A 288,358-nucleotide genomic window follows, 5' to 3' on the forward strand; every position below is an offset into this window, starting at 1 on the left:
CCTTGCATAATTAAGCTCCCCTTGGAACTTCTGTGCTTGGGTACAGATGTGACTGTCATCCCTTGTACCCCAGGAAGATGAGCTTTCATGTCCTAGAGCCTACTAAGCTCAGGAGTAACTCATGCTGTGGTTTGAATGTGTCACTCTGAGTTCCTGTGTTGGAAACAAAATCCCCAGTGCAACAGTGTTGAGAAGCAGGATGTTTAGAAGTGCACTGGCCCTGCAGACTCTGCTCTGTGCACTTACTGACATAGTTTTGATTTTAGGTGTGTGTTGTGTGCTGGCTTATTCCCAGAATTAGCCTTGAAGTAATGATGGAAACTTTAGGAAGTGGGTTCTAGCAGGGATCCTGGATCACTGAGCAAATGAGTGGGGGGTAAATGGGACCCCCAACTGCTTCTGGCTGCCATGAGATGAACACTCTGCTCTGGCATGTGCCCCCTGACAAATTGCCATACCTGCTTGCTGTAGGTCCAGAAGCATAGGGGCCCACTTATGGACTGAAACTTCCCAAACTGAGAAACACAGCTTTCTCTTGTTACAGTGATGGACAAATAGCACACTCTATCTCTGAGGACCCCGACCTGAGTCTTCTCCCCAGTGTGGCTGATCTCTTCACTCTTCCAAAGTTTTCTTTCTTCATCTAAGATGGCTGTTTTACTCCCTGACCTAAAATGTCAGATTGGTATTTATTTTCTAATTCATCACCTTCTTGCCTCAGTTTATTTTGAGTGCTGAGTCAGACACTATTTTAGTAACTTTTCTATTGTTGCGATAAAGCACCATAAGCAGGGTAACTTGTAGAAGGAAGGGTTTATTTGGGCTTACCGTTCCAGAGGGGCAGAAGTCCATCACCACCACGGCAGGGAGTATGGCAGAGGGCAGGGAGGAATGGTATTGGAACATCAGCTGAAAGCTGATCCCCAAGCAGGAGGCAGAGAAACACACTAGGAATGGCATGAGTCTTCTGAAGCCTCAAGCCCACCCTTCATGACACGCCTTTTGCAACAAAGGCCACACCTCCTAATCCTTCCTAAACAGTTCCATCAACTGGGGACCAAGTATTCACACATGTTAGTCTATGGTGCTATTCATTTAAACCACCACAGATACCTAATGACAAGGGCTTGCCCCTACCCCATTCATATGCTGAAGCTGTATCTCCTCTCTATGGGTTTGTGCTTGGAGGTAGGACCCTTGGGGAAGTCATTAAGTTGGGGTAAGTCAGAAGAGTAGCACCTAGTGCCACCTAGAGATGGTTCAGTGGTTAAGATCACTTGCTGCTCTTGCTGAGGATCTGGGTTTGGCTCCCCAAATCCATGTCAGATGGCTCACAAATGCCTGTGATTCCAGTTTCAAGGGCACTGATGGCCGCTTCAGGCACACACACACACACACACACACACACACACACACACGGTACACATACAGACAGACAAGCAGGCAAACACACACACACACACACACACACACACACACACACACACACACACATAAACAAAAACAAAACAAGCAAACAAAAAATAACAAGGGTGAAGCCCAGAAGGCCAGGGTACCACAGAACACATTCTCTTTAATCTTAAAGAGATTCTCCTTAATCAGGCACCCAGGTGGATGTCTTCCAGACAGGTAAAGCCCTTAGCAAAAACTGGGTACTTACAAACCTTCATCTTGGACATAAAGCCTCTAGAATTATAAGAAAAGTATGTTTTGTTAGTTTCTCATCTGTAGGGTAAGATCCTACAGGTAAGGTGCAGCTGCCAAGATCCTCAGTAGATGTCTGAAAATGCAGATAATACACACATACACACACACACACACACACACACACACACATACACACACGTATATATATATGCATCATTTTCCTATACATATCTGCGGTAAAATTTAACTCCTAATGTAGGCACAGTGATTTATTAAAAACAACAATAATAGAGTAAAACAATTATATCAACATACTGTAATAGGTGGTTTAAAACTGGTGAAATTTATTTCCAGAGTGTTCCATTTAACGTCTTCAGACTGAAGTTGTCTTCAGGTAAAGGGTCCCTCAGATAGGAAAAGCATGAGTAATGGAGAGCTCCCACACGAAAGCTACCTAGTTGAGCTATTTTGCTATGATCACCTGCACCACTACACGGCTGTGCATGTTCAGCAAGGCCCCCTACCCACAGAGCTAGAGTTTCAAGTGGGGCCGATGTAAAAACTGCTCCGTTTACTTTGGCTTTGGGTGCAAAAGCAAACATTTGGTCATGGTCATCCAGTGAACCCCATCTTCCTCTGCTCCTGGCAATACACTAGTGACTGTCAGCTCGGTTCTGAGCCGCAAGGAAAGCGTTTTACCTTTCACCTCCATGCTGCTTTCTGGAATCCCTTCAGGGGTCAAGTCTTTGGAGAATCTACCATCCCGTGACCTCTTTGATCTAGTCACCCATCCTCACTACTCCGGCCTGAGCTCCTTCTCGCCTGTCTTTCTTATCTTTTGCCTTTATCTAGATTCCTGAAGAGGAAATCGTCTGGGAGGTTAAGCAACAGGAGCAAGGTTACACAATTGATAAATAATAGAGCTAGGGTTCAAATCCAGTTCAGCTTTGCCCTAAATCTAGCAGACTTCAGAGGACGGCTGCTTAGTGCTCTGTTTGGCTGGGATTACGATATGCTGTGTTATGGGCGTTTATGAAACTGTCCTATGACGATCCCTCAGCTGTAAATACTCCGAGGATACACCGTGACTCTCTTTCTGACACCCAGGGCACGGGTTAGCCCTTTCAATAATAGATACCGCCTTGAAAGTGGACCACAACGGCCTTGGTGGTAATACTGGCCATTGCATCTTAGGATGGCCGTGGGGGGATTCAGAGAGAGCCTATAGTAGGATGTGGTGGTTCTGAAGTGATGGGAGGAATTCATATAGATAAGTAGGAAGTGGTATGAGGTAGGCCTCAATGTCATGGGTCTGATGCTAACCCGTGGAAAGAGACGGGAGGAAGTTGCTATATCTGCACAGTGATCAGCAGTGCACATTGGGCAAGGTACTTCTTCAGATTTCATTTTCCATGTGTGAAGTAGGGCAATTACGAGCGCCAGATTATTACCAGTAATAATATGATCTGAAAGTTCAGGGACGTGCACCAAGCTAGTTCTCTGAGTAAGTTAACCTTCTTGGGTAAATAACTTAAAATGTCATTGCTGTTGATCAAAACAAAACCATTTAAAAGCACTAATAGGCACTTGAGAGGAAGTTCAGAAGAATTCTTGCCCAGCATTTGAAAAGCCCTGAACTATATATCCCTAATGCAGTGTAAACTGTGCACAGGTTTAGTCCTACCACTCTGGGAGAATCATGAGTTTAAGGCCATAAGTAGCTAACCTAGTGAGTTTAATGCCAGCCTGGTGTAGGTGACACCTTGTCTTAAAAACCAAAACAAAGCCAAATTGAAAAATAAAAGCACTGCTGGGCAGTGGTGGCACATGCCTTTAATCCTAGCACTTGGGAGGCAGAGGTAGGCCGATCTCTGTAAGTTCGAAGCCAGCCTGGTCTACAAATGGAGTTCCAAGACAGCCAGGGCTGTTAGTTAAATAGAGAAACCCTGTCTCAAGAAACAAACAAACACCCCCCCCCCCCCAAAAAAAAAACCAAACCACTAACACATTCTCAAACACTTGATACTATGAATTTCCTAATAAATGGTTATTAGGAGTTTCGAATATAATTTAACTTTACAATGGAGTCTCATGTCAAAAATCTTAGAATGTAAACTATCAGGAAGCAGGGGAGTGCTAGACATTCTCTGGGCACAGCTGACTTGAACTTTGGGTATAGGCCGGCCTGGAGAGCATCTCCTTTCCACATCCACTCTTCATGGGCGTGTGTAAAAAAACGCCCATTAAGAGTATTTTGGTTTTTCTACTCCGAGGCTACAGCTTTAAACTTAGAACAGTTCATGAGTATGTGGGAAGGGGTGTAGGTGCAGAATGTTAGTGACAATAGATGCCCATGTCCGTGATGCCTAGCTATGAAACACCTTGGATTGTGATCTTGGAACACCAAGCTTAGCTTCTTCTGCTAACTTGTCAGGCCCATTCCAGGCCTCTTCCATGTGAGCGTCAAGCCCCCAATCAGCGATTTTTACAATACTACCTGGTCCTTCTGGGGTACACTCGAGAACACCCGCTGTAAGGTAACACCAAACATGTTCTTGGCTGGTCTGGAAATGTGATAAAGATGGACTTGATGAAACAGTATTTCAAGCCGGCTAGCTGACTCGCTTTCCATTGTGCTGGAAGGAGCCTGTTTGGTGACCCGTGGTGATCTCCAGGTACTAAAGCCCTGTCCCGGCTTTCGATCCCAAACAGAGGTCTCACCCACCACACAATGTCCGGAACACAGCAACAAGCAATTACAGGGACTGTTTTGGATTCGGCCGGGCGGTCCAGTGATGCTCAGCGAATCCTCTAACTGCAACCATGCCACAAATTGAGCCTGGAAAAAGAGAAAGGAAAGGAAAACCCTGTGGGGAAAGGGGGAAAAGAGGGGCACCGGGACCGATCGGCGGCAGGCGGCGGAGGGGAAAACGGGGAGAGGTGGGTGGGGACCGAGGTAGACCCCCCCCATCCCTTCGGGCACACCCTTTCCCCGGGCGCGGCGGGGGTCCCTCGGTCTTCTCCATTCATCGTTAGCGGAGGCAGGGGCGTTCCCTCGAGCCCCCGCACCTCCTCGGGGAAGGCCCCGAGGGCTCCCAGCCCCACCCTGGGCCCGGCCGCCAGCCCGCGGAGGGCTCGCCGCCCCGCCATTGTTCGAGCCCCACCCCTGCTGAATATTCACGCGGCGCGGGCGCGGGCGCGGGCGAGGGAGGCGGGTTCCGCCCGCTTTCCCGGCGGCGGCGGCGGCAGCGGCGGCGGCGGCGGCGGCGGTGGAGGAGGAGGAGGAGGAGGAGGCGGAGGGAGCCGCTCGCTCCTCCTCAGTAGCGCCGCTCGGTGCCCCGCGTCCCCGCCCCCGCCCCCGCCTCCCGCGGCATCTTTGTCTCGCGGCCTCGCGCTCGCTCGCCGCACTCTCCGCCGGCGCCGCGGCCCCAGCTCCCCGGGCGGGCCCGCTCCTCCAGGCGCGCGCGCCGGCGAGCAAAGCGGGCGGGCAAAGCGGGCGGGCGCCGGGGGCCTGAGGCGGCGGGCGACGCCCGCGGGGTGGGGTGGGGTGGGGGGCTGACGGCCCCGCCGCGCCATGGTGTGAGCCCCGCGGGCCCGCGCTCGTCGCGCTCCGAGGAGACGCCGCGCCGCCGCCGCCGCCGCCGCCGCCGCCGGCCTTGCCCCGTACCGCCCCGGTGCCCCGGCGCCGCGCGGAGCTCCTGACCGCGGCGGCTGTCGCTCCCGGGACGGCGACCGGGGAAGATGGCGAACGATTCGCCCGCGAAGAGTCTGGTGGACATCGACCTCTCGTCCCTGCGGGTGAGTGCGGCCGCGCCCTGGGCGCCGCGGTGGACACGGCCGCGGACACCCGCGGGCGCGGCGGCCCCTTTGTCTGCCGGGCGGGCGGGCGGGCGGGCGGGCGGGCGTGGGACTCGGGCGCGACTGGTCGCGGCGCTCCTGGCCGGCGGGGACCCGGCGGGGCCACCCAGCCTTTGTCACCGCCCTGCATCCCTCGGCCCCGCTCGGTCTCTTCCTTTTGGGGGGGCCCCCTTTGAAAATCATCCTCATCTCCCCTTCCTCTCTCTCTCCAGGACCCTGCTGGGATTTTTGAGCTGGTGGAAGTGGTTGGAAATGGCACCTATGGACAAGTCTATAAGGTCGGTGTGGGGCGCCTTTGTTCCCCGTGGCGTGGAGAAACTTCTTAGGGGACGAGGGGAAGGGGTGACGAGACGCTGCTGACTGGAGGCCATGCCCGCCTTGGCCAAAAGTTGGGAAAGGGGTTTCGCCTAGCTGTTTCTTTTTTTTTTTTTTTGCCCCCCTCCTGTGTTCAGACTGGCCTTAAAAGACCTCATTTCCTGGCTTTGAGATAAAGGAAATAAGCTACGCTGTTAGGCATGCACTTTGCTTCAGCAAAATAAGAAAAGGAATTTTGAGTTCAAAGATGACCAGAGGGTCTCTTCCACCCCCCCCCCCCACCCACCTCACCCCACCTTCCTTTTCTCCAAATCTGGCCTCCATGCGTTTGTATTTGTATGCGAATTAAAATTCAGTGTAGACAGGCCTGCCTATGATTACCCTCAGCCACTGGCTTGGTCTTCTTGAAAATTGTCATCCTGCTTCTTCCTTAAGAGTGCTTGCCAGGGGACTGAGCCATGGGGACTTTGGTGTCACCTGGAACTGCTTTGAAAGGCCTGGTGGACAGTATTTTGGGGAAGCCCGGGAGGAGTGTGTGTTTGGGTCACGGGAGCAGGAAGACAGTGTAGGGATTAGAAAATCTGAATTCCAGGAATAACCTGTGTAACAGCTGTGTGATTGAGATAGCAAGGGAGGGGGAGGAGGAGAGAGGGTGCCCGGTTTCACACCCACCACCCCAGGTCTCTCTCTCTCTCTCTCTCTCTACATCTGCCCTCCTCTCTCCCAGCTCCAAAAGAAACGAAGGAATCTGGAGACTGTTAGTCTGTGCTGAGGAGCTGGCACCTAATGTGACTAACTGTGTTGTTCATTCTGTTGGGTGTACATTCTAGAAGGCGGCCCAGGCTTCGAATGCAAAAGGAAAGAAGGAAAAAGAACGTTAAATTCTCTTTCTTGATGTCTTTCTTGTCACTAAATGTTTTCTGGAGACTGTCTTCGCTGGGGGAGTTTTCTAGTTGTTAGGATTGGGTCAAAGTTGAGCTCCCAAAAATTAACTTATGAAGGAGGGCTTTGTGGCTCACCATGAAGAATTGTGATTGTTTCACTAAAAATGGGGGTGGTGGTGGAAGCTGACTGTAGACATTTTCTGAGGCCAAATTAAGTGTGGATTCTATTGTCCCTTTTCTGTTTTATGAATAGGGTTTATGTGTTCCTGATTGCTTCTCCCAGCTACAGCTTCCCCCTCCCCCCACCCCGGGCCCTGGATGGTGGTATTGACAGGCTTGTGGTCTGAACCAGGCTCAGTATTCTTAGGTGATCTCAAGTGAATTAGCGTGTTTTGTGGGTTAACTGTTGGGGCCCTGGGCCAGATTTTTGAATTTGAAAGGCAGCCCTGTTAACAGCCTGCTGGGCTCGACTGAATTTGGAAGGCTTTGGAAAATTTTGGAAAAGATTGTGTTGCAACTTACTGAGTGGCTGGTAACTGGCTTCAAGACATTCTTCCCAGCTCCAGTGTTTGTGTAAGCACTGGTCGGCTTTTTTCTAACCCAGTTTCTCCAGCCAAATCTAAGTGGTGAGTAGACTCTTCCAAGTGAGTTAGCCAGAGCTTGTTTTTGACCTGGTTACACAGTAGTTGGATTGTTTGTGTCTCCCTGGGTCAGCGTGGAAACTGTGGGTAGTGAAGGAAGCTGGAAGGCACTGGCGAATTTTAAAAGGCCAGCGTAGATCTCCTCGGTTTTAGGAGATGGGCACTTGGGGTGTGTGTGTGTGTGTGTGTTTGGGCAGGTTCTTTGTTGTTTCTCCTCTGTTCTTCCACCCCACCCCCGAAGCATTGCTTTGGGGGGAGTATTAGGGATACACTCTGCCATTCTCAGACTGCACCCTGTGCAGTTGAAATATCCTCTGTGCATGTCTAAGGCATTAAGACATGGCTGTAAAAGTTGTGTGTGCTCCATAACAAAGCAGTGCTGACGGTTTCACCAGCAGGCAGTCACAATCCTCCCCCACCCCATTCTTTAGGGCAGTTTTCAAGCACGTCAGTTTAGTAGCCCACCGTTGATTTTTGTTTCATCTTGAACTTCAGATAACATTTCATTGATCTGTACTTGCGTATTTCCTCCTCCTTTTTAAATATTACCCCAGATCTTCTTTTCTTAGTGTGCCGCGCCTGCCCCAGTTCTTGCTACTGATTCTTGCAGGTTGGTGAACAGGTACAAGGAACTTGAATCTCCTAGAAATGACATCAGTTTCCTTTTAAATGTTTAATTTCTAGATCCAGTACTGTTGTGCAGAATGGTTTAGTTACTATTTATTTATTTTTGGTTGCTTGGCATGGGGGTGGTTTGGGGATTAGGTTATTAATAGTAGAATTTATTCCAGTTTATAAAGGAAAATTTTAGGAAAAGCATTTTTAGGTAAAAACATTAGCTGAACAACCTAGAGTCCTAATTTATTTCTGTGTTGCATTTTCTATTCGTATATGTATAATACACACATACACACACACACACACACACACACATGCATATATATATGCATGTGTGTGTGTGTGTACCACATGTACGTATGTGGGTGGCATGTGGAGGCCTGAGGTTAAGGTCAGGTGTCTTCCTTGATTGTTTCCTACCATATACATTGTGGTGGGATCCCCACTGAAACCCAGAGTTTGCCAGTTCAGCTAGTCTAGTTAGTTAGCTTGTTCTAGGCCCCTGTTTCTCCCTCCCCGTGCTGGGGTTACTGTGGGTCGCTGTGCCCACCTGGGTGCTGGGGATCTGGATTCCTGTCCTCATCCTTGCTCTGCAGGCGCTTTAGTTCCTGAGCCACCCTGCCTGCCCCTCTACTTTGTAGGCCCAGAGGGAGCTAGGTTGCTTGTCTTGAGGGGGCTGTGTTAATGAGCAGAAGTGAAAGAGAGTTCTTTGAAGGTGACTCTCTGAGGATAGTTTGTGGTTTGAAAAATATCTCTAGCAGGAGTAGGCTGGTGTGGTTGAACCACCTCTCTAGTCCTTTCTTTCAGAGAGGAGTCACGGTGCTAGAGACAGAGCCCAGCAGGCAAGAATGCTTGTGTGCCAGCCCCAGGACGAGTTCAGACCCCCGCGCCTATGTGAAAAGCTGGCTTACCTGTTTCTGTGGGGTTGGAGGCAGGAGGACCACCGGGATTTGCCCTTCAGGCCAGCTGCAGACTCTGTCTCCAGGGAATGAGGCAGGGTGTGACAGGAAGATCTCCTCTGTCTTCTGGGTGGTGAACACAGGCACCCAGACACACATGCAAACCCTTACACTTGCACATCACATACCTACCACAAAGGTGAAATATGTTTAGAAAAATGAATTGAAATACGATATATTTTCTTCAGAGAAATTTATTTCTAGCCTTAGGTATCTGAAGGATTGTGTGGAAAGATACTCATAAATTAGAGCTTAGAAAAATAATTTTTGGGGTGCTTCCTATGTTCAGTGAGCAAGTGCTTGCCTGTGATGAAGTGGGCCCACAGTTCTATCCCTAGAAGCATACTGTGTGTATAGTTCTGTTTATAAGGTTCTCTTCAGAATACCATGTAAGAGAAATGTCTGTAGTAGTGGTCTATTTATCTGCTTGCTAGTTACCCACATTGACTAAATGGTGAATTTCAGTTATTTCCATCAGTGAGGACAATAATAGTGTGGAAGATTAAGACTAGCAAAAGGCTTATTTCCATGTTACTTTGGGTTTTATTTTTCTTCTGAGTATTTGAGGATTTTTGTTTTTCTTGGATAACTACTATTATTTTGTATTTTATGAGCATACTGCCATCCTGAGAAAGCCACTTGTGTTGGAGAAGAATTCAGTAATAGGCATTGCTGTGTGTGTGAGTGTGTGTGTGTAAGAGAGACAGACACACTGACTGACTCGTCAGGTTGAATGGCTGAAATCTGGGTGGATTTAGGGAGGTACTGTAGTTATGGAGGATAGAGCAGATCTGCCCCTCTTTTGCTGACCTTGGAGGAGAGGTGTCAGGTCAACCTAGGTGGCTAAGCAAGAGGCCACTATAGGCCCAAGACCTTGATGTCAGTAAGGGTGGCTAACACTGAGAGCTTGTTTTTGCTAATTCTGCCCCTTTGGTTATTTAAGAAAGGCAGAGAGTGGTGAGGGCCTGTGGAGGAGGAAGGACCAGGAGTGACCACTGGGGATGGCAAGACTAGGGGAATATGGCAATATCAGGAAGGCATTTTTGGGGGGGCTGCAGTTGAGGAGCAACCTCATTCCTTAAGCACCGAGAAGCTATTAAAAGGTTTTATTTGGCTCAGGGGATTCTTAGGAGTGGGGACCGACATCAGATGATATTCTTGGAAGAACAGATAAGATGGTTGGCCTAGGACATGAGTCCAGAGAGGGCCGGTGAAGGTCTGAAACAAGGTAGTGATGGAGGTGGTAGAGAGGAAGCCAGGTTGAGGTGAATACTTGGGCATTTCTTTCTCTGTATATTTAACTTGAGGCATGCATGTACTCTTGTAGGCTTTGGGTCTTCTCCCTTTTAACTGAGAGTTCTTTCCAGTAGATTAGGTGGAGCTTTGATGGACAGGGTAGGAGTGCTCCAGTTGATTCTGATCACTGCCCAGGGGTTTAGTACCCCAAGAATTGTCTGGCAAGCAGAGCACCTCTTATTCCTGGTCGGAGGTGAAGCCATGCAGTGGGCAATGAGAATTCTGAGTGCAGTGCCCCATCGGGAGAGTGTTGTGCCAGCTGATCTAGAGCTGAGTGGCATGTTCAGACTTGTTCTGAGACTTGGGTTCCCTTCATGCTGGAAGGATCTGGATGTGGGTAAGGTGGGAGGAAGCCAGCCTGTTGAACAAGTATTGCTGTGCAGCTCTTCAGACTGTTAACCCCTAACTTCTATACGCTGTTTCCCAAAAGCAGGAACATCAAAGCTTGACAGAAATTCAGGGGTCCCTGCTGTGGTGGGGTTTTATTTAAACTTTCTGAAATACTGTAATAAATGTGTACTCTTGAATAGCAGGAAACTTGTATTTTGCCTTTTTTTCTTAGCTAGAATTGGAGATGGGTATATTTCATATATTAATACAATCTGAAAATACTATCTATGCCTTTTTTTAAATAATAAACAGTGTATGTACTCACGGTTGAGCCTGAAAGAACAAAGAAACATTAATTTTTTTTTCTTTCTCCTTTTGGAGTGATATGTCACAGGGAAGTTGTGCTGAGCTGAAGAATAGTTACCTAAGGAGCTTCCTTCTTAGGGAGTGTCTTAAAGGTAGATGCTTTCACATACGAGTTTCTTCGTGGTGTTTTGTTTGTTTGTGTCTTTATTAGTAAGTCCCTGCCCTCTGGTGTGAGTAGCTGTGTGAACCGTGCACACTCTGATCGTCAGAAAGGTCTTGCTCTCTCTGTCGTCTTAAGATCACAATGCCCATATTTTATCAGAGCTTCCACGTTCCCAGTCATTTATTCCCGTCATTGAAAACAATAGCAGGTAGCAAGAGGCTGTGTGATTGTAGAAACTCACACTCATACAGAAAGGCAAGATGCCGAGATGAGCCATGGCTATGGTGAGAGGTGAGCATTACCATGTGGCCACCTCTCCGGTTTTCTTCTCCGGCATGGTAAAGTGAAGTGTTCAAAAGCATATTAGATGGCTTCTCGGTGTCCCACGTTTAGAGTACGTGATGGTTGTCAGGGTTTGAATTAGTGTTTACAGTGTTTCTCTCACAGGGTAGACTGATACCTAGCAAATTGTGATAGGCAGGGTATTTGCAGGTAGTTGCTTTGAGAATTTAAGTCGATTTTACACTAAGTTTGGTTTCTCATCCGAATGATCAGTGTTAGAATACTAGGGCTGCTTCTGATCAGGGTAAGGATCCCTAGGTACTGACTTCACTGGAGAAGACTGGGTTGACAGTAGTTTGCTCTGCTAGCAGATAGCCCAAGGGTTGAGTCAGGGTAAACTCTTTGGGTGTGTGGAAAGATGGCTAGGGAGAGACTGGAGAAGGGCAAGAAAATGTTACATTTATTACCAGCCACCAAAACCAGGTTTCTGGGTTTTAGAATTTTACACCACTGTTTGCCAAATAGAATATGATCTTCTGTTACAGTACTGCTTCATTACCACAGATGTCTGGCATTGTTTGGGTTAAGTAATTAGCGAAGTAATGATTTAGGATGCATGTTTTCCTGGACAGGTTTTAAAGAACAGTGTTTTAGGACTTTGTGTTGTGAAGACAGAAATGTTTTATGTATGGGGGCCATTACGAGGAGTTTAGAACTAAATTGGGGAGTCAAAGGAGAAGTGTACAGCAGTATTTTTTTTTTTTTTTTCAGGTACTTACTGTACTTTTTCCTACATGGGACTTCTTGTGTGTGTTAGTCCATTGTGGGGAAGGATACTTCAGTGAAAGCAGGAAAGACAGGAGTGGACACAAAGTGACAGCTATACGGTGTATGTGTGACAGGCTTCTCTACATCATTCTTTGGTCCTCAGCCCACACAGCTGCTTTCAGACACATGGAACCAGCGCAGCTCACTGCTTGTTGTTATGAGACAGGTTCTCACTATGTAGCCCTTGGTTAGTTTGGACCGTACTGTGTAGACCAGGCTGGCCTTGAACTTGCCTGCCTCTGCTTTCCGTGTTGGGATTAAAGGTGTGTGCCACTGTACTGGTCAGGTGCTGCTTTTAAACGAGGCAGGGTCTCCTTAGTTTATTTCTGTAGCTCAGCCTGGCCTTGAACTCAAGGTTCTCTTGCCTTAGTTTCCAGAATAGCTGGGACTATAGGAATGTCTTACACCTGGCTGAAATGTTCTTTTTTTCAAATTTAGGTGGCTTAGTAACTGTTCAGTAAAACACTGTAAGAGCAGGTGACTGGAAAATTGAAACAGAAGGTAGACATCTAGAGCTAGTGTGTAGTTTGCTATAGCAGTTTGCTGTACGTGTGCAGTTTTGGAGCTGATCTTATTTTGCACCCTGGTTAGTGAACTGTGCTTTGAGAAGCATGGACCTGACAAGTAAAACTGATAGGGAATAGATCTCTCAGCTCACCTTGCTGGGCACATTAGCAGGCTGTTGTCAGTGTCTAACAGTTAGTTGACTTGCCACCATTGAGAAGCTAAGTCAAGGAACCTGTGCTTCCGGCCTTGTGCTGACTGCCAAATATCTCTGATCTCTGGCATAGTGTCTCAAATATGGCTACACATGGACAAGTTATCCTATTACATTTACATAATTAAAAGAAAGGACCCCACCTTTCAGTTATAACTTAAAAATAACCCCTCTGTTATTTTTGATAAGAGCCTTAAATGTATTACAGTTACAAGTAGAGTAGTGATCCAAAGTCCTAGGATGCTTGTTTCAATATATGGAGTTACTCTGCCCCTTAGAGGCGTCAGTTTCCAGCGCTGTCTGCTGCTGTGTTTGATATTTACTGCCGTATCTGCCTGTTGTACGGGATGCCCATTTTTCTCAGCCTACTAGTCTTTTTTATGCCTTGGCATCCAGTGACAGAAGTTGCTGCTGCTGCGCTTCTGTAGTTCAAGAGCAGCTGAATACTTGGCTCTTACACTTGCCCCTCCCATAAATGAGTATGTTGTCATTTGGGGCTAAAATGATAGTTTGTCATGACTGTGTAAATACTATGTATCTGTGAGCCATCTGACATACACCGTTCCCTTTTGAAACAGTACCCTTCCTTTTAACATTGCTTTTTATCGCTCAGTTTTCAGTGCCTCACCATTACTTTGCCATTCACTTACCCTGAAAGATAACCAGATGTCTAGCAAAGTTCAACCTCTCTTAGCCATTTTCCCCTCATGCTGAGGACATATAATTAATTGTTTTAGGTAACTTACTAATTTCAACTTTTCTACCCTAGAGCTACTTCAGAGCTGGGCAGGTAAGACTGCCCCTAGACCTGGTGTCCAGCGGTGTCATGGAATGTCCCTGTTTCTTCTTAATGGCCACCGTCTTTGGCTTACTGTTTCATTATGCTGAAATACATTGTCCAGTGGCTTTCAGGATAAGTATTCAGGATGTAAAGTTGTAAGTCATTCAGGCTCTAAGCTCATCTTCTCCACCTCTGCCTTCCACTTGGCCTCCACCCTTTTGGAGCATCCCTTCTGTCAGGGACTAACCCTATGACTTGCCATGGTATGGACTGATGAGGTAGTCATCCAGCTGTGTGACGCAAAGAAAGGGCTGCAAATTTAGAAAAATTCTCTTGAGTTTAGCCTTAGTTGGTATGAGTTGCTTTCAAGCAATGATGGTTTCTGGACTCCAGAGGGCAAACTGCCTGACTTGTTTTAGTGCCTGTCTATCCTGGCATTTGGGTAATAAGTTTTTTTTTCTTAAATGAATCAATAACTTCTCTGTTATCTTTCAGTTTTCAAAACTTGATAGAAGTGATCTGTGTCATAGTCTCTCTCGGTCTCTTTTCATTCTTTTGTTTACTTTATAATTTTTATGAGTGTTATATAGCTCATGGTGTATGTGATTACTCTACCATGGTTAACTAAGAATTATGTCTGTGTTTTAAACTTATGGATGGGCTCAGGTGTTTCTTTTCACTCAGAACAATAACAGAAACAGCATGAAAACAAAGGAAAATGGGTCAGCAGTGCCGTGTCCAGGATCCTGTGCTGACTTAAGATGTGCAGGCCCTGGAGGTGAAGGTGAGGAAGAGGGAGATGTAGGAGGCAGATGTAGAGCAGTGCTCTTGAGTGCCCTAATGCTGCTTGGAACAGCTTTTCAAGACAATGAGTTTGGAAATGATTTTTAAAGTGTTTGGTTTGTTTTTTTAAATTTACTGTGAAGCTCGACCTGTTGAAGCTTACATTTCAGTGGTTTTTGGTACATTTATAGAGCAGTGCAGCCTTTACTCACAGCAGTTTTCGGCACAGTGATGATCCAGGTAAGATACTCAGACTCTTTACAGTTACTCCCCATTCTAACTCAGCACCAGGCGAGTTCTGGTTGTGTAAATTTGCCTTTTCATTTTCTATTTAAATTAGCTCAGTGTGTAGCATGTGATTTCTTTCACTTCCTGTTTTTGAGGTTTATCTATATAGTGGCCTGGTGGTTTCTTTTTATTAGTTTATAGTATTCCAGTATATGGATGTGCCATACATCTGCCTAGCTGTTTGCCAGTTTATAGACACTGAAATTGTTTTTAGTGTTTGGCTCTTTTGAATGGTGCATTTGGAAGATATTTTTGCCTGGAATCTTGTTCTTGTTCAGAGGGCTGGCTGCCTGATGGGACTCTTTGTAGGAGAGAAGGAGAGAAAGGAGCAGGTATTTGTCTGCCACCCTTTCTGGCTATACTACCTGATCTCTGATTCTCATGACACGACTTTGGATGGGGGCGGGGGGTTGCTGACACGACTTTGGATGGGGGGTGGTGGGGTGGGGGAGCATTTGAAAGCTCTGTTTTCCGGAAGTCTTATCTTCCCTACTCTTGCTGTAAGGTTAAGTCATATTCTTGAGCTATGAGTAGTTCTTACTGCTGTGAAGACCGACTTTACTGTCACTGAATTCACTAGCATCAGAAACCACCTTTTTCCTTCTGTGTGTGTTTAGGTTTCATTTTATAAAGGTAGCCAGTGTTGGATGCTGAAGACTGGTGTCTTTCACCAGGATTAAAAAAACAAGGTTCAGAGGAAGGAAGAGCAGGCCCGAGAGGGCCTGAGTTCCACTGTGGGATCACACAAGGTGGCAGGAGAGAACTAACTCGTGTGGGTCACCTGTAGCATTTGTGCACATGCTTAAAAATCTGCATTTGAACAGAAAAATGTATCCCAAGTTGAAGAAATGATCTTTTCTGCCATGTGTGAAGGGATGAGGTTCCTCGCCTGAATTGCTCCAAAAGTTCCTTCACAATGTTTGATGGGAGTAGGGTGGTATTGAGACAGGATGTTGTTAAGTAACCCAGACTAGTTTTGAACTCATGATCCTTCTTCCTTAGCCTCCTGAGTGTCTGTCTGAGTGTTGAGATTATGGGCATGTGCCGACTTGTACAACTTCACATTTTTTTTTTAATGATTATCTTATTAGAGACTTGAGGCATTAGCTCAACTCTTCCTAAATGTTATAATTGTGCATATTTTGAAAACTCTTGACCTGGGAGCATTCTTACCTGTTTAGACCGTGAAAGAGTACTGCTGTCTCTCAGCCTTCTTTGCCCGCCTCAGTTTTTTTGATGTTCTTTGTGTAATTGCTGTGTAGCTTTTATTGTGTAACTTTGAGATCTTGGGCTACAGATTGTTATTTGAGTAAAGACTGCATCAAGACACAGTGTTGCTTAGGGATTCCCCGTGAGATGCTGAGTGTTGGGTATGGTTGAGGATGTGTCTTCCACTGCCACAGTTGTTGGCCATGTTCATTCACTTTTCCATGACTCAAGTCCCACGGCATGCCCATGTGAATTTGGGGTGTGTCGCACCTCAGCCCTCTGAGGCTGTGGGTGTACTTTCTTGTCATTCTTGCTTCTCTCTCCTTTCATTGTCAGGAAAAAAAAAATGTGGGTTCTTAGCTCTTACCAGTGATTGAAAGGCTTAATATTTATTTTTTGGTTCACTGTCTACAAGTATTTTGAGCCTAGTCAGCTAGGAGAGATCTCTTATTTATTACTGAAATGCTTAATGTGTGCCAGGCAGTATGTGAACAGTGAACAAGAAAGTCAGTCTGTGCCATTGTGTAGTTTATAAACCCAATATTAGGCAGAAAAATGAAAGGCTTAAGAGTGCAGGGGCTGTGAGAGAACATGAGACTGCAGCAGAATTGTATTTGTTACAATTAATAACAAATTAATTAAGTGGATACAGTGGTGTCCACAGTAGAGATTCTTTGCATGAGATATAGATTAGTGAGAAGAAGTAAGGAGTCCCTAGATTTCACAGAAGCCATTTAGCCTGTGACTTACTGTCCTGGTTAATACCACATTGGAGGCTTGAATAAAGAGAAAGCTAATGGGGAGGGTTCTGGGCTTATCATGGTGATTGACTCTCTCCCTCAGTTTGCTTTGAGCTAGCTGTCTGTGTCTTGGGAGCTGTTACCTCTAACAGCTGCTACTGTTGGGTGTGGATTGCTTGGAGTTGCCTGTATCAGTTATGGATGTCCAGCCATCCTGGACATCTCTTCAGAGGTAGGGCTTATTAGGCCTGGAAGGTCCTTTGAGTAGGATTTGGAATAATATTTGCAGAGTGGAGACCCAGAGCAGGCCACATGTGACCTGTACACAGAAAGGAGACTGCTTTCCCAGGTGCTGGCCCCCTGATCTTAGAGCTTGGAAAGGGGACTTCGGTAAGATGGTTACATTGTACAGGTTTAAACGTTTCTGTAGTTCCCATTATAGAAATAAATGATGGAAAGATGAACTTTTCATTTCTTTTTTAAGCTGCTGTTTACAGTTAGTTGTGGGTCATTTAATGCTGGGGGTAGGTATGAGAAATGTCGCCCTTGAGGCATTTTATTTTTCCAGTGTGTAACATCAGAGTGTGTATAAGTGAATACAACTATCTCTAGGCAGGACACCGTCATGTGTTTAGTCTGTTACTCAGCACATAATTGTTTGCTTTTTTTATGATATGGATAAATATTTTATTTTTCCTGAGCTTATTAAGTAAAATGGCTTTGTTGGATTTTGAAAAATAATACTAATTGAGTATTTATTTTAATTTTTTAAAATTACATTTATTTGTATATGGGCACATACACACATGTCTATGTAAACATGGGTGTGAGTAGGCCATAGTGTGATTGTGGAAGGCAGAGGACAGTTGGCTAGAGTAGGTTCTCTCCTACACTGGGCCCCAGAGATCAAACTCAGGTGGTCAGGCTTGGGCAAGTGCCCATACCTGCTGAACCGTCTTGTAGGCCCACAAAATGAATAGAATATTTCTAACCTTTTCCTGATCTTACTAGAAAAGAACTCTGTAGCTTTTAATGCTAGCTTTCAAAGTGTGAAATTTCTTTTGTTTTAATAGGGCTTTGTCAGCCATCAACCCCCAAGATTGAATTAGATAATTAATTTTTCACTAGATTTTTACTTCATTAGCTGAAAATATTTTCTGCTGCTTACTTATTGTTACATGAAAGAAGTGATTTCATGTTAAATTTTATGCGGAATTTCTTTGTTTCCCCCTGGCTCTGTGTGCATATAAGGACCTTGTATTTCCTTTTTGTCTTTGGGAATCTCTCATCCCACCCCCATAATTCATTTTTTTTCTTTGCAGGGTTACTAGCTATAATTTTGTTATTTTCTATGTTGTTTTAGAATTTGTAGTGGTGCATTACTTACTTACTTATTGAGATAGTTTCCCTTTGTAGACCAGGCTGGGCTCCAACTCAAAGAGATCACCCTGCTTCTGCCTTCCAAGTGCAGGGATTAAAGGTGTGGGCCATCATGCCTGACTTGTAGTGTAAACTTAGATAAGTTCAGATGTCGTACATTTCATGTGTAAGAGATCTCCCATTCCTGTCCACCTGGCCTGTATTTTTACCTTTTAGAAAGCAAAGGTAAAGGAGGAAGGGTTTCTCTCAGCTTGTAGTTTGATGGTGCATCCGTCGTGGTAGGAAGGCGTGGCAGCAGGAGAGTGGGAGCCTGGGCACATTACAGCTACAGTCAGAACTTGCCCTTTGCAAGCTGGCTTTCTCTTGTTTGAGTCTAGGATGCTTGTACATGGAATGGAGTAGCGGACCTTTCCATCTCTGTTAACCCGGTGTGGGCAGTCCCTCACAGGTATGACCAGAGGTCTGTCTCCCAGGTGATTCTAGGTCCTGTCAACCTGACAGTATTGACCCTCACATGGCTTTCTTGGTCAGCCCTCACTTGCTGTGAAGAGACACTATGACTGACCAAGGCAACTCTTACAAAGAAAGCATTTAATTGAGACCTGCTCACAGTTTCCAAGGTTTAGTCCATTGTCCTCATGGCAGGGAATATGGTGGCACGCGGGCAGACATGGTAGCTGAGAGTTCTATATGTGGATCCCCAGGCAGCGGGAAGAGAGAGTAGCTGAGAGTTCTACATCTGGATTTGCAGGCAGCAGGAAGAGAGAGACTGGGTTTGACCTGGGCTTTTGAAACCTCAAAGCCTACCCCCAGTGACATACTTCCTCTAGCAAGGCTACACCTCCTAATAAGACCACACCTTCTAATTCTTTTAGTAGTGCTACTCCCTGATGGTTGAGCGTTCAACTATATAAGACTGTGGGAGCTATTCTTACTCAACCACCAAATTCTACTCCCTGGTCCCCACAGGCTTGTAGCCATATCAGAATGCAAAAAATGCGTCCAGGCCAACTTCAAAAGTCCCCATTGTCTGCCATTCTCAACATCGCTTAAAAGTCCAAAGTTCAGAGTCTCTTCTGAGACACTTTGCAGTCTCTTAATTGTAGAAACAAAAATCAAAAAGCAGATCACATACTTCCAACATACAGTGGTACAGAGTATACATTGCCATTTCAGAAGGGAGGAAAGGGACTCGAGCAAAGCAAGACCTAAAACCAGCAGGGTAAACTCCAAACTCTGCATCTCCATGTCTGATGTCATAGCACTTTTCAGATCTCCAACTCCTTTCAGCTTGGTTGACTGCAACATGCTTATTTCTCTTGGGCTGGCCCCACACCTGGTTTGTAGCTCTTCTTGGCAGGTATCCCACAGCTCTGCAATCTCCAATACTTTGGGGTCTCTAATGAAATTAGGCTTCACCTTCACGGTTTCATGCAGTGGCCCCTGCGGGTCTCCATTTCAGGGACACCCCTGACCCATGCCTGGCCTCAGCAGCTTTCCTTAACTGAGGAGGGAGATTTCATAACCCCATTCTTGTATCCTTGACTCTAAAGCCAGAACCATGTGGCCCAAGCTGCCAAGTTCTGCTGCCTGCTGGGCTAGAACATGGCCCCCTTGTTCAATTACAGTTATACCAGCTACCTGTTGTTGATGGTTTCCTTCACTGTTTAAGCTTTTCTTTAATTCCTTCTTGCTAGTTGGAAGTTGAGCTGGGTGGGATCTTGCCCTGAAGTCACCATTCCCTTTAGTCCGTCTAGCACCAGGCTTGCTTTTTTTTTTTTTTTTTTTTTTTTTTTAGCTTTTTGTCTCTTTGAGCATAGGACTTAGCTCTATTATACTTCCTGATGCCCCCTTTTTCCTCCAACTGTGTGTTTTGTAATTTTTCTTACTCAACTTGCTCCTTTTCAGTATAGGTCTGCATAAGACTTGCCACTAATAACCATATGACAGAATCAATACTAGGTTGTCTTGAAATCTCCTCTGCTAACACTGTTAATTCAAAACTCTTCATTTTAGCCTCAGGCAGATTTTTTTGGACAAGGGCAAAAAGCAGCCACATTCTTTGCCAAAATATCACAAGAATGGTCTCTAGTCACTTACTAATATTCTTGCCCTCTGAAATTCCTTGAGCTGGCTCTCACAATGCATATCACCCTCAGGACCACTATCCTGCATGCGTTTCCTAGGATGGCTATCAAACCCCACTTAAAACATTCAACTGCTAATCCAGAGTCCACATTCTGCCAAATGGCATGGTCAGGCCTGTCACAGCAGTACCCAGCTTCTGTCTTGGTCAGTGTTTTGTTACTGTGAAGAGGCACTCTGACGCTGGGCCTGACTTGGGCTTTTGAAACCTCAAAGCCCACCCCCAGTGACATATTTCCCCTAACAAGACCACGCCTACCAACAAAGGCCACACCTCCTAATCCTCTGAGTAGTACCATTCCCTATGGCTAAGCATTCAGATATATGAGCCTATGGGGACGATTCTTGCTCACCTACTACACATGACCTTAGAGTATTGTGGCATACTAGCGGTTACACTGTCTGGTACTTGTCATTTTTTATTTAGACTTGTATTTCTTGGTATCATTTTTTTGTGTCTGAGGATTTTCCTTAATTTATTGTTGTTATTGTTACTGTTATTTTTATTACTATTTAGTACAAGTTGGTTGATAACAAATTCTTTTAGCTTACTCAGCACATCTGAAGGCATTCATTTTTCGTATCTGAAAGGTATTTTGTTGGGTATAGCTTCTAGGCTCATATACCTTCCTTTCAGTATGTTATAGTTACTCTGTCTTCATTTCCATTTTTGCCTCTATTTGAATCTGTTAATCCTTTGTTCCTTTGTTTATAAATGTCACTCTTTTCTGGCTGCCTTTACAATTTTATTTTTATTGTTTGTTTGAAGTGATTTGATTTTCCTGTGCTCGTGTGTGTGTGTGTGTGTGTGTGTATGTGTGTGTGTGTGTGTGTGTGTGTCTGTCTGTCTGTCTCTGTGTGTGTCTGTCCGTGTGTGAGTGTTTGCGTGTGTACATGTGAGCACATGCACATATGTGCACCCTATTGTTTTCGCAGACTCTTGCAGGGCTTCATTTGGCATGGTCACTATTGCTCAGGTTTCATGTTCACTTACTCTCTTAAAAAACAGACTTGTTTTAATTAAATTATGTGTATGTGTATATTTGTGGATATGTGTATGTGAGTTTGGTACAGAGGCCAGAGACATTGGCCCCCCTGGAGCTGGAGTTCCAGGGGCTCGTAAACTGTCTAATGTGAGTGTTGGGAACCAAACTTGTGCCTTCTCTAAGAGCAGTGTGAGCTTTGAACCACTGAACTGTCTCTCTAGCGCCTTACTTGTCTTTTATCTTTCCAGTGTCTGCTTTGCTAGTAGTCTCAGCCACTGTATATTTTTTTAATCTCAGACATTAACATCGTTTTTTATCTAAAGAATTTTGGATCTTTTTGGTATCTTTCTGGGCTTTATATTCTCTCTAATTTTTTGAGCATAAGAAATAGCTATACTGTTTTAATAATGTCACCTGATTCTAACCTTTCAATTTTTCAGTTTTCAGTTGACTTACTGTTCTCTTATGGGTTATGCTTCACAATATGTTAATCTTTCTCCATGAATTTTACTCGGTTGTAGTGCTGGATATTTATTTATTTTTTTATTCTTGTAAGTATTCTTGAGGTTTGTTCTGGGAGACAGTTCAGTTACGTAGGAGAAAGTAAGTTGATCTTCTGGGAACCCGTTTCTCTGATTTTTAAGTAGGAGGCAGCAGTGGTGAGTTTGGTCCTAGTTGTTGCTCTCTCCACAGGCAAGACATTTTGCAGTGCTAGTTTCCTGTGAGCTCTGCAGCCAACCATCTCCACGTGAATTGGCTCTGTTCCGTCAATTCTTTTCAGTGTATATTTTTTCTCCGCCATAGGTAGTTTCCTTATATGCATGTGTTGATTTGCACTTGGCTGAGCTCATCGGGCCCTTTTTAGAGCTTGGGGTTCTTCATGTCTGGGCAGCCCCTGCATTTCTGCCCCTGCATTCCCATTTTAACTCTAGCTTCTTAGTTACCCAGACTCTCAGCCCCTCCTTTGCTAAGGGAATAGGCTGGGTTTTGCTTCGGTTTCTTCTTGAGTCATGACCTGAAACGTTAGAGGGAGTAGGTAGTTTCAGCAGTTGGGGGTTCGTTCACTGCCTTTCATTGTTTGACAACCAGTTTCTCCGCCCCCCCCCATCTAAAAACAATTCAGTGTAGGTATGTATGATGTATATGCAGATGCATCTGTAAGGCAGTGGTTCCCAATCTGTGGGTCATGACCCCTTTGGGGTCACATATCAGATATTTTCATTCTGATTCATAACAACAAAATAATTTTATGGTTAGGGGTCACCACAGCACGGGGAACTTTATTAAAGGGTTACAGCATTAGGAAGGTTGGTGTAAGGAGACTATGGGTATAAGGAGAACAGAAGAAGATATCCAGTGTCTTCCTCTATCACTCTCTGCCTGTTCTTTTTTTTTTTCCCTCCCCTTCGAGACAGGCTTTCTCTGTGTAGTTTTGGTGCCTGTCCTGGATCTTGCTTTGTAGACCAGCCTGGCCTCGAACTCAAAAAGATCCACCTGGTTCTGCCTCCCGAGTGCTGGGATTAAAGGTGCCTGGCCTCTGCCTATTCTTTTGAGGCACAGTCTGCCTCTGAACTTGGGACTTGGGTTTTCTCAGCAAGGCTGGAAGCCATTAAGCCCCAGTGCTTAGGTGGGTGTTGGATGCCTGGCTTGTTACATGACTCTGTGATCTGTGTGACTGCCTGGCAAGTACTCTTAACTACTGAACCATTCTCCAGACCTCCTTTTTCTTTAAGTCAGATCTTGCTGTGTAATTAGCTGCCTTGAGATCCTACTTTCTCAGCCTCTTGAGTGTTGGAATGTGAGGTGTGTGTACTGCCATACCTGGCCTAACATCTAGGTTTCTTGTTTTTGAGTGTCTCACTGTTAAACCTTGGCTGGCCTGAAACTTGCCTTGTAGACAAGGTTGGCTACAAGCTAACAGAGCTCTGCCTGCCTCTGCTGGCATTAAAGTTGTGCACCAACATGCCTACCTCCTCTTTTTTGATGGTAGTATTGATGTGTGGAATAAATATCTTAGCTTTAGAAAGAGTTTTTTTTTTGTTGTTGTTTTTTGTTTTTTGTTTTTTGTTTTTTGTTTTTTGTTTTTTGTTTTTTGTTTTCTTTGAGACAGGGTTTCTCTGTGTAGTCCCTGGCTGTCCTGAAACTCGCTCTGTTGACTAGGCTGGTTTTAAACTCAGAAATCTGCCTGCTTTTGCCTCCTGAGGGCTAGGATTAAAGGTGAGAGCCAACACTGCTCATCTAGAAAGAAAGAAAGAACTTTTTTAAATAAAGTTTTTATTGTGATGTTATCCATTTGTTGCATTGCACACCCATTTATGACATGATCTCCATGGTGTTTAGTGTATTCAGAGATGCACAGGATAGTCCCAGGCTGATGATGTCCTTCCAATAGACCCGTGTTCTAGCCCTCCTGGCATCTGATTCCTTCTGTACCTCAGCCCTACCCTACCACCTTGTTTCTGCCTTTTATGGATGTAGGTACTGTTGACATTTCAGAGAAACGGGCCACACCATGCCTGTCTTCTTTCAGTGGGATGTTTTCAAGGTTCATACATGGCTCAGGTGTCAAGACTTTGCTTGCCATGTTTGTCTGATAGTATTCTATTGTGTGGTTATGCCACAGTGTACTGGTTCATCAGTTGATGGACATGTGGTGGTTTCCATTTTGAGCTACTAGGGGTAATGCTGCTGTGGGCATGTATGTACAGTTTCTGTTGGGACTGTGGGAGTCTGTGCTTAGTGTACTTTTGAGGAATTACAGTGTCTAGTTTCTGTGACACCCTTACCAGCACCAGCAGGATAGTAATATGTCTGTCTCTGTGTGTGTGTGTGTGTGTGTGTGTGTGTGTGTGTGTGTATTTTTGTTTTACACTCCTGCTAATGCTTGTAATATCTGTCATTTTCATTATGGTCTTCATAATGAGAATGGAGTATTAATTTCATTTGTGGTTTTGATTTGCATCTCTCTGATGACTAATGGTGTTGAACATGTTTTTACTTGCCTTTTGGCCTTTTGAATATTTTTATGGGTATGTTTTTCAAGTCTTTTAGCCGTTGTTTAAGTTGGGTGATGTGATTTCTGAATTTTCTGCCCAAGAGTTCGTTGTATGTCCAGGACTCCCAGGCATACAGTGTGCAGCATCTTTCAGAATTCTGTGATTGTATTTTTACTTTCTTAATGATACGTTTTTTTAAAGCACAGTCTTCATTTTGATGAAATCCATTTTGCCTCTTTTGCTTGTGCTGTTGGTGTCATATCTAAGAAACTTTTTCCTAATCCAAGGTTAAGAAGGGTCACTCCTGTGTTTTTTGCTTTGTTTTATTTAGCTCTTAGATTCATTTTTTAATTAATTGATATGTGTTTCAAGTTGGATGTGTATTCACCCATTTTCACATGGACATCTGATTGAGCACCATTTCTTGAAAAGACTTTTGTATTCCCCATTAAATTATTTTAATGCACTTGTTAAAAATCAGTTGATTTAGCTGGGCGGTGGTGGTGCATGCCTTCAATCCCAGCACTCGGGAGGCAGAGCCAGGTGGAGACCAGCTTGGTCTACAGAGCGAGATCCAGGACAGGCACCAAAACTACACAGAAACCCTGTCTCGAAAAAACAAACAAACAAACAAACAAACAATTTGGTTGATAGATTTAAATGTGAGAGTTGCTGGACTCTTTGACTTCGGTGATTGCTATGTCTATCTTACGCCAGTATCACATCTTGATTACTGTACCTTTGTATGTTTGAAATTAGGAAGTATGAGCCTCCTTCCAGAATAGTTCATATAAGAGTCTGTTGATTTTGCTAATATTTATTGACAGTGGGACCTTGACATATGACACATATTTTTAAGGAACATTGTTAGCAGTTGCTATGAATTTTTCCATTGCGTTATTTATTCCTTTCAAAATTAATATCTCACCATTTCTGCAGACTAACATGTATTTATACGTCCATATATTTTAGACCATCATTTTTTGTAAGGAGGCATCTAGAAACGTTGCCAAGTCTTGCTTGCTTGCCCTATACATACTTCAAAGAATAATTTGATTATTCCAGTGATTTCAGGATCTTAATGGTCTTACAAATTAGGGGCCATACAGTATAGAAAAAGATAAAAAATTTCAAGGAATGGGAACCAAGCCAATCTAGATGTAAAATATCTTCAAAAAATTATGCTGTAAAGCATTTCCAGAATATGTACAAATTCTATATGTAGACGACAACATACCTCCCAATATCACAAAAATCTAGTGTGATTTAGGGTAGATCAAAGACTGCCCATGCAGCACTAAGTAATAGTTTGCTTTGATTTCCCAGAGCCAATTAGTTCAAAATTTTTGTTAAATTCAAATCTTTATTTTGCTTTAAATATTTCCAGTAGTAGGAAGAATGTGTTTGCTCTTCCAGTGTTCTCCTGTGACAAATGGAAAAGTTCTTAGTCTCCCATCATCTGACCCTGCCAAAAATACCATACCAAGGGGCTTCCCCTTTCAGTTGTTGTCCTGAATAGCCTCATGAAAAGAGTTATGTTGTTGAATATTTTTGTCTTAATACTTCACTCATACAATACAAATAAACCTCAAACTGATCCAGAGCAGATCTAAAGAACAGTGGTGACAACCCCCCCCCCCCCTCACTGTGTAGTCCTGGGCTGTCCTGGAACTAACACACACACACACACACACACACACACACACACTCTCTCTCTCTCTCTCTCTCTCTCTCTCTCTCCTCTCCTCCTCTCTCTCTCTCTCTCTCTATATGTGTGTGTGTGTGTGTGTGTGTGTGTGTGTGTGTGACGTACACACACACACACACACACACACACACACATATCTCAGGCTTATTTTAAACTCACAGAGATGGAAAGTGAATGCCATCATGCGTGGCTCTTTTCATACTTTCAAAGCATGGTTTTCATTTAATTGTTTCAACTGCTGGTTTATAAATATTAGTAAAAGAGGAACTACCCAGAACACAGATTTCATCAAGCAACCTGTTGAGACTAAGTTGCAGAGAAGGAAGTTTTTGCTAAAATGCATTTCCTTTACTGTGAAGAAACCTTTGTTGAGAAATTAACTTCAGCTCTGAGAAAATGGTGGCATTTCTGTGCAGCCTATAAGGAACATAATAATCCTGACATTTCAGTTAGGGTATTTATAGAAAATATTTTCTCTCCACTACAGAAGTACAAGAAACTTATTTTACAGCTATCCTATGTGACTACCTACAAGACCTCTGTGGTGGTTTGAAAGACAATGACCCCCACAGGGAGTGGCACAGTTGGCAGGTGTGGCCTTGTTGGAGGAAGTATGTCACTGGGGGGGGGGGGTTGAAGTCTTCTATGTTCAAGATACCACCCAGTGTCTTAGTTTACTTCCTGTTGCTTGCAAGATGTAGAACTCTCAGCTCCTTTTCCAGTGCCATGTCTGCCTGCATGCCACCATGTCCAGCCATGATGAGAATGGACTAAACCTCTGAAACTGTAAACTATCCAATTAGATGGTTTCCTTTATAAGAGTTGTTGTGACTATGGAGTCTCTTCACAGCAACAGAAACCTTAACTAAGACCACCTTTATTTTCCATTTATCTAAAGCACCCTTCAGTGAAGGTCAACTCTGATGCTAACCAACCTAGTATGAAAAGTTAAAACTCCTTTCTACATAGTTTTACAGACCATTCTGATTTCCATGTAAGCTCACTTAGGATTAGGGGCAAACTGGCAGGACATTTTGTTTGATCTGTGATAAAAGAATGGATCTTCTAGAGACTAGACCTTTTCCTGAATATCAAACCCATCAGTCATGGGACTAAAACCTACGTCCTGCTAATTAAAATCAATTAAAAAATGTTTGTCCTCCAATTTCCATGAATTCCAGTTTATTTATTAATCCTCCCCAGCTCCTACCCCTTGAGATAGTGTCTTGTTATGTTGTCCTGGCCAGCCCTGGCTAGCCTTGAATTTTAGTAATCTCTCAAGTGCTGGGATTACAGGTCTGTGCATCATATTTAGACTAGTTCCTCAGTAATTTTCCTCGTTCAGAGAATGTGGTAACAGTGTGAGGTCTTGAGTAAATGGTTGTATTCTTTTGCTTGAGCCATCGCCTGGGAGGCTGGACAGCAGCACTGGTTTTCGGAGTTGTAGAGATTGGAGTCTGCGATTGTGGGGAGGACATTGCTGATGTCTCCTGAGGCCTTTCTCCTTGTCCTGTCGAGGCTCACTTTCTCTTGTGTCTCCCATGGCTTTTCCTCTACATGCCTCCCTGGTGTTTCTCTTCTTGGTCAAATGTCCTACTCTTAAATGTACATTGGTCAGATTGGACGAGGGTACTGATTTTGAACTCATTTACCATTATGTTCCAAGGTACTGTAGGTTAAGGCTTCCACGTAGGGATTTTGAGAGACCCAGTTTGGTTCATAAAACACACACACACACACACACACACACACACACACACACCCTTAAGACAAATTAACTGCTGTTGAGTACTAATGCTTTATTAACTGATCTATTTGTGGTTTTATTTCTTAAAATAACCAATAACTGGTCATTATAATCAGATATGTAGCACATGCACTTAGTACAGGAATTTCAGATGCTTATTCTAGATGATGCAGATAGAGAATTGGTAAGGGACAAAAGAGGTGCCATCCTTGTGGCAGACAGCAGAGGGTAAATGTGTCCGCCATTCCTGGGTGAAGAACCGCTCTCCAGACTTACTGGCCTAACCTCCCTGTCATTTTGTTTTCTCGTGGTTATGCTGGGCCCATGCTCCACATGGTAGCTCTAGTCTCTGCTCTAGCCCTTAAGGCAGCTGTTGTGTCATCTGATAGTTAACTGGAGAGTCTGTGCCCTAAGAGGGGTTGGCAAGCTTTTAAAACACCCTTATTCTTTTAAAAGTACTGTTAGAAAGACTGACCATGAGGAAGAGCTGGTGCAGAGGGATTGAGTGGCAGTATGGTGCTGACTTTAAAAATGTCTTCATTCTGGCAAAGGCTCTAGGCACCAGTAATTGTAGTGTTAGCAGATGAGAGGCGTTTCATCCAACTCTTCAGATAGGACAGTAGCAGTGACCAAATGGGTGGAGACTTTGCTTGGGTTTAGAGCCTCAGTTCATGCATGCAGTGCTAGACCTGCTTTTCTTAGCTCTACAGGAAATGAGAGTAGGACTCAGTAGAAGGAAGTCCTGTGTACCCAGCTTCCAGTGTGCAGGCTTCTCATTGGTGGTCTGGGGGATAATCAAGTTAGTTGTTCTTGCTCCCAGAAATGCTGATTTTGAAGAGGAGCTCAGGTACAGCTATAGTAGATTTCTGATTCAGTAGGTCTAGAGTGAGACCTGGGACTCTGCAGGTCTACTCTGCTCCTCTGTGACGTCATCGTGATTCCACACTTTGAATACTGAGGACACAGGAGACTGAAGTTAGCCCAAGAGTGTTGGAGGTTAGCTGTCGACATAGGAGCAGAAGTAGTTCAGTGTCAATTTGGATTGTTATTGTGCAGGTGAAGTGTTGTGTGTAGCCACACAAATAGATGATGTGAATAGATTGTAGCTTTTAGTGAGGATTCTAGTTTTGGGAGGAGCTCAGTGTCCTTAGTAGAGAACAGAATATTAGAGATTGCAGTGTCTGACCCTTGAGTTCACAGATGGAAGTGGGGGTTTTGTGGCTGCACAGGACCTGGGTTACAGAGATCTGTATTGGGAGCACAGATAGGTGAGACCACTTCCTTACCACCCCGAGGGGGGATTTGGTGGCATTGATAGCATTAGAAACTCATGATGGGCCTCATTCCATTTTGGTGTATAGTGCATTTCTAGAATAAACGTAAAAGTGTTGAGAGTGTGAGTGAATAAGAGGCCTGACTTCTGAGTGAGGTGGCCACAGAGTAGGCCCATGGCCAGAGTGGCCTATAAACCATGGCAGAGAGTTTCTAGTAAAAACAGCCGAGGCCATTGTGGTGTGGGAAAAATCTACAGCCCCATGCGACGGCAGGCTTTCAGACCACAGCTGTGCTGTGAGTCAGCGAGGCTGGGCAGGTGTAAACGTATACTGGTAACTCAGGGGAGCAGCTTATGCACGCCCTCCCCATCTTGATGCTCTGTTGCATCTAGAAAGCAGTCAGGAGAAGGTGTGGGGTACAGATGTCACAAAAGCAGCGGCTGGAAGGTGGAGTGAGCTTGAGGAGGGGAGGACAGGTGGGAACGAAGCGGGTTGGAAGTCAGTCCTGGCAGCGATTGGCATGTGCTTACGCGTGCCTCTTGTGGGCTGGTGGGTCAGAATGTGCTCTTCCGTTGAGGCTCTGGAACTACAGAATGGTAGTTCTGGACGGAACTTTGGGGGCCCGTATTCTCTCACTCTTGTCTAGCAATTCCCAAGACCCCGTGAGGTAGAGGGGCTTGGCCAAAGGTTAAGGACACTCCAGTGTAAATTTCCTCACTCCCTCCTCTCTCTCCAACTGAACTGTCTTGCCTTCCCACTGATAGTGTTATCGGAAATAAATTACTTTCCAGAGTTTCCAGACTAGTGCTTTGAAGTGAAGGAAAAAACTGCTGAGCTGAGTTGTAGACTGGCTAAAAATTCCTACAGTCACTTTAGTGATTTGTCGGGATTGTTTTCTGTTTTGTTCAATTCAGATTTGCTGTTGCTTTGGATAATACAGTTTTGACTACAAGTAATAGAAAACATAGTGGAATCCCAGCCAGTCACAAAAGTGGCTCTCCGTGACACGATGACTTATTATTTTAGGTGCAGATACTGTAATAAATGTTATTTTTATCAGTTTTATTTCTTAGGCTTTAATTTCTTTTATTTTTAAAGATATGTTTTATTTTATCTGTATGAGTGTGTTTGCATATATTTATGTGTACCATGTGTGTGGTGGTGTCCTTGGAGGCCAGAAAAAGGCCTTGGAGTCTCTCAACAGTGGTTGTGAGCCACCTGGGGGTGCTGGGAACAGAGCCCAGCTCCTCTGTGAGAACAGCCAAGTGCTCTTAGCCATTGAGCATCCTTCAGTGTGATCCTAAGCTATATTTCTGAAAATTTACACATGCATCTTAAAGAAGTCCTTTGAGTTGAGCACGTTAGACTAGGTTGTAATTCCAGCAATCTGGAATCTGGGACAGAAGGATGTGAGTTGCAGGCTGGTCTGGACCGGTGAGACTTTTGATGCCCCTTCCCAGGGAAGGAAATCTTTTGTTAATATTCCCTTGATAAGAGAATAATTACTAGGTCTGTTTACTGTAATTTGGGAAAGCAAGTTCAAGTGTTGATTGCTGAATTTGGGCAGAGGTTAGACAACTTTTGCAGTTTGTTGCATCAGGCAGGCCAGTCTTCAGAGAGTAAGTTTTAAGACTATTTCCTATGATTCATAGGAATGAAAACCAGATTTTGTATTTGGACCTTTCAAAGCACTGAGTCTGGCTGAATTGCATTTAGCTTTATTACAGCACTTTTCCTGGCATTAACTCAGACTCTACTTATCTACAAGTGTAGATTGAACATTTCAGTTTTACAAGTGTGACTTTGATAATTAATTTTCATTGTCAAGTTAGCAGACTCAGAGTTAAAACAGAATTAAGTTTGACTACTATTGGAAATCGTCAATATGACATGTCACTATACAGAGGTAATCCCTGGAAGCAGCTCAGTAAACAAAATCCACCTTCATATGCCTTTGGAAAGGAACATTTTCCTTTTGTTTCTAGGCCTGTGTAAGAAACCGCTTTCTAGGAGATCTCCCAGACTTGAGAAGGAGGGAGGATGTTAGAGGAGACTGTCAAGGCAGTGTCTGAGTAGTGTGATCAGCAAATGCACCACCTTAGCTCTTAACTCTAGCCTTTGGCCTCCTGTGCGAGAGGAAGTGTGATTAATATTGAATTAGAGACTTGTCATAAAGCTTCACTTTCCCCACCAGTATTTAGAACATAGTCCTCTCCCACCTCATTAAAAATAACCCCAGACCTAGCAACAAACCAGCCACTAATAGACCTGCTCTCCGTGAGTAACAACTGCTCAGGTTAGCTGTGTGTAGCCGCTGACTCCTGCCGTGCCTGGTGAGTGTATGTCTATATCCATGCTCTTTTGAGATTGGAGACTGCTTACTTGCTGTAAGGTTTATAGGGACAAAGTAGTCATAAGAAATTTTAAGGGAAAATATAAGACAGAATTGTCCATGTTGCTCAGAATCATCTTGGGGAGCTGTAGAGCTTCACCCCAAAGCAGAAAAGGCAGTTTTGTACAGTGGCACAGTGTTATCTGAGGTGTGGTTATAGCTAATTGAAAACTTTCCCCAGTACCTGAAAGCAGCAAGTCACAACTTTGCTTACACAGTGTAGTCACTAGGTAGATTAGAATAAAATTGATGCTTGTGCTGCAGACCCAGGAAAAAAAGACTTGATTATTCTTCAGTGCTCTTTGGGCATTGTGTTTTTAAAAGCACTTAGATTATCTTGTATTGCACCCATGCTTCTAAACAGCTGTGTTTTGGGAGCACCTGTCAGTAGCCAGTGTTGGTTTGGGACTTGAGCAGAGATGGAATTCCAAAAGGATGGGAATTCTTTTGTACTCTTCCCTTACACACACACACACACACACACACACACACACACACACACACACACACACGGAGGAGGAGGAGGAATAGAACCAAATTTGGAGCACAGTTAGGACTTTAGGAGATATTTAGAACAAGTGAACTTCGAAGGTTACAAGGGTGCAGTTGTTCTCCATAAATCAATGCCTTCATAAATCAATGCGTGAGTAGCCAGAGTTGGTGACATTAAATTAGTCCTCAAGCACTCTGATTTCCCAGTTTAGAATGCTGCCAGAGTTAGACTCATAGGCGCTAAAGGCAAAAAGTGTGTGGTGTTTGCTTGGGGCATGGGAGGCAAGGGGTTTATGCTATACAGACCTGTGTGCGGGTGGCCTTGGACAGTGTCTACTTGTAGCTTTTCTTTAGCTGTTCTGCTGAAGGAGGGGCGGCAGTGTTAGGAAAAGAGCAATAACAGACTTTCACAGATTGGTTTGTGATCCTAAAAAGACCCCTTTAGAGTCTAGACATGGCAGTGTTGACTCATCTTAATGGATGCATCGAATACAATGGGTGGCACTTGGCGAACATTTTATAAATGTGATGAAGTCTGGTAAGAATTCTTTATTGTGCTGGGAGGTGGTGGCTTATGCCTTTAGTCCCAGCACTTAGGAGGCAGAGGCAGGTGAATCTCTGTGAGTTTGAGGCCAGCCTGGTCTACAGAAGAGTTCCAGGACAGGCTCCAAAGCTACACAGAGAAACCTTGTCTCAAAAAACCAAAACCAAACAAACAAGCAAATAAATAAATAAATAAATGAAAAAAATTCTTTATCATCTTTCCTTTTGTTATAATTCTGCCATTGGTAGAAAAAAAGTTTCCCAAGTAAAGTGAGCTATTGTCCATTATGTGGTATCACATTGATGTGTCTGTAATAGGAAAGATTGAGGGTTTGAAAAATCTGTGCCAAGTCAAATCTTGAAAGTATAGAAAATGACCTGGTAAAAAATGTTATGCTGAAGTGCTCCCACTTTTTTCTAAATTATATAGCTAACAATTATGTGCTACACAATTCACTTTTGTATTAAAAAAATTTAGAAGAGAAGAACCTCACAAATAAGTCTGAGGCACATAGTTGTCTACATTGTGAGTTGTGCAGACTGCAATTTAATGTGAGGATCAGGTAGTTTCCTTAAAAGGTTGTCCTCAACCTCATATAGCAAGCCAGAGTTTTAATACACTTACTTTTATATTGCTCATCTCTGTATCTCCACTGACACAGCACTGTCATCCCTAGTTTTGAGACAATGCTTGGTTCCTTCCACTTACCCACCCAGGCTTACCTCGGAGACCTCACGATTCCAGATGCTCCTCTAACCCGGCCGTGTTTCCTGTGCTCCTGCCGTTTACAGCTTGTGAGCTGTATGCCATTCGTCTCTGCAGTAGCCTGCAGATTCTGATGTTACCTTGCAGGGAGAGGGGTGAGGTATCAGAAATTCTAGGCCTGTGCCCTGAATGTAGTGTCTAGGCCCAGCCTGGGAGAAGGGAAAGCTTCCGAGAAAATGGGCTTAGATTCTCACCGAAGAGAACATTAGAAACTCGAGTTGCAGATGACAGAGTTCAGCGCGTGGGGACTTGGAGGCTAGGAGTCAGGGAGCTTGGAAGAGTTAGTTAGCTGTTTGGGTTTGTTGTGGGTAGGGTGCCATTCAGAGATGGAGAAGACACCGTGACAGTCCTGCTGCCTACCCTCTCACTGGCAGCACTGCAGATCTCTGTGGTCAGTCACAGAGTCCTTCGTTTTCTCTTGGTAGCAGGTTTACCTTCATACACATGGGGTAGTACTGCATTTCAGTTGCTGTCAAAGTAGATTCCTGTCAATGATGGTATGTGGGGAAAGCGGCAAAGTGCTGATCTAGGGCAGAAGGCAGGGCAGAGAAGCTGGGGGGGGCACACTTGTAAGTGGTCTTCATCACAAACGTCTGGACTAGTCGTTAGCTTTTATTTTAGATTTATTTGATTTTATGTGTATGAGTGTTGTACCTAGTACCCACAAAGGTCACAAGAGGGTGTTGGATCCCCTGGAACTAGAGTTATAGGCTGTAAGCCAGCTACATGTGGGTTCTGGGAATTGAACCTGGTCCTCTGCAAGAAAAAATACCCTAACCATTGAGCCATCTCTCCAGTCCTTGGACTAGTCATTTTTGCCAAGGCTGTCTGTCCTCTCTGCTCTGTCAGAGTGGACCTTGTCAGGGCAAAGGTCTTTCTTTACTTCTTGAAAGGTCTTTCTGAATAGCCAAGTCAGCGTACTGTGTACATGCCACCTGTCTCTTTGGATGCTAGAGTTTCCTGTTGGCATTGCTGGGGGAAGTTTGGATTTTCACGCAAACACTTGTCAGAATGTTCCAGTTCTTCCTCATTTTGGGCAGGGTCAGAAGGCTGTGGCTAGAGGACTGTTAAGTCAGTGAATCCAGGCTTTCTTCTGAAGCATCAGGGCCTCCGGAGGGTTTGAGACAGGCGGGAGGGAAGACCGGCCCAGCATAGTGGGTAGGAGGCCATGGAACTGTGTGGCTGAAGGTGCTGCTTTGGCTGCTGCTGGGAACAGACCAGAAGAGAAGATGAACGTGGAGGTGTGTGGAAGAGTGAGTGCCAGAGCCAAGCGAAGCCCAGGGAGTGAGTGGCAAGGTGTAGCTTTCAGATCACACTGACTTTGCCACAGACATTTGAGCAGCTAAGACTGCTGGCAGGGGCTTGAGGACATGGGAATGATGCTTTTTCTTCAAGGCGACATCCACCTGCCTCCAGCTCTATTGATGGATGGTGTTTGCCTGTTAGCCATCTCGGAAGCCCACTTTTCATGGTGCTTTGCTAGAACATGTTGCCATGGAGTGTTCTGAAAGCCAGAATGGCAGACTTACTGTGGTCAGGATCCTTCCCTTTGTCTACGAAGCCCAAAGTGGTACTTTCATCCCGCCTGGCCTCTACCTTTGACTTTAAAGTTACAAATGTTCCCATGGGAACTTGACTATGTCACCTCTTCAGCTGTTTCCCAGTGCTGTGACATACTGCTAGACACATTCTGACTGGCCCTGGTGTGGTACAAACCCACCTAACATGCATCCTTCCTGGTTGACATCTCTCTAGCTTTCTGTCAGGCCCTGGTTCTTACCTCATGCACTTAAAACTTCTGCTGATCTCTGCCTGACTTCTTCTCTGGGCCCTGGTTTTAAATGTAGGTGTGTTGTCTATTGCCATAGCACTTGACATTTTCTGTAGTCTTTGATTAGCATTGGAGAGGGCTCACCACTACACCCTCTGGCTTATCACCTGGCTGAATTCAGCCTAGCCTGGTATAGTAATCCATTCTCTTGCCGATTCCTAACCGCCCTGAGAAGTTGTATTCGGTATGTCTTTTTTTGATCGTTTACTGAAGTAAGCCCTGTTCACCGGGCTCTGTAGTTAGTGCCTGTTCTAATTTTACAATGCTCTGCAGAGTTTATTGTCAGCGGTGCTCTTTAGGGATGCAGAATTAGTGCTCCTGACACAGTTTGTTTGTTTGTTTGTTTGTTTTGCACCCACTGGGTGCTACATCAAGGTTTGTTGAACCAAAGATTCCCCTTCAGAAAGGTACATACATTAAAGGTACATAAAATCAAAAGTCCTGGCAGTGAAAAGCTTCATCAGTTCTTTCTTCTTGCTCCCCGTTCCCCATTTCTTCCTTCCCCTCATTGGGCGGCTCATTTCCACTCTCGTAGTATGAGCTTGCTGTGTTATCATGAGCTGTCCACACACAGGAAAGGAGGGTTGTTGGGCAATTTGGAATTCTGGTTATGAAAGTTAGTCATTGTGACGAATCTGTGAAACACAGGTGATAAAGCTGCTAATAAACTTTAATCTGCGAGATTGCTTGTCACCGGAAGAGCTGCCGGCCTGATAGCTTTACGGCTGCAGTGTGTGCTGTTGTCTACTGCATAGCAGTAGATGGTGCCTTATTTGGGTAAGGGCCTGCTGTTTTCCTCCTGCCTTTTAGATTAGATTATACTGGTCACAGGGTTCCAGAGAACTAGCAGTGTACACCAGCACTACCAATGACTAGTGAGGTCTTAGCAAGGCGAGGTGTTTTTCTTTCTGTCCCCTCCGCCCTTTGCTATTACTAATTGTTGTCTCATTTGATGGATCACAGAGAGATTGGGAAATACTGAGTAGTTACATCTTGAGAGAGAGAGCGCTGGAGTAATCTGGTGGGACTGCCCAGTGTCTCATTAAACATGTTGATGAATGCACACAGGAGAGATCCTGTGCTTCCTTCCCTCCTTTGAATCACTCAAGACCAGGGTCCTGTGCTTGGAATAGGTGACTCAGATGAAAGGAAGTTTGGAAAGTCAAACTGCTGTCGTTTCCTGGCTACTTGTTGGCATTTGAGGCCCAAATTAATTAACGCCTTCCCCCCCTGCTTTTCTTCCCCTGATCTCGCATGTAAATTCTTGTCTTCTTTATTTCTCGCTGCACAGTCTTAGTTTTCCAGGAATGAGTGGAAATACAAAAGAGTGCTGTCATTAATACCTGTTGCTCCTGCTGTGTGGCAGGCTTTGACATACTGTTCTGAGGTACAGAGATGCTGCCTAATATGCCAGCATTATTCTGCGCTGCTCCTCCCATACCAGCACTGTGGCTGAGTTAGTGGAGTGTGGGCAACAGCCAAGAGTGTGTCTCTCCAAGGAGGACAGGAAACCCCTTTTCCTTCTGAAGTCTCTGAAGTACATTTCACTGGTCTAGTGGGATACTTGAGACTAAGGATCACATAAATGTAGAGCCCCTGACAGGAAACTCACTTGGACTTGAGTATAGCCTTAACCTGTGGGAGAAACGACCTTCATGTTTTTTACAAAGGACTGGTTCTAGTTCACACTACAAGAAACTGACTTTAAAAAGCAGATGTCTCTTTAGTTTCAGCAGTTAAGATTAGTTTGAACGGAACAAAATGATGGAAGATGACGTGCTTTGAGAATTGTGTAGAGTGAGAAAAAAATAAGATGTTCAACAGAAAGACTTCTGTTTGTTAAAGGCTGTTGGAAGCTGTCTTATATGCCCACCGTTTCCTGTGCTCTAGAGTTCTTGATTCAGACCCTGCTTCCGTGCACATTTCATAACTGCCCTTTATTGCCCCTTTGTGAGCTCGCGCTCTCTCTTTACATATAAGTTCCTGTCACCAAAGTGGTGATGACCTTGAGAAAGAGACTGAACCCAAGCAGAGGCCATTATTTATCAGTGTCACATGAGGACCAGTTAGAGTACCTTATGAAATGATGGTGAGGACTGAGTGCCCCTGAAGTGACCCACCTGTTGGAGTAGTGAGGGACATTGCCATTTCATTGCTCCTTGGCACTTCCAAAGGCCATGTGGTTGGTTCTGTTAAACCATGCTTCCTGTGAGCTAGAATCTGTAACTTAGGACAGTCCAAGGCCTTGTACACAGGTGGAGCTGCTGGTAGTTCATGGCTGAGCCTGTGATGATCCTTGCTGTGGATTCCTCAGAGTCCACAGACAACAGTGCCCTTGGTAAACACAGTTACCTTTGGTTAGGAAGCACACATCCCAAATGAAGATGGTAGTTTCCGAAGATGTAACTTTTGTTGTCTTCTGGTCATAGTGTGGATGACTCCAAAGGAAGATCGATTCTAAGGACGTGTCATATGTATGTATGTATGTCATATGACATGTTATATGTGATTATAAGGATGTATGTCATATGTAAAAGGAAGCATTCTTCTGGATGCAGGAACCCTGACCCTTTCCTGAGCTGTTACTTGATTCTAAACAATTACAAACCTACCTTTTGGCCATTCAGTATAATTCATGAAATAAATACAAGAGTATCTTGATCTCTTCTTTACATCACCTCCCAAATCCCTCTCTCTGAGGGGTCTTGCTGTATAGCCCAGGTTGCCCTGGAGCTTTGCTCTAGCCTCCTGAGGAATATCAAGACTGTGGACACTAGCTACTGTGCCAGCAGAACATTATTTTTGTAATAGTTTATATGCCATGTACTAGGTCGACTGGTTCATTCTTTCTCTTTGTTTGTTTGTTTCTTTGTTTTTTGTTTTGTTTTTTTTTTTTTTGTTTTTTCCGGTGTGTGTTTGTATCATTGCATAGGAGTGGAGATCAATGAACAACTTTTGGGAGTCCTTTTCTTCCACTGTGTGGGTGAGTTCCAAGGAACAAAACCAGGTAGTCAGGTGTGGCAGCAAGTGTCCTTACTCCTTGATCCAACTTTGCTGAACTGTCAGAATGGTTCTTAGTATTTTTAATGTAAGTTTCTTGCAGGTTTTCAACTATTTTCTTTCTTTTTTTTTGTTTTTTGTTTTTTGTTTTTTTTTGTTTTTTGAGACACGGTTTCCTTGTGTAGCTTTGTGCCTCTCCTGGAACTCACTTGGTAGCCAGGCTGGCCTCAAACTCACAGAGATCCGCCTCCCTCTGCCTCCCGAGTGCTGGGATTAAAGGTGTGTGCCACCACCGCCCGGCTTCAACTATTTTCTTAGTGGACATGGTGTGGTATAGAACAGGACTGATTTTATATATATATACAGTGGTTACATAGAATTTGTAGTGAAACCTTCAGCCACAGAACTTAATTCAGAACGTCTTCAGCTAGAGACAGTTACTTCTTTGTCCTCTCCACTTTAGTTGAGAAGTCAGATGTAGCTTTACTGGGAGAACCAGGCTCTGTGCCATCCCAGTGGGTCTTGCCTGTTGCTTTGTAAGATGCTCTCCCTTCCTGTGCTTGCTTGGGCATGGCCTCTTTCTTACGCCAAAAGGAGTAAGAATGAGGGCGGGGGATTGGAGCTTTGGGGTACACTGGCCACATTAGGGCAGGGTATTGGAGCTTTGGGGTACACTGGCCACATTAGGGCAGGGTATTGGAGCTTTGGGGGACACTGGATGCATTAGGGCAGGGTATTGGAGCTTTGGGGTACACTGGATGCATTAGGGCAGGGTATTGGAGCTTTGGGGTACACTGGCTGCATTAGGGCAGGGTATTGGAGCTTTGGGGTACACTGGCCGCATTAGGGCAGGGGATTAGAGCCTTGGGAGACACTGGCTGCATTAGGGCAGGGGATTGGAGCTTTGGGGTACACTGGCCACATTAGGGCAGGGGATTGGAGCTTTGGGGTACACTGGCCACATTAGGGCAGGGGATTGGAGCCTTGGGAGACACTGGCTGCATTAGGGCAGGGTATTGGAGCTTTGGGGTATACTGGCTGCATTAGGGCAGGGTATTGGAGCTTTGGGGTACACTGGATGCATTAGGGCAGGGGTATTGGAGCTTTGGGAGACACTGGCCACATTAGGGCAGGGGTATTGGAGCTTTGGGGTACACTGGATGCATTAGGGCAGGGGATTGGAGCTTTGGGGTACACTGGCCACAGTAGGCCCAGAATGAAGACAGTGAGTTCCTGGGCCTATAGAAAGCTCTGTCAAGGCGTCAGTGCAACATCTGCCGCTTGGGGCTTTAAAGTGATTTGTTGTCATCTTGATGTTTTCTCCCTCACTGTTGTCATTTCAAGGCCACATTGTATTCTGTCTAATTTGCTCTATAAATCTGGAATGAGGAATTTACTGTCCTCAATAGACTCACAGTCCGAAACTGTATATTGACCTTGAGGTCTACAGTTACTATTGGTTCGGGTATGCTGAGTGGACAGGGAGGGTGACATTCAAATGGAAAGTGCACATTTGAAGGTCAGCTTGAGTTTTCTCCGCACTCAGCATAAGCAGAGCCTTTTCCTTGTGTGTGCTGAAGAGAGCCTTATCTATAGAGTAAGGGAAGGAAACAGGTCTGCTCGGAAAACCTTGCTAGGTTTTATGAAGTGAACATTCGGTCCTCTCTCCTTTGCTGTAGCTAATCACAGCAGTGAAGATTACGTCAGCATTGGCGTTTCTCCATACCTTAGCCCTAAAAACACCCCTTTAGTTGTTGTTCCTGTTTCTGGGGTGATGAGGCGGAGCTTATAAGGGCTGTTATCTCACCCAAGGCAAGAGAGAGTTAAACTCTGCTACTTCAGGACTCTGGAAACTAATGATTCTAGACTTTGTAATAGATACTTTTCTCCCTTAAGGATGCCACAGATTCAGTGTTAATGATGGATTCCTGATTCATGCTAAATTAGATCAAGGGCATTTTATTCTGTCTCCTTCCCCTCTGTAGTTACTCAACTTTAATTTCTAATGTAAATTGGGATAGTATTCACCTTAACAAAAGTTTGATTTTTCTAAGTGTAAAAACCAAAATTGGAAACAAAATCATTGGCATATGTTTTGGGACATGCCGCACTGGGTTCATCTCCCTCTTTCGAGCATTAACGACCAGTCCTTGTGGTATTTATTTATCTGATTCTCAGCGCCCTTATTTGAAAACCAAACCAAACCAGCTGTCATAGTAACTGATGGGGTCGGTTGGGAGGCCGAGGCAGACTCGCACACCAGTGTCTCTGCAGACTGAATGCAGGGGCTGTCAGCAGCTGTGGTGCTAGACCCTGGAATAGCTAGCGAGGTTGTCTGCCTGTCCTGGAGAGCTTACAGCCAGCCATTCTGAGGCAGATTCACATGTCAACACATGAACAAATGTGTACTGATATTTTGTAGGAAAAGCACTCACTAGTGTAGGGGTATAGTGAACATCTACTATTTGAAGATTTCTTTACCAAAGGCATAGGTCAAAGAGCTGAGAGATCTGGTCCTGGGACCTCCCATGCTCCAGTGGGCTTAGCCATGTGTCCAGAAAGAACTGTAAAGTCCCCTTCAATGATAGGCCCTTGCGTTGGTTTCAGCCTTTCTCCAGAGAAAGTGCCTTCCAGCAGTGACTGGGAACCTCAACCTCTCTCTCTGGTCTTCTGGGATTTCTTTGGAGGCCTCCTAGGCATGTGCCAGCATGTTCTAATCTTGATTAGTTCAGGTTGAATGACAAGGTATTGTCCAAGGCAATAGGGCTCTGGACTGCAAGCCTTTTGGTAACCTTGGCTTGTGTCTGATGTCAGTGATCACTTTGGATTGGGTTGTTTTCCCTCAGTCTTTGAAATGAAATTCCTTCTTTTTTCCTTGGTGTCCTGTGCCACACTGCCCTCCCCCATCTCCTGCTTATGTCCCTGTCCCTTTGTCTTTTCATTTTATGTGGCTTACAGTGAAGAGTGTGTGCCAGAGAGTGAAGTGTCTCCACTCCAGTGCTAACTGGGCAGGAATTAAAGGAGTGAGAACTTACCACTTCTCTGGTTCTACCTGTGAGGGACAAAACTCTGACCCGGCAGGTGGAGCTGAGTGTACAAAGCTCTGACTCTCTACTTGATGGCTCATTCCTGCTTTACATGTGGCAAGCGGTCTTCCTCACACGGTGGGGGTGACAGGAAGAGAGTCCTGGGACTGGTCAGTGACCACCCTTGCAGCAGCAGCAGCTCACAGGAAGGAAGAGCACTGATTGGCCACTGGGGTCAAGTGTGTCTCCAGGCTCCAATTCTCAGCCACAGTAACCCACTTCCACAGATGTGTAGTGCTCCCCTCTGGCAGGGCCATAGTGAGCTCTTCATGGGGACTTGCATTTTGTTGGAAAGATGCTGCCACCCTTTATTTCTGCCCTACCTCAGGTGTGGTAACCATTTTTACCAAGGAGGAGGAAAGTACCACAACTCCTCACTGCCGTGCCAAGAACGAAGTTGATCAGGCTGATTGTTCTGACTACAGAGCTATCAGGGCAGTTTAACTTCGTGTGGTAAAACATAAGGATGCAGAGTCTTGGAGGCAGTGTTTGTAATCTCCACTGATCCTGAAACTGTGAGCAGCAGTGGCCGCCAGAGTTATGATAGGAACCTCGCGTGGTTCAGATTTTCCCAGAGTGCACATGAGACTGTGGGGAGGAGTGGGTAAGTGTGACTTTAATAATCAGTTTTCTTTAACTTTCTATAGCCACAGCTATTGCTTCATCATCTACAGTGTCAATATTAATCAGGCAGTTCCCTCTAGAAACATAAATCCACTGTATGCTGTGTGTTTAGAGTACACTTCCCACCTTCTAAAAGCTCAGCAGCCTCAGATAGGCAGAGCAGATTCAGGGATTTAACCTCTCTTCTCAGATTTTTGGCCAAAATTGAGGGTTGTGAGAATTTGATTTATAATTGAATGAAACTTTGTTCAGTTCTTTTTTCTCCTCAGTGAATTTAGATGATAGATTTACAGATTTGCTTTTTGGCTAGTATGGAACGATGTGCTGCTGTTTTTGTTTGGGAGGCCTGAGCTTGTCGGACTTCTTTGTGTGCGGTGGTGTGTGCAGGCTGGGTGGCACTGGGGAGGCCTTCGAGGACTTGACCGTGGCCTTACTGTGATAGAAAAGGCCTGCCTACTTCTTATCCCAGGGGAAGCACAAATTCTTCATAGAAACTTGGCATTTTTGGTCTGCAGTGTGATGTTGTGAAGCAGCAGGTTTTATTGAAAGGGCTGTCCGCACCTCCATAGTTAGCAAAACATTGTTTGCCCCCACCCTTTCTTTCTCCTAGACGTACTTTGAAGTTGGCATCCACAGAGGAGTTGACTCTGAGGATGTAGGAGGAATGAAGGTGTTAAACAAACCCAATGGGGTGGGTGGCTTTGGATTGTTTCTCTGCACTTGAGTTAGGTCAAGAGTGGTCCATATTTCTTTGGGTCTGAGGAATGTGATATGATGAACCTGGTCTCTCTAGAAGGGACTAGGCATTTCAGAGCTAGAATAATTACAGACTTCTTTAAAGGAACAGGTATTCCCAACTTCTAATTAGAAAAGTCTGTACTGCATATGACTGCAAATTAAAGCAGCACAGCTGGGAACGGAGTCGGATGGTACTGCCCAACAGCCTTGTTTATTTCTTCTGTTTCCAGGGGATTATTTTTCCTTCCTCAGCCTTATGTAGGGATTAGAGGAGCTGTCTGGCATACAAAGTTACCAAAAAACAACAAAAGCTCCCAAATGTTATCTCAGTACTAATTGTGTCTGTGTTGGGATAAGAAGTAGGCTTTGATTAACCTTTGCAGCCTTTAAAAATAATTGACTAGGCTTGGGTTAGACTGCTCTCATTGTGGCCATTTTTTAAAAATGATTCTTGTGAGAAATGCTTTGGAGATACTTAAGAAACTTGGAGCAGTTGATAATAACTTTGCCATTAGCCTCAGAGAAACAGAAGTACCTTAAATGTCTTTAGCATATTGATATGTTGTGCATAATTGTAGTTTATTTTCTGTCTGTTCAAAAGAACAACCACACCCCAAGGCTGTGGGTGTGAAACAATATCATAGTAATTTAGGAAGTATCCTAGAGAATTTCAGTGGGTTTTGCACATAATTCTATATGTGCAAAAAAGACTGCTTTTTGGCTTCTGACTAGTCTAAAGTTTAGTAAGTAAAGCCGTTGAGAGCAGTTAAATTCCCCCCAAAAGTAGCTAGGTATAGGAGTGTGCCTGTAGTGGACTCAGAAGGGACATGCTTCTGATAAACAAGCAAAACAACAAAAACCCAACTCCACTCTCCTGCTTGGAAATCACACAATTGTTTGCTGTTAGGTGATGAACTTACTGAGGCTTTCATTGGTCCATATAATTTCTGTTTATTCCTTTTGGTCCTGAGCTTGGGATAGCGTTTTAGAAATGAAGAATGAGGAAACATTCAGGCTTCGCAGGCTGATTTAACAGAGGCGGAGGCTGCTGGGCTGTAAGCCATCTGCCACTCTAGCTCTTCATTCCTCTTCTTCAAAAGTGTTTTTTTCAGTGTGTGTGTGTGTGTGTGTGTGTGTGTGTGTGTGTGTGTATTCATTGTGTATGATTGTGGAGGTGTATATGTGGCGTCCAGAAGTGGGCATCTGGTGGCTTCCACCTTATTTTTGAGTCACAGTTTTGTTTTTTAAAATTGAACTTGGAGCTGATGACATTAGCCTGGCTAGCCAGCAGTCCCTAGGGGACCCCTATCTCTGCCTCCCCAGTGCTGGGACTACATGTGTGCTGCCACACCAGGAATTTTATGTGAGTGCTGGGCATCTGAACTCAGTTTCTCCCACATTCATAAGCCATCTTCTGGACCTATCATTTCACTTTCCTTCATTTTGATATTTTAGCTGTCTCCAGGGCTGATGGCTTGGCTGTTAGCACTGATTAGAGCAGTAAGAAGTGAGGTAGTACCATGTCCTTGCAGGGTTTGAGTCCCCAAACCTTGCCTGGGGGCAATGAGGGGATGAAGAAATGGCAGACGTAGGGACACAGAAAAGCTAGGATCAGGTGGTCTGGGCTCTCTGGAGAAGCTCCAGCACTCTGGAGCCCAGTGTGTTTATCATATACATCTGAACAGGAAAGTGGGTTATTGCACACAGCTGGAAAAGGATAAACAAGGAAGCAGGTTTAGTTAATCTCTATAGGAACCGTCTCTGCTGGGGACTGGTTCAGGCTGCAAACATCTGGGGAAAAGCTATAGTAGACATTTTCTGTAAACATCTGGGGAAAAGCTATAGTGGACATTTTCTGTAAACATCTGGGGAAAAGCTATAGTGGACATTTTCTGTAAACATCTGGGGGAAAGCTATAGTGGACATTTTCTGTAAACATCTGGGGAAAGCTATAGTGGACATTTTCTGTAAACATCTGGGGAAAGCTATAGTGGACATTTTCTGTAAACATCTGGGGGAAAGCTATAGTGGACATTTTCTGTAAACATCTGGGGGAAAGCTATAGTGGACATTTTCTGTAAACATCTGGGGGAAAGCTATAGTGGACATTTTCTGTAAACATCTGGGGGAAAGCTATAGTGGACATTTTCTGTAAACATCTGGGGAAAAGCTATAGTGGACATGTTCTGTAAACATCTGGGGAAAAGCTATAGTGGACATGTTCTGTAAACATCTGGGGAAAAGCTATAGTGGACATGTTCTGTAAACATCTGGGGAAAAGCTATAGTGGACATGTTCTGTAAACATCTGGGGAAAAGCTATAGTGGACATGTTCTGTAAACATCTGGGGAAAAGCTATAGTGGACATGTTCTGTAAACATCTGGGAAAAGCTATAGTGGACATTTTCTGTAAACATCTGGGGGAAAGCTATAGTGGACATTTTCTGTAAACATCTGGGAAAAGCTATAGTGGACATTTTCTGTAAACATCTGGGGAAAGCTATAGTGGACATTTTCTGTAAACATCTGGGGGAAAGCTATAGTGGACATTTTCTGTAAACATCTGGGGAAAGCTATAGTGGACATTTTCTGCACACGCTGTCAGCATTTGCACTCAGACCCAAGAAGAGAAAGGCTTGGCCACCCCTCGAGCCTCACCTGAGAAAGGCTTGGCCACCCCTCTAGCCTCCCCTGAGAAAGGCTTGGCCAATTCCGTGGGGCTGAGACTTTGGTCCTTAACATAGCCAAGCTCATGTCAACACACATCCACTCAAGACTTCACTTGCTCCCTATAAGATACCCTTCTTACTCTGTTGGTGTTACGTCCCTTTCAGTTCCCTGACAGTGTCCTGGAAAGTATGACAGAGCTTTAATAATAGTGTTTGAGTTATGAATTAGCATTTCTGGGAAGATTTCTTGTATACTGTACATATGTGGATGCACACATTCTTATCAGCCGAAGAAACATGAAGTCAACTAAGAAATAGACTGAAGAAATGGGGAAATTGAGTGGGTTGTGTGAAGTAGATCACTGCCTTCCCCAGAATGCTGTTCTTCTTTCCTGGCACACCTGTGCATTGGAGAGGGAGGATCCGAAGAGTGATCCTTTCCTGTTTCCCAGCCACAGCAATAATAATTAGAGCAAACAGCAATGCCTTAGACTTCATCTGTGCATGAAGTGTCTCTGCTGAGAGTGGACTTCCTTTTTCCCCAGCAGGTGTTTATGGGGTCCCTACTGAGTGCTCCCCACATTGATTGCTCTTTTCATTTATAGGAAGAAGTGGTCTCTGCTCTCCCTTCTGGAGCAGACAGTATAGTGAGGTAAGCAGGTACAGAGCAGATCGTTCCACAGTAGGTGTTGAAGCAGATGGTAGTTTCATTTAGACACAGGACGGTTGGTAGGGACTTGACTGCTGTTCACAGCAACAGAATTTAGAGGCTTTACCTGTGTGTGTGCTATTGTGTTTGGGCGCTCTAGGTTTGCATACACCTCAAGTTTCTGGGTACCTGTGGAAGCTGGGAGAATTGAGAGTTGAGGTGGGCGACAGGGTATAGTTGACTGGTGAGAGAGGGTGAGGGAGAGTGCAGAGGACATCCATTTGTAACTGATTCAGAAAGTCTCTTTCCATGTCTTTCCACACACCAGAATCTTTGCACCCGGAATACCTTCAGTGGCCAAATTCAGCAGACATTGTGTATCACAGTCCGCATGTGTCATGTGTCCTTAAACACCCAAGTTGCTTTGTTTTCTGTTGTATTCTGTCTCAGTTTATAGACCAGAGGAGCCAGCATAGTGCTCATCAGCCAGGATGAGGTGGGGGCTGAGGTTCTTCTCCTTCCTTGGCAGTATTTTGTATTTTAACCGAGAGTCTCACCCTCATGGCACAGGTGACCTTGCTGCTGAGGGCTGTGAGCATTGCTGGACCTAGAGTGCTTTCCAGTGTTTGGGGTGCTTCGGTACAGCTCTTTGATTCTTGTTATGTTTTCCCTTGGAGCCCTCCCTTCTTTTCAGAGTTTTACAGTGGATTGACAGTAATTTATAGTGAAGTTGAAAGTTTGACATGCACAAGGAATAAAAGAAGTCAAAGTACTGGAAGCCTGGTCTGTGAGTCAGGGAGAATAGCATAGGATCACTCTGGGCCACGTGGGTTTGAGCTTCTCAGGCCGTGCCCTGGCTTGTCTCTTTCTGAGCAGTTCATTCAGTGATTCATGTGCCTATCTGAAATGGGGCAATTACATCATTGGTTCAATTTTGCATTGGTTCATTCTTGGCTGAGAAGAGGATGACACTCCCCTTATTAACCTGGATTTTCTCATGGTCACAGCCATATGACAAAAGTACCAGGGTAAAGAAGGAGGGAGAGAAACAGGATGATCTGGAAGGCTCGTGGAGGTAGGCCCTGTGCCAGCACTCTCATGGGCATATCTGTTTGAGATATCATATTCCCATTGAGCTAAAGAGAACATGGGAAGCTTAATAAAGTTGAGTTACCTGTCTGTGATTGTACGGCCTGAAAGGTGCTGGCTTGGAATTCAAGGTCTTTCCATTGAACAGTACTGAGAATTTTCAACTACATCCATGCTCCATATCATCATCATTGCTGGTCCCTGTCTGTGTCTGTCTATAAAACCATGGCCAACTGAAGTGCCCCTGTTCTGTTTTTCCTGGTGCCAGGTTCTGCCTATAGGGAGCATTGGCAGCCTTGTACTGATAGAGTCATGGCACCAAGGGTAGAACAAACCGTAGGACAATGCTGGTTCTGTCTGCACCATAAACGACTGGAAACAATGGCGTTTACTGTGTGTTCTGTGCAGGCTAGCAGTTAAGAGCATGCTTGTACTTACACCGTCTCAGTTCATTCTTCAGATTATTTTGCTGTCTGTTCCTCAGGTGAGGGAACTTAGGCTTCGAGTTGTTTATGCAGTTTGCCTGAGTTCTTACAGAGCTGGTCAGTGACAGAGTTGTGATTTGAGATCTCTGTTTGCAATGAAAGCTTCTGAATGTGCTTTGGTGTTTTTGTACACAAACATTTTCATTGTGCTGCTTAGAGGAGGTTGTGGAAATGCATTTCCTGGAGAACTTAGCAAAATAGGGCAGGGAGACACTTTTGTTGAGAAGCCGAAATATGAGAAATGAAGTAGTTGGTACAAAGGCCTCATCTAGCTCTGATCTGTGAGGCACAATTATAGTGATTTCAAAAAGTGTGTGAACCATTTTTAGCATTTTTCGTGAGTTTATTTCCAGCCATTTTGTCCACAAGTATTCACTCACCAGGTCTTATTTAACTTAGTAAGAGCATTTGCAAGCTTTGGTCTAACAGATAGTCCATTCCAAACAGTATTCACTGTAGAAATTGCCAGCACTTGAAGGTATTCTGCTGTTTGCTTTGGATTTAATCAGCTCTGTTTTTATAAAGTTCCCTTCACTCTTGTGGCCTAAAGAATGAACCATCTGCCTGATTCGTCCTCAGCAAGGCATCTTGTCTCCGACTGGAGTTTTCCCCTTATACTTTGAAGAGGCACTAATGCTTGGCTCTTACCATTGCTCATATGCAGGAGGGTGGTCCTAGCAAAAATGAAGCCAGGTTCTAGGGTGATTAGCTAGCCCAATATAGCATTTGGATTTTCTCTCTCTTAATTGAAAAAGACTCAGAGAATGACATTACTTTTTTTTTTTTTTCCATTGTTTGATATCTGTGTGCACAGTCTTTGTTTTCCTATTTTGTGAATGAGTTTTGTGCAGGGTATCAGTTAACAGTAAGTGCATTTTAATGTCTTCCTGTTACTGTTCAGATTCAGGAGCTGGTTGCTGGCCCATTTGTGAGAAATCACTTTCTAGTTCTGGGTTATTCTGCTGTTCTTCAGTGGGGGCTGGAATTGGTAGTTGGAGTTTGCTTTAAGCAGAGTGAATTAAAGCCCTAGAAAAATTTGGTACTAAAACAGCAAAGTGTTCAGCAGCTACCTCCGTGGTGGAAAGGGAGAGAGCCCTTTTTGCTTTATGTATTTTCAAGAGTGTTGCAAAGTCCAGAGGAAGGCCATACAACATAGTAACATTAACAAAGACTGGCCATTACATTGTGTGAGGTATCACAAGAGTGAGTAGCAGGGTTAGATGTGTTTTCATTTGTGCCTTGCTGTTGCGAAGAAATACAGATGAGTATTTACTGCTTAGAGTAAGTAATGTATTGAAGGTAGTTGGGGGTGTGGACAGCTTTTTTTTTTTTTTAAGTGAAAAATTTTATATTCTGGTCTAAAATTCTTAAAGGTTTTCTTGTAGGCTTTATAGTAAAGGCTATGAATTCATATGACCAGGACTAGGGAATGAGTAAGTACTTAAACCTAGCAAGGGAACACTGCCCTATCTTCTTGCTCCTGTTTTTCCCCCACCCTCTTTTTTGACTCCAAGAATCTACTGGATGAAAAGTCTGCACAAGCTAGTGCTGGGCCTAGGGCACTGGAGGAGGGCTGAAGGGTGTCATCGTGCCGACCAGATTCAAAGCTTCTGTCCCTAGTGCACTGTTCATCCTCCAATCTAGCTCAGTTTGGCCTCCTTCCGGGTTCAGTGTTCTTGTGGTTCGACAGGACAGAATATATAAGCAGGTATTTATGTTTCATTAAGAAGTGTGTATGTCAAGGATGACCCCAGCTAAGCGTCCTAGCAATAGTGGAGAGGGTGCCTTAACTGGCCATCTACTGTAATCAGATTGGTGACTACCCTAAGTGTCATCAGAGAGCATTCATTCAGTAACTGATGGAAGCAGGTGCAGAGATCCACAGCCAAGCACTGGGCTGAACTCCTGGAGTCCAGTTGAAGAGAGGGAGGAGGTTGTACTAGCAAGGTGTGTATGTCAAGGTCATGACAGGGGAACCCACAGAGACAGCTCACCTGAGCTTATGGGAGCTCACAGACTCTGGGCCATCAGCTAGGGAGTCTGCATGGGACTGACCTAGGCCCTCTGCATGTGTGTGACAGTTGTGTAGCTTGGTCTCTTTGTGGATCAGGACCTGTCCCTGGGACATGAACTGACTTTTGTGAACCCATTCCCAGTCCTGGGATGCCTTGCCCAGCCTTGATGCTGGGGGAGGAGCTTGGTCCTGCCTCAACTTGTTATGCCATGCTTTGTTGACTCCCATGGGAGGCCCTCTCCTTTGTGAATGAGTACAGAGGAGGAGTGGATGGGGGAGGGGGTAGAAAAGAGGGGGCAGAGGGAACTAGAAGAGAGGAGGGAGGGGAAGCTGTGGTTGCTATGTAAAATAAATGAAAAAAAATTAAAAAGTGTATATCTGTTATAAGAGTTGCTGGCCATACTTTTGTGCATGTAGGAAACTTTATCCTTAGCCAGATTTTTATTCTGTTAGATAAAAAGGGATAACAAGAGTCAGTTTTTATTTCTTTTCTTTATTAACTACCCTTTTGAAAGTTGTGTATTAGCAAAGCAGTCTTGGCTTGATTTTCGGTCAGTTTTTTTACATCCCTCACTTTTTCTTTAAAGCACTTTTAGATAAAGTTGTACTAATAAGCTCATAATAATTTATTTTTTGAGGAATGGGAATTATATGAAAGGACTTAAACTGAATCTTGTGTGTTAATAAGGGAGTAAACATTTGCTTTCTCATTAGTCTTTGGCTTTTTAATTGTTAGTTCACTGAAGATTTGATTGTGTCTGCCCTTGGTTTTCCAGTAGGAAAGAGGTATTAAAATCTAACTCACCTTTTTGGGGGCGAGTGAAAGTGTCTGCATTGTGAACGTTTTGGGTTTTTGAGTCGTAGGCACAGTTAGGGTTTCCCTTAGTTGACTGCAGAGAGGGGCAGGAAGTGAATCCGCAGAGCGTTACATTTCCTCTTCCTGCCTGCTGTGCTGTGAAGGAGCTGTCCCTCTCTGCCTTCCCAGGGTCAGGGCTCGTTCTTTGTGCAGGTGCGGAGCATTGGGCTCCGGGCTGCTGGTCCTGGCTATGTGCCCACCTTTCCAGGGCGCATGAAGTATAGCGACACCGTGAACGTTGCTGGTCTTGGAGAGGCCGTGCTTGGTCGTTTTGTCTTGTTTTGGTGAGTCAATCTCAGTATGTTAATGAGGGTAAAAGGAAGCTTCATGAAATGAACAGCTTTCCAGTAGAGAGGCGTGCTGCCTTTCTGCCTGTACATCATAAGCAGAGTAATGGCATGCCACCTCTGTGTCTGAATCATCTGTTTCAGGAGGTCGGGAAGACTCTGTGATCTTAGAAAAAAAATCATAGGCTCTAAGTGCTGCTTCTCAGACCCTCCTGCAGGATTTCAGTGTGGGCATAAATAAAACTTGTAACTGACGGGGAACCTGGGAGCTGCGGAGATATCATCCAGTCCAGCCTATTCTTGTTTGTAGCTGGGAAAACCAGTGACTATTCTGTAGTAATTGAAAAGGTACTCCCCCCCCCTCTTTTACTCTTGAGGGGGCCCACCACCCAGCTCCCAAATAAATCACACACAGAGGCTTATTCTTAATTATGAATGCCTGACCTTATCTTGGCTTATTTTCTAGCCAGCTTTACTTAACAAATTATCCCATCTACCTTTGCCGCTGGGCTTTCCCTCGTTCTCTTAATTCTGTAAATCTTACTCTTACTCCATAGCTTGCTGTGTAGCTGGGTGACTGGCCCCCGGAGTCCGCCTCTTCTCTGGCTCCTAGCGTCTTTCACTCCTCCACCTTCTTTCTTCTCCTTCCTCCCAGATTTCTCCTTCTATTTATGCTCTCTGCCTGCCAGCCCCACCTCTCCTTTCCCCTGCCTCGCTATTGGCCGTTCAGTTCTTTATTAGACCATCAGGTGTTTTAGACAGGCACAGTAACACGGCTTCACAGAGATAAACAAATGCAACATAAACAAAGGTAACACACCTTACAATAATATTTTACTACAGGTACATTGCTAGGGGCAGGATTGAACTTTAGTCTGTGTCCTGTGTGTTCCAGATCCTCTTTACCACAGCTCTACCAGATTACCAGGATGGCTTCTATTACTTAGAAGAGCAGCACTGTGTTAGTCAGTGTTATTGAAGCTGTGTAGTCATGGCACCATTGTTAGTGAATTTTGCATTTTATTTCATGGAGAACAGAGGTGCAGGACTTGCTTCCTTCCTAAGGTTTCACTCCACTGTTGAGTGACTTTGAGATAGAAGATAAGTGAGAGGAAAACCATAGGCCATACAGGACCTTCCACACTTAGTTAATGCAGTTAAGTGACATTAGAGACTCACTGCAGTGATTGTTTGGCAAGTGTTTTTGGAATAAGGACACATTAACCTTCCATTTTTAGGTCTCCCGTCTTGCCAACTCTAGAATACTTGTTACAAGTTCTGGAAATATTGTCTATAAACTATGTTTCTGTGTCTGCCCCTCACTGAAAGTATAAAACACCATCCTAGAAAATACTATAGTGAGTAAGCAAAATCTAGAGCGTGCTTCAGACTTTTTATTCAGTAAATCACATGTACAGTAGTAGTAACAGATCATTGAGTATTTTAATGGGAAAGTAAAACTTTCTAAAAAGGTTTGTCATTGTGGTGGTTTGAAATAAAACGACCCCAGAGATTCACAGGGAGTGGCATAATTGGGAGGTGTGGCCTTGTTGGAGTAGGTGTGGCCTTGTTGGAGGAATTGTGTCACTGGATGGGACAGGCTTTGAGGTTTCTGATGATCAACCTTGGCCCCGTGGTTCACTGCTCCTTCCTGCTGCTTGAGGATCCAGATGCAGAGCTCTCACCCCCTCTTCAGCATCTTTTCTGTTTGCATTCCACCATTGCCTCAGTTTAAGGTTTCAATTGTTGTGACAAAATACCATGACCAAAAAGTAAGTTGGGGAGGAAAGACTTTATTTGACTTACACATCCAGATTATAGTTCATCATCGGAGGAAGTCAGAACAGGAACTCCAACAGGGCTGGAACCTGGAGACAGGAGCTGATGCAGACAGTGGAAGGGGGCTGTTTACTGGCTTGCTTCCCTTGGCTTGCCCAGCCTGCTCTCTTATAGAACCCAGGACCTGCAGCCCAGGTTGGCACCACCACACCCACAGTGGGCTGTGCCCTCCCCTGTTGATCACTATTTGAGAAAATGCCTTACAGCTGGATCTCATGGAGGCTTTTCCTCAGCTGAGACTCTCCTCTCGAATGACTCTATCGTATGTCAAGTTGACACGTAAAACCAGCCAGTAGAGCCATGTTCCTGCCATGACGATAGTGGAGTACACCTCAGAATTATAAGCCAGCCGCTAATGAAATATTTTCCTTTATAAAAAGTTGCTGTGGTTCTAGTTCTCTTCACAGCAGTAGAACCCTAACTGAGGCAGTTCTGTGACAGGGTTCAGACATAGGACCCATTGTCCTTGAAGATGGTAAGTCAGAGATTTTTTGTGTTGTAGTTGTGGTGATAATGCAGTCTTACATCCTTTTTGGAAAAGGGATGGGTGGCATTGAGGGCCTAAAGGACATCACGTCACTTGAGTCTTGTAAGCAGGTAAAGCTTCCCCACTCTCAGGCTGCCTACCCGTTTTTGGCGTTCTTAGGTCCTAAGGATCCTGTAGCTCTGCTTTCTATGCTTTTCCTCCTAGGAAGAAGCAGCTGGTCTGAAGAAAGGGAGGAAAAGGCTTGAGAAATCCAGTCTGTGTCAGGAATAGAGGCACTAGAAATAACCACACACCTCATCAGCTTGTTCTCTCAAGTTCAACAGAAGTCAGTCTCTTCCGGGGACTCCCTGCTATAAAAAAGGGTTGCCATTTTATTCAGGCGTCCTACTTCAGTGTCAGTAGATTGAAAAGGCTCATTAAACTATATTAAACATCTTTCTGCGGAACAACATTTGCTGCCTTGGACACTTTTCTCCTAGAAAGAGCTCTTAGTTACTTCTTTGTTTGAAGACATCTTGCATAATACCACCTCTTTGGTATTTCCTTCAAGTTTGTGGGTTTCCTAAGAGGACAGAGAGGGAGGGAGAAGGAGAGGCCATGTAACTGAGTGTTCTCACTAACTCCATCCTCTTTCCTCCCCGCCCCGCCTCTGGATTGGCTGTTTTGTTTCCATGTTCTCAAACTACGTAGGACCTTGTTCTCAAACTATGTAGGACCTTGCTCTGATCCCCAGACAGAGTGAAACAACAACATATTAATTGGGTAAAATAACGCAGTCAAGTGATAGAGAGGTAGGGAAAGCATGCTTAGAAAAATACTCAAAGAACCAATTGGTTTTATCTTTAGAATTGCTAAGTCTTCTGGAAGCAAAATATTCAGGCAATAATAGACTTCTAAGCAGCCTTTGTGCTTTATAAGTACACTATAAACATTAAATATTCTACTGGGGTAGTATTGTTTTTCTTTGGTTTTGATAGTACTTCATTTTTAAGATTATGTTAATGAAGACTTTAGGATTTGTTTTTTTCTTTTATGGTTGTGTATACAGTGATAGCTTAGCTTTTTACAGTGACATGTGAGGCATTGATTGCTTAAGTAGTCATGTTTGTGTGTCTGGCATTATTGTAGGGCCACATCTGCTGTCTGCACTGAGCTCATGCAGCATGGGTCTGGATTTAGGGCAGCCAGATTCAGGGCAGTTATATCTACAAAAGCAGTGAGCTCTAGGGTGAGAGTCCACCTTGGTGAACTCCTGGACTGTGCCTCAACAGGTCTGTAGATCAGGCAACTGAGCCTCTTTTAGTCAGTTTCTTGGCTGAAAAAACAGAACCAGGAGCCCCTGCCAAGCAGAGTCGTTTCCTAGATTAAAAAGTATGTGATAGGAAGTGAACTTTTAACAAGACATGCTGTAAATGGTGATGCTCCTGGTGATGGCTTTAACATCAGGACTTGTGTGTTCTCCATTTGGAGGGCTTCATCTCAAGGGTCTAGAATATGTAATATGAAATGGGTCACGTGTTGATGTGCTGCTCAATCTACCCTGCCTTCAGCTTGGCAAGTTGTCCATGGCTGGCACAGGTAGCACATTTGGTGGTGGCCCCTCCCTTCCCCTTCTGGGCAGTGAGGATTTTCCCTTGCATGGACTTGAATGCTTAGGATTTAGAACACCAGAGGACTTTTCAAAGGAGGCGCTTCTGAATGGAATCTCTGTCTGGCCCAGGCCCTCGGTCCTCCCATTCAACTCTGAGTACAGAAGTACTTTTGATACCATCTGCTGAGTTGTCAGCTCTTGTAGAGGTGCCACAGCTGAAGTGGCACAGGGGAAGATTATTAAGGGCACAGCCATCTAAATGGGAGCCCTTTAACAAAGGTCTGGCAATAAACATAGTTTCCTCATTCGAAATTGCTGTGGAGAAACCCCCCAGCATGTGGTACACAAAGCTGTACTGTTGTCTCACTGGGGCTAGCAGAGGGCTGAGAGGTGCTCGGACTTAATACAAATTTCCTGCTCTTGGGCCCTAGTCCTTGGCCCTCCTTCTGGTGTAATTGGAAGGAGAGGAAAGGATTATGGGAAACAGTGGTTTCTTTTATGCTGGTTCCCAACAGTGTCTTTGGATGGATAGGGGCTGGGTATGTATGGTAATGAGTTTTAGTGTTTTATCACGTATGGAAATGTGACATGACTATTATTTGATAGGTAGCTGTTTGTGAGGAAGAGAGGCCTGACAGCATAGAGACAGAACATTCAAGTTGCATTCTTAGACAACTGCTTTGGATTGAGACTAGATACCTGGGAGCCTAAACCCACTTAACCTCAGCATACTGCTCCAGAGAAGAACCCAGAGAGGCTAGGAGAAGCATAACTTCTTTGTATGTACCCTTGCCAGCCACTTCAGCAAATGATGAGGTCCCCGTTCTCAGACTGCTGTAGTGAGTTCATGGTAGAGCCATTTTGAAAAGAGTGAAAGCCCAACCTATATGTTAGGCTATGTCTTTACAAATTACAACTAAGACTGGTGACTTTTTATACTGTGTATGAATTCTTGGCTTCTTTGTCCTTTATGTTGGACATTGTAGTTTTCCAGGGTTTTTAGTGGTGAAATTGGTGGAGCTTGTAAAATAAAATGTTCACCCAGTTAGTTTGTTCTAGATAGAGAAGAACCAGAGTTGTTTCCAGAATGTGCACAAGTAGTCTTGTGTTTTCCAAACAAAGGGATTGGGAGAAGTAAATTTTTCTAGAGTTTTAAAACTGATAACATTCAGAGACCGGATGGATTGGAAAATGCAAGATTTCTATAGGGAACAAAGACTAGGAATTACATAGGATTCTGGCGTGAATGCATCTGTGAAAGACTTGGAATCCACCTTAACCTAACAAGAACTCTCCTGCTACATTTACAGTATAATCTAACAAAAGAGCAACACCAGTGTGCCAGCCCAAGGCTGAGGATGGAAAGAAGTGAGGTTTCACAGAGCCAGCCTGCCAGTGCTGGGGTGCTGTTAACCCCAAATACTCTTCTTGTCTGAGCACACAGGAATAGATTCTGGCAGTTGTGTTACAGCTTTTGTTTGCCATGTGGAGCTGTTGTGACATAGCTTTATGTATGTCGGGAGTTCTGTGGGTTTGATGTGACTTAAAGAGCGTTTATTTCACACACTTAGAAATACTATTTGCTCACATAGGAGAACATTAACAAAAGCCATATATCTTGGCCTGCAGTTTAAGAAGGGCTATGGCCTCTGGTGGTAGGTGATGTATGCTGGCAGGGGAGGGAGCTGGCTGTTTATACTTAACTTTATTTATAGTTAGCAAGCAGAAAATAGAAAGAAGTGAGGCCTGGCCATAAAACCTCTAGTCCTGGCTCACCTTTAGTGACGTACTTCCTTCGGCAAGTCTCCGCCTCCAAAGGTTTTATTACCTTCCCGGATAATACCACCACCAGCTGAGGACCAAAGGTTCAAGCACACCTTATGGGTGTACGTGTGGGGAGGGGGTGATTTCACATCACAGTGATACAGAGTCAAAAGAATAAGGAAGAAAGACAGTTTCGAAACAAGCTAAAGTCTAGAGTGTGAGTGTAGGCTAATTAATGAGTAATACTGGAATCATTTTTCTCAGCTGTGATAATAGTATTGAAAACTGCTGTGTACTGCTCCTTTTGTTTTTTGGAAAGGGTTTTCTTGATGTCTCTTTTTGAAATATTCATTGTAGTAATCTGTCTTACTAGGAGAAATAGATCAATAATGTTACTGTTAGCAGGTGTGTAATCTAGATAGTCATTACATATAGGGCCATTACTTTCACTTTTAGGTGTTTTAACAATTTAAAATAGAAAAATGGTATTTTCACTTCTGAAACAGTTCCTTTACAGATTGTATTTAAAATGTAGGCTCATGAATTCCTTTAATGGAATTTGTCATATTGCTTTTTTTCACTTTTAATTTAAAAAAAAAAAAAGCCCAAACAAAACAAACAAACAAACAAACAAAACCAAAGACGCTTGTGGCAATAACAAGGCTTATTCTGTGGTCCAGGGCATGGGAAGTTCTTGCTGTTTCTGTCGGTCCTGGACCAGCCACATAGTCTACTTCTGGGTTACCACCTTCTGTGGATCCATGCTCGCTCTCATTTTGATTGTTTCTGGGCAAAATTTCTCCCTTGGTCAGTAAATTGAACTAAAGTGGCTGCCCAGGCTTCTGTGCTGCAAGAATCTTTGACAGAGAAAAGTAGATTTGACTGATTTTTACCTCCCCTTTCTGAGTGATGGGTGAAGCTGGACACGGGAGAGGGTGGTGGTCATGACTTAGAGGGAAGGATGGTACAGCTTTAGTGGTTGTCAGTCAGTCACACAGTCTGGCTTTGCTTTAAGATAAGCATGAACATAACTGTCTTAAAGTTGGATGTTAGAAAGGTTCAGGAGGCCTGGAGCAGGGCCCAGCTCTCAACCATTGAGACATGGCCTTGGTCTCTTCAGTGTATTCCCCATAGTGTAAATGTATACACAAGTGGAATTGATTAGGTAGTGTGGAAGGAAATAAACTGTAAGCTGCTTATTTGCAGCTATTTTCAGATTTAGAGCCTTCTCAGAATTGAGGGTTTTTCTCCCCCTTTCAGAGAGTTTCCTTTAAAAGTTTGAGCATTGGTTGTGTTTTCCTTATGTGTCCAGCGTTGGCATCTTTGTCCTCATTCCCTTTGTTTCCTGTGCTAGGAAGGAGTGTTTTAAACTCTGTTTGCCCAGGCTAGGCAGCTTCTTTCCGGTGGAGAGAGATGTTGACAGGAAAAAGGCTAACATGGGTGGGCGCATGGTCTGGTCTGCTGAGAAAATGCAGCAGAGGTTTATTGGAGACTCCCTTCTACACACTGAGTAGAAAGAGCTATAATTTAACCTGGTTTTTATTAGACATCACCACCCTCTCTCTTACACACACACACACACACACACACACACACACACACACACACTTGGTTTTTATTAGACATCACCACCCTCTCTCTCTTACACATGCACGCACGCACGCACGCACGCACGCACGCACGCACGCATGCATGCACGTTCAAGATTGGAGTGTTTCACCTCTTCTCTCAGTGTGGTTTCCCAGCTCCTAGTCTGCATTTCATCTCAGAAGGCGGACTGATGGTGAAGGCTTTTTCCTGAGTAGGACAGCTTGCTGTGGAGCCATTGGCTTTGGCTGTGCTGGATCTGTTATCTAAAATATAAAATAGCCTGACTGTTGAATTCTCAGGGTTTGGGAAGCACGGCCCTGGTGCTTTTTTGGTGTGGTCCAGTGTCTCATTTGGCAGTGCACCTGCCGCTGCTTTCTCCAGGCCGCCACGGCTTTGGGTGCAGAGAGTATTTTCTGCCTGCTGGCTCGGGGCAGCCTCCCCCACACAGAGGTGCTCCCTTCTGTCTCAGCCTTTAATTAGTAGGACATTTGCTTTAATTTTGCTGTGCCAGCCTGGCTGGCTGATAGCTGGGTAGTGAGCTGTAACACACTGCTGCTCCTACTCAGACCTGCTATTCCTTTTACTCCGGCTCTCCTGCAGGTCACACGGCCTTTTGAGCATGGTGCCTTAATAGAAATTGGAACAGTTGCTCACTATAGAGTTATTTCTGAACTGTTTTTGAAAAACTAATTGAAACACAGATTTTCTTAATTTTTTTTCATAATGGTTACTTGTTTGTGTACTTTTCCCTTGACATGTACCTTATTACTACAATTACTTAAGCTGTTTAACTACATTACTGTCTTAATCATGATTATAGCAATAGTTTAATATAATGATTCTTATATGTACACTCACACACTCCCATATATAAGAGAGGCTTGGCCTGGACTCAGGGTCCCTCTGTTTAGCACACTCTCCCAAGTGCACCCCCACACCGGGCTCATTTTGAAGTTTCACAGACTAAAAGCATTACTGTGTGAAATCGTGGCGCTGCAAACAGCGTGAGGAGCAACGGCTTCTCTTCCTCCGGCCTTGTTTCTTAAGAAGAGGCTGGGACTCAGTATTTCCCTTTGATCATCTCCATTACATTGAACCGAGAAGATTAATCAGGGGTTCCTGGGCCGAGTCTCTGGCAGTCAGGTACAGAAGCTAAAATGGTGATGAGAAGCAGTTATGCTGGGCAGACAACTGTGGCCAGGTGGTGAGAAATTGTGACCAGGACCCAGCTGAATGTAGACTGTACGCATAGTTCACAATGCTGTTTCCTCTATCTATTCCTCACATGATGAATTGAAGACTGCCGTTTGAGAGTGGGAGGGCTATAAGAGGAAGGCTCCAGTCCTCTGCACACTTGCTCTTCCTGTATTAGAGGCAGAAATCAGGAGTGAAGCAGATTATCGCAGATGTTCAGTTATCACTGCTGCTGGCGTTGAGGTGATCCGGGTGAGGTTAGTAAGGCTCTTCTCCCCCCACCCCCCAGCTTGGCTCTCTAAGGCCTTGCAGGGCTAGGGCTCTAGCAGACCCACCCCACTGTCTTTACCCTGAGATTTTTTCACTTGGCTTCACTTGACTCAGTGTGCATTGAAAGGACACTGACCAACTGGAATGGCCAGGCATGGCCTCTGGTGAGGAGGACCAGAGGCTCACAGACTTGTAATTGTCATCAGGTCCCTCAACAATCATTCAAAATCATTCCATATGTTTTTCTCACCAAAAGGGCAAATTGTCTCCCCAGACTTACAGTCATTTTAAACTTGGTTTGTGAACTTAGGGTGAAATTTAATGAATTTTGCAGAAATTCTTTTAGAGTATCAAATTAGAAACACACCTACCAATTAAATAGAGCAGAAGTATTAAAATAATTTGTTTTCACACAAACTTTGTTCTGTTTAGATTGAGGACAGTTATGACTTACTTTCCAAAAACCTGAATGAAATTATTTTCTGTTTTCATTCAAGGAGGGCAGAGTAAAGTAGCAGCAGACATTAGTGTCCATCTTTGCTTTGAGGTGTAGGTGTCCAGTGAGGGGAGGTGATGATGTGAACCTAGGCTGCTCCCCACTTTATGTGACTCTGAAGCTTTGTTTTTGCTAATGGATAAAGTTGATTTATTTGCATTGTGTTTCCAGAAAAGTGTAGTAGGAATTCATGTTGGTGCAGGGTAGTGTTCATGGATGTTGTATGGATACCCATTTCATGTGCTTCGTGCCGCATTACCAGACCCTCCCTGAACTTCATTGAAGAGTCTACTACTGGATGGAGTAGGAAGTCTGCCTGTCCTGCTTTTGATGTTTTCCCATCTGAGCATCCCAGAGCACCAGGAACTCTTTAATTTTGAAGCTCTTGAATGGCAATGTGGAAAGGATAGGAAAAGGGAAGGGGGCAGGGGAGGAGAGGGAAGGAAGACAATGCCAAGAAACAGCCTCTGAGCGGAAGTGTCTGTCTGTCTTGAGGGGCCCCTCACTGAGAAAACAGGAAAAGAGAACCAAGGGCTGAGGCACCCTGGCTTTTGAATTATTGCTGCTTCAGTTCAGTTACTTTAAAAAATTGTCAAGTAAAAGTAACTTTAGTTTTCTTTGTGTGTACAAGCCTGGAAAGAGTTTTTTACACATGTATGGACTGTTGAATCTATAGTTAGAACAGATCCATTATCCTAAAGCCTTCTATGTGTTCTTCCTTGGACCTCAGGGGTCATGTACAAACAGTCCCACAGGTCTTCTCCAGAGGCAGGCTCTGGGCCTATCCAGCTAGGTATCTGGTTTTTGTTTTCACTACATTTTTGTTGGTATATAAATTTAATGGTGAATAGGGTTTCCTGCCCCTCCCCCCATATATATATATATTTCTTATTTTTTTTAAGGGTTGAATTAAGGTTGTAGCCATCCATCTGTAGGTTTCATATTCCCCTGTCAATATAAATTCCTGAGATTTCCTGTGCATTGTTGTGCAGTGACTTTGCAGGGCTACAGTATACAGTGTATGAGGGCAAAGACATGGGCACCTGGCTTATGAGGAACAACAGGGGTGTCTGGACCTGGACAGGCGATGTCCTGTCCACTGCAGAGGCAAATGAGTTGATTCATGGCTGCCTGCTTTCCTTTTTTCTTCTCTTCCCTTCCCTCTCCTCCCTCCCTCTCATCCCTCCCTCCCTCCCTCCCTCCCTCCCTCCCTCCCTCCCTCCCTCCATATGATCGTGTTTTCTGTGAAGAAGTTGTATCTCAGTGAGCTTATCCCTGGATGGTCTGTTGAAGGAGTTATGCTTACATGGAATTGCCTGGAGCCTAGAAGGAAAGGTCATCTAAGGGCTTTGAAGGGTCCGGCTCCTGTGTGCAGGCCTGGACTAGCAGGGGGTAAGAGGTGAGAGTCCAGTAATTCATGATTTGCCATCTCTGTTTCTCCTTTCCTTCTTCTCCCAGTACCTTAGACCACAAAAGCACCAACTTCGAGCATGGTGAAAGGAGGGTGAGCACACCTACCTATAGTTTGCCTGCGTCTGACATATTTCAGTTTTGCTCTGGGTTCTGTTTGCACGGTAGATTTGTGTGCTCAAAACAGTAAAAGGCGGAAAGGATTCGGGGCTCTCAGAAGTCTCCTCTGGTGCCTGCTTCCTGTATTGTCTTCTTGTCAGTTCAGCACCTCTTGTTCCAGGAATCCAGGAGACAACCATACATCTTATTAGCTGTGGTATGATGTTCAGTTTACTGCCACGTGTGATAGTGTTTCGGGAATTTCACAATGTTTCTTACTGAGAATCTGGGTTTTGGTGTTACGTACTGTGTGCTGACACTACTGTCCATGGAGTAAGGCACAGTAGATCTAGATCAAGCATATTTGACTAAAACCAAACCAAACCCACATAGTAACAGCAACAGTCTCTTCCGAAGACTCAGCTGTGGTTCAAGACCTACCAGTGTCCTGGGCCTTGCAAGTATTTTTTAGGACTCTTGGTGATAAAGGCCGAGAGGATGCTGAGAGCTGCTCCTGGCCTAAGGGACCAGTCCCTAGGGGCAGTTGTCAGGTCAGTTTTAGATACTGATTCCTTGGGCCTAGCCTAAGACAGCAATTTTAACGCAGGCTTTAAAATGGTGAGCCTTTTGGAAGAAGAACACCAGCAGGAGAGGGAAAGCAAGGCTGGAGATGGTAATGGGGTATGCCCAAAGTTCATGATACCCTTGAACAAAAGGGTTACAAAACCCATTGCTTTGTTCTCTGAACACACTAGGAAAGTTTTAAAAATTATGTAATTCCCTGATTTTTTTGTAATGTTCAGCAAAATAGTAAAATACAAATATCACACCACTACTCACTCCCTACAACAGAAATGTGATGTCCAGCCTAGTCAATGAATTACCAGGGAGAAGACCCCACTATTAATGTTTAGAGAGTGGTTTCTGGTTTCAGGAACCTTCAGAAAGCACCTTATTATGGTGCCAGGGTAATGTGAAATGGGAGATGTGTAGCCATATCAAGCCAAAACAGAATCTTGTAATGTAGGTGCTAACAAACTTTTGCTACTGTTATTCAGCAATTGAATCTATGACCTCATACCTCACGGAATCACATATAAATAATAACATGTAGCAGTGTGCACCATCAATTTATTTATCAAATGGTCTTTTTCTCCTTTTCTTTTTTATTGACTGGCGTTCCTAGTTTGACTCCAAAAGCAGTGTACCTGTATCTAGGCCCATGAGCAGTGCTTTTTAGAGAAGCAACAGTTTGCAACGTTAATTGGAGGTTAGGTTAGTGGTGAGTAGAAATCCATGGGCAGGTCAGCAGCCCAGAATGGAACCAGCATCCTTTATCACATGCTCTTTTGTCTTTTGATAGTGTCTGAAGTGCTGATGCTTGTCCCTAAGCCAATGGGAAACGTTTACTCTAAGTGCTTTAGTGATGTTTGAACTTACATTTCAGTGTCACGATGATGTGGATATATTTTCACAGAATGAAGTATGTTAAAAGTCACAAGAGAGAAATGTATAGAAACTTCTTGGGTGAGGAGATAATACTACAATTCTGTTTGGTCTTTTATTCTGGACAAATGGTTACCATTATAATAAACAGGTTTTTATTAAAATTCGTAGGTGGATGGTAGTAGATGGTACCTGTGTGTGTGCTCATAGAGGCCAGAGGTCAATGTTAGGTACCTTCCTCAACTCATCTCTACCTTATTTATTTAGTTTCTACAACAAGGTCTCACTGAATCAGGAGCTCACTGATTGGCTAGACTGGCTGGGCAGTCAGCCCTTGGATCGTCTCATCTTTGCCCTCAGTACTAGCGTTCATTATAGGTGCATTCTGTCATGACCAGCTTTTTACATAGGTGCTGGGGATCAGAATGCATTACCCATTGTGCTATTTCGTATCTCCTGAACCCCTAGTATTTTTTTGAGACTCCCTATGTAGAAGTGGAACTCTACGGAACCAAGCCAGCCTCTACCTCATGAGTGCTGGAATTAAAGGCTTGCGCTCTCACACCTGGCCCTAGTGTTCATTCCTAATGCATCAGGACAGAATATGAATTTGAGGATTAGCATGAACAGATCGACTAATTACTTACTTGTGAATGTATATTTCTTATGCATAAGTTTGCATACAGTAAAGAGTAGAGAATTTTTCAAGTGAATGAAGGGAATGGTAATTGTATTGGTATGATACATGTGGTCATAGTCAGAAATTTCCATTGTCCTAAAACAAACCTCCTCACAAAACAATCCAAACACTCACTAATTTGATACTTACATGCTGAGGAATGACAGAAGAAAACATTAAAAGTCTCTTTTCTGTAATAGAACTGTAAGTTTCTGTAAAAGCAGTAAAAACACTGCAGTTCACCATAGGCAGTAAACAGTTTTGACTCTGAGCTGGGGTGTCTTAGGCGGTATTCCTTGGTGTTGGATGGCACAGAGTACTCATGCTGTGTGTGTCCAGAGCCCAGGCTGCAGGGAATCCGCACGATGCCAGAAATACCTGGAATCAAGTGTTTGAGTTTTTAATTAATTTTTCCCTTTGCTTGTTCAGAAATTTTTACTGTTGCCTAATTTTTTTTTATGGCCCCATATTTAATTTTGTTCCCTTTATGGGGTCTGAACCCATGGTTTAAGAAGCTATGTTTTGAGACAGTTTCTAAATGACAGAACAAGTATGTAGAGCCCAGATGACTAGGCCCTTTGTACTACTGGGTGTAATAATTCCCCGAAGCTATCTAATGGCAAGGACTGGATCGTACTTGGTGTTCATAATAATTTCTCTGAGCCTTTAGGAAAAGCACTTTTATATGGTACTCAGGAGTTCAAGGTTTGGAAAGTTTCTCTTCCAGATTGGTCCCTTAAAGAAAATGTGGTACATAATGCATTTGCTTTTTGTTTTTTTGCTAACTCTGCTGTGCAAGATGGTGACTCATTGATTGGGGAGGGGCGTGGCTTCAGATACTCTTACGGTCAGTTTGCCTAGTTATCTTTAGTGCTGTTGTAGATAAGCAGCTTTTACCCAAGGAAGGTATGATTTGATAGAGAGGTTTTTAAACTCTCGAGAGTGGTCGTCGTCGTCTTCTTCTTCTTCTTCTTCTTCTTCTTCTTCTTCTTCTTATTATTATTATTATTAAAACCCGTTCTAACTGATCTCATAGTACACATTCTAAAGTTTCCTCTGTCTGCCTGCTCACTCGAAGCACTGGTCCTGGGAGATGGAGAAGCAACAAGCAAGTGTTAGTTGTCAGGAGAAGTAGGAGCTACAGGATGAGATATGCAAAGGTGTGAGCTTGCCTGTCTTTAGCCACATACCAGAGGCCAGTGATGAGACCTGCACCATGGGCCAGGGGCTCCTTGGGGCCTTATTCCCACCGTCCTGTCCTGCAGGGAGCTGTTTAGAATATCTAGCTGTTTTCTCAAGTGCTCTCAACTCTTCCCTTAGGCTGGCGGTATGCTTCCTTAGATAGCTCACAATGCTGTCTGCCTGCCATGTACCCTCTTTCCGCTGTTACTTTATTTTATTTTGTAGACACTTCTTGTAAAGTCCACTCAAGTGGTTTTGGGGTTTACAGTGCAGAACCAGTTACCCTGGTCTCTCTGCTTGTGGGATGGATGGGTGGATGGAGTGATCATCAGATCGCCTTGTGCTGAACTCACCCTGTTTCGCACAGAGCTATGGGGTTCCTTCCATAGGTGCTTTAGAAAGCAAACTAGAGCAGGGAGGACCTTGGCATTTTCAAGCTGACCTCTTGGTGGTCTATGGGAGATGCTGCTGTGATGGATGTGTTGGTCCCAGACGAGGCACTGTGTTGGCGTGGCTCTTTGACATTCCTCCTCATATGAATTGCATCTAAGGGATAGGGGAATCTCAGTCTGGCCTTTGTGTGTGTGTGTGTGTGTGTGTGTGTGTGTGTGTGTGTGTGTAACTTCAAAAAATATTTTTTGAGATCATATTATAATTACAACACTTCTCCCTCCCCTTTCCCCCTCCAAACCCTCTTATATACCCTCCATTATCTTTTTCAAATTCATGGCTTCTTTTTCTCATTAGTACACACATATTCCACATCTGTCTAAAGTTTCCTTTGTTCTTTGCTAACTCTGTTGTGCAAGATGGTGACTCATTGATTGGGGAGGAATCAATATGTAAATATATATTCCTAAACATTACCTGTTCAGTCTGTGTAATCTTACTTGTATGTTTTCTGGGCTGACCATTTGGTACTGGGTAACCAGTTGGTGTGCTCTTCCCTGGGGAAGACTGTCCCTCCCACTCCCAGCATTCCTCAGAAGTGAGCCTCAAAAGTACACAAGAAGCCACTAGACACTGCTTTAGGAAGCCATGGATCTTGTCTTGGTCTCTTCAGTTCTCATGTTGGAGCTGGAGTAGAAGTCTACACATTATGTGGGAACAGGAACAATATTTTTGTCTGTTTTATTCTTGAGCATGACTTGTTTACTAGAAAAGCTTAACACTTCTCCCTTAGGCAATTTCTTTTAAAAGGTGTGTGTGTGTGTGTGTGTGTGTGCGCGCGCGCGTGCGCGCGCATGCGCGTGTGTTCACATGTGCACATGCCATCTATGTACAGGTACCTGCAGTAGTTAGAAGAGCATATTGGGCTAGGTGGTGGTGATGTACGCCTTTAATCCCAGCACTCAGGAGGCAGAGCCAGGCCGATCTCTGTGAGTTCAAGGCCAGCCTGGGCTACAAAGCAAGTTCCAGGAAAGGCGCAAAGCTACACAGAGAAACCCTGTCTCAATAAAACAAAACAAAACAACAACAACAAAAAGAGCATGTTGGATCCTCTGGGGCTGGAGCTACAGGTGGTTGTGAGCCTTCTGGTGTGGGTGCTTGAAACCAAACTTAGGTCCTGGAAGAGAAATATACACTCTTGACCACTGAGCCATCTCTTCAGACCCCTTCATAAACTTGATTTAAGAGAAAGTTATTTCTCTGTGTGTATGCTCACACTTGTGTGTGCATGCAGGTGCATTTGTCTGGAGGTCAGAGGATAACCTTGGGTGTTGGTCCTTACCTTTTACCTTGAGACCCAGGATCTCTTGTTGATTGCTGCTCCATGGATTGGGCTAGCTAATCCTGGACGTCCATGGCTTCTCCTTTCACTGCCCTCCTCTTGCCGTAGGAACACTAGGATTGCAGACAGGCTCCGTTCAGCATTGTTTGAGTGAGTGCTGTGCTTTTTAAAAGGTGTGCTTTTACGCACAGAGTCATCTGCCCAACACCCAGTGAACATCTTTAAATCCAAACTAACCGTTGCAAACCACCAATAAAACATCACTAAAATGTCTAGGAACCAAGGTTTCTGAAACAAAGCTTGTAGTTCAGTGGAAATGAGAAGCAGCCAGACCTGCTTCCCTTTTTACACCATGATGAAATCTTTTCCTAAGCTTTTGAGAGAGCTGCTGTCTTGGTTGGGTGTGCAGTGTATGGCACTGCCTGTTTGTCTGCAAAGAGTTTGCGTGGTTTTATGGCAGGGCTTGTCCTCCTAGGTGAATCATTGTGTTCTTCCTCTTACTTTTGGCCACCTGTACATCTGTTCTGATATAGAGAAGATTGTTTGCTGCTTCATTCTGAAGGAGCCCTTGTTCTACTCTTTGATTGATTGTCTTCAGGTTATTATTGCTCCCTAGAAACTACCCTTTTGCCCTTCCCAGCAAAGGAGAACAGTGGTTTCTCACTATCCTGTGTTTCCACTAGAGTACAAATAGTGTTTCTCTTCTAGGGCAAGTACAGTGTTACACACACACACACACACACACACACACACACACACCCCTTCTCCCTGAGCAGGTACCATGTTCTTAAGCAGTTTTGGATTAAGCTTGGTAGACTTACTTGAGAAAGCATTTTGATTTCCAATATTTATTGAAAGAAAATGGCTAATGAGATAACTGAATAAACAAAAGCCCATTATAAGTTTTGGAGACCCATGGGCTCTGAATTTGCCCTCATACACCTTTCTGTTCTCTATAGATGCTCTTTGTCATAGAGGCCCAAGCCAGGGATGGACAGTATATGGTTATTGTTGGTTATTGTGTTGCTATATTTGATTATAAATTAGTATCAATATTTGTAGAATAATATACTAGAAGTTTATGTTTAATTTGATTAGATAGGATGTATCTGTCTTAAAGTGCACATCTGGTAGGGGAAGTAGGTCTGGGTGTCAACTTGAGCTGGTCAATGTAATTGTCTCTAAAGTTTAGTTTCTCTGTTTTATAAAATGATGCTTGTGTTATGTTCTGTGAGGAATATGGGAGTTTGCACAGGAGACACCTGTTCACCAAGTGTCCCCAGAGTGGGGCTTTGCAAGTGTCTATGCTCTGCTCTTACAGGACTACAAGGCTGTATGGGCCACCAGATCATGTTTGCTGGAGCTGAGGTGACATGATCTGGCACTTGTCTGTGCTATTGAAGCTAGAAAACATTTACTTTTCCATTAAGCATCTGCTTACATAGTTCCATAAAGTAAACAAAACCTCCTGTAGTATTGCATCTGATTTTAGGCCGAAGGATGCTGCAACACAGAAGCTTTAAAGAAGGGCAAGCTTTTGACAGACACACCACGAGCAGGAACCATGCTAAGTTATAGTGCACCTCCTTCTCAAACGTGCACTAGCAGCAAGGATTTGTGAGGGATAGTTGAATTGAATGCAATGTTTTCTGATGGAGCTGGGCATTCTTAAGCCTGGAATTTGAGATGCTGAGGCAGGAGGATCAGGAATTTGAGGTTAGTGCTGGTCTCATGAGACCTTGTTTCAAAAAACCAAAACCCAACTAACCAAACAAATTTCTTGATGGAGACATTGGCGTAAGGTATGTTGGGACCATCCCTAAGAGTTAGAGTCCTAAGCTTTGTCTTTAACATCTTGGATACATTCATGTATCTGCCAAGTTCCTGTTTATGTGAAAGAGACCATGAGACTGTGCCTGTCAGTGGACACAGTGACTCATCAGATATTTTAAGGAGTTGTAAGTGGTCTAGGTGAAGATTCCACAACATGCATCTGTTAACTAGTATTTGATGCTAGAAGATTATCTAGGAAAACAGAACCATTGCCATTTCTCCCCTCATGGCATTTAAAAGCTTCCCTTAATGTTATTCCCTCTGACTTTTCTGGGGGACCAGGGACAACTTCATTAAAGGTGGAGACAGGCTGCAGCCGTGTCCTGAGTCTTAAAGCTGTACCATGTGATTTTTCTCGGAACATGTGTTAGGTATTGCATATTTGCAAGCGCAAGGTGGTGATTTTGACTCGGTCCGAAACACGAAGGAGAGTGGAGAGTTGAAAAGTAGGCTGTTTTCCTCGGCTTGGATCTCTGCCATGCCTAGTGTGGTTTTTTTCCCCCTCTTAAAAAAGAAACATTCATTTTCTTGGGGGTGGAGGGTGGGAAGCAAAAATGAATCAAAAGCTATGAGGTTTCTCTGTTGAGGAGTAATTCTGGTTACTGGGAGCCAGGCAGATGTCACTGATAGGGCATTGTTAGTTTACTCATTTGGAATAAGGAAGACGACACAGTTTAAGAGCAGTTTGATAGACTTGTGTTTTCTAGATCTAGAGTCCCTCCCCTACTCTATTTTATCTGAGCCAGTCCAACATAGCATACCTATCTTCTGGGGCAGGGCGTGGGGAGCGGGGAGCCCGAACAACTCGGTTTTCTCCCACCACCTCATTTCTAGCTGTGAGAAATTTGCTGTAGTGATTTGGAAATAGCCTTTCATCTACTGTAGAAAGGCTGAAAGACTAAAGGGCTGTGTAGGAGAAGATCATTGTATCCTTTACATGGCGATGTCAGAGGATAAGGTTACACTGTGTTTTAAATGTACTCTTCCTTCTTGGGTTCAAGAAAAGCAGTTTGACTCTGTGATTGTGCTGTCACAGTCATGGGAGAGTCTTGATGCTATTACTGATGGAGGGGACAGACTCATGGTCTGGGGTTATATTTGACCACTGCCCCAAGTGTCCCACCTTGTTTTTTGCATCTTGATTATTGTATTTCTCAATGCTATGAAGTATACCACTACTGTGCCTGTCCTTCATGGAGCCCAAGATATACTAGTCTAAAACTTGTCTTCACTACTGGTTGCTCAGCATACCAGTTGTTCCTTAATTACAGTGTTTTAGGTGTCAAATAGTAACATTTTCAGGGACTGCTCTGTCCTTGTGACTGGAGTTCCTGCACAAGTTCTGAGTAAGTGGAGAGTTGTCCTTGGGTTTGATGTTAGAAACTCCTTCTCTCTGTCATGAGGCCACAAGATAGACAGATTTGTGGAAAATGTGAGGATGTCATTTCTGCTTTGCATTGTTGCAGAAGGGTCATTTGTAAGAACTGAATCCTTAGCCAGCTCATGTTCAGGATAGCTAGGTGGTTCCTCGTCATTGCCTTGAGAAATGCTAGCAAAGCATTGCTGCAGAGAGCAGGCTGACAGCTAAACCCATCAGTGCGAGAGGAGAATTCGAGCAGACCTTTTGAAATACAGAGTGACATGAATGAGCTACATAGTTTTAGTTCCTAGATGAAAAATTATAGTTGTGACAAAGTTATTTTGCTTGTCCCTGAATCTTTTTGTATACTTCTTTACCCTGCATCATAGTCTCCATACTCTCTACAGTGACTTTTGGGGCTGTAGGAAGATTTTAAAGAGGAATGTTCATTGTAATTTGTGAAATCAGGTAGTTACTATTGGGATTCCACTAGGAAAATGTAATTACTCATTTATGGTATAAAATAAATATCTAGAGTTTTATTTATTATTGTTTTTGGCCATTGAAGGAATGGTTGGTAACCCCAATGTATAGACAAACACATTATGTAAATGGATTGGAGGGCTGGAGAGATGGCTTCCTGATTTTGTTTCCAGCACCCACATATTGGCTCAGAACCCACTGTAAACTTCAGTTCTAGGGGGATCTGTTGCCCTCTACTGGCCTTCATGGACTCCTGAATGCATGTAGTGTGCATAAACGTACACAGGCATACATATAGAAATGTAAATTTAACAAAATAGTATTTTAAGTACCTTGGAGACATTGATACATTAAACCTATGAGAAAAAGAATTGGTATTTTATCTAAATTCATTTGATATATTAGTAATAGGAAAAGCATGAGGAAGAGACGCTGTGTGAGAAACTTTAGCCATTCTGTTTGGATGGCTGTCCAGAATGTTGGTATTAATTAGTCTTTCTTTTCTGTTTCTTCAGGGTCGACATGTTAAAACAGGTCAGCTGGCGGCCATCAAGGTTATGGATGTCACCGAGGTAAGGTTGGAACACACATGTTTATGAAGAGATGGTGATTTTAAAATTAACTCCTGTCCTAGTACAAGAGCCTTTCCATGCTTGGAAATTGTGATCACTTGAGCACATGGTTCTCCTGTGGCATTTGATGCTCATGGTCCAGCGGCAGGCCAGTTGACATACTTGAGTTGTTGCAGATGGTCCCCAAGTAACTAAGTCAGTAGCAAGCATTTGCTTAATTTTTTTTTTTTTTTTTTTTTACAATCAGCCCATAACACCTGCCCTCCATCTGAGTGACATCATCCTTGGCCACAAAATGGACTGTAATTGGTAACATCTTCACTAATAGAAAAGATTGGAGGAGGGATCATGGAGGTCACATGAATAGAGATTGAAGGGAGAGCTTCCCTTAGGGTATTAGTCCACACTTGTTCCATTTCTTTTCTTTTTAATTTTTTTTTTTTTTAATCATGGGAGAAGAAAATATCCAGCCAAGTTCCCAGAGATTGGAAGAGAAACATCTGTTAGAACATTAGTAGATTGTTGGCAAAATTGAGTGGCAAAAGATAGTTCTTGAAATGGTTGATGAGGATTTACTGTGCAGCTTTACATGGAAAAAGAGAACTGAGCCAAACAAGGTGTGAGTTCACACATGTGCACATGCAGGGGTGTGCCTGTGTTGAGTGTATGTGCATCTGAAAGTGCTTACTTATTTAGTAAAATAGACACAGGTTATGAGGAACTACATCCACCTCATTTTAAGTTCTTTTAATCAGTTTTGTCTCCTGCATTCACTACCTTTTATTCCATGCTGATTCAGATTCAACACAGTCACAGTTTGCTAGAAGAAGACGATCTTAGGAGTTTGGGATGTCTTTACATCAAATCATGATTTCCCCCAGGTCTGAAGTCTATTGAGGATGGTCATGACAACACTGAGCAGTGTGCCATTAGTAATTTGGAGAGGTGTTCTCTGCTGCTCCAACAGTATGCACCTCTCCAGTGTGCACATTTGTGAGTTGGAATTAGAAAACATTGTAGATCACATGGCAGCTGTTGAATCTGACAGAAATATTTGAAGATGTGGCATTAGGTGACTGCCCTCTTCGTTGTCAAAGAGGATAACTAGAAACTTACTTGTTTGACGATTCAAAAGATTTGACACATTATGCTGTGGACAGTTCAGTTGTGTCCTGTAGGATCCTACTTTGGCATATAGCCCAGTGGAAAACTAGATGCTTTTCAGCTAAAATTTTTTGGTTTTGTGTTTGTTTTTCAAGACAGGGTTTCTCTGTGTGTCCCTGGGTGTCCTGAAACCCACTGTAGACCAGGCTGGCCTGAGCTCAGAGATCTGCCTCCCTCTGTGCCCCACACCCCCTTCCCGGCTCAGCTAACCATTTTGAAAGAGCAATGAAAGAGTGGCACATTCTGACTTACTGTAGTTTAAATAGAGCAGGTATTTATGAAGTGCTCTCGGAGACTGGGCCAGGCAGGGGCAGGCAGGGGCACCTTCTTGCTGGTCCCCATTCCTGCCCCTGTGTCTCCTGTTGCTATGTTGGGATATGGTGTCACTGGAGCACAGGGCTTTTGCATTTTATAAACCTACTTGTTGACTGGTTTATTGTTAGACTTTGGTCCAGGCATGGTTGTGCACCCTTTAGTCCCAACACTCAGGAAGCAGGCAGATCTTCATGAGTTCGAAACCAGCCTCTACATGGCAAGTTCCAGGACAGCAAGGGCCATATAAAGAGATTCTGTCTCAAGAAAAAAAAAATCGAAAAACCAAAAAAAAATTTTTAAAAAGTAAACCTTAAGCTTTGATACTTATGAATCCAGAATTTAGGTTCTCTCTGGATTTAGTGTCTTCAGCGTGTGCTGAGCTTCCTGAATAGCTGTTGTGGCCTCCTTTACACTTCAGATGGATTTCAAGTGAAGGACCTCCTTATCTAAGGCTGAGTCTGATAAATGTGCAATACATGGTCACCAGAGAGAGAAACTATAATATATAGGAGAATATAAGGAAAAGCTACATCCTTATACCTTTTTACAGTAGCCACTGTGTGCTTTGGTATATTTTGTAGCTGGAAGTTTTCCTGTGTTCTGCCTGGTCCCACAGCCGCTAGGACCCAAGTAAACACACAGAGGCTTACATCAATTATGGATTGCATGGCCATGGCCTATGGCTCGGATTTCTTGATAGCTAGCTCTTCTATCTTAAAGTCCATTTCTGTTAACCTGTATGTCACCACTTGTTCATGGCTTTACCTGCATGCCATTACATGCTACTTCCTGGACAGCGGAATGGTGTCTCCCCACTTAGCCTTTCTTCTTCCTGTCTCTCTTTTGGATTTCCCACTTTCCTCTAAGCTGCCTTGCCATAGGCCAAACGGCTTTATTTATCAACCAATGAGAGCAACACATAGTCACAACACACAGAAGACATCCCACAGCAATATTTCTTTTGCAATCATCTGAGAACATCTGAAGAACATGCACACTTATACATGTACTAGATGCTTTTGTATTATTATTATGGTTATTTTCTATGCTGGGGATTAGTGAGGACCTTGTGTATCCTTGCTAAATAAGTGGTGTATCACTGACCTACACACCAAGTGTACACTGAGTTGTATACAAAAGGTATTTTCTAGCCTTTTGACAAGGTTAGGGACAGATGCATAACACAAGTATTTTCAGGGCTCCTTTAAAATAATTAATGCAGAGCTCATGTATTCCAGTAGAGTGAAAACCAGATGGTGAGCCTTAAAAAGAACCAACCTTCAACCAACCATTGAGTATATTAGCTCCTCAGTAATATTCTTACATATTCTTTTCTTGTAATGACCTCTGCTGTAGCCTGTGGCTCAGAAAGGGTCTAGAGTAAGTGTTGATTATGGGTAGAGGACCATATTCAGCTGGCAGCATGGAAAACATGCCCTTATCTACCCCGAACATTAAGAGCTGGGTATTGCCTGTGAACTTGTAGGCCTTATCCTGGCTGGGACCTGGGTGGTACATGGGAGAGATTTTGCAGCAGACTTCACCTCCAGCAGGAGGGGTTATCAGAGAGCTTTCTCTTGGTGAAAACAAGGTTCTGTTTGGTTTCCATTCTGTTTCATCTCAGGGTCGAAAAGGTGCAAAAGCTAGTTCCTGGAGGAAAAAAAAAAATCAGACTCATGACTTGTTAGAAGAAATCAAGTGCTTGTTAGGAGGCTCAGAAGGGAAGAATAGTATGGGTGGGAAGACCAAGGCATGGATGGTTCTTGCCCCTCAGTTGACTATTGGCAGCCTGAATGAATGTGGTTCCAGCACCAGCTGCAGTGAGTGAGGAAATGTGGGCCTGCTTCACCCAATTGAGTTGGTTATATGAAGAACCTGGACATAACTAACCAGCAATTCATCTTCTGCTCGGTGGGGGTGGGGGTGCGGGGGGGGTCCTTTGACATGGGACTGTGTAGGGAACTAAGGAGTCGTCTGCAAGAGAGACATTTGTTTGTCAACATGTATATATCTCTTCGGATTTCTTTTAAACCTCAACAGAATTAAGAATTGAGTACAGAAGGATTCTTCTGAAGGAAATTTATATCTGGTTGGTTTCAGGGAGGGTCCAAAGATCACCTTTCAGATTTTTTAAACTACATAATACTAGCACAGTAGATTATTAATGTGCATGTGTCTTTGTTTTGTTTTACAGTAATTTTAGATTACTAAGGATTTGCAGGAAAATGTGTAGAGACAGCCCATGCACCTTTCACTCAGTGTTCTCCAGTCTTAAATAACATCTTGTAAAGCTATATGTGCCACAGCCTCACAACTGAAGTGTATACAGGAAGCAAGAAAGGCAGTTGTTTGTCTTTTTTTTTTTTTTTTTTCCCCCAGAGCTGAGGACCGAACCCAGGGCCTTGTGCTTGCTAGGCAAGCGCTCTACCACTGAGCTAAATCCCCAACCCCTACAGGCAGTTGTTTGTCTAAGGGAAAAATTCACTGGGACTCAGCTTTGAATCTACTGGGGTAGGCTAGACAGTTACACCACATCTGCTGCGTACCTTAGTACCAAGGCAGGCCATAGGAAATCAGCTAAACACGCACTCATCTAGGTGTTTGTAGTGTTTGTAGTGTTTGGAGGAATCCTTGTTATTTTCTCCAGGGCTTGTTTACCATTGAGCTATTATCCCCAGCTTTTGTAGTTTCAATTCTTGACAGTCTCATTTTAGTTTTTGTGCCTTAATATTAAACTTATATTTATTTGTATTTATATTATTTTATATATTACATTATTTGTGTAGATTTGACTTTTACCCATTTGCTTTCAGTTGATATTATATAAAGTTTTGTTAATTTAAAGGTGAATTAGCTAGATCAGTAGTTACTAACTTGGGATCCATAAATTGAGCAAAGTTGTCTTTAGCACCAACTTTAAGTATCATACTTGCAGAAAGAGGGGACAAAGTATCATTTAGTTAGATTTGACAGTTACCATTTTGTTTATGTGTTGTTTTTGAAAATAGTTATTAGAATCATAGCTATCTGTTAAAGTATTAATATGGTGCCTCTGTGTGTGTGTGTGTGTGTGTGTGAGAGAGAGAGAGAGAGAGACAGAGAGAGACAGAGAGAGACAGAGAGACAGAAAGAGACAGAAAGAGAGAAAGAGAGACAGAGAGAGACAGACACACAGACAGACTATTTTGAGATGGGAGTTTACAATATTGCCCGTGTTGGTCCCAAATTCTTGGGCTCCAGCAATCCTCCTGCCTCAGTATTCTGAATAGCTCATATTATAACAATACACCACTTCACCTGGTATATTGAGGTATTTTAAAGTGACCAAATTGGTAATGATTGCAATATTTTTTTTTTTGAAGGACTAGGCTTTTTTATTTTTTTGTGGGAAGAGAATGTGTTTCATGTTGTAGGCTAACTCATTTTAACTTGGGAATTGGCAAAAAATAAAGTTTCTTTCTGTTGTCACTGTCTTAGCTGTTGCTGTGATCGAATACCAGTTTAAGGAAGGAAATATGTATTTTGACTCATACTTCTTAATATAGTCCACCATGGCAGAGAAATCGGAACAGCTCCAAGTGGCTGGTCACACACACTGCCGTCAGGAATCAAGGAGGAGTACATTCTCGCACTCACTTTCTCCTCTGTGTAACTTGGGATCCCGTCCACTGTGGCCATCTCCACTTCATTAGCCTAATCAAGATAATCCCTGCAGGTTTGCCTTCCAGGATGCTTTAGTATTTAGGTTGACAGTTGAGATTAACTATCACCCCAGAGGAAAGACTGGGTATTGGACATTTTCTGTTTTTCCAGTTGAAAAATCTTTACTTTATGGATGAACAGTTGAAATGTAGAGAAATGGTTTTTCTTGCAAATCCCCGTGGCTATACCAGAATTGGGTTCCAATCTTGTTTTAAGTATTAAGATTCTCCCTCTGACGCTTTAAATAGTGTTTGCTTTTTGGTGGTTTATTAGCTAGTTTTCCTCATTGCTATGACAAAATAATTGACTATAAGCAATAAAAGAAGGAAAGTTATTCCAAGTTAGAGTGCAAGGGGATCGTGGCATGCATGGCTTGGGGGCAGGAGTAGGAGTCTTCAGGAAGGAGCGAATGAATAGAAAGTGAAGTTGGCTATATAAGCTCAATTCCACTCCCAGTGGCCCATCTCTGCTATCAAGGCTCTACTTCTTAAAGGTTCCCCAACCCTCCTAAACAGCACTACCAGGGTGATGGGGACCAGGATTTGCAACACATCAGTCTATGGTGGACTTTCACATTCAATCCACAATGTTCTATTCCTGTTCCTCATAGACTCATGGCTATGACATAATGCAAAATGCATCCATTCCAACTTCAGAGTCCTCAGTCTTAACACTGCCAACATTTCAAAAGTCCAAAGTGTTTTCTGAGATGATTGCTTAACTGTGAGCTCACACAGAATTAAAAAAAAAAATTATATCCTTCCAAATATAATGCCACAAAATAAATATTCCTTTTTCAAAAGGGAGGAATTGGGGCATATCAAGAAACTACCAGACCAAAGCAAGGCTGAAACCCAATAGGACAAAACCAAATCCTGCAGCTCCATGTCAGGCATCTGGGGCTGGAGAGGGAATCATCTCCAAAGGGCTTAGGTAGTCCATCTACCTTTGCTGCCTATAGCACACACAGCCACACTCTGCCTCCAGCTGGCTCCACTCTCTGCCTCCAGCTTTTTCAGTTGATGTCCCGTGGTTCCACTCCCTCCAACCCTGAGCTTTCATTGAAATTTTGGCTTCACTGTCACAGTTTCGTACAGTGGCTTCTCAGGGCCTCCTTGAAGTTCTTCCAACCCTGCCACGGATTGCTTGGCCTCAGTGATTCTACAAAACCATGGTGGAAAATTCCAGGGCCCCTCAGTCTTTTGTTTTTCATGCCTTCAAATGCAGTGAATGATGCTGCTGCCAAGTTCTGTTGCCAGCTTGGGTTCAGCCCTGGCTTCTTGGACAGCAGTTTGCAGTGGCCTTTGTATGTACTTTCTCTAGGCAGTTCATTTCCAGATCAGGGACCACCTTGAGCACTCTCAGTTTTGCAAACGGGTGTAGGTGGAGTTTTCCTGTGCTGGTGGCTGCTCCCAAATAACCACTCAGAAACTTAATATCAATTGTAAATGCTCAGTCGATAGCTCAGGCTTGTTATTAGCTAACACTTACATTTTAAATTAACTCATATTTCTTATTAACCTCTTCTGACTCCACCCTTCTTCACCCCAGCATCCTTAATTTTATTGTTGCCTGGCTACCGGCCAGTCAACTTTTTATTAAACCAATTCTGAGTATAATTTTTACAGTGTACCAAATGATTATTCCCCAGCAAACGAAGACTTTGATGGAGTCTTGCCCTTAAGATACCCTTCCTATTGTTCTAGTACAGAGCAGGAGACTGAGCAATCTTAGTTTCTTTTCAGGAAGAGCCTTGGCTGCAAAGTTAAAATTGTTCAGCTCTTTCTCTCAACAAACTGCCCATTGTTTGCATCCTGTCCATGTGGTGACACCCCCCACCTCAGTGAAAGTGGTAATAACCATGCTATAGCCCGAATGCTATCCTGCCTTGAAATCCTCTCTGCCAAACACTAGCCCATTACTTTTAAATTCAGCACTGGTTATAACATTATTAGCCTGCACAGTGAGCGTTTCACATTCTTCCTGGGAAACCCATTCCCAAAGCATATGGATTTGTCATACACTTTGTCATACGAAGTCAGATTTGCCACAGCAATGACTTGACTTCTCAGCACTGATTTTTCTGTTGGCTGCCTTGCATGTTGTGAAGGAAGGGGAAAGGTCTACTTCAGCTCATAATTGGAGTACATTTTATTAATGGTGAGGAAGGGCAGTGTCAGGAGTGGGAGGCTGGGCAGAGAGTGTTGCAGAATTTGAACAGGAAATGAAACTGGGTTAAACCTCAAGATTCACACCCTTTTATCTACTTTCTCCAGCAAGGATCTGCCTCATAAAGGTTCCATAATCTTCTGAAATTTCAGAAGTTCAAGCCAAGTTTTTAAACACATGAGCTTGTGAAACACATTTCACATTTGGACCACAACTTGTATACAATATTCATCTCTTTGGCCAAGAAAATTAATCTCATTTTCATGTTTTTTTACAATTGTAGATATTTTAATCAATTAGAAATGCTAACAATCACTAGATGCGGTGGCACAGGCCTTCAATCTTAGCACGGGTTAGGCAGAGGCAGGTGGATCTCTTGAGTTTGAGGCCAGCCTGGTCTACAGAGTGAGTTCTGGGGCAGCCAGGGCTACAAAGGGAAACTATCTCGAAAAAAATAAAAACAAAACAAAATAAAACACAAACACACACACACACACACACACACACACACACACACACACACACCAAAAAAACAAACAAACAAACAAACAAAAAACCAACCAACCAAACAAACAAAACCAGAAATGCTAAACAATCATAAACAGTAACATGATATGTTTTTTATACCTTCACACTTAGATTTCATGTCCCAAGAAAATAAATTATTAGACTGATCATGTCTGTAATCCCAGCACTTTGGAGGCAGGGGGATTGCCCCAAATAAAGTAAGCTGGGCTTTGTTTAGAAGACAAAGACTTCGTCACTGAACTAATTAAAAGTGCTTTAGCCTTTTACCTATAGACATAAATTTGAAGCACATAAGTGCCTTCCAAGTTGAATTTATAGTTGTGAGCCTCATAGAAGTTGGCCCCAATATTTTATAGCCCTGTCTTTGCTTTTTCCTGGAGACAGTCAGTCTTACATCATTTCTTAGAATATTGCTCAGGATTAAAGAAGATAAAGCTTCAGTTTGCTTGTACATAGGATGGAAAAATAATCCCCTCATTGTAGGTTTTTTTTTTTTTTTTTTTAAATCAGGGTTAAAGCGCCTAATTTAGTAGTTTTTACTTGATTCATTGTTCTCTTTAAATATATTAAAATACCATTTTAAAAGTCATTTTATCATTGAATGTTGTGTGTGAGTATTTTGCATGCACATATGTCTTCACCACATGCATGTGGTGCCAAGGAGGCCAGAAGAGGGCCCTGGATCCTTGGAACTGGAGTTACAGATGGTTGTGAACTGCTATGTGAGTGCTGGAAATTAAACCCAGGTCCTCTGAAAAAACAACTGGCACTCTTAACCACTGAACTGTCTCCCCAGCCCCTAAAACACCACTTTGCTGAAGATATTTTAAGGCCATCTGGTGTTCTTAATGCATATTTGGTTCTGTGATGAATTAGAATGGTTAATCATGCTGTAGAAACAATTATTCTTTATTTAAAAAACTTTCTGACAGGGTGTGCCTTGTAATTGTTAATGAACATTTCATGTTCAAGTTGGATGTCTACATATTTTATTTTAAGTTTATTTTATTTTTCTAAGTAAAATTAATAAATTCAATATATTTTGTACAACGAATTTTTTTTTTTTTTATATCTGTCTTCTGTCCTTCCATTGTTCTGTTCTCTCCCTACTATGTTATTGTAGAGTTTGAGGCTACAAAGCCAAATCGTTCTGGGCGTGGGGAGATGATCAGTGAGGTTTAGAGGAGTCTAGGCACAGACCTCTGGTGCCCTGGCCTAATGCAGGCATGTAGGACAGACACACTTCTTCCAAAGACACCTGGGCATTTTCATCCACCAGCAGAGCTTGCTGAACTCAGGCCCTGAGCTTTAGTTTGGGGCGGACAGTATAAGCAGCCCTGTTAGTCTGATCCTCCAGCAACAGTTTCACACAGTGCCCTTGGTCTTCCTTCTGAGCCACACTCCACGTCTCCTCCATGTCTTTCTGAAAGGCTGGGTAGCTTCTCTACTGACCCTGCGAGCTGGCAGCTTGCCTCCTCTCTCCGGGAGGTTGGGGAGGAATCAAGGTAGCAGTAGAGGGAGCTAGAGCCAAACAGAGTTCCAAGCCAGCCTGAGTTCTCACCCCATCCCACCTCACTGGTCATGTCCCCTGTTCCCGTCTCCAGCGCTCTCACGGAGCCTGCGGAGACAGATTGCTCCAAGTGTCGCTGTTGGTGCTGCGACATTTGTTCTGCCTCAGAGAGCAGCAGCGAGGGTAGTAGCGGTCAGAAGGATGCTGTACTTTCTGGGGGTGAGTCATTTTCCAGGAGACCACCTTAGTGACCATTTCTTTTGAGAATGAGTGAAGCTGTTGCTCCAGAAGAGGTGGATGTTGTCTTTGTAGCTGTTTGCCCTGACAGTGCCTGCTGAACTCCACTCTGCTGACGCTTCTGGACTCCCTTTACCCTAGGACTACAGGAGGTTGTGGTTTCCATCGGGGGTTTAGGAAGAGGAGAAACAGTGGGAGTGCACCAACAGATTTTAAAATACTTAATTTTTCATGAACTGCATTTTGGTCACAGTCTTTCCTCTCCCCAGCTCCTTCAAGATCTGTGTGGACACAGTGCCATGTCAGTCTTAATGTCATGTGCTCATCTAGAGGTAGAAACTGATTTTCCCTTCCGTTAGGCTGCTCCTCAGTTGCTTAGCTTCGGACTGCTTCCGGTATTTCTTCCTGCTGCCAGTCACTCCAGGGACTCCCACTCGGCCATTTGCTTACTTGTATGCTTGCATTTAATTTAAGAACTTTGTGCTCATTCCAGGAAGTGTTGGAAATAATTCAGGAGGTGAGTTCCTTAACTTGCCTCATCTCAAATATGTATTTCATATAACCTTTTTTTTTAAACCACCTCACAGTCTTGGAGTTTGTAAATAGTGTATATAGTCTTCTGTTCATGTATAGTTACTTCTGTCTGTGTACTTAGACGGGCTGCTTTAAGTTGTAAATTACAAAAGAACAGGCCAATTTTAAGTCATTTCATCCTGATATCTGAACTTCTTTTTTTTTTTTTATTTTTTAAATTTTTTTGGTTTTTCGAGATGGGGTTTCTCTGTGTAGCTTTGGAGCCTGTCCTGGACTTGCTCTGTAGATCAGGCTGGCCTCGAACTCGCAGAGATCCGCCTGCCTCTGCCTCCTGAGTGCTGGGATTACAGGCATGCGCCACCATGGCCTGGTGGTTTTTCCTTCTTACTTGTAGTTGTTTTGCAGTTGGCGTACAGGATCTCATCACCACTGTCTATACTGAAGATTTAATGAGCGCTTCCTTCACAGATACTCCCGAAAGGGCAAGATTGTCATCGCCTCCATTATTCTAACTTGTAGAGAAGGAAGCAGTATAGCCCATGACTGAACGTACCCATTTTTAAACTTGTTGATTCTGTCTTTATCTGGATGTGGAAGCTTGAGCCCAGTTGGTGCAGATTGAGCATTTCTTCGCATACCAGGTTTAGCACCTATCACTTAATTTGCAGGGAAGGAAGGTGGCCTGGCTGCCTGGCCTGCAACATGGTGTTTGCCACCAGTGGGTACAACTTGCTTGGCAGCATCAGTACTAAAATAACCTGGCTTAGAGTGTAATTTTCTCTTGCAGCTATATGAAAATTAATAGAATAATGCCAGGTATACTTAATTGGTATAGAAGGCACATGATTTAAAAACCCAAGAGGATTTTGATTTTTCCATGCAGCCCTGAGGATGTCAGTGAAGCGGGAGCGGTATTATCCTGTTGGTATGCACCTGATCAGGTAGCTGTTCTGTACCGTGCATGCATACCCTAGCTGTGCCAACTTCCTGTACTCTAAGCACACAACGCTTCAGTTAATACATTAGGGTAAATTTGGTTTGAATTAAATTTCTCGAAAATTACTGTGTCAGAGATGTGTTCTTACTAGCTCTTGTACATTTTTAAAAAGGATCTTTAGAAAATTTTCCCTCATTGGGTGGTGGTGGCACACATCTTTAATCCCAGCATTCAGGATACAGAGTCAGGCAGTTTGAGATCAGCCTGGTCTATAGAGTTAGTTCCAAGACAGAAACCTTGTCTCAAAAAACAAAAAAAAGAAAAATTTCCCTCAATTCAGCCATGGAGCTTTTCTTTATGCAGATAATTAATGTATTTTTACAATTACACAGTGCACATTTATGCCCATAGTTAATAGGTAACAGTTAAGCTCACTACTTCTTACATTGGATGAGGTGGGATGTCTTCTCTGTGCCTTGACAATTTTATGATAGCCAAAAAGCTCAAATACCATTGAAAAGAGCAAGGGCTGCAAGGATTTGTTTCTTATTATCTCAAGATCTTACAGTCTGTTTCTCCAAGTACTCAAGGATGGTAATCTTAAGTGAAGTCACTTTACTGATGGAGCTGTCTCCTCAGGCTCAGGTTGTGGGTTTTTTGTTTTTTGGTTTTTTTTTTGTTTTGTTTTGTTTTTTTGGTAAAGGTTAAAAGCCTCAGAGGAGTCAGCAGCTGCTGCTTTTCTGCATCCCGTGTCTAATTTTAGTCAGCAGAACTGCAAACAGAAGCCATAATTCTTTGGTGCCATATTTTAGCCCAAAGTGTAGTATTCCATAGAAAGATCAGCTGTTGAATGTGCACAGTGTGCAGCCTCCATTCCTTACTGGTTTGCTTTATCTTATTGATAGGTTAGTTAGTGTAGGCCTGAGCGTGAATCTAATTGTTCTGACCTGTAGGTGTGGGTGTGTGTGTCTGTCCGTCCATCCGTCCTGCATCATTCTTGATGCTGTGAGCCCTGTGGTGGATGACTTGATGCTGTGAGATTTGCTCACACGTGTCTTGGACTATCTTCTTCCCAGGCAGCTCGTGGCTCTTGCTGTCCCTGGGTTGCAGAATGAGGGTGTTGGTCCATCGTGGTTTGTTTCAGTAGTGTCCATCCCTGCCCTGTGCCCTTCTCTGTAGTTAGAGTTTTCCTGTCTGGCCCAGTCAGGACAAATCTCTCTTACCCGCCAGTCCCACAGTCGCTCAGACCCAACCAAGAAAGCACACAGAAACTTACATTGTTTACAAACTGTATGGCTGTGGCAGGCTTCTTGTTATCTACTTTTTCTATCTTAAATTAACCCATTTCTGTTATAGACATATTTTGCCACATGGCTCGTGGCTTACCAGTGTCTTTACATGTTGCTTCTCATGGCGGCGGCTGGCGGTGTCTCTCCCCAGCCTTCTACTTCCCAGAATTCTCTTCTCTCTTGTCCCACCTATACTTCCTGCCTGGCCACTGGCCAATCAGAACTTTATTTACACAGAGCGATATCCACAGCACTTCCCCTTTTCTTTTTTTTTTAAGGAAGGTTTTAACTTTTACATAGTACAATTACATATAACAAAACAATTATCAAGCAAGAATTACAGTTACAATATTAAAGAAGATATCCTATCTATCTTATATTTGTGAGTCTAAGGTTTTTATATCTAACTTATCTTTTATCATAACTGAGGAAATTATAACTATCTAGTCTTCAACCACATCAAAGACCTCAGAAGGATATAATATTACCTGAGAACCAGGAGAAGGATGTAAACATTTTTCAGGAGTCTTGCAGGGTAGACAGAGACAGCTGGCAGCCTGGACAGTCACCTAATGTTCCTTTGTAAAGTTGGGGCATCTGTCTTCAGCTCACAGGGCTAGAGTCTTTTGGTTATTTTTCTCAGTGTCCTGTAGAATGTCTGGCAGTTTCCTCTGTGAAGCAGGAACCTGAAGGACCATTTTTTCAAGCAAAGTTCAGTGGTCACCTTTCTATGGGTCCTGCATGTCCAGTTAATCAAGCAGTCCAGGCAAGAACAGTTTCTTGCCCAAATGGCTATTTTTGCCAAGGTGAAGATAAGATATGAAGTGTCTTCAATGCCCATCGTTGTCTCTGAAGTAAATCAGTGTTGCCAGGAGCAGACATGTCTCACTATCCAGAAAGTCTAAATTTTAAAAATATTTTAAATGCCATATTCTGAAGGTCTTTGAAGTATTTGAAGATTACCTATCTATCTGAAATATCTCTATGTATACCTAGAAGACTTAACTAACATGGCTATGAGTATGATTATCACAGCTGATTAATTATTAATCTATTTTTAATTATCCATTACAATTTTAAATGAGCTATACAAACACAATACCTTAAACACGAGTAGAAATATATACATAGTATAACAAAATTAACTTTAACTTTGTATCAATAGACTAAAATCTATACCAATGTAAAACATTTTAAACAAGTTGTTGCTCTTTAGAAATAAGTTCCTTCCCTAATCTACCCTTTCATCCTATTATGTCTATATCATATCCCCTTTTCTTCTTTAGAAAGAGATCGCATTTATAATCAACCTGCTTTAAAGAAAAATATTGGTTTTTCTCTGTCCCACACCAGAGGGCTCTTCTGATTTGGGACACAAGAATCTCTTAACCTTTTCTTTTAAAAATACGTCTGGGTTTAGAGAAGGAGTGAGCCAATTCCATCTCCAAAGCCAGCTTGATAATTTTGGGAATGTGGGCGTAGTTTCTCTTACTACTTCCTGCTGGAGGGGGGCGCTGTATCTTATGGGGACACAAAGAAAGTTTTAGGATTATGGAGTAGTCCATTAGGGTGAACCTCTGAGCCAGTTGCCTTGAAACCATTCTGGATGTCGGATCATCTGGGCCATTGTGTCATTGGAGACCTTTCAGGTGGTCTTGGCTGATCAAACCTGATGTATCTTAATCTGGAACAAACCCACAGCCTCTGGCTTTCTGTGGAAACAAAAGCAGAGACTCCTTTCCAAAGTAACATATCCTTATATCCAAATTTTGAAGTCAAGGTACCTTTAAAATTTACATACTTGTTTAACTCAACAGCTTTTACAATCAAATCTTTTTCTGTAGTTAAAAATCCCAAAGACAAGACAAACCAGATTCTCTGTGTAATATCCATCTTTGTAAGACTAAAATGCCACTGTGGCTGCTGGCTCCACCCACCTCAGCTTCCCAACATGGTGGTGGTACTGTTTACCGCCAGCTCTGGATCTGGAGCCATGTGTACCATCAACTATCAGAAGCAGTTCTATCAAAGCAGCGCATAGCCTAGAAATCTTTTTTTTTTTAACTAGCAAAGGCTAAATCCACCATGCAGCAGAGCAAAGTGCTGCTTGTAGACTCCTCATTTCCGCCACACTGCAGGTCAGACGCACATGCCAGGAACCCGCCACAGTAGCTCAAACCGGCAGGCTGCCGCTAACTTGAGGGAGACAACTAGGAAGCTGTTTTTAGCTCTGTTTTAGAATCTTTTTTTTTTTTCAGGTTTTAGGTGGAAATTCGTGCCAACACGTTGGACGCCATTTGTAGTTAGAGTTTTCCTGTCTGGCCCAGTCAGGACAAATCTCTCTTACCCGCCAGTCCCACAGTCGCTCAGACCCAACCAAGAAAGCACACAGAAACTTACATTGTTTACAAACTGTATGGCTGTGGCAGGCTTCTTGTTATCTACTTTTTCTATCTTAAATTAACCCATTTCTGTTATAGACATATTTTGCCACATGGCTCGTGGCTTACCAGTGTCTTTACATGTTGCTTCTCATGGCGGCGGCTGGCGGTGTCTCTCCCCAGCCTTCTACTTCCCAGAATTCTCTTCTCTCTTGTCCCACCTATACTTCCTGCCTGGCCACTGGCCAATCAGAACTTTATTTACACAGAGCGATATCCACAGCACTTCTCTTATTCCCGTTCAGTCTCTTCTGTGAACATGGAGATTGAAAACGCTGTGTCAGTGGGCAGGAGAATGCTCTTAAAAGGCTGACAAGGAAAGTGGCATGATCTGATCTTTCTTCTTATACTTATTGCTAGTTGGGGGAGGAAGAACTAGGCAGATTTCAGTGTGATAATATCCTTTCTTCGTATGAATTTAAGTTGGTAATGGTCTTTCAGAGTCTTCACTGGGGATATTCATTTGGGCATATAACTAATTGGCTTAAATTTTAGTCTCTATAAACCAGTATGTACTGTTGAGGAGGAAATGTCATTTGAAAGAGCCCTCCCAATCCATCCCTCTCCCTGTGTGTATATATGTATGTATGAATGATGGTGATGGACTTAATTTTCCTTTGATGCAGAAACCCAATTCTGCCATCCCACTACTTTGAATGTAGGCATGGGATTGTAGGGTGGTCCTCTTTCTGACAAGTGTGTGCTGTTTCTTGTCTCCTGTAAGAGTTCCAGTTTTAAAACAATTGCTCTGACTTGGCCAACCTCAGGAGACTCCAGACAAACTCTTACCATGTGTTTTGCTTCATGGTCATGCGGAGTGCCAAGAGAAGGTCTCTGGGGAGAGATGGCTGTGTTATTAGGGAGTGGCATCTTGTCCACTGGCAGATGGAGAGCAGCTGTAGTGTTCTGAGACTCTTCTCCTAGACCTCTCTTCCAGAGAGTTCCATGCCTCCTGTCTGTCTCCTTACTTGCACTGTCCCCAGAGCTCTAGAATAGAGGGAGAAAGGACTAAAGAACCTAACCTCAAGTGAGTGAGCTGCGGTTAGAGCCAACTGAAACACGCACGCAGTAGGCTGCCCTGAAGTTCTGAGCTATGGTTCATAGTCACTCACCTTTCTAGTCATCTAAACTGGAAGTCTGTTTTTCTTCTTTAAACTGTTGGTACACGGCAGTGCTGGGCTAGGTCATGAGATAGTTAAAGTAGCAGGTTCAAGATAACACTAACCTCTGTTTTCAAAACTTGAGAAGTTTTATTTTATCTGCCCATTTGAAGTGGGTCATGCTAATCCTGTTAAAAGTTCATTTTTCTGTCCAGCAAAGTCTCACATCTTAAACAGTTGTCTTATATATCTTTTAAAATCACATTAGAAAGAACAGCTATTCTCTGATAAGAGAGACACAGTGCTCAGTATCAACCAGGGTGTGTTCAGAACATACCCTAGGCTGCATTTAAGGGAGTGGTGGTGGAGAGTTCATGGTGGTGGTGCTCCCCATCCAACACTGATGAGCAGGACAAGCACCACCAGTGGCTGAATAGAATTAGTAGTCTCTCCTTACCAGTTGTTTTAGTATCTCTAGATTATAGTCATCTTTCCTGTTTTTCTAAGAAGGAACTCCTGCAGGTTTTTTGTGTCGTTGTATGAATAGAGGTAATAGCCTGTCTAGTTAGAACTCAGATTTGTTACTCATTGTTAGCAAGAGATTTAGCCTAACTGGCCGTTGGGAAGAAAGCAGGTTACACTGGCATTGGCTGATTTGGCCTGTGATGTTCTTACTCTGTCTTCTTGCTTCATCACAGCAGTAAGTTGGTGAGCTGTTTTAGATTTCCTGTCTGCCCACTGTTGCTAGCAGGAAGGCAATGCTGGGGATTTGTGTCTATGTTTACCAGGGCTTGCTTTTATGTTAAAGGCTGCTGTAGGAATACTTTATAAAGCCAAAGATAATTGTAGTTCATTTTCTTAAAACCACAGCACGTATTTGCTGTGTGCTAAACACTGTAAAGATATTTTCATGCTAACCTAGTTTATTATTTACCATTCTGGGTGGCCTCACTTGCTAGGAATGGATCTCTTATCTTGGATGTAAAGAAACTGAGCGTAAGGAATTGGCTCGTGTTATTTTTAAAGCAAAAAACATGATCATTATAATGGATAATATTTAACAAATCAGGTTTTGTAAAGGACAAGACCATGTATGTATATATTTATGCAAAGGTGTGCACATGTGTGTATATGTGATAAAGAAAAAGAGGGCATGATTTATGAAGGGAAGCAAAGTGGGGGGTGAGGTATGTGGTAGGGATCTTAGGTAGGAAAGAGAAGGAAGAAATGATGTAATTACATTTTAATTAAAAAATAAAATTTAATAAAAAATCTTTGATTGTTTACTAATACTTTTAAAGTTAGATTTAGGAAGTCATTATGTTGTTGCTTCCAGTATGAGCTATTTATAGTTTTCATGGTATCTATACTTTTGATTCAGTCTTGTCATGTTAGCAATTGATACTCAACAAAAATTATTCAGTCAGAAGTGCTGTGACTTGGCACATTAATTTTAAGGAGTGTGGTACAGTTTTTAAAAATCGTGATTAGTCCCTGGTGCTTCTGATCCCAGAAGTTAAGGCCAGCAAGATTGTGGGTTTCAGGGCAGCCTGTTCTGCATAGTGAGACTGTGGCCTGATAAACCCAAGTCCTGGTTCTGCTCTCTCAGTGCTAGGTAAGTGGAGATATGATATGTGGGGTTTCCTTTGTCATCTTCTGGAGGAAGTGAAACATGTAAATCAAGTTGTTTTGATGTAGTACACTGTATCAAACCGAGTGGATCTGAAGCTATTTCAGGAGCATGTTCCTAACAAGCATGATAGTCACAGCCAACAGGTGGTTGTTGCTTATCCCTTCTCCCATGTGGTTGTGTGCTCTAATTTCTTTACCTGGCAGTCTCTAGTTAGAGCCAGGCATCATGAATTTTACCTTCTTGGGTTCATGATATTTCATACTTTCGTATTCTTGACTTTGGGCGGGAGGTGTCCAGTTAATTACCATACATTGGGGCTTGGATCAGTATCTAGTTGAGGACTAATTCTACTCGCTGTTGAGACTCTGGCCTCCAAGTCCTGTGAGATGATGTTTTCCAGTTGGGTTTATAGCAGTGTGCCCTGTTCCTTTTCTGCAAGTGCTGATGGTTTCTGTTCACAGGTGCCTTTTACAGACCAGATTCTTCCTTTCACTCCAAGCGATTTCTTGATGGTAGTGCTCTACTACAAGCCCAGCAGGGCTCCCTGCCCCACGCCTCTCTTGCTGTGCAGTTTACTCTGCTCTGGACATCCACCTAGTCATGGGGTTGCTGCAGATTCTCCAGACTCCCTGCTCTATCCCCTGAGCTCGTAGGCTCCTCCTGCCCATTCGAGTCTCCTGTTCTTGGTTGGTCTAGACTGCCCGTCATTGCCTGCTATCTTAAACTCTTAAGGATTTGTCTCATTTTAGTTGTTTAAGTAGGAGGGCAAATCTTCTGGCCCCTGATACGTTACCTCCTCCAGGAGCAGAAGTCCCTTTATTCTTTCTAATTGAAGATACTTCTCAGAGCATAGCCTTTATCTGAGCATGCCAAATAAGCATGCAGGAGCTCCTGAGACCTGAGGTCACAGGCTGGCCAGTGGGAGACGTACACACAGGTGCTGCCCATCATTCCCTCACAGCTACTCTTTGCCAGTCCTCACTTGGATCTGTTTGTAGGGTTTAAGCAACACTATTCAGTGTACACAGTATTCTTTTCTTTCTTGTAGTATGTAGTATGGGAAACTTCATGGAATTGGCCACTGGCATAGACCAGTGTCTGGATGGCCTGAAGCTATAGCCCTGTAAGGAGCCTCTGGCAGTCAGAGAAGTGAAGACAGGAAGACGGCGAGCCTCGTCCTTGCTTCCTATTGGGAATGACTGACTTTTGGAAGCCGCTGGTCTTAGGTCACTGTCTGGATAGGTAGTCACAGCAGACAAGCAGGAACAAGCCTGAGGCCTTGGAGTGCCTCTGGCCTACTCCCGGCTAGGCTGTGTGGTTCTTCAGGTTTGCCAGTAACCTTACAACATTAGGGATGGGAGACAAACATGGAGGCAGACCATAAGAACTGACAGAAAGTTCTCACGGGGCTCATTCCTGTCCAATAAACAAACCTTTATTTGTTTGTTTGTTTGTTTTCAGAGTTAGTTAAATATTGCATGGCCATGTAGAAAATTAGAAGATTAAAGAAGAAACTAACCTAGAGATATAGTCTTTAGTGGAATCTTCTCCTCTTCTCCTTTTTTCTTCTGAGCACTTATTTAACCCTGTTTTAACAATCTAAACGTGCACATTTACACTGTGGACGGTCACATTTCATTGCCAAGGTCATAACTGCTTTGCTAGCTTTTGGGTGTTTTAGATTTTGGATTCTTTTTTTTTTCCTTATAATTTAAAAGTTTGGGCCTTTAAAATGTTGAAGTGTAATCACAATTCGGTTTTGGAAATAAATTTGGACTACTTGAGGTTTTGTTATTCAAAACACTTATACCTATGGTATTTTGCCTTATAGATTGGGACTGACCATGATATCTGTGTGTAGACATGAAACTTTGTTCAGTCCAGTAGTTCAGCAACCTAAGAAAATAGTGTGTGGACTTAATGAAAGTCATCATGTGCTGTGCCTTTTGGTGGGGCTTTGTCATGGAATTGCGTTGGGCTTCTGTGATTTCTTGGTCTCCTTCATGGAAAGGGTTCTGCTCGCTGTGTTCATCTTTTAGTTACGGTCTCAAGTCTGTTTCATTCTTCCATGGTGGAACTTGTTTGTTTTTAATCACATGCTGGACAACCAAGTGACTAATGAGGTCTGATCAAAATACTCAGCAAGGGACCAACTTGGGTAGAGAAAGATGAAGAAGACTCTGAGGGCTGTTCTGACTAGATGTGCCATTAGACAAAGAAGAGCTTTGGACAAGGTCATTATCAAAATAAATACACTGATTTTTCAGTTACATAAAAGGAGTGTGACTTTAATAAGAATACAGGATATGTTCAAGAGTTTTTCTTCTATATATTGAGCAGCCTTTTGTGCATATGTGATTTTTCACTTCGGTTATATTAATTTTTCGTGATGAGTTTTTACTGTAGTACTGAGTGATTTGATGAAGATGTTAATTTTGAAGACTGTCATTCTTGTGACCTGATCTAAAATGTATCCTCTTCTAGAATCTGTAAAATTGTCTTCATTTACATATTGTTGAATGGTGAATTTAAGATATGTAACTTTTTATCTTTGAATCAAATTAAACTTAATTGATTCTGTGCTATCTTACTTGGCATGTGTTGAGTAACACTCAGATCTCCCAGGACTCTGTGAGTTGAAATATCTTATTTTCTTTTAGTTTGCAGACATAAGAAGAGCTGAATAGCAGTTGACTGTAAACTGTCCTGAGAAGCAGGCAATTTCTTTCAGGAACACAATCAGTTGTACATCTCAGTGCAGAAATCCTCCAGAGAAACTGTGTGTCGCTTTATCAGCCCTTTTCTCCACCCTCACAAAGACCCTCGGTTGCCCTCTAAGTTTCTTTACAGTCAGTAAGTGTAAAGAAGCCAGGTGGAAAGATGGCAACCTCAGAGCATTGCTCAGCCCTCTTGCATCGCAGTTAGCGTCTCTGAGGGCTGCCTGTTTCTGATCAGACCCTCAGTCAGTGGAATGAGAGGGGACTTAGACAGTAAGGTTCAAAGCTACATTTGAAGGGAACACAATAGGGCTGGAGATGGTAGCTCAGTGGTAGAGCACTTAACTAGCATACTATGGCACTGCAAAACAAATTTCCTTCAGACCACCACCAAAGGGGACGTTAAAAGACAGAGTCAAACTAATAATATGCACCCCTGTGTGCTCAGATGGTGAAGTGGGCAGTGCTTTTCATTTGCCTCATGTACAGCCCATAGCTGCTTGTGCAAATTAATGCTGTGCAGATGTTGGCTCCTCCCAGCCCCCAATCCTCTCATAGCCAGGGAGCCAACTGAAAGCTCATCCACTGTCAGAACTCGGCTCCAGACAAAGATCTTTTCTATGAGAATTGCTCCTGTTGGTCAGAGGCCAAAATGCTAATTGGCATCAGCTGCATTAACTCACTAAGTGGGGGTCAGCAGCTGCCTCACCATTGGAGGAAACCAGAAAAGAGTCCTCTTCTCTTTTGCTCCAAGAAGCTCCCACCCCATTCTCCAGATCCTCCTATTTGTGATCATCTTGGCACCCCTAAAGTGGAATATGAAGGACACAGTAATTTGGACTCACAACTGGACCCATGGGATGATACATAAGCTTTCTCTGTATAGTTTTGTCAGTTTATCTATTGGTTTAAGTGTCATCCCCAAGTCTGTTTACTGCTTTATCCTTCAATACTTTGCTGGTGGTATGTGTGTGTGTCTATTAAATGTTGAAATGAGACTACCAATCTTATTCTTTTAGAAAACGTTTATTGTATATGGGTGTTTCTCCTGCATACATGTCTGTGGACCACATGCATACCTGGTCCCCATGGAGGCCAGAAGAGGGCATTGGATCTCCTGGCAATGGAGTTCTAGATGGTTGTGAGCCTCCATGTGGGTCCTGGGTGTAGAACTTGGGTCTTCTGGAAGAGCAGCCAGTGCTTTTAATTGCTGAGCAATCTCTCTAACTCCCAAACTTTCTTTGAACTAATGGTCAAAGGAAACTGGAACTCAAAACTTGGTTCATTATAGCTATAGTCTAAAGACAATGTAGACTATTGCATACTAAGTGTTAGTCTTAGTATTCTAGCTGTGATTGTCCCATTGGCAAATCTGTATTTCTGATGTTCTTTCCTCCAAGGCTAGGCCTTCATAAGTCAGAAAAGGACAATAAATGGTGCCGAATGTCTTTGTATTAGATGTGTAGTAGTCATCTATTTTAAAATCATAAAAACAGCAGAAGTAATGTTCAGAGTATCTATTACATTACATCAACCTAAAACAGTCCTTTGGAGAGGAGACCACAATTTCCTCTCGGTGGTCTTTGTAGTTGAGTTTCTATGGCTTGACTACTAGGGCATAAGACCCCTGGGGCGTATTCGGGCAAGTAAATGAGTGTGATCACTGTATCTCTAGATGATGTTTCAGTGCTATAGAAAGGCTACTGTGAAATTTGATTGCACTTAAGGTCTTGTATTTCATTGACTCTGAGTTGTAACCCAGTTTCTCTTTTTGAGATGAGTCCCATTAGATAGTCTGTAAACTTGCATAGTCTTCCTGCCTCAGCCTCCCAGATGCTGGGATTCCAGGCCTCCCCCTGCCCGGTTTTGGAGGTGTCACAGTGTGAATTTTGTCATGGTGCAGTATGGCTACAGAACACAATAATGTGTTTTTGTCTAGAGATGTTAGAATTAGGAGAAACAATGCCATGAAAATCTGCCAGTCATACTTATCAATATACATACTCAGCATTTTTAGATCAGTGGACAGCACTGAATTTAAGCTTTAACAACTTCAGAATATGCGTTTGTTTTTTAATCAGTGGGTTATGGAACTAAGTACCTTTGGAAGCTCTTGACTTCTTAACATGATGAACAGCTAGATCCTAGAATTGCTTTCTGTTACTCAAAGGAAAAAGTGCACTGCAGCTAGTCAGACTGTTTGCATTCTTAGTTACTCTTCAGGGAGCTGCTGATGGGAGACTCTTGGGTAACGTTTATTCTCAGCCAAGATAGAAAGTGAAGAAAGTGGGGAGTGGGGGACATATGGGTAACTGTGCCTCTAAACCAGGACAGCTCGTATAGCAGTGAGCTGAGGGTTGGCGATTGAACTATAAAACAAAGTTAATGGTTTAACTTTCCTGCCTTAAAAGTATTCTTTTTGTTTTGTACATGTATTCTCTGTAAAGACAAGATCTCACCGTGTATCCTTGGCCTGCAACTCTCTGTGTAGAAGAAGCTAGCTTCAAAGGGCTTGGATTTAAGGTGTACCCATCACACTTGGCTATGCAATTTTTTTTAATACTCCAAATTTCTATATGGCTATTGATTTTTTTAATTTAAATAAAAATAGATCAGATCTTTAGCTTCTCTTATGATTTCCTGGCTAGAGCTAATGTGAGGAACAGGATATTTGGCTCTTTGGAGCATGTGTTTAGCTGTGGCCCTTGTTCCAGGAGTGGCATTAGATGGCTTTGTAAGCAGGCCACTAATATTCCTTGCCAACAGACTTACTACCTTTTCATGCCTCATGTATATTATTCTGTACATAGGAGGTGCATGTACAGATAAAGAACATAATTAAAGCCTTTCTATGAATCAAGAATTCTTAGTTTTGTTAGAGACTTGTTTCTTTCTGCTTTTGTTAATTATTACTCCTTTTTGTTTTAATATAAAGTTCCTTTGAAGACAAAATTCAGATAGAAGCATTTTTTCCTATATCAGTCAGGTTAAGTGCTAGTTTTGTGTAGAATTAAGGTAGTTACTATAACCATAATTATTATCCCAGTTTCCATTGCTGCTTTGAACATGACCATGTTTGAATGCTTTGTTGAAATGATATGCATTTGGTATGATTTTCCTCTGCACAGGGGTCAGAGGAGAGTCATTATAGAGACTATATTTGACCACTCTGCTGCTTTGTTGACAGTCATCTCCTATGGAAGTTATAAGATCTCGATCTCTCTCTCTCTCTCTCTCTCTCTCTCTCTCTCTCTCTCTCTCACAAACACACACACACACACACACACACACACACACACACGCGCGCGCGATTTTCTAATTTTAATTCTAATTTTCCTTCATTTGGATGATGCTTAGAGAGTTTTCTTAACCTGCCCTCTTACAGGAGGTTTGTCAGTATGTGCAGCAGGTAACAGAATAAAATGGCCATGCTGATTGATGCACTTTCTTCCCCAAGTGTATGGGAGAGAGGTGGAGTCTGTGACTTCTCACCTTTTATCACTTACAGGACAGCTGATGTCTGTCTGTTTCCTTCTTCCTTCTCTTTCCATCTTCTCACAAGGACTCCCTTTTTCTCCTGCTACTCAGCTTACTAATATAGCAGCAGGCACAAGGAAGAGCTTAGTCTGAAACAATCTGTAGAGGTCAGCCCCAAGTGCAATCTAGTACACCACCCCTGGAAGTCATGTGTTGTTACCTGTCTAATACCTTGCAAACCTGTTCTTAAGTATATTCATAAATGTCTCCTAAGGAGGAAATAGCCTTTCCTAATGATGAATTGAAATAGTATCAGTCAAATCACCTTTTACATGAAGGTGAGGGGTTGGGGGATGGGGTGTTGGGGGGGCGTTTCACTTGAGCAAAGTGCCTCCCCAGAACTAGAGTAACTAGCCTAAGGTCACAGGTAGTAGAGGATCAGGCTGGAACTCTGCCCTGGTCCATCCTGCTGTTTGTCACACTTGTCATCTGTCTCTCATTTCTCTTGTGGTCAATTCAGAAGGGTGAGCTGAGAATGGAGGGAACTTACTTTATGCTTCTCCTGTCACTGTCTGTTTGCTTGTGTGGGAGGAAAGCAAGTCATTCAGAAGCCACATGTTTTGTTTCTTTTTTCGTAAGGATGAAGAGGAAGAAATCAAACTGGAGATAAATATGCTGAAGAAATATTCTCATCATAGGAATATTGCAACATACTATGGTGCTTTCATTAAAAAGAGCCCTCCAGGACATGATGACCAACTCTGGGTAGGTAGATGCTTGCGAGCCTTTGGTGTGTTTTGTCTGTGGTTATTGTAATAAGGGAATTAAGACTTCACAGGGACCATGGGGAAAGAAAACAAAACCAGAGGGGCTTGTTATCCTTAGGCTTCCCTGTCCCATATCTGTACTATGGCAAGGAGGTCGGGAATGGAGGCCATTTACAGGAAGCTGTTTCATAGAAAGCTCAAGAAAGTGTGATGTTGTCAGCCATTCATTAGTAACATCAATGATAGTAGTTTATTATAAACAGGAAATTCCAGTGCATTCAACCTTCAAAAAGTTAGATTCACACGATGACTGACAGACTCATCTGTGTGAGCTGCATGAGTTTAAACTGAAGGTGGTGAATTTATAAGGCAAGAAGATAGCTGATAGCTTTTTCTAATGATTTTTAAAAGGCTAATGTAGAAAACAGTAGCAGCCTGGTACCGACATGAGAGAGGTAAAAGGAAGAGTCGGGTAGAATTGAGGACCAGGAAGCAAATCTGCACGGTCATAGCTTCTGATGTGTGACAGAGGTGTCAGAAGCGTACAGTGGAGAGCAGCTTCGAAAGCAGATGGCTCTGGGGAACGTCAGTCAGAAGAGTGGAGCTGGATTACCAGCTCTCAGGATGTACAGAAATAATGTAAGATCTGAACTGTGAAACTGTTAGAGGACAACATAGGGAACACTGATCTAGGCACAGGCAAGGACTTTCTGCAAAGAACCCAGTAGTTTGGGAAATAATACCAACAATTGACAAAGGAAGTTTTACAAGCGTAGTTGATACTGTGTTTAGCTATTATAGATAATGCATTTTCAAAACTATGTAATTGCTTAAAAGTACCATTTCCCTTTTGATTTAAACTCAGTTAATAGGAAATATTGTGAAATAATTTCAAGATCATAGTTTATGAAAAACAGCACATCCCAAGGAAGAACTTCTGGAATACTGATTTCTGGTAGTTTGGTAGTGATGACCAGCAAAATGCTCTTTGAGAGGGAGGGAGGGGAGAAACACATTAAAGTTGCCACCCAGATATGTGCACGCTCAGTCTCCTGGACTGTGTGAATATACTCCTGTGAAGCAGCCTGTTCTTACTTGGATGCATCCACCGTGGTCTTGAGGGAAGTAGGTGACAGGGCTGTGTGTTCTGACTTGGATGCGTACTCAGTCTGAGGTGTGACTGTTTTGATTTGTCTTGTCTGCCCTGTAGCTTGTTATGGAGTTTTGTGGAGCTGGGTCCATCACAGACCTTGTGAAGAACACCAAAGGGAACACACTCAAAGAAGACTGGATTGCTTACATCTCCAGAGAAATCCTCAGGGTAAGGAACGTAGAGCTAAGTGTTGAATTCTGACCTTATGCTTCCATCTTCAGGTGAATCCTGGGTGTATGCCACATAGAGAAGTAATTACCCATTTAGATAGCCAAGGATTCTCTGTACCTCCTTAGTAGTTTATTCTACATCATGGTTTGAAACTTTCCACCCTGAAAAGGGTGAATTTTTTGTTTAAAACAACAACAATAACAACAACAACAACAAGAATGTAGCGCTTCCTACCTGAGAGCTTGGCTTGTGTGGTTGGAAAACACTTGAAACAAATTGCTGTGTACAGAATATACAGATTCTCCCTTGTTGTTACTACATAAATAATGCAGTATAATAGCTATACCATCCTAATATTATGAACATGACCTAAAGAAGAGAATATGTGTAACTTACATGCAAACACTGCACCTTTATAATAGGAGGGACTTGAGCATGCTCGTGTGTGTGTGTGTGTGTGTGTGTGTGTGTGTGTGTATGTATGTGTGTGTGTGTATACACACATTTAATTTGGTGTTTTTTGAGACAGGGTTTCTCTATGTAACCCTGGCTATCCTGGTACTTGCTATGTAGACCATACTGGCCTCAAACCTGGAGATCCACCTGCCTCTGTCTCCTAAGTGCTAGGATTAAAGGTGTGCACCATCACTGCCTGACTGCATGCTCATGTTTTACATGGATGAGGTTATGGTACTCTGGAAGCAGTCTCCAGATATACACAAGGGTAACTGTATTTCCCTGAGTTTGTCTTTGTTGTTATTATGAGGGTACCTAGTAGCCCCTTCCCTTTGCCATTTAAAGGAGATGGAGGTGAAGAAGATGAGAAATGAGCCTGAACTGTTGTGCTGTAGGCAGCATGGGGAGAGGCTACAGATCAATACTAACAGTACTAGTGCTAGTTTCCAAAATCTTCAGTGAACTTTGGCATTAGCTATTAGAATCTCTTGGAATATTTATGAAGTAGAGTCCTAATGCTTAATGTTATTTACAGCCAATTGCAAAGGTGGCTAATGAGCTCAGAGCAAGTTTCTGAATTGCTGTTTTTCACCACTAAATGATTTCTTCTGGTGGTAAAGCCATTCTAACAACACACAGGGTTTTCAGGGCTTCAGATTTGAAAGCTGCATGTGAGTTGCTAAAGGATATCTTTCATTCCACTACCACAGTTTTCTTTTCCTTCATCCCTAAATTGAATTCTTAAATTAATTGGCTACATTATTTATCCTCCATATTTAAAAATAAAGACTCTGAGCCTACATTGAAATTTTACTTCTTATTTCCCTACTAAAGTTTGGTAACAAGTTAGTCATTTTTTTATTGTAGCTAAATTTACTTTTTATATTTAAGATTCATGGAAGACTGCAAGTTTAAAAACTGCCAACTAGAATTTCTAGAAAAATGTTTTAATTTCTCTTTGCTCATATGTTTTATGGAGCCTTCAAAAATTTTTTCTTCACAAACCAGTGTGAGGTAGGGAGTCTGATGGTAGCAGGGCCATACTTTTATAGTTATTCAGACTTGTTCTGAATAATTAAGATATCAGGTGTGTGTGTGTGTGTGTGTGTGTGTGTGTGTGTGTGTGTGTGTGTGTTTGGTTTTTTTTTTCCCTTTTTGGTTTTTTTGGTTTTTCGAGACAGGGTGTCTCTGTGTAGTTTTGGTGCCTGTCCTGAATCTTGCTCTGTAGACCAGGCTGGCCTAAAAGATGCTTACCTTTTATGGATATTGCAGAAAGTTGAACCAACAGGGGAAAAGCTGCTGCTGCTGTACAGGCTCAGTGGTGATTGGCAGGGTACAGCAGCAAAGGCTGGATCATAGAGCTGCTTAGGTATAGATTTGAGGAGCTTGATGGATACTATTCTGTTCAGAAATAGACACACCTTTTTTGTGTGTCTTGTTGTACCTTTAGACTTGTGGGATCTTGCCTTGACTTCCTGTGTGCTGGCTGTAGTTTCAGGTGTAGAGCACATGCCTGGCAGATAGGAGATTCTCAAGTAGAGAAATCTGTGTTTTTAGCATAATGTTATAGACATAAGAGGCATCTCAGATGTCAAAGATGATTTACCTGTTTTTATATACCTGGGGGAAACAGTTGACCTGTCAAGTATAATGTGTTTGTTTTAGCATTTGTCACCCTTGACCTCAGGAGCACTGAAGGGAAGACCAAGTTGCTCTTATCACTAGTCAGTGTGGTAGTAAATGTCATCCTTTTGAAATGCTGCTGATTGTTTCCTGCTCAGTGAGGATTTTTAATAAGAACCTTCTCCACTCAGGAGCCATCTACAATAACAATTTTTGTTTTGAACAATTTTTGTTCAAAACAAAGAAATGCTGGCTTCTCTAGCCAGGAAGAGAAAAGTAAATAAGTTGTGGTAGCAGTGCATTGATGCCTTCACACCACACACAGTTGGATGCAGCGGTGTCTCCTGCCGCCTCTGGAGAGATGATGTTGGGCTCCGTCTAGATACAAGGACATCAAAGGGTGCTCTTTGTCAGGAGTGTTTGTTTTCCTAGGGAAGAAAGATACTTTATTTCTGCACGAGGCTCTTCTGGTGGCAGAATTATTGTACATGTGGATAGAAGTGGGGTATATCAACACGTAACACTTCTGTGTGGTGGGAAGACAGGCATTTTAGAAACTAGATTTTAAGCCCTTCTCTAATTCTTTGCTGTTCCCCTGGGATGGGTCTAGCTCAAATAAGTTCACAAGGTTACCCGCTGAGAGATAGACATTTGCCGTGGGAAAGGAGCTATCCTGTACACAAATAGCACAAATTATAGCAGAGAAACTGTAGCTGGCAATCCAACACTTGTGTCATAGGCACAGCTAGAAAGTGGTTATGATCATCTCAGAGGGAAACCCAGCCCACTGCTTTCTGTGTGTGTGGCAAGGCTGACAGTGCCTCCCTGGGAATGTGCCAAGGGTAAATTTCATGTTCTAAATGTGGATTACAAAACCTTGGCCCACGTGTACACCTTACTCTAAAGGGTGTTCCTGGCTGTCTACTCACAGGGACAGAGAACTGAAACTCAGCTCTGCTTTCCTTTTCAGGGACTGGCACATCTTCATATTCACCACGTTATTCACCGAGATATCAAGGGACAGAATGTGCTGCTGACGGAGAATGCAGAGGTGAAACTTGGTACGTGGCTGCTGTGTGTGAGGTTCTATGCACCCACCTGGTACAGGCAGCAACATGCCGTGCCCCATTAACACTTTGTAAAAGTTCATTCTGTTAATATTTGTGCCTCCCCTCAACCACCACCACCTAGAACTGTCTCTTTGCTTAGTCAGGCATCAGCCTTCCCATCCGTGCTCTGTAGTTCACTCTGTCTGGATAGAGCAGCCAAATGGAGTTCTTCTATTTCTTCTTTTGATTAACTTTGTGGGGTGGAGGGGGACTGATGAGGCCTATCTTGGTTAGGGTTTCTATTGCCGTGAAAAGACATCATGGCAACTCTTAGAAAAGAAAAACATTTAATGGGGGCTAGCTTACAGTTCAGACATTTCGTCATGATGGGGAGCATGGTGGCATGTAGGCAGACATGATGCTGGAGAGATAGCTGAGATTATATTTGGATCCACAGGTGGCATGAAGAGACAGTGCCACTAAGTTCTGAAACCACAAAGCCCGCCCCCAGTGGCACACTTCCTCCAGCAAGGCCATACCTGCTCCTACAAGGCCACACCTCCTAATTGTGCCATTCCAATGGGCCTGTGGGGGCCATCTTCTTCAAACCACCACAAGGCCCAAACCCAGGAACTTAAGACTGAGGCACACTTTCAGCCCTGCACTGACATTAAAAGTCAGACTTTTTTACCTTCTTGTTTAAACACCACCCTTAGTGGTACCTGGCATAGTGTATTCCTAGTACTTGGGAGGCCGAAGCAGGAAGGTTGTGAGTTTGAAGCCAGCCTAGGGTTTGAAGTCAGAAAGAAGGAGGGAAGAAGGGAGAGAGGAGGGGGCAGAGAGAGACAAAGACAGAGAGACACACACACAGAGAAACAGACACCCTAATGATCGCCTGTTTTGCCTCATAAAAAATCACACTTCTTGCTCTGGCTTATTAAAAACGTGGGTCTGGCCCCTGCTTCTTTCCTGCCCCGTCCTCTGACCCTCTTTACTTTTTCTTCCCTGCGGTCCATATTATAACGTGGAAGCAATTTTATGAAGTTTTCCTAGTAATAGAACAAAGGAATCATAAATAAATAGAGTCATCAAAGTAAATCAAGATGCTTTGAGATGCATTGGTGGAAGTGCTGATCACTCAGTCACAGCCGTGGCTCTGTCTGCCCGTACTTCTTAGACCTTGCCCCAGGACCTCTGCATCTACCGTTCTCCATTGGCAATGCTTGTCCTCATTTTCAGAGTTACCATGTTTTCCTGTTTTCAGGGGCTTTCTCTGGCTCTCTCATCTACCTTGGACTCCTGCCCCCCTTTTATAGTACAGTTGATAATTGATAATTCTATTGAGATTGTATGGCATTTCTCAAAAAAAAGAAAACATTCTCCTTTACTAGAATATTCTGGAGTCCAGCAGCCAGGATTGTTTGAATCCATGGGGTCTTTTCATCTAGGACCCGGTGTGTTGTCTTCAGTGTTGTAGGTACTTGACAGACGTTTTCGTGGGCACTGTTTCCTAGAGGTGGCTTCTAAATGATTACAGTGCTCCCTGTCTCCCCTAGCGACACCTGAACCTGTTCTCTAATTTTACTCTGTTAGGACAGAATCAGCATTAACTTTTTTCCTACTAAAGGATCACATTATTTTCCTTTGTACATTCAACAATCTGTTCTCCCTTTTTCCCAAAAGTCTGAGCCGTAGGAGTTGCTTTTTAAAGTTCAGATCACTGCTCTCTTCCTCAGTGCCTGTGCTAACTGGTTCTCTGGATGCTCTGACAGGTGGAAAGTCCCCTTGGGGCTAGGCTGGAACACTTGCACCGTCCTTGGTAGTGTGTGTCCATGCACTGACCTCCTGATCCCGAGACTGATGTCCTCAGTAGTTACCCAGTTGTTGGTTGCTTTTGCTAGCCAAGGTCCTAGGAAGCTTAATTATTAGTCTTTTTGTCCTGATTCTGTTGTCTGTGTGTTGAGGAATAGTCAACAGGTAAGCCTACTGTTTCTTGAACTTGTTCTGTACAGAGAAGTGAAATGTGTGACCCCTGCCAGGTGTCTAGCATCTTGTAGATCCATTTGTGTGAGCTGCTCCTGTTCTTTGCCCTCCTGCTGGGCTCATGCAGTGCGTGGGCTGTGATGATGGGGCAAATACTGATGGGCAAACATCTAGCATGTGGGCTTTCTGCCAGCCCTGCCTCCGGTCCATCAGCTTTCTTCTAGACCACCATCATTAAATTCCTGGGAAGTAGAAGTTACTCTGAAAAGTCAACTGAAATCTCGGCTGTTTTGGGGAATGTTTAGTGTGGGTTTATTTCTTTTGGTGTGTGTGTGTGTGTGTGTGTGTGTGTGTGTGTGTGTGTGTGTGTACGTACGTAGTACGTATGTACACACATGATGTGTATTTGTGGGTGCAAGTGCCACAACATGTGTGGAGGTCAGAGAATAACTGGAGTCTGTTCTTCGCATCCACCTTTACATAGGACCAGGAATGGACCTCAGGTCCCTGAGTTTGTACATTGAGTTCCTTCAAGCTCCCTTATCTGCTTAGCCATCTTACTGGCCCCTTGTGTATTCCTGACCCCCTTTGTTTGGTTCCGCACGGTGTGTTAGTGTGGGGTCTGTATGCAGAATCAGCTCTGGGAGAGGGGAGAGCAAGAGTCTGTCAAGGCATTCTTACAGACAGCTCTCACTAACCTGGAGCCTTTCTCCGTTCTTTCCAAGAAGACCACAGTGCCTTGCAGAACTAATGTAGGGCGTGTCTTAGGCCTGTTCTCCTAAACTTGGGGCTTTCTTTAATTTGCACTTGCTTTTGACACACACATTTTTTTAAAGTGCAGACACCGTTTTTGTGCCTATAATAGGCCCTCTGCTGGTCCCTTGCTCTGAGAGAGGGGTACTGCTTTCCAGTGCTGCCTGCCTCAAGAATTCTGCAGTTGACAAAGCAGTGTTGGTTGTTTACTGTGACACCTTACAGTGTGTTTCTTCCTTGGTAATTGTGCTCCACTTTCCCTTGCTTTTGGTTCCTCAGTTGATTTTGGTGTGAGTGCTCAGCTGGACAGGACGGTTGGACGGAGAAATACATTCATAGGCACACCCTACTGGATGGCTCCTGAGGTCATTGCCTGTGATGAGAACCCGGACGCCACTTATGACTACAGAGTAAGAGGCACCTGCTCTTCCCGGGCATCCGTGGGTCCTTAGCGTTGCAGAGAACTGGAGGCTTGAGAAATGCGCGGACTGTTGAATGCAGGTTTCCCGGGCAGTCCTGTGCTAAGATGCCGGTTTGTTGCTGTTGGTCTATTGCTTCATTTGTGATCTCACTGAGAACACATTGCTTATAGACGGCCAGTCACATGCCCTCCTCCTTAGCTTGAAGGGTACATTAGAATCAGATATGGTTTCTTTTTAATATACTGTCAAAATTTGTAATAGTGCCCCCTGAAATTTTATAGTATTCTGTGTAACAAGTTCTATAACTTCTCTTAGTTATACAAATAAATTGAAGTGATTTAGGGTGACCTCTAGGGACTTGAAGCCATAGTGCACTTTTTAAATCCAGGCATAAAACCCATATCTAATCTGATTCAGGCTGACTTTGTTACTGTTTGATTTGTCAGCAAAACCAAACGTGCTTTAGTGGTTGTACCTGTTAATGATGTTCAAATTGAGCTCATATTTCAGCTGTTCCCCAGGTATCTCAGTATTTGTTGCAAAATACCCAATTAATGAGGAGTAATTTAAACCATTGCTGCAGAGGAATTTCCTTTTAATTTGAAGTATTTAAAAATACATTGCAGACTTTATGATTTTCTACTGTTGATATATACCTAAAATTTGAAAACTTTCCAACATTGTCAGAATAACATCATGCTGAAATAAATGACAGTTGTCCCTGGGGCTGGAGAGGTACTGTTTGCTTGTTCACCTGCAGGATGCTTTTATTTCGTTTGTGTGACTTGTCCAGAAATGTAAACAGGCATCTAGAACATTCTCTTTTGTTTCTGCAGAGCGACCTGTGGTCTTGTGGCATCACAGCCATCGAGATGGCGGAAGGCGCCCCCCGTGAGTAGCTTCCTTCCTTTTGAGCTCCTTTCTTCGGTGTGACTTACTACCTGTGAGAACCCGAGGGCCACTGGGGGCGGAGCCATGCCTGGTGGAGCGAGTGGATGAAGGCCCCACCAGCAAGAGTGGCTTTAGATGGACGGGGAGTTCTTGGTAGCCAGGACTCCTTTCAGGGCCCTCAGGCTCTGTAGCCTGTTCATATGCAGGATCAGAAATTAATAAGAGCTCATTTTTTCTTCATTGCATTTAAAAAATACTGTTTGAAACATAAAATTTTGTTCTTATGTTGGCTTTACAAACTGAGATATTATCTTTTATTTATGGAATTTTTTGTGAAGATTTGAGTTCACTTTTCCTTGGGTTAAATCAGTAAGTTGATCAATCATAAAGTTGGTATTTGATTAAGGTTGTAATAGAAATGTAGAGAAAATAAGGAAGGAGAACATCTGCAGCATTTTCTCCTGGTCCGCTTATACACAAAGACTGTATAGTGCCTCAGACATAGTTGTTGAGTAAATATTTGTTGAATGAATGAAAACATATTGACAGTTAAAATCAGTCACAACGAACGCAGAAGCCGCAGCCCTTGTGTCTTCTATGCTGTTGAGACGGGGGACCTATTGCTGACCTCTGTCTCAGTCTCCTTTCATAATGGGACGCTGGAGTCCGCTAGTCTAGTCCCCATTCCCAGCTGCCTTCTAAGTTCTCCTGAAAACAGGCCTCACCTATTGTGACATCCTAGTGTGCCGTCTGCTGAGCTCACCTCTCGTGGAGTTAGGTAAATACAGACAGTAACTACAAAAATAGCGGCACCGTTTACACTCATCTATCTTTACTCTTCCTACTGACACTAGCAGAGTAACACAGTATTTCATGGAGGTTCTGAAGGCGCTTACTGTGTTTAGGCATTGTACCGTTTGAAATACTAACTGAAAACCTTCACAAGCCATTCTAATCCTTAGACCAACCTTAGGAAAACAGCCATTTTCTTTATAATCTGTAAGTAGTTTCTTCTTTTAAATTTTAATTAATACTTATCTTTGATTTATGAAAACGTTCCAGTGTCTTTTTGAAGCTGTGAATTGTTGGTTTTCTCCTTATATTTGGCTGTTTTGAAATGCTAAGTTCAAGGTATGGCCTAGGATTCATAGTAGACATCTCGTCTACTTGACATTCAGACAGTTGTTGGACAGAAACAGTATTTGGATAGCGGGTTTCAGATTATTTGTGAATGAATCCTGGAAGTCAAGAGTGAGTAAATAAATAAGTGCCTTACTGATACAGCCGTCTCCTTTCCCCAGCTCTCTGTGACATGCACCCAATGAGAGCACTGTTTCTCATCCCCAGAAACCCTCCTCCCAGGCTGAAGTCAAAAAAATGGTAAGCTGTGTGTGGATTTCCCTCCATCATTCCTTCCCTAACCCCCACCCCCACCCCCCACCCCCATAGTTTTCCTTTGTTCTGGAATAAAATTCTGGCCATTCTAATTTCAGTGACAAAAGCCAGTGCCCTCAACAATTTAAAGTGCATCTATTTCTTTGTGGTGGTGTGCTTGATACATTGTTTAGATTACACACTAATGACAGGTGACATTTGAAAGCCCCATAATGTAGAGAAAAGATTATATTTTAATGTTTAGACATCTTTTGAGTGTAACATGTTGTAGAACATTTTCCTACTAAAATGGCAAAGATGTGTTGAAAGTCCTCTGGTAGTAGATTTTCTATTGATGAAAGGTGTCTGGGGCCATGGTGCATGTTTGCAGCCCCATGACTTAAAGACTTCAACAGGAGGACCATTTGAAGCATCTAGATAAAAGAACAGCACCCCCATCTAAAGGGGGGCAGTGACTGTGATGATGGTTGATAAAATGGCAGGTAGGCACACCCCTCTTAGTCCCAGAAGGGCTTGTTAAGAGAACGTCCTTCGCCCCTGGGCAGCCAGCTTTTCTTCTTGCTGCTCGTCTGCGTTGGTTGTTCAGAATGCTGACATTCATGGACAGTGTTTGCAGTACAGCTTATGAGGACGTGCTTTGGTTGGTTGTAAATCTTTAAGGGAGGGGCAGTGTCTTTGGGGGGAGGAGGGCTGAGAGTTTTGCCTAGTCCCTCCTGAATGCTGTCTGGTAGTTCCTGTCCCACTCCAGCACCCGTGCTTTCTAGCCCTGCCCGTCTCTGTGCCCTTCCTGCTCTCTCGGCTTGCTGAGTCCTGCCTCATTGTTGTGGTTTTCATTGTCCTCTTTTTTTTTTTTCTTTTTGGTTTTTTCGAGACAGGGTTTCCCTGTGTAGCTTTGTGCCTTTCCTAGAACTCACTTGCTAGTTCAGGCTGGCCTCGAACTCACAGAGATCTGCCTGCCTCTGCCTCCTGAGTGCTGGGATTAAAGGCGTGCGCCACCACCGCCTGGCCATTGTCCTCTTTTTTATGTCTTACTAATTTCCCAATTAATTCATGTCACCCCCTCTTAGATTTTGTTGCTCTTTCTGAAACCCGCCCAGGGTCTCACTGTGGGTCCTTTCATTTGGATCTGGTCTTTCAGTTTCTACTGGCTGCTGCGTTTTTGGTTGCCTATCTTCTGAGCCATGCAGACTTCCTTTCCCTCAGCTCTAGGCACACCCATGCTCCCATCTGTCTCCTCCTCCCCTCTCTTGGTTTACTCTCCTGCTGCTCAGCACATTTCACATTTCCTTTCTCACCTTTCTTTTACTTGCAAGATACTTTCCCATTCTTTACACACTCTTTAACTGTAATTCTAAGTAAAAGAATTGCCTAATTCCATTAGACCAGTGTTTAGAGAGATTTGAAGGACCACACAGTTGCAAAAATTTTTGGCCAGGATTAGTTCCTTGTATTAATAAGTGAGAGGTGATGATTGTGGGCATCATTGATAGCCAGTTCCAAGGACACCAAATGTGTAGTGGATGCTTCCCAGAATCAAGCTAAGGGGCTGGAGGAACTAGTTAGTTTGTGCTGAACCAACTGGTCTTTGTTTTCTTTGTCTCATGAGATTTGATTAATGAGAGTCTGTTCTGGGAGGATTACAATTCAGTATTCTGAATGAAGAATACCCCACACTGTCTCCATTATTTGTAGATTTTGGTTACCATTTGCATGTACAATATGCTAACAGAGACAGATGGTGAGTGATACCTCCTTGGGTCCTCCAACTACATTAGGTAAAATGCTACACTGATTGATTTGTACCACAATTCTTATTTTATCCAAGTATTTGCAAGTGTAGCCAGCTTCTTCCTTTGGGATTTCTGTCTTCCTTCCCAGATGTAAATTTGTTACTTTTTCTGGAAAAACAGCTATCAGAAAATGTCACCTGCCAGGAGAACTCAGTCATGGATTTTAACGAATATACCATGTATGGTTGGTTCCTAAGTGTTGCCTGGTGGACATGGTGCACGAGAGTGTTTTCATTTAGGAATTCAGGGTCAGAATTTAGAATCAGCACTGGTTCCTTAGTTCATGAAAGGTCTTAGCGGGTCCAGGTTTACTAGTCTGTGTTAGGATGTTGTGCTGTACGGATTACATAGATTGTTGTGTCTCTCTTTAACCACAGACCTTTCTGTGAGGTGACCCTGAGCTATTTCCATTCTCTCCCACTGTTTGTAATAGCCCCAGAAAGGGACTCGTTAGTCGCTGTTTCTTTTGCCCTTTGTTCATGTTCCTGTACCCTAAATGCTGTCTTCTTGTTCCCACTTGGGTTTGTTTGATTTTCCTCTCTGAGTTTGATATATACCTGCTGTTGTGTGTACTAACTCTTCTCTCCTCTGTTTCACAGATGTGTTCTTACTGAGTCTAACATAGATAGATGCGCATACAAATATTTGTTGAATTAAAAAATAGTTTGAAAATATAAGCTGTAGAAGGGATACTTCGTAGAAGTAATATAATTAGAACTGAACTAAATTTAAAGATGAATAGCTCATTCATTCAACAAAAATTTATTCAAATACCCTTTGTTGAACATGACTGACAAGTTGAAAAGTAAAGAACTCATCTCAGTCTGTACCAAAGAAATAAAGCTACAGTGTACAGACTGTGAGTTGCAGCTATCTCCAGAAGAACTGTTCTTAACTTAGGGTGGGATGCTGCCAGGAAAGGCTTACTAAGAGACCGTCACAGAACTGAGGATCAAAAGATAACCCAGCAGAATGACTTAACTTGGGCCAATGAGGTTGCTCAGTGAGTAAAGGAAGTTGTCTTCTTGTAAGTCTGGGAATTTGAGTTTGATCTCCAGATCTGTGTAAAGGTAGAAGGAAAGAGGTGAACCCATGGAGTTGTTCCCAACACACACACACACACACACACTCTGTCTCATACATTTTTTTAAAAAGACTTGGTATGTATACAGTGTTCTGTCTGCATGTATGCCTGCAGGCCAGAAGAGGGCACCAGATCTCATTATAGATGGTTGTGAGGCACCATGTGGTTGCTGGGAATTGAACTCAGGACCGCTATAAGAGCAGCCAGTGCTCTTAACCTCTGAGTCATCTCTAGCCTCCATCCATACACATAACCTTTTTAAATGTTCCAACCAAAGGTGTATGAGTCTTCATGCACTGTGCCGGGAATGGGAAAAGGGCAGAGCTCTGCAAGTGGCTGCTGGCACAGATGTTGGGTGACAGGCGTTATTGTGCCCCCCCCCCAAAGTAAAAACCTGCTGTTTCTGCCTTTGTACATCAAGCACTGGGACCTGATGAGTCAAACCAGTGAAAGACTGGATGCCGGGTCAGTAGGTCCAGGATGCCCACGTTTGCCCACTGATGCAGGACGTCTGCTCATCTGTGTCTGTTCTTGTTTTCTGGATACCAGACAACTGTCCCCCATCTGTGCTCCTGCTTGTGCTGTCCTTCCAGTCCCGTCGTCCGTGTGTCTGTGTCCCCCATCCCCCCACCCCCACCCCCACTTAGTGGAGCCCTTCCTCTGTTCCCTTGCCTCTTCCACCCCCATGATGTGGTAGATACTGAGTAACATTAGCCTTAAACTCCTTTCCTTTCCCTTCTTTTACAGCAGTTTCTGGTATATTGTGAGCGGAAAGCCACGTTAGTGCTCCTGCCCCCGTCCCCCCCCCTCCCCCGGTCCTGAGCGCCTGTGTGTTCTCCCAGCATGGCTGTGTGTTGGCAGAATCGTCTCCAGGCTGTGACTAGTGTTTGGGAGCCTTACTTTTGCGGTAGAAGTTTGATGATGTGTTTCACTTCCTCTTCCAGGTCAAAGAAATTTTTCAGCTTTATAGAAGGCTGCCTGGTGAAGAATTACATGCAGCGTCCCTCTACAGAGCAGCTTTTGAAACACCCTTTCATAAGGGATCAGCCTAATGAAAGGCAGGTTCGAATCCAGCTGAAGGATCATATAGACCGGACCAGAAAGAAGAGAGGGGAGAAAGGTATTAAGGCTCCTTTTATTTGCACCTTTTTCCTAACACAACACTGAATACATTTTCAAAGATTTTAGACTAGTGTTAAAGGTTTCTCCCTGACATTTTTAAATACAGGGTTTGTTGTTATTGATCCTCCACTACCTTCCCTGCCATCCCTCTTTCCCTCTCCTCTGCCTTCCCATCCTCGCATCCTCTCTTCCACTTTGCTGCCGCATGTCCTTTCCCTTCCTGTGAAAGACCACGGCTAGTGAATGCTGCTCAGCAGCTGCCCTCCCCCCTACGTCATGTCCCCACACATTGACACACACATGTGAACACTGTAAGAGAGAGCCTCAGAACATGCGCGGCAGGTTCTCGTGCCACCCCGTGCTCTGTCACTGCAGTTAGACGTTGTGACATCCCCAGCTGTACTCTTTCTCTTAGAGTTGATTTGGCTCAGAGTCTTCTGTCCATATGAACTTCTGGATTATTTTTTTAAGCACGGAAAAGTTTTCCTGTGGAGTGCTGTCTTCAAGTGACTTAAAGTTTTCATGGTAAAGGCCTTCTACTTCCTTGGCTAGGGCTATTCCTTTATACTTTTTATTTCCTCTTAGCAAGTTTGCTGTTGGTGTATCTAGGGAAGCTACTGGGTTTGTATGTTCAATTTTGTATCCTGAAAGTTGATGAAAGGTGATTATCAGATCTGAGAGTTTCAAAGTAGGGGCCATAGGGTCTTAAGTGTAGAGTTATAGTGCCTGAGGTTAGCAAAACCTTGATGTCTTTCTTATTTTTATTCCTTATGTCTTACTGCTTTTGTTGGGTGGGACTTGAAGTACCATATTAGTGTCTAATTATACATTTTAGAGGATATGTTCATTGTCCTCCATCTTGTACCTCTAGACATGTCGTCTATATGTTTGTCATATATAGTCTTTACTATTTTGAGGTGTCTTATGCTCTATGTTCCTAACTTCTTCAGGGCCCTGTCTATCTGTCTGTCTGTCTATGGGAGGCTTCACAATTGCTCAAGCTACATATTTATTCTATCTTAGCCTCCTATGTGCTGGAATTACGGATATGAGCCATAATGCCAGGCTCTTCAGGACTTGTCTCATGAAGACACATTTAACTTTGTCCAATGTCTTCTCTGCATTTGAGCTTGTCCTGAAGTTTATTTGTATCATGTATTATATTTGTTGATTTGCACAGCTCTGTATCCCTGAGGTGAAACCACTTTGGTTTTAGTATATAGTCTTAATATATTCTTGAATACAATTGACAAGTATTTTGTTGAGAATTTTTCACCAGTGTTCATTAGAGAAGTTGGATTTTAATGTTCTTTTCTTATTATATCTTTATTCAGTTTTGCTTGTGGTCATATTGGCTTCATAGAATGGGTTTGATAGAGTCTTCCCTTCCTTTTGATGGAATGGGGAGAGTATTGGTGTTAGATCCTTCTTAAATGTTTGGCAACAACCTGCCATGCCATCCTGGACTTGTCTTTATGAGCTTTTTAGTCACTGCTCAAGTCCTGCACTTGTTAAGGACCTATCTGCATGCTTACATCTTACAGATCGAACTGTGCTAGATTGTAGGCATTAGCAATTGATTATTTCTTCTATATCTTCCTGCCCTTTAGAATGTAAGTTTTCAGAGAATTCTCTAATGATCTTTTGGATTTCTTTGAAATCTGTGGTAACAATTTGCTTTTTACCTTTAGTGTTAAATTGGGATTTCTCTCTGTTTTTGTTAGTTTAAGTAGGACTATGTCAATCTTGTTAATCTTTTCACAGAACTACATCTTTTGATTGATTTTGTGTATTGTTCTTTCCATGTCTATTTCATTACTTTCTGTTCTCATCTTAATTTCTTGTGATGTGCTGGACTTTGTTTTAGCTTCTCATTTTTCTACAGCTTTATTTGAGATCTCTGAATTTTTAATGTGGTCACTTAAGTAATAAACTTCTCTCTTAGGACTCCCTGGGTACACCAAGGGTCAGTACACTGCTATCTTTTTCATTTGCTTCCTTCAGAAGTGTGTTGTTTGGGATCCAGAGTTTCTTTGGCTGTTGATTTCTCTTTGTATTCCACTGTGGTCTGGTACGATAAAAGGAATTCTTTTTCTGTCTTCTTACTTCTATCTGTCTGTGTGTTGAAGCTCGTTTTGTGGCTTATAATGTAATCAATTTTAGATAAGGTTTTCTGTGTGAAGATGGAATAATTTATAGATATTAAGTCCAGTTGATTTTTGGTGTAGTTTAGTTCTAAAGTATCTGTGCTGATATTTCGTTTGGAAGAACTGTCTAAATATGACAGTTGAGTATTGACATCTCCCACTGCTCTTTTGTCAGGATGTATGTGACCGTTCACGTCTTCTATTAGTTTTAGAAAATTGGTGGCCACAGTATTTGATGAATGAATCATTACAGTTGTTATATGATCTTGATGAACTGTTTCCTTTGTAGCTTGTGGTGCTTCTCCTTCTGACTTTGGCTTGAACGCTGCTGTATCAGATACAGCAGCTGCTCTGCCTGCTTATGCACCGATTTTCTTTGCTTGGTCAGGTGATTCTAGCTCCGGTCAATGTGTGGACGTCTTCACTAGCTAGGTGTGTTTCTTGGAGACAGCAAACAGCAACCTTGAGCTTTAAGTCAGTCAGTTTCCATCTTTGTATTTGTGCTTACCGTTGTTATTGAGAGTATTGCTAATCCCTATGATTTTCTTAGTGGATATTCTGGTTGGTTGGATTATTAGTTTTTCTTGGCTCCTCCCTCTTAGGATTAGGGGTTTCCTGGTTTGCTCTGTTGCACATGACTGATTTTTTTCCTGGGCTCCTGGCTCTGGCTTCTTTTTTATCTCCTTTCATGAAATGTATTCTTTCTAGTATTCTTGTGCATGAAGCCTTTTTCTCTTTTCCTTTAAGAATGTTCTGCCATGCTGAAAGGCATTCAGTTACCATGAATTGCTTTAATTTGTGTTTGTCTTGAAATATTTTCCCCCTCCATCAATTATTAAAGATAACATTAGTCTTAGTCGTCAGTTAATTCTTTTCAAGGTGTGAGATATGTTGGTCCATGCTTGCTTGGCTTTTCGGGTTGTGGATGAAGGATCTGATGCTATTCTGAGATTTCTGCCTTTGTTTGTAGGTTGGCTTTTTCTCTTACAGCTTTTGGTATTGCTTCTTTGCTTTGTATATTTGAAACCTTGACTCTGATATGAAGAGTGGTCTTCTCTGGCCATGTCTATTTGGGATTCTAAATTCCCTTGTCTGTAGATGTCCATTTGTTTTTCTATGTTTGAGATATTTTCTGCTATAATTTTTTGATTAAGTTACTTGTGATTTTTAATTTTATCTCAGCTCTTTCTAAAACCCCATGGTTGAGGCCACACCCTCAAAGAAAAATGTCAACAGCAGCTATGCACTACCTGTAGCTCCTCAGGAAGGGGCAGAGCCTGGAAAGCCCCTCCCCCACCTGTGCCAGAATTTTGGCTGGAATGATCTTGTGCATGTCTTGTACAGTTAGCCACAGCTGCAGTGAGCTCATGACTGCAACAGCCCTGTCATGTCCAGAAGACAGCATTTCACAGTGCCCTTCCCCTTCCTCAGGCTCTTGCTTTCTTTCTGCTCCCCTTCAGTCATGTTTCCTGGGAATGTTTAATTCTGTTGCTGCTGTCAAGTGCATACCTAATGTTTCTTTTTATTTCCATTTGGCAAAGCTTTCTCTCTTGCCACTTCAGTGAAAGCTCAAATGGGAAAGTAATTAAATTTTGTTGTGATTTTGGTTGCCTTGGTTAAATTCAGCAGTTAAATTTTTATTTATGTCTATCTACTTATCTACCATCTATCTGTCTGTCTGCCTATCTATCTCATCAATTTATATTTAATTTGTTACAATAGGTTTCTTTGTGAATATGTTTCTTGTGAAACTCTCATAGAAAATCCCACCTATGAGAATTTATCAGTGCTGAAAGACCAGCACTTCTGTAGGGGATGTGGCCGACTCGGGATTTACTGTCATTGATAAGGGAAGTCAGCATCTCTTCTCCTGTGCAAGTCCTTCTCCAGAATGCCGTTTTCACAAAGAGCACCTTGTTTCAGTCATTATGCCTCTGGGAATGTTTGCCTGTCTATGCAGGTGCCTGTTAGGATTGGTCAACTCTCCTGTTTTTCTTGTCCTCGCCTTTTAGATGAAACCGAGTATGAGTACAGTGGGAGCGAGGAGGAAGAGGAGGAAGTGCCTGAACAGGAAGGAGAGCCAAGGTAATGGTGCCACCATTGCTGCCTTAGAGAGCAAGCTCCACTGATGCCGGCATTCCGCAAGGCTCTTGGGTCGTAACAGATAGTATTGTTTGCACTCAGTCTTCCATTCTCGCCTTATGACAGATTTCTGTGAGCAGCTCCCCACTCCAAACTGTTACCCAGTTTTTGTTTTGTTTCTAAGCCAGTTTTGTGTCTGGGGCAGAGGAAATGCTGCCGCTGACATTTAGTGCTCCAGGAGGCACAGTGGTACAAGTCTCTGCCAGCCAGCACAGTCAGGCCTGCACACAAAGAAGCATCCTGCTCAAAGGCCGGCTGTTGAAACTGCCATAGGACTTGGGTTGAAGCCGCTTTCCCAAAGCTTCATTTTCCTGCCTACTGCAAATGTGATTACCAGCATTCGGCTTTCTCTTTAGGGAGTGTTCTATGTTTTGGTTTATCTCTGGCTTTCCAAAGTGTAGTGAAGTCCAGCAGAAGGCTGAGAGAGTGAAGAATTTACTTTCTTCTATTTTCACTTTAGTAATGGGTTTGACAATCATTCCGGCTGGCCTTACCCATGGTTGAGTACAGACCAGAACAAAGCTAGAAGAATGATGTGTTGAGACCCATGGAAGCCATGTGCTAGGAATAAGAGTTTGAAGAGGGACATAGGTTTTACTAAAGAAATCCTACAACAACTTAAGTAGATGATCTGAGTCCATTTCAAACTAAAATTTTCAGGGAAATTAGAACTGGTTCCATGAGTACTGTAATTGCTTTTAGAAAATAGAATGGCACATATAGGATACACAGTGGCATCTGTAGTAAAGGAATTAAAGGAGGGCTGTTTTCTTGCTCTTCTGTGTGATGTGGGATTGGAGAAAGCAGAACTAGATAAGTTTCTTACGTCAAGTGCCCCTGCTTGGGGCCTGCTGCTGTCCCCGATCGTACAAAAACAGTGGCAGGGAATACAGGTCAGGCTTGATGCTGGCCAGGTGAGGATGAAGGAATGCTGAGCACCAATGTTTCTTTGTAATGATGGAAAATGAGAGGCCCGAGAGAGCACTGAAGTGAAAGAAGGTGAGGTCAGCCTTCCATTGTGTTGTTCACCTGAGAGTCCCGCACAGAAATGCCTTCCAAGCATCTAGGACTGAATTTTCAGATATACTACATGACAAAGCACGATGTGAGCCTCCTGAGCTGTAGGCATAGCTGTCCTTGGTGGACACGGTGATTGGACTCCTGGGCTAAGTTCTCAGTGAGAGAACCAGGTGTAGAAGAGGAATAGGATGCTGTTCCGTGTGCTCCCTCAGAGGCCAAGGTGATGGTGAAGCCCTGATAGTCCTCTCCTTCACCTTGCAGTTCCATCGTCAACGTGCCTGGAGAGTCGACTCTGCGACGGGATTTCCTGAGACTGCAGCAGGAGAACAAGGAACGGTCTGAGGCTCTGCGCAGGCAGCAGCTTCTGCAGGAGCAGCAGCTCCGGGAGCAGGAGGAGTATAAGAGACAGCTGCTGGCGGAGAGGCAGAAACGGATTGAACAGCAGAAAGAACAGAGGAGGCGGCTGGAAGAGGTAGAGGAGACCCGCGCTGGTCTGTTCCGTAGCCATATTCACATGCAGCTAGCTTGTTGAGGTAGTATGGAAGTAGATAATAGGTAGCGATTCAAAGAACTGAAGGAAAGCTTGTGCTTTGGACTGGCAGGTTCCACATTCTTTGAGGCCTTAGAAGTGTGTCATGCCGAGGACCTGCCTAGCCCTTGAGTTTATGTGTACTGTGAGGTGCAGAACTCCATCCTCCTGAAGATGGCGCTAGACCAGCTGTCTGTACTGTTCCCATTGGGCTTAACTGGACTTGCTCAGACTCGACCTCGGTGCTTTGCTATTCTCTCTATTTTTCTGACACTTCAGACTTTTTCATAAGAAAAACATTCTTTTCCAATTGCCTTAACTTTGGGGTAGATTTAAGAGTAAAAACGTCAGGCCAGGGAGTTGGTTCCATGGATTTAGGTGCTTGCCACCCAGCCTGACAGCTGGAGTTTGATCCCCAGGTCCTAGGTAGTGTAGAGAGAGAATGAACTCCAGCAAGTTGTCTTCTGACCTCCACATGTGTGCTGTGACACATGCATGCGTACACTCCCCACATACACATACATAAGAAATGGTTTTTTAAAAAGAAGTAAATTCCAAAAACAGAATCCTTTAGAAAATTAATTTTGTTCTATGGCAGACTAGTACATTTTGCATCAATGTGGGGCGTTTACCCACCAACCCCAGAGCTCCCCAGAGTTTTCTTGAGTGTGAGCAGCAGGAAATATTAGATAGAAGGATTTAGATTATAGAGATAAACAGATAGAAAATACAGGATAGCTTCAAGAGGGCCTGGAACCTTTTCCAACGGGCCCTGACTGTCTCTGCCCTAGGGTATTTATAGAGACGCCAAGGGGTGGAGCAAAAGACCTCCCCCAAGCACAGCCAAGTGCAGAGCATCTCAGACACCTGCACTCAGGCCCGTGGTCCAATCATCCTCTCTGTGGACCTGCTGGGTAAAGCCATGAGGAACCTGAAAACGGGCTCCCACACATCATGTTCATGTAAGACATTAATATTCTCAGCATTGATAATGTAATTACTTATAGGTTGTTTTTATTTTTAATTAGTAGAAATATAGTTTTCTTGCAGTTCACTTGAAAATCAAGAATGTTTTGATTTTCTTTTCTTGACTACCTTTTACTTAATATGCCACAGCCCCTAATTTCTCACTCATCATTTCTGTTTCCATTTGATTTGAACATCTTTTTTTCCACCTTTATTATTTTTTTCTAGTAGAAGAATCATTAAAACTAAAGCCCTGTAATGACATTTCTAGTGGGATTTAGTTTAAATACCTAAACATGCTGTTGCCTAGGTCATGTAGCGGTGTATGTTGGCATGGTGGCTTTGATTATCCTGCGGATTTGTTCACTGCTTGGAAACCAGTGTGTGCCTCACTAAGGGAGATAGGTAAATACTCAGCTAGAACTCTTATGGTGAAAGTCATTAAGTGTTTGTATGACTTTTAAAAACTTACTTGCAAATTTCTTCAAAATATTTAAGACTTTTTTCGCTGTTTTGTGAACAGACCGGAAAACTGGAATGAGTTTGGAGGCTTACTGGAGGTGCTGGGATGAAAGGCTCTGAGCATGTTTAGTACTGTGTTCCTGGACATTCTCCACTGCCCAGGCAGGTGGTAATGCCTTATGGGGCTATACCTTCTGTGACGAGCTAGATCATCTAGAGTTGGTGTGTAACACGGGTGGTGACAGTGACTTTCAGGTACAGTAGAGAGACTGGCATCCGGCCTCCCTGTGAGGGAGCAGTGAGGATCACACACTGATTCAGGTATAGTGAGACTGGCATCCGGCCTCCCTGTGAGGTGGGCAGTGAGGAGCACATGCTGATTCAGGTATAGTGAGACTGGCATCCGGCCTCCCTGTGAGGTGGGCAGTGAGGATCACACACTGATTCAGGTATAGTGAGACTGGCACTCAGCCTCTCTGTGAGGTGGGCAGTGAGGATCACACACTGATTCAGGTATAATAGTGAGACTGGCATCCAGCCTCTCTGTGAGGTGGGCAGTGAGGAGCACATGCTGATTCAGGTATAATAGTGAGACTGGCATCCAGCCTCTCTGTGAGGTGGGCAGTGAGGATCACACACTGATTCAGGTATAGTGAGACTGGCATCCAGCCTCTCTGTGAGGTGGGCAGTGAGGAGCACATGCTGATTCAGGTATAATAGTGAGACTGGCATCCAGCCTCTCTGTGAGGTGGGCAGTGAGGAGCACACACTGAGGAGAGCTACAGTTCATCAGGAAGGATTGAAGTTTTCAGGTTATTTTGTTTCAGTCAGTAGATGGCTGGTAGTTAGAGATGTCTGCTTTACATGTTTTCATTAGTCTGTTAGTTCATATCTAGTGTAAAGTCACACTCAGGGTCCCCTGATACCAATTTTCTTAAACATAGAGGAGGCTGAAGAGATGCCCAGTGATCAAGAGCACACTTGTTGCTCTTATAGAGAGGATCCCAGATCTGGTTCTCAGCACCCACATGTGGCTTACAACCGTTTGTAACTCCATGGGCTCCAAGCACCACGTGTGTTACACATACATACATGTGGGAGCCCACAAAAGCTTCCTAGTGAGATGTGAGCTTGCTTTACACAGCAGGGCTGCATTAGGGGATGGCTGGACCATGTGCGTGATCACCAGGTGTCTGGGATGGTCTGCACTTGGCTGTGCTGGGGGAGGTCTTTTGCTCCACCCCTTGGCATTCCTTTAAAAAAACCCTTTAGTGGAGACAGAAGGGGCTGGTGGGTTTTGACCCAGGCCCTCCCGAGCTATCCTGTTTCTGTCTCTCCTATATTTCTATCTACATATTCCTCATTTCTCCCTGCTCAAGAGTACCCTGGGGGAAAAAGAGGGAGCTGGTCTCCTTCACATACATGCAGGCTAAACACTCATTTGCTAAAAGTAAAATAAACTTTTAAAAAATAGAGGAAAGGTGATGTTAGGGAAATTGGAAGGGTGAGAACGAGGGGATGGGGTTGATTAAAATGTATTATTTGCATGTATGAAATTCTCAAACAGTAAAGAACGGACCTTACAAATAGAACTAGGCACTGGAATGGCAGGTGTTCTCACAAACAGAAGCCACAGTTGGATTTTGGGAGGTGTAGCTTCTTTTCCTTAGCCGGCAGCAGTTCTAAGCATTGTGTGCACCCTGGGTTCCAGAACGGCAATTTGGGAATCTTTGAGGCTGAGGGTAGCTGAAGTTTTTCTGTGTCCACCCTGTTCCTGCAGCCGCTCAGACCCAAGTAAAAACAGAGGTTTATATTACTTATAAACTGTACGGCCATGGCAGGCTTCTTGCTATCTAGTTCTTATATCTTAAATTAACCCATTTCTATTAATCTATAAGTTGCCATGTGGCTTGTGGCTTACTGGTACTTTTACATCTTGCTTCCTCTGTGTCTGGCTGGCAACTCCTGCCCCAGCCTTCCTGTTCCCAGAATTCTCTTCTCTGCTTGTCCTGCCTATACTTCCTGCCTGGCTACTGGCCAATCAGCATTTTATTTATTAACCAATCAGAGCAACACATTCACAGCATACAGAGCGATATCCACAGCAGCTGAGTGATTTGTAGCCCTTTCAATAAAAGGCTATGTCAGACATTTTCTTTGGAAATAAAAATTCCTGTTATGAACAATGTAAGTGAAGATACTCAGCCTCATTCATAAGATGAGTGAGTGTTGGGCCAGTGAGATGGCTAAGTGGATAAAGGTGCTTGCTTCTCGTCTGATGGCCTGAGGTTCAACCCCTGGGACCCACATGACAGAAGGAGAAAACGCTTCCAAGTTGTCCTCTGACCTCCGTATGTGCAGTGTGGGAGCATGCTGCTCACATGTGCATACTAAATAAACATAATTAAAAAAAAAAACTAAAAAAGCCTAAATGGTTATCTTTCAGTAGACCAGCAAAAGATGCTTAAAAATGAGGAGTGAGGGGAAAACATGGTACAAAAGTCCCCTATTTTGTCACCTGCCATAAAACTAGCCTGCAGCTAGGTGTGTCCCCTTTCTTCCTAACAGGTTCTTTATGTTTCAGAAGTACTTATGTGCCGCTCCCCTAGCCAGCTAGATACCAGCTGCTCTGTCTCCTGTTTGCTGGGGTGTTATGTATGGTCATGCAGATGCAGCACTTGCCTCAGAGGGGAAGACACAGTTGATTCTGGAGTCAGATATGAGTGATCATGGCTAGGAACAGTCCATGTTACCCTAATCCAAAGTGGTAACAGCTGTCTGAAGTCGTTGTGGTTGAACAAAGACAAGCAAGTCAGGACGCTTCTGTCGGGAAGTCTTCCTTGCTTTGCTAAGGAGAGCCTGTTAGACACCCCAAGTGCTGCTCTCTGATGATCTCCTAAACTTTGTTGGTGGAACCAAGGAGTGTTAATACATTCCAGAAGGATTTACCTAGACATCGTGGATATTAGGTCAGACACAGGTGAGGCAAAAGACAGGCAAGAAATTCCAGCTTTCCTAGTCAGGTAGTTCTGGTCTGTTGGCAGCCTTGAGAGTCTTCCACACAGGTGCATGTTCCTGCGTCTTCAGTTCCCTAGATGGCTTGGAATCAGTTTTCTAGTTTTACCGAGATTGAATTTTTTGCTTTCTGCTTTTCTTGTTGCTTTCTTGTAGTCCCAGGAAGCACGGGAGAGCGTGCTGACTTCGCACAGGCCAGTCTTCTCACTAAAGCTCTTGGCTCCTTTCTCTGCGCTCGATCCTCTTCCTGTCCTACACTGCAGTAGGGTACCCACTCTTCCTCTCACGTTCTTTCTGTGCCTGTTTAAAGAACTGATTTCTCCTCCATGCTCTTCTTTAGCGTTTAGTCGTGCAATCTCAGCTGCGGCTTTGTTACTGGGGACTGCCTTCCTCAGCCAGGGTGGGCATGGAGTGTGTGCCCAGTAGAGTTCTTCCTCTGCCCAGGACACAAGGATTATTCCAGTTTGGAGGGCCAAAGAAGTGAGTAAATTAAAAGACAAAGGGAAGTGAGAGAAAAGACAATTTCTTTGTGGAGTGGGGTTAGCATTAGGAAAGATAGTTTCTCAGTAAGAGTTAATAAGCCGTCATGTGTCTGTTGTGTTTTTTGGCTCTGAGATCATAGAAGGGAAAATTTGAACTCCTTTGCCTCAGAAGTTTTTCAGAGGCTTTCCACACATTTCAAAGGAGTAAGAACCATTTCCTCACTTGCCCTCCCATACAAAAGGCCATTGTTTAGCAAATCATTAGCGTCTGACGTCAGGCGTCCACACTAGCTGCCTTTTTCCCAGCTCCAGCTGTCCTGATCTGCAGCATTCCCAGAGAAGTCAGCCAGTGCGCCCGAAGCTGAGGCCTGCTTCTGTCCAGCCAGCGGTGGCTCAGTTGTTTCCCAGACAGTGCCTGTCTTGTTTCTAAGAACCTCTTGTAAGTCCTTGAGTGTTCTTCTTTTGACATGTATTTCTAGTGCTTTTATTTTTAGTTAAATTTGGTAAATTCAGCAAACGTTGATATCTTAAGATGGGGAAAATTTTCTTTGGGGAAAATCCAGTCATTATTTTCTCTTTAAGGTGATCAAAACTGTAACATAAGCAAGCACACAGTTAGTCACATGTGTGTGGTAGCATGTCCTCAAGCCTCTTGAATGGCAGTGACTAGAATATACTGGAAGAGTCTATTACTAACACCAGTAAATTCAGGGCATGTTTGAATGGGCCTTAGAGCTGTATCAATATGGCAGACTTGGGGAAGATTTTAACTTTAATACCAAACTGGTGAGGGGCTTGGGTAATTGAAGCACAGCTGGAAAAGTATGTATTTACTCTGGCACCCTTGAAGACGATTTGAGAGACCTTGGGGATCATTCTTACAGCATCGTGCAGCTTTTCGGTTTGTTTGATTTTTATTAAACTGATAAAACAATGACAGGGTTAAGCTAGTATATATTGTATAGGTATTAATAGCAGAGCCATTTCATTTAGGCTGTTTTCTTTCAAGAAGCTGGCCTTTCCTATTAATCATCTATTAAGAGATATTTAGGAGGCTGGAGAGATGGCTCAGAGGTGAAGAGCACTGGCTGCTCTTCCAGAGTTCCTGAGTTCAGTTCCCAGCAACCACATGGTGGCTCACAGCCATCTGTAATGAGATCTGGTGCCCTCTTGTGGTGTGCAGGCAGAACACTGTATACACAATAAATAAACCTGAGAGAGACAGAGAGAGACAGGGAGATACATTTGAAAAGTGGGTTGTTTTAAGTTCTGCTGTTACAGCCTTTCTAAATAGAAAGAACTTGGATTGCTCACAATGTGTCCTGTTGCTTCTCGGTCAGATTCTCAGACTCTGGGTCCTGGGAGGTTGGTGGGGAGGTATGCAGTGGAGCAGTTCCTCTGTCCTGTGGTTTCCTCCTCTGCACTGACATGATGGGTGTGTGTGCACTGTCCTCCTCTTCGTCTGCAAATGCTCCTGTTCCTGCTGTCTGCAGCGTGTCTGGGCCAGGGTCCCTGAGTGTGCACTTGCCCTTTCTCCTAGCTGCTGCTGAGACCACTCACTGCTCCACCTGCCTAAGGGGTTGAACGTTGGTAACTCTTTCTGGACCTGCCTTTTTCTCTTCCCTAAATTGTAGCAGTTTTATACTCTTGTTTCAATTTATACTTTATACTTGTGAATAGTCAAGTCTACTATGGAGGGCAAGTAAGAAAGAAACTATCTCGTTCTTTGCCTTGGCCACTGGGCTTGTTCATTTATTCTTCTCCTGAGACTTGCTTAATGGCCTAGTCTCAGGAATCTTTACATGTGCCCATTATCTTGTGAGTTTTTCTGTTCAAATCTTCATCTTCATATACCCATGACCCTTGTTAATACAGATTTCTCAAGTGGATAAGTCAGTCATTTGTAAGCCCTGTGTGTATCTCTGAAAAAGAAAAGGGGCTTTTGATGCTGTACCCATTTGAAAATGGATCCTTAAACGTGAGATTTCTGAGTCTCGGACATTTGGACACCCAAAGACCTTCTCGCCTGAGAAACAGAGGATGTGCTTTGAAACTGTGATGCTCTACCCACATATAGCAGTTATTCTTTTAAGCCTGTATACACTGTATGCAAAAATTACTTTAGGATTTGATTGAGTTTCATCTCTGAATAGATAGCTCAGTCTTCCATCACTCTGAATGTGAGATGCTGAGTACAGTCAACAGTTTTCTCTAGGCTGGCATGTGCTTGTCACTTGTCAGATCTAATAAAAAACACAATACACAGGCTGACAGGGGAGCTCAGTAGTAGTTGACCATTGCCTGTCATGCTTGAGGCCTTGGAGTCAATCCCTAGCATATCATCATAGCATAGCATAGCATGGCATAGCATAGCATAGCATAGCGTAGCAATATATATAATAAAAGAGCATATATTCATCTCATGAAGGTGATTTACACATGGAAGGGGGAAAGAAGCTAAATATATTTTCAAAGAACTTAAATCCCTAAAAGTTTCATTTGAAATTACAAGAAAAATGCCTCTTGAAAGCTTTCAGTCAATAATTGAGGGTTTTTTTTTTAAGATTTATTTTATTTTATGTATATGGTGTTTTACCCATGTATATCCATGCACTGTATGCATACAGTGCCACAGTGGCCAGAAGAGAGCATTAGATCCCCTGGAATTGGAGTTACAGATAGTTGTGAGCCACCCTGTGGGTGCTGGGAACTGAACCTGAGTCATTTGGAAGAGGAGCCAGTGCTCTTAAGTTTTGAGCTGCCTCTCCAGCCCCGGAGGTTGTTTTTTTGTTTATTTGTTTGTTTGTTTGTTTGCTTGTTTTTAATGTAGTATATTTTAATTAAATTTACTAATTTTAATTATTTATAATTATTAAATAAAAATTAATCATGTTGACTTTGAAGAACAATTTAAAAATTCTTTCACTGAGAAATCTCACAGAAATGACTGAGAAAAATTTAAGATGTTATAAAAACCAGAGACAAGAAGAGAGAAGGTTGAATGTGGAAATGAGGTAGTGCATTGGAAGCAGTCATGGGTGGAGCTGAAAGCAAGGTCTGTCAGAGGAGGGCGCGCACGCACGCACACACGCACGCACGCGCACACACACACACACACACACACACACACACACACGAGAGAGAGAGAGAGAGAGAGAGAGAGAGAGAGAGAGAGAGAGAGAGATTGAGATTCCCCCATGTGTTCTCTCCAAGAGCAGGCATCTTCTGAGGAAGAGGAACAAGAGAGGTTCAGCGTGAGGCCTAACTCAGCACACAGACTGCAGAGGGCACCTTCAGTGGGTGTTTCAGTCATTTGGCTGCCAGCATGCACACTTCAGTAGTTCGCACATTGGTGCAGCCACACCATTATAAATGCCCTCTCTTTCCCACAGTCTTTCCCCAGACTTTGCAGGGGGATTCCCAGAATACTGTGAAGTTCCTCCCTGGAGACCCCTGACCAGTGCAAAGACCTTAAAGCTGTAAGAAGCAGTCAGGACTGAGGAGTTACCATCTGGGTACCACTCACAGGGTACTTTCCATGGACTGAGCGGAAGTGCTCAGCCAGGACCCCAGACACTGAGCAGTGTCTTCATCATGGAAGAGTTCCTGATGAGTAGAACAGGGAACTTAGTGTCAGAGTGCTTGCCTTGCGCATGCAAGGCCCCAGATTTGGTCCCAAACAACAGAGCCAATTGAGACACAATAAGAACAGAGAGAACCGTCTCTTACATATACATATACTTAACAAAATATTCATATAAAATTGAGATATAGTCATGAAAGAAGAATATTCAAAAAATAAGATTTTCTGAAGTGTTTTAAGACTCTTAGAAAATAGGAAAAGAAGACAAGACAAGTTGATGGGTAATAAAACAAAAGAAAATCAATTGATCCAGGAGTCCCATGTAGCCTTTATAGACATTCTAAGGCATTGGTGTGATAGGGAGAACATACTTAAAATAGTGAAACACAATTTCCAGAATGGAGAAACACACATTTCTGCCGTCACAGCACTTAGGAAACGAGGCAGCAGGGTTCAAAACTCAAAGCCAGCCTGGGCTACATAGTAAACCAATGTAAAAAACCACCAGGTACAAGTTTCTGAATTGAAAGACTGATTTCATACACAGCACATGATTGAAAACAAAAAAGCAGAGGTCCATATGTCGTCTTAGAGTCCCTGTATTAAGACTGGGGCTACAGAGAAGGGAGGGCAGTTTGTAGTCCTGTTCCAAATATTGAGAGCCAGTGGCCTCTGAGTGTTCGGTACCAGAAAGCAGATGTTAACAGGATCTCAGAAGGTCTTGTAGGGACTTTCTTTCCTTAGCTACAATATTCTGTTGAGAAATAATAAAGATTTTTAGATATGTACAGGTTCTTAAGCTTTTTACCTTTTTCACCTTTCCTGATGAAACTGCTTAGAGAATTTGTCCCTGAAAATGAATGAAATCCCATCAAGGAGAGTGAAAATGGGTTTCCAGAAAGTTGGTAGATGCAAATACAGAATTATTGGAGAAACATGTACGTGGGAAAGCTGCAGGAGTGTTGCTGACCAACACTAAAGAGAATGAGGAGTTCTAACAAGATTGTTTATAATTTGTGGTGGGTCAGATAGAAGAAAGTCAGGTAATAATTCCTTGAAAGACTGTTGGGAGAGTTCCCTGTGCATGGCTAGCTATAAATGTCAGTTTCATTTCACTAGACGCTCTTAGGACTGGAGTGGGAGTGTGGGGTAGGGTAGTACAGTGCATGTTGGTTGGGAGAAGTTAGTTGGTGGAAAGTTACTTAAACAGTTCCATAAGCGTATTATTTAGAAAGAAGAGTGGAACCACCGTGGGCTGCAAGTCTTGTTCTTCCCTTCAGAGTGAGAATTGTGATTTCACACACAGAAAAACAGAACAAAACATCTGGCATGTGTACCTGACAGACACATGTCTACTTCTAAGCTCTCAGACATCGTAAAAACGCCAAAATGAATGTAAAATCCAAATACAGATTTTGCTTCTGTGCCAAGTGGAGTGTCTTGGTCACCTTTGGACCACAGGGCATCTCAGTTCCTCACCCCTCGTTTCTCTTTTCATCTCACGCTGCCAAGACACACACTTCAGAGTGGTGAGCTGGGAACGGGGAAGCCCAGTTCTTGTGAAGGTTGGTAATTCTTTTTTAAAGCCTCCACTCTAAACACCTGTGTATCTCCACGGAGCCCAACACCTCAGTACCTTTGTGCTGTGGGCTCACATGGGAGGCTGTGTAAATCAGCAAAGCACAACTAAGACCTGACCCCACCTTGGATGCACAGAGTCCAGAGGACCTTTTAAACCCATGCAGCTGTTTGATGTATGGAAAGTTTTGTAAAATAGCCACCGGTGTGCTCTGATCCAGTCACTGCCTTGGCACCTGAGTTCTCTGAAGCTAATGAGACGTTGTAAGGTTGTAGATGCTTGCTACCTTCCCCCTTTTTGTTTGCCTTTTGTCTGATTGAGGACAATTCTTGACATTTGTATTTCTTCCCAGCCTACTTTATTGAGATTGTGAATTTTTCTTTCTTTTCTTTTTCTCTAATAATTTTTTCATACAGTATATTTTCATCATGTTTCCCCTCCTCCCACCTCCTTACCCACCCAATGTCATGTTCTCTGTCTCTGTCTGTCTCTGTGGTCTTTCTCTCAAAAATCAAAACAAGCCACTAAGACAAGAAAAAAAAAAAAAAAAAGCCCAAATGAAACAAGGCTCCCCCTCCCCAGTTATGGAGTTCATTTTGTATTGGCCACCTACTCCTGGGCATGTAGCCTGCCCTTGAGTGTGGTTGACAAACCCTGTGACACTCTGGGAGAGGGTGGTCCCTTGGCAGACCTCATACCAGAGAGTCCCTTCTGCTGTGACCTGCATTGTCAGCTGGCTTTAGCTCTGACATAGCTGCTCTCAGAGCCCACCACCTGTATCTTCATCCTGGGGACTTGAAGGAGAAAGTCATAGGTCCTAGGCTTTAAAGTGCATCGAGTAAGAGAGTAGTCTTCGAATCCCGGCTTCACATTTACCAGAAGCCTTATGTTTCATTTGTAATATATTTTACACAACCAAAAAGTTCAAAAGATGTTTTCTTTTGGAAAAGGTATCAAACCAGGAATATGTAGTGGAATTAAATAGCTTATACTTTTCCCAATTTTCCCAAAAGCTACTTGGTAAAAAATACATGATTTTTATTATCACAGTTAAAAAATGATTTTGTTCTTAGCTGTTGTATATTATATGCAGTGGCCTGATGAGGTTTTTTGTTTGTTTGTTTTTGCTGTGTAGGGAATATGAAAGGTTGTAGTTCCATTTACTTTGAAGGGAAAGGGCTCCAGAAACACATTTTAAGTATGATTCTTGAGTTTCTTTTAGGTATGTTAGCATGTTCATAGAGTCCTATGGTAGGAGGAAGTCCTTTTATATTTCTACCTAGTTTTTTGGAAGAATCGGGGTATTGTATCTCTGGCAATTGTGGGCATGGAATTCTGCATTAGATCTGAGCTGAAAGGACAGAGGGCAGGCCTGTTCCTCAGTCTCCACTCCCTCAGCTCAAGACATAGACCAGAAGGCTGGAAGAGAGCGGAGTGCAGAAAAGTCCTGCCTGGTGACTGTTTCAGCACACAGGTTCTCAGTTGCGCTCTTTACATTGGGTTTTGAACATATAATCTGACTTTTCTTCTTTTCAAAGACTTTTTTTAAAAAAAGCTATAAAGACAGGCTACCAAATAATAAGCAGGAAGTGTATGGCATGATTGGAATTGAATGATGATGCTTTTGCCATCAAAACTGTGGAGGTTTTGAAATAGGCACTCCTTTTTTTTTTTTTAAATGACCTCACCTCCAACCTTGGTGAGTTGTGTTCATTAACTTAACGCTTCTAAAAGCCAACACCGAGACAGACAGAATAGCAGCAGGCCAGCTCAGAACTTGGTTGGGAAGACTATACAAGTATCAGTGAGACGTCAGCACCCTATCCAGGCACCATACATGTAGAACATGCCTTAGGCTGTGAGGAAGACAGTTCCTGCTTCCACAAACACTATTTGAGTGTGGGGGAGAGGATTCAGAACAGTACTCTAACAAATCCTTCTGATGTATACATTCTATAAACTTTGATATAATATTTTTATTTATTTTGTCTTGTGGTTAGCCGTAGTGTCACAGATAGAAATTTTCTGAGAAAGTGGGTGACTATATGTTCTGTAGAGGTGCTGTCCAGTGAAGTGGCTACTAGTGGACTCATTTTCTTATGCATGCAAGCCACAATTTACATGCTCAGTGGTAGTATGTAACTAGTGCTGTATATTAGACAGTGCTGGTTGAGAGTTAGCATTTCCCATATTCATAGAAAGAACTAATAAACTTCAGACTCCACAGCATGTAAGTGCTGTGTCCTTGTGCAAGAACAGGGAAGTGGCTGTGTTATCCATGTCACACACTGAGTTGGTTGTACCTTCTGTCTGTCAGTGGGGTGCTGGGTGGTGTGGACTTAAAGAATGAGCTTTAAAACGCAGAGGGGCTGTTCAAGCAGGGGTTTGGGCTGGTAACATTGGACCAGTCATTTTATTTTCCTGTGCCTGTTTTCTGTACAGTAGGAATGAGATCCTGACTTCCTAAGGTTGTAAAGAGATTTATATTAGGTGCAACAAATGATCTTTAAATGTTAAGTATTTCCAGAGCCAGGGACATAGAAGTTCACATGTGCTCATTGGGAGCTTTGAGATATTCCTAGCAATAAGAGTGATGCTTTGCTTTCTTCGCTGATGCCTATTTCTTTTTGTTCTTTTTCTCTCTTGTATGCTTCTAATTTTAAAGATATTTTTGTCTTTCTTTCTTTGTCCTTTTTTTCCTACCCTTTAATCATTTCTTTCTTTTTGTTCTGATTTAAGAGTCCTAGATAGCCTAGGATGATGGCTGTCAAAGTGTAAAACCAAACCCTCTAAGGACTCAAAGAAGCATTACGCCTTCAACCAGTAGTTCCAGAGAAGCTGTCAAGTCATGGTCCTTGTAGAATAATGGAGCAGTGTGGGTAGGGCCCAGGAGCTTGGCCTCACTGACACCTGTGTAGCACTGTCAGCGCACCTGAGACCCACAGCCGGCAGACCCCAGGTGACCACACAATCCTTCTTCCGCAGCAACAGAGACGGGAGCGTGAAGCCAGGAGGCAGCAGGAGCGGGAACAGCGAAGGCGAGAGCAGGAGGAGAAGAGGCGTCTGGAGGAGCTGGAAAGAAGGCGGAAAGAAGAGGAAGAGAGGAGAAGGGCAGAGGAGGAGAAGAGGAGAGTGGAACGGGAGCAGGTTAGTTTACAGAGGGTGGTAAACCAGGTATCTGTGGCGCTGGTTAGCCTGCTGAGCTGGGAGCCAGAAGTACTTGCATGGGTATGCACACATGTCACATTGGAAACCCGAATGACTTGACTCCTTGCCCTCAAAAAGGATAAAAGTTGATTCAGTTCAGAGACCCTTTGAAACTAGCCAGAGTCCTGATGAGTGTGACATGCGACAGATTTCTAAGTGCATGTTCACAGGCTTGGCTTACATACTATGAACTCCAGATATCTGGGTGATGTTAACTTTTTACACAAGGAAACTAAAAACCAGCTGTAAGGGAATTTAATAAATGATTGAAATATCTAGTGGCTGAGTTAAGTTTGCATATATATTTATAGTAGTAAAGTTTTTTTGGTATATTTTAACAAAAAATAATTTTTTTGTAATGCTTGTAATTTTATTATTGCTTTCTATAGTTTATTTGTAAATTTCTTAAACCATCCATTATTCAAACAAAAAATAACTTTTAGTTTTTTTGGCTTTCCTGACTTTTTTTGTTTGTTTGTTTGTTTTTTGTTTTTTTGAGACAGGGTTTCTCTGTGTAGCTTTGTGCCTTTCCTGGAACTCACTTGGTAGCCCAGATTGTTGGCCTTGAACTCACAGAGATCTGCCTGCCTCTGCCTCCCGAGTGCTGGGATTACAGGCGTGCACCACCACCGCCGCCTGGCTCTGTCTTTAAATTGACCATTCTTTGTTTTGAGCTTTGAATAAAGAAGAGTCAATGAATGGGAACCATTTGAATAGTACTTGGATTTCAAAGTTAAGTACTTACAGACCACGATTTTAACTTCCAAATGTGATGATCCAGCCATTGTCCTTGACTCTCCTCCTGGACCTTGGGTCTGCATATATCCCAGTGTTTACTGGAACCTCTGTGCCACGGCTTGTGTTACTGTCTGCTTCTTGACTCTAACAGTAGTGTTTATCTGTTTGCGGTGGCGATTAGTAATATTTTATCATGTTTATACCTGAGAGGTACAAATTTGTGAAAAGCCACTTGTCAAGAAGTCACCTGGGGTGTTACTGTGTTGATTATGACGGGAGGCTTAGGGTGGTGCATCACCTTTAATGTATGGTGCCAGTTGTAGTTTTTCAGAATGGGAGCTGGTGAGCTGGCTCAGCAGTTGAGAGCATGGCTGCTCTTCAGTTCTCAGTACCCACATGGCACCTTACAACTACCTGTCACTTCAGTTCCAGAGATCTAATGATCTCTTCCTGACATTCTCCAGAAATGCATACACATGGTATGTAAACATAACATGTAGGCGGAAAACTCATAAATATAAAATATAAAGAAATCTTAAGAACCACACTTTAGAGTACTAAAGTACCCTGCACTTTAAAGATTTCTTAAAAATGGTTCTGTTTTACTCTGCTTTTCCTTTTTGATTTGAAAATAATAATTCGCTATTAAACTTGATGTAGTGCACATTGCATTCCCACACAAGTGTGTATATGTCATATTCTCTGTGTTTATTGTATGTCAGGATCTTTGTAGTTTGGGTAGCATATGATTCCCCACCCCACCTCCCAAGTTTTCTTGTATTTTAAAGGTAGAACATAAATAAGTATAGTAACTTGATCTTTCAAGTTAGGATTTAATTGTTTTGTTCAAAAAATATGATTTGGGATTCAGATCCCCTTTCTCAGACAGCTAAGATTACTTGTCCATCACAAAGGCTTAGCACGATCTTGGGGAGTCAGGTGTAAGTAAACAAAAGGGACCTGGCTTTGGGGGCTCAGTTGGCTGTGTAAGATGTGGTGCCCTGAGAGTATTTATAGGCCATTGTTTCTCTGTTGTCTGGTATTCTCCTGAGCAGAACTATTGGTTAACTTAAGCATCTATTCAGCCCATGTCTGGTGTTTTACTTCAGGGCATGTGCTATGAAATAGGGGCTGGTCAGTAGGAGGCACCTATAGATACAGAACAGTTCCATGGAGCAGTGTCCCACGAGCCCTTCCTTTGCTCCCCTTCCAGGACATTGTTTAATGTGGGGTGGTAGTGTTGGTCTTCCTGATGAAAAGGCTTCTTGTAAAATACTTTTGTTCTAGAGAGTTATTTCTTATCTAGCTCATGTTCCATTTTTCAAATGAGAAAACAAACAAACAAACAATGGAAGCTGGAATGTATGCAGCAGGCCACATGGCTTGTCTTTGATGGAACTGTGTTTAGGGTCTCCTGATCTTTGTCCAAATAGTTTGAGTATGTTCCCACCTCTCACTTACCCCTTCCCCAGAACTGGAGCTTGAACTAAGGACTTCAGGCATGTCAGGATAGCATCATTCCCTCTGTGTATTACACTCTGTGTGATTACCTCTTCCCATGTGACAGATCGGTCATTTTCTGCCACTGTCATGCCATTCTCAATCTGCCTGAGCACGTATGCCTGTGCACAATACACAAACACACAAACTCATCACCAAGAGCTTGGGCCAGTATACTTACAGAGAAATGCCCATAGCCTATGACCCCTGGCCATATCCTTCAGACTGTAGTGATTCCAGGTACCTTCGGAATCATTAGCAAAAGCACAAGTTTGGTTTGCTTTGGTTTTTAGGTCTTAAGCAGATTTGGGTTTTAGTTTTCAAAAATTACTCAAGCGTGATTATTTAAAATGCTGCCTTTTCAGCAGGTATTTACTAATCAGAATCCCTTGGCCCTAAACTACAGTTTCTGTGGAGTCTGTCTTGCATCTTAAGAGGAAGACATCCTCCTTTACAATGGTGTGTTGGAATCGTACGGCAGTGCTCACACACTGCCATGCATGTCCCTCAAATGTGGGGGACTTCTCTGCACTTCTCTGGCCAGCTTGAGCCTTTGCAAAAGTCCCCAGCAGGAGGTTGTGCTTAGATTAGGCCTTCGCTCCTTGGTGAGTTCGCTGCACAGCTCATCCGAATAGTCCTTGGTGACCTGCACAGGTGACTGCGATGCTTTCCTTCTGGATGTACTGACTGCTGGGTGATTTCTGTGTGACAGGAGTACATCCGGCGGCAGCTGGAGGAGGAGCAGCGGCACCTGGAGATCCTGCAGCAGCAGCTGCTCCAGGAGCAGGCCATGCTACTGGTAACGCCCCGCCTCTGTCCCACTCCCTAGCCACAGGCCCGTGCTCCCTCCCCCGAGTCAGCCAGCTGTGGTGGCCGTCAGACCCTTTGGTTTTGCTGTGGAAGCCAGGTTCTAGTGAAGATGTCCTCTGTGGCCATGCTGTCTAGCGCAGAGTAAACTGCCTTTGTTTATTTCCCGTTAGTAAGTCAACTGCTCTCGTTTGGCAGATGCCTGTCAAGTGGTAAACAGAACTTGGCATTCAGTGACTATGAAGATGCTGGAGGTGGCAGGCTCACTGCACATGCTGTAGGATCTGTGCTGAATGTGTGTGTGTATATACCACTGAATCTGATGTTTAATTGAATTCTTTTACTCTGCAGTGGTGTTACATTTAGCAAATGCTGTGAAATTTTACACAGGTAACATGCTATTTAAAATCCCAACCACTTGCCTTGCTCTTACACAAGAGAGGAAAGTGCTATTTATTTAAACAAACAGAAGTCAAAAAGGGACCCAGAGAAGAGGTGAGCTCGCCACGGTCCCCAGATTCAGTGTTGCCCTCTCCCTCTCCAAGGAGTGCCGATGGCGGGAGATGGAGGAGCACCGGCAGGCAGAGAGGCTCCAGAGGCAGTTGCAACAAGAACAAGCATATCTCCTGTCTCTACAGCACGACCACAGGAGGCCGCACCCGCAGCAGCAGGCGCAGCAGCCGCAGCAGGACAGGAGCAAGCCAAGCTATCATGCTCCAGAGCCCAAGCCTCACTACGACCCTGCTGACAGAGCTCGGGAGGTATCTTCTTCTTTGACTTGTTGCTTAAATGTTGGTCCTGAATAGGCTCCTAGACGTCCTTTACGATGGTTGAGAGCTGTCCATGAATGCCAGAATGGACCAGTAAATTACTTGCCTTTGTTTTCTATGTGGGTGCCTCATTTAACAAATAATAGAGGAGCTGGAAGCCAAACTACACAAAAGGAGTGCTTGGTACCATCGTTCTGTAGCATGTGAATGAGAGAAATGTTGATCTGGTGTACGACTCATGAGGATGAAGTGGACCTTCAGCCTGATTTCTTACTGGATCAGTTGATCACAGAGCCTCAGACTAGGATGCTGTTCCTAGTGTTCCTCACTGGACTAGACAGGAGTACTGAGCAGTGCTGGCCTGTAGATGGCACTCTTCTACATCCACCCTCACAGGAGGAGTCAGGGAACAAACTCCTTAGGGTTAGAGGAATGAGATTAGGCACTGAGGCTGTCGTAGAGGCCGCTTTGCTTAATTTTCATTTTCACAGTTTTTAAAAATCCTGTATCAAATCTTAGCTCTGCTTTATGCTCCCTGCCAGCTGCCTCTCTCTTTTCTGAGACCTGAAGAAAATTTCTCTTGATGCCCTGCTTTTAGACTTCCTTCTTCATCTCTGCTTCCCCTACTAACATGGAGCTCTGTCTGTCTTCTAATTCTCTGATGCAGGTGGACGATAGATTTAGAAAGACTAACCACAGCTCCCCTGAGGCCCAGTCTAAGCAAACAGGCAGAGGATTGGAGCCACCGGTGCCTTCCCGATCAGAATCTTTTTCCAATGGCAACTCCGAGTCTGTGCACCCTGCCCTACAGAGACCAGCTGAGCCACAGGTAGCAGCGGCAGCCGCCCTTGCTGTGCTGCAGATGTGCATAGTGGCCCACCAGGCTACACTTAGTTCATTGTCATGTTGGGAGGAGAGGAGGACTGTCGGAGGAGCTGTATAGTACAGGAGGAGGATCTGCATTCAGCTGGAGGGAAAGAGCATTGTGACCTTTTCTTTCTTTCTTTCTTTTTTTAAAGATTTTTCTTTAACTGATTAGGAATACCTCTAGTCAGTAATTTCATTTTCCCCCTCCTTAACTCAGATGTGAAGTCCCTCCTTCCTCTTAAACAGATGCTTTTTCACTAGTTTTTAGAAAGTTGGTTTTATTGTGTGAGCACCTTTGGAGAGATCCAGAAGCTCTTCTCTCAAACATTTTAAAGTAAGTGCTTTACTCCTGTGGTCCCCAGCTCCTTGGAGGACCCTTGGAGACTGAGGATGTCCTGTAATTCCATGCAGAATTATATTTATTTGGCTGAATATGTAGATTTTTCTGGGAAATCTTTTTTTAAAAAACCAGATTCACAAACACTTCAAGATTAAAAATAGGTTATGACCAGTGGGTTAAAAATTGATTTCCTGGAGGAGATCAGGACAAAGGATATGACCTTTCCTTCAGTCTATACCATATTCTGCCTTGTCTGAGTGGTCAAAAGAAAAGCTGCCCTGTTGTCTAGACAGGAAAGTAGATGGCAAAGCCTCCAGCCCTGATTCTGCTCTCCTGGAAGACAGTGTTCAGGTCCTTCCTCTGTTCTGTACTGCAGGCTGCCTCGGACAGGTCCCAAGCTTCCCTGCACTTGTCACTGTTGCATGTCCCCAGGGGAAAAATTGGGTTTAAGACAGAAGTAGTGATCATGCTGTAACAAATGTATTCACCTGAGAATGTGCTTACAAAAAACCAATTCTCCTGTTGGACAGTGGGGTGCTATGGCAAGGACTCAGGAGGAGCAGATCTGAGGCACAGTGTGTGGGGTGGGGGTTTATGTGGGTGCAGCAGCAGAGAATTCCGGGAATAGAAGATGGAAAGAAAAAGATAGAGAATAGGGTGAGAGAACAGATCCAATTAGAAGAATTTGGCTACCACTTGCTCCTAAGCTTGGAGCTTGTGTCCTGGTGAGATGCATATTAAATGCACAAGAAGCATTTGTCTTGGAAGTTAAAGCCAACACCAGGGGCAAACTTAACTATGAGAAGTAGACTTCAGGAGTTCCTGAGTTATGTGGACTCATTTTTATTTCATGAGTGATTAATACAGAATTTAGAAATAGTCTCTCTTTTCCTCCTCCTCTGCTGAGAATGCTCTTGCTCTAAGCAGGCACCTGTGAAGTGTTCTTAGAGGGACACTTTCTCGTGTGGCACCAACATTGAGTCCCACGTACTGCTCCTTGGTGACACATTCATTTGTATGCTTTCCCAGTGAACATTTGAAATACTTTAATAGTATGAAATTGTACCCAAACTAGGATTATTTGGATCTGTCTGTGAGCCATAGAGATTGTGCACTGGGGTTTAGCTACAGGTTATATCTGCAGAAGTCAAGCAAGTTAGGGTTTCCTGTTTTCAGTTTGCACTAAATACACTTAGCTAATGTTGGGCAATTAATTATTCTACAACAGCAAAACACCATTTATTGAAAACATTTCATAGATTTTTGAGAGAATGTTTTTAAAAGCAACTGAATAAATTCACTTGGCAAATAGTCACCTTCTTGAGTTCTTAATTGAAAGGCACATTCTGACACTGGTCAGCCTGAGGTGACTTGACATTAAATATTTTGCTAAAGAAATTTTAATCTCACTTTTTTTTTCATAATTAGTGGGTGTAGAAGATTGGGAGGAACTAAGAAAAAGTTATCAGTGTATTTGAAAAGTGGGTTGTTATAAGTTCTGCTCTTAGAGCCTTTCTAAATAGGAAGAACGAACTTTGATCGCTCACAATGTGTCCTGTTGTTTCTCGGTCAGATTCTCAGACTCTGGGTCCTGGGAGGGTGGTGGGGAGGTGTGCAGTGGCAGTGCCTCCGTCCTGTGGTTTGCCCTCTCTGTGCTGACATGATGGGCGTGTGTGCACTCTTCCTCCTCTTGGTCTGCAAATGCTCCTGTTCCTGCTGTCTGCAGCGTGTCTGGGCCCTGGGTTCCCTGAGTGTGCACTTGCCCTTCCTCTCACTTCTTCATCAGAACGTAACCGGTTTGCTGCTCCATGCCTGACTCCGTGCTGCCCTGATTCACATTTCACTTTCCTAGCTCCTGTTTTGGATTTAGTGTTGACCAGGAAAGCTAGTTGTGTGCAGAAAGCATTGAATGTTTTGTGTTTTGTTTTCTTGTAAGGTACAGTGGTCCCACCTGGCATCTCTCAAGAACAATGTTCCCCCTGTCTCAAGATCCCATTCCTTCAGTGACCCTTCTCCTCCCAAATTCGCACACCACCATCTTCGTTCTCAGGACCCATGTCCACCTTCCCGCAGTGAGGTGCTCAGTCAGAGCCCTGACTCTAAGTCGGAGGTACCTGACCCCACCCAAAAGGCTTGGTCTAGATCAGACAGTGACGAGGTGCCTCCAAGGGTAAGGAGCAGAAAGACAGATGTGTGCTGCTTTTACTTTTTTATTTTAAAACTTATTATTTACTTTGATTATGGGTATGGTGACTTCACCAGATTTAAAGGGGTAATGAAATTTCAAAGTAACTTTTTATAGTGGGAAAAACGTTCCATATTTAGGCAGTTACATTTAGCCAGTGGTCAATTAGTTTTTTATTGTTAACTGGTTTTAAACATAATTTAATTAAAAAAAATTAATTAAGTGGGGGCTGGAGAGACGGCTCAGAGGTTAAGATCACTGGCTGCTCTTCCAGAGGTCCTGAGTTCAATTCCCAGCAACCGAATGGTGGCTCACAGCCATCTATAGTGAGATCTGGTGCCCTCTTCTGCCCTTTTCTGGTGTGCAGGCATACATGCAGGCAGAACACTGTATACACAATAAATAAGTAAATCTTAAAAAATATTTTTTTTAAAGAGGAAAAGTGTAGACCACATGCTTCTAAATAAATAGAATGGAAATTTATTCAGAAGCTACCCATTATTGTGTGTATCAAGGATTTTAGAAAAAGTCTTGTGAGGAAAAAAATTAACAAAATGATTTTTTATTTTCAAGTTGAGTATTTTGTAATTAATAGCCAAATGAAATTAAAAGGCATATTTTAGTGTATTTTTTCTCCACTTGGAATTTGCTTCCTTTAAAATATTTTCTTGCTTCTTTGCCAGTCTTTGCTTCCTGCTAATCTATTTGTAGACCATTGTTTGATTTCTTTGAGCTTATTTCTTGATTCTGACATTACTCAGCAAAGTGCTACTGTATGTTCCCTGCCACCAGCTTCAGTCCAGAGATCACTTCAGTGTTTCAGGAGCGTAGAGAGTGTCCAGGCTCTTGATCAGGGCAGGACAAGGGCGGGGCTGGTTGAGTGGTCGAGGGAGGAGCTTAGTGCTAGGTGTGCAGCTGAAGGAGGACTGTCTTAGAACGCATTCTGAGGAGGAGAGCTTTGTTCTGCATCTCGTGGCTTCAGTTTTAACTGCTGTGTTTTCCCACCTGAAGGTTCCTGTGAGAACAACATCTCGTTCCCCTGTCTTATCCCGTCGGGATTCCCCACTGCAGGGCAGTGGGCAGCAGAATAGCCAAGCAGGACAGAGGAACTCCACCAGGTAAAGGAGAATGGCAGGAACCGATGTTCTCTGCATGCAGTCTCTTGGAGTCATCTGTGATCAATTTTTATAAATGTGCTCTTCCCAATACTGAAGTTCTAGACAAAAGACACGATCTGTTTCTTGCACAGGTGTACACACACACACACACACACACACACACACACACACACACCCCTCATTAGTAAGAACAGATTGATCTATAGTAAAATGATTTAAATCTTGGTATGTATTTAGTTGAAATGAAAACAACTTTTCTCTGTAAAATACAGAATGGAAGACTTGGGTACAGGTTCTGAGAAACTTGTACTTTGAGGGAATTTTCAGTCTAAAAGAAACTTGAAGGTGTAAACTGGTGTAAAAATCACAGGAAAGTCAGTGTTACAGCAGTCTGCAGTAGGCTAGTAAGCTAGTCAAATAGCATCACTGCTGCGGTTGGGGCGGCTCTGCGTGACACCGTAGTCATTAGCCATGCAAGGCTAAGTTGGAATTTAACTGAATAAAAGTGAAATAAAATTAGCACTTCACTTCCTTGGTAGGGTATCAGCCATGTTTCAAGTGCTGGTGTCACATGTAGTGCTGGTCACATGTGGGGCTGATAACAGCTCTGATATGGTCAGATGTGGAGTGTGTTCCCTCTTCAGCTTACTGGAAATTTCTATTTTGTCAGCATTGCCCTAGAGATTATCATTGTTAAGTGTTTGGCAATTTGGTCATCATTGAACCTGTCCTTTTGGCAGCCTTGGTATAGTTACAAGTGGCTAGATGGATGGTAATTCAGAATCTGCAGATAGGCCTTTAATGCTGAGGACTAGAGAGGACTGCCATTCTCCTGGGACAGTGTCCCGGACACCACTTCTCTCCAGCAAATGTGTGCTGTGGGTCTGACCATAGCAGGAAAGCCTTCCCAGTTTTGCTTCCAACACACATCTCAGACAAAAGAATGGACCGTGGACATTCAGGGTGTGAGAGCTGTAATGGGTGAATGAGGGCAACCTAGATACAGAAAAGTTTCTGGGTAATTATCTAAGTGACGTTTATTTCCAGTCAAGAATTGGGTCTCTGATTAGGACAGCAATGGCTGTAGCTCTAGACTGTGTGTGTAGCTCTCGCCTCACACACAATAAGGATTTCACGTGCTTCAGTAACCCTGTGTGTTACTTCCTGTTTATAGGTTGTTCTCCCCTCCCCACGTTCTGCATCATGTACACATCTATGCTATAGTGTAGTGGAATGACACTGTTCTCTCCTCTTCTCTAACAGCAGTATTGAGCCCCGTCTCCTGTGGGAGAGAGTGGAGAAGCTGGTCCCCAGGCCAGGCAGTGGCAGCTCCTCAGGGTCCAGCAACTCAGGATCGCAGCCTGGCTCCCATCCTGGGTCTCAGGGCGGCTCTGGTGAACGCTTCAGAGTGAGATGTAGGCGCTCTCCTCCCTTCTCTGGGGGCAGCCATGGCTGTGTCAGGGATCAGAAGACCCCATGCATAGAAAGAGACCTGGGTTTGCGTAGAGCTGCATCTCACAAATGATTCTTTGACTTAGCTTGCTAAGGATGTAGGTAATCATAAGTAGTCACTATACTTTTACTCCAGTGTTCAAAGCTTCACACACATACCTAGCACCATAAGCACTGTAGAGTTGAGTGTAATTAAATAACCTGCCTAAAGTAAATTAGCTAAATGCCTAAACTGGGATTTGAACACTTTTCTTGCAGTTTGAATTCTGAGGCCTATGCTATCCTCGTATGTATTATTGATGACAGTAGTTAAAAACTCCCTTTACTGTGTTCTTCACAGTCCTCGGGAGCATCCATGGAACAGATGCAGGACTTTAAGTAAGACATCAGAAAGTCTGCCAGAGTGTCCCTAGATCCTGTTTTTGCATGAAGTTCAGACTCCATGGAGACCTTGCTATGAATGGGGTCTTCTGAAGTCAGCAGGGAGAAGTGGGAAGCTTGGTGGACGGGAGTGGGGCCGTTACAGTTTACAATATGCACACATCTCTATTTCTGCTTTTTTGTCTCTTAACAGCATCATCCAAGTCTGAAGGATCTCCATCTCAGCGCCTTGAAAATGTAGCCAAAAAACCTGAAGATAAAAAAGAAGTATTTCGACCTCTCAAGCCTGCTGTAAGGACTGTGTGAAATCAATCAGTTCTGTCTCAAGCTTGAGTGAATCCTTTGTAAAAAGAATATGGCCAAGGACTAGGGTATGGGGTTGCACTTAGGAGGTTCTAAGTTCAATCTGTAGGAAAAAGAAGGAAGAAAAAAAGGGACTGAGAAGCCTGCAGTGGTTTGATTTTTGTGTGGCCCTTTTCTGGGGTAAGGAAGTAGAAGGAATGTCCTGTAGCAGGATGTACTTGGGGGTCCTCCCTTTAGGCATCTCACTTCTGAAGTCCCTAGTGGAGCAGATTTTTTTCAACTTCAGCCTTATACTTTGGGTCCAGTCCTCTTTACAGAGAAGTACAGAACAAAATGGAGTTTTATTTGAGAGGCCCTTTTAAAGGAAACAGGTACTTTATAGTAACACTAAGTAACAGCTAGGAGCCCCTCTACACAGACACACAGACACACAGACACAGTCATCACTGCTGGGCATTAACCTTGTTCTCCATGAGTTTGGCATTTACAGTACTGGCTTTCAAAACGAGCTGTCATAAATCAGCTTTGCAAACCCTCTTGCTGCTTGGTGCCTGCCTTTGGTCTCTGGAATGATGGTTGTGACTGCCCTCTGACTCCTTCCCTTCTTGTTCTAGTCATTAGTTATGGGACTGGGGGCCGGGGGAGGTGTGGATTTAAGCCTATTGAAGTTTCAGTTTCCTGCTTGAACTGACTTCTGGACTTCTTCCCTCCCTTTTTTCTGCCGTCTGCTCCCTTTTTCTCTGCATCCCTCATCAACGATGGCCTCCCCCGCCACCTCCATGAATTGCCGTGTCCTGAAGGGTGAAGTGGTAAGCCCTAACTCTGGCAAGTCTAGCTTCAGCAGCGCTGTCTGCCTTTTAACTTGGCTTGAATTTGAACTCTGCTCTCAACTTGCCTTACTGTTTTCTAGACTTTGCAAACTAAACTGTAGTGATAATCAGCTGTTTTAGCAGATAAAACATGCTCCAGATATATGTTAGCAGACTTACCTCTTTGAAACACCGGTTTTAGAACTGCTGCATTGCTGCAGAAAATTAACAGGATGTAGTGGGCTCAAACTTGGTTCCTGATATTTCAGAGGCTCAAATTCAAAGAGGAAAGCATACTCTTCACTGCATAAAAGAAGAAAACTAACTTAGAACTGCTCTTTAAACAGAAAGGAGAAAACAACTATATAGTGCTTTTAAATAACATTCCCAAGTAGAAAAGTGAATTTGGACTCAGAATGGAATGAGAGGGCTAAGTAATCATCACTCTGGCAAATGAGATTTAACAAATTGATAAGAACCTTAAAATAATCTCAGCACAGTAAGGAGGAATGAAGCCAGGTTTTAGTAGGTTTTCCTCTGATGTTCAAGCTCATATTACAGGAATGCGGCTAACTCTAGGAGGAGGCCAATGGCAAACTACCTAGTCTATTGCCGAGGCATGTGACAGATCAGACACACACCACCACCACCACCACCACCACACACCACCACACACACCCCCCCCACACACACACACACATACACACACACACACCGCCAATGCCCCAACTCGGGAAGGTGGTGGTTCCTGGAGGGAAGTGAGGGGGGCTGTATGCTAGAGGTACCCCACTGTCTTATAGGCTCGAGATTCTTAATGAAATGTGGAGGAAGTAAGCCCAGATCCGTGTAATGAGAGGCCGGTGTTCTGAATAGTCCCCCTAAAAAATCCTCTAGTCATGTCACGTCTGCACAGCAAAGCCTTGGCCCTGTCTCAAGACTTACAGACATAAAATCTTACTTTCTATTTTAAATTAGAATGCTGTCAGCTTATAATAAGCAGATCGTTGTATTCTGATTGCCTATGACATCTGCCTTTTTCTATCAAAAACTATACAAACTCTTCCATATGAAAACCAAATCTCCACAAAGCCCTCTCTGATCTGACACCGACCCTGGTTCCTTACTGGCCATTAGCCTGAAGAGCTCATCACCTGTTTCCTCCCTGCCTCCTCCTCCTCCCTTGCCTAACTCTTTTCCATCCTTTGTCTTAGGACTTGACTGCATTGGCCAAAGAGCTTCGAGCAGTGGAGGATGTACGGCCACCTCACAAAGTGACGGACTACTCCTCCTCCAGTGAAGAGTCTGGGACCACGGATGAGGAAGAGGAGGACGTGGAGCAGGAGGGGGCTGATGATTCCACCTCGGGACCAGAGGACACCAGAGCAGCGTCAGTGCTTGTGTATTAGCAGATGAGAATCTTCCCACCTAGCGGCTTTCTGCTGTAGCCTTTTACCCTACACTGTTGCAGAAGTCCAATGTAGTTTTCATGAACTCAGTAGAATACAGCTTACACACACACACACACACACACACACACACACACACACACACACACAGTGCCTCCTCACAATATCTCATAATGTGTTTTGTTTGTTTTAATTTAAGGGTGCAGTAAAAGGGAAGTCTTAGTGTAATTAGAAAGAAGTATTCATTCTAATGTTTTGCTTAAGAGCAACGTAAACTGCCAAGAACTCTCTGTCAAAGGGATAAAGCCAAGTCCTTGCTGTCCTAGAGGAAGCTCATGCCTCCTGCCTCTTTCACCTCACAGCTTTGATATCCTTGACATGGATTTTGTCTCCACAGGTCATCTCTGAATCTGAGCAATGGTGAAACAGAGTCTGTGAAAACTATGATCGTCCATGATGATGTTGAAAGTGAGCCAGCCATGACCCCATCCAAGGAGGGTACCCTGATTGTCCGCCAGGTACCTGTGTCTCTTTGTTCTGTTGTCAGAGGCTGAGCTTCTCCTATAGTCATTAACCCACTTGCTCATTCACTCACTCATGCTATTTCTCCATCATCATCTGTTCTCATGTTAACACAACTCTGAGGGTAGGGTGTCCTGGGCTAGGGAGGTAGGTGTGTGCTGCATGCTACCAAGGTAGCCAATAGTCTTCCACCACACATTGCTGCTCCCCTGCATGCCTGTGGCAGCCTTCATCCAAGTACCATGCTGAGTCTCACAGTCTGTGTTGGAGTGGTAGAAAAGCCACAGGGAGTCCTTTCAAGGCTCAGAGTACAGGTGCAGATCTGGAACCTGTAAGAGGCTCCCGGAGGCTCTGCTGGGGCATCTGGCCCTAAGTGTCTGCAGCATTGCAGCAGGAGTGGGGCATGAGGATAAGCAGGTCTCCTGTGGTCCAAGACGATTATCTCTTTTGGTGATGCAAGATGTGTTCTCTTGGACCAGGATGCTTTCTAACTGTTTGTTCCTTCTTAACGTAGACTTTAGCCAAGTGATAGGCTCCTCATTGAAGTAGGGCAGGGCACTCTCTCGGCTATGGGATTTTGCCCTGAGTGTTTCATGCCACAGCAGTGTATTTGGATGGAAAGTAGGAAGACCATGAGAAAACCAGGATTCAAAGAAACCACAGGGTACTCTCAGAGGCAGTTTAGACAGATTTACAGGGAGAACAAGGGGGTAGTCTTCCATGCTATTGCTGAAAATGAACCAGGTGAAGCACTTGCTACTTGCATTTGGTTGCATTGGGTACTTTGAATTCAATTGGCTCCTATTGGGCATTTGGCAAGGAAGTTGGAGCGATTCCGGCTAATTTCCTTGGATTTTCCTTGGTAATTTAGCAGTTTGAAAAGTCACACAGCACCTTGAACAAAACAGTTATCAGTAGGGTTGCCAGCAATGTCAGCAGTGCTTGAGCGAGACCAGTGTGCCTGTTTTTTCTACAGAGTACAGTTGACCAAAAGCGTGCCAGCCATCATGAGAGCAATGGCTTTGCGGGGCGCATTCACCTCTTGCCAGATCTCTTACAGCAAAGCCATTCCTCCTCCACTTCCTCCACCTCTTCCTCCCCATCCTCCAGCCAGCCGACACCCACCATGTCCCCACAGACACCCCAGGACAAGCTCACTGCTAATGAGGTATGTCTCACACCACAGCTGGCCGCTTTCCTGGGGTTAGACCAGCACTGCCTAGCAGCTAGTTTGCAAAGAAGCCCTTCCCAGAAACCCCTCCCTCTTCCTCCGCCTGCTTTTCTGTCATCTGCCCTCCTCCTCCTCAGGCCCAAGTAACATGTTCAGGTCTGCATACAGATCCCTAACCCTAGATGGATTGATTCCCCCAAACTTGCCAGTTCACTGTTTCCTTTTTCTAGATAAGTGTAGTTGCATGGCTTGCTTTATTCTGTTTGTTTTGCTTTTTTTTTTTTTTTTTAAAGTAAATAAAATGATTGCTGTGTTCTCGGCTCCATTACGTATTTAGCATGAAATCCTTGTAGTCATCTGTGGAGATTGCCTCTTCATTCTTTTTATCCAGTTTATAAAATACAGGAAACTGTGACTAGGTAAGCTTGACCTTACCTGCACAAACTTCTTGTCTTGTGTGAGAATCTCCTTCAAATAGGCATTGGTTGTATTTTTGGTGCCTGGTTTCTTTTGTTTATTTTGGGAGGGGTTGGTTGTTGGTTGATGACTTTGGTTTTCACCAACCCTTATGAAGGGATCTTTTTCCTTGACATCCCCATACTCGGGGTTGAAGAAGTCATGTGCTGTAGGGGGATAATCTAGAAAATTACGATGCTAAGCAAAGGTCTGAGCTTTCCTTTAATTTAAAATTCTGTATAGGAAGTCCTGTGTGTTCATGGCATAGCTGTGCTGCTCAGTCTGGGTCTTAGGTGGGTGAGCCTTTGTTCTTTAAATGGGTCATGCCCAAGTGTAGTGACAGAGCCCACCTTGAACACCTGCTTAATTAAACAGGTGATTTGGTTGCACAGGTTTGGGGACTTACCGAGTCCATTTGTTTAATAGTTGAGAGAGGTCTAAACGGACATTTAATTTCAGCCAGTCTTGTCAAGTAAACGATTGATTGATGGCTGGGCAGCAGCAATACTTTGGTTCCCTCATTAGAAAATATGGGAGAAGTCTCCTTCTGAGGACAGCATCAGGCAACTGCTTTCTGAGCAGATGTGGCCATCAGTTGGCCCAGCCACTGATCGATGGGTCAGGGAGAGAAGCCTGCAAGATGGCAACCTTGTCAGTGGGGATCTTAGGGTGGCATGGGCTGTAGGACATGGTGACTTGCAGGCACCCCACAGAGGAAGCAAGTAGAGGAAAGGCGCTTGATGGATGGAATCTGTCCCAGAGAGCTGTGCTTGCACTCCTTGTCTAGACCTCCCACGCTCCATCTTACTGTAACCCTAAACTCACGAAACTGGCAAGGTTTTCTCTTTGGTTTTAATCATCATTGCATTTCCACTTAACAACTCGTTTCACTTCCTTTGTGAGCCTTTTGTTCTTTGATTTCTTTGGTTTTAAGTTACATGATTAACACCAGTGCTCCTAAAAGATCAGAAGGTCATGCTATTGTCATTTGTATGTTTACTAATGAGCCCCTGTTGTGTGGGATGGGCTGAATGGTGATGCACCTTTCAGCAACATTAGCCAAACCTTCTGGAAGAATGTTCTGGAAGAGGCTCAATTTAAAATAAACAACAAAAGAAGCATTTATCCATAGTCTGTCCCAATAGATAGTAGATAGCAGATCATACCGATATTTTCTATCACTGTAGAAAGTAGGTCACACCAGTAGTCTATCACAGTAGCTAGGAGATCACACCAGTAGTCTATCACAGTAGCTAGGAGATCACACCAGTAGTCTATCACAGTAGCTAGGAGATCACACCAGTAGTCTATCACAGTAGCTAGGAGATCACACCAGTAGTCTATCACAGTAGCTAGGAGATCACACCAGTAGACTATCACAATAGCTAGGAGATCACACCAGTAGTCTAACACAGTAGCTAGGAGATCATACCAGTAGTCTATCATAGTAGCTAGGAGACCACACCAGTAGTCTATCACAGTAGCTAGGAGATCACACCAGTAGTCTAACACAGTAGCTAGGAGATCACACCAGTAGACTATCACAGTAGCTAGGAGATCACACCAGTAGTCTATCACAGTAGCTAGGAGATCACACCAGTAGTCTATCACAGTAGCTAGGAGATCACACCAGTAGTCTATCACAGTAGCTAGGAGATCACACCAGTAGTCTTATCACAGTAGCTAGGAGATCACACCAACAATCTGTTACAGTAGATAGTAGATCACACCAACAGTCGTCACAGTAGATAGAACACATGCAGTCTGTCATAGTAGATTGTAGTTCGTACGTAGTCTATCACAGTAGCTCACACCAGTAGTCTATCACAGTAGATAGTAGATTACATCTTTATTTTTTGGTGTGAGAAATAAATTCAGAAAGTACTGAACTGATATTAAGACACTTCAGATGATGTTTAAGAATTTCCATTAATTTTTTTAAAGCTATCATGAAGCTGTGCTTTTGTTGGTAGTTTGCAGCATCACTGCCCTAGGTGTGCATCCCAAGGAAGAGATATGGCAGTTGAAATGCCTGCTGGGCCTTTTTGGGGAGTGATGCAGGAAGGAGGGCTTGGATCGGGAAGTGGTGCTGTGTATATACGTGGACTGAAATGGTCTTTAATGTTCCCATTGAAATGTCTCTTGTATTAATGAAATTGAAATTTACATTGCAGACTCAATCCGCTAGTAGCACACTCCAGAAACACAAATCTTCCTCCTCCTTTACACCTTTTATAGACCCCAGGTTACTACAGATTTCTCCATCTAGCGGGACAACAGTTACTTCTGTGGGTAAGTACAGCAGCAGCAAGGAAAGCAGCTGACAGACGAGGTCTGGTCCCTTGTGTAGCTTCCCAAGTGGCTTAGGCATGGCATGGTTGCTCATGGCACAGACCTCTGCTAAGAAGTCCATTCCACTCCAATTGCCTGTTCAGCAATGAGCCCTGTAGTTCATTCCTTTCCCATGGCCTTTTTACAGAATGCCTTTTCTTTGAGGAAGTGTCAGTTAACAGCATATGGATATTTATCTGGGGTGTTCTGAGGGAGTAAGGCTGTTGTGTATGTGTACAGAAGAAAAGATTTCAAATGTACTGTGTTTCAGTGGGATTTTCCTGTGATGGAATGAGACCAGAAGCCATAAGGCAAGATCCTACTCGGAAAGGCTCAGTGGTCAATGTGAACCCCACAAACACTAGGCCACAGAGCGATACCCCCGAGATTCGTAAATACAAGAAAAGGTTTAACTCGGAGATCCTGTGTGCTGCCTTATGGGGTAGGTATCTCACTGCTATCTAGTTATGTACTTTTATTCTGAAGAACAGATTTGTTGTTCAGAGAATCACTGTTTGAATAGTGCAGGGTGTTCTTTTCTTTTTGTTTTGAAGGACTTACAATTTCTGTGATTCACGTCCCATGCCTTAAGTTTAGCTGAGTGTGTGATGGATCAGAGTGCATGTGTGTGACAGCAGTCATTTCAGCAGTAAGATGTTGGGAAGAATGCCCTGTCTCCATCTCCCCTTGTGAAGAGGATCAGTGAGAATGAAACAGGAGCTGGGCCTTAGCCTGGGGAGAGTGACGTTGAAATGCTCGTGCTCACCCTTGTCTGTGACTTGGACTCTTAGAAGCAGTCTGTCTTAGAGGGACTGCCAGCCTGGCTTGTCTTCCATGTGTGCACCTAGGGCAGTAGTGGGAATCTGCTGCACACTCAGGTCTGCCTTCTCAAATTCAAACTTGCCTTTCTGCCAGCTCCATCCTGTCATCTAGTCCCACGGTTTGTGTTCTGCTGTCACAGTACCCTGCTTCTACCCAGGGCGGTCTCTTGCTACTGTACCTGCAAATGGCTTGAGGTCTCCTGGGGGTCCACAGCACATGCTTCTCTGCAGCTCTGCTCCCTGACATCACAGCCACCACATCACCTGCAGTAGGAAGTCGGCTTTCTTCTCCCCCATCCCAGCCTTTCATGGTTAGGGCTCAGCTTTTACCTTTAGAACCTTACAGCGTTTCAGCCCCTTTTCTCCCCACTCAGCCTGCCCTTCTCTCTCGCCTGGCTCTGACTCCTGCTCCGCCCTCTACCGAGGTCTTTGGAAGAGCTGGCCACACTCATGGCTGACACACCTGCTTTCTTGGGGTCAGGATCTGCCATGTCATGACTGTTTTAAAGCTCATATGGTCACACAATAAGGACTTTATTACCTGTCTAGATTAGTGGTTTTCAACCTGTGGGTCACAAGCCCTTTATAGGTCGAATGACTGCTTCACGGGTCACCTAAGACCATCAAAAAACACATTTACATAACAATTCATAACAGTAGCAAAATTATAGTTATAAAGTAGCAACAAAAATGATTTTATGGTTGGTGATCAGCATACCATGAGGAACTGTATTAAAGGGTGGAAGCATTAGGAAGATTAAGAACCCCTGGTATAGATAAAATACAACTATCTATTTAAGGGATTCTGGACACCATACAACAGGAACCTGGCACAGAAGTATGCATAGCACACTGCTGTTGCTCAGTAGATGTCAGTAGCTGTTATTTCAGGAGGCAGGCTGTCATTCATTTATCCATATTGAAAGATTTTAATGTAGTTTATACATTACATCATATTTGGTATAGGGATTGTGTTAAACATGTCAGTTATGTTGAAATTGGTAATAAATGCTTTTTATTTATTTTATTTTATCATTTTATCCAGAAAAGTCAGGCCTGGCAACAGCCTTCATGTTACACTCTGTTCCTCTTAATTTCCCAGCACGTCCTGGGCCCCATTCTCTGTACTTTGTCTACTTTGTTGGTCATCTAAAAAGACTTTGACCTTAGTTTCTTTCTTGTTGTGATCAAATACTTGACAAGAAGCAATATAAAGAAAGGGTTGTTTGGTTCGCAGTCTGTGCTGTGCCTCGCTGTGCCGTGCAGTGCATTGTGTTAGTCTATTTGCATGGATAGTGTTCCTGTGGATAGTCCCATTAACGTAAGAATCAAGTAAACTTATAGCATGACTTAGAGCATATGTCCTTACAGATTCACAAACTTCCAGCAAAACTCTTTTAGAAACAAATTCTTTAATAGTTACACAAATCTGATAATGACTTAATACTGGAGGAAAATTCCTAAATTCTAGAGACTTTCTTACAATTTTCTCAAGCTGTTTTATACACTGCTACCCTTTAACAAACTGTCTTGACCTACCCCTCACCCCCCATTTCATCTAGGTAGGATTATTGACCTATCAGATACTTTGTAAGAGCACCAATACTTTGCTATTTGTCTTGGGGAGATTATACCCAACTTAGAAAATTGGTGTGAATGAATGTGTTTAGTTCCCTGGGGGCATAAATCAATGCTCCATATTTGAAGATGCTTTCAAAGGTGAAGGGTTTAGACCAAAGAAGCACAACATCTGGATAAATATGTGAATTTAGAGGGAGAGTCCACTACCTCCAGAAATAAAGGGAGTATTGAATATTAACGGAGGCTTTTAGTGGAAGAAGCCTGCCGGCTGGAGAAGTATGGGGTCCTGAGTGCAGACCAGAGATTTTGGCACTGCATCTTGGGAGGAGTAGATTGGGAAGGTACAGCATGACTCTGTGTTAGAAGAAAAGGAACACTTGTGAGAAAGTGGAGGTTATCTGGACAGTCTGGATTAAGGCCTGTCAGCTGTAAACTGGTCAGAAAGCATGGTAGATCAGAGCAGGAGGACCGAAGGAAGGGACAAGAAGACTGTCAGGCGGACTTGGTGGCCAGGTCAGTTAGCTCTGTCAGGTAGGCAGTCTGGTTTCAGTAGAAGTCTGTAGTGTGTGGAAGAGCAGGGGAGTCAAGCATGGCAGTAGGAGCCCCTGTTTCTGAGCTGTTGCCTGACATCTGCTGGCACGTGTGTGATGAGCTGGGTAGCAACTCCAGTGTCCCTGGAAGAAGCAGAGAAAGTATATGGGAGCAGGGTACTTCCTGACTAGGAGTAAGCAGTCCAAAATGTGGTCAGTCAGTGAGTCATGAAGAGGCACACTGCCTTAGCGTTCCCAAGCAGTGGAAAGACAGGTAAGGAAATGGTGTGGTGGTTTCTGGTGGATGCTGTGATAGAGACCAGCGCAGAAGCCGGTGGAGATTACAGAGTGTGCTTTCTCTGGAAGTCATTCTAGAAGTTTGCCAGTTGTGAAGCCATGGTATCAGGTGCAGGCTTTCTCAAATGTCTAATGTGACCAGATCTGTAAAACCTAAGAAATAGTGAGCTCACAGTACCCTCAGGACTCAAGGATATAGGGAACAGGTAAAGTCTTCCTCATCCATTTCTATACCTAACTAAATAAATGTCACTGTCCTTCCCTGTGTGGCAAGGATCAGTTGCTTTAACCTGACTCTTCTGAGCATTTCTTTCTGAATTAAGGAAGCTATCGTCCTTTCAAATAGAGAATGTTTTCCTTTCCTTATGGTACAGTTCCATGCAAAGACAACCTAAAGTGTAGGCCGCTCTGTGTTCTTGAAACAGGAGTGAATTTACTAGTCGGCACGGAGAGTGGTCTGATGCTCTTGGACAGAAGTGGCCAAGGGAAAGTGTATCCTCTGATCAACAGAAGACGGTTCCAGCAAATGGATGTTCTTGAGGGCCTAAATGTCCTGGTGACAATATCTGGTAAGTGTTTTGTAAAGCAGAATCGGCAGCACCGGTCACAGTGTGTCTAGCCTGACATGCTGAACTTGGCTCCTTCTCAAACTGCTGGCTAATAAGGTGCAGCAGTATTGGGATTTGCATGTTGTGAGATGTACACAGCCACTACATGCACCAGGTGCCCCTGTTGCTAACGTCTTTTCTATCTGGTGCACTTGTGCTGCGTTATTTTTATTTGTTAGTAATAATATGCTATGGTCAATTAAAACATGTAGTTTATATTGCTGTGGAGTGCATTAGCTTGGTTTTGACAACTACACTATGACACATATATTCCATTATTCTGTTAATCTAATTTCAGTGCCCTACAAAAGTGTTGTTTGTACTTCCTCCTGAGGCCCTAGTGACAGCTAACCAGCTTTCTGACGCTTTTACTGCTCTAGAAAGTCCTCATTGGCTTCATAGCTCTAATCTTGTATGACTGACTGTGTGGATCATGTAATACATGGACTGACTCCTTTCCTTTGGCAGTTCATATTCAAATGCAGGTTGCCTCATGTCTTCTGTGGTTTAGTATCTCTCTCTTTTATATTGGTAAATGTTCCTTCATACAGATGTGTCACTGTTTATCCATTCATTTATGGAATGACATCTTGGTGCTTCCAGGTAGGAAGTGATAAGGAAAGCTGCTAGATAAGCATTTGTGTGCAGCTTTTTACTTGAATGTAAGCTTTCATTTCATGTAGTTGGTAAAGAGCCAAGTAACACAACTAATAGAAACACAGGGCAAAAGTGTTGTTAAGTGTGAAGAACTACTGAGCTGTCTGCAAAGTGGCTCCGTTGTTTCACGGTTGATAGTTGGGGAAGGAGAGTTTCTGTACCTCATCCCTGATGTCTGAGACCATCAGTGTTTTGGATTTTCCATCTTGATAAGTTAGTGGAGTGATATCTTGTTTTAATGTGGATTCCCCTGGTGATGTGTGTGTGTTCTCATGTTTATCTACCTTCTCTGTTTCTTCCTTGATAAGGTGTCTGCTTAGTGTCTGCTTAGATCTGCTGGACTGCTTTTTTTCCCCTACTGTTGAATTTTAAGAATTCTCTGTATATTTTAGATAGCAATCTTTTATTACATGTGCTCTGAAAATACTTTTTCCCTCACTGTGGCTGCTCTGTTAATTCTCTTTACCAACATCTTGAAGAACAGACTCTTTAGTGAAATCAAACATCTTCTTTGTTTTGTTTTCCTTTCGTGGATTGCTCTTTTGGTGCAATCTAGATTTTATATATGCTTTCTTCTAGAAACTGCTAGCTTGGATTTTCACATTTAAGTCTGTGACTCACTTTTAATTTATTTTTGTGAAACACTGAAGGCTTGCAAACAGATTCACTTCCTTCACAGCATTCTGTTTATTTTAGAAGAGGCTTCTTCCTTTTGCTATTAGTTCACTGCGTTTGTATTCATCTATTTCTGGGCCCTTCTATTCCACTAATTGATTTATTCTTTCTTTTGCTAATAATCAAATGGTCTTGGTTACTGTAACAAGTGTATAATAAATCTTGAAATCAAAAGCTGTCTAAAAACTTTGATTCAATGTTTTGTTCCATGTCACTGCTTTGCCTCTGAATATAAGCTTTAGAGGATGTTTATGATATGCACAGATAATGTGGCTGTGGTTTGGGCTGCAATTATGTTGAATCTGTAATTCAGGTTGGAAGAACTGATGGTGCATTTTTCTATCCACAGACACAAAGTATTTCTATGTTTAATTCTTTGACATCTTTGACAAGAATTTTATAACTGCCCTCAAATAGATCTTTAAAAGAGCTGTTTTGTGAGATTTATGCCTATTTTATTTCTTTAGTGTTGATATGAATATCACTTTAAATTTCAATTTCCATTTTTTTACTGTTCATTATTTCAAGAAGTTTTCATGCCTTTCCCAGATGGACTGTCTCCCAGCACCTTCACATGTTCAGCTCTCTGGCAGTTCATCTTAATTCTGTAATTCTGATCTTTTATGGAGACTCCATTATATAGGCTACATCCTTGGCTAATGGTATTAGACTTAGGAGACAAGGAGTGAAGCAGAAAGCCACAGCTGTCTAACCTTTCCTGCCTTGGTCTCTCTAGTTCCTAGCTCTCATCTAGAGCTACACAAGAGCCTGCTACCCACCATTCTATCAGTAGCTTACAATATATGCTAATAACCAAAAGCATTCCTATTGTATGCTTTATGATCTATCAGTGTAAGTGAAGATTCATTATTCTTTCAAAACCTATCCTTCTAGACGTGCCTGCTTATACCATTGGTAATTTTTAAGTAGCCCAAATACAAATTTCAGATAAAACTGATAGTAAACAATTCCCTTAGAGGAAATCTATTTACTGTTTCTTTTGGATATTGTTGTTATTAATGATAAGTTTTATTTTTGACCATGCATGTAAAATACTTATATTTATCTTGTTAGGCAAAAAGGATAAGTTACGTGTCTACTATTTATCATGGTTAAGAAATAAAATCCTTCATAATGACCCAGAAGTTGAGAAGAAGCAAGGGTGGACCACTGTGGGCGATTTGGAAGGATGTGTACACTATAAAGTTGGTAAGTTCTCATGGAGTCACAGTGTTTTGTGTCTTCAGTGTAATTAGGGTTTGGTCTTAAGGAGGTGTCTTCTGATCTTGAGGTCTCATCTAGACGTCTTACTGTGTTGTTCATCTGTAAGTACAGCAGTTTGTTCTTTCTGCTCACTGTCCTCAGTCATCCCTACACCTCTCTTCTGTGAGTGTCCTCTCACCCTCCTTGACAGTCCTCATTCTCCTGAGAAGGTGCTGCCACACTCGGCCCTCTGACCTTGAATCCTTCTTTACCCCTGGGCTCTTACTTAGAGTGTGTGGAAGGCCCTTAGCAGTCACTAGGAGAATGTTGGAGAATTTTACTGATACTGTGGCTTGTTACTTTTAATTAAGTACATTGTACAGAGCTGTCATAGTCCTTACTCATAAATGACTGTGGCTGGCTAGTTGTTTTTTGGCAACTCTTTTGTGTGGTTGGCATTTTCTTCCCTTGGAACATCAGTGATTCTCACAAAGTTATGTAACAAAGCCCAGCCAAGTTTTGTTGCCTATGAGAAAAATGAAAGTGTTGGTTAGAAATCAGTGGGAAATAATGGACCACAACAAAGTTACAGTTTTAAGAGCTGATGCTGTAGTTTTATAGTTTGTTTGGTTAAGGTTGAGAATCCATTGGATGATGATTGGTGTTGTATATTTTACTGAGGTGCAGACTGCAGTTGTTCTGCGAGCCTCCCCCAGCATAGCGTGCTCACCGGTTAATGATTATTACAGGAGTCATCGTACTGAGCAGGAGCCTAAAATAGAGTTAATCAAAGCTAGCAATCTTTAATTCAGTTCCCATGTGGCCTTGCTACCTCCTCAATGTCAGTAGCTATGGTATTCTCTACAGGGATTAGCAGTACACATAGAATGATTTTCATCATTCCAGAAGTCTATTAACAGCGTTCATTGGCCAGCCTCTTAGAATTTTTGTGTAACTTTTGAACATTTGACTGTATGTGATACTTAACAAAGCTATATCAAATAGCAAGTCCTTGGACCCACAGTTAATCAAATAGCGTATGGCATTAGACAGTTCATGCAGAGTGGGTGACATGTGGAGAAAACCAGGACATCACATGTGCTTTGGACACACTGGGGACTGTGGACGTTGTGTCACTCAACAGCACTACTGCTTGCCTCCTTTCATGTTCCTGTCTATGTGAGCCCCTCGGCCGGCTTGTCACATTGGTACCATTGTGAAGGAATATTGAGTCCTCCAGGCTTTAGGGTTGGCTGCCTGGCATTGCCCCTGCTAATAAAATACTTAGAGTCTAAGACATTAGGATGTCAGCTAAGCAATTTACTGTTGTTTGACAATTGATTGATCTAGGAAAGTGAATTATACACGCAGAATTAGAAAAGCCAAGTGTGTGCCTTGAGCTCTTTGTTTCCCACCCCCAACTCTTTGCTTTTTGGATGAGCAATCAGAGGCATGTTTATAAAGTTTGCAGATGGCAACTAAAGAATTTATGGCTCTGTGTTAATACTGATAGTATTTATCTCACTTTTTATGTTTGTTTCAGTAAAATATGAAAGAATCAAATTTCTGGTAATTGCTTTGAAGAGTTCTGTGGAAGTCTATGCGTGGGCACCAAAGCCATATCACAAATTTATGGCCTTTAAGGTAAAACCACCAGTTTTAAATTGGCTTAAGAACAGTAAAAATAAAGCTATATATTAATGTAACATAACTGTTAAAGTAAAAGCTATTTATAACATAATATAATAAGCGTGTGTAACTATTTTCTCAGTTCTCAGATGATCATTTTGCCCAAATGGTACTTGCACCCTCCCTTAAAAAGTAGATCTTCAGCTGGGCGGTGGCACGCACCTTTAATGCCAGCATTCAGGCGGAGGCAGGTGGATCCTTGCAAGTCCAAGGACAGCCAGGGCTACACAGAGAAACCCTGTCTTGAAAATCCAAAATGATAATGATGATGATGATATTCATGAAAAGACAGATGTGATGAAGATCCAGATATATGGTTAAAAGGGCTCAATAAAAATCAATTGTAGAGTAGGTGTGTTTAGTGCAGTACAATTTAAAAGCTAAGTAATAATCTGGGTGTGATAATGCATGCCAGAGAGGCTGGGGTAGGAGGATTGTTATGGAGTCAAGGCCAACCAGGTATACATAGCAAAACTCTTATCTCAAAACAAAACAAATAACTAAATAAATTACAGAGATTCTTAATGATATAAGCATTATACATTAAATGGAAGAAGGAAGTTAAAATATCTATAATATGGTCCTGTTCTTATTTAAATTTAAAAAATACCAGTTTAACAGCATCTTGATGCTTACAATAGGATGATTTTACCATTCCACATGTAGTTTGGGTGAAGTGCTAAACTTTGGACTGTTTTAGTTGTAAGTTTACACGTACTCATAATTGGTCTTGTATTTACTTCCAGTGTGTGTGATAAGAGGTAGTATATGGAGCACTTCCAGGAAACTTCATACTCCAGAAGCTTCCACGTACCCAAATGCAGAGAACTAACAGTCATTTTCCTGTGTATATTTTTAGAAATTTATTTTAGGGATTGCCCTAAATCTAATATATAGATTTTTAAATTAAAATTGATATTATTCTAGCATTAGGTAGACATAATAATTATTTCTATTTTGAGATATGGAACCTTAAGAATAGTCCAGGGACATTTTAATAGAGGGTAAGAAACACTATTTCATCTAAAATGATTGTATTTAAAATAATCTTGATGTAGTTTATTGAAAAAGTAAGTTTCAAATATTTGGGAAATTTGAATTAAGGGGGTACGTACTGCTAGATTCCCCAGTGAGTCAGAGTCAGTAGGGTTAGCTTGTCTGGTGAATCTAGTATTACTGAGTGAGTAAAGAGAGTAAATTAGGAAATGACCTACGTTGTCTTCTGGAATCTAGTCTTAATAGTCCTGCATGTCAGATGCTGTGCATGTTGCTTTATAAGCATTACCTTACGTCACTATCCTAGCCCTGTGAGCTGTATAGATATGAGGAGCTGAGGCTCTCCAGGTCAAATCACACAGTCTATAGCTCTCATACTACCAGCCCTGCTCAGATTCTCAATGCCATGACCTCTACAGCTTCTCACTCCACCGCTGTGTTTGAATATTCAAATACTGTGTTGTGCCAGGTCCTCATTGTTGACTTTGCACGTGTTCTAATCAATAAGTACCACAGGACAGAGCATTCTTCTGCTAGCTAGAAGGGAAGAAGTGTCTTCCAGATGCTAATTAGCACCATCACATGATAAACCAGATGCCTGAAGCTAGTGTCTCGTCTGATGCTATAAGTTTGTCTTCCTGCTTCTGTCTTGATTATCTCTGTAGTCATTTGGAGAACTGGTACATAAGCCATTACTGGTGGATCTCACTGTTGAGGAAGGCCAGAGGTTGAAAGTGATCTATGGATCCTGTGCTGGATTCCATGCTGTTGATGTGGATTCAGGCTCAGTCTATGACATTTATCTACCAACACACGTAAGAAAGAACCCACACTCTATGGTTGGTTGACTGGCTTCACTTTGTTTTGACTTTTCCCTTTACTCTGCTTAGTGAACTAACACAAGCAGGGGTTCCTCATTCCCCACCACATAGGGTGAGTATTTAAATGAAGTAGCTTCATGTTCAGGAACAGTAGAAATCTGCTTTCTTGGCTCTGTGAAGGCCTGAAGACCGTTTAGCACTTGCTTTGACTAACATGGGATGCTGTCAGACCAGAACACCCTGGGTTGGAATGTTTCTCAAATAAGTCTACTACCCAGTTATGTTTCCAGGGACTCAAAAATGTGAGTCTGTAGAGTATATGACCTGTCAATGGTAGACTTGGGGTTGGATATAGGGTTGGACTCCTACCTATTTGTGATGGGTCTGGGCAGGGGTATATAGCACTACTGCATTCTCTAGACAGTCTTACTGAGCACTTTCATGGGGCTAGAGATAACCACAAACATGCTTTCTTGTTTCTGTTCTCTAGATTCAGTGTAGCATCAAACCCCATGCAATCATTATTCTCCCCAACACGGACGGAATGGAGCTTCTGGTGTGCTATGAAGACGAGGGGGTTTATGTAAACACGTATGGAAGGATAACCAAGGACGTGGTTCTGCAGTGGGGAGAGATGCCGACATCTGTAGGTATGATGCATCACGGAGAGGCGTTTGTGAAAGGCCCACCAAGACCACAGCTGCTTATCCTACTAACTTGCATGTCCCTCGTGCCTCTGGTTATCAGCAGAGGAGAAGGTTAAAACAAAATCCAAGTAGTTCTTGGGTACTTTAAGAGATGTGTTATTGCTGGCTCTCATTTGACCCTTAATTTATCTATATAAAATAGAACAGGGTTTGGTTGGTTGGTTGGTTGGTTGGTTGGTTTTGGTTTTGGTTTTGGTTTTGGTTTTTGACCAATTAGTGTGGAGTGAAGCAAATCAGAGAAGGGCAAGTGGCCAGCTCCTCAGAGTGCAGAGTCCCCGCTAGAACCAGCCTCCTTCTTTACTTTGTTTCCAGGAATGGAGGCTGGTATCTGACACTTTCACGGCCTGGTGTTTACATCCCTGACTGTTTGTTCGTCATTGCTTCCTCACTTTCTGCCAGGGCTGGGTTGATGAAGCCTGTACAGTAAAGCACACACCAGGGCTGTTTGCAGAAGTTGCATGAAAAGCCCAGGGAAATCAGTTCTTTCAATTATTGTTCCTGTGACTACTTCCCATGACAGACAGGGGTAAAGGCACACTCCCCATCTTTGGTCAGTGCTGCCCCTTGGGCCCAGGGCTTGTGCACAGGAGGTTGGCTTTCAGTGATTGACAGGTGCCCAGCCAAGGCAGAATGCCTGAAAAACCAAAGTCCTCATATGCCAGGCACTCGGGTAGATGTGCATGTATGTCAGAAACATCCTGTCAAGGTTCTTCCATGTTAATGCTTTTTTTCCCCCTCTCTAAAAGCATATATCCGATCGAATCAGACAATGGGCTGGGGAGAGAAGGCGATAGAGATACGATCTGTGGAAACTGGTCACTTGGATGGTGTATTTATGCACAAAAGGGCTCAAAGACTAAAATTCTTATGTGAACGCAATGACAAGGTAATGTTTCCTTATGGCTTCTATGTATTTGTGGCTGTTTTTAGAGTGGCTTATTCTTCATGGACATTGGTGGAGAATTTCCTTGCAGTTCTGGTAGATTCTAAAATAAATTAATTAAGGAAAATTTAGACATTCCTTTTTAGGCATATTTGGGGGGGGTGGGGCACTAGGAGGTAGGTGGTGAGTGACGAGCTAACTGCCCTCTCTTGCTTGTGTTTGCAGGTGTTCTTTGCCTCCGTTCGGTCTGGTGGCAGCAGTCAGGTCTATTTCATGACCTTAGGCAGGACTTCTCTTCTGAGCTGGTAGAGGCAGTGTGAGCTGGGATCACTGAACCCCGGAGTCATCAAGACCCTGAGAACTTGGAATTCCTTGCAACTGGAGCTCAGAGCTGCGAGCGAGGGTGCAGCCAGGACAGCTGTCTATGCAGGCCTCTTTCGTGTTGGGTCCTCTCCCCTCCTTCCTATACTTTTGCCAGTTTCTTCCCATTCTCTCCTTTTCCTTACTCAAATAAATCAAGGCTGCACTGCAGCTGGTGCTGTTAGACTACCATCGGTGCTAGGAGTGTCTGGGGATGAGCGTCAGACCAGAGAGAGCGCCTCTCTGCAGCTCCAGGATTCCTTGTCTCTGAGTGACTCTGGCCTGGAAGTGTCTGTGGTTGTGATGAGCACACCATCAGATGTCGGCAGTGGGCACAAGGAGGTGAGAAGTGGTGTAAGAAGCAGCTTGCTGAAGCAGAGAACAGATTTAATATAGTAACATTAACAATGTATTTAATTGACATTTCTTTTTTTTGTAATGTGACAATATGTGGACAAAGAAGAAGGTGCAGGTTTAAGAAGTTAATATTTATAAAATGTGAAAGACACAGTTACTAGAACTTTTTGTGGGTGGGGCTTAGGGTGGGTGGGGTGGGATAAGGGGTCCCATTTTGTTTCTTTGAAATTTTTTGGAGGGTGTTGTCCTGGCCAAGAACTGGGTCATTTTTCTGTGTACCAAGTTTTGCCTAAATTGTGCAGATGGTTCTTTTTTAAAAAAAAGAGAGAGAGAGGGAGAGCGAGAGAGAAAGGAAGAGAAGGAAAATGTGTGTGTCCTGTTCGCCGGCCAGAACTTTGTTGTGTGACAGTATTAGCACTGCCCCTACTAAAGGAAGGGTTCATTTCTGTGTAAGCCTGGGATAGCGACAGCAGCTCCACCACGGTCTGCACTTGCAGTAGGAAAAAGTCAACGTTCCTGTGGGGTTTTGTTGTTGTTTTGTTTTTTGCCTACCTCATTGTTTTGAATGCATTGAGAGGTGATTTAGTTTATGGATTTGGCAGAAAACATTAATATTTAATTTAACCTTAATACCCGAACTATTGGATTGAAGTTGTCACAAGTCTAATGAGGTGCAAGCAAAGCTGTCTGTGGAGGCGGGCACTAGCCTGGTGCTTTTGGAAAGCAGAATGCTCTGTTTCCACCAGGTTCACGATTAGTGGTGGGTGGGCAGCTGTCACCTAATATTAACACATGAGATTTCATTTTTCCCAATTGGGGTTTGATAGCAGGCAGGTGGTCACATTTGAGTAGTCACACAAACTGTTCATTGTTTCAGGAACCTTTTCTTGGGGGTGAGGGTGTGTCCCTTTTCTAAAAATGCAATGCACTAAAACTATTTTAAGAATGTAGTTAATTCTACTTATTCCTAAAGATGCCATCTCCCTGTGTTTTAGATGTAATATTGAAGCCCTGGCTTTTCTTGTTTTCTCACTTGCTCTCTTGTTCTGGTTTTTTTAACCTAATTTTTCTTTATGAATATGTCTGTGACATTTGTAATAAATGTCTTGTAATAATTTGCTTCATGGCTTCATGGTCATCACTCCATTCCTCTGAGGATGCTCGAGGCTCAGTGAAGGGACAGTCCTGCTGAGGCCCACCCTGCTGTCTTGCAGTAAGTGGGACTCTTAGAACAGCTGCTCAGTGCTTCATTCCCCAAACAGAAGCTTGCTGTTTCCCAGGCTTGCTCTGCAGTTCCTTTTCCTTTACAGCATGATCCATCTGTTCCCCTGCCCTGTGCAACAGTTATCTGTACCTAGTGCCAAGCCTGTCCCATCTGTCCCGTTCAGGCACCTGTCATATCTTCCTCCTGGTGTAGTAGTTTTATGAACAACAAAAGTCTATAAAGAACACATAGAACTGCAGTTATAAGACCAACATAGACAGGTCAAGATAAGTGAGTAGCTCTTACTGTTAGAGGGAAAAGAAGGTAAAAATAGTTTCCCATTGGAATGACTTCAGAGCAGCACAAGAACTGGTCCTCTTCTCTAGTTGTGGTTAACCTAGAGTAGGTTAGAGTTAATCCCACTTAAGACTGGGACTGTCCCATAAGCAGAGAACTCAAAATCTAATGCTGACAGTCTCATACCCACACTCAGGTTGTTCATAAAATGGGAGGTACCACCAAGGCCAGCACGTGGATCAAGAGGACACAGGCCTGGTCAGGTGATTACAGCCCTTTCCCTGGGTTTGGAGTGGTGTGGGGGAGGGAGGGGAGGTGAGCAGATGGCTTTGAAGAAACCTCAAGTACAAATACCAGAGAGCAGGAAGTAACAAAGGAGGTTGCTGCTGTCCACCTTACTTCTCTGTCACGGGCCACCACTGTCACAGTCCATCATCCACAGGCTGCAAGCTCTGTCTCAAGTGATAGGTTGCAAATAGTGCAAAGGAGTTGTTGGGATTCTTCATATCTAGAACTTCCCTACGGGCTGGGCTGGGCAGGAGAATGGTTCAGTCAGCTGTGTCCTGCTTGCACAGCCCTCTAGCCCCATGTGCATTCCCCAATGGACCCAGCCCAGTGTGCATTCCCCAGTGGACCCAGCCCAATTCCATGGCCAACTGGATGGAAGCAGAACAGAAGCAGCTGCGCCCTCTGTCTTCTTGACCTACCCTCTGAGATCAAGTTACGAGTTAATTCAGGTGTCTAGAGAGAGAGTTGCCCAGGGGGGAAAAATAGTCTGCTGTGACTTCCTGTTTGTTTAGGATAGGATGGACTTTCCCTGCTCCCTTTCCACAAGACAGTTCTTTCTTCATACAAGTGTCATTTTTGCAAAACAGTGTTGAGGTGACACACCATTCTGGGTGGAGCGTGGAACTGCTGTGGGCGTGTTCTTCACGGTACCACCACACCCGGGTGTGTCTGAGACCAGCCAGAGCTCCAGTGCCTTTCTGTGCGTAAGTTAGAGGAACCTCTTCTGTGTGGAGTGCAGCGGATTGTGCACATTTTACATGGAGGAAATGTTTACAGAAATGGTCTTGGTGCACTGATGTGCATCCCATTTACAGTTTACTTTTAAATGACTTTGTGGGCTGTTGGGTTTCTAGCTTAGGTGTAGCACACTTAAGGATTTGTAATCCTAATTTAACCAGTTATTAATTTGCTGAGTAGTAATAAAGGTAAGAAACTGCAGTAAATATACTAGTCATGAACTGAGCGGGCTGTGGCAAGTACACAGCCTCTGCTTTCTTTTGTGCAGTACTAACTTTGTCTACTGTTATATAAAGTATTGTTCTCCCTACCCTTCTTTCCTAAATAAAGTAAAAATAATTTCTACTTAAGCGTGTCCTGACCCTTTAGACATTTCCTTCATATGAAGATCCCTGTTTTGTGCATTCCCTCCCTCCCTCCCTCCCTCCCCTCCCCTCCCTCCCTCCCTTCCCTCCCCTCCCCTCCCTCCCCTCCCTCTCTCCCGCAACTGACCTGTTCAGGCCAGAGCAGGCTCGCACATGCTCTGTCTCTGGCTGTGGAGATCACCGAAGACAGCCATGAAAGGAGCAGACATGTGCACAGACTTCTCAGAAGCAAGGAAGAAAGGAGGTTGGAGTTGTGCATGTTTAAATAGGATCAAGGTAGAAACTGGGGGGGGCTGGTGAGGTGACTCAGCTAAGTACTCAGACACATATCACGCAGCTCATAACTGTAACTCTAGTTCTAGAAGAACTGCTACCCTCTTTTTGGCCTGCATGTGGAAGATATATGGTAGACACACAAATGAAGAAAAAAAATCTTTTTAAAATGTAAAATAGCATGTTGTTCCCACTAGGGCATAAAGGAACCCTTTCTCAGTTGGTGCTTAAATGCTGTCGTGGGTGCAATGGCTAGATGGTGTCAGTGTGACTGAGTGCCCAGTCCTATTCCCAGGGTGGTCTAAACATGTGCCACTTCTGACAGATGGGTGCCATCTCTTAGGACCATCACCTTGCCTATGCTGCCAGGGATGCATACACTATTGCCAAAGAAACTAGCAGCTGTGCCTCATAACAGAGCATGTTCTCTCCAAGACAAGAGTAACGTAACAAATTCCTTGGCCACCAGATGCTCTAAGGTTTACCCTGCTTGCAGCTGGTGGCCAATTAAGCTAAAAAAGTCTGGGGCATCTTCTTGGACTGTTAGTCTTCTAGCTCCTCCCCCCCTACCCCCCCCCCCCCCCCCCCCCCCCGCCCTGGTTGAGGAAGTAATTAGAATCAAACTTGGCCTCTGTGCTAACATCAGCTGTCTGGGTGTCATATTCAGAGATGTAGTTGAATTGTTGCTTGCTTCTGTGTACCACTTTAAAAGAGTGACATCTCCACTTCCCTTCACAGAAGCAGATGGAATTCTTTAAAAAATGGCTAAGGAATTGAAAGTTAGCGAAAGTCATTACCACATTTTCTCACTAGGTTCTCATACCCGGCCATTTCTCCTGGCCTTTCAAGGTTAATCGGCGTTCCATAATAATAATGAAATAAAAATTGCTGTTAATCCTAGGGAAGTTCTGCCCTCGTGCAGTGTAGACCTGGTGCTGAGCTGCGCTGGTACAGCTGGGCCTGAGGAGAGGCACAGAACACCACCAGGCCGAATGAGGCCAGTGCAGTGCTCATTTTGATTGTCAACTTGATAACACCTGCAAAGACGAGCGAGCATCCGTTGAGAAGTCCCTCTATCAAATGGACGTGTGGGCATGTCTTTGGGGCACTTTCTTGAAGGCTAGTTGGTGGAGAGGAGCCCAGCACATTGTGGCCAGTGCCACCCTAGACAAGTGGTCCTAGGTTGTATAAGAAGACTGGCAGAAGCAGGAAGTGATCCAGTAAGCATCATTCCTCCATGGATTCTGCTTCAATTCCTGCCTCCGGCTTCCTTTCCCGATTTCCCTCAAGATAAATTTGAGATCTGGAAACACAGATGAAATAAACCTTTTCCTTCCCCAACTTGGTGTTGGTTAGTGTTTTATCCCAGCAACAGAGAAGCACACTAGAAACAACATAAGAGGTTAGTGTCCCAATTAGGGTTGCCACGGGAACACCGGAGGCTCGCCCTGTTAGGTGCCTGCATGGTCTGGACAGGATAATAGAGCTGAAGCAGGCATAGTCTGCCCTTTTCTGGGAGTTAGACCTAATTACAGCCCATACAGACTGCTGGTAACTGACCTTCCCCAATAAAGGATACTGAGTGCTGCCTTGATACTCTCATAGGATTCATCCACTGAAAAGCAGGCAGGTTGATGGTCTTTTTCAGTAACAGGCAACCTCCTTTCTTCTGGTCACTCAGTTTGCCTCTTCCACATTCATGGATCACACCGTGTGCCCGTAGTTAGATGTTCTTATTATCATACTTGGTTGTTAATCTGTGTCCAAGGTGCCTGCCTTCATCTTTAGTGCTGACTACCTAAACCACAGCTCACAAGGCTTCTCTCAAGGAGACAGCCATAGGTTTAGTCCGTCACCCCTGGGAAAACAGCTCCCAAAGCACCCTGGATTTCTAGGGTGTGTTTTCAGTTTCAGAAACCTTTCCTCCCTAAATAATCCTGCTGCTAAACATCAGGCTCCTTGTAGATTAGATCTAGGGGTTACGATTTAGAATGGAGGCCATCTGGAAGCTACTGTGTGCAAACAGGCCCTGCCCATTGTGGACAATCTGTGGGCAGTTTGGTGAGCTTAGGGCCTCAATTGTCCCCTCATACTTGCTGCTCACTCCTATGAAGAGGCATAACTAGGCTGCATAGGATCCACTTCTTACATGGGAAGGACATTTCAAAAGGTCTTGTTTCGGATTCCCATGCATTACTTGCATCAAGGATACTTCCTCGGTGTGCTTTCTGAAGGACTAGTTGTCCCCTTGCCTTCCCTAGCAGGGTACATCATTGAGTAAGTTCTGGGAACTTGGTGGTTTTTTTGGTCAAGTTGAGCAATCCCTGTGTGCTGAGCAGTCTTAAGGCACAATGCTCCTGTGGGGAAACTGATCTAAAGTATGACATGGAATAGTGATTGTTATTCTAGAGGCTAAAATAGAGCCTCCAGGCTCGGTGCATATGCTGAAGATTCTGTTTGTGTGTGTATATGCCCATGTATTTGCACATATGTACATATGAATATATAGAGACCAGAGGTTCTTGTCGATTGCCCTCCACCGTATTTTTGATCGTGGACCTAGCCTTTAACAGCTGAGCCCTCTCTCCAACACTCTCCACCTTTTTGAGTCGGGGGCTCTAGCTAAACCTGTAGTTTCACTGATTGGATTAGATTGGCTGGTTTCAGGAGTCCTGCCGTCTCCATCTCTCGAGCTGTGATTATGGGTGCGCGCCTTCGTGGTTGGCTTTTTGTATGTGCGCTGGGAACGCAGATCCTTATGCTTGCCTGCAAGGAGTGTACCAACTGAGCTATCTCCCCAGCCCCCAAGATTTGTACTTTATTAAACCACAGTAGCATGCGGCTGCCTGAAAAGCCGGTTTGAATTTGGGCTGCCTGGATGAAACAAGTGAGAGATGACACTGGCAGGCTAGGATCTGGACCTACACCATACATACATCAGCCTTGCCACAGGAGTGCAGGCCAGCTGCAAGGGGCCCTAAGCTAGCGCCAGCAAAATTTGGTTAAGCTAAGGGGAGGAATTAGAATTAACGATGTAAGCTAGAGAAATTTCAGCTAATGAGACCATCTTACCCTGCCACTTGGGTGGTAGCAGTGATAGCAATAGGACTGTGATGCTAGGCCCTGAGCCAAGGCCTACCTTCTCAACCTGGTCAAGGGCAGACTCCGGACTCCTCCCTAGTGCAGGAGCTGAGTGGGAACATGAGCAGAAGAGGGTACAGAAACAGGGCAGGAGCAGCCTCAGTATGAAAGGGACAATTAGTTTGGGAGATTAAACAGGCAACTTTTTTTTTTTTTAGCTGAGGATCGAACCCAGGGCCTTGCACTTGCTGGGTAAGTGCGCTACCACTGAGCTAAATCCCCAACCCTAAACAGGCAACTTTGATGGCTGGTCAGGCTTTGTGCCACTTGAGAGGAGGATCTTAGGCTACAGAGGTGACCAGCTGCTTGGCTTGAAAAGTTAATACCCAGTGTGTTCAAGGGAGGTAGATAGTCCAGAGTAATTTGAGAATGTTTTGGGCCTTCTTAAAGACTGGCTTTGGTGGTGAATGGACTCACAAGTGGGGATGAAGCAGCGTACTGGAGGCTTGCTCTGGGTACACCAAAATGGAATCAGCAACAGCAGAGGTGGCGCCTTCTGCCCCCTTCCTCCCCGGGTCCTGTGGAGGGCTCACTAGGCTTGAATTCAGTAATGTGGCCCACTTCCCAGTGACCTTCCAGCACCTAAGTGCTGGATTCAGGAGAAGAAATGGGCAACTCCTGCCTAACCTGTAGCCAGACGATTGTGTAGCCAGAGAGCTTTCCATATTCAGCAACCCCTCTCTATTGGAAAAGGCATGGCTGTGTATTCTAAACCAAATCTCTCTGATTTCCAAATGTTTTAAACAATGCCAACATATGAAGCAGAAGACTTTGAAGAGCACTGGTATGGAGTTCAAGTTCAGATGTGTGTCTTGAAGGCCAAGCAATGAGAGCTGCTGCTCTGCTGGTGGAATCCAGGGGAATATGTCAGTGTCCACAGCAAGTTTACTTTTCTGGGTTCAGTTCTCTAATTCAGAGAAGATTCTCACTTGCTGCCAGTATATGGACATACTTAGCTTTGCAAGATAGCACTTTAAAGGGCTGTGAAATCAACAATACTGGGATACTTTCTAATAACTCAAGGGTAGCAGGGGAAATTTGAAGATGTGCACACAAGTAAGTCACTGGTAATGCAAGCTGTTTTTAATGACATAGTGTAAGATGGTCACATTTAATTGTGTACATGCAAAGTTTGTTTACTGTACTTATTCAAATAAGTATATCCCAGAATGCTATTTCAACACATAATTTATAAAAGGAGACCATTCACACTATTTTCCATACCAAGGCTTTGAACTTGTCCAGATATCTTATGGACACTGTCATGGTGAGTCCCCACAGTTGATAACATCTTACTGCACCTCAAAGTTAAATAGCCCCTGGGGATCATTCTAGAAGGAGGACCCTGATTTGGGACATGGTCTGCTAATCTCTGTGGGCTGGTTCTTCTGTGCCTCAGTGTATATTATTGTAATTATATATGTTACTAAAATCAGAAGCCTACAGGATAACCAAGACAAGATCCCGCTAGAACAATGGTTCTCAACCTGTGGATTGTGACCCCTTTGGGGGTCAAATGATCCTTTCACAGGAGTCACATATCAGATATCCTACATATCAGATATTTACATTATGATTCATAACAGCAAAATTACAGTTATGAAGTAGCAACAAAAATAATTGTATGGTTGGTGTCACCACAACATGAGGAACTGTATTAAAGGGTTGCAGCATGAAGAAAGTTGAGAAGCATTGCACTATAATATTACTTATGGATTTTACAAAATCACCCCTCCCCCACATCTCCAGCTTTTGTTCCCTGGATCTGTTCAAATGGTACTACGAAAAGGTCAAAGGGGGAAGCCATAATTGGCAAACTTCAAGGCAATGAATTGGCTGTGAGTGAAACCTAAGAAACCCTCCTTCTCAATGACAATACAGCACTCCAGTGTGGATGGTGTGCTGCAGGGTTTTTTGTTTGTTTGTTTGTTTGTTTTATTTTCTAAAGTCGGCAAGGAAGGCAGGTCCCCACAGGAAGTTGCAAGCTGTATGTCCACGCAGCTCAGTGACTACTGTTCCCAACACAGGTGGCGTTTGAGGCAGAAGACTGTCATGTACAGCAGAGGTGTTCATCTGGAGCATCTGATTCAGTGATGGAAGTGAGCAGGAACCCATCAAGCAGGGAAATGAAGTTCTTGGAGACTTGTGGTTGTGGGGGGAAACCCACTCTTCCATTGCATCCGAATTCTGGTTCCTACCATTGTGTACTCTGTAAAAGAACACAGCAAAGACCCGAGGGAGAAGGAACTGAGAAACTTAATGGCAGCTGTGTGATTTGTTGTCCTCATGGCACAGTCAGATATAGCCCAGTCACTGGCCAACAGGATCCCCATGAGTCACTCTGGACTGTTCTAAAAGATGGGCATGTCACCAGAGTCCAGATCAGTCGCCCTGACTGGTTTCAAGGGAAGCACCATTGTCAGCCCTTACTGTTTGGACCTCTCACTTCAGCTAACTGTAAGTGCTGTCGTGAAGGGTGTGCACCATTATTGCCATGAGTTGGGAGTAGTACAAGAGAGTGAGTGGTCATCCTGAAATCTGATGAGTCACGGCTTCCCATCAGGTGGGTCTGACCCCTCATCTTAGATGACGGTTCCCCAGCTTCACATAATCAAGCTCAGCTCTCACAGTTGTCTTCAGCGGACATGAAGCAGCATGAAGCCTTGTCATGATGGCTTTAGAAACTAGGGAGGGTTGTGTACATGCAGTGAACCTCTATGAGTTGCTGTATTTTGTACAAGCCACCATAATTACAACGTATGGTACCTTTGTAATGCTCACTGAAGTTACCGTAGATGAGGCTCTGATCTCCCATTCCAAAAGGAAGCAGACTGTATGAAATAAAAAGGGCAATATGTACAGATCCCAAGGAAGCACATGGAAGAATACAGCATGGAGCTCCAGAAAGAGGCCAGCCAAGTGCATGTCCAGCTGCAAACACAAGGGTCGTCCAACCTGGGACATGGATAGCATGACCAGGAAGGGAAAGTCCTTTTTTTTTTTATTCATTCTTTAGAATAAGTCTTTCTGGCTTGAGAATTTTATACGTGCATATATACTATGTTTTAATCAAATGCACCCTCCATTCCCTCGCCTCCAATTCCTCTTGTATCCCCTCCCCCACAACTTTCAACTCCCAACTTCATGTACTCTTTTTTTTTTTTTTTTTTTTTAAATTCATTGAGTCACCTTTGTGCTGGAGCATGAAGAGTCTTAAGGGGCTGCCTCCCTGAAGAAAACAGACCCCCCCCCCCAGTAGCCATCAATTGCTAACAGCCCCTCTGGGAGGGGTGGGATTGGTACATCCCTTCTCCACCCATGCTGGTCTTTTGCTTGGCTTGATTTTGTGCCTGCAATCACAACTACCATGGATTCGTGTGTGCAAAGACCCTGTCATAGCCAACAAATACTGTTTCACTGCAGACATGCACTGTCTCTAGCTCTTATGATATTTCCACTCCCTCTTCTGAGTGATCTCTGAGTATAGACAGGAGAATTTGTTAAAAATGGCTGGTTGGGTTTCACCCTCCAGAGTGTTTGATTATCCCGATTTGAGAAAGCCCCAAGTGACAAGAGACTACTGGAGAGAAAACAAAGTCTCTAGACGATAGTTCTATACCTTCCTCCTAATTTTCAATCTGCCTATGATCCCCAGTGTTTCTAGAATCTTAATAAGCTGTATACCCAGTTCTGTGTAGGTTGAATGGCAGCATTTTAATCAGTAGAGGCTTCAGGCAGTTTTAGATCCAATTCTATGAATAATGTGAATGTCACTTGACCATTATGGAGAAAGTTTACGTCTATTACATACTATGCAAATAGGCTAAATTTGCTTTTTAAATTTTTTAATTGTGGAAAAAATAAAGTATTAATAAAAAATAATAGGGGGCTGAAGAGATGGCTTAGCAGTTTAAGAGCATTTACTGTTCTTGTTCAATTCCCAGCACCCAAATCAGTTGATTGACAACTGTCTGTAACTCCACTTCCAGGGGCATCCATTGCCATGTCTCCGGCATTCGTGTGCACAGGCCTACACACACACACACACACACACACACACACACACACACACACACAATGAAAAATAAATCTTAATGTTTCCATCTTCCTGCTTCAATTACCTTTTTAATATATTTTTATATGTATAGATGCTTTGTCTGCATGTATGTCTGTGTACCATGCAGGCCAGAAGAGGGTGTCAGATCCTCTGGGACTGGAATTACAGATGGTTGTAAGCTGCCAGTGGATGCTGGGAATTGAACTCTGGTCCTCTGGATGAGCAACCAGTGCTCTTAACCACTGAGCTGTTTCATCACCCACCCCTTGCTTCAAGTATTATCAACTTAGAGGTATCTGTTCTTACCTCTTTTTACCCATGGGTTATTTCAAAGCAATCCCTAGACATTAGACCATTTTACTCATAGATCCTCAGTATCCGTGTCCAAATACATCAAATAATTGCACCAAAATCTAACAAAAGTAATTCCATCAAGTATTCAATTGTCGTGTGTTCTTACATTTTTGTTTTTAACATACAGGAATCATCATCTAAGTGGGTGTAGCATATTGTACACAGTTGATAAATCTTTTTGTTGAAGGACAATATTATTTGTGCACAGTATTTTAAGCTTGTTCTTGTTAGCTGTTGGGTGTAAAAGATAGTTGTAGTCTCCAATACATTTCTTATGCTCCCTGGATTCATCTGTTTCTCTAAGACTGCACCATCTTCATGAGAAATAGTATCAGTCTGGTATTCATATTGCTAGTAGCTACAGTTAGCAATTTTTCTACTTCCTTGCAATGTAAAGATTTTTTTTTTAGGACTTTTGTATTCACTTCATATGCTAATACTGGAATGATACAGAGAAGAGCAACATGGTCTCTGCATAATGATATGAAAATTTGTTTTTGTTTTTGTTTTAAGGACAAGATCTCACTATATAGCCCAGGCTGGTCTCAGATTCCCTATCTTTTTTCTTCAGCCTCCTCAGTGCTGGAATTGCACTTGTGGGCTATCATGCCTGGCTGAAGATTTTATTAATAATATTTTTACTTATTTGAAAAAAATTGCATTTATTCAGTATATTTTAAGCATACCCATCTACCTCTCACTTTTCTGATCTTATTTTAATGACAGGAAATGCTGGGTTTACACTTGATACTCAGGTTGACAGGATTTTGTTTTTAACTCTTCATTTGGTTCTATAATTCTAGGTCTACTTTTTCCTCTTCCAAAGACCAATATCATTCTCTGGTTACAATACAGACACCAAAGCCCAGAGTACTTTTAAACCCATCATAAATGACATGACTATTGGGAAGAAGTTATAGGTTTGTTAGTCGACTTTATTTTGTTTTCATTGTTACTTTTGCCCTTAGAATAGTTATGCCACCAGGTTGGTACATAATTTTCTTTGCTTTAATGTTTTCGGGATTGCTTCTTAAATTTAACTTTTATACTCATGTAAAATAATATCTGTTACTGAGCCAGTTTTACTAAACAAAAATCTAGTCAGGGAAAAAAAGTGTCTCCCTCCTCCACCATTAGTCTCTTTATCTTTCTAGGTAACTTTTACAAATTAATCTGAGGGCCAGGGGTGGTGACACACACATACAATCCCAGCACGAAGGAAGCTAGGCTATCCTCACCTAGCATAAGTTAAAAGACCATCTGGGAAAGTTAGTAAGAACCTGTCTCAGAAAGACAACACATAAGCTAACTTTCCTTTTTAGCTCCATTAAAAGAAAAATACAAGCAAATGTATATGTGTTGTAGCTAGTCCTCGCTGACCTCGCTTCCATGCTCGGGTAGTAATTCATCTCAGAACATGCATGACCATATGAAAGTGCTTTGCATTTTGTTTGAAAGACGGCTTTAAATAGACCTCAATAAATGGCTTATGTGAAAGGTCCACGTAGACGAATTCTAATCCTGTATCACTCATCACAACCTCTTTTAGAACTTCCGTCATCCCAGAGAGTCCCTTCCTAGGTCAACTATGAAAACTGATAGTGTATTATTCCCTGCATAGTCTGGTCAAATGTGACCTCTGCACCATTGAAAGGGGATACTTCTGATATGAGAATGAACAGCCTTTGCCAGTACTCTGTTAACTCTTCAAATCATGGTAAATAGTTTAACCATATCTTCCCTGAATTTCAGTATGGTCTTCCCCTAGAATGTTGAACCAAAGGCTAAGAAGTTATATTCATCTGGTCTACTGTATCTTCCATCTGATCTACCAGATCTTTAATCTTGCTTTCCCAATTGAAGACATAGGATACAATCCTCTTTTCCCATCAGGATCCCTTGTAGACCACCACAGCTTCCTCTCCTTCCTAGAGGAGCTGCTGTCTAGGACTGTTGGCCAGCTCTCACCCTTGACTTCCTTTCTATGATTGCTATTCTTCTCCTCACCTGGGTTAGATGTTTTCTGGATTTCATTTCCTTCTCTCTTTTGTTTTCCTTCCTTATTTTCTTCAAGAACATCCTTGAGCAACTTCCTCAACAGAGTTTGTGGGAAGAAACCTTTACAGTAGTCTTTCTGAAAATGTTCAGGTTCATCCTGTCTCATAATTGGTAGTCTTCTGTGGAATAAAATTCTGTATTGACCTGAGTTTCCTTCAGACTCCATTATGTTCTGTCATTTGATTGTTACAAGACGTGTATGATATCATCCTGTTCTTTGGTCCTTGAAATTTTCCCTGTTCTAGTTTCCATTTCTGTTGCTGTGATAAAATACTCTGACAAAAAGCAACTTGGAGGAGAAATAATTAACTTCAGCTTATAATTTCAGGTTATAGTCCACAACTGCTCAGAAGTCAAGGCACCCGGAACTTGAAACAGCTGGTCACATTACCCACAGCCATAGCAGAGAAAAATGAATGCTTGCTTGCTTGCTTTGCTTGTGCCTAGCTTATTTCTCCATTCATACACTTCAGGACTCCCTGATTAGAGAATGGTGCCACCCACAGGGGGCTGTATCTCCCCACATCAATTAGCTCAAGATAGTTTCTCACAGACATGCCCACGAGATGTAGACAACCCCCTAAAGAGACTATCTTCCTCAGTGACTCTAGGTATGTCAAATTGATAATTAAAGCTAATCATCACAGCCACTCTAGAAGCAGCAAGGATTTTCCTCTTACTGTTGGTGTTCAGAATACTTTCATTTTATTTTAGATTCAATCACTGAACTTAAAAACATATCCTAACTTGCATGAATAGATCCTTTCAGTTTGCAATCTGATAGTGCTTATTTTCCTCACTGCTTTCACTAACTCCGATGGTTGATCAGATCTACCTGATGAATTGACTCTTATTTTGTCTTTTTTGTTAAAGACTTTGTTGTCTTTTTTATTGGAATAACTTCACCTTAACTTTTCTACTGATTTTGCTTTCATTTTGGCCAACACTATCTATTTAAGCTCAGGTAAATGTCAGAATGCATGCTCCCAACTACTGGCAACAATTATAAGTGCTTTAAAAAGATAAAAAACCAAATCTACATGAAAGCAGAGCGAGCAGGCAGGCGAGCCAATGTTCTTCAGCATTTCTGCTCTTGAGAGGATTGCTCTTTTGAAAATTGTGTGGCCTAAGGTGTGAAACATAGAAGCTGATGAACTGGGAACTAAATGTGGGCTTCCAGCAGTTTCATGGTCACTAGGAGACAAACACATGGATGTTAGGTCTTCAGTCTTAGGAAGCCAAGTCTTAGAAATCTTATACTAAAAGGGGAAGCCAATTGAGATGAACCAAGACTTTGTTCTTTTCTGTTTTCTTCATATAACAGCTGACTTTGATAAGCAGCATGAATTCAAGGCCCTAAGAAGGTTAAGGATACAGAACTTGATAGTCTCATGAGTCTGAGAGAGAAATATTCCAGTAGCCTGCTCAGTAAGCAGACCCTAGAAAAACTCCAGACTCCTTATGAAAACCATAGAAGGACTGGGTTGACTCTAGAATTAGGGGCAAATATGAAAAAGAAGCCCTCCCAAACACTAAAAGCCAATTTCAAGGCTGGACGGTGGTGGCAGAGGCAGTCGGATCTCTGTGAGTTTGGGGCCAGCTTGGCCTACAGAGCGAGATCCAGGACAGGCACCAAAACTACACAAAGAAATCCTGTCTCAAAACAAAACAAAACAAAACAAAACAAAAAGCCAATTTCAAATGAACTTCCTCTAACCCAACCAAAAGAGATTCTCTGTGGGGAAAACAACTTCAAAACAAAACAAAACAACAACAAAAAACAAAACAAAAAAACCCCTCTTAATTATATTTACAATTTTCCCATACCTAATATTCAGCATGTAATAAAAATTATCAGATATCCTCAGGAAGGAATACAAATAATTCAGTAAAATATACTATATCAAAGAATCTATCAGACATTGGAGATACCTTGGAACATTTATGGCCCTGTTCAAGTAAATCAGACTAGAAAGTTCTATAGAAAGTTGGGACCAATGAAACAGACTCATGGAAATTTGAACTATGGATAAAATTTTACTTTAGGGGCTTTGCAGATGCCACTGTTCCCTGTCACCACTTTTCTGGCATTCATGGTGAACCTTTCCCACGTCCTTCAATACCAAGGCAAATTTCTAAAACCAACAACAATTGTGCTCTGAGCAATAGAGAGAAAGGATTTGGATCTAAGTAGGCTCCTCCTTTCACAGAATTATTCTAAAACTCTTGTACCAGGGTAGCAACTTCACACACCACAATGACACTGGTGACAGTTCCACCTATGCAGAGAAATGTGGGGATGAAATTTCATCCTGAAGCATCCAGATCCTGGTATCTTGTCCATGGTAAACGCTGGACCAAACACCAGTGGTTCCCAGTTTTTCACCTATACCACCAAGGCTGAGTGACTAGATGGCACATGTGGTCCTTGGAAAGGTGAAAGAAGGCATGGGCATTATGGAAGCCATGGAGTATTTGGGGTCCAGGAATGGCAAGACTAACAAGATCTCCATTGCTGACTGTGGACAACTCAATTCTTTTGACATGAAGGTCAAAATTACCCTCCAGGAGATCCACCTCCACCCTATCTACTTGTAGTGCTACATAATCTCTGCTCTCTCTGAAGTGCTTTGGGTTCCCTATTTTCCTCATTTTCTTCCAAGTCTAGCTGGATTGCTGACTGAAGTTTATGAATAAAAACTAAATAAAAAATCAGGAAAAATTACAAATCATATATCTCATAATGGATTAATATGAACTCATGTCTCAGGACAAAACCAAAAAAAAAAAAAAATTGACTGCAACGTGGGCACAATACTTGAGTAGACGTGTCTCCAAAAAATATGCACCAATGGCTAAGAATCACAGAAAGTATACTCAACATCATTAATTGGGGATGTGCAAATCAAATGCCAACAGAAAATATATGAGGAAAGGGTGTGAAGGAATTGGGATTCTTGTTTATAGGAATGCAACATATTTCAGCAACTGTAACTATCGGTCTGATAACTCCTCAAAAAGTAAGCACAGAGTCACCCATGTGGCACAGCAATCCCACTTCTATATGCATATACCACCAAACTGGAAACCAGCCTCAACTATTCTTAAAGGCAGAAGTGGTTCTAGTGTTTGTTGTTGGATGAATAAATGAACAAAAAGTAGTAGACCATTGAGAATGATGGTCCTCTGAGCTAAACAGCTTCCATCTTCATCAGATCAGCTGTGCCTGCCTGCAGACGTTCATCATAGCTGGACTTCTTAGTTGCTGACATTCCTCATAGATGAAGGGAGCAGAGGGGTTATTGGAACCTCACTTGAGGGTCCAGCTCTTCCTCCCAACCATTTGTATGCAATTCTGCCCTAATTGTATGTGCCTTTGGGATCCAAGGGGAGTGCTAGGTACATAGATGGGGAAAGTTAATTGGATAAGACTGCATCTATGCAGTTATGGGGTAGCCATGCTGGATGTAGACTTCCCAGCTGTGTTAGAGTTACGCATGCTCTGTAAGTAAGTCTAAGAAATGCCTTGACTCCCCAAGGTAAGCTTTGGTGGAATCAAACTTTGGTTTGTAGTTGGGGGTCTTATGAAGAGGGGATAGATATTTATATCTTTCTTTTTCATGTACCATGAAGAAATTTGAACAACATATACATACAAAAACAAAACAAAACCAACCAAACAAAAGAAAACATTGTTCAGCCATAAAAAGGAAGTTCAAACACATGTAAGTAGGTGGCAAAATCAGACAGGGACACGAGGTAAGGTGAAATAAGCCAGCTACAAAATGACAGCCACCATATGAATTCATTCATAGGAGCTCCCTCGCTAGTTCAATTCAGAGAGATAGAATGATGGTTTTTTAGAAACTGAGCAAAGACTATAGAAGTTTCATGCTTGCAATACTCAAATGATCACGGACATGGAGGTGGGTTGAACAACAGTGTGAATGTATTTAGCACTCTCATACAGTCTCTCACTAAACCCAAAAATATATTTTTTTTGTGCATGTATGCACACATATGTGGTATCTGTGGTTTTCCCTCTTCTATTCCTTTACAATGGAATGTAATACTGATTGAGATAATGTCATAGGTAAGTGTTGTTAAATCTGCATTATCATATTTGTCATAGGATATTAAAAGAGTAAACATTCCTGGTAGGACTTTGCCATCTAGTCTTGGGAAAGAATCATGCACTTTTGTTGCATGTAGGGCAGTTGTATGATGCTAGATGGAATTAAGACTTAGTGACTGTCTTCATTTGGAAATTCAGTGTGACATAGGGAAGTGTGGTAGGATGTCAAGTTGACAAGGGATTCACTTGTGGTAGTTAATGTTGACTGTCACTTTGATGGGCTCTTGAGTCAACTAAAAGACAGCCCAGAGGCATGCTGTGAAGGCATTGCAGGAAGGAGAGAAGTGAGGGAGTGAGCGGCACCTTTTTTTGAGTAGGTATCCTAGATAGATAGATGGCTTGCCTGTAGGGTTGCCTGCCTGCCTGTCTTTGTTTCTTGGTGGTGAGTAGATCTACCCTTTGCTGACATCAGATTGCAATTGACAACATACACCAAAGACCAACAGCTCTCCAGAACCAGACTGCAACTGTTGGGGTATTCTGCTTCATAGACTGAGCAGCTACAGGGTACTCACCCTCTCCCCTATGCAGACTGCCATTGTTGGACTACCCAGCCCCATAGATTATAAGCTATTTTAGTGAATTTCCTTTAATAATATATTTACATTTATCCATTCTGTTCCTCTAGAGAACTCTACTTAACACAATGTTGATCTTAGGGTCAGGGACATTGATCAGCTATATGCTTTATTCCTTAGGCAGTTTAATGTCTCAATAAATGAACCTCTCTCCAGATTGCCTTCAAATGATTCTCTGACATCTGAGCTCAGACATTGTCCTGTTCTCTTAGATTAGGCCATGGAGTTTGCTGGATAGACAGAGTCTACATCCCTACCCAGCAAAGAAAGTCTTTGACAAATGGAACATTGGCCACCACCAACCTTTAAGGGATTGAGGTTTCAGAGGGGGAGCTCGAGACAGGATAGGAAGAGAAAATCAAGGGGATGTGGAAATGGATCCCCATATCTGGAATTTGGTTTGAGTTTCTTGCTGACTGAGAAACTTGAATAACTAGTACCCCACAAAATTCCTGAGGGGATTGATATATGGAGACAGCATTCTATTTTCTTGAGGAGTACATTACATAAGACTACAAAAGAATAATGAAATTAAATGTGATGCTACTTTTTTCTAAGTTCAATTTTGCACCTCTCATCTATAAGTCTGTAACTCTCTGAGTATCCCACTACAATACAAGCCATGTTTATAATCAAAGCAGACCATAAACTTCCCTGTAAGAATAACAAGAATTCTTCCCATAATAAGAATTCCTTTGACCTGTTTTCACCAGTTTCATCTGAATGATCTGAACATATTGTATATACATAATAGTGGATATATTACCTTATAAACCACCATTAACTAAAGGATGTTTCTTTAAATAAAAATAAGCACACTAATACATTTTAAGTTAATCTCCAAATTCTTTGAACCATTCAACATCAAAAGCCACCAAAATCATGTTGTTGACTCTCCTTCAATGCAACTCTCTTGAGCAGTCTTATGCCATATTAAAGCCAAAACTCAGCATAGAAAATGAAAATATTGGCTGGGTGGTGGCGGCGCATGCCTTTAAATCCAGCACTAGGGAGGCAGAAGCAGGTGAATCTCAGAGTCTAAGGCTAGCCTGGTCTACAGAGTGAGTTCCAGGACAGAGCTAAACAGAGAAACCCTGTCTTGAAAACAAAAAACAACCAAAGCAAAACAAAACAAAACAAAACATTGAAAGCCAAAAGGAAGATGTGCCAAGCTACATATAAAGGCAAATTCATCAGAATAACAGGTTTCTCCATAGAAACTTCTATGAAGGCTTGGAACAGTGTTGTTTAAACTGAAAAACAATAACCCCAATCAAGTTTACTATCTCTAACAAAACTATCATGATTGAAGGATGAGGAAAATCTTCCTATGATAAAAGCAAACTAAAAAACTTAGCACTAAAAAGACCCTTGAAGCGCTTCTGAATTGAAGAGAAAGATAACTACATCATGAGGCGATGGGAAGAAAAACAGCTAACTAGTAGCTATGCAGATGTGAAATAGGAAAATACTTGTCTTAGTTACCTTTTAATTGCTGTGACAAAGCACCATGACCAAGGCAACTTTAAAAGAAAGCATTTAATTTGGGGCTCAGAGTTCCAGTTAGAGTCCATGGCCATCATGGTAGGGAGCATGGTTGCAGGTAGGCAGGCATGGTGCACTGGAGTAGTAGCTGAGAACTCACACTTTAATCCATGAGCACAAGGCAGAGAGCTAACTAGCAACAGTGGTGGCTTTTGAAACCTGAGAGCCCACCTCCAGGGACCAACATCTCCAACAAGTCCACACCTCCTAAGCTTTTACCAACAGTTCTACAACTAGGGAGCAACCATTCAAACACAAGAACCTATGGGGACCATTCCTGTTCAGACCACAATAACAAACTGCAAAATGGCAGGTATTAACATACATCTTCCAAAAATAATTTTGAGTAGTAATGGACTCAATCCCATGACCAAAAGACATAGCCTATCCAGTTGAATTCAAAAACAATATCCAGCTCTTTGTTGCCTCCAAGAAAAATACAACCTTAGGGTAAAATCATGGAAAAGGGTATTCTAACTGGACCTAGGAAGCAAACAGGTGTCGCTGTTCTAATATCTGACAAAATAGTCTTCAAACCAAAATTAGAAGAGAAGAATGTTACATCGCACTGAAGTATAAGTAACTCATAAGGAAACAACACATCAAGAGGCTATCACAACCTAAGCACATCCACACTGGGATGGTTAATGCTGCCGGCCAACTGGACAGGATATAGAACCACCTTGGAGACAAATCTCTGGGCATGCTTAAGGGTTTTCCTAGATGAGGTTCATCAAAGTGGGGAAGGCTCACTCTAACTTCTGAGCCAAATCGAAATGAGTCTACTGATCAAAATCAGGTCTACTGATACAAACATAAATATTTAGGTGTGATGGCGTCCCAAAGCCTCAGGATGTGGCATCACTTCCTGGGTCAAGTGGATCTGGAGTCACTCCAGCTATCATCCCATGGTGTCCACACAACTCCAGTCTCTTTGGGGGAAAAAAAAAGATTAGGCTTTGGAATTTTCACACAAGGTGGCGAGCTCAGCTATTGACTCACCTGTCTACTCCTCTACTACATGAGAGAGGAGAGCTTTGGGCCCTCCGCATTGAGGACAAGCTCAGCTTACTGGATGTGTGCCTGTGACCCTAATAAGCTGAGAAAGACAGCCTGTAGGAGAACATCTATCTATCTAAAGCGATGGTTCCCACCACTGCTCCAGGAAGCAGGGGTGCTGCTATGAAGAAGCCCTGACCTTATCGAAATGTACAATGACAATCATCTAGATGGTGAGGCTCCCAGGATCCAGCTGCTTTCATCTGATTAAAAGTAGCATTCTTTCCCTAGATGGTTTGACTTGGGACCTTCGCTAAGAGTTTATTGTTTCCTTGTTGTTTGGTTTTGGTTTTATTAGGCACACAGGTGGAATGCACTTCTCCATCTGCTACACAGTGTTGTCGGGGGCCAGGGGGGCTGGAGATCATCTTGGTATTTATCTCACAAGTGTCTCAGAACCTTTGAAGAAGGTGGGGCGGACAAGACTTCCTCCTCTGCTGAGGATAGCCCTCCACTGCCATTCTTGTTTTGTTTTCTCAAGAAAATTATGAGTCAAACTTCATAGTCACAGCAAAGATGTTAGCCTCAGTGATTAGCAGATTGACATCCTTCCTCTTTCCACAGTCATATGTCTGGCTTTGATTTCACCAACCCTAGCTTCTTACATCCTTGGGTAAATCACTTTAGAAACATGTTAGGAGTGGCCATTATCTAAAGTTTACCTCAGAGAGCTTGGCCCACTGCCACCATCCAGCATAACAGTGCAACTTAAGTCCACGGCCTCACCAGTTCCCTCATCACCACAGGATTTCTACATGGGTTTCAGTGGAAAGAAAGCATTTGGCTTTGAAAAATAATCAACATGTTTGTTATGTCCTGGTGAGGAAAGGGGAGAGGAGGGGAGGGGAGGGGAGAGAAGGGGAAGAGAAGAAGGGGGAGGAGGGCAAGGGAAGGGAGAATAGGGGAGAGAAGCTGTGGGATGGGAGTGAAGGAAACAGGGAAAGAGGAGAGAGGAGGAGAGTGGAGTGGAAGGAAGGGGAGGGGAGGGGAGGGGAGGGGAGGGGAGGGGAGGGGAGTGGGGGAAGGGAAGACTCACCATAAGGAAATGGTAAACTTTATACTTCCATTTCACGGGAGCGTGTCTTTCCTCTAGAGACTAGGTTCTCTGGAAATCTCTCCAGTTGACCTTTGAGAATGACAGTGACAAGAAACAGTGACTGGTGGGGGCAGGGGAGCAGGAAGGGAAGGGAGTTCCGGTGAGGCACTGGCCACAAACCCCACAGTCACTTCCTGTAGCTCTTCTGTTATCATTCAATCATTAGATGCGATGTAAGAAAAAGACATCTACACACCTAACGACATGGCACTAGTTAAGTAAGCTTAGCAGAATTTTACAAACCAAGCCTGAATTGTAGACATTATTTTAAAACAAAAGGCCAAACCTGCAGTTTCAATGATGTTTTAAACACTTGCAAGTTTGGAATAATAAAAATTTAATTAAAAAAAACTTTGATATCTTTAGTCAGAATTATTGAAATAAAAGAATTAAAAATGGAAATGTATTCCAAATTTAAAAATATATGAGTCAGGTAGTGGTGGCGCATGCCTTTGATCCCAGCACTTGGGAGGCAGAGACAGGCAAGTCTCTGAGTTCGAGGCCAGCCTGGTCTACAGAGCGTGTTCCAGGATAGCCAGGGCTACACAGAGAAACATTGCCTCAAAAGAAAAAAAACAAAACAAATAAACAAAAAATTAAGTATAGAAGAAATATGAATAATTCACCATTCAGAAAATTGTAATTTGAAGGAAGAAAGGGTGAACACCCAGGGGAACAGGGGCCTAGAAATCTGAACAAGCTAGAAAATGGCACACCACACCTCTGGATGGAGTGATGCTCTGCCAGCAACCCCTGTAAGGTACCAGACAGAAGATATTCAGCCCGGAGTCTGTGGTTCTTTACGATGGGAGTGCTAGTGGGTCACGCAATAATGGGGGAAAGACCACCAGCAGCAAACTTTATTCCAGAAAAAAAATATCAAAGAAAGAAAAGAAAGTCACTGTGGGACTAGCTGAGACCATAGCCAGAGCTCAGGATTCTGAGGCTGTGGCAAAGGGGGCAGGTTTCGAGCCCCCCTTTTATAGTAAGGGAGAAAACATTAGGCATGGACAAGAGAATTTTTACAATTCCGAAGTTAAACTTTTAGAGACAAATGGTTTTACAACTTTCCATTAACAAGGTTTTAGAGGGTTCCAGCTAGTTGATATTCGTATATCCCCACAGTCTTTCCTGACACAGCTCATTGATGTTTGCCCCAAACCTGCAACTCTTCTTGACACAGCTGGGCTCCCATAGCAGGGGGATTACAAAACAATGCAGAGCGGGGTGTCATGTAGAACTCACTGAGGGTTATCTTGGATCAATGGCAGTTGTAAGTGGTAGGAACTGAGAATAGCTAAGCCCAGGGCCACAGAGGACAGTCTTTAGTAAAAAAAACTAACATTTGGAGTGCTGACAGAGCTGCCCATCATAAAACACAGGAGGGCCCAGTGAACATGGGAGGGCCCAGTAAACACGGGAGGGCCCAGTTAAAGGTTGATCCCCATTTTCTGGCAGAGCTGATGGCTGTCAGCTTGTATCTTTTCAGGTTTACAATTTTATATTTCTATATTCCTGGACCCTTCACTAGGAAACTAATACTGTCTTACATGCTCCAACATTACATCATACCATAAGCTTTGTTTTCTCTGTCCAGTTTAGTTCCTGTGACCCTAGATCAGCAGTACTCAACCTATGGGTTGTGACCCCTTTGGAGGTCACATATCAGATATCCTGCATATCAGATACTTACATTAAGATTCATATCAGTAGCAAAATTGTAGTTCTGAGGTAGCAATGAAAATGACTTTATAGGTGGGGGTCACCACAACGTGAGGTACTGTATTAAAGGGTCGCAGCATTAGGAAGGTTGAGAACCACTGCCCTAGATATTGTGATTGGGTTGCTAGGCCTCATGAAAAAAGTCACTGAGCTCCAAGTCATCAGAAAGAGCTTATGGTGGGGTATGATGGAAGAAAGACTTACCAGCTTCTCCACACAGATGCTAGGTGAGCAGGACACGGGCTCAGAATCCAGAGACTAGAATGTAGGTAAACTATATCTCCTATACTCATTCCAGAAAAGGCAAGTCTTAACTCTCTGTCCTCCCAGAAGAAGCTCGGGACTGACTGAACAGCACAGTTGACAGGGCAGTGGCTCCTCCTTAGACTCAATGCTCCTCAGAAATCCTCCGCCAGCCAGCCAGCCACTCTCCAATGGGGTTCCCTGTGTATTCAAGGGTTGCAGCATCCGGTATCTGGGCAACGGTGGCTGAGGGGGCGGAACTAGCAAGACTGCTCTGTGGAAGACTTTCATGGTGCTTAAGAAAAGTGGGTTTCAAAGGACCTCAGAGCAAGGACAGTGTCACAGAGCAGTCAGGACAGGGAAGCCAGGCTTTCTAGGGGGAAGTCTGTCCTTCTGTGCTTTTCTATTTCTCTTCTCACAATCAATTGGCCTTGAGTACCTGCAGTGGAGAAAACTGTAATGTCATTAGGGTTGAAGTGTTTCCGAACTCTGGAAACTTTGCCCTCAGTTGTCTGAAGGAAAAGTCAGTCCCAGGGAACCAGGGGTGGGCAGGCAGGCAGGCAGGCTGCGGGCAGCCATAGAGATACCACGCCCCATTCTTTTCTTCTGTTTACCTGTGTGAGGTCACTGTGGCCAAGCTGGCTCCAGGATAGTGACACCTTCAATGGGCTAGATACTCCCACATCGATCATCCACTGAGAAAGTGTCTTCCAGGCTTTCCAACAGAGCAATCTTATAGGGGCATTTTCTCAATTGATAGTCTCTCTTCCCAGTTGATTCTAACCTTTGTCAAGTTGGCATAAAAACTAGCCAGCACACAAATCTGAGGTCACACAGACAGAAAGTGGTAGAGCTGACATCCCAGGCTACCTGCTCTTTAACTGCTGTCCATGCTGTCTCTCTTGAGTTGGTTTATGATCTACCTATCAAATGTGTTGGCGCCACTAAGCCCCCACCAGACAAAAGAAGAGGGCTCTGTAAAGATGGCTCAGTGGTTAAGAATGATCACTGCTCTTGCAGAGGACCCAAGTTGGGTTCTTGGCACCCATATGGGTGGCTCATAACTGCTTGTCACTCCAGCTCCGGGAGATCTGACATCCTCTTCTAGCATCTGCACAAATATGCATGCACACATAAAACAAAAAATATTCTTTAGAAAAAGAAAAATTGAACTCACTCCTTCATCTATGTTACAAAACATCCTACACAAATCAAATGTAAAAGTATTTAAATAAAAAAATCACAAAACAAAAATGCAAGGAGCCATGTTTTTATGCTTGTGACAGGGGAGACTTCCTAATTTAAGTCAATAAACCAGGAAGCTATTATATATTAGGAGAGACAAATATACTTGATTGTATATACGGTTCTGAATATCAAATTATACTAGACATGAAGCAATCAACTTTCCATGGCTGCAATAAAATACCTGAGATAATCAACTTAAAAAGCAGAAAAGTTCACCTGGGTTCATGGTTTTGGAGGATTCAGCCTGTGGCTGGTTGTTCATTTGTCCATTGCTTTGCGGCTTGTGGTGAGGCTGCATGTCATCATGAGCATATGACAGAGGCGGCTGCTCACCTCATGGCCAGGAATGGAAAGGGGAAGCAGAAGGAGCTTCGGGCTCCTGGCCTCCACCACAAGAAGAAGTTCCACCTGCAAACAGCTCCTGTGACTCCACAGGCTGAGGCCATGAGCTCTCAGTCCTCTACCCAAGGCCTCTGCCCAACATGTGGACAAAGTCATAGTAGAAGTCAAGGGGATAATGATCAGATGGAGGGAGATATGCTAATGCATATTGAACTACTGCTGAAACTCACAAAATTGAAGAAAAATGTAGAAAATTGGCCAATTACATAAATGAGTAATCAATATTCACAAAACAAACTCAAAAGGCTGCAAAGTTATGGTCAGCTGTAAAACACCATTAATAGTTATAGAGGTGCAAATTAGAATATGCAAGTTATAAGAATTAAGATGAAGGACATTGCCTCACTGATCAGCTTATAGAAAGTAAGTTGGACCTCTAAGATTCAGGTCCACCTTGCATGTCTCACTTGTTCTTTCTGCGAACTCTTCTCAGTTCTTTGTTATCTCTCTTGACCATGACTCCTCCAAAAGCTAGACCAGCTATTCTGGAGGATGCCTATGGGAGTCTGCCAGAGTCCAGCTCCAACCTGCTCCCACCTTTCGAAAGGTTCTCAGGTGGAGGAGAGAAGAATGGGGAACTATTAGGTAGAAAGAGAGACCTAGACAACTAGAAGAAAGAGACACAGGATAGCTTTGGGAGGGCCCTGGGTCAATACCCAACAGCCCATAACTTTATTCAAAAGGCTTTTATAACATGACAAGGGGAGAGGCAAAAGACCTCCCCCTTGCAAGATCAAAGCACACCACACAGCCAAGTGTAGACCCTTTCAAACACCCGGTAAGCATGCCTGTTGCCAAATCATCACCTTATGCAGCTCTACTGGTAAAGCAAGCTTAGATTCTCTGACCCTGAGTAATTTCTCACTAGATAGCTTCTGTGAATCTTCACAGATGCCCTTATCTTATGTTTCCCTGTAATTAGATGCTGATCATGTAACTTTGGCAGGAATTTCTCAAAAGGAATGCTAGTCATGTCTGTACTGTAGTATATTCCTTTAAAAAATGAGTTTTATTTCTTCACAATATTGTGCAACCATTACCACCACTTTACACCTACTCTAAAGCAACTTTCTAATCTCATAGTCTTTGGTCACTATTCTCTTACTTTCTCCCCAGGCCACTAGTAACTTACTGGATGTCCCTGCAGTTTTGCCAAATACAGACTGTTTGTGGACTTTAAATCATGAGTCCCATTGTCCTCTGCATGTCTAGATTCTTTCACTTGGCATAAGGGTTTCAAAATTCATCTGTGTCTTGGTTTACTTTATGTCGCTGTGATACATATCTTGACAAGAAGCAACCGAGGACAGGACGGATCTATTTTACATACAACTCTAGGTTACAGTCCATCATTCGGGGGAAGTCAAGGCAGGAACTTAAGCAGTTAGTCATGTCGCACCCATGGTCCAGAGCAGAGAGAGAATAAACTCACCCTTGATTGCTTTTCGCTCCTGCTCAGCTAGCTTTCTCACTCTTGCGTAGTTCAGGACCCAGCCCATGCAAGGGTGCTGTCCAACACTTCAGGGTGGGTCTTCTCACTTCAACGAACGATCAAGACCATTTCCCACAGATATTCCCACAAGCTACCTTGATTTACATGATTTCTCATGCAGGCTTTCTTCCCAGGTGGTTCCAGGTTCTAACATACATTTTAGGTCTGTTGATTTATAGGCAAATGATAGTAAAATAGGTGAAATTGCTTGCAGAATCCATTGGACTTTCGGAGGGCCTCCCTCTCCCGTTAGTTGCTTTCTAGGCCTACTGCAGCTATTAGTATCAGCCTCAGACTAGGGCAAGAGTAGGCCCTCCCCAGCCCTGCTAGCTTTTGCTCCTGAAAGCCCTCCTCACAGAGTGACTGAATCTTCCAAGTGAGGCCAGTCATTGCCTATATCCTTCCTTGTAGGCTGTACCCTGAGCACTAGCACCTTGAATCCTGCACTTTGGGGTCCTATCACCCCACCCTGCTTCCCAAGCCTATAGTGTCTTCTTCTCTGGGTCTGTTTCCTGAGGGTGAGCCTCTTGACCTAATTGGGATCTCTATTTGGAGATGAAGGTAGGCCTAGCCAGAGTGGGTGGAGCCGCTTGCCAGGTGGGCTAAGGGTCATTTTTGCACTTGAGTTTTCTGGTATGTTAGACAGAGTCTTGGAGAAAAGAGAAGATTGTGGACAAGTTAGCCAGCAGATCCATTGGCATCTCTCTCCTCCCCGTCTCTTCTCTGGTCTATCTATGTCTACATTCATATCTATATAAAGAAAGACTTAGGGTAAGGAATTGACTCGTGTTCATAGAAGATGAACAATCTATGATCTCCTGTCTGCAAGCTTGAGACTTAGGACCCCCAGCTGGTACAGTGTAAAACCCCCAGGTTAAAAGACTCACGGTATAGATTCCAGCCCAAGTCTAAAGGCCTGAGAACCAGAGAGCTCCATGTTCCAGCCCAACAACCAGGACTTGTCACCCTCTCCCGTCATTCTATTCTACAAGTTGATGGATGCACTCCCACACTGGGCTGCTCGACCGGGCCTCCCAAATGTGCTAATCTTTAAGAAGCTCCCTCTGAACACTACCACAGATAATGTTAAAGCAGCTGATGGGCATGTCCTGGCCAGTCAAGTTGATACCAGATTAGCTATCACACGAGCGTCTCTACCTCCCTCCAGATGGAACTTCGAGATCTCTCCTCTCACTAGGCTGTCATCCTAAAAGCAGGGTTCTATAGATGGTCCCTGACTTCTGTGTAGTCAACCTACAATTTTCCACTTTATTATGGGCTGAAAGTGTTATGCGCTGGACAGAAACTCTGCTTGGAATTTTGATCTTTTTCTCCATATTAAATAACTTACGGAATCTATTTGACTTTCGGAGAGCTCTTCTTTGGAATTCTGGTTGGTTTCTTTCCATGCCTGCTTCACAGCCTCATGATGCTGGATGGGAACAGTGAGCTTCAGCTCCAAGTCTTCACTGTAGTGTTGAAAGTGAACAGGTGAGAATCTATGGCAAGTGAGTTGCTGTGTGTGTGTGTGTGTGTGTGTGTGTGTGTGTGTGTGTGTGTGTATCCTGTCTCTACATTGTACTGCTCAACATGAGACTGGATTATCAGATGCTTGCAGGTAGTGGTGGCAGAAATGACTAGGCAATGGCTGAGGTGTCCCTTAGTCTCCCAGACCATGAGAAAATGGACCCAATGGATGAGACCTCACCTACATCTCAAACCACAGCAGCAGCAGCTTTGGGATGGTCAGTAGAAGAAAGCTGTACTGGACACTCTGTGCCAATCTAGCCTGGCTCTCAATTATCTTAACAGTGTAGCCAGTCTGGGGCCTGGGCCCAATAGCAGGTCTTGCAATACCCACTTTGTTGGGTGAAGTACAAGCATGATGATGACTTGGACAGATATGATTAATCCATCTCACCTCATTTTTAGCACGATGCCAAAGTGTTCAATCTGACCCCTTTCAGTTGTCTCTGGAACTGTAGGGCTTTCAACCAATTTACTTATTTGCTGTGAGTACAGAATATATATATATATATATATATATATATATATATATATATATATATATATATTTTTTTTTTTTTTTTTTTTTTTTCTGTTTTGACCAGGAGCAGTGGATGGTGTATCTAGAACTTATAGCAAGTATATTGGGTATTGTATAACTCACTCATTTTTTTTGGTTTCTCTAACAAACTATTTATAAAGAATAGGGGTTCACTTAGCTCATGGGCAGAAAGATTCAGGAGCCTGGTGCTGGCCTCTGCTCAGCTCCAGTGAGGACTTTTTGGTTGCATGCCCAAAGGGCCCATGTATGCGTGTAGGGAGGAGAGCTGATAGCTAGAGAGGAAGCCAGAGCGCTCCAGAGAAAAGCCTTCCAAGTATAAGAACTTGCATTCATGGGTGCAATAATTGGGGTCCTGTGAGAGCCATCTTCCCCTGGACCCCATATTTTAAACATCGTCACATTTCTCAGTATTATTGGGACTTCTGGTTTAATAGACTTTGGTGGTCTGTCCCCCATTTTTGTATGACCCGGGACCCAACACAGTACTGTTTTCCTCTTCACCTGCCCAAAAAGGTAGACGCAAGGGGTTGATATCTGGGTAAGGGTGGGCTCGCATTAAGCAGGGTGTTCTGTCATGGTTTCCAGGGGGTTCTGCTGCTAGGGAAAGATGGGGGAGGGGGACACCAGGCTACTTAAGAGGACACCAATTTGCTGTCAGTATAGGCAATGTCAGAAGGAAGAACTGAGCCTGAGGAAAGCAGGCAGGTGAGTTGTATGCTGGCTCAGTACGCCTTCAGCAGAGAACAACCCCCTCCTGCCCTCCAAAGTCACCCTCCAAATGCCTCTCATTTGCAAAAAGGAGACGCCCAGAGGGAGGCGGTGAGTAACCTCTAATGCTGACCCGGGCTTCTGAGTCATCCCTCCCTCCGTGAAAGCCAAAACATTTTGTTTACAGCTTGAGATGCATAAATGAGACTTGCTTTTCCTTAAGCCGGTGGGCTAAAATCGATGGGGCTGATCAACTTTGTGATCAACCTTGAGGCACTGGGGGCTCCATCTGCCCGGCCACTCCCAAGGCTCCCAGTATCCTGCTGTCTTGAAGAGAGGCAACTGCTGCCCAGCTATGCCTTCCACAAATGAGGACTCAGGCTGAGGAGGCTGAGTGAGTTCCTCCAGAGCACTGTGGACTGCGGCCTCTTTCGGCCAGAGCCCTGCACTCACAGCCTCTCTGAGGGAGGAAGCATTTACTCTGGGAACTCCCTGTTCCGGGCCTCCTCCTGCATGATAGTAGGTAGTGTCTCTGAACTTATCTCAGAGTCAAAGGAATTCAGGGGCCTCTGAGCCAGCTGTCTGCCTAAGGCTGTATTTCCCAGGACCTCTCCCCTGGAGCTGGGAATGAATGGTGGCCACCTGGGCTCTGTTATCTGCATTTCATAACATGTTTCTGTCAACTGCACACTGTTTTTCCAGGAGGCAGAGGAGTTCTGGCAGGCTTCTTCACAGGCGCTCCGAAGTTGGGAAATCCCTGTGTGAAAACAAGAGCCTCCAACACAAACCAGGAAGGCTGCCTTTCATCCTGCAGATTCGGGGCTTCACATCTACTCAAGCATCTGCCTGGATCCGTTCCCACACACTGGCGAGGAGACAGGCTGGGTCACGCGTGGGTGTTAGGGCTTCTGTCAGGCCAGCTCCCCTGTCTCTGTACTTTTCAGAATTGGATACAAATCACAGGAATTGGTGACTTTGCCAAGGAGATGGTGTCTGTGAAATCCCCAATTCCAGGCTTGCTGGCTCTTTTTTCAAACTTCCTTACACAAAGCCTCAGTGAGTTTCCATTTTCCCACCCCATAGGGCCCCTTGTGGGTTCAAGGAGAATGCCTCACTTTAGCAATAGCACAGTAGAACTAGCCAAGGGTATCTGTAGGAGGTACTGGGCCTGGCTGAGACCCAGGGACCTCACCATGTGAACAGAATGCCCTTGTGGGGCCAAGGCTATTGAACAAGGGCAGGAGACACCATGCACGTGGCTGCATCTACCTCTTACTGCAAATGGTCCTGGAAGGGAGTAGGGAGTTGTCAGGGTAGTTAAGAAGCCTATAGTGAGTTCTAGAAATCAATCCCCCCTCCCTCTCTGAGACAGAGTCTTATGTAGCTCAGGCTAGTATCAAACTCAAACTCACCAGGTAGCCAAGGATCACCTTGACTTTCAAATGATCTTGCCTTCGTCCCCTGAGTGTTGGGATTACTATAATCATACCATGAAAGCTGGCCCAAGAGTACATCCTGATGGTAGGGACAGGCTCGTGGCCAGTATGTTACCTAGCCAGACCCTGGACCTGTCAGGGACCAGACAAGAAGTGTGGTCAGTCACCCAGCTGACGGTTCTGTTATTGTAATGATGTGGGGGCTGGTGTGTGTGGGGTATCCCATGAGTGCTGGGAGCCATACTGGGCAGATGCAGGGAGATGCTCTAACACAAACTGCAGGAGAGTCTCTTGCCTGAGGGGAGGTGAAATGAAAGGGACCGCAGTTAGAGGTGACACAGAGGTGACACAGTTAGAGGTGACATCAGTGGGAGGTGTCCCAAAAGGGACAAGAAAAGCACAGCAGACTTTCAGTGAGTACCAGGTCCAGGGGAGGGGACGCCTGTGACTGGGGAGAAACACCTTTGGAAAAAAATCTCCTCTCACATTCCCATCTCTTGCCTGGCCTCCTAAGAGTCAAGGAGGAGCCTGAAGAGTGCACACAGGGCAGGGGACAGCCAGCCTGGCCTAGCGAGGGTGGTGTGAGCATGTGTATGCATGTGCAATGGAAAATTCCAGCCTCATTTCTGAGCCACGTTGAATCTGGCCCATAACAGTGGGAGGACATCTAGGCCCTGCCTGCCTCACAGGTGGTCCTGCAGCGCATGGGCAGGACTTCCCCTACTTGCTCTACCTCCCCTACTTGGGGCATGGAGGGCAAGGCAAGACACAACCCCGAGGATGAAACATGAACACATTTGTCCCTTCCTGGGCTAACTCAGATGCCGAGGTGAAATCTTGACTCCAGGGCCTTGTGCAATCCTGATTTATTTTCTTTCTGTATCATGCTTTACGTGAACAGCTGAAAGGCGTGAATTGGCTCTGAGAAGACAATCACGTTTAGCATGTGGCTTCATGTCAGGTCAGAGACCCCTCCCAGCCCTACTTCAGCTAGTTTCCAGATGTAACAGCCCAGCTGTAAAAGCTGTAGTCCTGCAGATCACTGTGGCCTCTGGGAATCAGCTTTAAAAAGATGCAGGGGGAAATGAATCCATGTCCCCTTACAGAAGCCAGGAGCTATCAATATGCCGAAAAGAACTTTATTTAGATAAGCCAGACAGGAAAGAAGAGGCCCCAGAAGAAAAATTCCCAAACCACTTGGAGGTTCTGTAGTCCTGTCCCTCAGTGGGCTCCTGGACACCCTTCAAGTCCTGACTCCCCGGGGCCACCCCTTTCTCTAAGTAATCTTGGGTTAATTCACATGTGATGTAGAGATGAGCATTCAGCGTGATGGGATTGCTTGTGTACTGCACTAGGTCAGGATGGGAACTCCAGAACATGACCTTGTCCTCTGTAGGCTTCAGCCCTCGGCTCCAGTGGCTGCTAATCAGGGTAGGAAGCCTGTAGTAACACTCAGGAATCCCTCAACTGCCCGCTTCAAGTACTGGTTAGTACTGGTGTGTTAGCCAGCTTTCTGTCACTGTAACAAAACACGGGAAATAGTAATCTTAAGGGCCAGAAAGGTTTGGGGTATTTCGTTGTTGTTGTTCATTCATCCTGGATTGCTTTGAGCCTGTGAGCAGTACAGTGTATTGTGGTGGGGGTGCATGGTCCAAGAGGCCTGTTTACCTCAGGGCACCCAGGAGACAGAGGAAGGGGAAGCTAATGTTCTAATAGTCCTTGGGAGGCCACTCCCATAGCAACTGAACTTCCTTTTCCTAAGCCTCACCTCCTAATGGTTTACTACCCACCAGCTTGAGTTACAGGCTGGTGACCAAGGCTTCAACACAAGAGTTTTTTTGGGGATGCTTATTTTTTGCCTGGGGACCTGTGGCCCAAGAGGCCTCTGTGCTTCTGGGAAAAGAGGAAGTTGATTATGATTTGTCCTACTTAGAAAACACAGTAAGACTCAGAATCTTTTCCCAATCCAGACAACCTCTCTACAAAGGTACAGGAAGAAAACCATGAATACGCATTAAAGCAGGATGTGATATGCACCAACAGCAACATACTAAGAGATTGCAGACAGACACCTCATCCTTTTGTACAGCCCAGTGGACTGTACCAGCACCAAAGGGACTTGGCAGTACTAATGACACATGTTCCCTTTGCAGTCTGACAGTCGGGTCAACATCTGTCTTATTTCGTCAGTTGATGTCATGCAAAGGCAAGGCATGGCCTGTCTGTATGATGGGGGCGGTAGGATGGGCAACAGTCAGGAGCTGCTGACCTCAGGTCCCAGCTCCCACAGGAACCGCAAGCTACCATGCTACCTCCTTAATGTCTACATCTCAGAGGGCTGACAGACAGATCTGAGTCATAAAGCTGGTAGGTGGCTCCTTTAAATCCTAAAATGATTTGTGCTTATTTCAAAGAAACAGCTGGAAGGACTTAGAACTCCCAGTGTTACATTAAGGACCTTCTGTAGGAGAATGGAGGAGGAAGAGTCCGCCTTCATTACTAATTTCTATTACTAATTGCAGAGAAGTGAGCTGATACAACTGGGCTATGACAGCAAGTTTTTTTATTTAAAAAAAGTTTTTTCATTTTACATATCAATCTCAGTTCCTCCTTCTTCCCCTTCTTCCCCCCACCTCCCTCCACCCCCCCCCCCCATCCACTCCTCAGAGAGGGTAAGTCCTTTCTTGGGGACTCAGCAAAGTCTGGCATACTGAGTTGAGGCAGGACCAAGTCCCTCCCCCTTGTGTCAAGGCTGAGCAAGGCATCCCACCTTAGGGAATGTGTTCCAAAAATCCATTTCACTGCCAGAGGCTCCCCAGACAGATTTAGCCACATAACTGTCACCCACATTCAGAGGGTCTAGTTCAGTCCTATATATGTTCCCCAGCTGACAGGCCAGAGCTCCCGCCAGCTTGGGTCAGCTGTCTCTGGTTTCCCCCATCATGATCTTGCTTTCATGATCACTTGCTCCTGTGATCCCTCCTCCCTCTCTTCAACTGAAGTCTAGGAGCTCAGCCCAGGGCTTGGTTGTGGATCACTGTATGACAGCAAGTTTGAAGGGGAGGGGTCATCATCTGCTGTTAGCTGGGCTGAGAGTGACTTAGATTATGGTGAAGGTGGATAGTTAAAACAAGGCGGGTGGGTCATTATGGGAAATGGCAGGTGTAGTTTCAGTCTTTGATGGGGCTTGTTGTGTCTCACAGCGTCTAAGGCCTGGGAGACAAGATGTCTGAAGACCCAGTGTTCATGTTTCTACTGTTGTACCCAGAGTCACCCAAAGACCACCAAGAGACTGAATCCGATGCAAAGGCAAAGAGTCTTTACTACGGAGTTAACTTGGGAATCTCTGTCCACCCGACGAAGCAGCAGAGCAGGAGAGACCCCCAAGTAGCAATGGGGCAGGGTTTTTAAAGTAAATGGGGGATTGGGGGTGTCTACAGACTACATAGGAACAGACTCAGGATTGGTTTATGCGAGTGGCAATCATGTTTAGTAACTTTTAATTGGCTAGGGTTAGTTGGGAGTTACAGTTATCATTTTTGGGAAGGCCTGGACATGTCCCAGGCTCTGTCATTGAGCTGCCATGGAGGCTGGCTGGCCCAGCACATACTGACTGTAGGGGCTGAGTCAGTGGCCCAGACTCTGTCCTTGAACTGCTATGGAGATTGGCTAGCCCAGCATGTTCACATTGACTCATGCACGTAGCTCTAAGTTGGTGAGGGTCCCAGACAGTAAACAATTGACTGAACCTTGAGCGGTCAGAGTATGTGCAGAAAGGGAGCTACTGCAAGGACTATGTCTTTTGTTCATGGCCCTCCCAGGAACTGCTTGCTCAAGTCTCAGGAAACTGAAATTGAGGCCTCTGAGAGAAGACTGAGTAACCTGTCATGGCATCTGCTTGGTCCTTTCAGTACAGCGTGTTTGTTATTGCCATGACCGTGGACGTCTCACAGACACAGTTTAAATGAGGAAGGATTTTCTCCAGATGCCATCATCAGAGGGCCCAGGCCACAGTTGCTCAGCCTGTGTGTTTGGTTAAGATATCATGATGGTGGGAGCCTGTGGCAGAGGAATGTTTCACCTCATGCTAGACATGAAGCAGACAAAGAAAGAACAGGGCTGAGATATGACTCCAAGGACACTCTCCCAGAGGCTTTCCTGCCTCCAACTAGGCTCCACCCCCTAGGTTTCACGGTATCTCAATCACACCATTGTGTTATGAATCCATTTAGGACTTAATCAAAGAGGTCAGAACTCTCAGGACCTACCTGTCTCTAGAAATGCCATCACTAACACCCTTCCTGGTGTCCTTCATGAATTGCCCAGGTATTCCACATATATCATATATGCATATATAATATTTAATGCTTTGAGAATTTCACATATGCAGCCAATATATTTGATCATATTCAGCACCTGCTTCTCCATTACTCCCTTTTAGATCCACTGAACACCTCCTCTGCCTCCCAACTCACTCTCCTCCCCCCCCCCCCCCCCCCCCGCCCCAGACTTCAATTCAAGTATATGCTGCCCATATGCTTGCTGGTATGAGGCCATCTGCTAGAGCTTGGTTAACCTACCATGGGCCACATCCTTGAAGGAAACTGACTCTCCCATCCTGAGAAGACATGGCCTGTCAGGATCCCCTCGGCAAGGAATGGAGACTTGTAACAGCTACCCAATCTATGCTGTAATGTTGATTGGCTTGATCTCATGTAGGTCTTGTGCAGGCCACCACACTGCTGGGAGTTCATGAGTGCAGAGGTCCTGTCATGTCCATGGGCATGGCTTTCCATTTTTAACTCTCCTCCCCGCCATAGAAGGCTTGAAGCCCTCTGCAAGCAGGATTTCAGCAAAGCAGAAATGTGGTTTGGGTGCTCAATGGTCCATATGGGAAGGCGAGCTGTAGTGGATAGCCATCACAGCATTGGCCTGTAAGTTCCAACCCCCATTGAGGCTTCGGTAATGGTCACGCCCACAAGGCAGGGCGGAGGAGGAAGTGGAAGACCAAGGATCGGGAAGAGGTCTTGCGCTTGGTTCCCGGACCCTGGACGCTGGAGGTAGACCGAGCAGAGTTCTCCAGAGAACACCTCCGGACTACGCTATACCTTTGCCAGACCCTGCAACCTACCCCTTCATTTGTAAGTTAGCCCACAAAATAAACCTCCCTTTTAACTATGTGGAGTGGCCTTAATAATTTCACCAATAGCGAGCCCATCAGGCAGCCCTGAAGCTGAGCCCCACACACTAAATCTGTGGTGGAAGGATGCCACACGTACTGGATCTGGCTTTGTTCCAGTTCGGAGCCTCAGGACCAACTCTTCATCCCTCTCAATCCTTTGGGCACCAGGTGGTTCGAAGGCACTCCAGGCTGGTGGAGGACAAGCACTGTTCCTTAACTGTCCCTTCCTGCCATCTCTTCCCTTCCCAGACAGACAGCATTCTGCATGGCTCCTAGAAGGCACAAATGGTCTTTCCAGGCTTGCTTAGAGTGGTTTCTTTTCTCCTTCTTCAGAGCCTAAGTGGGAACGGGTGGTGTATGTGAGGGTGGTGGTGGTGAAGAATTACCAGCATGACTGCTCCATGATATGGTTAAGATTTTTATTGTAGATACCAGGGAGAGAACAGCTAGAGGCACCTGAAAGAGTCCAGGAGAGAGAGAGAGAGATAGAGATAGAGATAGAGATAGAGATAGAGATAGAGAGAGAGAGAGAGAGAGAGAGAAGTACACCAAACATGGCCAACAGACTAGACATGGCTAGGGCTCAGGAAGTGGCGAGAGAGTGACAGAGAACAGTGGAGATAGTGAGATAGCAATAGACAGAGAGAGAGAGAGAGAGAGAGAGAGAGAGAGAGAGAGAGAGAGATAATGCAGGAATAGTAGAGAATGGGGAGTCAGAAGGAGAGGAGTAGCTGCGGAGTGGGGGTGCACAGGAGACTGGGGTGGGGGCTTTGAAGTGTATAACAAGTACTTGTGACTAGGGACTTGTGAGTAGTACTTGTGAGCCTGGAGCCTGGCATGGTCTTTGACAGGCAGCCACAGGTACATGTCCAAGGAGCCATAGGTCCCTTCTGCCTGAGGTTAGGGAAATGGACTCCTTTTGGTAGATGGAGAACTAGTTTCACAAGTTGCTGAGGAATGTTGGCTTTTCTCTAACCCAGAAATCCTCCTACAGTCCCGGTGAATTCCTTCCTGGATATCTGAACAGCCTTAGACCTCGCAGATGGGATCCAACCAGTGGGATCCTTGGGATCCAAGACATGGCTATAGAGGTCTTGAGATCTATGGGGGGGACTCCCATTGGTGGATTCCTGACATTTCCATGTGGAAAGAGCCTGGGGTGGGCTGGCTCTAGAAATGTGCTTCCCTCCAATCGCAGGATCTGGGGGAAGAGGCTCCTCCAGAGATAGGCAGCATGGGTCCTTTGAGTCATCAAAGCCAGCTTGCCCCTGATGGGTGGGTGACCTTAAGCGAACTCCCTGAGGGAGACAAGGCAGCTTCACAGTATTTGGGAGGGTTGCAGAGGACACATGAGCATAAGCGATCTTCAAACCACAACAGGCCCTCACTAATGGCAGCATGGTGATGTTATTAAGCACTGGAGGGTCCTCTGGGACTGTGTACATCCTGTTTAGAAAATAATGGGTTTTCTAAAGCATCCAGTCCGCTTGTCCCCTGTGTGGGTCCAATGACATGTTTTACCTTTAAGACATCCAGAAGGGAGTTCACGGAAAATGTTACCACCAACCTTCTCTGCTCCAACATGACCAGAGGGCATGGGTCTGTGCTTGCTCTGGCCTGTGTGCTGTCATCTGACATCATCTATAGAGCACAGGGCCTGGAGAATCTGTGACTGACTCATCCACAAGGACATCAGTATGGTCTTGATGATTCAGGCTGCTCTCATGCCGGTATTCCTGTGAGGTCTCATCTTACATCCAAAAGGACCAATGTATACCCCAAGTGAAATACGTGTTTAGAGACAGGCCCTGTTCTCAGGCGTGTGTGGCTGGTCTTCCTGGAGGAGTTTTAGGCTGGTGGGAGGCCGGGTGGATTCTCCTTGTGTTTCTATATAATGCTTGGTGTAGCAACAACGTTCTGTGGGAAGGGAGTTTAGGGCTGTGGTTTTCTGAGATGAACTCTTGTGGGAATATGGAGAAAGGTGACCTTGTATTGGGGATAGTGTCACACACATGTTAAACCTGACAGTTGAAAGGAGAAAAGACCAAATCCAAAATTGTCCAATTAAAATGAGCTGTATTTTGGGGGTGTGCCCTAAATCGGGATTTGAGAGAGCAGCCCCTGCAGAGAGCAGCCCCTGCTGGCCTCTTGATGTCTCTTTTATAGGAACAAAAAGGAAGGAACAAAGGCAAGAGTGTATATATCATGTGATTGGGGTCGCAAGCAGTTTACCTCTGGGAAAGATCTAAGAAACAGGAACTTACTCTTAATTACAAATAGAAACCTTAACTTGCAAGGACTTAACATAGGATAAACAGGAACTTCTTTAATTACAAACAGAAACCTTAACCTGTCCAGGACAGACAGGAACTATTCCCTCTCCCTCTTCCCCTCCCCCTCCAAATAAATCACACACGGAGGCTTATTCTTAATTATAAATGCCAGGCCTTAGTTTGGCTTGTTTCTTGCCAGCTTTCCTTAAATTATCCCGTCTACCTTTTGTCTCTGGTCTTTCCCCATTCTCTTAATTCTGCATATCTTACTCTTACTCTGTGGCTGGCTGTGTAGCTGGGTGGCTGACCCCTGGAGTCCTCCTCCTTCTCTGGCTACTTCTTCCTCTCCCCCAGATTTCTCCTTCTATATAGTCTCTCTGCCTGCCAGCCCCGCCTCTCCTTTCTCCTGCCTTACTATTGGCCGTTCAGCTCTTTATCAGACCATCAGGTATTTTAGACAGGCACAGTAACACAGCTTCACAGAGTTAAATAAATGCAACATAAACAAATGTAACACACCTTAAAATAATATTCTACAAACAAGAGGTGGCTTTAGGAACACACACATGCTATACCAGATCCTTTTGGCCTTCTGGAAGAGTTGCTAGAGATGTTCCTTGGAGTCTCTGGACTAATTATTGCCCATTGTGTACCAAGTTCTGTTTTTATGTATAGTCTAACCTTGTCTGTCCTTGTATTCAGTGCTTCACCTTGTCACCTGCCTGGGGGTCTGACCTGGGCTTTGGATTAACCTGGAAAGACCCAGATGGAGAAAGACAAAGAGAGCAAGGGCAGAGCTTGTGTTCCTGCTGAAAAACCTGACCGTGTACCCTTCTAGGCTGGACCACCAGAACCAATGACATTGCAGCTGCTATGTATAGATGAAATTGTTTTGTTTGTTTGTTTGTTTTTCCTCTTTAGGGGCCCGCCACTCAGCTCCCAAATACATACACCAAAACTTATTGTTATGAATGCTTGGCCTTAGCTTGCTTTGTTTCTAGCCAGTGTTTCTAACTTAAGTTATCCTGTTTCTCTTCTTCTACATTTTGCCTCTGGGATTTTTACCTTTCTTTATCCTATAGGTCTTTTTTCCTTTATTACTCCATGGCTGACTGTGCAGCTCGGTGGCTGACCCCTGGCTTCCTCCTTTCCTTCTTTTCTTGATCCTCCCTCTTCTTTCAAGCTTAGATTTCTCCTCTATTTATTCTCTCTGCCCACCAGCCCTGCCCATTTCTCTCGCCAGCCTCGCTATTGGCCATTCAGCTTTTTATTAGACCAATCAGGTGTTTTAGACATGCAAAGTAATACAACTTCACAGAATTAAACAAATGCAACATAAAAGAATGCAACACATCTTTGCATCATTAAACAAATGTCCCTCAGCATAAACAAATGTAACATATCTTAAACAAATATACCATAACATGTAGCAGTTGATTGGCATGTGACTTGGTGACTTTGTTGGCCTCCCCACTGCCTGGGAAAATCAGCCCCTCTAATTGCTGTCTCTTTCTACATAAATCCATGCTGTTTGGACTTCTCCTCTGAGCCAGCTATTTCTGCTTGCAGCCTTCATGTCACTCAGAAAATAAACACTTAGTACATATTTGCCCACATGATTTTAACTTGTTTAAAAAATACCTTTTAAAATGGAGTGTATGTGTGGGTGCAGGAGTCAGATGTCTACAGGGGTACCCCTGGAGGTTATCTACAAACTGGGGCTATGGGGCTTGCTTATGGAGGACTTCATTTAACTTCCAAATAAGCCTGATGATGACCTTGATGACTTTTTCAAGGCCTATCTGAGAATGAGTTTCTCACCAGCTAGAATATCTCTGGTTGGGGAGTTGGGGGTCTGGGAGTGTCCAGGGACAGATGTATGATGTATTGTTTGATGTATCAGAATTAAGAAATATAAACTTTTCTGCATCCAAACACCATGGAACAAGTCCTACACATGTAGCTGCATTTTAGAGGCTCTTCTGAGCTCGCAAAGACTGTCTAGAGTATGTCTCTACACTGATTCATCTTTCTAGTTGACTAGAAGGCACGGGCGACTTAGAGAGCTTGTGTACAACACACTGCTCAGAACGGGGAAGGATTTTAAGGATTCTGTTTTGGACTTGGAGAGTCTAAAGCAGCATGATTGCAACACAAAATCCTCCAAAGATATAAAGGAATCAATCTCTACAAGCCGGAAATCCTTCCACAAGAAGGAACGGCATGTCTGGATGGTATGAGAGAGAAAATGGAAAGGCCCTATCTTTGTGCCTAACTTCTGTGAAATATGTTGGCCTATCAGATGAGCTGGAAGCTTCTCAGGCTTTTTAAGTGAATTAGCAGTTGAGGACATTTTTTGCAGAGAATGACCTGCCATCCTTTCTAGGAGGGCTGGAACACTGGCTACTTGGCTCATCTGAGATACTGGAGCAACGGCAGCCTGGGCAGCCAAGGAATCATGTTGCTGAGGTAACACAATGGGCAATTTGAGTGTGCACTGTTCCAGGGGTTGGCTAGTTAATGAGGACTTCAAGCATTTCAAAACATACCCCTGGCCATTTAGAAGACCATTTCAGCACTTTAGAAATCAGACATGATTTTTTGCAACCTGGGTCAGAGTTAGGAACTTAGGTTTCCCAGGGAATAGCTTTTGGTCTTTGCATGGAAGAAACTGAGTATAAAGAATAAGAAATGGTCAGGGCATTTATATAAAACAGTACTCTGACCCAGGTATGCAGCAGCCAATTCAGGACATACCCACTGTCTGCAATGATAGTTCAGCTCCCCTCGAAGCAGCATCAAATTTGTCCAAGGCGATAAGAACAAGGAAACCAAAAGATGCCTCAAACAACTGCCCCCTAAAAGGGTCTAGATAGCAATTGCCAGCTGCCCGGCTTTCAGTTTCCAACCAATGGAAGCAAGGTAAGCACCGCCCTGAACCAATTACACAAACTACCCACATCCAGTTTGCCACACTCAGCGCCCCCAGGGTAGCAGCTTAGGTCCCTCAAATGCTTTCCTTGTCCTCCAGGAGGAGGCTCCCCACTGCCACCTGCCTCTTTAATCTGCCAGATCTCAGGTGACAGGAGTTGATCTGTCAGAGAAAGCCTTGGCTGGTTCCTTCTCAGGTGGGCCGTCTTTATTTCCACAGAATTCGAATCCTGATCAAAGGAGAAATGGGCCAACCTGGGGCATGCATGCCTGGCTCTTCGCTCCACCAAGACCCTAAACAACCAAAGCAATCGAGGAAAAGAGATGTCACAGTAAGGCATCCCAGAAACATGGACAGGCATGCCTAAGCTTTCCATAATGGTTGGATTTCAAGAGATTGGGATCTACTGTGTTCATGGCATAGCAATCGCACTTTCTTTTGTTCTCATCTTAATGATATTAACTCTCAGATCACAAATTATGCAAGTGTGTGTGTGTGTGTGTGTGTGTGTGTGTGTGTGTGTGTTCCCAAGTGGTCAAGAAAGGGTTAAAGAGCTCGCAGAGCTCCCAGACCTTGCTGAAGGAGCAAAGAGCCGATATAGATGTAGCTGTTACACATGCTGGGTTTGGTGAGAGTTGGTGGGAGCTGCTGTCCCAGTGTTAGGCGTTCCTATGTTTAAGTGACTCAGGGAGGGAGTGGTATCACATGTTGGTCAGGTGCTTTCCAAAGTTCATGGGCTGGGTTTTTTTTTCTTTTTCTTTTTTCTTTTTTTTTTGGGTGGGGGGGGGGGGTTTCTAAAAATGGTTTTGGTAGACTTGTGTGTTGTAGGCAGAGATTTTGTAGGGACCATGATCAGCTCTGTTCTACCAGCTGCTTCCTGAATAACTACTCAGAGACTTATTATTAATTATAAATGTTTGGCTGATAGCTCAGGCTTATTACTAACTAGCTCTTACACCTTAAACTAACCTGTTTCTATCCATCTTTGTGCTGCCCCACGCTCATGGCTTTTACTTCTCCTGCGTGTCCTACTTCCTTTCCATCTAGCTGGTGACTTCTCTGACTCTGCCCTTCTTCTTCCCAGCATTCTCTTTGTCCAGAAAATCCTGCTCCATTATTCCACAGCAGTGTGTCCATACTTCCCCAGCTTAACTTGGTAAATTAACTTGGTGGTCATCTTTTATTTGCATAATAACTTACAAGTCTGTTTGTGCTATGCAGATGGTGGTGTGCATTTGAGTGCACAGGCACGATGCAGTCTCCTTTCCTTAGCATTTGCACTCACAATGGAACAGGCTGCCTATAACATGAAACCATGTAAGGCAAGCACAGCTGGAAAGCTACTCTTCTATACAACGTAGTGTCTTAGGGCAGCATATAGCCTGATCTCAAGAAGCAGGGTGTGAAGGGAGAATGAGGCTTGGGGGTAATCTCAGTGGCTCTTCCAAGGAGTTCTAGGGAGAAGATTTGAAGGCCAGATGATAAGACAGGGGGTCCTAGGACTTGAGGGTTGTGATGTTTTGAGCCTAGACATTATTTCCTTATGATTTTTATGCCTTGAAAATATTGCAAGAATAGTAGACAGAATCCTTATATAATTCAACCAGAATCTCTGAATAGCAATATTTTATTGTAGCAACACTATCTTTTTCTGTCCATGGTACTCTGTATATCCATTAGCATTTTTCCTGAATTAATTAAAGATATGACTAGGCATGTATTCTATTCCTAAACATATCAGAGCATATTTCCTAAAGAAAAGAAATTTTCACCTAGCCAGAGAATCATATATGTGTGTGGACGTATGTATGTATATTTGTTTGTATGTATATATTGACATTTGTCCCAATAATTTCCTTTATAGTAAAAGGGAACCTAACACCTTTCCTTACATTTCCCTGTCTTCTCTCATTGGCCTCTGTAACCTGGACTGCTTCACTGCCTTTCCTTACATTTCATTCTATTTGCCATTTGAGGGATGGTAGCCTGGGGAGTCTTTGGAAGGCCTCTCCCTGTCTGTCTAGTGTCTGTTCAGGATTGTCTTCAGGTTTATATCTTTGGCAGGAATGACAGGATCAAGCTACACTAAACTTTTCACTTTTCTCTCAACTATGATCAAATATCTGATCAACAAAGATAAAGGGAGAGTTTATTTTTGCACAAGAGGTTTCGGTTTCAGTCTGTTGTGTGAGACTCTCCTTATTCTTGGTCAAGGCTAGGGAAGAATGCTCTAAGGTGGTGGGATGTGACAGAGGTGTCACACATCATAAGGTACAAAAGGAAAAAGGGAAGAAGAGGGAGAGGAGAGGGAGAGGAGGAGGAGGGGAAGAAAGGAGATATCTATATCTATCTACATGTATACCTATATCTATCTACCTATCTATCATCTATATCTATCTATCTATCTATCTATCTATCTATCTATCTATCTATCATCTATCTATCTGCATATCTATATCTATCTATCTATCTATCTATCTATCTATCTATCTATCTATCTATCTGCATATCTATATCTATCTATCTATCTATCTATCTATCTATCTATCTATCTAGAATGGAAATGACAAGAAAGGTTAAGACATTCCTAAGCACCTGCCCCTAATGACCAATTTCTACCCATCAGATGCCACCTCCTAAAGTGCTCAGAACCTCCCCAAATAGTACTACCATCTGGGGATCAGCTGCCAGGCATATGAACATTTTTTTCAAGGAACAAAATATATCCAAACCGCACAGTGACATTAAAATCATGTCAACATCTGTATATGATGCCACAGGTGGTACTGGCATTGAGCTGTACCTCAGGACAACAGGTTTACCAGGGAAGAGGGATCAATAAAGGGGTCATCAAGCCTTTAGTAAGAATGTCACACCTACAGGAAGTCTCTTACTTATGTGTCATTCACCAACTAACTGAATGCCCAAGTGGGTTTTTGTTGGTGAAAAGGTGACCTACTCAGGCCATGGTTTAAGTTGGAAATGGGCTCTCACTGCTTAGACTAAAGGCCTTTGAGATAAGTGCGTTGGACTGGGGCTGGACCATTTTAGGAAATGCCATCTGCTCTTGCTTTCAGGACATAGCAACCCTGTATGGGTGATGATCTGCATTCTCTATCCAGTCCTGGTCACTTTTCTCATTGAAGAAAACTGGTTAGTGCTGGATTCTAACCATCCTATTGCAGATTCGGCTTTTGCCTCAAAAGACTAGGCCATGTGAGGTGATGTTGGCTTCTCTACAAAGATGGTGAATGGAAACTGCCTCAGATTATATGTCTATATGCATATAAAGCAAATTGCTTTTGAATTTGTGGTCATGGCAGCATTTAGCAAGATTATGATGGGCATTTGCTGCTCATCTCCACCTTTGGTCTTTTAGGGTTAGTGTTTTCTATCTGGTGAGTGCTGTGTGCATCTGATCTGCAGTGTGGTGGAAATGAGGAGTCTACAAGCGGCACTTTACTCTGCTGCATGGTGGATTTAGTCTTTGCTACTTTAAAAAAAAAAAGGTTTCTGGGCTATGCACTGCTTTGATAGAACTGCTTCTGATAGTTGATGGTACACATGGCTCCAGACCCAGAGCTGGCAGTAAACAGTACCACCGCCATGTTGGGAAGCTGAGGTAGGCGGAGCCAGCAGCCACAGCGGCATTTCAGTCTTACAAAGATGGATATTACACAGAGAATCTGGTTTGTGTTGTCTTTGGGATTTTTAACTGCAGAAAAAGATTTGATCGTAAAAGCTGTTGAGTTAAATAAATATGTAAATTTTAAAGGTACCTTGACTTCAAAATTTGGATATAAGGATATGTTGCTTTGGAAAAGAGTCTCTGCTTTTGTTTCCACAGAAAGCCAGAGGCTGTGGGTTTGTTCCAGATTAAGATACATTAGGTTTGATCAGCCAAGACCACCTGAAAGGTCTCCAATGACACCATGGCCCAGATGATCCGACCTCCAGAATGGTTTCAAGGCAACTGACTCAGAGGTTTACCCTCACAGCTTACTCCATAATCCTAAAATTTTCTTTGTGTCCCCATAAGATACAGTGCCCCCCTCCAGCAGGAAGTAGTAAGAGAAACTACGCCCAATTTCCCAAAATTATCAAGCTGGCTTTGGAGATGGAATTGGCTCACTCTTTCTCTAAACCCAAACATATTGCTAAAAGAAAAGGTTAAGAGATTTTTGTGTCCCAAATCAGAAAAGCCCTCTGGTGTGGGACAGAAAAAAACCCAGTATTTTTATTTAAAGCAGGATGATTATAAATGTAATCTCTTTCTAAAGAAGAAAAGGGGATATGATATAGATATAATAGGAAAAAAGGGTAGATTAAGAAACTTACTTCTAAAGAGCAACAACTTGTTTAAAATGTTTTACATTGGTATAGATTTTAGTCTATTGATACAAACTTAAAGTTAATTTTGTTATACTGTGTGTTTATTTCTACTCTTGTTTAAGGTATTATGTTTATATAGCTCATTTAAAATTGCAATGGATAATTAAAAATAGATTAATAATTAACCATCTATGATAATCATACTCGTAGTCATGTTAGTTAAGTCTTCTAGGTATACATAGAGATATTTCAGATAGATAGGTAATCTTCAAATACTTCAAAGACCTACAGAATATGGCATTTAAAATATTTTTAAAATTTAGACTTTCTGGACAATGAGACATGTCTGCTCCTGACAACACCCATTTACTTCAGAGAGGAGGATGGGCATTGAAGACACTTCATATCTTATCTTCACCTTGGCAAAAATAGCCATTTGGGCAAGAAACTGTTCTTGCCTGGACTGCTTGATCGACTGGACATCAGGACCCATAGAAAGGTGACCACTAAACTTTGTTTGACAAAATGGTCCTTCAGGTACCTGCTTTGCAGAGGAAACTGCCAGAAATTCTACAGGACACTGAGGGAAGTGACCGAGAGACTCTAGCCCTGTGGGCTGAAAACAAATGCCCCAACTTTACAAAGGAACATTAGGTGACTGTCCAGGCTGCCAGCTGTCTCTGTCTACCCTGCAAGACTCCTGAAAAATGCTTACATCCTTCTCCCGGTTCTCAGGTAATATTATATCCTTCTGAGGTCTTTGATGTGGTTGAAGACTAGTTATGATGAAAGATAACTTAGATATAAAATTTTAGACTCAAAAATATATGATAGATAGGATATCTTCCTTAATATTGTAACTATAATTCTTGCATGATAATTGTTTTGTTATATGTAATTTTATTATGTAAGAGTTAAAACCTTCCTTTTTTTAAAAAAAAAGAAAAGGGGAAGTGCTGTGGATATTGCTCTGTATAAATAAAATGCTGTTTGGCCAGTGGCCAGGCAGGACTATGGGCCAGGCAGGAAAACTCTAACTACAGGTGAGTTTGCATAGAGAGGAATTCTGTGCTACAGTGTCTGAATTCAAAAGAGACCCAGCCTTTAAAGTTGGTTTAGGGGACTTAGACATCTCATACTACTTACCTTAACAGACAGAACACATGAATTATTGTTTCACAGGTTCAGTATCCCTTTCTAGCATGCTTGGGATCAGAAATGTTTCAGGTTTTTCTATATTTTAAAGAATTTTGGAATACTTGTATAAGCATAATGGGATATCTCAGTAGTAAGAATTAAATCTAATTGGGGAATCCATTCATATTTCATGTATGCTTTATGAAATATATAGCCTTACCTCAAATATTATTAAGGATCAGCCTTATCAATCTTCTTCCCAGGGGCCCAGAAGAGAAGCTTTGAACAGTGAGAATTATTTTCAAGAAAAGAATCTAAGTACATTGAGTTCTTTTGTCCATCTACTTTATTCCTCTGAGATAAAATTCTGTGTCTACACAGCTTCAATCCTGCTCTCATGCCTAGCTCCTTTCTCGCCTGATTTCTCTCTACACTTATCTGCTGTCCCCTCTAAGTTCTATCTTAATTCTGTCATCTTAGTCCTGCCCCATCCAGGTTCTCATCCATCTAGTTCTTTCCCATCTCAGCTCCTCTTCCATCTCCTTCTTTCTCATCTTGTTCTTCCCCATCTGGTTCTTCCCCAACTTCCATCTCGTTCCTCTAGTACTCTCTTCTAGCCCTTCAATCTAGTTCTTCCCCATCTCATTTCATTCCTCTCCAGTTCTTACCCATCTAATTCTTCCATTCTCTTCTCTGTCTCATCCTTCTCTGAAAATAAAACTGCCCTTTTATCCCTTTGACCTTTATCTTTCCAAGCTATCTCTGCTCCCACTGTTTCTGGCAAGTGTGTTTAGTTGCTAGGCAATTTGGCCAGGCAACTTCCATCACAGCTAGATGTACCTGTAAGTTGGAACCCTTTAGTTCTGAGTTAATTGTTAAGGGTGGATCTAAAACTAGAGATAAGACTTTGGAAAAGAGGTTAAGCTTAATTAGCACATCTGCCAGGCCTTCTCAAACAGGTAGTCTGGATGCTTAAGCCTGTTCTTACAGAGTACAGAGGTATCTCTGATAAGATACTTTCATCCATCCAGAGATGGTCCTGGCCAGATGCTGCTAATGACAATAATTACAGAAAGGCACGAAATTAGGGATCCTGGCTGCATTACTGCTCAGAAAGTCATATAAATACTTCATTAGTAGAAGGGAAATTGTGCCCAAAACATACTGGAAAAGCTACAATAGCACATGAGAAATTCATAGTAGGAAATGGCTGATAATCAAAAGCCGATATCACCAAGACTCCTTGAGCCTCAGCTTGACCTCTGGAAGGCCCTTAGCTTCTTCCAGGTTTTAGCTTGTCATAATCAGCTGAAATCCTATTTCATATATTTTTGCGGCTTGCAGCAGCCTTAAGTAATATTTTGTGGGATATTTCTAATAATTTTATCCATGAAACAAAATCTCAAGGTATGGAAATTTGTGATATCATGTCGGTACTCAAAAGGTTTAAGATTTAGGACTTGTTACAGTTTGAATATGAAATGCCTGTATATTAGAGGATTGATTATGAACTGATGAGATTTTTGAGAAGCTTTTGGACCAGGAGGGCTTTGAATTTATGAATGGATAAGCCCACTGATGAATTCACAATCTGGTGGCACTTTGGGGAGGCAACGGAAATGCTAGAAGGTGGGACCTGATTGGAGGAAGCAACTCCCTTTCTCTCTGTGCTCCCTCTCTGCCTTGGGGTCCCTGCCACTTGCTCCCCCCTCCTCCACGATGCTCTGCTTCACTGCAGGCTCGGAATCAACAGAACCACAGACTAGGGACTGAAGCCTCTAAAGCTGTGGGCTGTAATGAATCTTTCTGTCCTTCAGTTGCTTAGGTCATGTGTGTTGTCAATGAGAAAGCTAACCCAGCTGCTTTTCAGATTTGGGGTAAAGAATACCCAATCTTGGACTGGAGAGATGGCTCAGCAGTTAAGAGCTTTTGCTATACTTCCAGAAGACCTGAGTTCCATTCTCAGTGCGTTTATTAGGCAGCTTACAAGTCCCTGTAATTCCAGCTCCAAGGGATCTGACACCTTCTTCTGCCTTCCATAAGTACCCACATACATGTACACACACACACACACACACACACACACACACACACACACACACACACACTAATAATAACAAGAATAAGAACAACAAGAACAACAACAACAAATCTTTAAAAAGAATATCCAATTTTCATTAAAGCCCTGTCCTGTTCAGTGTGTAGAGCTAAACACCATACTTTTCCTTTTAAATAAATGTCTATGCCAGGGGCTAGAGAGAGCGCTCAGCAGTTAAGAGCACTTGGGACTCTTGCAGAAGACTTGGGTTCACTTCCCAGAATCCATTTCATCTCTCACAACCATCTATAACTGCAGATCCAGGGGGGTCCAGTGCCCTCTTTTGACCTCTGTTGGCTGCAGGCACACAAATGTTGCACACAGAGACAAAACACTCTCACACATAAAATAAATGAATATAAAAATATCTAAATCTTGATTCCAGCTTTAGAACTGGAAGGTTGGCAGGACTCAGGCATCAGTACGCTAAAAGATGCCCAGGTAGTAAGTAATTGTGCTTTGGTTAGCAAGTGAGGAGGAAGAATCCTTATACCATAGACAGCTAAAGAGCCTCCCTCATTCCATCCCAGAGAGGGACCCTCAGAGAGGGCAGGAAGAACCATGTTATTCTCAGGTGGACACCAGGGAGGCTAAGGGGTAGATTCACTATAGATACCACCACCCTCATAAGCAGCATCCTGGAAGGATTCTGGTGTACACTATGGAAGGATGTCAGCACTAATGAAGATATGGATAGAGACGGGGCAGGTGTGGGCTTGCCAGATGCTGTCTTTATATATGTGGCTTTAAGATGAAAGTAGTGGCTTACTGCCCACTGTAGGTGGGAGATGCCCATGAGGCAAGGTCCTTGTTTAAGGATGACCTATGTTTAATTAAGGATATTTGGATACTCCCCTCTCGAAGGTAAGGTTTCACCTCATGTCTATTTGCATATTCTCTCTTCCTGCTCATGACTATTGATTACTCTGTGGTGGTGCTGTCCCAGCCTAGGGCATTAGCCCTGCTCTGGTTTTCTCCCCTGGAAACCCTGGGTTGATGAACCCTGTGGCCTGCCAACTAACTGTTCTCTCCAGGAAGGCCAATGAGTGTTTAATTTTTGTTGAATTTTCAGGGCACTAGGAGTCTCAAAAGGAGGAGTTCAGAGACACCCTTTGCCTTTCTGGAGATGGCGACAGAGGGATCTTGGGCTCTGACTTCCTCGCTTCCTTGTTCCGAAGTACTTGCTTGGCTTTGCATTTCAGAGACAAAAGCCAGTGCTCCTGAGTGATGTGGTTTGGGACTGCATGTTCCTGAGAATGGTTTACCTAGAGGGACTTTGGCCCAAGAAGGCAAGAAGGGTGGTCAGATCATGTGAGACCAACTTGAATGTAGTTGGAAGCTGGCATGAGGGGTACTGGTTATCTGCAGAATGTGGGCTCCAGGGAGGTCTAGGCCTGTGGTTCAGTGGTTAGCACAGCCAAAGCCAGCAGGCTGATGCTAAGAGTGGCCACCCTGAGGGTGGGTCTATGTCCTTTGTAATAACAGCAGCATCTTGATTTGACTGCTGTGGAGACCACTATGGGCTCCATTCCACTGAACCCCAATTTTTTTTTTATCAGATTCTGTTCATATTGCCTGGTGAAAAGTTGGGGGCAATGAGGGGCCTCTTGTGGCCAAGAAGGTCCTGGGGAGATAAGAATCCTTGTCATCTCAGAACAAGCTGTGCTGACTATGTATAGGACAAAGAGACTCAGTCCTGCTGGTGTGTGCGGTGGCTGGGGAATTGGAGTCTTCTGGCTGTCACCCTCAACCAGAATGGTGAGACACCCTGATGCTCTGGCATCTCAGCTTCATCCATGCATCCTGAGCAACCAGCTGTTATTTCACCACTGTGAATCTCCACTAACTACAGAAATGGGCAGAATGAGGAGAAGGATCACTCAGATGCACCCACAGCTTTGGAAGTTGAGGAAGGGTAAGGAAGCAGGGACCAGCTGTGGGCAGCAGGAGGCAAGCAGGACACCTCAAAAGGTGTTGTTAGCCTCAGAGGGGTACAGACATAGGAGAGGGAGCGGGCTGTGGGTCCCAAGATGCTCTGGGATGCAGTTCTTTTCTTTTCCTTATGGAACAACGTCTCTTGGCCTTGCTGACTCAGGCTCTTTGTCACCTTGACAAGATGAGTGACTATTACTCATTGCCTGGAGGCCTGGGCCACTGGGACCTAGTGCATGTAGCATAAAGCAAGTGAGCAAGTGCTGTAAGCATTGGTTCCCTGTGCCTCCTTCTGTGAAAATGCAATGCCTAGGGCACAGGAACACAAGGGGAATCTTGAGCTCTGTCCACAGACCAGGTATCTCTGAGAGTGACCTATCCCTTTAAGGAACTGGCTCTCAGGGATGGGCTTGGTTCCTGGGTATCTCTGGAGGAGGAAACAACCCCCATTCCTCTCTCTATCACTTGCATCTCTTACCTCTTCACCCTCTACAAGTGTGTCACTACCTTCTAAGTACTCTATCTGTGTCCTGACATCTGTTTTTGCTTTACCAAAGTGCTGGGCCTTGGTTGCCTGTGCCAAGCCATAAGAGAGGGCAAGTAGAGCAGGTCCAGGCCTGAGCTGGGAGTGGAGCAAGGCAGGAACAAGGTCAGGAGCTGGCAAGGTTGACATGACCCTGAGCCAGTAGCTTCAGGCTCCCTAACTTGGACCCTACTGCTTAGAACACTGCTTGTGCACACAAGTAAGAGCCAATACCTAAGAGCTGAGGCAGGGCCTGCCTCTTGCTAGAACTCACCTGGCATCAACTGGCTTGTGTTTCCAGGTCCTTGTTCAGGCTGGGACTTTGAGTCCTCTGTGTTCATTAGTCTATGTTAGCTCTGTAGAAGTTGCTGATACCATTAGGAGTTTTCCTTTGTGCTCAGCCTTTTCAGGTGTCAGTTCTATCCTAAAACAACTGTTAGAGAGAATATAAATTGTCTCCACACTGCAGAAGAGCACACTGAGGTACAGAGGGTAAGCCACATGCCCAGTTACTGTCTGTTGTAGTTTGAATGTAATTGGCCTCCATAATCTCAGTGGCAGTATTAGGAGGCGTGGCCTTGTTGGAGGAAGTATGTCACTGTAGGGGCGGGCTTTGAGATTTCCTATGCTCAGGATACCACCCAGTGTTACAGCCAACTTCCTGTTGCCTGTACGATGTAGGATTCTCAGTTATTCCTCCAGCACCATGTCTGTCTGCACACCCCACCATGCTCCCTGCCATGATGATAATGGACTGAACCTTGAAACTGTAAATGAGCACCCCTCAATTAAATGTTTCCTTATAAGAGTTGCAGTGGTCATGGTGTCTCTATCTATAGCACTATCTAAGACACTGTATACTAAGGCACCATCTACAGCATCATATTTACCCTTATACCTTGACTCCATAAGCCAAGATGGTGCTTAATGGCTGTTTGGGGGACTGGAGTGATGGGATGGCTCAGTAGTTAATAACACATACTCTTCCAGATCACCCCAGTTTGCTTCCCAGTACCCATGTCAGGCAGTTTACAATTTACTATAACCTGAGCTCCAGTGGATCCAACACCCTCTTTCTCACTTTTAGTGGTACCTGTACACACATGGCATATATTCACACAGACACACATGTACATATCTAAAAAATATTGAGAGGCTAGAGGGATGGCAGAACAGTTAAGAGCGCTCGCTACTCTTTCAGAGGACCTAAGTTCAGTTTCTAGACCCCCATGTTGGACAGTTCACAATTGCTTGTAACTCTAGCTCTAGAGGATCTGACGCCCTCTTCTGGCTACCACAGGAACACACACACACACACACACAAATAAAGAAATAAAAATATAATAAAAATTAATATTCAAAGTATCTATAAATGTTAGGCAAGCTGGGTTGAATTGGTGACCTGCACCACTGGGGCTGTTGGTAACTACTTTTGTTCAGGGGACCTATGGTTTTCAAGGTGACTGTTGATGCCTGCCATGTAGATGCTATTCTGGCATCAGGGTGAGGAAGCTCACTTTCATACAGCCCCCAACACTTCAATTTGAAGATTGCCCCACCCCGGTGCTGCCCAGTCTCGGCCGGAGCAAGTTTATGGCTGCCCCTCACCTGCCCTCTGGGCACACGGTTTGCTCTGGCCTCATTCCACCTGGCATGGTGCAGTTGGCTGTGCCAAACCCTTGCAGAGAGAAAAATCACTTCAAAAAGTGGTAAACAAGCCCAACCCGTCCCTGGGGTACATGCCATTCTTCACAAAACTGTTCTGTTGCTACAAGCTGGAGAGCTGGGGATAGTTCTAGTCTTGTTGGAGAGGTTCATCAGCTTGCCTTTGTCTATCTTGATCTTTTGAGAATGTAGATGAGCAATGAATGAAATGTTACCTGCCATCTATTCTGTATCTGTGGAGTACTTGGCTAACCACCTCTACCACCACCACCACCACCACCACCACCACCACCACCAGCAGCAGCAGCAGCAGCAGCAGCAGCAGCAGCACCACCACCACCACCACCACCTCCACCATACCATCACCACTACCACCACCACCACTACCATCACCACTACCACCATCACCACCACCATCACCACCACCACCACCACCACCACCACCTCCACCATACCATCACCACCACTACCACCACCTCCACCATACCATCACCACCACCACCACCACCATCATCACCACCACCACCACCACCACCACCACCACCACCACCACCACCGCCACCACGAGTGTACATCATGTCTGTGTTGTGCTCCCAGCTGCCTTATTTACAGCCACCCCAGGCTCTGCACTGCCAGAAGGCACAAGTGTGGTTTTAGTCTAGCAACGAACTGCCTGCTGAATGGTTTAGAACAACCAAATTTAATTGTATCGCTGTTTGGAGATCTTCCATGTGAGTTCAGATTGTGGGTTCAGCCGCCCTCCCTCTGGTGGCTGCAGGAGGGCCCTTCCTTACCTTTTGTGTATCCTGGTGTTGCTGGCCATCCTTGGCATCCCATGGCTTCTGGATATGTCACCCCAGTCACAGTTGTCCTCTCAGAGTGCCTTTAAGTCACCTCCCCTCTCTCTGAGTTTTTCTGTGTGCTGGCATTTCTCCTTTGTATGCAGACCCCAGTCAGTGGGTGACAGCCCACCCTAATGATCTTGCTTTGACTTCCCTTTTTATAGACCCTAGTTCCAAATAAAGACACAGTTTAGAAGCACTAGGCATTAGGATCTCAACATGTCTGCCTTGGGAAGACCCATTTATCGCCTTGCCTTCGACAAGTTATTAATGTCAGCAGGGATCCATTTCTTTATCTGTAGAATGGGCTGTTGGGCCACTAGATGATTAAATGAGCTACTATATGAAGGGAGTGTTTGTAACAGAGTCAGGCATTTAGTTCCTGCTGCGTGAGAGCTGTCATCACCACAGTCTTATTGCACTTGGTCAAATGCAGGCTCCTCTGAAGTCAAGGTGTTCACTGAAGGGTTCAAAGATGGATTAGCAACCCAAGTCTGCCTGGGCTGGGACAAAGCTCCAGGACAGGCTTTCACCCAGACTAACATAGACAGGCTCCATGGAGCCACCTTTGGAAAGTATGTTTCTTTCACAATCTTGTCAAAGAATCAAACTCAAATACACAGAGGAGAAGAGTGATGGTTTTAGCCCTGGACTTCAACATGAGTGAAAAATTGCGGTCTTGGCTTCTTCAGCGACAAAGTCAGTATTTGCCCTGGTAGCACCAAAGCTCTTCCTGACAATCTATGTTCTATGCATCTAGGGACACAAGGGTCAGACCAAGTGCTTCTGAGCCCCTGCCATTTCTACAGGTATTGGTATTGTTTTCCTGTAGGCTTAGTGGCTGCACCTGAATCTTCTGCTGTTTTAACTACTGTCTTTGGCCCCACAGTCGGGGGGCTGCTGCTCAGACATCGGTTCAGCCACCAACACCAGTTTTGCCACTGCCGCAAATGTAGTTTTTAACTAGGTCTCTATTGGTCTATTTATCAACCAAGAGTCAGGAGTCAGATGTTGGGGTGAAAACCTGCTAGCTCAGAAAGGCCAAGGAGTAACCAACTGACCTTCCTCTTTGGCCAGAGACCCTCTCCAGCTGTCTCAAACCAAATTCTAAGTCCCTCCCTACTATTTCTTATGTATCTCTCTACCCATCTTCCTGGCTCCCTTGTACTCTCTATGGCTGATTCCTGTCAACTAGTTGCTGGCTCTGTCTCCTGACCCAAGGTTGATTTTATTAATCAGTCTCAGAGTTCACAGTGTGGTAAAATATCCCACAACATATTGGGCCCTGGATGGTCAGAAAGCAAGCCATGATAAGCAAGCCAGTGAACAGTGTTACTTCATGATCTCTGCTTCAGTTCCTGCCTTGAGTTCCTGCCTTGACTTCCTTCCTTCAATGATGGACCATAAGCTATAAGCTGAAATAAACGTGTTTCTACCCAAGTTGCCTTTGGTCATTGTGGGAGCCTCTGGGAGACCAGCTCCAACCTTTTCCACCTTTTGAAGGGTTCTTAGGTAGAGGAGAGAGGAATTAAGAAATGACAGCTAGAAAGAGAGATCTAGCCAATGAGAAGAAAGACAGAAACACAGGATAGCTTCAGGAGGGCCTGGGTGGATATCCAACAGCCTTGAAGTTTATTCAAACAGGCTTTTTATAATATGCCAAGGGGAAAGGCAAAAGATCTCCCCCTTGCAAGATCAAAGCACACTGTATAGCCAAGTGTAGACTCTTCCAAACACCTGGTAACCATGCCCCTGACAAAATCATTATGCAGCCCTGCTGGGTAAAGCAAGCCCAGATTCTCTGACCCTGAGTAAGTTCTCACTAGGAAGCCTCTGTGGGTTCCCTGCAATAGGAAGCAAATTAGGACAGTGGAACACTGTAAAGCATGGACAAGCCCAGCTCCATACCCCATCTTTCACATTCCAGTGATTCAAGGTTGGAATGGAGCATCTGAAGTCAAGCTTCCTGGAGTGTTTGGTGACTCTCAGGACCATCTGGGGCTTGTGCAGAAAAGGGTGTCGGGTCTAACCCCAGCTTCTGCATTTCTAGGGAGCTCCCCACATGTGCCCCTGCTTTGAGGACTGCTGCTGGAGATGCTCCAGGACATCTTAAGCAAGGATGTTTCCTGCCTTCTGCCCCACACTGTCCCGCCTCTTCCCTTCCTCTACCCAGGGTGCTCCATTTCTTCCCTACATTGGTTTGTGCTTTGATGAGTACTCAGCTCTCTTATCAGGGAGTAGAAAAAAGTTATTCTTTTTCTCAGACCAAAGGAGTTTGGAATGCCATCTTAGACTCCCATATTCCCTGTCCTCTAACAGAACACTCAAGATTGGGTGGTTTATGAGGCATGTAAGTTTATATGGCTCCATGTTCTAGACACTAGGTAATCCAAGAGCATGATGTGATACCTGGGAAGGCCTTGTGCTTCTTCATACTATGGCAGAGGGTACCCCATGGGTAGGCAGTACAAATGTGACATCTCAGTTGGCATTGTATTCCTTCTAGAGAGCCGACAGTGCCATCTCAGGTCCCATACTCACAATCTTCTCCAATCCTAATAGACTTGCCAAAGCCCATCCTCCAAAGGTCATTTAGAAGGTTGGAGACTGAATTTCCAACCTGTGAACTCTTGGGGTACACATTCAGACCTCAACAAGTGTTTCAGTAAGTGTTCTACATGAAGGAGAGGTGGTCTACCTAACAAGGGGATTGAGGACACAGAAGTGAATTCACAGGGTCTCATGTGGCTTCAGAGATGACCAGAATGTGGTCCCAGGGGACCAGGGTAACAAGAAACAGCCAGGCATGTTGCTGGGGGAGCTGGGGCAGGGTAGAGGGCTGCTGGGTTCACTTCCGGACTCACCCTGGATCTACTCTCTGTGTCTCCCTATCACCTTCCAAGACCTGTAGGGCTCAGCTCTTGAACTTACTCATTAGGTGTGTAACTCTCTTGGATCTTTCTAGGACTCAATTCCAAGTTTCCATGAAAAAGAACATCAGCCTATTATCAGGGGTCAGCCCTGAGGGTTTGAACATTCAGTGGGTGTTTTTTTGTTTTTGTTTTTGTTTTTTTGTTTTTTGCTTTGTTTTTTTTTGTTTTTTTTTTTTTTTTTTTTTTTTTTTAGGTGTGGCGAGGCTATTCAATTAAAGCTGCTTGCTACTGAAAAGACAGTTTATCATCACAGTTCCCAGGAGGAGTTGGCATGGCACACCATGAAGAGATAAGGCACCGGTGGGGCAGGAGTCACAGGAGAGGGAGGAGCGGTCTGCACTGGGGGGATGCAGGCCTACCACTGGCTGATGGTAGAAACTTTAGGAGAATCTGGGGTGACAGCTCTGTCCTTGGTTATCTGATCCCTGGCCCTGTGGGGGTGATTTAGGCAAGTGGATGGGGGACACAGAATGTGAAAGAGTGACAGAGTGGGTGGCCGGGGTGTAGGCATTGCATTGGTTGGTTTGAGCAGCCTGTGGGCAATAAACGGCTCAGTTAATGCAGAGTAGACTGTGGAGAAGTGGGGAATTGTGGTTGTGGAGCTAGGTGGGCCCTGTGGATCCACTTCAAAACTGCCTTTCTTTATTTTTGGATATGGCTTTTTTATTTTTTTCATTTATTTTGCATATTTACATACCGACCACGGTTTCCCCTCCCTCCTCTCCTCATGTTCCCTCCTCCCACTTCCCTTCTACCCTCCTCCCTACCCCCCTCCTCCCTTCCATCCTCCTTTGTCTTCATTCAGAAAGGGGAGGACCTCCTATAAGAGTCAACAGAGCATGGCACATCAAGTTGAGACAGGACCAAGCTCCTTCCTTGTATCAAGGCCGGGCAAGGCAACCCAGCATGGGGAATGGTTTCCCAAAAAGCCAGCTCATGTGCCAAGGACATATCCTGGGCCCACTGCTAGGGGTCCCACAAAGAGACCAAGCTACACAACTGTCACATACATGCAGAGATAGGTCCTATGTAGACTCCCTAGTTGGTGGTCCAGAGTCTGTGAGCTCCCATGAGCTCAGGTTAGCTGTCTCTGTGGGTTCCCATCATGACCTTGACACCTGCCTGCTGCATTCCCCCCAATCCCCCCCAGCTCATACAATCCTTCCTCTCTGTCTTCAGCAGGACTCCTGGAGCTCAGGCCAGTGCTTGGCTCTGGATCTCTACACCTGCTTCCATCAGTTACTGGATGAAGGCTCTCTGATGACAATTAGGGTAGTCACCAATCTGATTATAGTAGGTGGCCAGTTCAGGTACCCTCTCCATTATTGCTAGGAGTCTTAGCTGGGGTCATCCTTGTGGATTCCTGGGAGTTTCCCTGGTACCAGGTTTCTCCTTAGCCCCCAATCCCCCCCTTCAAGATATCTCTTTCATTATTCTCCTCATTCATCCTGTCCCCATACCTCCACCACCACCCCACCACCCCCAGTTTACCCAGGAGATCTCTTTTGTTTCCCCTTCCCAGTGAAATCCATGCATCTTTCTTTGGGCCCCCCTTGTTACCTAGCCTCTCTGAGGCTGTGGATTGTACTTTCTTTAGAACAACGTCTAGTCTGCTCTTTGCTGAGTCCTGGAATATTCCTGACAGGGGTGGAATAAAGATTGCTTTTAAAAATTATTTTTTTGTAGCTGGGTGGTGGTGGCACATGCCTTTAATCCCAGTACTTGGGAGGCAGAGCTAGGCAGATCTCTGTGAGTTCGAGGCCAGCCTGGGCTACCAAGTGAGTTCCAGGAAAGGCTCAAAGCTACACAGAGAAACCCTGTCTTGAAAACCAAAACCAAAACCAAACCAAACCAAACCAAAAGTTATGTATTAGCTTAGGTTGCTGTGGTGGTTTGAAAGAAAAAGGTCCCCAAAGCGAGGGGCACTATTGGCAAGTGTATCCTTGTTGGAGAAGCTGTGTTGGAGGGGCTTTGAGGTTTTCTATGCTCAGGATACTGCCCAGTGTTATAGTCAACTTCCTGTGGCCTGCAAGATGCAGGACTCTCAGCTACTCCTCCAGCACCACATCTGCCTGCATGCTGCCTTGCTTCCTGCCATGATGATGATGGACTAAACCTCTGAACTGTAAGCAAGCCACCCCAATTAAATGTTTTCCTTTATAAGATTTGCTGTGGTCATGGTGTCTCTTCACAGTAATAGAAACCCTAAGACAGTTGTAAAAACTGATAACATGAGAAATCCAAGGCATAGTAAAATAGGTGACATTCTTCTCTTAAAGGTAGTATAGCAGTCAAGCTTCTCTAGAGAAACAGAACTGATAGAATAAATCCCCCCCCCACACACATAGAATTTATTAGTGTGGATTATAGACTGTGATCTGGCTTGTCCAATGATGGTGTCTCCCAACAGAAAGTCCAAGAATCCAAGTTTTTCAGTCCACGAGTTTGGATGTCTCAGCTGGTCTTCAATGTGTCAGAATCCCAAAGAAGTAGGCTCTAATGCCAGTCAAGGAATGAAGTTGCCAGAGAGAGTGAGAGAAAGCAGGGAAAGAGCAGAAATTTCCTTCTTCCGTTTCCTTTATGGAGGCTAGCACTAGAAGGTATGGGCCAGCTTTGGGGTGGGTCTTCTGACTTCAAATGGTCTACATTTAAGGTCGACTCTTCTGACCTCAGATGATCCAGTCAAGAAAATCCCCACAGTATATCCAGCTTCTTGGTCATTAGTTAATTCCAGATGTAATCAAGTTGACAACCAAGAATAGCCTTCACAGGCAGGTTAAATTTAAATATGCTGAGTATATAGGAGGATAGCGGGTTAAGTACACAGTATTAAGTGACCTCAAGGCATATTATTAACTTGGTTTTCCAAAAAAGTCCACAAAATTTCAGTCTTTTTGGAGTCAAGAGCTTTCAACAGACCACATTTTTTTTTTTTTAAATTTAAAGACTTATTTATTTATTATATACAAAGTGTTCTGCCTACATATATGCCTGCCCACCAGAAGAAGACACTGACTCTCATTATAGATGGTTGTGAGCCACCATGTGGTTGCTGGGTATTGAACTCAGGACCTCTGGAAGTGCAACCAGTGCTCTTAACCTCTGAGCCATCTCTCCAGCCCCGTCAAGAGCTATTTTCATAATGATGTATCACTATACTTCTTTCAGCTCAAAGGAGATTGGAATACTGCTAAAGTCCATTTTGGCTGCACATTGGTGTGTGTATGCCGTTGTTCTGTAAGCTCAGCCTAGCTCTCTCGTCTGTCAGCTTAGGAACTGACCTCTTCTCTCTGTGTCTCTCTGTCCCCATCTCTGTCTTTCTCTCGTCGAAGATCATTGACATTGGCCGAAGCAGCAGGCATCATATGCAAATGTTGTAACTTCACCAGTGTTTGGGGAAAGGCATCATGTGGCCACCACACTGTCTGTTATACAGAACTCTCTTTCAAGCCAAATAGTCTTGAGAAGTTCAGCTGTGCCCTATTGTGAAAGATCATCCCTCCTGGGTTTTCGACTGTTTACATCTCCTCATAGAGGGTAGGGAGGGGTATGAGACCCTCACCTGAGTATCCACCAGGTGTATGCAGCTCTGCCCTAACTGCACTGAGGAAGACCAGAGGAATGGGTTCTATCTATAGAGCTATTGGGAAAGCCATCATTTCTGCTGGTAAAGACTTGGCCTTTTGGTGGGCATGTCCACACTCCAGTAAGTAACCCTTCACTTATGCTCTGTGATGAAGCTTAATATAACCTCATTGGTTCCCCCGGAAAGAACTGTGGTGGAATTGTATTGTGGTTTGTCAGTGGAACTGTAGGAGAACAGGTAGATGGAGTTTACATCGCCCACTGGGAAGAAATTTTAGCAACGGTGTCATTTCCTCTGAAAGCTGGCATTGCAGGATGAGGAAGAACCTGCCATCCTCTTCCTTGCTGACTTCACTGAAACTGTCTGCCAAGTCAGTGCACGGAGCCCATTCACACCAGTGTGTCCTGGGGAGAGGTGGAGTTTTGAAGATGACAGATCTGAGTCAGGGCTCTGCATGAAGTATGCGTGTGTGGGGAGCCACTAGCATGTTACAGTGCATAAACAGGGTTCGTGAGAGATTGCCGTGTATGCAACGTGATGCAAATGAAGAAGACGACGGGAGCTCTTGGGTATTATGGGATGGCTGCAGTGCAGAAGCACAGGGTTTTGACAGCAGCCGAGGAAAGCAAATGTTCTGTTGTGTGATTGAGGGATCAGTCAGAAGCATAGAGGGCTTGTGATTCCAGAAAGAAGAAGGCTTGGGCGCTAGAAGATAATATAGAATCGAGGGGTATGTATGATATGACGGGCAGCTGAAGGCTGGAGGGGTGGCAAATGAAAGACCTAAGACTCAGTCATCCTAGGCTTGGGGAAGTGACTTTGAGATTTATCTTAAACAAGTTCTACATATGGGGTCTGTTAAAGTCTTGAAGCATTCTTTTTTTTTTTAAATTATTTACTTTTATTTCATTTGCATTGGTATTTTGCCTGCATGTCTGTCTGTGTGAGGGTGCCAGATTTGGAGTTAGAGACAGTTGTGAGCCACCATGTGGGTGCCAGGAATTGAACCCGGGTCCTCTGGAAGAGCAGGCAGTGCTCTTGACCACTGAGCCCCTGAAGCAGTTTCTGAATGTAAATTTTTAAAAACAAAATCTGATGCTTGTTACTCTGTTTGGGCATGGGTCTTTAATTTTTAATATACCGAGAGCTTAAAAAATGTGATCGGGTATGTGGTTTCTTACTCGTTGGCAGCCCTGTCAGGTCTAGGGGGAAGTGACAGTGATTGGTGAATCAGGAATGTCAGGAGGCTGAGCATGGCTCTAGGAAGCAGGAAGAAAGGCTGTAATTCATTCACACAGAAGAAAAAAAATCTACAAACACCTAACACCCTCTCCACATAGCTGGGCGATCCTAAAGTAGAGACCTCATCTAAAGGTTTTAGTGTGTGTGTGTGTGTGTGTGTGTGTGTGTGTATGTGCGCGCACGCATGTGCACCAACTTCATTATGAGTCATGCCAACTCAATTCTTCAGTAATTTTTACTTCTATATGAAGGCAGGATGAGCCAAAGAGATCTGCATTAGACTGTCCACCTTGACAAAATACCCATGCTTTTTTATTCTAAGGGGAGTGGAACTTTTTCTCTCCCCTCCAGAGCAGAGCTTATGGAGTCCACTGCAGCGAGTGGCCTGTCAGTGGTCAGTGTCTGGGTGTTCCCGTCCTGGATAGGCCCAGCAGGGAGAAAGGCAAGGCTGAGGAGCAGCTGCTTGCACTCCATGTGTAAGGATCACTTCTATCAAATGCTAACAACATAAATCCTTAGAAAGTTGGAGAGATGTGAAGGTAGGGGTCTCAGGCACGTAAACCTCGACCAGAGCTATCACAGAAGACTCTTCTGTGAAGTGTGAAGAATCAACACTTTGCACAATGGCTACTACAACCTTACACACACAGAGACACAGACACAGACACAGACACACAGACACACACACACACACACACTTACACACGCGCATACATGCATGCACGAACACACGCACGTGCGCGCACGCACACACACAGATGTTTCTGCCCAACAACTTCCTGTTTAATGTAATGGAAGCCACACATGGTATTGATCCTGTGGCCAGGCATTATTATTTCAAAACAACTTATGCAAGCCTCCTCTATTTCCCTTTAAAGCTGCCCCTTGACTCAACTTCCTTAAACCCCCACGTTATTTACCATCGTGCATTCTCACCCTCATGTCCATCCCCAAATAAATTCATTGTTTTTGGAGGCTCTTCCTGTGGCTGTTAGTTAGTGTTTGACTCACATAAAGTAGGCAGTGGGCTCAGATCAGGGAAGGGAACCACTTGGTGTCCCTGGCCCAGGGTTGGAGGAAAGACTTATTGGAATTGATGGAAGAACACACAGTCTTGGGTGCTGGATTAGGCCTGGTGCTCTCTGCCTGGTCAGTTGGCACTGAAATGAAACCAGGTTCTAGCAGCCCTTTTATGATTTCGTCCTGGGTCCTGTGGGAAAGTGGGCTGGTGTGAGAGTGTTCAGGGATGGTCAGTGTTAAGGTTGGACCCTCTGGGATTCCCCGTTCTTCCTCAGTTTGCCTGGAATCCTGAGGTGGGAATAAGGAAAAGAAGGAAGAGGGAAACCAAAAATCCTTCCACAGTGAGCCCCGCCTTTTCCTGGAATTGAACAGCAAAGCAACGTTTCCTGGAAGTCTCCAAAACTCTATGTGTACTTTGTTTCCACTTACTGTTCAACTCTAACCTGGGGTATGAAAGGAATTGGGAGATTGCAGTGAATAATTATGCACAGCCATGTCGTTGTCAAGAGACAGCGTCTCTATGCTGGGCAGACTGGCCTTGAACTCTGGGACTTGAGTGATCTTGATGCAATCTCTGAGTGCTGGGACTCCGGGTGCATACTGACGTAACTGGCCGGAACCACCTTCTCATGCTTCTATTTAGGATTGTCAAGCACAGATCGTGAATGCCGAAAGGAAGCATTGCGCTTATATAGGCTGAAGAACTGAGCCGAAAGATGTCTGTATCTGAGACGTTGGGAGCGGGAAACATGCCCTCTAGTGTGGAGGAAGGGACTTCACTCAGATTTCCAGGTAGGGAGATGGGCTTGTTTTTGGTGCTTAGGGGTGAGTGGTAAGATGGCCAAAGGAGGAAGAGAGGAGTGTGTGCTGGGCTGTAGCCCATGAGCAAGAAAGTCACAGAGGCTGGAAAAAGACCAAGGCATGGGTGCTGCCCTTGGGGTTCCAGCAGGGACCCAATTTTAACTGCAATTCATTTTAGCCCATGGAGACTCATGCAGACCTTTCACCCCCACAATGATGTAATAACGGGGAGCAGACAAAGATGTCATTCACCCCTGTCTTCACCTTATCTTCTCAAAAACCAGGAGCCTGAAGCCTGTGTCTTCTCCTCCTGTCCTTAATTTATGAAGTCCTTACGTGCAAGAATAGCTTTTCATGTCTCTATGAAAAATACGTAGAGTTTCTCTGTTGCTCAGTTGACCAGAATAGGGTTTAGAATTCCCAACTGTATGATGCCTCACTGTGAGTTTTATCCTAGGTGGTTGATGACCATATTCTCTTCCATCACAATTGCAGGATTTGGATCTGATAAGAACAAATGAATTGTATTTCAGAATTAGGACTATACCCTCAAACTGGGGACAAATTCATAATGTTAGGTAGCCTACATGCTGTCTTCCTGCTCACCTTCCTCCACCCTCTGGCCTGCATATCACAAAAAAGGATCTTGCTGCAGTATTTTCAGGGGGTGGCTGTTGGTTTCTGGGCCAGAATACAGGTTGGGAAAGCTCCCTTGGGTCTGAAAGATGAGGAACCGCTGCTCCAGCCTTTGCAACAAGCATGTGGATAACACGCATCTTGAACCTCAGAGGATCTTACGATGATGCCCTGGTGCATTTCCCATCAGCTGGTGGGAGAGTTGAACTGGACATCCTGTTGCTGGTGGGGTCATGAATGGAAGACAGAGGGGTACACGAGAAGCAGCTGTTGTTCCCTGGGTCCTGCAACGGGCTTGGGGGTTTAGTCTCTGGGACTGCTAGGTTTGAACCTTAGTTGTTTTGATGTCATTGCTATCCTCCTCCTCCTCCTCTTCCTCCTCCTCTTCCTCCTCCTCTTCTTCTGCCTCCTCCTCTTCCTCTTCTTTTTCTTCTTCCTCCTCCTCTTCTCCCTCCTCCTTCTCTTCCCCCTTCTCCTTTTCTTCTTCTTCTTCTTCTTCCTCCTCCTCCTCCTCCTCCTCTTCCTCCTCATCTTATTAGGGTCTTACCATTGAACTCTAGCTAGACTGGAACTCTCTATGTAGACCAGGCTGGCCTTGAACTCACAGAGATTCATTTGCCTCTGCCTCCCAAGTTGCTGGGATTACTATCATGCATTCCCTAACTACACCTTGAGCACTTGAAAGGTAAAGAAGCTTGCTAGGATGCTTCTAATTGCTAGGAGTTTAATACGCGTTATTAGTTTGGATTATTAGACTCTCTGATTGCCTTAATTAAGTTTCTAATACTATAATAAACACCATGACCAAGGTGTTGGGAAGGAAAGGGCTTATTTCAAATTACAATTTACAATCCTTCATGAAGGGAGCTCAGGGCAGGAACCTGGAGGCAGGAACTGGAGCAGAGACCATGGAGGGTTGCTATTTACTGGCTTGGTTTTCTTGGATTGCTCTGCCTGCATTCTTATACTTTTCAGGACCACCCTCCCAGGATAGGCAGCCTAGTGAGATGGGCCCTCCCATAGCAACCAGCAATCAAGAAAACTCCCTCACAGACTTGCCTATAGGACAATCTGATGGAGGCATTTCTCAATTAAAATCTCCTCTTCCCAGATAGGTCCAGGTTTGTGTCAAGTCAACAAAAACCAAACAACACAATGATCAAGCTTTCCATACACTGAAAATGAGGTTGGGTAAATTCCTCTTTATAGGTCACAAGGTTCATAGTTCCTCTTGACTGTGGACAAAGGCATCTGGGCACGATCTTGCTTCTCCTCTGAGGCTATCTTAAGCTGTGTGTTGCCTTTGTTATTGGGTGAATAGGATCCTAAGTCAGGCACATCAGCTGGAGTGACCAGATTGAAGGCATCGGCTATTTGCATGGCTTTTATGCTGGGATGGTGATGACATTTAGGAAGACCTTCCTGTTGGGATGAATTTTGGCCTTTGGAACTTCTTTGGCATGGCTCTAAATTTATAACTTACTCTTCAACCTTACCATGTCAGAATTAAGAAACAAAAGCAAATAATCTTCCTTCAAGAGTCCTTGGGAAAAGAATAAACATGGATATAATTTAAAACTTGCCCTTTGCCCTAAAAATTCATTTTGGGGTATTTATAGCTTCATAAGACCATTACCCAGCATGAGTGTTGGCTTTGTCAACTTGACACAAACCTAGATATATCAGGGAAGAAGGAATCTTGACTCTGTAAGATTGGCCTGTAGGTAAGACTGTGGGAGTATTTTCTTGACTAGTGATTGATGTGGGCGGGCCCAAACCATTGTGGGTTGTGCCACCTCTGGGCAGGAGGTACTAGATAGTATAAGAAAGCAGACTGAGTAAGCCATGGGGAGCAAGTTCCTTGGCCTGTTTCAGTTCCTGCTTTTAGGTTCCTGCCCTGACTTCCCTTGGTAATGGATTGTGACGACCTGAGAATTATGTGATGAAATAACCCTTTCCCCTCCAAGTTGCTTTTGGTTATAGGGTTTTATTGCAACGATAGAAACCCTAACTAAGACATCTAGTATGATACTATGTATGTGAGTAAATTAACATAGTTAAGTCAAACATGGCCCCCACAATGGCCTGGATCTCAGTTTGCTCTTTTTCAACCAGAGGATGAATTTGACTGTCATCAAGTTCCCATCTAGTTCTCACATTTAATTTTTATTAGACACTAGTTACTCAATCTGAAATTTGAATTCCAGGAATTGCTTTCTTTGCTAGGCAAAGGCTGCAAGTTTTAACTTCACCTTGAGATTTTAAAAAATATTTTTTTCATTTTTTTTTTGAAGTTACATGTATGTGTGCATATCTCTGTGGGGTTAAGCACATTGGAACGCAGTGTCCTTCATGGCAAGAAGAGGGAGTTGGATCCCTTGGAGATGGGGTTACAGGCAGCTGTGAGCCACTTTGACACAGGTGTTGGGAACCGAACTTGGGACTTCTACAAGAGCTGTATGTACTCTTTACTGCTGAGTCATCCCTCCAGCCCTGGCCTTGGAACTCGTGTTGAGAGTGTGGAAGTCTTAACGCCTTTCTTTAAATGTGTTTGAACCTACCTTTTCACCTGTGGGGATATGATGAGCTGATACAAACAAGGTTAAAAATATCATCAGGGCCAACAGCATGGGTTGTTTTTGGTTTTTTCCATCATTGATATTGTTTGTGATTATTATTTGCAGTGCTGGGTTTTAAAGTACATTTTGTAAAGCCTTGTTTTCCACCCTCCAATGGGGGCCCTCTGAATGCACTTGCCTACACTGTGTGGCACTGTCCAGCATCTATACAGCAAGGCCAAGGGGCTGTTGGGACTGCATAGAGCTCGGAGACTAGCAGGGGTCAAGACCTGGTGCTTGTCTTCTGGAAAGGCCAGGACCAAGGCCCTGCTCTCTCCCACTTGGCTCCCTAACTAAGACCCAGTGGTAGACCATGATGTCTTTGAGATCTTGCTAGGAGTCGGGGATGGATTTGAGGTGTGGTGCTGAGAGACAGATGGGAAGTTGGCCTGCAGCTGCGGTAGGACTCACCCTGCCCCTCTCACGGTGTGGAGCTAGCTGCCTTGTGAATAAGAGAGAGAGCCAGCAATGGTATCATTCGGGTCTTCTGGGGAGTTAATGAGATGTTTCTTTAAGAACAGAAACTACTATTAGAGGCATTCCACAAATTAGAAAAAAAAAGGAATTAGAAAATCAACCCTTTACATCTTTGGGGGAAAAATCATAGAAGGTTAAAAAACAAACAAAACCTAAACCTCCTAAACAAAAAGCCAAATCGAAGCCCCTAAAACAATCCCAGAAGCTTAACCCTCTTTAGATCCCAGAGAGTTCCTTGTAGGTAGGAATGGGGACCTTCTCTCCCACTCATTAAAACCTTCCTTTTCTCTGTAATGGGACCGTATTTGGGTTTTAACCAGCATCCGACTGATGGGGTGAAATCCCATCCATGAAACTGTTTACAAATTGTGGATATACAACCAGAATCACTTTAAAATGTAAATCACTTTAAATTCTCAGTTAGAAGTACGTCATTTTAGCCAGTCACATACACACACATACAAAATAGGGAAACTCAGAGTTTCCAAGGCTACTTCCCCATCTGGCAAGCATGTACGCACAAAGTGCCATGAGCCTGAGTGCTCCCCTGTGAGGAGGGAAAAGGTGTGTCCACCGCCACCCATTCAGAGCGAGTGACACAGCCCAGTTAGGAAATCCCAGCAGACAGGAACATATAAATCCCTGTGGGGGCTGCAGAGACATCGCTGAAGGTGAAAGTCTGGCCTGGCAGCCTTCCCCAGCCAAGAAGCAGCAAGGTGCAAGAATGCAGAGCTCCAGGTAAGCTCGGAGAGAGGCCGGGAGAGACCAGAAAACAGAACAGCAGCTCCATTTTTTTTTTTTTTTTTTTTAATGGGACCTCGGACCACTCACTCTCTCTGTGCTCCCTCTGACTTCATCTGGGTGATCTTTCTCCCTAGTGAGTGTCTAGACAAGTGTGAAGGTCACTTTAAGTGTTCTTTGGGTCCCCCCCCACTTTGATTTCTCTGTTTAAAATAAAAGCGGGGATGGAGCTAGGGGTTAGGTCAGAGGACTTCTAAGGAGAGTTCACAATTCCAGGCAGCAGATAAGCATCTGGAATCCTAGAGTCCTCCCGGAGAAGGTGAATGGGCTGGGCTCTCACCTTGGGAGGCTGAGTGCAGAGCATTTCTTTGGAAGGCTCCTGGGACTTTTCTAGTGTGGAATGTCTGTCTGTTTGTTTCAATGGACCTGATGCCTCTCAGAAACTAGAGCTTCCAGGCAGTAGGATTTGCCTAGCACATGAGGGTATTAGATAAATGGTCTTTCCTCACTCCCTCTCTTGCTATTTAAATCCCCCTCTCTGGACTTCCCCACTCCCTTTTGGAGCTCCCTTCTGCCCCCTCTCCTCTCACCACCACCCCCCCCCTCTGAGCTTATCAGTCCCTGGCCTCAGCCTCAGATTACACGGGTGATCTTGGCCAGAACTTCTCTCTGGGTAAATAGAGGCAGAGGATTGAGCTGCCCTCCCCCGTCCCACCCAGGGCTCTGTTTGAGGTGAGATGTTGCTGTCTTCTCTCTGCGCTCCAATCACCTCCCATCAGCCTCACCCTCTTCTAACTCTGCCTTTCCAGGAGGCTTGCTTTCTGGGATCAGTGTCTTGTTCCTACAGGCGTAAGTGCAGAAGAATGCCTTCCCCGGAGGCTCCTCTGAACCTCGCCTGCCTGTCTCAATGCATTCTTTTCCTTCTTTTAGCTTCTTAGCTTTTCCCAGGAGCTGTAGGTCTGGTAGTGCTGTGTGGATGGACCCCCCCCCCCCCACACACACACCATGGGCTGTAGGTTGTCCTGTTGCTTTCCCCCCACATCATACTCCAAATCCAACTGTTTGACACCTAGAGTTGTGATCACATCCCCCCCCCCCCTACTCCAGGAGAGCAGCCAGCTGCTAGTGTCTGCAGAGCAGAAGTACTTACAAGTGGTACTGATGCAGGTACTTTCTCATGGAGCTTTCCATGAGAGGACACTTCATTGTGCCTGTGCTCAGCAAGTGCTCAAATTTTGCCTCCGTCAGACCGACAACACAGATTGCTTGGCCCACACAGACGTTCGGATTCAGTCGGTGTGGAGCGTTGCTCAAGGACCTGCATCACAGACTGGAATTGCGTGTATTGGAAGTCCATCCTGAGGACTATTTTCTTAGGAGATAAAACAAGGTTTATGCTCATCAGTGAGCCTAGGAGGTAGTTATTTGGGGACAAGGACTTCGTGAGATCACTGTTTCTCCTGGGAGTCTTGTAAACACGCCAGTGATTTGTATTTGTGGGAGATGTTGCAGGGCCTGAGCATCTGCATTCCTCACACGCGTTGCTCACATTGCTGGACTACACTCTGAGTAACTGAGCTTTAAAGAATTTGGAAGAGACCTTACTTGAGCGTGAGGAAGGAGTAAATGTAAAGCATTGGGTGGGTCCTGAATGTTCGAGCGGTGATACTCACAGGGATGTTTTACGCATGTGTAATAGGCAGAACTGTAGAATGGGACCCACTGATTCATGCCCTGTATAATCCCCTCTCATTGAGTGAAGCTGGGATGTATAAACAGATGGATGCTCTCAGCCATGGCTTCCATTACCTTATATAGTAAGGCTGAAGGACTTTTGTGGGTGCAGTTCAGGCTCTTAATCAGCTGAGCAAAAGGAAGAGCACATTGGTGGATCCCATGTAAGAGTCTCACTCTTTATAAGTGGGTCTGGAGGTCAGAGTCAGACCTGCAGCAGCATCAGATGGGCCGTTGACCTCGAAGAGATGCATAAGGCTAGAGACTGGGTGGTTACTGGGACCCGGCCTTCAGCTGCTAGAAAGGAGGGCCTCAGTATTCCAATCATAACCATCATGTAAACTTGGAAGAGGACCGCATGCTCAGAACAGGAACACAGCCCAGCTGACCCTTGGCTTTAATCGTGAAAGACTTTGAGCTGAGAAACCATCAAAGCTGAGCTTAGACATTAGGCCTATAGCAGGTGGGGCTAAAATGCTGAGGGTGTGGCCATTGGTTTCTCAGAAATAGAAAACAAAACTGCGTCCTGGTCTTTCTCTTTGCCTCCTGTATGGACTAACCCGAGTTACAATGCAGTGGTGCCTACAACACCTTATAGCTTAACACAGTTATCAGTCAGTTTTTGCTTCTGTGTGTTTCATCTTTCAACAACTGTACCAGATACCGATGACTCCTCATAGCTTCCTCGGGCCTCCCGGGTCATTTTCCAATCAGTATTTGCAGAGAACATCTGCTGGATTATTGTTGTTTTGATACTCGTCCTCTCTGTGAGTCTCCTTCTCTCTGTATTGCTCTCTCTCTCTCTCTCTCTCTCTCTCTCTCTCTCTCTCTCTCTCTGTGTGTGTGTGTGTGTGTGTGTGTGTGTGTGTGTGTGTGTGTGTGTGTGTGTGTAATACCCCACAGGCTTACTACAGGATATACAGGACACGAAACTTCCTCTATGTCCTACGGAAGTGGTTTTCAATGTGTAGTCCCTGGACTAGAGGCTTCGGCATCATTTGGGAACTTCATAGAAATGTAAATCCTTGTGACTCATACCTCCTAAAACATACAAAGTAGGGACAGATGCGTGGATCAGCAGCTGGGTTTTAGGCCCCTCTTGTCAGAGTGGCCAGCTCTGCTCTGCAGGCAGCGTTCACAAGAGCCCATTATTTACCATGGCCGGAGAGTACAGGGCTGGAGTAGAGAGCACCAGCTGTGAACTGGGTCGGCCTGGAAATCCAAGTGTTCTTACCAGTGGTGTCCCAGGCCTAACTTCAAGGATGCAGAGAAAAGGAATTATACCAAAGTAAGTAAGTGCCGGCCATTAGTGAGCCTGGGTATAGCATATCTACCATGTTCTGTTGCTCAGTTATGTTAGCTGGGAGTTGTTGGGAGGGAAGTCCTGGACTGAATTCCAGACTGCAAGCTTCCTAGGGATGTTCTCACCACCAGGAACATGCTGGTGGTGTTGTCTCCCAGCCAAGAGAAGCCCGAGGGTTCAGTGTGGGAAGGGAACACAGCCTTTTGAGTAGAACCAAGGGTGTCCGGGCCCATGGAAAACACAGTGGGGCTGGGATAACTTCCAGATTGCATTTTCTTACAGCAAGGGATTTCCCCACACAGTGTAGATGAAAAGTTCTTAGATTCCATGCGTGCATGAGTGTGAGCGGGTGGTGTACATACGTGGATTCTGGGAATGGGTGGGTGGCATGCAGTGTGTTCACTGTTGACCTTAATTTTTTTTCTCATGGACATTCATCATGCAGGGCTCAGGATAGCTTCTTTCTTTAGTGACCGCAGAGGAAAGGACATTTTAGTTGTTGTCCTTGGTTACTCTTAGACTACTGGCCATTCTAGGGTGGGCACAATTTCTGGAGAATGGGAAATATTCTTTCAAAGCATAAGAAGAAAAGTCCTACCTGTCCTGACATCTTGACAGTTCTAGAAGAAAATATTTCTGCAATGTTTAAATATATTAGAGAAAAACATTATACTCATTGCAAATCATTGTGCCTCCATGTCCCTTTATCTGCTGTTATGAGAAGAATCTCATTTGGTTTCTGAATCCCCTTCCCACAGGGAAGGGAAACTCAGCCTGCTATTATGTATCTCTGTCTCAGATGCCTTGCATTCATTCCTCTTGGGCTCATCAGATTCCTTTGAGTAGCTGCTCATTGTAGTTTCTCATCTGGTCCCTTCTAGCCTTCTTCTAGGATGCATTCCCAAAGAATGGTAGGGGGAAGTGTGCTTGATGTATACCTGCTGACCTGGGGGTACTCACTGGCTTCCTCATAGCTGTTTGTATCTGCTTGGTCATGAAGTCCATCCTGCTGGGATCCATGGCTGGGAAAGCCCATAGTCTAATGCCTAAGGTATGTGACAGCCAATGTTCTGGCCAGTCTGTCCTCTACTCCTCACTGACTCTACCAGTCCTCTGCATTTGGCCACAACTCTTTTTTTTCCCCTCTGGTTCAGAATGTCCAGGTGATAGTCAAAGTAATTAGTAAGTTGTGGGGACCCACCCCAGACATTCTGAATGGATAGCGCCACATCTGTTGCTTAACTATGGTGATGTCTGGGAGCATCAGTGAAGCTGGACCTTGGCAAAGTGGATATGCCCTGGTTCCTTCTTGGACCGCTCTCTTGCTTCCCAACAGCACCCTCATCCAGGTTCATCCCTTTCACCACGGAAGCCCCAGCCCTGCCCAGCCCTTGCTTTGCCTCTCCTTCTTCACTGGAAGTACAGGGGAAGGTCTGAACACTGTCCGCTGACTCGGGGAGTGAGACAGGCAGCAGACAGTCTAGCACCCCTTCTGCGGATGAACCCCATCGTTACTGCCTTTTCTCTCTGCTGTTCCCACCCTGCTAAGAGCACCTAGCTGGGCCCAGGTGGGGTTCCTAGACAGATCCATTTGTGGCGAGCAAGATGTCTTCCGCTTTCGGCTTCTTTAAGGAAAGAAAAAAATCAAAATTCTTATCTGCCTGGCTTTCAGGTTTCAAACACACATTAGGTCTATCTGTCTCTTTCGTCTGGTAGCTCCCTTTCCCATTTTCCTTGGACCCCAAAGGACTTTTCTGCTTGTCCTTGTCCTGGGAAGGAGTTTCCTCCGTGTCTTATCTATATACTTCCCTCCTTCCTGGGCAGTTTACTGTGTTTCCACTCCTGGGGCCATCTTGGAGAACCATCAGGAATAGTTCTGAAAGTCACGCTGCCTTCACTGAAAATAGGCCCTGCTCCATCTCACAGAAAAGGGCTTGAACCAGAGGTGAACTGTTCTCTGTGATCCAAGGCATCACTGAAAACCCTAGCTGCTTTGTGCTCTCATACCCTCGGGTTCTTGCTGGGACCCAGTAACATGGAGGGCAATGCTGTGTCTGCTCTTCCAGGCCCCAGATGGCCATTTGCTTTTTTTTTTTTTTTTTTCCCAACAATCTTTTCTTGTGTCCCCTTTGTTACTGGGCAGCCATCTGCTATTGTTTGCAGAATATATATATTCTTCTGTCAACCATCTAATTTTCTACCACTAATCATCTCCTCCCTCACCCTCCAGGAGCTCAGGCATGTTCAGTGTGTGTTCTACTATAACACTAACAAACCCTTGCATCTCCCTTTGAGTGAACATTCACCCTTTACTCCATGATAAATTACACAACCACCGATTTATCATGACACATACATCACACAGGCCACACACTTGAGAAAGACAATCTTCTTTCTGTGCTATGTACTTCATCTGTGTCCCAATATTGGTTATCAGTGAATGAGTGGGCATGTTTGTAGAGTGTAAGATTACCTCACATGGGTTGTACCTTTGAGGAGATCCTAGAGCTTGCTGACAGCTCAGTCAATATCCCTTACACTGGGCCTCCCCGGGGACAGTCAAGCTGCTTCCAAGGTTTTCTGCAAGGAAGCTAGGGGGAAACTGCTCAGCTCTCTCACCTAGCTGCAGAATTCACAGGCCGTGAACTCACTTCTGCTGCATTCTTTTGGCCACACGTGAGTTACTAGCCTGTCCACATTCAAGGGAGGTGAGCGGGACTCCGCCTCTTGATGGCAGGTTGATGGTAGCAGTACAGAAGACTTACAGGGGATGGAAGACGTACTCATGGAGTTCTGTCAGGTCGCATATAGAGGGAAAGAATACCGGAGGGGGGCTTCTAAGCTGCCGCTGTGAGTAAATACATGGACTCTTGTGTTGAGAGCCTATGGCTCTTTTAACTATTCCAATCTTTTGGTCCTTGTTTGTCCTGTCTGTTTTATCTTAGATGGATACGTTTTCTGGGTAACTGGTTATTTGAATGTCTTTGTTGTTTCCTATATTTATGTTATAGGAATTGGAAGCACACGTTTCATCTGAGGGGTGTTGTGTGTGTGCTAGGAGCCAGACTTCAACCCCGATGCCAGCAGAACACCTGGCCACGAGTTACAATTGCCTAGAAGTGAGGTCCAACAGAGGCAGAACCCCAATGCCCTTGAGACACCCCGAGTCCTGAGCATTGGTTCTGTTCTTTGCTGGCTAAATGGCCTACAGTAGATCAGCTGACTTGGTATACTTTTTCTGATGAAGCCCCTTGACTTGCGTCTTTAGAAATGGAAGTTGTAAGCCTGACCGAGACCTGTGCTCAGATCCAGATTAACTTTGGGTCCTAGGGATTTAAACTTGGAGTGAGGCCCCATCAGCACGGCCTGTGTATTTTAGAGATGAGGAAACTATGACTGGGATTGTGTAATTGACTTTGTGGTTGCCCAAGACTACATAGCTGGTGATGGCACTATGAAGACAGAGACCAGTTCCAATCTCCATTACCTATGCTTTAGGACTCCATCACTAAGGGGTAACTCTGAAAGAAGGTGCCAGAAAGCTTAGCATTCCCAACCAGCTTGATAAATTCATATGTACTTTTCTCTGTGTACTTAAGATTGTGTTTATATGTTAAAATACCCTGTAATTTGGATGTATGCATTTGGTCTTACTGATCCCATTAGGCAACACTGTACACATTTCTAGCATGGTAACTGGTATTAGCTCAGTTATTGACTCTGATGCTGGAAAGTTCCTGGCTATGGAGTGGAACCAAAGCAGGAACCAGGCAGAAGGCAGAGGGTGGACTCTGTGAGATGTCACTCATGTCTGCCAGCTGTGTGTCCTTGCCATGTCCCTACCCCCACTCAAGCACCAGCTTCTGTAAAATGCCAGTGAGCCCCGCCGTGTGTTGAACATGTTCTCTTTTCTAGCATTGTCTTGAGTTCTTCATGTGACATGTCTGTCATCCTAAAATTTCCACCAGATTGGGTCCCTTTTACAGATGAGGAGAATGAAGCACCCAAATGTGATGTTTCTGGCCCTTGGCCATGCCTCTGGCAAGCTTTGTGTTCCCACTTTCTGTCCTCATATGCTTTTCGCTGCTCTGTTTTCTTTTTCTTTTTGAGACAGGGTCTCACTGTGTAGCTCTGACTATCCTGGAACTCACTCTGTAGACCAGGCTGTCCTCGAACTCACAGAGATCCACCTACCTCTGCCTCTCTAGTTTTGGGATTAAAGGCATGCACCACCACGCCTGGCTTCACTGTGTTTTCTAAAGAGTCTCACTGAGGTCCAGGAGGACCAAGGTGAACAAGCTTTCCATGAACAACTCACACAGTTCTAGACAGCAAAATCTGACCAATGAATGCCATTTAGATGAAGGCAAATTTGGGCTCTGAACTGACAGAAAAGTTTCAGACTATGGATTTGTCTGGAGATGGAAAATGCCCATATTTTAAGGGGATAAGCTCGTGACCATCTACAGGTGATCTCAATGGAAGGAATTTTCTAGGAAGCATCACCTTCCCCCAGGCTTCTCCAGGTCTCAGCAATGGAGGGACTCTGGTTAAGGAGTGGTCGGTGTTCATTCTGACACGATTATGCAATCAGAAACAGCATCATCATGCTGCTTGGAGGCAGAATTCCCTTTGTTCTGGGGATAAAATCTAGACGGTGTCTTTTCTATGGAGCAGCAATAATTTGTGAACAGCCCATCAAGGGCTCTATTTCCAGCCATTACACTTGCCAATAAAAGCTGCTGCTATTCTGTCACACATTTATCCTGACTGATACCAAGGATGCTCCCAACCCTTCACTTCTTCATGTTCTGAGATGTCCTCCTGAGGTACTTTTGATGTGAACATTTATTCTCTTACCAATTTTAGAAGGCTTTAGATGACGTGCACATGCAAGTCATGTGTGGGCTTTTAGGATTTTGTTTACCACCCTGGATGTTACTAAGTGATGGTGCTTGAGCCAATAATTAATCAACTTGATTAATATTCAACACTGCCACCTTGTTCTGTTCTTTTGGTGACTGTTCTCTCTGACTCAGAGGTGGGACAGTTGCCTAAAACCTCTGGGCATCAAAATCAGGATAATGACTAACTAAAGCTTAACCTCCCAGATGAATTCAGTCCTGGCACATGCAAATACAGTATTTTAATGGATTAAAAAAAAGAATTTTGTATGTATACTCACCTACGGTTCCACTCAGACCATCTCTACATCTCCCTCCCAGCTCCAAGCCTTCTTTTGATAACCCACCGAGTCCAGTTAGTGCAGCCTGGATGCATATGGTGTAGAGCTGGCTGCTGGAGCATGAGAAATCTTTGATGGGCTGCGTCTCTAAAGAAAGCTCCGCCTCTCTCAGCAGCCATTAGCTGCCAGTTGATGACAGCTGGCAGTGGGGATTCGTGAATCCCTCCTTCATCCACGCTGAAATGTTGACTGGCTTGACATCTGCCAGTCTTGTGCAGACAACCCCAGAGGCCAGTGAGTTCATGAGTACAATGTTCCCGTCACACCCAGAAGACACAGTTCAGCAGCAGTCTTCACTGGTCTCGGGCTCTTACGATCTTTCCTTCTCTCCTGTCAAGAAGGTCCCTGAGCCCTTTGAGAAATGAACACCCCGTCGCGCACTTTGGGGAGCTATCTCCATAGTAACTGCCATCCACTGTGAAAAGAATCTCCTGTGATGGGGGCTGAGAGCTGCCAGTTTGATGCCATGTCTGTGTAGCCAAATAATGACCAGTGTCTTCCCAGTGTCCCTAGGGCCAGTGTCTTCCCAGCCACCAGTTCTTATTTTTACTTATTCCTTTTCAGTCTGTTAAAATGTATTTATTCTTATATGTGTTCTAAAGGATTTAGAAGTTTGATGATACCTGTAATTTTTAAGTGTTGTATTTTTCTGTATATGGAATTCTAATGTATACATAGAGGGAGAGAGAGAAAGAGAGAGAAAGAGGGAGAGGGAAAGGGAGAGAGAGAGAGAGAGAGAGAGAGAGAGAGAGAGAGAGAGAATGAGTTATACCCTGAAGTGCCCTACACCATTTTTCATTTCCAGTCTGTACCTTGTGAAAGTTAGACTGAAAGGTGATGTAATCACCTACGTGTCCTTCGGCTGTTTGCAGTGTCCACATACGGAGGTCAGGGGAGAAACAGTTGGTCAATGGCACAAGACCAGTCTCCCAGGCCTGGGTGAGTACCGAGGGAGGATGGTGCCTGTCTGCTCAGGGATGGGGCATTTGAGCCTTTTGCTTTACTGTATTCTTTCTCTTTTTGCCTCATCTCTACACATGCTCATCATGTTCATGTCCCCTGCCACGCTTTTCAGACCATCCATCCCCATCTTCTTAAATGGAACGGGAGGTGTGAAACATGATTGTTTGTCTAGGAAAAAAAGATAGAGATCAAATTATAACTGAGATGCTTGGAATGAGGCACCCTTGAAATTTCCTCCTGGTAACAAGGTCAACTCAGACTCCAGGAGAAAAATCAAGTTGCCTGTGATTTGTGTTTAGAGAAAAAGTAGGGCACGGGGTGTGTTTGGACGGGAGCCTCAGCAAATGATTTCTTTGCCTCTCGGGGCCTGCCAAGGACTCGCTCTTTCCCACACTACAACAATTTTCGCTTCAGCCTTTTATGAGGTTTTGATTATTGAAAACTGTCACTTCTACATGCCTGTGGTTTTCTTGTCAGAAGCCACTTCCTGGGGAAGTTACAGGAAAGCAGTTGTTTTGCTGAAGTCCAGAGAGAGAGAGAGAGAGAGAGAAGCCAAGATAACCCCTTGGCTTGGGGAAGCCCCGGGCATGGACAGGGGCTAGCAGAGCTCAAGCAGGGCAGCACTGGAGGATTTCCTTTCCTTATCCTCTTGTTTTACCAGATGGACAACCTGGAGAGACAAGTCAACTTCAAATTCTGTTTGGTTTCCTGTCCAAGGAAGATACTGGAGTAGAATCCTTCTATTAGTTACTTTTCTTGCTATTGGAACAAAACAAAACCAAACTTAAGAAGCAATTTAAAGCCAATTATTTTTGGCTTCCAGTTCTAGGGGGATATAGTCTATCACAGTAGAGAAGACTTGGCAGCAAGGATGCTAGGAGGCAAGCTGGTCACATTGCATCTGCAGTCAGGAAGCAAAGAGTGGCTAGGAAGTGAGGCCAGGCCATAAAACCTCAAGATCTGCCCCTGTGACCTGCTTCCTCCATCAAGGACCCACCTCCTAAAGATTCCATAGCCTTCCAAAACAGTGTCCTTAACTGAAGCCCCGGTGTTCATTTCCCACCTAGACCACACTTCCCTGACTCCACAGCTTCATGGCTCTACCACACATTAGCTACAGATCATGCACAAGTCAATACAACATGACTTTTTGGTATCAGAGCAATTTTATTCATGTTATAGACCTCTCTAAAAGCCCAAGGAAAGCTTGACTGAGAAACAGTTTGAGTCTTGGGGTGGGGACTGCTTTCATCCCAGCAGAGGCAACTTTTGGGATGAAAAAAATCCCTTTGCAGAATCCTACCATCAGAAAACATCTAATCTGGAACAAGTTGGTGTCAGAAGGAGGGATATGGGAACAGCATCCCTTAGGCTACCTTTTAGGGCTCCTTTCCCTGGGTATTTTTAAAAAATAATTTAATAAACTCCAGACAGGTTATTTATCAAGTTTGCCTACCCATTAAAGAAAGCTTAAGCACATAAAAGAAGGTGGTCTAGGAGTTAACCCTCTTCTCATTGATCCAATACTTTCCATGAATCCTTTCAACTTGTGGTCCAAGATGGTGGCTACAGTATAGTGGGTATGAATGCTGAGGACAGAAGGAAGGATGATTAGTGAGGCTTTGCTGGGGATGTTCTTTTTTTCTAACTGATAATGGTACATGTTTATGGGATACAACATGGTGTGGTACATACATACATACATACATATATATATATATACATACACAGATATTTGTATATATATAATATAATGAACAATTTATGCCGTTAGCATATTGATCACATGGTATAGATCTCATTAGAAAAGCTCCTGGTTACTTTGGAATACACAATAAATCTTCATTGACTATAGTCATCTGATTGTGCAATTAGAGCAGTAGCATTTGGTCTTCCTGTCTACCTCTAACTTTGTACCTGTTGACCAATTATTTCACATCTTCTCTGTCCTTACCCCATCTCTAGAGACCACTATTCTACCTGTAACTTCTATATGATCAACACTTTCAGATTCCACATACAAGGGAGATTTTATCATAAGTGTCTATGTTGGACTTCTTTTGCTTGACATGATATCCCTTGTAACCTATGTTGATGCAAATGGAAGAATGTATATTTAAAAAAAAAAACCAAACAGTATTCTTTTATGTAAATATATGCCAGGCATTCTTTCTTTGTTTGAACATTGAATTGACTTCAAACCTTGCTTATTGTGAATAAACATGAGTGTCTCTTTGACATACTGATTTCATTTCCTTTGGATAGATGCCTAATAGTGGGGCTGTGAGGTTCATAAATATTATTTTAAGGGACCTCCCCAGGAAGACTACACATTTCAATTACATTGGCCCACATTTTCTCACCTGGACATTCCTAATTATAGAGGATGATGGGAAGTGTGGTCTTTGTGTAGGGTGGTTTTGGACTCAGTTAGAGACAGATTATGTTACAGGGGGAAACAGAGTGGCTAGGTATTGGGGGAGGAAAAAAGGAGTATCTTCCATAGAAAGTATAGTTCTGAAGAGCAGGGGACTTTGAAGTCAGCAGTCTTGAGTTTAAACTCTAGTTCTTACTTAGTAGCCAAGCCGATAAACTCTTTGATTTATATCTGATATTCTGATAAAATGGTATGGTAGTCACCTCCTAGGGATAAATGAAGGAATGTATTTTCAGTATTTATCACAGTCACTGTGGCTATTACATTAGCTTGTACACTTGTATATTTGGCTTAATTTTCTTATGCAAAGGTATAGCATGAGCTAGACATGGTGTCATTTTTACTTCTTTCATACTCCAACTAGAGAATCGGTGTATCTGGCTAGGACCAGTAGAGCTGGGGACATGGTACCCAGATGAGTGTCTAAAGAGAACAAAGCAACTTACCTAATCTTGGTATGGTTTTCATGCTATACAACAAGGGGACAAACAGGGTGAGAGGTGAGATTAAAGAAGTATTTATGTTTCAAGAACGTGTGAGTGAGAGGAACATGTGATAGCAAGAAGAGCTTGGGGGAAAGAGTGCTAGGTCAGACACATACCCAGGGGAGAAAGAGCCACTGTCCCGTCACTAGAAGTAGGCACCCAGGGGAGAAAGAGCCACTGTCCTGTCACTAGAAGTAGGCACCCAGGGGAGAAAGAGCCACTGTCCTGTCACTAGAAGTAGGCACCAAGGCTGCAGGTCTGAGTGCTTGCATATTGAGATTCCCTGCTTATGAGAGAGGATTACTGGAATATTCTCAATGCTTTCCCTGCATTAACAGTGTATCCTCATCTGGACTAGTTCAAGTTCTTCACAGGGGAAGGGGTGTGTGGTGGTTAGGTTCAGGCTACACCTCAGGTAGGATTTCAGTCATAAAATATTCCCTGGTACTTTCCATGGCTGGACACTGTGAGGCCAAGAGGCTTGTAAACACGACACAGCTGAAGGTTGTTCCCACCCATGGAGAACCAGGCAAAGAGTAAGCGCAACAGAGGACATGGATGTTCCCATAATTACCCCTGCTGGTGTGTAACTCTTTCCTTGAGTCCGTGACCTGCTGAGGCCAGTGGAATGTGGGCAAGTGAGAAGGGGCCAGTTCCAAGCATAGCATTGCTGGCTTCTGCCTGCATTGCTCGGCCATTCCTGAGAATGGGTGTTTACTGCTTTAAGGATGCCGAGAGAAACATGGAGCCGATTTGGACTCCGCCTGTGTCTTGGCATCATCCTCAGCCCTGCCTGGTCTTGGCTAGTTAGCCTCTCTAGAACTATAAAGACCTGTGAGCCAGAGCAAATGATCACTTTATGTCACTAGCATTGGGGATAATCTGCTAAACTGCTTTGCTATAGCAATGGTTAACTGGTATAACCAACAGTTGTGTGGTATAGAGTGAGAAAGGCCATGGGGAGATTTAGATGAGCAAATGGTGGACCATTCTTAGGGAGGAATGCTTCATGAACTTGTATATGATATTCACTTTTTGGATACTCATTCATTCAAGATATTCTTGCCCTCTCCCGTAATACTTCAGACCAGGAAGTTAGCAGTGTGTGAAATCTCCAAGTGCAGGTCAGAATTGTGTAAAAGAAGAGTCATTCTCCAGGAAATTCATTTGTTCCTCAGTGTCTATGGGTCATTGACTTAAGGATCATCTAAAGACTGAAGACTGATAATGCTCAAGACCCCTATAAAAGATGTTTTATGAGTTGTATAACCCTCCTGTGTACTTTAAATCATATCTATGTCACTTACAACGTCAAATACAAAGCACATGTCAGATGTGTAGTTGCTATTAATGTCTGGCTTAGGGAATAACAAGAACTATGTCTTTGTATGTATAGCAGAGATGCTGAGAAAGAATAAGAAAGGCCAAGTTTCCCAACCACGTTTTCTTGATTTAGCAAGTAGTCTTAGCAAATAGGCATTTCAGATACAATACCATTCTGTGAAAGAGAGGGAAGGTGGGAAGAAAAGCCCTGAGTACAAGCCTTTATGAAATGCCATCAGGACTCTATTCTGTCATGGGTCTGTATGGGTACGAGTCTCTAAGCTCTCTAGGTCTACAACTCCCTAATTCAGACAAGCGGACTCACCCCCAATCTGGTGCCTCACCATAGTCTGGCCCCTCTTCTGACTCCTCCTTCTCCCATACAGAAGGCTGTATTTGGGAATGCAGCAGAGATGTGTAATTTTTTTCAAACCCCCCTTTCTGTTGGAAATTAGAAAAAGCAAAGCTCTCTAGATAGGAATTCCAGTCACACGTCTTTAAGCATATCTCTGAGAGGCCACACGGATCTAGCTGCTTGTTGACTGCAGGTTGGAGTCATCTGGAGCAGGGGAGAATGATTACTGATTTGGGGAACTCCTTTCAGCTGCAATTTCTCAGGGTGTTGGGTACTTTTTGAAAGCTTCCAGGTGATTCTAGGATGCAGCAATGCTGAGAAACATGAATTTGAGTAGGGACTTCCTGAGAAGACACCTGTGAATCAGAAGCTGGGGCACAATAGTCTCCTCACTTAACGTGTGCTAAGGGAGTCAATTATGCATGGCAAGTCCTGGTCAGACACCTCTGAAGACAAAGGGCTAAGGGGTAAAGGGCTGTCATCTCCACTCACTGTTCCCATGTACTGCAGCAGGACCTTCTTAGTAAAACTGCTTGGCCCTGCTTCCAAGTACTATGTGCAGTTACATTGACATATCCAAGTCAGAGTGATGTACTGAATTTCCCCATTCCAGCTTTCGAGTTTTGAGGTGTTTCTTCCTCTTTGATCACCTATCCCCCCTTCACCCCATCTCTAATGAGACTGAGGTCAGCTAATACTCCACCCCAGGCAAGATAATCAGTCTCCATCTTTGGAAATGACAAATTGAGACAGAGGAATGATTGAGGTACAGGTCTCTCCTTCAGCAATAGATATGGCCCAATGTAAAGACAAGCTTGGTAACTTCTCAAGATCCCTGAGAGATCCATGGATGAGTTCCTTAAGTTTGACTTTTGTCTTGCCTTGGATGTGTGTTACTACCACACTATGGGCCAGCCACCAACACATGGCCACATAATTAATGTTCAGCGACCCAGAGAAGATGTAGTTCCCTATGTGGGTCCCCACTGAGACCTGGAGAACTCCATCTTGGAGCTAGGCAGAGAACAGAACATCACATGACCCATGTTTCTGCAAGACTGACAGGCTTTAAGGTCAAGCCTGTTCCACTACAATGAGGATAGGCCTTCTTGAACCTTTATCCGGGCACTCCTGTAAACAGGACAACACTGTCTCAAGCTCAGTGGAAAGAGGGGCTTCAGCAGCTGCCCATCTTATGACACAGGCTGCCCCAGGTTCTTACAGGAAGCTACACAGCTTGAGGCAGAATCTGACCATTTGTCAACTCTGGTAGAGGCCTTTAAGGCTTCTAACCACAGAGTAGCTGGAAGGTGTGAGAGGAATAGGGGATTAGAGAAACCTGTGAAGCTCTGGTTTCCCTGACTTGACTGCTACCTCAGGGCAACCCCACATGATCCCTGGAGATCTACAGCCAGCTCCAATAGGAACAGTGACACCCAGGTCAGAACCAGTGTGTTACTGTTTAAGGAAGGGAGTCTGCTCTCTCTGGTTGCCCCAGAGAGGGCAAGCTGAGTGGCATCCCACACTACGCCCAAGCTCAGGTCTGGTCCCTTAAGGGGGAATGTCACCACCTGGACTGAAGAGGTCTGAGAGTCCTTCAGGCTCTACCACCTTCCCCACAGAGTCACTATCATCATGCCAGCAGAGCCTTGACTTACATAACCCTTGACTGGCAAACAGGGAAGCAGTTTTATTATAAATAGAGTTTCCTGTTCTATCCTTATTCAACTTCTTGGCCCTCATTCCAATATCAGCTGCCCGATGATGGTATAAGTGGGCAGCCTAAGGTAAGGAGTTTTACTTTACTTCTGGTTGACAACTGCTTTGATTTCTCTTTAGAGAGAATGGATAGTAAGTTTGTGTAGAGCTGGAAAAGTCTTCACCAGCCAGCTTGCTATGATGATCCCAGTTCTAAATTCATAGACACTCCTAACAGACAGTCTATGAAAATAAATCTTGGCTCTGGAATTGGGATTTCTTGGACATGGACTCCTTAGACCCCACCCTTGTCCATGAAGATAAAGGGAAGCACCATTTCGGTCCTAGGGACCCAATATTTATCCAAAATTTGAATCTCTTCAGAGATTGTGCGTGCTTTCTCACAGTGTCATCAGGACCCACAGGAAGCTACTGTGCTTCCTCAGGGTTGGGGACAGCCTTCAAGAGTTGTTGTTAGGATCCAGGGGACAATACTGTGCTCCCCAGGCATGGCAAACTATAGGTTTCTAGCCTATACCCTCAGGAGAGGCATCAGGATCACACGTCACTGGAACAATCAAGGAGAGATTTCTATGCCTCTGGTCTTTGAGTGGCCAGAAACAGATAATGTCAGTTGGGAGCTGTTAAAATCTCAGAAGATAGTAATCTTGAGGGTGGAGGGCGGGATGAGAGAGATGAAGACAGTGCTGATTTCTCAATCTTGCTTTCTATCTTTAATGAGAACCAGGCTCTGCAGGATCACGCTATTTAAGCCATTTCCCTCACAGAGGGACTTCAGTTCTGAGCAGTCCCGGGTGTCCAAGGCGAGCATCTCTGTATAGGCTTCCCTCCTGCCCCTTCAGAGTGATCTGGGGAGTCTAGCCTGTGTTCTGCTCTCTTATGCCTACCCGAGCATAATCCCTACCAAGGCCTCACTCAGATGGAGTTGCTTGCTTTCTTTCTACCTTGAACGGAGCAGAAGAACCCACAGCCGAGGAGGCATAGTAGCTTCCTGTGATTTGTGGTCCTACCACTGGCAGGGCGAACAGGTAACAGAAATGGCTGAGTGGATGGGTAATAATGAGAGGTGTTCCTGTTGCTGGTTTTTCATCTATGACCTGTTAAATCTGCCCACATGGAACCAGGAAAAGCTCCATGACAAGTAAAACCTGAGGATCTTTTGGCTTCTAGTGATTTGTTGAATTGTTCACAATTTCAGCAAGCAAGTTGGGGTACAGTAGGATGGTGAATAAAATGGAGTCTTCATCTACATAGAGCTTTTGTGTGTGTGTGTTCAATGAAGAATTGTTGCAGAAGACCACGGAACCAGAAAGGAGGATGTGGAGGGTGGACTGGGGTCAGAAAGTGGTGCAAGGTTCATGCTGAGGATGAGGAGGGACCTCACGAAGAGAGTGGTGTGTGGGCACATGCCTAGAGGAGGGAAGGGTGCAAACAGTGACCCATGGCTGGAGCTGTTGAGGTGCATTTCTGGAGAGACAGACACTTGGGACCTGAAATTTCCATTCCAGGTAGGTCTGAGGGAGGTGCCTGGGGTTTTAATGTTAGGTGTGTTCAGAAACACAGCCACAGTGAGACAGACACAAATGGTTTGAATTTTCTTATTTGAAAATCTCTAGACCAAATGTTCACATTGTCAGATGCAGTTTCAAGACCCTGTTCTGTCCCCCCACCTCCCACCCACTGCCCCAGGACCATCTTCCCATGGAAACTCACACTCCTACCAATGCCTCTTTCTCCTCTTGCAGGCTCCGAGAGCCCCGTTCCCCCAGGAAGCTGGTGCGGACAATGTTCATCTTGTGTGTGTTGATGAGTGGGGTATCTGCTCTCACCACTTCATCAGTGATGCACACAGAAGGGGTTTCTGGATCCCCCATTACCTCAGAGAAGCACACAGGTAAGAAACAACCACTTCAGCTGGGAAAGGGCTGGACCCAGTGTTTCTGGGGAACACAGTTCTCCAATGGAGGTTTTGCTCACAGACAGCAAAGTATAAATATTTAGAACATGGCCAACCTGCCCTTATTCAAAGATACGTTTGTTATGGAGTTTGAGACCCCTAGGAAAAGACCACAGACTTAATCCAGGTTGGAATTAGTTAAGTCTATTGAAGCTGTTAGCAGGACAGGAATCTCTTGAGCCTGCTGCTCCAAGGAGGGTAAGGGAAGAGTTTTTAAAGGTGAAAACTACAAGAAGACCTTGAGTATCTGCACAGGCAAGCAGAGAGTGTTCTGTTCCACCAAGATTAGGTAATCAAGGGGACTGCAAAATAGTCCTTGAATGTCTGCATAAGAAGGTTGCAGAAGCAAAAAAAAAAAAAAAAAAAAAAAAAGCAGTCAGTCATATCATAAAAGTTATGGTCATAGGTATATATTTCTGGGTGGGATTCACTGAGTCAGACTTACTCAGCATTTATCTTCCAGGGACTGGAGTCAGAGACTAGTGGGTACCAAAGGTGGAGGCTTAGCATAAAATAGTTTCTTTTGATCACAACCAGTTTGTTTTATCTGTATTTATATAGTTCAACTTTTAATATCAACAAATGAAAAAATATGACCATGTATTTAAATCTTTAAAAAAAAGATTTAACATTTTGTTTTTATTTGTGTGTATGTGTGTGTGTGTGTGTGTGTGTGTGTGTGTGTGTGTACCCATGTGTGCAGATTCCCTAGAAGGCCAGAAGAGAGTGTTAGATTTCCTGTACCTAGAGTTACAGATAGTTGTGTGAGCCTTCTGATGTAGATGCTGAAGAATGGCATTCCAGTCCCCCGTTTAAAAAAACATCATATTGTGAATCCAATTTAGCTGCCTCCTCAGGATGAAAATTGAAATTGATGGTCCCCAGGTTATCATTTGGGGAGTCTAAAGCATAGAAATAGGGGATACTGCTCATGGGACCCGGGGTGCAGGTCATTTTATTGGGAACACACAGAATCTTACGTAGATCACATTGTGCATCCTTCGGTTGGGTCCTCCCTCAGTTTGGAGACTTGTGGTTTGGTGATGTGAACAGGTTTGGGACCTAAAGCCTACTATCTCTGACCATCAGTGCCTGGAGACAACTGCCGATTTCGCGGCAGGGATTTCAAATCTGAATTCAGGCTGGAAGGCGAGCCTGTGGCTTTGAGGTGCCCCCTGATATGGCCTCATTCAGATGCCTCCGCCAGTTCCCACACCCTTCTGACCTGGCGTAAAATGAACTCCTCTCAGCTGATCCCAGGAGATGAGCCAAGGTTGTGGGTTAAGGATGCCACCCTCTGGGTTGTGCCAGCAGTGCAGCAGGATTCTGGTACCTACATTTGCTCATTCAGGTAAGACACTCTGGGACTGGGGCAGTGGGGCTCCAGACATTGGAGTCCAAGGTTTTCAGCAGCACACAGATGGCAATTCACATGGTGTTCTCCTTGGTGTCCCTGTAGAATCCCTGTGCTGGTTAGGGTTTATTTATTTATTTTGTGAACTTGACATAAGCTAGCTTCATGGAGAAAGGAAACTCCACTGAGGAATTGTCTCCATCAGATTGACTTGTAGGTAGTTAATGTGGGACACTTTTTGATTAATGATTTATATAGAAGGGCTCATCCCACTGTCTTAGTCAATGTTCTGTTGCTATGAAGAGACACCATGACCATGGCAACTTTTATAAAAGAAAGCATTTATTTGGGGCTTACTTATAGCTTCAGAGGTTTTAGTCCATTATCACCATGGTGGGAAGCATCATGGCACGCAGGCAGACATGGTGCTAGAGAAGTAGCTGAGAGTTCTACATCTGGACCCCCAGGCAGCAGGAAGAGACACTGGGACTGGCTTAGGCTTTTGAAACCCCAAAGTCCACCCTCCATTGCCATACTTCCTCCTACAAGGCCGTACCTACTCCAGTAAGGTCATGGTTTCCTAATCTCTCTCAAAATAACATCACTCCCTAACAACCAAGTATTCAAATATATGAGCCATTCTTTTTCAAACCACCATACCCACTGTGGGCAATGCCATCCCTGGTCTGAAGGTTCTGATATTGTGAAGAAAGTAGTCTGAGAAAGCCATGCAGTGTTCCTCCATAGCCTCTGTTTCAATTCCTGCCTTGACTTCCCTTCATGATGGACTGTATAAGCTGTGAGCTGAAATAGACCCTTTCCTCTCCAACTTGCTTTTAGTCATGATGTTTATCAGCAATATAAATCAAGCCAGGACATTATTATAGCTCCGTCCCTCCCCCCTGTGGTGTATTTGACCTCTGCTCAAATGTCACCTCTCTGGAGAGAACTCCCGAGTAATGTTAGCTGACACAGCATTCAGTCCTCTCTCCTTACCCTCATGTTATTATTATTTTTTGATGAAGTTTTCCCCACCAGGGGAACATGACATTTGTCTACCATCAGATCATGAGCCCCAGAAAGATGGAGACCTGTTTTGTGCTCTTCCAAGGAGAATTTTAAAACAGGATGGAGTCTTAGAAGTAGATGAGTCCAATTGATTATTACATAGATGAGGGAAATCAATATGCATGGGAGGTTCTTCTGGGGCAGGAGGAGGGGATACACTGTGAATCTGGACCAATCTTCCCTATTTAATGTCCTGTTGCTTTTGGAAGAAGTTGTTGTAACATATATATAACATAGACCCTACCATATCAACTATCTTTAAGTGCACAGCTCAAGCAAGTTAAGTACTTCCATACTGTTGGAAAACCATCATCATCCACCGCCAGAACTTTCTTTTCTTCCCAGACTCAAACTTGGTCCTCATTAAACTGCAGCTGTCCATCTGTTTCTCATACCAGCCACTGACAACCATGATTCTACCCTCTGTCTCTATAGATCTGCCTCTCTAGATGCTCCATGCAAGCATTACTGCTCATGTCTGAATTCCTTCCCTTTTCAAGGCTGATCATTATTGTCTCATGGTGCAAACATCCATCGGTCTGTCTGTCCATTTGTCCTTCTGTGAATACTCAGGTGTGTTCTGCTTTGTGCCTGTCTTCAGTAATGCCATTATGAATAACTACACAAGCTTTTGTTCATGTTTCTGGATCACCTGGCAATTTATATCCAATCTTGCTATTTTTTTTAGGAACTCCCAATCTGTCTCCCTCAGCAGCACATTGACTTCCATCCCTACAGGGGTCCTGATGCTCTCTATTCTTGCCAATGCTAGTCGCTTTTTACTTTTCACAGTGCTGTTCCAATGTGTGTGAAATGGTGACTCGTGTCCTTGATTGTAGTTTCCTGCGGTTTCAGCTCTCCATGTCTTTCTTGGCCACTTGTATATATTTCTTGGAGAAATGGCAAGTCGAGCTACTCAAGTCCTTGCCAGTTTTGAGAACGGCGCTGTTTATTGCTTGCTATTGAGTTGGAGGAGTCTGGGATGTCTACTCCTTATTAGCTGTATGACTTGGGGATGCTTTATCTCACTCTCTGGCTTGCTTATTCACTCCATCAATAGTGTATTTGCATAAATGCATTTATATTTTGGTGAGTTCTAAATTATGTAACCCCCTTTCATTGTTTGTGTTCTCTGGGATTAGGGAATCACAGATAAATTCAAAGTTATAAAGCTTTCCCCTGCATTTTCTTCCTACATGGTATGTTCTTCCTACATGTTTAATTCCTATGTTTCAGGTGCCTGGTACGTTTTTGAGCTATTTTTTTGCATACGATGTGAGACAAGGGTCTGGTCCTGGTTTTGCATGGGGCTCTGCTGCATTCTCAGCATCGTTTGTTAAAAAGATGGCTCTTCCTGCAGTGATTGGTGTTGATGTGTCCTGCTGCTTCTTGAAGGGTGAAGTTGTTGGCTGCATGTTGATGATCTTAATCTTTCCTGGTACAATTCTTCTGAAAGGATTAGGACACACCCTTGACCTGACTGGAGAATTGCCTTCCCTCTCCAGATGGCAACTTCTGTTCCCGGGCCTCTGCTCGCTCCACCCACCTGCTGGCTTTAGAGCCCTTCTAGATTTCATTAACTCATTTATGGAGAGATCCAGACAAGCTGCTGTTCTTAGCAGGAATGGAGGAAGCTCAGACAACATCAGCCCCAGTCTGAGGTGGGGTGTGTAAGAAACATGCATGTGTTCTCGGCACCAAACATTCTTTCAGATCAAATCCAGCTTGGCACTATGGTCTGTGTGCCTCACTTCCCCTATAAATAACTTAGAGATGGGTTCAGACCTGTCGACTCTTGCTGAGGAAGCAGGCCAGGGATTTCTTACTCCTGTATTGGGGAAGTGGGAACATCTAATTTTGCAGCTTCTTTTCTGCTAGGTTTTCATTTGACTCTCTCTGAGGAATACTCCCAGGAAAACTAGGAAGTGTTGTAGAAAAAAAAAAATAAAAGCAACTGAAACTGGAGCCAGAAAGACATAAATGGGAATTTTAGCTGCCTACCCCCCACCCCCACCCTATATCCTGATACTCAAGTATCAGTTTTCTTCCTCATTGAGAGGTTTGTTAAGAGGGTTAGGTACGCTAACAGCAGCATGGGAAGGATCTGGTGTATGGAGATTCATGTTCTTTGACCAATAGGAGCATGGAGCCCCTGCAAGTTAGGGAGGGATGAACAGAAGCATGTTGGCCTTGTAGTTAGTTTTTATGCTAGATTCAGAGTTATAGCTAATGCCCTTATTTTTGCAGGGAAAAGGGGAGCACTGAGATTGAGGCGGGGTGGTGAAGACCCTGGTGTTTAAGTGTTCCTTGCCTGGGGGAATGCTTGACTTCTCTCCCAACTGTGTAAAACTGGGCTCTCACCAGAGGGGAAATCTCCAGCCACTGCTAGAACAAACTTTAGCTTTTCCAGTTCCAGGGCACGAGGCTGCCCGGCTCTTCCATGTTTATGCTCTTGCTATTGGCAACTTACATGACCTCTCTCCAGCAACTTACATGACCTCTCTCGCTCAGAGTCATCAAAACATTGTTGCCAGGACAAACAGTTCCCAGTCTTAATATTTTGCCCAAGGGGAAAATAATGGAATGAAAAAAAATGGAAAGAAGTCTGGAATAAATACCAGATCAATAATGTGAACTCCCAACATGTCTGGCAAGCTTGGGTTCTGGAGACTTCTCATAGTTTATGGGATTTCCAAGAGCATTTGATTTTTGCCTTTTAGTAGCTATAGAGACTTAGAAGGTTGCTTGAATTTGAACTTAACTTAATTTAGTTGAAAACACTATAATAATTACTATTACCATATACATATGTATACACACATATAAATAGTTAATTTAAGGTTACTTAAATGTGTACTCAATTTACTTTAGTTGAAAGCACTGTAATAATCATGACTCCCATAAATATTACTCAACTGACCATCACTTTGCTAAAACTAGCTACTCATTTGCATCTCTTCAATTTATAATGTGATGATTTATTGGGCCACTTCATACACATATTTACTGAATTTTGGTTGTTTTCATTCCCCATTACTGTCCTTCATCCCCCTCTTTTTTCCATTGAAATCCCTTTTCTTTCCCCAAATCCTCTTCCAACTTTGGTGTCTTTTTTGTGTGCATGACCCATTATGTTTAATCATGGTTGCTTGCATAAAAGCATGAGTGGGTTGTTACTTACTAGTAGAACACAGGTAACTTATCAGTGGCCACACCATTGAAGAAAAGGACAACCACTTCCCCTGGGACCCATTCATTGCCCATAGTTCTTCTTCAGTGAGGAGTGGGCCTCCTCCCCAGTGCACTATGCAATTATAACCAGCCGGATCTTAGACAGGCGATCACAGCTACTATGAGCTCATGAATACAGTGGCCGTGTCATGTGCAGAAGATGCTGTTTCGTGGCATTACCTCAACCTCATGGTCTTAACATTCTTTCCATCCCCTCTTTGGCCGTGTTCTCCAAGTCTGGGAGTGGGTGCTATGAATGTCCTGTTTAGGGCCAAGCACTCCATAGTCACCTCTTCTTTACACTTGTACCAGCATTGAGTCTCAGTGTTGCCACTCGCTACAAAAGGAGACTTCTCTGATGAAGGCTGAGAGCAGCATTCATTGTTGGGTATAAACATAAATATTTGGAAGGCAGTTTGACATCATGCCCATTAACAACACAAGAGTGGCAAGTTTCCCCTTAGAGCCTATGATCTCTCTAGCCTTGGAGAATAGGCTTATGGAACCAAACATGCATTTCCTCCTGTGGAGGAAGCCTCAGATCTAACCAGAGAGCAGCTGGTTAACTCCATAAGAGCCATGCCATTCTTAGATCAGTGGGCATATCTTGCCAGACAGGAAGCTGCACCTTATGGGGTCCACAGCCAGTCAGACTGCTGGTGACTTTTCTCCTCCCACAGTTTGCAAAGGACTCTCTGACACTGTGAAGGCTAGCCAGTGGGGAGGGAACTTCTAGCTTAGACCCAGCTTGATTTCTCAATGTCCTTCAAATCCCAAGTGTGATTACTCATTTTCTTAAAAGTGAGAGTTAATATTCTGTATTTTCTTTGTGTATAAATTGCCCATCTAATTTAATTTTTCTTGGTTTTATGTTTGTAATTCCCTTTTAAAGCTTTCATTCAGTTAAGTGATTATCAAATCTCCCATGTATATATGTCATATGTTATTGCTTCTTTGGATGTGTATTGTTAGACTTTTTTTGTGAAAGAAACTTTTATACTGTATTTGCAATTGATTCTCATGGTCTCAGTTGATGTGTTATTCATCTTAGGTAGCTGTTCATCTTAGGGTCTTAGCTGATATAGTTATATTTTTTCTGTTTTAGTTTGTTGCATTTTTTTTGGATGGTGCAAATTAAATGCAGAGTCTCATCCACATTAAGTGCATGCTCTACTACTGTTCTTCCTTCCAATCCCTTGTTCTTCTATTTTAAATATTAAATTTATTAATCTCTTCTACCCTTTATCCATGTCTCCTCATATTTCCAGCAGTGTTTTTATCCCTGACCTTTTCTCAGTTCTAAGGGCTTGATGGAGTCACAGTATTAGGATTATTGGTGGCCTGGCAAACATTAAAAACATCTTACCAAATTACTTGTGCCCCCCCCACCCGCATCATGCATTTTTGTTCATGTCTTTTAAAGTTCAAACACAAAGTTCTTAGCAGTTTTCTGAAACTAGAAATCAGCTGGTAAAGGATTCCTTTGGGAAGGAAAGAGGTTTTTCTTTCATGGAGACAGTGGTTCTTGGGAAACCATTTGTTTCCGGCATGGTTCCTTGGATCATATCCAGGCTGGGTTCAAGGTTCTCAACTTTTGAATCCCTTTGGAGAAGACTTGGGGGTTTCTGAGTGTCCTGGGCACTGGAATGAAGCTTCTGCAGGGTCCTTCATGAAAAACACAGGACACACACAGCTTCTATATAGCAGTTAGGATGTGAAGCTTTTCGTATCCCAAGAACTTAGAGCAATTGGGGAGTTAAGCAATAGTCATCAAGACAAAGAAGGCAGGGGTGAATGGGGCGGGAGGTTGTTCTTACGTGCAGTTTGTCCTTCTGTCTTGCCGTTCATTGCCTCTTTCTTTTCTTATTGTTTTTCTCAATAAACAATTAGAAACGCATCTCACTGTGAGGAAATGTCCGTGGAACTCAAGGTTTTTAAGAACACTGATGCGTCTCTGCCACTTGTCTCCTACTTGCAAATCTCAACTGTCTCAGCCACCGGGTTACTAGTGTGCCCTGACCTGAAAGATTTCATCCCCAACAAAACTGGCAGAAGAGTACAGTGGTATAAGGTATGCTTCAAAACGTGTCTGCCACGAAAAACATGTCTTACGGTCCATAGGACACATACGCAAAACCTGTTTGAAGACAATGCATCCATGTAGACACACATACACTTACATACTTAGAATTATAATATTAATTAAAATGGTGGTGATTAGTATTGTCTGGTTTTTCTGTGGTTTGGGTAAGGTTCATCTAGATAAACTAAGAAATGATTCCAGGGTAGATAGCTGCAAAAGAGCTTTTGACTGTCACTTGCCTAAAAGTAAGCAGGAAAAAACAAACAACAACAACAACAAAAAAACAACAACAACCCCACTCTGTTCCTTTCTAAAAAAAATTTATATACATGTTAAAGGAGTCTCTTTCAATGTCCAAGGCAACTTTGCAATTGCAGGAGTAAATTCAGTTACAATGTCCCCCTTGTCTTCTTAAATAGCAAAGGTTGTATGGATTCTGAGGTCACCAGACATCCTTATGTTGAGCACAGGCCTCAAATTATAGCCTAGAGTCGCCTGTCTTTATGTAACTCATCAAATACAGAGAGTTTTCAGTTTTTAAATGCTTGAAAAAAAAAATAGAATACTTCAGAGCACATGACCATTGACTCAGCTCAAATCTCAATGTCCATAAACACATTTGTGTTAGGACATAGCCATACCATCAGGTCATGAATTGTCTGTGTACCACTGAATAGTTGTGACAGAGACCAGGTAGACTGATGGCATTAAAACATGTCCTATCTGTCTCTTATCTGAAAGAACTTGCCGACCTCTGCTCTAGATCCTAGAGTGATGCTGAGAAGTCTAGTATTCATTTAGTCATTGATAAGAATTGGTCCTTTAATCACTGGGTTTACCAGTTGACTGGTATGATAATGACAAAATGCACATGTGCGCATGGGCACACACATATTTACACATGTCACAGCAATTCAATACTGTAAACTTTAAAATGCCTTTCTGAAAGTAGTTTGTGCACAAGCCTGGTGAGCTGGAGAGGGCCCTCAATAGGTTTAGAAAGAGCACACAGAGGACAAATGCCAAAACGTCACCTTCAGAGGATAGACGTGGGTCTGTAAACAGTGTGCCTGGTTTAGGAACCTTACTCCTTTTAGTTTGGTCCATTTGCTCCCTCTCTTGAGTCTGTTTCTGCTGTGAAAAGGGGATTAGCCATTCCTGCCCCTGCAATTGTTTTGAAGGTCATGAATGGAGTGATTGCAGGAAGTGCCTGGCACGGTACTTCCATCTATCCCATGCTTAATAAATGGGGCTAGCATGACGGCATTCACAATAGCCGCTCCCTCTGTGGTCACGCGGAGCATTTCTGAGTATGTACTATGATTAGCCTGTTCCGACTTCAGTAAATAGCTTAATGCGGTAGGGACTGCTCAGCTCTCTCCTTTACAGATGACAGGAACAGAAGAAACTGACCCAAAGTCTCAGTTTGCAGAACAACTGTGATATCGTGCCCTGTGTCCATGTTTGTCTACTCATGATAGGAGCTGTAAAATTCCACCCTTTAATGAAGTGTATTTGAAGACAAGCCACTGGCTGTCTGTTTTGTCTGTGTCGCACCCAGAGTGCGATTGTGATGTCACTCAAGGGTATGTTTGATTACTAAAAGCTTTGATCACATTTTCTTTTTTCCTCCCTCCCTTCCTCCTCCCTCCCTCCCTCCTTCCTCTCTCCCTTCCTCCCTTCCTCCTCCCTCCCTCCCTCCCTCCCTCCCTCCCTCCCTTCCTTCCTCCCTTCCTTCCTCCCTTCCTCCCTCCCTCCCTCCCTTCCTCCCTTCCCTCCTTCCTCCCTCCCTCCCTCCTTCCTTCCTTCCTCCCTTCCTCCCTCCTTCCCTCCTCCCTTCCTCCCTCCTTCCCTCCTTCCTCCCTTCCTCCCTCCTTCCCTCCTCCCTTCCTCCCTCCTTCCCTCCTTCCTTTCTCCCTCCCTCCCTCTCTCCCTCCCTCCCTTCCTCCCTCCTTCCCTCCTTCCTTTCTCCCTCCCTCCCTCCCTCCCTTCCTCCCTCCTTCCTCCTTCCTTTCTCCCTCCCTCCCTCCCTCCCTCCTCCCTCCCTTCCTCCCTCCCTCTCTCCCTCCCTCTCTCTCTCCCTCCCTCCCTCCCTCCCTCCCTCCCTCCCTTCCTCATTTTTTTCTTCCTCAACCCCTCCGCCTCATTCCTCCTCCTCCTTTCGACAAGGTTTCTCTATGTAGCTCAATCTGGCTTCAAACTCATAATCCTCCTGTCTCAGCTTCCCCAGTGCTGAGATTACAGGTACACAATACCATGCATGGATTTATCATGGTTTAGAAAGCAATATTCTTGAGGACATGTTATGCTGAGGATTGTTCTCACCCTGTATACTTCTCCTGTTTTACTGGAGGCCTTGCTCTCGAGGGTTCTGTTTGCAGAGAAACTACCAGACTCCGTGTCCACATGAGAAGATGGACCCAGCTCCCCTGTTTATTTACTTAAAAATGTTCTCTCTTGTAGTAAGTCCTAAAATTGAAATGATTTTTAAAGAAATTCCTGCAACCTGCTCCCTTCCCATCTTTGTTCTTCTTGTCTTCGTGTTAGATCTTAAATATATTTGTACTTAAATGGCCTAAAATAAGTTAATCTTAAAAAAATCAGATGGTAACAGATTCCTTTTCCTAAACTGGGTATGGGGGCGCATCCATGTCCTCCCAGAACCCAGAAAGCTAAGGCAGGAGAATCAGGAGTGTAAGGCCAATGGAGGCTACATGATAAGATCCTGCCTCAAGAAAAAAAAATCATTTTCCTCAAAATTCAGTTAAAAGTGTGCCCCAAAGACAAAATTGTCAATGTAAACATGTACCAGAGAAATTCTTGGGTTGTAGGCTCTGCATTGATTGACAGTGATGGTATGATCCGCGTGCTTGAGAGTCATGTTATTCTATGATGTAACTTTATTATACATTTCCCCTCAAGGGCTCTGTCCTCTTGGATAAAGGCAATAAGAAATTTCTAAGAGCAGGGGACCCCACACGCTTACTGATAGCCAATACATCCATGGAAGACGCGGGCTATTACAGATGTGTTGCAACATTTCTCCACAAGGGCAAGGAATACAATGTCACTAGGAATATTGAACTCCGGGTCAAAGGTAAGTACTTAACCACTGAGGTACCTGCCATGCCCAGAAGCAGCATGATGAGAATAAATTCAGAATCACATTGAAGCCCTCAAATTTGACTTTGGCATAAAGGAAAAGAAAAACATGTGTGTCAACTATTCTAAAGGTTACTAAGACATGTGCAAGATACTTTGAACAGTATCTACCAGGGAGTTCTGAGAGAAGGAGAATTAATTCTTGGGCAGGTAAAGGGTTAAAGTGGGTATTTGAAAATGGCAAGCCTTAAACTCACCACTAGAGGAGGCCAAACCAAGGTGTCCTTCTGGAAAATGGAAGGTGTAAACTGAGCTGGTCAGGACACACTTGCCATGCCCTAGTATATACTTCTAAGGTACCAAGATTTTACTGTGGTGGTTCTCCGCCTGCGGGTTTGACCCCTTTGGGGGTCACACACCAGATATCCTGCGTATTAGATATTTACATTAAGATACGTAACAGTAGAAAAATAGCAGTTATAAAAGTACTAATGAAGTTGTGTTATGGTTGGGGGTCACCACAACATGAGGAACTATATTAAAGGGTCTCAGCATTAGGAAGGTTGAGAGGCACTGTTTTGCTGGGTTTTTGGCCAGAGTGCTATGCATGGACATGGCCTGTTCAAAGTGCCCTGGTTGTTGTCTGTGGAGCATATGTCTAGTTGCCCTTCGTTCAGGCTGAGCACTACCTGACTGAAAGTTGACCGCAGAAACCTGCAGAATCTTGATTTTTTTTCCCCTCAAAGAATTGGCATGTTTGCACTGGCATAATGAAATATATTGGGGATAGGCACAAGTTTAAACGTGACATTGGTTTATGCTTCACATATATTTTTATGCATAACTCAAAGATAGTTGGATGTGATGTTTTATTATTGTATTTCTTCTTGAGACAGGGTCTCAGGATGTACTTAGAATGACTATGTGGTCCAGGGGCTATAGCCTGGCTTCTAACTAGAGAACCTTCTGTATCCTTCCCATGTTGAGATTACAGATGAACGCCACCAAGATGGCTATCACAGTATTGTAAATAACTCTGTGCATAAAACCTGGAGAATATGCAGTATTTCTTTATACCGAGGAGCAGACACAATTGGAGTCTTTAATTAAAGGCGGACTTCAGAGAGCTTTGGAAACATTGGGGGTTAAATAACTTCTGTGAGGAGAAAATAACTTCTCTCACAGAACCCAGAGATTCATTTGTATCATAAGGAATATCTCATCCTCCATGAACCCAAGCCTCTGGGTTATGCTCCCCCCCCCCCCCATCCTGTGAGAACCCATTCACAACTCCTTGCTTATTTCAAAGTAGTGCTTGAGAACATTCTTCATGGCTTGTTTGTGTGATACTGCGTAGAAACACGAGGGGGCGGCAGACCTGCACTTTGTACTGAGCGGTGAAACTGTGGAGGCTCAGTGGTTCTCAAACAGTGGCCTTGAACCAGAAGCTGCAAGGTTACCTGAGTACACCTCACACACAGAATCTGAGTAGTCCCCACGCAGGAGAATCTAAGGTCCTGTGCAGATCTGCTAAACTGGAGCTTGGGAGTTGAGGTGCTGAACTCTGCATTTCCCAAGCCCTTCCCCGTCAAGGCCTTGCAGTTGTACCCTCAAGTTGGGGAACCATCCTTGACGCTGGTCTTTCTCCCTTGATTGTCCCAGCCTTGCTATAGGTAGCAATGTCACTTTCCCAGTGGAGAAGCCATCTGTCTGCCCCTTAAGCTTCACTGCCAACGCAGCAGGTCCTCATTTCAGTGGTAATTTAGGTGCTCTTTAGCAGACGAAATGGGACTCTCGAGGCCAGTTGAGGGATGGCTTCCAACCTATCCCTCCCTCCCCAGCTGTCCTTTCTGCTCCATGTCAGGTGCCCAGTTCCTCAAGCTGGTTCAAATCCCTCAGAGGTCCACTCCAGCCTCCCTAAAGAGTTTATCTCCTTAGTGAATAAGACATCAGTGACCAGTGTGGGATTAGTCTCATACACGGGCAACTTTCCAACCCCTGTGCCTGCTCTTGAAGAAGTGAATCTTTAGTGTTGATGGGTAGGGCAGACCTTTAGGCAAAAGCCATCCTGTGGATATCATCAATGTGCATTCAGGAAGCCTGGGAGAGGACTAGCTAATTGTTCATCACAGAGCAGATAAAAAGACATCTGTCAGGGGAATGTGTAACTGTGGCCTCTTCCAGTAATATCTCTGCCGGGAAAGTATTGGCTTAAGATGCTCAGTTTTACAGAGAGCCCATTTCCGTTGCCAGACAAAGGCCAATTCTCGAAATGCCTGGCCACATGGGGAAGGATCACTTAATTAACTAAACAATGGAATTCGAATCTCAGCTCAAATCTGAGCCTTCCCTAATGCAATCTTTTCTTTCCCACCTTCTCAGAAACAACCACGGAATCCATCCCTGTGATTATTTTTCCCCTAGAGACAATACCAGCATCTCTGGGTAAGCATCCCATGTGCCTGTGGCGGTGCCAGAAATTATTGGAGGTTTGGGGGCCTGCATCTGCTGACCACACCATGCCTTTGGGTGTAGAGTGTTCGAGGGGAGCCCAGAAGCCACAATATGTAGGGGCTGACATAAGCAACACAGGGGACCTCTGTCTTTGCCTACTACTTTTAGGATTACATTTGAGAGCAATGATACTTTATGTTCTCAAAATTACACCTACAAAAACCTAAATGTAATGAGGCAAATGATTTGGTCACAGTTATTCACTGTAGGAAAGAGTCCACAGAGCTGGTATCTTTAGTACATTTAACTTAATTCATGCTCTCAATATTTAGGAGCTGCTCAGAATCCCTGTAAGAATCCATTTGTCAAACAAAGCTAGCAGCAGCTGCAGAGATAGTTTCCAGATATCAGAGTAGCTGCTATAGCCATTCAATGGTCTGATAAAAAGGGGTTTCCATTTTCACCCTATGCTGCTGCAGGATGTCCTGACCAACACACTTGTTGGATGGTCCATAGTGCACGGCCAGTGTAGGCACATGAATGAACTGCACTAGACCCTTTTTGATGTTCATAGGAGGGAAGGGCTGGCCATTTATTGAGCATCTACTCTGACCAGTGGGCGCTCATGCCAACACCAACTCTAGAGGATGGTTTTATTTCTACTGTTTACCACTAGGAAAAGCCACGGAGGAGTCATGGAGATATAGTGCACTTCAGAAACTTACACTTAGTATCAAGTTTGGATGCAGATTCTGGTCTGCATACCTGGGAAGCCAGCTGACATGTACATACCCTTTTTATGTGCTTGTTTTTAGTAATATAGGTTTTTCTAGTTCTGATATTCATTCATTAAGCCCTGGCTTCAGAGTCCTTTTTAAAATAAAACATTATTATTAATTCTGTTTAGTGTTGGATTTAAATACTAAAGTTTAACCCTGAGGCCATAAGAATAGGGAGCTCTCGTGCAGAAGTTGGAATTGGTTGTATCCTTTATACTTGCCTATTGACCAGCTACTTGAAAGCCAGAGTAGTGGAGACAGTGGTTGGTACTGCCTGGCTCCCAGGTTCCTGGATCTCAGGTGCTACCCAGCTATCTAAGTGAAGCCTAGTCCCAATCTGCTGCTTTGAAGGCACTGCAGTGAGTAATGGTGTCACGTGACCTCTGTTTATTTGTTTTGTTTTGTCCCAGTTCTGGGCATAGGGCCAGACTTTCTCTACATTAGGCATGAACTAGATATAATGGGCTATACTATAGCAAGGGGTAGGGATGGTGAGTGTTTAAGGTCACAGGGACAAGAAGTGATAGAGGAAAGCTGATGCTCTCTCTGAGTGTGACATGGGACCAGACCTACTAACAGGCAAACGGCAGGAGGTGTATCTTAGGAGGAAGATCGGAGTGAATGGGATTTGCTCATCCTTTTCACTGTCTACTCTTTGGTGACTCAGAAAGAAAGATGACTTCCTATGATTGAGGCAAGGCATTGGCACCATCCTGTTTCACAGCTGTATAGAAGTCGCTGTCCTTAGAATATGCAGTTGACTTTCAAAGGGTTAATTCTAAACTTGGGCCCTCTTGGAATGGAGCCTCCCATTGGGAAAGAGTAAAGACTGGCAATGGGCCAAAAGAAAGAATCATGTATGGCTAGATTATCTGTAGTTAGAATCAGTGTGGAAATAGACAGTCCTTGACCATTAAAGGCTTGAACATGAGTGGCCTTGATGGGGTCATTCAAGTACACGTGCTTTGGGGCTTTTGCCTGCACAGACCAGTGGAAAGTCCTGGAGACATTTGGTAATATACACCAACTTTACTTGGGCAGAACCATTTGAGGAAACTAAATTTCCTCATAAGGAAGGGATTGACTTGTGAGGGGTGTTTGAGAAGACAAGGGAGGCCCTGTGTTGAGAGCTTTCTGAGAGATGTGAAGTAAAGTGGCCCCTTTCCCTGCTGAGTTATGATGGCTGATGTGTTATATCTTGCTATACCCAGGGTCAAGACTGGTAGTCCCGTGCAAGGTGTTTCTGGGAACTGATACATCTTCCGACACCATTGTGTGGTGGATGGCTAACAGCACTTTTATCTCAGTGGCCTACCCAAGAGGCCGTGTGACCGAGGGGCTATACCAGTAAGTGGGTGAGGGTCTTCTGCTGTGATGTACTTCCTTCTGGAGGTAATGGTACAATCAGGGCCTGTTAATATGACATAAAAGTTATGTTTAAAAAGGTTACAAACTGTTGGGGATTTAGAACTTTAAAAAGTGAATTTTGCCAAAAATTATCTTGAGAATCAAACATTCTCTAGACTTTTATGAGTTGCAGTTTACTAGTTGACTCTTTGAACATTCATTTCTTGATTTTTTGCATGTTTAAAATATTTCAGAGTTGGTATATTTCCATTTCTTACTCTGTCACATTCATTACACATAAAGATTTCATAAGCCCTCATAAACAGTGTGAGGCTTTGCCATAGTATCTGTATTAGAATGGTAGCCTTGTAGCTTGGTGTGTTCTAAAGGAGAGAGGGAGAGAGTGAGAAAGAGAGAGAGAGAGAGAGAGAGAGAGAGAGAGAGACAGAGAGAGACAGAGAGAGAGACAGAGAGAGAGACAGAGAGAGACAGAGACACACACACACACACACACACAGAGAGAGAGAGAGAGAGAGAGAGAGAGAGAGAGAATAGAATATGAATTAGTTGTGTGTAAGCATCCATCTCTTGGATAGGTTTTTGCACTCTGAAAATTGACAGGAAAAGAGACAGATGGTCCAAAATTTCCCCTACTTTTTAAACTGTAGTCTTGATACTTTAAATTAGCCTGGACTTGTGTTTGTTACTCTTTTGCATTTTGGGGAGGATTAACAAAAAGTTCTTCATCCATTAGTGGATGAAGATGATGCATGGTAGCTTAATCATTTGCTTTCAGTTCCTTGTGGCCAAAGACTTAGTCACAATAAATGTCCAGTGTTCATAGACTCAGACCGCTTCCTGAATAGTTCTAGTTAACACATCTGGGATGCCTTTATTCTTATGAATGGATAGTAGTAAAACATCTTTGGCTTCTGCTAACATTACAAATGGTAGCCACCCTGACGAGTGCCTTCCCTGGGCTGGCTGTTGCCTCTGACCTGGATTTGTTTGTGCCATGAGGGTAGCAATAGCAGAGGGAGGACACCTCTGAGGGGGGCTGGGCTTCTGGAAACTCCCCTGCCTCACCATGCAATAACTGACTGGTGAGAAAGCCAAATTCCCCACACTAGAATTTTCTGTTTCCACTTGATTATTGAAGATACTTTTGTTCTCTCCCAAACCAAGAGGAGAGTTTGTGTTTTCATTGTTAGCAAATGTTCTGTTACAAATGAACAGCATCTTCAAGGACACCTTGTCCTCCAGGGACAGGCTAGAGGGTCTCTCAAATGAGAATCAAACATGATGACAAGTTCTCCGAACTCCACAGAAGTCATGGTCAGTTTATATACGACAGATGTTTCTAATTTGAGAGTGTTTGCCTGGCTAGCTTGTAAAAGGCCGGTCTACTTGCCATATACACATCAGGCTTAATCAAATGTTTGCTCACCCAGCCAATATTCAGAGAATGATGAGAACTACGTGGAAGTGGCCCTGATTTTCGACCCAGTCACAAGGGAGGATCTGAACACAGATTTTAAATGTGTTGCCAGGAATCCATGGAGTGTTCAGTCACTCCATACCACAGTCAAAGAAGGTATGTATTATCTGGGGGACATTGAAAGGAAAACCAACTTGTTGAATGCTGGACAGAGCTGCACACTGATGAACCTCAAGTGTGTGTGTGTGTGTGTGTGTGTGTGTGTGTGTGTGTGTGTGTGTGTATTGCACATACATGTCCATGTGGGGGTGTGTATATGAGTGTAGGGGTTAAAGATGGATGCTGGATGTCTTCCTCAATTGCTCCCCACTGTGTATTTTTTGAGACAAGAGTCTCCTACTAGATATAGAACATATTGATTTGGCTAGGCTGGCCAGCCAATAAGCTCCAGGGATCTGCCCTTCTCCACCCACCCAGATGAGGTTATAAATGTTTGCACCCAGCTTTTACGTGGCTGCTGGGAATTCAAACTTAGGACCTCATGTTTGCACAGCAGACACTTTACTGACTAAGATATTTCCCCATTCCAAAACCTTTTTTTTGACACATGTATGTGTTGTAAGTGCACATATGTATGTGTGTTCATATGAGTGCATATGCAAGGGTAAGTGCGTGTGTGCGTGTGCGTGCATGCGTGCGTGTGTGTCTGTGTGTGTGCGTGTGTGCGTGCGTGTGCATGTGTGTCTATGTGTGTGCGTGTGCGCGTGTGTGTGTGTGTGTGCGCGTGTGTGTGCATGTGCATGTGTGTGCGTGCGTGTGCGTGTGTGCGCGTGTGTGTGTGCGTGTATGTGTCTGTGTATGTGTGTGCGTGTGTGTGCGCGTGCGTGTGCGTGTGCGTGCGTGTGCGTGCGTGCGTGTGTGCCAGAGACTGAGTTTTCTTTACCCACTCCCACTTTATTTACTCAGCGTCTGTTACTCTAACCCAGAGCTCATTGCTTATAGGAGTCTAGCTATGCAGCCAGCTCCAGGGCTCCCCTCTTCTCTCTCCTGGGTGCTGGGGTTATAAGCAGGCTGCCATGTCCACCCTGCATATATGTAGGTGATGGGACTTGCAGTCTGGACTTCACGTTTGCAAAGGTAAATACTTCACTTACTAAGCCACTGCCCTGACCTCCAAACCTCTACTTTGAAAAAGAATTGTCAGTAGGGTGGACATTCAGCATCGGGAAATTATACTTAGATAAAAAGAGAACTAAGTTGCAATGATTTTTAGAAAACACACAAAAATCTGCAATGAACTGAATACCCTGTGTCCTCTTGGGGCTGTGCCTTGAATCACCAGGTGTTGCTGACCTCACACCTCACATGGTCTCTAGACAATGATACATCATTCTTTATCTTGAACTTGACGTTGAAAACCTCTACCTTGCCTTGTGAGGACCAGGGTTTCAGGGCAGCTGTAAGGTCAAAGCCATCAAACAACAGGAAATAAATGCAGTATACAAAGATATTTAAAGGAGACAGAAAACAAATCTCAACGATTTAATCTTATTGTTTGAATGGCTAGGAGGAAGGTGAGGTGCAGTTAATGTAGTTAACAGCCCTAGGGTACACTAACTTGCAGGTCACAGTCACTCTGGAGAGGAATCCAAATGCAGCCTTTGGAGCAGGCTGCACCGGTCAGTGAAACGCCTTTGTTCCACATCAGTTTGCATGCCTAGGGAGGCAGCTGTAGACATACTTTAAATTGGGAAGATGATGATTTCACCAAACTTTGGAATGGTAACTGATGCTGAGTGCATCTCCATGTGAGCTCTGTACCCTGCCAGCATCCACCCACCCAAGCCTCTATTAGACCACAGGCACATCTATTACCTCATCCAGGTGCCTCCTCTTCACACATTCTCCCGAGCTGCCCCAGATTGCAGCTACCCTGGCACCTTCCAGCTTGAAGGATGGATAACTAGAGCTTGTGTGCCTGGGGTGGTGTCTCAAGTCATCCCAGTGCCATTCAAACTGGGAGGGCCTTGGTGATGTATAGATTTGGAAATCAGAGTCCCATAGAAAGTGGCTTCCTCATCTGGGGATCAGATTAACAAAGGAACCTGGACTGTGTGTGGTCCCTGCCCTGGAGTCCTTTTACATGTTGGATCACCAGGCCAAAGCAGTGTGTTTGTCCCTGGGGTGGCTGTGGCTGCTTCTCAAGAGCACATTAGGATTAAGAGGTATATACAACTTGTTTTTCAGAAAATTACAGCTTCATATGGTTCTCATCCATATGGAACTGTAAGCCAGTGTGAGAATCCCCCATGGAACTGGCTTGAGTTCCTATTAATTCCCGAGCAGAGCATGGCAAATAATAGCTCCAAGTGTGCAATCTGACACTGGGGAGAGGTTCAGCAGGAGAAGTGGACCGGAGTTCAGATGCCAGGCATCCATGTAGAAAGGCAGCAATGGTAACATGGACCCTAATCACAGTTCTGGGAGGAGGTGACAGAAGAAGCCTGGGACTCACTGCTAGTCAGTCCAGCCAGTAGATGAACTCAAGTTCAATGAGAGACCCTGTCTACAAAACGTAAAGTGTAGAGCGATAGAGGAAGACACCCAAGTTAGTCCCTGGTCTCTGCATAGGCACCCACACATCCCCACATATGCCCACCCCCACTGACCCTACAGTCCTCTCCACATACACATCTACCCCCATGCATACCCACATATATTCATCCACACACATACCCTACAACTATCACACTTCACACACACACACACACACACACACACACACACACACACACACACACCTACCAATGTGGAATCCTACATACCTATAACCCTAGTCCTTGAACTGAACAGAGGGGGACTCAAGAGTTTGGGGTAGACTCTATCTAAAAAAAAATGTAGTGGAATTCTGGCCTTCTCAACATATCTAATAACACCATTTTCATAGATACTTTATTGTTGTATTCACAATCTCTTCTTGTCCATAGCAGAGATGTCTAGCATTCAAATATGTTAATAACTGAACCCAAGAAATAATCTTGGCATCTAAGGTTCTTTAACTAAAAGTTTCTTGTCTTTGCCTCTTTTTCCCATTTAATCCCCATGACACCTGGGGTCACTGGAAAGGTACAGATTGTCCCCTGGCACATCATAGACGGCTAATGGAGACACAAGCAAGCTCCATCTTACATGCACTGCTCTCAGCTGATACAGTCCCATGGCCTCGGCTCCTTACTTTGTGATGTCCTTTAATCAGGGTTTGCCCACCTTGCTTGTTCTCTGATATCACAGACATCATCCTCAAAAGGCTTTGGCTTTGGTGTAAGAGACAAACTTCCTAGAAATCAGTGCACATTTATCAAGGAAAGCAAAGTCCGATTTGTTTCTTCCCTGCCGCCCTGTGCTGCCCTGTTCTGCAGCGAGATGCCCCCTCTCACATCCTCTCTCCTCTCTCCAGTCTCCTCCTCATTCTCCTGGGGCATTGCGCTGGCACCCCTGTCGCTGGTCTTCCTGGCTGTGGGGGGAATATGGATGCACAGACGGTGTAAGCGGAGGGCTGGGAAGACACATGGACTGACCAAGCTACGGACTGACAACAAGGACTTCTCTTCTGGCCTAAACCAAATAAAGGAAATGAAATAACACGAGGCAGACCTGTGTCGTCTCTTATGGAGGTGGGTGTGCCATTTAGAGGTTCTGGTTTTCCCTCTGTTGCTTAGCAAAGCTCCTTGTTTGTAGCAGATGCTGGAGGTCCACACTGCACACTTCTTGAAAATCATTCCCCGGAGCAACCACGCAGGCAATAGGGGCAGCCCTGCCCTTTGTGGTCCATGTATGAGAACAAGGCATGAGGAGCCACAGCAGCTGTAGAGGTCTTGTGGAGCTTGTGCCCACTGGGCCCGATCCTTAGTACAGTGACTTCCTTTCTCACCCCTCCAAACAACCACTAAAACATGAGCCATTAGTCTTGAATAAGAGTGAAAACCCTCCAGCATACCTTGAAAGTGTAGCCACTCTTTTAATTAAAGTGTTCTAGAAGTCTGTTTGGTTAGGTTGATGGGCCCTACTATAGGTACAAAGATGCTTAAGGCTTAATGTGCCTTTAGAAAGGGTGATTTTAATTTGGATTCTGGAAGGATGACTTAGAAATACTCAAACAGGAGGGTCAGTAAGGATTAGTGGTTCAAAATTAGCAATGATCTTTTGCAGCAGATAGAAACCACCACAAGACTGCTCAATTAAAACTGCAGAGAACAACTGCCTGTAGAGGCCCATCTCCAACTGATCCATCTACAACACAGCTCCTAGACCAAGGCTCAAAGAACACCTCAGAGAGGGAGTAAAGATGGTGAGAAACGGAAGTCCAGGGCATCTGCTCTGAGGCAGTGTCTTCTAGACATGACAAGAAAGTTGCACTTATGAAATAGCAAAAACATGCCCTTCTAAATAAGACCTGAACATGGCAAGAGGTGATGGGGGCATTTCACAAGTCTCTGTTCCTGGATAAAGAGCCACAGCTAGTTACTGGCTGTGGAGGGAAGGAGAATCAGTCTTCTCCAGGGCTGAGCTCCCAGTCAGTAGGTTACTCAGTCCATGTGGTCAGCTCTGAACACATACACGTATGAGCAACACTACATGAACTCAGCAGGTTATATATAGGCATGTACACACACATGCACACACATAAAATAATAATTAAAATTTCGATCGCGAATTTGAGAGGGAGTGAGGGGCCTGGAAGGAGTGGAATGAGGGAGAGGATGAGGGATATGATGAAATACAGTACTCAAGTATGAAATTCTCAAAAAAAAAATGTAAAGAACAAAAGAACAACACAATAAAGCTTGCTTTAAAAATTTACTATTTTTTTATGTTTTTGCAAACAATGGAGTAGTTTAAACTTTAGACTTATGGTTACTTAGCTTAGAGGCATCCTTCTTAGCATGCTTTGCTACTGTCTTAGTTTGATTTCTGTTGCTCTGATAAAACCCAATGACCAAAAGCAACCTGGGAAGGAAAGGGTTCATTTGGCTGGCTGGTTGGAGTCCATCACCGGGGGAAGCCAATGCAAGACTCAGGGCAGGAACCTGCAGGCTGGAAATAGCAGAGACCACAGAGGAGTGCTGCCTATTGGTTTGCTCCTCAGGCACACATCTATCACCCTTTCTTATACCTCCAAGGACCTCCTGCCCAGGGATGGCACCACCCACAGTGGGCTGGGCCCTCCCCCATCAATCATTAATCAAGGTAATTTGCCTACAGGTCATTCTGATGGAGGCATTTTTCTTCAGTAGATGTTCCTCTTCCCAAATAACGCTATTTTGTATCAAGTTGACAAAAAAACTAACCAGGACAACCACTGTAACAAATTACAATAAATAGGAAACCGCTTATAAACAATGGGAGTTCATTTCTCACAGTTCCGGAAGTTGGGAGTTCAAGATCGTCGTGCTGGTGCTTCCTGGTTCACAGAGAGCTGCCCTACACAACAATTTCCTGCCAGTGGCCCCGCCTCGCAACACCATTCTGTTGAGGGTTAGAATTTCAACATAGGAATGTTATAGGAAGACACAAGCTATCTGGCAGCACCCACTCCTTGTCAGTGTGAGAACATGGGTAGGAGACACACACACACAAAATGCTTGTGTTATTGATCATCAGATGTAAACTAACTTTGAGCTACCTACACGTTCACACCCTATCCGGTGTTAAAGAGTAAGGTCAAGGCTGTCTGGATGCAGACACTCCTATACCCCATAGTTCCTTCAGTAATTTGAGAATAGGAAAAAGGCAATAAGGATGAAGCCAGTGAGGTGCTGGGGTCAACTTGAACATGTTTCCAAGAACCAAGAATCTCTTACCTTTTCTGCTCAGTGATGTCATGCTGGTAATGTAGAGCCATGGTGAGTTTATTTCACCATTAAAAAATGTCAAATGCCACAAACAAGCACTTCCCTTCCCCTCCCCAGCTGCCACAAAGACTAGACAGGCTCCAAGAGGTCCTAGTAGTTGTACTCCTAGCAATTTATCTCAGGCAATCCTTTGACAGGATTGATTAGAGATATACAATTGAGTGTCCTCATGATAAAAAAAAAATGCATCAGTTATCATTATAATTGCCCATATTGTAAGACAAAGAGAATGTTAATGGAAAATTATAAAGTGTTTTGTATGATCCTTGGAATTCTATTACTAAGGATGGTCAGAATCGGGACACATAGATTGCAAAGGTAGTAGGGAAACTATTCAAAGCACATTGATAGCACAGATTGACACTACACTGTTAAGATTGACAGTGGTCCAAATGAGTGAAGTCTTTAAAGGCCTGACTACTTTTCCAGGACTTTCTTGCACCGTATTCAAAAGAAGTTGGAAGTTTGGCTAGTAAGGCATAGTTGGAACAATTCTCTGTTTTGATTCACCAGGTTTGTTGCATAATCATTTCCCTTGGTGCATCCCTTTCCTTAATGCATCTGATTCTAATCCTATGCACACCCAATTATGCATATGCATAAGTTGGTAAACAGAGGATTTTCCCCAGGAGTTCACTTAGGGACCCAGTTTTGCATCGTTACAAAATGCATCCCAAACCAATCTAGGATGGATTGGTGCTCGACCTTCATACCTAGACATAAGCAGAGCATAAATAAATAGAATCTAAGTTTGCTGGTCATAAGAGAAGGGAGAACACACTCCATTGTTCAGAGTCGGGTGTGTGCACATAGCTGGACTCAGGTTTGGGTCCCAGGTTGCTGAAGGGTTGCTAGGCACATTGTTTTGAGTAGGGTGTATGCAGAGGCTGAGCCAAGTGGAGTTCCAGGTGACTAAGGTTTTCCCCATGCTTGGCTGCCTTCCTTACAATGCTGCTAAACTGTATCTAGACAAAGATGGAGGTTGGAAATAAGGAACTGAAAGAGTGCTTTGTGGGCTCAAGCAGTGGCCTGTGTTAGCTTTGTGATCCTGGGCAAATCTTTTAATCTTGCAGGCTATCACTTTGCTCATTTGAAAGGTTGGGAGGATAACAAAAATTATTAACTATTTAGCTGTATTTGGTATATTTACACCTCTGCTTTTTTTTCTTTTTTTTATTATTATGTGTTTTAATTTTATACATCAGCCATGGGTTCCCCTGTCCTTCCCCCTCCCACCTCCACCTCCACCTTCCCCCTAGCCCCTCCCCTCCTTTCTCATGTCCTCCAGGACCAAGACACCCCTGGGGATTCATTTAAACCTGGTGGATTCAGTCCAGGCAGGTCCTGTCCCCTCCTTCCAGGTTGAGCATATAACACCAGTAACACAGACACTGAGAGAAACAATCAATCAATGGGACCTGTTGAAACTGAGAAGCTTTTGTAGAGCAAAGGACATGGTCAACAAGACAAAGTGACAGCCTACAGAATGGGAAAAGGTCTTCACCAACCCCACATCTGACAGAGGGCTTATATCCAGAATATATAAAGAACTCAAGAAATTAGACATCAAAATGCCAAACAGTCCAATTAAGAAATGGGCTATAGAACTAAACAGAGAATTCTCCACAGAGGAAGTTCAAATGGCTGAAAGACATTTAAGGAATTGCTCAACATCCCTAATTATCCGGGAAATGCAAATCAAAACGACTCTGAGATACCACCTTACACCTCTGCTTTTTAAAACGTAAAAGTCAAACCCAGGAAGCATCCACAGAAATCAGAACGGCTGCTTTGTGTAGGCTACACACAAGCCAACCACAGAGTGTGAGCAGCTCCGGTCTGCCGTTGATTTGTGTACATTACTTCCTATCAGAATGCAGCCATGCCTGCATGTGTATGGATTGTCACTGGCTGTCTTTGCCCTTTGCAGACAGAGGAGCTCAAACAGTAAAGGCTGAAACATTTACGATCTGGCCCTTCGCTGGCAACCGCTGATTTGGACACGGGGAACCAGGACGGATTTTGACCTTTATTTTGACGTTTCCCTGCTGTTGTCTCCTCTTGCCCTGTCCTCCTGTTTTCTAGCTATTTGAGAGGGAGAAGAAACAGGCAGAGGAAGCAGAGGCTTTTGAGCATCTAGGCTTTCCCCATGAAGGCAGAGCACATGGATTGAGATGGAAGAACCAGGCAGCGCATCATAAGCCACTAGGGCAGCAGGGGCTTGGGCTCTGTGTACCCTTCATTAGTCTCTTCAGCTCCTGGGGTCCCCACTTGCAGATTTTGGCAGCTTCAGCAATGATCTTAGAAAAGAACCTGAGTCTGACTAGAAGGAACTGCTGGCTATTATTCAGACTCACATGACTGTGCCTTGAACACACTGCCTTCAAACTGTGTTTCTGAAGCATTAGGAGAGAATGAGACAGGGGTTCTAAGCAACCCACATTCATGTCAGTGAAGAAGCATGATGAGGTCAATACATTAAAAGGAAAAAAAAAAAAAGCTGTTATCTTTCTACTTTTTTTTGGTTGTTGTTTTTTGGTTTTTTCGAGACCAGGGTTTCTCTGTGTAGCTTTGGTGCCGGTCCTGAATCTCGCTCTGTAGACCAGGCTGGCCTCGAACTCACAGAGATCCACCTGGCTCTGCCTCCCGAGTGCTGGGATTAAAGGCATGGGCCATGACCGCCTGGCTGAGCTGTTACCTTTCTAAAAGACACATTGTATTAAGGCCAGTATTTTAGGTGGAAGAATAAAAGAAATAAGATTGATCATGTGTTGACAAGTTTTGTCACTGGTGATAGTTTTCTGGGCCATTCCATGCCATCCTGTCTATTCCTTTATAAGTCTGAAAATTTCCGTATTTGGAGAATAAAGGTAGAACTGAGTCAGGTATCTACTAGGCAAGAGGTGCGTATGAAAACTGCAGTGAGTAGGATGGTGGGCTTACACAATGGGAGAACAAAGAAGTCACTATAATAGATAAATGGTGTGCAACAGTATCATCGGGTCTTAGAAGTATGTTAATGAGCGAAGTCCAACACATGTCCATTCACACTGTGCTGCTCTTCTAGGGAAAGCAGGAACAATGAAATTGGACGTTTGTGTTTTCTCTCTCTACTTTTTCTTTCCCTGTTTGTGTACACATGTGAGTAAAGACACAATGAGTACACTTTTGTCCTGCATATATTCCTAAATATAAATATGTGTCTGTGTCTGTGCTGTGTCAGGCAACAAGTCGGAGCACAATGGTTGGAAAGAATAGGAAGATATCGGATTCATAAAGTTCTCATTCTCACTTTGGGTAGTGGACTATAATTGCTTAGCCTATCATCAAATAAGCAAATTACAAACCACACCATTCAGGGAACAAGGAAAAATGTGTGTGATGAATCAAAGATCATGACTAACAGAGGTTCATGCACTTGCATCCAAATTAAATACACCAGCAAGTTGATTTCTTAATGTGGCTGATCTATCTATCCCAGGTTGATTCTCTCAACTATTGGAAGGTGTTTTTCTTGTTGTTTTTCCCCATATGAAATATGTATGTGGGAGGCAGATCATGTTGGGGACATCACATTTCCATGTGTTACTGATAGGAAAAGGACAAGCCCTATGTACTAAGATGCCACCTCCAAGGGAAGTAACTGAGGATAACAGTGGGTGTCAACAACAACAGTTTCCCAAAGTGACTGATGCCCTATAGGTATATTTGATACCTTGTGTATTTCAAATGCCCAAGAGAATACAGAGGGACTATTAAATAGAAAAGGCAGAGATGTATTGCAGGTGTCTCAAGGCAGGAGGGCTCTTCTTCACAGGTACATCTCCAGCACTGGGCATGGTGCCTTGCCACACCATAGACCTTTACAATGTGTCTGCAGCATGGACAAACTGTTCCCACTCCATATTTGCGCTGGCTTTTGTCCCGACTTTCTGTCAACAGTTGGGTACCAAAGCTCCCTGTGGTTTTGTAGATGTTTTCCTGAACATGTGTTCTCCACCCCTTGGGCATCTGCCATCCTTGCCACCTCTTCAGGTCTACTTGTGACTGCTCCTGAGCTCCAAGAGATCACTGCCACCCACAGGGGATGTCGCCTCTCGGTGTCCAGGGACAAGCTGTTCAGCTGCCACTCTTGCCTGCAACCACAGCCAGCTATGGCCACCCTCTGTACCCCCCAGGAAGTTCTTTTTCCTGAAGCTCATGTGGTCAACCAGACTCCAAACCAGGCTGGTGGTGGTAGCTGCTGCAAACCCCGTTTCTTCCCACATCTTCAGAAAATCAAAGTAAAAACAAATCTGCTGTGGACAGACTTGAAGAGCCCACTGTTCACTGTTCCTGAGAAACTGTCCAGGCCACAGCTATAGGGCAGAGTTATCAGGTCAAGGAGTGACAGACCAGCTCCAAGGACAGGGGGAGAGAAAGCTTCGGGTGAACAGGAAAGGAATAAAGAAGAAAGAGAAAGTATTGTGAATTTACAATATATAAGAATCTAAGCTGGGCGGTGGTGGCGCATGCCTTTAATCCCAGCACTCGGGAGGCAGAGGCAGGTGGATCTCTGTGAGTTCCAGGCCAGCCTGGTCTATAGAATGAGAGCCAGGACAGGCTCCAAAGCTACACAGAGAAACCCTGTCTCAAAAAAAAAGGCTTATCTATCTATCTATCTATCTATCTATCTATCTATCTATCTATCTATCTATCTACCTACCTACCTACCTACCTATCTATCTATCTATCTATCTATCTATCTATCTATCTATCTATCTATCTATCTATCTATCTATTTATGTGTGCATGTAAACGACAACAGGATGTCTTCCTTAACCTCTTTTCCACTTTATATTTTTGAGGGAGTGCTCTCACTAAATCTGGAACTCAGAGCTTGCCACATCATCTAGATTGGCTCGGCAATCAGTCCTGGAGATGCGCGTCTCTCTGTTCTTCAGCACATGTTCCCACACCTGGCTCTTATGTGAGTGTTCCAAGTTCCCTGTGCTTGCACAGCATGTGCTTCGGCCCCCCCCCCAAGTCATCCTCTCAGCCCCTTCGCACATTCAATTTAAAAGTTACATCATCAAGTATCAGAGACAATGGGCTTTCTGACACCAGATCCCTGAAACTTGCACACACATCTGTATTAACAGTTGGCCCAGGTCAAGGTTATTGCTAGAAAAGACAGAGTAAATGTTTTCACTCCTAGGGGGAGCTAGCAGATGTGTGTGGAATCTATGAGGGACCAGATCTAACAAAGATCTCTCCTTGAGAAGGAAGCACCAGGAAAGGAACTAGAGTCCTGCCCTACACGGTTTTTCATAGTTCTGCTTCCCTAAGCTGGATGGACCACCCGACAAGCTCATGATGTGTTAGAACACCCACCCTTTCATCTGCAGGTATGGAGATGAGCCATCCGATAGATCAGGCAAGCTTGGCTGCTACCTTTGCAGCCTGTTTTCCCAGGGAAATGCAGGTGAGCCTGTTGGGACCTTTCTGAAGCTACTGGGAGAGAAATCTGGATTTCACCCTCAGGAAGGTCTGAACTAAATGAGTATGTGAACTAAATGAGTATCAAAATTCCCCACTACCCTGGAAGCTGATGATTCATCTTGTATTTCTTACCTCAGATGACTGTTTTAAAATATAGACATTATTATCCAGGTATGGTGAGGCCAACAGATCAGGAGGCAGGTGCCATTAGAGAGGCAGCATCATGCTCTTACACCAAGATACAGGACATGCATAGTGTGAGGGGGCATGGGAGACTGAGAGAGAGATTAGTCAGGTGTCTGGGAAAGCAGAGAGATGTGAGCATCTGCCTTTGTGATGTCTCTGGGGCAGAGGAGCACAGCAGGAGGCAAGTTCAGGATCAGTCCTGCAGAATAGTGACCTCTGGAGTGGAGGGCTGGCTGGCCTGTAGTTGTGCAGGGGAGTGAATCCACCAAGGGAGGTTCAAGACTAGGCTAGGCTTAGTTAGTGTGCATTTGAATGGTTCATTTTCTGGATAAGTTATTACCTGTAGGAACTGACTGAACCTGGGAGAAGCAGACCTTACAGGGTCAGCAAAGCTCCAGTTCCAAATCATCAGAAACACACACTTAGCACAAGTTTTTTTCTGAGATGGTGCATGAGAAACAAAACAAGAAATTCAAATGTCCAAACATAGTGTTGGGTGGGTGTTAGCTCCATGGTGGAGCTTCACCTCTCATATGCAAGACTCTGGTTTTATCCCCAGTGGTAAAACAAAACAAAACAAAACAAAACAAAACAAAACAAAACAAAAAACCCAACTAAATAACTATGTCCCCAATACCAAATATCATTTTTACCAAGCACAGTAGACTAGTCACAATAAAATCTTACAGGCATGGGCAGCAAAGGGAGGGTGCTGTATAGAAACATGACCTTGGGTTTATAGCTTGGCCAAAGACCCTGAGATCCTGTTCCCTAGTTTCTTCTTGCTGCATCTCATCCAGGAGCAGGGCAGACTGGGCTGTCATCTTCTGCCGGGAAGTCTGTGGCTCCAGATCTTGGACTCCGGAATGGCCTCTCGTATGCCCCCTTTGCGGTGTTAACAGGTGTTAATACAAGATTAGCCTTGCATTGAGTCCATCCATATGACAATTTAACCCCAGCCCTCCTGCAGCCATGGGGCAGATTTCCAGAGGCATGTAGCTCCTAGGGCCTGGCTGACTGTCAACAGTGTTCACAGCAGAGACTTGTGAGTTTCTGAGGGAAGAGGGGGAGGTAGATGCCAGCCTAGCTGCTACTTCTCCATGTGTGGACCCTAGGCCAGCATCAGCATCCCTAAAGAACTCTTAGACATGACAGGACTGCTGTTAAGAAACTAGGGCAGCCTGTAGTTCAACATCCTCCCCCACCCCTGCTAATGCTTGTACACCAAGGCTGAGCATCAGGCCTCTGTGGTCGGTCTCGGATGGAAAGATCTCTTTGACCCTTTCTTTTCAACAGAGGTCAATGAGAGCACCGTGTTGATCACATCTGGCTAAAATTCCACTTTGCATCTCACACCAGCACATAGGACTTGGGCTGCTGTGGATGGCACACACCCAGGGCTAGATACCTTTGTCCAGCCTCAGCCTTTTTGCGTTGCTTTCTTCTCCCCTGGCACCATGCTTTTAACCTGGGACTCCACGGACTCCACATTTTGGTTTTCCTCTGGTGACAGAGCTCCCCATTTTGTTGCTAATAGTCAGTTGCCACATGCCCTTCTGCTGGGGAACTTTCTAGATCTTCTAGAACTTTCTCAAGGAGATGGCCCTTTCCTAGCCCCACTCCAGCTGCATTATCGCCTTTATCAGGTCACCCCACCACCCATGTCCCTGAGTTCTAGTGAGAATGTCCCTGTCACCATATGTTCCTCTCCATGTGGCTTGTCTCGGGCATTTGAGTAGTCAGAACGCTGCACTACATTCTTCCTTTGAAATCAGTTTTGCTTGTGTGGTGGGTGAGTGGGAGGTTCCTAGCCCTAGATATGGAATGAAGTCACTGGGAGATGAAAGTGGGTAATCCAGATCACTCCAGGGGTTATGCTACAGAGTTGGGACTCTGGAAGTTGTCAAAACCTCGTGGGCAGTTTTAATGAGTGACTGGAAGGAAGCCCTGGCCTTCAGGGCTCAGATTCACCTCTTTGACATTCTAGCTCTTGTGGGCTGCTGTCCTGTCCTTCACTCTGTTCTGTAGACTCATCTGTCCATCCCTTCTTCCTTTGCCTACTCTAACAAACATCTCTAGATTTTGGTCTCATACATGGGTTTTCAGTGTGACCGATAAAAATCCATAAGTTCAGGCTTGGCAAAAGCTCCCTGGAGCATTGGGGGCCCCAAAGAACCCCAGAACATCTGGTTTCTTAATCATGACCTGTCTCCCAGTGGACAGCATATGAGCAGGACAGCAAAGCACATAAACTTAGCTCATTTCTGAAACTCCAATAAGATCCCACACTCCTCTCTTGGAGGAGCGTTCATGTAGAAGAAAACGCCGGGCAAGGGGACCAAGTGTGACTTCCTCAAAAACTAAGCATTTCTCAGTTGTTTCTAGCAATTGTGCCATGGCTTTTCAGTTCCTGTTCTGTTCTTCATTACTACAGTGCCTCTTGGCCTCTCGCCTGGAATGTAGAAACAGGAGTGGTTGGGATGCAGTTTTGAAGTTAGAGTGCTGCTGAGCTATCTCTTTGGAGCCCAGGCCCTAGGAAGTGGGATGTTAAAGGTCTTTTAAGGCCACTGTTCATGCTCTGCTCCTGTCCCCCATGTTATGTGGCCTCATCTTCATAGCATGGGCATTTGTGCTAGAGCCCGATCTTCTTTCTTTTATGCATCCACAAAAGAGGTTTAGTAGACAGGAGGCAGTTAACAAATGCTGATTGGATGCACACACGCATGAACAATGAATGGTTTCTGCATGGAGGGGAAGGGGCATGAGAAACCTTTTCATTGGCCATTGGCTCTTCTGCGAAGGCTGGGGTCAGGTTCCCGTCGAGCACCTCATCTGTATCTTATTATAGCATCTATGCTTCCTAGTTCCTATGATGTTGATTTTGTTTTCCTTCTTCAACTTTGGTTGGAGAGTACGCAAGTTGAGAACAGGTTCAAGGTTTGATCTCTGCCTCTCAGAACCTGTCCTGTCAGATTTCACAGGGTAAAAGCAAGGGATGGGCTCATGTAAAGGCACTGAGGGAGAGGAGAGTAACTGAAGAGGCCCCGAGAGTCACATAACTGGGCTGTGAAACAAGGAAAAGTCTGGGAGACACAAACTCCCTCTGGCTCGCCACACTTTATCCAAGGAAGCTGAAAGGACCACAGGTCTCTGATGAGGGATGCAGCCTGTGGGGCTGGGAACAACCCACTGAGCCAATCAGATGCTCCCCTGGGAGTGCGAACACTCCAAAGAGAAGGAGGTTAGAGACACCTTGGGGTAGCACACAAACACCACTGTCGAGTGCACCACAGTTTCACTGTTCCATTCTGGCTCTGTTTCTGGTGTAGCGCCACTCTCTCCTTGGTGTATATCAGATGGCAGCATCCCCTTCCTACCCTCTTTATCCCTCTTCCCAGCTTCTCTCATAGGGTGGCTGGAGTGTTCTGTCTAGCCCGCACCTGACAGCATCACACCGCCACTTCAGACCTCCGAATGGCTGCTGCATGGCCATTGTCTGAATGCCCTAGCTAAGATGGCCTTTTACTTGTTTAGTCCGTGTGTTTGGTCCGCTGTGTTTCTTTTAGGATGTAAGATTCCAGAAGGGTTTGCTGCTGTTCTTTCAGCTTCCAGAAGATAATTCTTGCCGTAGAGTCAGTGACCAGAAAATACCGAATGCGTAGATTAGTTCTCAGCTTTTTGGCTTCATCTCTTGCCATTGTACCGCTCTGTGCTCTAGCCTGTGACTATCATAGACACTGGTGCTTTCCCTAAGGTCTCTGCTCTTTCTTGTGTTGGCGCCTTGGAAAATGTATTCCTTGCATCTGGAAAGTCATGTACCATTCTGTTCACTGACTGACACCCCCCCCCCCCCAATATCTGTTTAGGGTCTGTTGTGGGATATTTAACTATGTAAAGATGTGTTACATTTGTTTCACTTTGCCTGTCTAAGGCACCTGATTGGTCTAATAAAAAGCTGATTGGTGGTGGTCCATGCCATTAATCCTAGCACTTGGGAGGCAGAGGTAGGCAGATCTCTGTGAGTTCGAGGCCAGCCTGGTCTACAGAGCGAGTTCCAGGACAGGCTCCAAAGCTACACAGAGAAACCTTGTCTTGAAAACAAAAAAAAACAAAACAAACAAACAAACAAACAAAAATGCTGAACGGCCAAGGAGAATAACTAGGAGGAGGAAATCTAGGTTGGAGGAGAGAAGAAGAGAGGAGAGAACGAGGGAGAAAGAGAGGGAGAAACCTTGGGCCAGTCAGGCAGCCACTAACCAGCAGACAGAGTTGGACAATAGGAAGAAAGGTAAAAATCCTGGGGCAAAACATAGACAAAGAAACAGATGAATTTAAGTTAAAGAAAAAAAATAAGCTAGCTATAAATGAGCAATAAGCTAAGGCTGAGCATTCATAACTAATAACAAGTCTCTGTGTCATGATTTAGGAGCTGGTTGGGCCAAGGGCCTACCTAGGAGGTCCTTCTGGATCCCCTTCCATCAGTTGCCAGAAAGGTTTTCTTACTGGATTCCAGAGCACCAAGAAGCTACCTCGGCTTGTACTGGTTAATTTTCTTGTCACTGAGACCGCATCCAAACAAGTTAAGGAAGGAACTGTGTTGGAGGGAGTCAGTCCACAGTCATTCTGTCCCCATGTACTTTGGCAGACATGATGGCTGGGAGAGGGAAGAGAGGGAAGAGAGCTGTCTACTTCATGGCCCAGGAGCATGCAGACATTGAAAAAACAAGCAGCCAGGGATAGTATATTCCCTGGGAACCCAGATGGATTCATCCCATCCAGCTAGATCGACTACCTAAAGTTTCTCTAACCTCTCCACATAATGCCACCAGCTGGGACCAAGACTTCAAAATATGAGTCGTGGACAATATTCAGTTTGTTGCATGGTTAGAATACCCTTTGTTGAACTGACAGACAGTGGCAGAGCATGAACTCTTATTATGTAATGTCAGAGGCCATGTTTCTTCTCCTCCTCCTCCTCCTTCTTCTCTTTCTTCTCTTCCTCCTCTTCCTCCTCCTCCTTCTTCTTTTTTCTTTTTAGTTTTTCCTATCTATCTATCTATCTATCTATCTATCTATCTATCTATCTATCTATCTATCTATCGTTAGGGTCTTTCTGTGTCATAGCTCAGGCGGTTCTTGAACTTGAGATCTTCCTAGTGCTGGGATGGTAGGCATGTATCAGCAGCCTAGTCATATTTATCTATACCTATATCTGTGTCTATCTATTTGTAGATGTGTGTTCATGTGTGTGTGAGTGAATATATGTGTTCAGACGCACATGCCTGTCTGTGTATGTGCATGCATGTAAAGGTCAGAGGTCAACCTTGGGTGTTGTTTCTTAGGAGCCATCCACCATGTGTCCCCACGCTAGGTGTCCTGTCCCATAACTCTTCACCTAGTTCCCTTGAGACTGGGTCTCTTGATGAACCTGATCTAGGCTGGCAACCAGCAATATCCTCATGCCTCTGCCCTCCACAACTCTATGGTTGCAAGTGGGCACATGCCCATGCAATCTTTTTATGTGGATGCCAGGGAGTCAAATTCAGGTCCTCATGCTTCCTCAGCAAATACTCTTTCCCACTTGGCTATATCCCTAGTCCCTGTCTTGTTTTTTGGGCAAGGTCTCTCACTTAGACCTGGGTCTTGCAGATTGGGCTAAGATGGCTAGCCAGCTATCCTTAAGAATCCCCCTATCTTCAGCTTCCCAACACTGAGACTAAAAATGCATACCATCATGCCAGGCTTCCTACATGGGTGTATTGTGTATGGTGAGGGGGGAGGGTCTTGAACTAAGGTCCCCATGCTTGCGTGGCAAACACTTTGCTGACTGGGATGTTGCCTTGGGCCCACATGCTGTATTCTTTGCACCTACATGTGTTCTGAGTGCACTAACATTACTTGTGCCCTTGTTTGTCTCTGCTGGGCTGTGAGCTTCTTGAGGCTGGGGATTTATCTTATACACGTTTGGATTGTCCTTGCTGACTGACTATCTTTTGTGTGTTCTAAGCACTCAACAGACATGAGTCAATGAACAAGTAGAGGGTAGTAGAAGGTTTTGGGTGGAAGGGTAAAAGCCCTGTCTTCTACCTCCCTGTCCATGCAGGATGCTCAGCACTAGTTGGGTGTCTATATTGCAGGCCCCCTGTCAAATGACCCATTATCCCCATATGGAAAGGGAAGTGTTACAGGTTTCATAACATCAAAGATGTGTACACGCGTGAATGAGACATGGTAGGCATGGGGGGTGTTAAATTTCGAGAGCTACCTGTGACAGAGATGTGGGTCCTCTTTCAGGCAACTGCCACTCCTCAGAAATCAGTCTCTCCCTCTCTCAGCTCCAGCCTCTGCTACCTATAAGTCCTTCATTCCATTGTAAAAGGAAACTCTAAATATTCCCATTGGTTTCAGGCTGAACTTATCTCTCAGTGGAGTAGGGGCCGCCGGGGAGTCTGCTCTAAGCAGGGTGGGTAGCCTTTCCCAGCCACCTCTGGCATGGTTCTGAGTGTTTTTTGTTCTCTGAACTCAGGGTTTCCTGTTGAAAAGGTCTGAGGGAGTATCACAGTTGGGCACAGAGTACTTGCTGAGCTCTGGCTAAATGCAGCCTCTGATTGAGTCCTTCAGACGCTAATGAAAATGTTTTTTAGGAGACTCCTTTGGGCGGCATGCCAAGTGCGAGCGCACTTTTCTCGGTAAACACTTGGACTTGCCCATCTTTCTGAGTCAGCTCCTACTCAGCATGCCCATCCTGAGGAAATCCAGGACACCGATCTTCAAAGTCTAAAGTGGGAGTCGATTTCAGACATCTCCTGGAGATAATGGACCTGACAAGACAGCCCATGGTCCTGCTGCTGCTATCTGTTTGTGTGTCTTGGCCTCTTCATTTAACACTTTAAGTAGAAGTTTCCAGCAACATGCTGGAAATGTCAGCTTGTCAGGAGGAAATCCACAAAGGAATGTTCCATCACCTGTCTGTGTCCTACTGCCCCCTAAATCCAGACCATGTGGTGGTGGGCTGGAAGTGACATGGGGATGACCTCCTTGACCATAAGTGACAACTCTGACATGGAGATTGCTTAAATCACATTTCACCTCCTTTAATAACCAAAGCTAATTCTCTTGTTTCTTCCTGCCTTGAAGCAGAATGGGCACCACTGTGAGGGGGTGGCCATGTTTGCCAAGGGCTTGGAAGGAAGCATGTCTGTGGACCTTGTGGTGTCCCTGTAACCAGGAGTGGGCAGGACAGCCCTGTAGGAGGCATGTTCTTTCCTCCCAGGCTGCATGAATGGCAGCTGAAGTCTTCTTCAGGTCAAGGTCTGTAGCAGTTAGGGATTGGGTTGGCAGCGGGTGACAGAATATGGAATAGATACACTTAAAAGTCAGTCCTGCTGATTTCTCTCCCACCCCTGAGCACTTAGCAGCTTAACAATGGCAGGGCTGTAGCCGCCCTCAGTTTTGGTCTTTTCCTCCAGGCCACAGGGGGACTGTTGGGGTATCATGGTATCTACACTGTAGACAAGTAACAAGAAAATGGAACCACTGCTCTTACTATTTCTAAAGGCCTCTCTCTCTCTCTCTCCCTCAGCTCCCAACAGACTACTGCTTATGTATCACTGATTAGAACTATATCTCAGGATTCACTTCCCTCAAGGGAGGGTAGGAAAGTCATCTTTCAGTCTCTCGTGCTCACTTTTTCTCCCTACCATCTTTTCTGAAGTCCACTGGTTTTCAGCTATTTACAGGCTCAGTGTTTTAGTTTCCAAGCAAAGATCAGTAATCTATTCAGGGCCATCTACAATGGATAGGCACTCCCTTTTGTTAGCCTGTCATTATTCCCAATGTAATGTATTGTAATGACTATTTCCATAGCATGTGTACGTGTTGGGTGTTATGATAATCCAGAGATGACTGTAATGTAGAAAACCTCCCTGGGGCTGTATATGAAGATAGCAGGTGCTGCATGGACCATATGGCTTCTAGTATGTCCCTCTGCTCTCACTATTCAGTTGAGGATCCCCCGGCTTGGTTCCCAGGCTGACGTTCTTTCTCTTGGAGCAACTTCTTTTCCCATGAGGCCATTATTTTGAAGGTTATGGGGTTTCCAGTGCTTCCTGATTTGGGGGAGTGGTGAATCTGGGCAAGGCTAGCTGTCAGATATGTGAGCAGCTCATCAACTTCATGGGACTCAAGAATGTGACGACATTGTGGTGACACAGACACCCAGGAATTCCTGTTGTTAGGAAGGAAGGAGCGAAGCAGGAGAAGGGAAGGGAGGGGAAGAGAAGGGAAGTGAAAAACAAGAGAGAAGAATGAGAGAAATATCGAAATCAAAGAAGAAACACACACACACACACACACACACACACGCACACACGCACGCACGCACGCACACACGCACACACACACACACGCACGCACACACACACACACGCACGCACACACACACACACACGCACACACGCGCACACACACACACACGCACGCACACACACACACACGCACGCACACACGCACACACACACACACGCACGCACACACACACACGCACGCACACACACACACACACACGCACGCACACACGCACACACACACACACACACGCACGCACACACACACACACACACACACACACACACACACACACGCACGCACGCACACACACATGCACACAGTCATGCACACAGCAAATGAGGTCACCACGGTGTGAAGTGAGGCAGAGCAGGGAGAAGTGACTCAGAGGTGGAGGGAGGCGAGAGAAAAGATGAGACCAGTGCATGTATCACAGAAGAAAGAACATCTTGTTCACTGTCCATTCACTTATTCATTTATCCACTCATTCATCCAATATAAAAGTTTCCTTCCTGGACTCCCTGACCCACAGAAGGGACCTGTGCTGTGTTCTGCCTATGTCTCCCTGGGGACAACGATAACCGAATGACCCTGAAATGGAAAATGTGAGGGAGGAGAATATGATGCATATTGGGTATAATCAGGGACTTCACGTCCTCTGGAGGTCAGAGGGTGTTCAAAGATGAGTGAGACATCTGTATAGGGTAGGAGGGGAAGATTTTGATTAGCAGGGACAGGCTGAGCAGTGCACAGGGCTTCTGGGAATAGCTGGCAGGGTATGGGAAAGGCAAATGCCCTGGATATCTGAAAGTGAAATCATGGGAGGCGTACTCCTTTTTCTTCTTCTTTTTAAAGGGGAAATGGAGGAATGGATCTGGTGGAGAGTGGTGTGGGGTTTGGGAGGAGTGGAGGGAGGGGAACTGTGGTCGGGATGTAATGAATAGGAGGAGAGAGAGAGAGAGAGAGAGAGAGAGAGAGAGAGAGAGAGAGAGAGAGAATAAACAGAGAGTGGGGTAACTGCCTGTGGCATGAGGCTCTGAGCCAGTTACTTTTCATATTTGGATTTCTCTCATGCTTTGAGCAATCCTGTAAGGTTTGCTACAGCAATCCTGTAAGCTAAGGTTCCCTTAGCTCTAGTTCTCCTGAAAGCAGATCCTGAGACAAAGGCTTGGCCACTGGTAGTCATTTCAGGCAATTTCAGGGAGCAGGAGAGAGGAAGACAGGTGAATGGGCCTGAATGGAGGATGATTAAGGGTGATGGATGGCAGTTCTTGACCATGGCAGTGAAGCTTTTGTCTCCTGGCATTTTCTGGACAGTGCAGAAAACCTCAGTCATCATAGATTCGTAGACACAAGGACCACCACCACACACACCACATCATAGACTCAAGCAAGGACAGAGAAGAACGTAGGTGGGGCCATCTATGACATAGACGGAGCAAGTGTAGTGTTTTTATTGCCGTCATTCTTCTCCAAACTCTACAAAGGAACAGTTGTAACATGCACAGGAGCTAGGTGTTGTAGTAATCTTGAGATGGATCGTGTCTGTAGGTTGTCTGCACATAAGTCACTCTATGGAGGACACTCAAGCACCTGGGGATTTTGATGTCAAGTCCATGGCAGAGTGGATGTTGAACAAGTCTTAGATACTCAGGGATGATTATATATTGAGGGCCTCCTGAATATTTTTTTTTTTCAAAGAAATGGACAAAGAAACAGTGAAGGGCCCTTGAAACACCCACCATGGATGTCATATTCATTTTATACCTGAGGGTCAGGAAACTTTAGCCTCTTGTCCAAATTTCCATGGCCAGTTAATGACTCCGTGAACTGTGACTACAGAATTCACATTCTTGCCACCATACTTTGAATAACTCATCAACTATATATTAAAACAAGATTACAAAAACGTAATAAGACACATGTGAATACCAATCTCAACATTGCTGTGGTGTTTTCCAAATAGTCATGAGTTCTTGCAGTCACAAAAGTGTTGGTAAAATTCTGGTTCTGCTACAATACTGAAAGAAGGGGGTTCCATGTCACTGGGATTAATGGACCAGGCTAGTATTCCTCTCAAGCATAAAATAGTGAGAGAGATGTCAGTAAGACACTGTGGTGGATTAGCGGCTGTAATCAGGATATTGATTGCATGATTAAAACCAGAATATAAAGATGCCTACAGATCTCTTGCTACTTCTTCGATGAAGAAGTGGGGTCTAGGGCCAGGAGATACCAGGCAGTGGCAGAGCACTTGCCTAGCATGCACAGGCTCTGAGCATTCTCTCCTCAGCACCACACATACACACAGAGACAGACACACAGTCATCCACAGGGGCACACAGAGACATGCAGAGACACAAAGACACACATAAAGACAAACGTAGACACACAGGCACATGTGCAAGCCCATATGAACTCAGTGCATGAACAAGTGAGCAAGAGAGCGAGCACCCACAGACACAGACAGACAGGCAGACAGACAGACAGACAGACACACACACACACATACACACCAAGTGGACTATAAATCTCATTAACTCCGGTCTGGGCCTAATGACTTGTTTGACCAGTAAAAAGAGATAGATGTGACTCTGTAGGGGTTCCACAATATGTCCACAGGAATCTACAAGATAGAGGACCCAGGGCCCCTTTAATACAACACTGGTTCTTGGAGTTTCAAGTGGCCCCTGAAGATATCAGCCAGTCAGGAGCTCCATGTTGGGGAGGCCCAGCTCAGCGCTTCATCCAGTGCTAGGTAGCACCTCAGTTAGCATTCCAACACTCCTCACAGAGTCAACTGTATGAGAGGTCCTCCAGACCCCACCCCTTTCTAGCTGAGTGCCACCAAGTAACCACTATTGATGCTACATGGAATGAATGAATCTCAAGCTGAGACCTGCCCAATTACTGACCCAGAGAAATGAGAGGTTAACAACACCCTTGTTATGTTAAGCCTCCAAGCTCCATGGTGGTTATTTAACAGAAGGTAAATAAACATGGCCTCATTTTCTGTTTCCTTTACTCACTGTCATAGCACACTTTTTAGGACGATATAGACCATCTCTGCATTTATGCCGAGTGCTGGTTTGAAACAGCTGTTTGGACTAAGTTCTGATGATCATACATGTAGTAACCACTTCGGGGTGGGTGGGTGGGGGGTGGGGGTTGGACTTCTCTCTAAACTGTGTCTGGATTTATGTACTTACTTACTCATTTTCTATTTTGCTGTGCCGAGGACTGCATTTAGGGCAGCATGCCCTCAAGGCATGCATTCTATAACTAGTCCCTTGCCTGGATCAGGGGCCTGAACGACCTGTCCCTCATAGGTGGGTGGAGACACACTCCATTCTTATCTTTGAGCTTTAATTGGTGGCTGCCCTTCTTGTGTTTTTTTTTTTTTTTTTAAATTTTTATTTATTTATTTATTTGAGACAGGGTTTCTCTGGGTAGTTTTGGTGCCTGTCCTGGATCTCACTCTGTAGACCAGGCTGGCCCCGTGGCTGCACTTCTTAATGTCCACTTTTAAATGCAAGCACGTAGAGCTGTCGAATCTGTCCCTATTGTGAGCAGCTTCCCATGAGCTCTTGGTAAGGAAAGCAGATAGATGAGGGGATGCTCACAGTGAAGGAGGCAGAGCCCACGTGGAGACGGGGGAGGAAGGTCTCTAGAGGAGGCATTGACGTCCTGTGTAAACAGAGGCCCAAGGGACAGAGACAGTAGTGAAGATGAGATCATGCCCCCCCACTGATCAGGTACCCTCGTTTGAGTTCCCTGTGACCTCAGCTATAACTTTGGGTAGTCATACATGTACTGTAGCAGGGAGAACTTTGCTTTTGTTGGTTGCCCTGATTTAGTGAAGTAGCCTTCCACTTTGGGGGCACAGGTATGACACGGATTATTTCTAGTAACCCTCTTCTACTGAGTTCTTTATCTGGGTGGGGAGCTCCCACAAGCCTCTTTGATCTACTTTTGTGACCTTTCACTTTTCAGTTATGCTGGCTTATCAGAAGTGTCTAGTTCTGATTTTCAGACTGTCCCATTTATCTTAACATCTTAGTCACATGGTTCAGTCCTTCCTTTTCGTTTACTACTGTGTGCGTGTGAATGTGAGAAGCAGGACGCTTGCTCTGTGACGCCACACTCAAGAGACTGGGGCTAACAAAAGCAAATGATTTTTATTTTTTATTTTATTAGATAAAATATAATTACATCGTTTTTCTCTTTGCTTTCCTCCATGCAACCCTTCCCATATCCCACTTCCTCTCAAATCCATGGACTCTTTTTCTTTAACTGTGATTGTTACACACACACACACACACACACACACACACACAGAAACACACATACACACGTGAAACCTGCCCAGTCCCCTTAGTGTTGCTTGTGTGTATATGATTTCACGGCTCACTACCTGTTATTAGATAACCAATTAGGGGCTCATCCCTGGGGAAGACTAAGTCTCCCATTCGCAGCATACCTTAGCTGCCTGTAGACCTTGATCTAGGGATAGAGCCCCACGAGATTTTTCCTCTTCCACATTAGCACGTCTGTTGGTTTTGTTTCTGTTCATGTCTTGTTTAGGTAGCCATATTGTTGAGATATGATGGATGACGCTTCCCTGTCAATTCTAGGAGACAGGTTTCCAGATCTTTTGGCTCTAAGAATCTTTCCCCATGTCCTCCATATCCTCTGAACCATTGATGCAAGATTTGTATATCTCCTGGGGCTAGACACCCTAAAATCTGTGGATCTTTGTATGTTGACCAGTCATGGTTTTCTGTAATGGTCTCTGTCTGCTGCCAAGAGAAGCTTCTCTGGTAAAGGGTGAGAGCTACTCTTAGATGTTAAGTATTTAAAATTACGTTAGGAATTGTGCTATTTTAGTAAATTGGCACTAGTAGCTTCTCCTTTTAGATTCATGACATCACCAGCTTATGGTAGTTGGCTAGCTTTTTAGTACCCAGCATGACTTCCCTCCCATTGAGCAGCTCTTAAATCTAGACAGCTGGTGGTTACCCCCAAGATATGATTACCAGTGTGGTACTTCCAGGATATCTCGCCGTGCCGGTCATTGATGTGGTTTAGAGACATCACAACTGGTTAGAACTATTGGTTGCTTCCCTCCCTTGGAAACTTGCTTGGCATATTGTGGTACCATGAAAGCTAGTCCTCAGGGAGGTCTGACCCAGATCCAGCTCTGATTCTCTGGGTCCCGTGTCCAAAGTGCATGGTGTCTTCAGCAATAGAGACTTATCCTCCGCCTCTGGGTGGTAACCAAGGACAAAAGCAATAGTCTTTATGGCTTTAGGACTTAAATGGGAGTTTCTTATGCCTGTTACTGAGATTTTTGTTAGATAGTATATGGCTCTTGGGGGGAGCATTGTCAGTCAGTCCAAGTGCCATAACCTCATTTAAATTGTGTGTGTGTGTGTGTGTGTGTGTGTGTGTGTGTGTGTGTGTGTGTTTTAATATGCCATTCTTTTGAAAAGAACACTAGCACACAAAAAACAAAGGCAAAATGGCTGATGTGTTGATTTGGTACAAGACAGTAGTTTTTAAAATCTCCAAGTGTGAGAAACTCCTCCCTCTTCCTCCCACAGGCTGGTGCTCCGGAGAGTTGCAATCTTCCACTCTTCTAGGGTAGCTGCTTTCCCAAACTCCTCATCCTTACTGAGCAAGACACCAAGTCTTACCTAACGAGTGTTCTGTGGCTTGAGGCTGCCTTTTCTCTGATCATAGGCTCAGTCAGAGGGCAGAGTGTCGGCACGTTTCCAACTATCCATGCACCCTCCCAGGTGTGACTCTGGATGAGGTCTAGTTTATTTGTTACAGTGCATCTGGGGTCTGTGTTTGGTTTTCCAATCTCTCTCCCATAGTGCACAGCCCTGGGTTGGCTGGGGCTGTAGGGGGGAAGGAGGAAGAAGCTGCGTGGATGACAGTCCCCAGATCCAGCTGCCCTCACACTTCTGACCATGGCGACTCCTCCATCTTACCTTGATCAGTTCTGAAGCCAATTTGTACTTCCTGCCGAGTGCTGGCTATGTGAAGGTTGAGGAGGGCTTGGGTTGGTTTTTCTGTGTCCTCCTGGGACGACTGGTCACAGACTCCATTTCTCCCTATCTTTTATGACAATGTTAATGTCATTATTGTCTTAACTTGTTCTGGCTGAAGAGTCCCCACCTTCCCATGTTGTGCCATCCAGAAGAAGCAGTTCAGCCCATCCCCAACTCTCCTGAGCCCCTGCTCTGTAGACCAGCCTCCATGAAGAGCCTTTCCTGGACTGGCTGTCACCCGCCGCAGAAACCACTATGGTGACCTCCAGGTCCGTTTTCAGCACCGTAATGAGCAGGGTGGAGAACTTTATCTTATAAAAATAGTGCAGATGACTTTTCTGGAAGAAGTTTTAAGGGAAAACGAGAATCAGAAAATACTCTCCGAGAAGTGTGGCTGCCATTTCCTCCCAACTGTTTATTACATTTTTGGATCTTCCCCAAAGCTTATCGACTTGGCATCACCTTATCTGAGGGATGAGAGTCATCTGCAGGTCAGAGTTCCCTGTGCACTCTCTCAGTAGGCCATGGAGGTTGTGTTGGCTCCCAAACTTCCTGTCTAGACTTACTAGATGTCTGCATTTCTAGGTTCCATTTTGAAGTCATCAGGCTAGAACAGAAATACCTCTGAAGTGGGATTAGAATTTGAGTTTGGGGCAGGAGGTGATGGTTTCCATACAAGGGTAGTTTATCAAGATCTGGGATTTTCTTCTCAGGCAAATCAGAACTGGGGATATGCATATCATAAATACATATATAATCATGAGGTATTTAAATCAGATTTATATATTACAAACCCACAAACTCTGTTTGACATTGATCAAGAAAATAAAGTGGATTTTCTTCAGTTTTGGTGCCTGTCCTGGAACTCATTCTCTAGCCCAGGCTAGGCTTGAACTCACAGAGATCCACCTGGCTCTGCCTCCCAAGTGCTGGGATTAAAGGCATGCACCACCACCACCTGACCAGTGGATTTCAATATTAAGGAAGCATGTGAGAGTCATTCATAATGAGGTAGTGTATTGTCAATACCAAAGTGTCCCTTGGGGTCTGAGTTAGTCACAGACAATTCATGAATAAGGAATCACTTATTGGAATTAGAGGCTTGTTTTCACTAGATAGCATTAAATTACAGCAACACATGATATAGTCATTCATAACAGCCGGTATACATCTGAAAGAAGAAAAATCAGTGTCTGTTCTGTCACGTTCCTCACAAGAGCCAAGATGTGAAATGAATTTAGATGCCCATTCATGGGTAAATGGAGAAAGAAAATATAGTATCTGTATGTAATGAAATGCTACTTAAAAAGAAGGGGTTTTGCCATTGTGACAGAATGGATGACATTATGGTATGAGTCATAAGCCAGAAACAAAGAGATTAATATTACATGATCTCATTTATATGGAGAATCCACTCATTAATTTGAATTGAGCAAAGAAAAGAGAATGATAGTGACCAGAGTCCCTAGAAAGGAGTTACCAGGATCTGGAGTTTTTTAATAAATGGTGCAAAAATTCAGACAGGAGGAGTAAGTATGGAACACTGACTAGATTAAAATAGTAATTAAACTTATTCTTGGTAGCGCTTCCATAACCAACACTTAATGGAGGTGGTTAATTGGCATGTTTATAAAAAAGGCATGCTAGAGGACTCAAGGGTGTCATTTGCCCCGATGACCTGTTTCCTCTATTTTAAATTCATTTTATCTTTCTGAAAAAAAAAAGTGGCAACAATTTTAGCCCACTCTTCACCTCCAGGTATCCAGTCGCTTTTCTGAACGGCATGCATCAGACTAGATGTGATGTGGTAACGTGACTGGTTAGCACCAGGATGGCCAGGTTCACATGCCAGCTCAGACCTTAGGGTCTGACAGTGAATGGGTCCCTTAAACCCCACAGGAGGCTGCCCGTCTTCCATGGTTACTCCGGAGACTGAGTGAGGTATAGAATGAGTGTCTGTCACAGGAAGGGCTTCTTAAATCAGTTAGGTGCATCCGTGACAGCACTCGGGCTCATAAAAGAAAACCAGACACCAGTTGAAGTTTTGTAAAGTTTACTGGAACGAGGAAAAAGTTCTAGAATTTTGCAGCATTCAGGGCCAAAGTAGGTCTGGAATGCCTCCTTTTACCATATGCGTAAGCTATAGATAGAGCCAGAGAAAAGGGACAGACAGGACAGTCAACTGCTTGGCTGTAGTCACCATTTGTCTTATATGGGAGCGGTCTGGTGGGCTGATAAACTGTTATCAACTCTGGTGCTGTGATTGACTCTGATTCAGCTGTCTTTTGTAATATTGTATGTTTAAATTACTTTACAGCTTATTTATATACCAAGTTAGGCTGTACTTATTTAGTACCTAAGTAGTTTTGGGTCACGTTTTACCACCCAAATACAGAGACAAACTTAAGTGGGGTATTACTTTAATAGTCTTGATGTATAACAGCTCAGCTCACTGCAGGTGGCACCACTCCCTAGGCAGGGAATCTTGGACTCTATAAGAGTGAAGAATTCAAGCTAAGCATAAGGAAGTCAGGAAGTGAACATGTGTGCATTCATTTCTTTCCTTTCTGCTCTGCACTATGGATGTCATGTGACCAGCTGCTTCCAGTGCCTTCCTCTGTGACATCCCTGCTATGGTGGACTGTAACCTGAAACTGTAACTCTTTCCTCTCTAAGTAGCTCTCTGTCAGGGTAATTAATTATCAGAGCAACATAAATGAGACTAGAATAGCAAGGTTTCTGGGTCGGGTACCAGTAATACACTCCACTGACTTTTAATCAACTGCATGTGTTTCTTTTCCGGTTAGATGAATAGACTAGATTTCTCTTGTTCTGTTAGGGATTCTATATAACCCTTGTCACATATAACTTAGCCTGTCATGTTTCTGACTTACAGAGTGGTGATTTCAGTCAGGGACCTTTTAAAACATCTTTTGTAGCTTCTCAGGACAACGTTTTCAAGATTAAAACACCCCGAGATGCTTGTTCGCCCTTTTGACTGTTTCTCATTGGAAATGCTTCCATTAGCAAAGACAGCTGCCAAGTGCCTCTCGCCCTGGGAAAGCCTGTTTCCCCAGAGCTAGTACAACCAGCATCTGGAAGGTCAGCCACACATCATTCCCTGTTGATATCAGGCAAAGTAGGAAGTCAGCACAACACTTCCGGAGACAGCAGATGTATGTGGCAGATCTCCTGTGGCCACAAGTGA

The 288,358-nt window shown here is 44.1% G+C and overlaps 2 protein-coding genes, 1 long non-coding RNA gene and 1 pseudogene across 47 annotated transcripts; 3 read left to right on the top strand and 1 right to left on the bottom strand.

Moving 5' to 3' along the window:
• Positions 1-4,939: 4,939 nt before the first annotated feature.
• Map4k4 (mitogen-activated protein kinase kinase kinase kinase 4) lies at positions 4,940-158,434 on the top strand. Of its 44 annotated transcripts, none has more exons than XM_036167653.1 (33): positions 4,940-5,445; positions 5,718-5,783; positions 70,374-70,430; positions 94,823-94,948; positions 96,161-96,271; positions 99,324-99,414; positions 102,418-102,548; positions 103,397-103,451; positions 104,753-104,831; positions 108,665-108,840; positions 113,002-113,074; positions 114,413-114,623; positions 127,753-127,914; positions 130,925-131,011; positions 131,565-131,780; positions 132,457-132,618; positions 134,933-135,166; positions 136,193-136,299; positions 137,563-137,714; positions 138,326-138,423; positions 139,236-139,244; positions 140,456-140,631; positions 141,048-141,168; positions 142,149-142,340; positions 144,974-145,091; positions 145,402-145,572; positions 148,785-148,928; positions 151,374-151,508; positions 153,046-153,146; positions 154,853-155,026; positions 155,499-155,658; positions 156,462-156,601; positions 156,824-158,434. In XM_036167653.1, the coding sequence occupies exons 1-33, from the start codon at positions 5,389-5,391 to the stop codon at positions 156,905-156,907; spliced, it is 4,176 nt and encodes a 1,391-aa protein (XP_036023546.1). In that variant the 5' UTR covers positions 4,940-5,388; the 3' UTR covers positions 156,908-158,434. The 44 variants fall into 44 exon arrangements, with proteins under 44 accessions (XP_036023546.1, XP_036023547.1, XP_036023548.1 ...); XM_036167654.1 differs by having other exon boundaries at positions 137,566-137,714; XM_036167655.1 differs by having other exon boundaries at positions 134,939-135,166.
• A 12,211-nt stretch (positions 158,435-170,645) lies between these two features.
• Positions 170,646-172,688, top strand: LOC118569390 (annotated as a pseudogene).
• Positions 172,689-178,075: 5,387 nt separating this feature from the next.
• LOC118569910 lies at positions 178,076-180,627 on the bottom strand. The gene is made up of 3 exons (XR_004943102.1): positions 180,430-180,627; positions 178,444-178,533; positions 178,076-178,158 (listed from the first exon to the last, which is right to left on the bottom strand). It is a non-coding gene; the product is annotated as an uncharacterized LOC118569910 (long non-coding RNA).
• A 44,060-nt stretch (positions 180,628-224,687) lies between these two features.
• Il1r2 (interleukin 1 receptor type 2) lies at positions 224,688-262,811 on the top strand. Of its 2 annotated transcripts, XM_036168192.1 has the most exons (9): positions 224,694-224,789; positions 242,102-242,250; positions 243,403-243,664; positions 249,857-250,037; positions 252,972-253,146; positions 255,534-255,596; positions 257,596-257,731; positions 259,183-259,325; positions 262,627-262,811. In XM_036168192.1, the coding sequence occupies exons 1-9, from the start codon at positions 224,776-224,778 to the stop codon at positions 262,809-262,811; spliced, it is 1,308 nt and encodes a 435-aa protein (XP_036024085.1). In that variant the 5' UTR covers positions 224,694-224,775. The 2 variants fall into 2 exon arrangements, with proteins under 2 accessions (XP_036024086.1, XP_036024085.1); XM_036168193.1 differs by lacking the exon at positions 243,403-243,664 and having other exon boundaries at positions 224,688-224,789.
• The last annotated feature ends 25,547 nt before the right edge of the window (positions 262,812-288,358 follow it).

The sequence above is a fragment of the Onychomys torridus genome, chromosome 18, assembly GCF_903995425.1.
Source record: "Onychomys torridus chromosome 18, mOncTor1.1, whole genome shotgun sequence".
Taxonomy (NCBI): Eukaryota; Metazoa; Chordata; class Mammalia; order Rodentia; family Cricetidae; genus Onychomys; species Onychomys torridus.

What these genes read in the sequence shown, in the direction of transcription:
- Il1r2 (XM_036168192.1), top strand. An exon ending in GAAGAGTACAGTGGTATAAG is followed by an intron (nt 250,038 to 252,971) that starts GTATGCTTCAAA and finishes TTTCCCCTCAAG; the next exon opens with GGCTCTGTCCTCTTGGATAA. An exon ending in GACAATACCAGCATCTCTGG is followed by an intron (nt 255,597 to 257,595) that starts GTAAGCATCCCA and finishes TGCTATACCCAG; the next exon opens with GGTCAAGACTGGTAGTCCCG.
- Map4k4 (XM_036167653.1), top strand. Translation starts at nt 5,389, where the DNA reads ATGGCGAACGATTCGCCCGCGAAGAGTCTGGTGGACATCGACCTCTCG. An exon ending in GTGACGAGGTGCCTCCAAGG is followed by an intron (nt 135,167 to 136,192) that starts GTAAGGAGCAGA and finishes TCCCACCTGAAG; the next exon opens with GTTCCTGTGAGAACAACATC. An exon ending in ACAAGCTCACTGCTAATGAG is followed by an intron (nt 142,341 to 144,973) that starts GTATGTCTCACA and finishes TTTACATTGCAG; the next exon opens with ACTCAATCCGCTAGTAGCAC.